At 44.0% G+C, this 288,358-nt stretch overlaps 2 protein-coding genes and 1 long non-coding RNA gene across 6 annotated transcripts; 1 reads left to right on the top strand and 2 right to left on the bottom strand.

Moving 5' to 3' along the window:
• Window positions 1-37,966: 37,966 nt before the first annotated feature.
• Window positions 37,967-120,282, bottom strand: MGAT3 (beta-1,4-mannosyl-glycoprotein 4-beta-N-acetylglucosaminyltransferase). 3 transcript variants are annotated; one of them, XM_083156508.1, is made up of 2 exons: window positions 119,466-120,282; window positions 37,967-44,574 (listed from the first exon to the last, which is right to left on the bottom strand). In XM_083156508.1, exon 2 carries the CDS (start codon window positions 44,571-44,573, stop codon window positions 43,059-43,061), a length of 1,515 nt encoding a protein of 504 aa, XP_083012634.1. In that variant the 5' UTR covers window position 44,574; window positions 119,466-120,282; the 3' UTR covers window positions 37,967-43,058. The 3 variants fall into 3 exon arrangements, with proteins under 3 accessions (XP_083012634.1, XP_083012635.1, XP_083012633.1); XM_083156509.1 differs by lacking the exon at window positions 119,466-120,282 and adding an exon at window positions 72,708-72,728; XM_083156507.1 differs by lacking the exon at window positions 119,466-120,282 and adding an exon at window positions 72,349-72,457.
• LOC146026118 (uncharacterized) lies at window positions 118,812-187,364 on the top strand. Its single transcript, XR_014454363.1, has 3 exons — window positions 118,812-119,253; window positions 123,582-123,802; window positions 186,816-187,364. It is a non-coding gene; the product is annotated as an uncharacterized LOC146026118 (long non-coding RNA).
• TAB1 (TGF-beta activated kinase 1 (MAP3K7) binding protein 1) lies at window positions 180,867-236,531 on the bottom strand. Of its 2 annotated transcripts, XR_014454362.1 has the most exons (12): window positions 236,414-236,531; window positions 232,573-232,706; window positions 221,825-221,978; window positions 210,429-210,515; window positions 204,971-205,109; window positions 197,378-197,491; window positions 192,115-192,226; window positions 189,453-189,597; window positions 189,123-189,345; window positions 188,898-189,048; window positions 182,337-182,850; window positions 180,867-182,304 (listed from the first exon to the last, which is right to left on the bottom strand). XR_014454362.1 is itself a non-coding variant. In XM_083156510.1 (11 exons), the coding sequence occupies exons 1-11, from the start codon at window positions 236,444-236,446 to the stop codon at window positions 182,640-182,642; spliced, it is 1,503 nt and encodes a 500-aa protein (XP_083012636.1). In that variant the 5' UTR covers window positions 236,447-236,531; the 3' UTR covers window positions 180,867-182,639. The 2 variants fall into 2 exon arrangements, 1 of the variants encoding a protein (XP_083012636.1); XM_083156510.1 differs by having other exon boundaries at window positions 180,867-182,850.
• Window positions 236,532-288,358: the final 51,827 nt, after the last annotated feature.

Consider the following 288,358-nt stretch of genomic DNA (forward strand, 5'->3'; position numbering starts at 1 on the left):
AAAAAATGTTATGTATGAATATGACTTTTTAGCTTAAAATAATTATAAAAGATGATAAATATTATTCACATAAATAAGATACTGTTAATGTAACGATATAATTGATTGTCATGTGATAGTCTTTTATATTATAATGTAATTAATTATTTATTTTTTTTATGTTTTTTTATTTATTTACTTATTTATCTATATTTTTCTAATTCAAGTTGTAGTTTGTTTGATTTGTGAAAAAATAATAAAAAATGACTCAATTAAAAAAAAAATATTAAAAGTTTCAAAGTGTAGTTAAACTTTTTTATTTTTTTGTTCTATAGAAGGATCAAGCTGGTGGTAGCCTCCTAACTCACAAAGAGTCATCCTTCAGCACTCAGGAGAGGAAAAAAAACCCTGTGGGGGAAACCTCTGGGGACCTGTGTTTGAAGGACTGCCCGTCCCTCTGGGCATTAGGAGGCTATGCAGAGTTACATTACCAAACATAATGAAATACTGTATGAAGATGGAAGAATGAAATATACATTATACCCTAATAGCTAACATTGGCTGACATCATTAATGTGGCTCCTGTCCACGTCTCCTGATATTACCCAATTCACATTCCTCACAAAGCTGCGCAATTGTCGGAAGAGGATGCTCATCCTCTTTTGAGAAGCGCAGAATATTCACAAATGGGGACAATGTCACCATAGCTGCGATTTTCTGCTAGAACCTCCAATGATAGTAAACAAGTCCAAGGTAAAAAATTTAGGGTAGTCAAGCCCCAAGTCTGCAGGCACCGTGACTGTGACAAGATACTTACCTCCCACTGGGATCTCTCCCCAAGAAGACTAGGAATATATGAGGAAACATCAGGTTGCAGAAGACGTATCTGGAGGATGGTAATGACAGCAATGGTTATACTGTGTCCATGTCCTGGGTAGGTGAGAGACACAGCAACAGCAAAGTAGGCAGTCACCATTATCACATCACTGCACAACCTCATTTGTGTTCTACAGTCCTTAAAGGAGAAGCACTCAAAATAATCTCTGGTGAAGTCTGATGTTTCCATTCCTCTATAATACCAGCACTTCCTATTATACACCTATCATGTAATACACATCTGTCCCCTTACCATCTCTATAATACCAGCGCTTCCTATTATACACATAGCATGTAATACACATCTGTCCCCTTCCCATCTCTATAATACCAGCACTTCCTATTATACACCTATCATGTAATACACATCTGTCCCCTTACCATCTCTATAATACCAGCGCTTCCTATTATACACATAGCATGTAATACACATCTGTCCCCTTCCCATCTCTATAATACCAGCACTTCCTATTAAACACCTATCCTGTAATTCACATCTGTCCCCTTCCCATCTCTAAAATACCAGCACTTCCTATTATACACCTAGCAAGTAATACACATCTGTCCCCTTCAGGGCCGGATTAACAATGGGCCTGATGGAGCCACAGCTCCAGGCCCACTCTCCAATTCCCCCATTTTGTAGATGAGGACTGGGGCTTTCCAACGAGCCTAGCCCCGCATCGCTAGCACCTTGGGAACCGGAGATACCTGCGGGAAAAACTGGAACGCTTTCCCCATAGGATAACATGGGACCGCTAATTCCGACCCCCACCCAGTTCCGACTGCTGCCAGTTCCTCCCCTGGCATCACAGAAGCTCGAACCCAAATTGCTGGCCCTTCAGTCTGATACCAGGCTGGTTAATATGGGTTAATTGGTTCCAGAGATATTGCGGGAAAACAGTTTTTTTTTTATTTCTGAAATGTAATTTCATGGCTGTTCATGTTCTTTGAGGGCAGAGTTCTCTGGAACCAAATGGCCCAGTTTCATGGGACCAAAATCATTTGCAGCCCATTTAAAAGTTCCTTAATATGATACTGGGTCTGTATGTATGTACTTCTATGTATGTCGGTATGTAAATGGGTCTGTTGGTTATGAAGATATAGCCGGTTGAATGATATAGCCGGTTAAAGGGGGGGAGGGTTCTCTCCCCTTCACACCAGAAAATGCAGGGACTAGGCTGGTGTAAAAGGGGCCAGCCCAGGAATGTCCCTGCATGATCCTGGGACCATATTCCCAGGTAAGTCCCTGCATGTTCTGGTGTGAAAAGGGTATTACTTCAAATAGCCGGGACCTGCAGTGCTCTGAATACAGCTGGGTAGCCCACACCCCCCCCCCGGCTGACAATGGCTGTCACTTCTGCCTGGCAGCGGCTGCCACACAGTTACCACAAGCATGTATTCACCGTTGGCCAAGAGCATGTAATCCCACATGGCAACAAGCATGGAACCCCGGGCAATGAGCATGGAACCTTTGGCAATGAGCATGTAGGTGAGCAGCACTTATGTAGCAAAATTTTTAATTGGCATTATGGTGTTTGGCATAATATATAATAGAAATGGTGTGTGGTTTAACATGTAATGGGCATTTTGTCGTCAATTTTTAATGCACGGCGGCGCGCAATGTCCCTGTTTGAGAAGCATCTTATAAAATGTTTCTCTACCTAATTCTTGACCAGCTATCAGCAGCCTCCATCCATTGTCATCAGTTTTCCTTGAACATCCTCATTTTTATTACTCTCAAACTGTATGCCTTTCCCCATGCCTTGTAGTGTATATAGCATAGCTTCCTCAGCTTCCCAGCTACTGTATTATTTCCCATAATCCATTCTGGTCTCATTGGTCAGGCTAGACCTGACAGCCTCTGCACCTTCTGAGAGTAAACATTTATATCACAAAGACGCAATCAAACAAAATCTATTTTAAATTAAATTTATTAAATATTAAAAGTTTCAAAGTGTAGTTAAACTTTTTTATTTTTTTGTTCTATAGAAGGATCAAGCTGGTGGTAGCCTCCTAACTCACGTCTCCTGATATTACCCAATTCACATTCCTCACAAAGCTGCGCAATTGTCGGAAGAGGATGCTCATCCTCTTTTGAGAAGCGCAGAATATTCACAAATGGCGACAATGTCACCATAGCTGCGATTTTCTGCTAGAACCTCCAATGATAGTAAACAAGTCCAAGGTAAAAAATTTAGGGTAGTCAAGCCCCAAGTCTGCAGGCACCGTGTCTGTGACAAGATACTTACCTCCCACTGGGATCTCTCCCCAAGAAGGCTAGGAATATATGAGGAAACATCAGGTTGCAGAAGACGTATCTGGAGGATGGTAATGACAGCAATGGTTATACTGTGTCCATGTCCTGGGTAGGTGAGAGAGACAGCAACAGCAAAGTAGGCAGTCATCATTATCACATCACTGCACAACCTCATTTGTGTTCTACAGTCCTTAAAGGAGAAGCACTCAAAATAATCTCTAGTGAAGTCTGATGTTTCCATTCCTCTATAATACCAGCACTTCCTATTATACACCTATCATGTAATACACATCATTCCCCTTACCATCTCTATAATAGCACCACTTCCTATTATAAACCTATCATGTAATACACATCTATCCCCTTACCATATCCATAATACCAGCACTTCCTATTATACACATAGCATGTAATACACATCTGTCCCCTTCCCATCTCTATAATACCAGCACTTCCTATTATACACCTAGCAAGTAATACACATCTGTCCCCTTCAGGGCTGGATTAACAATGGGCCTGATGGAGCCACAGCTCCAGGCCCACTCTCCAATTCCCCATTCTCCATTCCCATTTTGTAGATGAGGACTGGGGCTTTCCAACGAGCTTAGCCCCGCATCGCTAGCACCTTGGGAACCGGAGATACCTGCGGGAAAACCTGGAACGCTTTCCCCATAGGATAACATGGGACCGCTAATTCTGACCCCCACCCAGTTCCGACTGCTGCCAGTTCCTCCCCTGGCATCACAGAAGCTCGAACCCAAATCGCTGGCCCTTCAGTCTGATACCAGGCTGGTTAATATGGGTTAATTGGTTCCAGAGATATTGCGGGAAAACAGTTTTTTTATTTATTTCTGAAATGTAATTTCATGGCTGTTCATGTTCTTTGAGGACAGAGTTCTCTGGAACCAAATGGCCCAGTTTCATGGGACCAAAATCATTTGCAGCCCATTTAAAAGTTCCTCAATATGATACTGGGTCTGTATGTATGTACTTCTATGTATGTCGGTATGTAAATGGGTCTGTTGGTTATGAAGATATAGCCAGTTGAATGATATAGCTGGTTAAAGGGGGGGAGGGTTCTCTCCCCTTCACACCAGAAAATGTAGGGACTAGGCTGGTGTAAAAGGGGCCTGCCTGGGAATGTCCCTGCATGATCCTGGGACCATATTCCCGGGTAAGTCCCTGCATGTTCTGGTGTGAAAAGGGTATTAATTCAAATAGCTGGGACCTGCAGTGCTCTGAATACAGCTGGGTAGCCCACACCCCCCCCCCCCCCGGCTGCCAATGGCTGTCACTTCTGCCTTACAGCGGCTGCCACACAGTTACCACAAGCATGTATTCACCATTGGCCAAGAGCATGTAATCCCACATGGCAACAAGCATGGAACCCCTGGCAATGAGCATGGAACCTTTGGCAATGAGCATGAAGGTGAGCAGCACTTATGTAGCATCATTTTTAATTGGCATTATGGTGTTTTGCATAATACATAATAGAAATTATGGTGTGTGGTTTAACATGTAATGGGCATTATGTCGTCAATTTTTAATGCACGGCGGCGCGCAATGTCCCTGTTTGAGAAGCATTTTGCGAATTTTGACTCAATCCGTTTGGTATAGTGTGTATTTTGACTCAATCCATGTGGCAAAATGTGAATTTTGCCTTAATCTGTGTAGCATAACGTGAATTTTGACTCAGTCAGTGTGATTTTTCGCATTACATGTGGCATAATGTGTAAAAGGCAAGCACAGTATAAGGGGATTACTATTGTATTGCCTGATTTGTATAAGGAGTATATGGTGTGGTAAACTTAGGTGACCACAGAAAAGGTGCTGAAATGTTGTCTACCAAGTTTTGGCTTTCAGTATTTTTTTATGACTGGAATGTCGCCTCACCCATAAGTATCTTAAAAAATCGGCATCCTGCGGGTGCACCTTTGGAGGGCACCCAGCAATATATCTCCCTGCATCCTGTGAGTGTCAGAATTTGTAATACAGATCTAGCAGGCTACATCTTTGCAGGGGCTGGTGATTCTATCCCTAGCCCCCGCCAGCGGCCGGCTACCACCAGGGGTGCACGAGGCGCTCGCGTGCTCCGTGGCAACGGAGCCTGCCGCCGGTCCCCGCCATCGTCGCCAGTCCCCCTTGCCGCCCCGACCCCACCCCCTGAACTGGACCTCCCTGAAGATTAGACGGGCAGGGACATGCTGCCCAGCCACCGTGATACTGGGACGAGCGTGCGCCCCAGTCCCTATTGCCGGCGCTCGCCAGTGAAAGGGATCTGGCGGGCGCCGGGAACAGATGGAGCCGGCTCCATCTGTATATAATTAGTTGAAGTATTTACACAAATAGAGACACACCCATGAGCAGATCACCCAACCAGAACACTGGTCACGCCCCCCCCCCACATTATTAGGTGCTGGCCATCTCTATAATACCAGCCCTTCCTATTATACACATATAATATACATTTGTCCCCTTACCATCTCTATAATACCAGCACTCCCTATTATACACCTATCATGTAATACACATCTGTCCCCTTCCTAGCTCTATAATACCAGCACTCCCTATTATACACCTATCATGTAATACACATCTGTCCCCTTACCATGTCTATAATACCAGCACTTCCTATTATACACCTATCATGTAATACACATCTGTCCCCTTCCCAGCTCTATAATACCAGCACTCCCTATTATACACCTATCATGTAATACACCTCTGTCCCCTTACCATCTCTATAATACCAGCACTTCCTATTATACACCTATCCTGTAATACACCTCTGTCCCCTTACCATCTCTATAATACCAGCACTTCCTATTATACACCTATCCCGTAATACACCTCTGTCCCCTTACCATCTCTATAATACCAGCACTTCCTATTATACACCTATCCTGTAATACACCTCTGTGCCCTTCCCATCTCTATAATACCAGCATTCCCTATTATACAGCTATCATGTAATACACATCTGTCCCCTTCCCATCTCTATAATACCAGCACTTCCTATTATACACCTATCCTGTAATACACATCTGTCCCCTTACCATCTCTATAATACCAGCACTTCCTATTATACACCTACCCTGTAATACACGTCTGTCCCCTTCCCATCTCTATAATACCAGCACTTCCTATTATACACCTATCATGTAATACACATCTGTCCCCTTACCATGTCTATAATACCAGCACTCCCTATTATACACCTATCATGTAATACACATTTATTTATTTATTTATTTACAGTTTCTTATACAGGTTGAGTATCCCGTATCCGAGTATCCGTTATCCGAATTATTCCGAAAACCATACATTCCAGAAAGTGAATAAAAAATACTTTTTTTGCTAAAAACTCACTGGGGACATTTGTAACAGCACTACTGGTGACATGATATGTAACTGGCACTATATATGTGCAAGAAAATGATTGCTTGGCATTTAAATTCAATATCTGAGATAGTACACAAAGTTTGTTTCATGTTTTGAAACCTTGTTTTTTGAACAAATAAAATATATTTGTGTGTATTTTATGTGGTAATAAAATATATTTGTGTGTATTTAATGTGTTTATACAGCATACATGCAAGATACTTCAAAATACATAATTGAAATATTAAAATATTCCAAAATACGGAATAATCCGTTATCCAAAATTCTCCTGGTCCCGAGCATTTTGGATACGGGATACTCAACCTGTATAGCGCAGCAGATTCCGTTGCGTTTTACAATAGTAGACAGTGATAAGACAAACTGGGTAACAACAGACAGACTTGGAGGTAGGAGGGCCCTGTCCCCTTACCATCTCTATAATACCAGGACCTCCTATTATATACCTACCATGTAATACACATCTGTCCCCTTACCATCTCTATAATACCAGCACTTCCTATTATACACCTATCATGTAATACACATCTGTCCCCTTACCATGTCTATAATACCAGCACTCCCTATTATACACCTATCATGTAATACACATCTGTCCCCTTCCCATCTCTATAATACCAGCACTTCCTATTATACACCTATCCTGTAATACACCTCGGTCCCCTTACCATCTCTATAATACCAGCACTTCCTATTATACACCTACCCTGTAATACACGTCTGTCCCCTTCCCATCTCTATAATACCAGCACTCCCTATTATACACCTATCATGTAATACACATCTGTCCACTTACCATCTCTATAATACCAGCGCTTCCTATTATACACCTATCATGTAATACACATCTGTCCCCTTACCATCTCTATAATACCAGCACTTCCTATTATACACCTATCCTGTAATACACCTCTGTCCCCTTACCATCTCTATAATACCAGCACTTCCTATTATACACCTACCCTGTAATACACATCTGTCCCCTTACCATCACTATAATACCAGCACTCCCTATTACACACCTATCATGTAATACACATCTGTCCCCTTACCATGTCTATAATACCACCACTCCCTATCATACACCTATCATGTAATACACATCTGTCCCCTTACCATCTCTATAATACCAGCACTCCCTATTATACACCTATCATGTAATACACATCTGTCCCCTTCCCAGCTCTATAATACCAGCGCATCCTATTATACACTTACTGTGTAATACACATCTGTCCCCTTACCATCTCTATAATACCACCATTCCCTATTATACAGCTGTAGTACACATTTGTCCCCTTCCCATCTCTATAATACCAGCACTTCCTATTATACACCTATCATGTAATACACATCTGTCCCCTTACCATGTCTATAATACCAGTGTAAAACCCTCGGTAAGTATATACTTTCCTTTTCAAGGCTTGGGCTTCTAGACTTTTTCAGTAGGTAAGTATTATAGTTTTCCGGCTTCACAGAAAGTTTGGGCAACGTTTAAAACAAATTTATTACAGAATTTGTGCACAATACATACATAGGCGACATTTGCATTACATAAACAATTCAGTACACAAGTTGGTTTTATTGTACCGGAACATGCATCTGCTCTCTGACGGTCTCCTTTTTGCCAAGGTATTCTCGATTACATTTACATATCACCTTACCGTATGTACTGAAAATAAGGAAGGTAATTACTACAAACTTTGATGACTCTGAACGGTATTTCAAACAGTAAATTTTGGAATCAATTTATGTTATACATTTCCTTTACTGTGAAGCTGGTACAGAACCAGTACTGCTACTGCCGCCTTATTATTGCGCAATAATATCCCAACTTCCGTCTATAACTATGCTCCTAAACTCAGCACTTCTTTTCCCCTTACAGGATTCTGTCCCAAGACCACCTTCTAAAACCCTTCAACACAGGTAACTATAACATTTCTAAAAGGCAACCACAATTACAAGTTACAATTCTGACTTACACTCTAAAATTACTGTAAAGGAGCGCTCCAAGTACTAACTATTAATATAAGTCCCTGGTGTAGTCCAATACCTCCTTAGCTCAGTTCTAAGACAAAGTAAAGTTGTATATAGATATGTTGAATTTGCTAGCCTTCACGGTGCACCGACTACGATTTACTACCGTCGTTATGTAACTTCTGTTTGCTAAGTGTGACAGCGGCAATGAGCTCTAGGACTTTTGCTGGGCCCTTATGCTGGGGTTGCTAGGCAACCGCTAGATGATGATTATGCTGGGGGGTTGAGGTATGTATCCTGGACTTTTCCATATGTCACTGAATAGCTGTCCCTCAATCCTGCGTTAGGCTAGTTAGATCCTGCGGAGGGCGTCCCCTGACTCGTCCAAAGTCGGGTTTAGCCCTGGCCCAATGCTATCCTTCCACTTGCGGCCCGTGAGGCGTCCCCTGGACCTACAGAGTAGACCGGGTTTAGCCTTTTCACTGCAAGCCTGTCCCTGCTCTGATCAAGCCCTGACTGCAGAAGATACACTGTGTCAGTCTGGCTCCCTCTTGAGTATAATATGAGATTTCTGCAGCGTGCTAAACAGACTTGTATCAAAATAGCGCTGAATCCTCTGACAATAAATGAAGATTAATTATCGCCTTCAGATGATAGGCGGGATGGGGGCAAATGGTTGTAGTATTAGAATATCACTGCTGTAGACTAGGTTGTGCCCGCTGATAATTACCAGTAGACTGGGTGGGGATTGGCCTGGGTTACCCTGGCAACAGCTTCCAGCTGTTCTCTCCCTGTCAACATTAGTAGCAGTATGCTGGCCCTATACTTGTATTAACTATTTACAGTGTCCAGCGTTTTCCTGGGATTCACTTTGCCTGGGCAGAGTACAAATCCAATATATTGCACAGCAGGTCTAACCTATGATACACAATGTCAGTGCTGCTGCGCTAATTTCACCTTTGCTCCTCTCTCTATGGGCGTGTAGGGTGTCGTGTGTCATTCACTCACCACACCTCCCTTTCTCCGTCTGCCTCCGTGTAGCAGGGCCCGGCTGGTTTCCGCCTCTTCAGACGCTACAACCCGCCTCCGATATGACGCTGCGGGACTACCTCAAAACCAGCTGCCGGATGACGCTGCCAGGGAGGAGAGGTCCTGCCGTCACACTGAGCTGCCGGTAAGTAAGCTCCGTGTCCCAGCATCGCTATCCGTTCTCCGTCCTGCTGCGTAGCTCTGCTCCACAACTTTCCTGAGGTAAACTGCACCACAGCCAGCAACGGCTGTAGCTTTTACATTTTTTTCCTTGTGGCCAACTGCCTCAGTACTGTCCATGAGACCAAAAACTTTATTGCAGGGACATTAGTGACACAAGCAGAGTGCCCACGAGTCCGACTTCCCCAACTCCTTTCTTAGTTCAGCCCCTTAACAGTCTCTCTGGTCCACACAATAGATGGAGGAGTCCAAGTTTTATTAAATAAAAGGGAAGAACAATGGGGTAATGCTTTTAACCCCTTCTATCAGTTATAACATATACCTATGGTTATTACACCAGCACTCCCTATTATACACCTATCATGTAATACACATCTGTCCCCTTCCCATCTCTATAATACCAGCACTTCCTATTATACACCTATCCTGTAATACACCTCGGTCCCCTTACCATCTCTATAATACCAGCACTCCCTATTATACACCTATCATGTAATACACATCTGTCCCCTTACCATCACTATAATACCAGCACTCCCTATTACACACCTATCATGTAATACACATCTGTCCCCTTACCATGTCTATAATACCACCACTCCCTATCATACACCTATCATGTAATACACATCTGTCCCCTTACCATCACTATAATACCAGCACTCCCTATTACACACCTATCATGTAATACACATCTGTCCCCTTACCATGTCTATAATACCACCACTCCCTATCATACACCTATCATGTAATACACATCTGTCCCCTTACCATCTCTATAATACCAGCACTCCCTATTATAAACCTATCATGTAATACACATCTGTCCCCTTACCATTTCTATAATACCAGCACTCCCTATTATACACCTACCATATAATACACATCTGTCCCCTTACCAGCTCTATAATACCAGCACTCCCTATTATACACCTACCATATAATACACATTTGTCCCCTTCCCATCTCTATAATACCAGCACTTCTTATTATACACCTCCTATTATACACCCAACTTATGTCAACATGGTTGAAAGGTCGACACAAGCATTAAGTCGACAGTGTTAGCTTGACAGTCAAAGATTGAATTTGGATTTTTCACTTATTCTTTGCACCGACATGTGCCGACAGGCGGTATTTCATGCCCTACTATCCACTAGGGCAGTGGTTCCCAACCTTTTTTCTATCCTGTACCCCTTGATTAGGCTTTTCATTTTTGAGTACCCCCTCCTATCAATTTGAAATATGTACAATACTTACGAGTGAAGTGGAAGTGAGCGTTATGCGTGTCCTTATATTAAGGAGTAGCGAAAGAGTCAGGAATTGTGTCCCTCTGTGAACTGTCTCTGGAGGTATCGCTAACATCTGTAGGATTGATGCTTCTGCTTCCTCCACCCATGTCAGCGTGGAGCAGAAGATCGCTGATGTCTGAGTTCACTGATGATGCTGCAGATGGAACCAGAAGTTACCCAACATAGTTCATCTCCATGGCATTGGGAGACTTCTTATGCCATCAGGAGACTTCTTCTTCCGCCATTACCAATATTATTTACAAGTACCCCCAACTGGTCTCCAAAGTACCCCCAGGGGTACTAGTACCCCAGGTTGGGAACCACTGCACTAGGGCATGGAGGAAGAATAGAATAGTGTACTGGGTGTAGCGAGGCTCTGTGTCCGAGCCATGCCAAGGGACGCGGTGCACGATACGGTGCCTATGTCGACATCAGGACAACAAAGTGAAAACCCCATGTTGACCTTTTGACTGTCCGCTAGACACTGTAAACCTAAAGCTTCTGTCGACCTTCCATCCATGTTGACCTTAAGCATAAAGACCTATTTGAGGTGTCGACCTAGCCATGTTGACCTAATGTGGTCAACCTAATGCATGTCAACCTTTGGTGGGTAGAACCAATGACCCCACACCCTTCTGGGTATCCAGCACTTCATCAGGTACACCTTCATTCCACCATCTGGGACTGTGGATAACTGTACCATCCTACACATCCACCTACTCCATTTGGACTGCTGGCCACCTGGTTAATCACCTGTCGCTATAACAAGGACTGGAGCCCCAATCATAACCCAATCCCATTGGACAATCAATGGCAATGTGCTGCTCTAATTGTTTTCGCTGTATATATATATATATATATATATATATATATATATATATATATATATATATATATATATATATATATATATGGAATTCTATGTCTTTTTATTAATTTTTATTAATACCGTTATATATTTTATAGCAATGAATTTGTACATTTAGAAAAAAAAGTTCACTTTATTATTGTACAGCTGGCGCTGGTACACACATTCCTTTTTTATCAGTGTGGTACTGATGGAGACCTGCTGCTAATGGAATCCCACCACAGAGACACACACACACACACACACATACATACGGGTATGGATCATTAGGTCACCAGCATTATGGTCGACAATCATTAGATCGACACTATTAGGTCGACTTGCATTTTGTTCGACATGAGTTAAGGTCCATATGCAGGAAGGTCGACATGACTTTAGGACGACAGGGTCATTAGGTCAATATGGGTAAGGTCAACAGGGTCATTAGGTCGACTTGGGTAAGGTCGACATTGAAAAAGTCAACATTTGTTTGTTTTTTACCGGAAAGTCAACATAAACAGTAAAACGTTGCACCGCGTCCCCTTGCATGGATTGCTGCCCTCGCCATGGTTCGGACACACTATTTTATTCTACCACCACGCCCTAGTGGATGGTAGGGCATGAAATACCGCCTGTCGGCACATGTCATCTCAAAAAACAGTAAAAATAAAACCATGTCGACCTAATGACCCTGTTGAGATTACTCATGTCCACCTAATGACCCTGTCGACCTAACCCATGTCGACCTTAAGTCATGTCGACATTCCTGCATGTCAACCTAAATGCATGACGACCTAATGTTGTTGACCGAATGCTTGTTGACCATCATGCTGGTGACCCAATGACCGTATACACACACACACACACACACACACACAGTCTCTGTGCCCAGTATAGAATATCAGTCATGCCCATTACACTGTGGATCTTCATGGGAGGGGGGCAGGTAAGTGTACGAGAGGGGGTTAATCTGCTGCGATGATATGTAATCTCATATATAAAATATTGGGGATACGGTTATTGGGGCACCACCAAGTAGGAAGACAAGCAATAGGTCAACACCACTAGGTCGACATGCAGGTAGGTCAACATGGGTTAGGTCGACAGGGTCATTAGGTTGACAGGGTTAGGTAAACAGGGTCATTAGTTCAACAGGGTCATTAGGTCGACATGTTTTTTTTAACGACAGGTGGCCCTACAATCCACTAGGTAGGTTTCATGCCCTACCATCCACTCGGACGTAGTGGGAGAATAAAATAGTGTGCCGGAAGCATGGCGAGCCTAGCGAGGGGACGCGGTGCTACATTTTAGTGTTTATGTTGACTGTGATGACATTCGGTTGAAAAAAAAATGTTGACTTTTTCACTGTTGACCTTGTCGACCTAATGACCCTGTCAACCTTGACATTATTGACCAAATTACCCTGTTGACCTAACCTATGTTGACCTTTTGTCACGTCAACCTTTCTGCATGTCGACCTTAAGACATGTGGACCTACTAGCTGGTGACCTAATGATCCATAACCAATGTACACCCAATAGAGTGAATTGGTCTCCAGTACATCATGAAAGGCTCCAGCTCTGTAGGAATCTGTTGCTGATTTCTGGCTTCTGCTTTGTTCCTGTCCGTTAATTGCTGAAATGAAGCCTACATAACAACTATCAGGGGAAATGCTTCTAGAGCAGCCGCATATCACTGGAGAGTCTCTGCCAGGATTACACCGTCACCCACCCAAGTGTTAACCTTCAAAACGTGTCATGCTTCCAGGAAATCCATGGCACCTGCCACAACCAGCAGCTTATCCCCACTGTGATCCATGCTGCCTAGTACACTATCAGAGTAGTCCTATTCATTAGCCAAAACTTCAGAGCCACGATCCACCTCTGACTAGTAGAGGCGGCTCTTACCTCTGCGAAGAAGGGGGGCTGCTGCAATGCCCGCTGCCACCGATGCTGGTCGCCGCCACTGCCGGTCCTGACCCCCATCATGGTTGTGTGACTAGTGCACCTGCAGTATCTTCTTCGGTACTGCGCATGCACTGCCCCCCAGCCCTTCGGCAGCAGTCTACAGAAGCACATTCACGATCCCGGCCAGGCACATGAGCAGTATCATCCTTGGTACTGCACATGCGCAGAACCCATTTTTAAGGGCTCTGCCCTGGGACTGATACACAGTAGCAGCCGGCTTATCTCTCCTCCGAGGCTCAGTTTTGTAGGAAGTGCTGCTGCAGCATCCTCAGCTGTTGGCTGCACAGTGCTCCTCCATCCTCTCCTCTCCCAAGGCCCAGTTTAAATATTTCTGGAGGTAGAAAGAGCTGTGGGGTGGGCAGCAACTTGCAAGTGCTGGAGATGCACTGTGCATGCCCTGTGGCCTTTCTGGTGCCCGGAGCTCGCGCTCCGCTGTCCCTTTGCCCCTGACAGTGTGCACACTCAGTTGGGAGGCTGTGGAGGCTGTGAAGGCTTTCAAAGTCACCCGGATTCCGGGAGAATCCCAGAATCCGGGAGACTGCAAAAACGTCCTGGAAGGTTGCCATCAATTCAGGGAAAATCCTGGAAATCCTGGAGATTGGCAACCCTAGCTGCAGCAGCCCATAGAGGCATCTCAGAGGGAGGGAACACCTCCCAATGGGAGAAACTTGGGTGGCTGGCAGGTCGTACTTTCAATAAGAAGCCACTGCCAGTCACATTGAAGCCAGTGCAGTCTCACAGGCTGCATCTCGCTTCACACAGTGGCGGATTTTACCTGGGGGGGGGGGGGGGGGTAAAAACCGCCACTGCCCATTAACATTGTTGCCTTTTCATTAAGAACTAGTGCACGCTCTATATCAGGCATGTCCAACAATGGCCCTCCAGATGTTGTGAAACTACACATCCCAGCATGCTTTGCAATAGTTTTAGCATTCTCTAATAGAAAAACTGGGGCAAAGCATACTGGGATGTGTAGTTTCACAACATCTGGAGGGCCAACGTTGGACATGCCTGCTCTATATTATGTATACTGCCTTTCTTGATTTTTATTGTATTTTATCAATTTGATTGTAATAAATATATAAAGTTGTGCAAACTTTATGTGTCATCCCATAAGAAGAGTTGCTAAGGATTTTAGAAAATTGTAAAATTAATTTATTTGTATGGGTAAACCTTTGCTATGGTCTCTAATGTACATTTAATGGAGTATATGTGATCTATAGATTGCGAAAATACTTCATCATTTTCAGCCAGGAAGTTACACAATCAAAACTGAAATAACTATTGTGCAAAACAGTGCCATGGGTTACACAGATGGAGAATGCAAGTCATCTCCCCTCCTGTCAAATCAGCATGAGAAGGAAAAAAGATCAGAGATCAGGGAAACGTAATATGATGCGATTTTTGGACATGTTTAAAAATCGCACCTGTAAAAATGGAATCTTTTGCCGCGAATTCGCATATGTAATAAGATGCGAATTTGCAGCAAAAAAGTGCGATATGGTGCGATTCCGGGCTATTTTTAGACTTGAAAATGTGCGCATTTTCAGACATGCGATTTTGTGTAACAAAAAAACAAACAAACCCGGGTTGATTGGCTGAGCTATGCGACTCCATGGAGACGTATAAGCCAACCACGCTATCAGCCTCTCTAGTGCTGGGACAGCGCTACAGAGTCTGTTAGCTGTGCCGAAGAAAGCTGGCTGTGGAGCAGACCAGCACTGGATCCTGGTGCAGTAAGTATATTGGTGTAAAAGTGAGGTGTGTGTTTGTGTGTGAAATAAAGTTATACTTTTCTGTGTGTGTGTGTCTTTTTTAACGTTCTTTTTACAGGTGGACTACAAGTACCAGTGGGCCCATTATTACCCCGCATGCTGGGACTTGTGGTTCTCGAAGTCCCAGCATGCGGGGAGGTTTGCTGGTACTTGTAGTTCTCCTGCATAAAGCAATGTTAGGAACGGGAGAATTAACCCTATCAGGCCGGCGTCCACTGGCCACAGACGCCGGCGACAGCCCCGGGCTTCAGCCCTGGATGGGTGAAGCCTGGGGGGGGGGCCTTTATTGTGGGGGGTCCCCACTCCTCCAAGTACCTTGTCCAAGGCTGACCAGGCACGGTGCTCATGTTTCGGCCGGGGGACCTTATATAAAAAGTGTCCCCCGGCTGTGGCATGACACCGCGGGCTGTTGGAGCCCGGTGCTGGTTTCAAAATACGGGGGACCTCCAGATTTTTTGTCCCCCGTATTTTTGGAACCAGGACCGGTCCAAGAGTCCGGGGTTAGTTTCAGAAATACGGGGGACCCCTACGCTTTTTGTCCCCCGTATTTTTGGAACCAGGTCCGGCTCAATGAGCCCGGGGCTGGTTATGCTCAGGAGGGGGGACCCCACGCCATTTGAAAAAAAAAAAATACACTTTTACACATTTTTTTTTACACAGGACCATGCACAGATCTCAATGATCTGTGCAAGGTTCCGTCAAATTAGCCTGTCAAATTTTGGCGATTTTTGGTATTGTTTACCAAAAATCGCACCCTATTACATTTGTGAGTTGTATACTGTAGAATGGGAAAACATCTAGATGCGAATTGAAGTGACTAAAAATCACCATTTCAAAATGTGCGAATTCGCGGCAAGGTGCAGTATACCTACTTGTTTACACACTGTATGAAACATGGCTCCGTTTTAAAGCTCTAAGTTCATTAAATATCTACATTAGATATAGCATGGATAATTCATACTATAAAGGCAGTCTTATCAATGCTATAGAATGTATATAAAAGCACATCCATGTTCAAACAAATGAAAGAAAGCAGATGCATGACCTAGAAGCAAGAAGATACTCACATCTACGTTCTAGAGCGGTACCTGAATTGGTTGGAAATTTTTAGCGATTTCTTGAGGGAGGGATCAGTTTTGTCTAAGAAAAATCTGGGGGAAACGTTTTACGCTACAATGAAAAATATTAAAGTGCCGGGCACATAAATGAAAACAACAACATGGTATATGACTAGATTAGCTGCTCAGGACCCTCCTGTTCATTTAGATTAATACTGTGGATATAAATGACAACCTAATGTAGTCCTATTTTATTGTTTTTGGTGGTTGGACATGAAACGTTTCACATATGTTCATTATTGAACTTATTATTTGTCATTCATAAATATGATAAATGTATATGTAAAAATGTTTTGTATATTATATCTAAGATGTCTCAATAAAGAAAGTTTAAAGAAAAAAAAAAGTGCCGGGCTCAAAACTATCCAGACAGGCCAAAACAGGTTAAGAGGGTAAGAAATGCTGGTACTTAATTCCTAGCACGGCGCCCACGATCTAGATTGTATGTGTCGGGACGATATCGCAAGCATTGCATGCATCTTATGTGTTTGTGCATGGACGAGATCGACGACATATACAATCTATACAATTAAAAAGATTTTTGATTGTATGTACAATATTGCATCTTATGGATCTCATCTTATGGATCTTATGCATCTATAAGATGCATAAGATCCATAAGAAGCCATAAGATAAAAGATCCATCAACACCAACCCGAAGCGTGGCGAGCGCAGCGAGCCCACGAGGGGCGGCGGTACGCGTACTCCGACCTTTTCATACCCCCACTATCCACGTCGGTGTGGAGTTGATTATATATAGTGTGGCGAGCGCAGCGAGCCCCGCGAGGGGACCGCATTACTTCACAGGTATTACGCGTCCGCTCGCCACACTATATAGAATCAACTCCACGCCGACGTGGATAGTGGTGGTATGAAAAGGTCGGAGGTCGCGTGCCGCCGCACCTCGCGGGCTCGCTACGCTTCGGGTTGGTGTTGATGGATCTTTTATCTTATGGATCTCATGGATCTTATGCATCTTATGGATGCATGAGATCCATAAGATGCGATATTGTACATACAATTAAAAATCTTTTCAATTGTATAGATTGTATGCCTTATTTAAGGCATACAATCTTATGCGATGGGCGCCGTGCTAGGAAATAAGTACCGAAATGCTTATTAGAAATAAACTATTTATGAAGAATTTGCAGTATTTTCTAAAACAACGGCACATAAACATGTGACACTTGCCAGTGGATGGGGTTTAAAATAAATACATTCATTTTATGCATGGAATGTATTTTTTCTACCTAGGTAAATCCAAAGTTGCCCCAACCCGCCTAGACAATCGTTCTGGGCATGTTTGAAAATTCTATGAGCACCTGAGCCAGTTACAATGCTAACCTGTGCAGTGCCGAAAGATTGTGGATACATATATATATATATAGTAGAGATTGGATGATCGGCACTCCAGATGAATGGTGTAATGCCGCGGTGCCTTCCAAATGATAATATAACACAGAACACCCACCGTGTCTCCCCGCAGGGTGGTGAGATTAAGAGGCAGCACTCCACGGGCTTGTGAAAAATAAATCTTTAGTGGTACATGTCCTATTTGATGTACCACTAAAGATTTATTTTTCACAAGCCCGTGGAGTGCCGCCTCTTAATCTCACCACCATGCGGGGAGACACGGTGGGTGTTCTGTGTTATATATATATATACGGACGGACGCATGCGCAGCAGCGCGAGGACACTTCAGTACAGAAAGCCGGCATCTGAACGAACGCGATGCGGGCGCATGCGCAGTAGCGCTAATCGGACACCGGATGTGTGGCGGAAGTACCGCTCACACATCCAATTTACTCGTATCTGTTGTTTTATAAAAGACTTATGTTATCCATGCACGCCACTGTAGCGCACTACAGCGCAAGATATAGAAGATTCAGTTATAACGATTTTTTACCCTGATATTTAGATAGTATTACTAAGTGACAGGAAGTGATGTCACTATAGGAACAGGAGCTACACTAGTATAAATATAGGTCTGGCCTCAGTCTACTTGCACCCCTTGATAAAGTCTGAAGGACGAAACGCGTTGAAACTCTATAGCCCTCCTGTCTCATCTATTTAAGATAAGCTACCCTCCTTTCTCTTGTTGCACCTTAATTATTGTTTTTAGGAATCTTTTTAGTATAGAACGATTTTTAATAGTAATTATTAAATTGTCTGTTTTTTATCGAAAAAATATTTTTTTACCTTGTTCAAATAAATGTATTTAATTTTTATACCTACCTTTTGATATCTTTTTCATACCTATAGTGTTCTAAGTCCACTTTTTTAAAAACTTTTTTATGGTTTGTCACATGTGCGGACCAGCACAATCAGCATAGACTACTCTAGAGCAATTAGTCGCCGCATTTTCATTTATTGAACATATATATATATATATATATATATATATATATATAGCGTCCAAGAGACCGGCACATTCCACGGCCATAAGTAACGAAGTAGCCAGGTGCCTGCACAAATTGTAGATATTTCACGGGGGTGAAATATATATATATATATATACACATATGCAACAGACAATAATTCTTTATCGCTCTGGGCAGGCAATAGTTAAAAAAAACATTGGTTATCGGTGTTGTCGAGAGAGGTCTTGACTTACCAGGGGACTCTGTTGAGGGTTTATAAGAATAAACACCTTGGTTTATCATCCACAAATAAAAGACAGATTGGTATAACACTTTAACTGCATAGTAAGGGGGGAAGTATCTCAGCATAAGAGAGACTGGGACCTGCTCTTACCCTATGTATTGTTTGAACTTAGCAAGGTACCCCGAACATCTACAGAGTTTAACCCCTTTGAACCCCTTTATGGTCTACAACCTAGAGAAATCTTAGATCTCTTAAAGGAAGGGTGGGAACAACAACGGTCCTAAGAAACTAACATTGTTCAATTTGTGTCTCAACCATACGACCACTTAAGACAAATTGAGCCACTTGGAAAAGAACATATGAACTTAGCTCAGCAATGTTAAAAGTGTAGTTATGATGTTACCATGTAAATAGCTCCTTAAAGCCAAGGGAAAAAGGCACTGCTTTTGGGGTCCCACCCCTGAAAGTAAATTGTATGCCCATTGTTAGAGTCCTTACGAGATCATAGAGGCAGTAGGGCCTGTTAATTACAAAGTATGCCAAGATGGTAGAAGGCTAGAGGTACAAATTTATCATGTTCATTTATTAAAGCCTTGGAAGCCAAGTACCAGTAACACTCTTGGGCATTTATACTCCCAATTGTGCCTATTGAAGCCTTATTAAGTTCCAGTCATCAGCAAGAGGGTAGAACTTGTAATAAGAAACCAGATGTTTACTTTGTCATCTCTGTGAAACCCAGAAAATACAGCATGATATTATTATGCCACACACGATAGTACTAAAACAAAGGACTTATCACATTCCCAATGCTACTGTAAAATGAGAGGGGATTACAGAGCAGTCAAACAGTGAGTGACAATCTAATTGTGCTGGTACCCAAGCCTTCTGGGGATATAAGGTTTAGCCTGCCCTATGCCCCAGGATGATGAGCTGGTAGAGAACCTAGTGAAAAGCCAATAGTTAACCACTCCTGCCAAAATCTTGATACCCTTAACTGATGCTGCCAATGCAAAAACAGCCTTCTCTACCCCCAGAGAGACTGTTTCAGTATAATGTGTTACACTTTGGTTTATGTAGAGCCCCTGTAAACAAATTGCTTTGGCCTCATCGGGAGTATGCAGTGGCTTACCTCAATGACATCGCCAACTTCCACTCAGACTGGAAGACTCACCTTCCGAGGGTAGAGGCAGTTTTGCATCCTCTACAAGAGCAAAATCTTTACGGCTAACTCTGAAAAGTGTGCCATGAGAATGGTAGAGGCAAAGTACTTGTGGTATGTTTTAGGAAGGGAACAGATTAAACCCCAGCCCAATAAAGTAACAGCAGTTGCAACCTGGCCTAAGCCAGAATAAAAGCCTCATCTCATAACATTTCTCAGTTTAGTGGGTTTATACCAGACTTTGCAACTAGAGTGGCCTCACTGAATGTTTAAAGAAAAACTTGCATGATAAGACAATCGGTCTCAACCCGTAGAAGCTGCCTGGCAAGACCAAAGGCAAGGTTTATGTGTAGAGCCTATAAAAAGTATCTTAAACAGCAGGGGTAGCCAAACCTATCCTCAAGATCTACCAACAGTGCATGTTTTCCAGGCAACCTGTGGATCTATAGTAGGAATGAATGCAGCAAGTTTTAAAATGTGACAGTTAGTAATGACTACAGCTGTGCAGCAGCTAGGTAACCTGGAAAACGTGGACCGGTTTGGCCACACCTGTTATACAGTATTTAAGCTGGAAACTGTTACCCTACAGCCATTCAAATTTGAGGTGCAACATCGCCCTGGGAAGCTCCATCTGAACGTAAATGCTCTCTCTCGATTCGCAATCTTCCAGGCAGCCACAGGGTTTTTGGTATTCAATAAAATGCTGTAAATTATATAGGAATTAACACTTTATTTTTTCTTACAGCTTCAGAACAAGTGCAAACAGGAAAAAAATCATTCATTTTTTTTCCCAAAAGTTTTTATTAGAAAACGGAATTATCTGTACAATGTACACAGAGCTAATTACAATAAGAAATCGAAAATGATATATATCAAGTAGCAAATGATGACAAAGCGTCAGAGGAAGATATACGTTAATGATAAAAGAATAAGAAGTGGCACTAGTTTTGATGAAAGGTCATACAAAATTTAATAACAATTAAAACACATGACATAAATGACACAACAATAAATAGAAATGAATAAAATAATGATTATAAATCAGGACCAAAGGCTGGAAATCGTGGACCAATAGATGGTTTGTTGTAACGGAATGGGGGTACAACTGTTTGATGAAATGAGTGTGCCCAATGGGCTGATATTTACCACTGGTGGTTGGGGTTTGTCCTATCCCAGATGCACAATTGCAGAGATGTCCTCAGATGGGTGCGACAATAGAGCCACTGGGGCGAGAACCCATTGATGTTGTGGGGCTAGATGTTATGAGCCACGGGTTTCTTGCGTCGCTAGAGGTTCCAATCTCAGGGATGATGTCAGGCAGGTGTCCTCAGGGTTGGTTGTATTTGTGCGACCAACTGGTCAATGATTTCAGAGATGTCCAACCTTGATTCCTGCACATAAAATGGACCAATATGGTGGCAAAGAATGGCCAGCAGTTGTGAGGGTGTTGAGATGAGATGTCCTCTGTATGAGGGAAGTGGGCAACTGAAGTCGCTTGAGCAGTCCTCACAGTGGGGATAAGGTGAGGGTCAGCTGATCCGGTCCTGGATAAACTCCTTTACGTTAATGATAACAATGCATATGTGAAGGATAATAAATAAATAAATAATAAATAAATAACAATGCATATGTGAAGGACACATCTCTCGTTACCCAAAAAGTGTATTAATTAGATTGGAGGATCATCATCAGCTATTAATCATATTAGGTACCTGGATGTTGATGAAAAGCATTTAGCAATCAATAATTTTGTTGTGTCTGGGAGGGTTGAGATATAACTTTCCCATTGTTCAAAACAAGTGGCAACATTGGACTCTTTGTTAAGGGACGGTACAGCCCATGGTCTAGTGCATGGGTCTTCAAACTGTGGCCCTCCAGATGTTGTGAAACTACAAATCCCAGCATGCCTTGCCACAGTTTTGCTGTAAGGGAGTGTTAAAACTGTGGCAAGGCATGCTGGGATTTGTAGTTTCACAACATCTGGAGGGCCACAGTTTGAAGATCCATGTGTGTACGAAGCTTAAGACATCTATACTCTTTCCCAATTTTTATGAGGCGAACAATCCGTTTTCCATATACATTTTTAGATTTCCTGTGGGTTTCTGGCAGAAAAATTCTCACACCCATATTTCTTTAGTTGGATATCAGGAATATCTGGGGCAGGCATACCTACAATAATAGAATGGGCGTGTTCATACATCAAAGATCCGGGTTTTCTAACTAGGGACTCCTACGCAGTGAAGCACAAAAAAGGGAGTGGCCTGTGTTAAAGGGGTTGTGGCTTGGCAACTAGACTGTCTTGCATAAAAAAAAACCGGGACAATTGGGCAGGTATGTCATACTTGCCTACCCTCCCACATCACCGCCGCAGCCCTGCGGTATAAAATCCCAAATTTTGCGGTTCCATGGGGAGGGGCCAAAATTACTCGAATCGTGTAATTGCGCATAGTTTTAGCTCCTCCCCAATCCATGGACCCCCCGAATTGACATGGCTGGCTGTCATGGGGGTGGTGTTTGGCAACATCAGCATCGTCCCATCACCTAAACATAGCCTTTCACTTCTCCCAGAGAGGAGTTATAAAAAGTAGGCAGGTATGAGGTATGTAAATAGTCTAAGTCCCTAAAGCTAAACTTTAAGGGTAAGAGAGCGCACATTAAAAGAAGATCGGCTATATTTAACTTTAGTTGCTAGCATTTGATTACAAATACAGTAAATACAGTACACTCTGCAGAAAATCACAATGAAATCGTGCTTGGCTTTTGCAGCTCTGAGATATAAATGCTGGTGACCAGAATGTGTTCACTTTGTGGGGGAAGGGGCACAGTGCTCCTGTTTTCACACAGGGTTGGGTCTGGTGGGGAAAGGACGACCTTCCCTTTCCTACAGGAAACAGGCACAGAAATTGTATCCCTGAGGCCTTGTGTGTAGCAACAGTTACACAGGGTGAGAGACTGCAATGCGGAATCTTGGCTCTAGCAATCAATGCTAGTTGTATACAAAGTAACTGTAGCCTCTCCTGGGCTTTAGCACTCAAAAACTTTAAGGAGTGAATCAGCTGCACATTGCTCAGTCAGCCAGAGACTGATATAAATAATGTTTTGTTCCAATACTGCCAGTCAGCTTATCTGCAAAAAAAATAAACATATTTTTATATTCCCGATTACATTTCAGCATTGATATTAAATGAAATGGTCTTAATGCAAGTGACAGCACATGTGAAACTTGTATTATATCGGGGGAGCAGCCAACAAGCTGGGTACACACTATACGATTCCTCCATGAGCGATATCATTACCGATGTTGCTCAAACGATCTAGCACATACACACTGATCTTTATCGTTAACAATGTCGTCCAGTGACGTCACTCGACCCCCGCCCACAAGTCTGACGATATAATGAAATATATGACTGCATGTTCAGACGCATCGTTAACTATATATAGTGTGTGCACATTAAACGGTGTGCACAATAATATCATCAATTATAAAGTTATCGTGCATGTCATTAAGAAATATATTATAGTGTGTACCTAGCTTTACAGTACTGTGCAAAGGTTTTAGGCAGGTGTGAAAAAAAATTCTGCAAGGTAAGAATTCTTTCAAGAATAGAAGTAATAGTTACATTTTTATTTTTTCCTTCCAAAATATTTTTTATTAAGGATTGAGCATTACAATAATACAATCAGCAAGATACAGTTATGTCTCTTGTAAAAAAAAAATACAATAAGGATTCAAATTGCAATAGATTCAATTGTAACTTTTTCTATCATTACCACATAGGTAAATATATATATGTGGATATACATGGCCGGAGGATCGTGCAAATATGGAACATTTATTGGTGTATCAAAAGATCTATCGGAGTATCACCTGAGAGATTCCGAGATTCGTTCCATTGTGTGGACCGAAAGCATTTATAGGTAATAGTTTATCGTCTGCTGATCCGCTCTGCCAGTCCCTCCATTGGTTGCCTGTATCTTACCGTATTCAATATAAAACACTTCTACTCGCATATAAAGCTATTAGCCGTACTTCTCCAGCATATATCTCTCTACTTATCACAAAATATCTCCAATATCGACCACTCCGCTCTGCACAAGATCTGTGTGTCTCTTCCGCACAGATCACTAGCTCCCATTCACTATTACAGGACTTTCATTGGGCTGCTCCCATTCTATGGAATGCCCTTCCACGCACAATAAGACTCTCCACCAATCTCCAAACTTTCAACCGTTCCCTGAAAACTCACCTCTTCAGGCAAGGCTATCATATTTAAGTTCTACACGCATAAACCTCTGAGGCACTTCTGTATTATATAGCTTCCCTTCTGTACTTGTAACTTTTCTGGCACGGTTATGCTATTACTGGTGCCTGTCCTTGTGTTTCCCTCCTATATCCCTATAGATTGTAAGCTTGCTGCAGGGCTCTCCTACCTCCAAGTCTGTCTGTTGTTACCCAGTTTGTTTTATCACTGTCCACTATTGTAAAGCGCAACGGAATCTGCTGCGCTATATAAGAAACTGTAAATAAAGAAATAATTTAAAAAATTTGCAAATTGAATGATCGGAAGCGCAATCTAAATCAAATCAATATTTGTTGTGAATGCTCTTTGCCTTCAAAATAGCATCAGTTCTTCTAGGTACAAGTATACACAGTTTTGAAGGAACCCTGCAGGGAGGTTGTTCCAAACATCTTGGGAGAACCAGATTTCTCAAATCCTTCTGTCTCTTCATGTAATCCCAGACAGACACAATGATGTTGAGATCAGTGCTCTGTGGGGGCCATATCCTCATCTCCATAACACCTTGTTCTTCTTTCCACCAACAACAGTTCTTAATGACATTGACTATATATTTGGGGTCATTGCCCTGCTGCAGAATACATTTGGAGCTAGACACCTCCCTAATGATATTGATGATGGATAACTCCCTGCCTGTATTTCTCATCATTGAGGACACCAATAATCCTGACCAAAGCCTCAATTTGCTGAAATGCAGCTTTAAATTTGCAAGGAACCTCCACCATGCTTCACTATTGCCTGCAGACACTCCTTATTGTACCACTTTCCAGCCATTTTGACTCATCAGTCTATAGCGCTTGCTGCCATTAATCTGCCCTTCAGTTCCTATGTTTTCATGAATAGTTGACCTCGTTTCCACATTGAAGGTACGGATTTTTGGCCACCATTCTTCTGGCAAGATTTTTTTGTAGATGGGTTTACCTGGGTCCCACTGGTTTCTGCCAGTGCTGATGGCACTGCTGGACATTTGAAGGGAAGTAAGCATGATGCATCTTTCATCTGATCTTCTACATTTCTTTGGCTGTCCACTGTGTCTACAGTCCTTGATGTTTCAAGTTTATTTGTGCTTTGAAATCTTTGCCTGCGAAAGACCTTGCTTATATACGGTATAAATTACCTTGTGTCTTGTTGCTGCGGTCAGTCTTGCCATGGTGTATTCCCAGTGAAATAAAACATTATTTCAAAACCTCACCTCACATATGAAAATGATCATTATCACCTATTTGGTATGAGTGGTTAATCATACACCTGACTATAAGCTTACAAATTCCCTAACTTTGTGCAAGTGTACCTAGAACAGGCATGCCCAAAGTCAGGCCCGGGGGCCAATTGCGGCCCCTGCTGTCATTTCAAGTGGCCCGCAGCCTCCAGCTGGAAGCGGGCAGAGCATCAGATGTGGGAAGCAAAGGACACTAAAGGTGGGGCCCCGGCGAGCGCGCCTTTACCTTGCTGTCTGCTGCAGTGAGGAGGTGCCGGCTGCCACAGTCAGATGTGTTTGGCATCCTACCCCTGCTGCTGCAATTACAAATCACATTACTCCACAATCACAGTGACAGAAGTGTTTGGGGTGGGGGTAGCAAGGGGGAAGCTTGCTCCCGTAACATGCAGAGTGGAGGAGGGCAGCAGCGGGAGCCCAAGCATCTCCTGTCCTTGCAGTGCCTGCTTTGCCTCTCGGTCCTCTGGCTTACACAAGAGGCTTGGAAACATACAGAGAAGGGAGGGGGCAGAGTGGGGGACATACAGTGAAGGAGGATCAGGGGCAGGTTTGGAGACATACAGTGAATTGGGCAGAGTGGGGTACATAGTGAATGGGTGTCATACAGTGAAGGAGGGTCAGGCTTGGGGACATACAATGAATGGAGGCACTGATGGACATTAAGAGAAGGGGGGCAGGCTGGGGGACAGAGTGAATGGGTGCAGAGTGGGGAACATACAGTGAATGGGGGACATACAGTGAAGGAGGGGCAGGCTGGGGGACATACAGTGAATGGGGGCAGGCTGGGGGAAATACAGTGAAGGAGGGGCAGGCTGGGGGAAATACAGTGAAGGAGGGGCAGGCTGGGGGAAATACAGTGAAGGAGCAGGCTGGGGGACATACAGTGAATGGGGGCAGGCTGGGGGACATACAGTGAATGGGAGCAGAGTGGGGGACCATTCTGATGTGATTAATGATTCACAGAATGTCAGGCTGAATGGTCGGCCCCCCACATTTTCACCTCACCAAATCAGGCCCTCGTCGCAAAAAGTTTGGACACCCCTGACCTAGAAGAATTGATGCTGTTTTAGTGGCAGGGGGTAAAGGTTTAAAATTTTCCCCATCCACTGAAGCTAACATTTTTGACCTTTTTATTGAATTAAACCGTTACATTCGAACCCTTTGCAGGCAAAGATATTTCTTTTCCCAACGATCCCTGAAAAATAAAGACTCAGCTTCTCCCGTCCTTCTTGACAGTGGAGATCAAACTAGTCTCGACATCTTGGCCGACCTATGGGTAGAAAGTAACAACTCTCCCAAAAAAGTTTTTGACATTGACAAGTCTAAACTGAAACTGAAATCGGATTTTTATCCAATAAAGGCAAAAGGCACTTGTATCGAGACCTTTTATAAAACCACACTGGAGGACTTTAAACAACTGTGCTCCTCCAGGAACCAAAAAGGGACTAATATATTTAAACCCAGTCTTAGGGACAATCTCAATGCCTGGGAAAGGAAGGCCCTTGTCGGTCTCACTGGGGACAGTTCTATTGTCTTCAGGGAGGCCGACAAGGGCGGAGGTATAGTCATACAGGACCGCACTGACTATGTCAGTGAAGCCCTGAGGCAACTGTCAAACACTTCTTTTTATGTGGTACTTCAAAATAATCCCACCAATCTTTTCACTGAAGCCCTTAAGGAACTTTTGGACAAAGCAGTCTTGGAGTCAGTGATATCCAAAGATGAATATTACTTTTTGTTTAATCCACATCCTTCCACTCCCATTTTTTATCACCTTCCTAAAATTCATAAACACCTCACCTCACCACCGGGCCGTCCTATTATTTCAGGGGTTCACTCCCTCACTTCTAATTTGTCACAGTTTGTTGATTCTTATTTACAGCCACGGGTGTCCACCCTCAGATCACACATCAAGGATACCACTCATTTCCTGCAATTAATCAAAAATATTCAGTGGAAGAACACCTATCATTTTTTAACGCTTGACGTTGAAAGTCTTTATTCCAACATACCTCATGAATTGGGGGTCCAAATTATTCAGAAAAGACTTTTTACTGATGGTGATCTGACGGTGGAACTTTGTCACTTCATCACTGATGCTATTTCTTTCATTTTGAAACACAATTATTTTTTATTCCAGGACACGTTTTATTTACAGGTGATGGGGACGGCCATGGGGACCAGATTCGCGCCAAGCTACGCCAACCTCTATATGAGCGAGGTTGAGGACCAATTTATTTGGGATTCCATCTATGGTGCGAATCTGGTCCTCTATGGCCGTTATATAGATGACCTTATTTTCATTTGGGATGGGGATGTCACTTCTATCACTTCCTTTGTGTCACATCTTAATTCCAATCCCTTTAATTTGAAATTTACACACTCCTTTCACCCTTCTACTATTAATTTTTTGGATATCACCCTTCAGGCCACCGATGGACTTATCCAGACTAGCAATTATCAGAAAACTGTCAACACTAATTCCTATCTCAACTTCAAAAGCGCACACTATCCCCCCTGGATTAAAAACATCCCCAGGGGGCAGATGTTGCGCCTTAGACGCAATTGTTCCCAATTGGAGACTTTTGATCAACAGGCTACTAATCTTATGAAATCCTTCCAGGATTGTGGTTATCCTGAAGGTTTAGTAAAAGAAGCCTACGAAGCTAGTAGAGGACGTGACAGGGACTCACTTCTCTGCGATAGACAATCAAATAGAAAAAATACTGCAGTCTCAAAAGATACTCCTAATAATATATCCTTTATTTCCACCTTCAACAAAGACTACAGGGATATACGGAAAATTATCAATAAAAATCATTTTATTCTTAAACAAGACCCAATGTTGAGCGACGTATTACCGTCACGCCCCTCCTTCATTTTTCGAAAAAACAAATCATTAAAAAATCTCCTTGCCCCCAGCTGTCTCCGTGACCCCCCGAATATTAATAAGAAACTGTCAAATGGTAACTGGTTGCCCCCAAAACCAATTGGCTGCCACAAATGTGGCAGAACACAATGTATAACCTGCAACTACATTCTAAACAAAACCTTAGTGGTGAACACGCCCACTGATACCATGAAAGTTCGTGGCTTTATTAACTGTAACACTTCTTTCACCATATATCTGTTAAGATGTACCTGCGATTTGAAATATGTGGGCCGCACCACGCGCCCCCTGAGGACTCGTTTCCTCGAACATCGAAGAAACATCATTAAAGGTTCCCTGCTACATAGTGTCTCTCGGCACTTTTCTGAGCACCATAACAAGGACCCAAAGGATCTATCTTTGATTGGTTTGGAATACATACCTCCGACAAAAAGAGGCGGAGATAGGTTCCGCACGCTATGTAGGCAAGAAATTTTCTGGACCTTTAAAATGGACTGCTTATTCCCCAAAGGTCTTAATGAAGCCATGGAACTGAATATTGTACTCTAATACCTTTTTCTTTGCTCTCTCTCCATATATCCCATTTATTTTTGGTTTATCCTTACAACCATAGATAATATTTTGATTCCCTATCAATAAATATGAATTAATAATTAATTACATTTGTATAATGATGGTTCAACTATGAAGTATTATCTGAATCAATTATGGTGGTCCAATGACATAATATTAACTAAAAGTACGATGTGACCCAAATTCTCTAGACTCCAGCCTCCTTTTATTATAAATCATGGTTATTTTATTTATTTATTTATTTTTTTCTTTGTTTATTATCCTTTAATTAACATTATTATTATTATTATTCTTATCAATACCATCTGTGATAACTATGACCCATTTTTTCATGTTATGATCGTCATTATTAATATTCATTTATGTTATTACTATTTCCATTTGATTTTTGTTTCTTATAGGTATAATGACTCAGTTTATTGCTTATTGGGTCTCAAATCTCTTAAGATCCTTATTAAAATCTATATTATTACATGAGATCTATAAGGTCACATGATCGCTTATCCATACTGTTTTTGAGTCCCCTTGACAACCCAGATACACTGGGATGCCATCACGTGACTAACACTAGTACAACCCCCCGTTCATTATTCATCCTTATTTCCAGCCCGGAACTATTGTAAAGCTAACTGTTGTACATGGGGAGATACTTCCCGCACGTACATTGTTATTGATTGGCCCTGCGCTTGTGGGGGGAACACTTTCAGATGTACACCTTACTCCTTCCTGCTGTCCGCCCTTGTCTAGTGGCGTGGCAGCAGTGGGAGGCATATTCCTGACGAACGGAGTTCAGCGCTTAATGCTGTCCCTGCACTCCTCCGTCTACTTCCGGTATGACGGCGGAAGTACTTACTTCCGGGTATATGGAACGCACTTGCGTTCCAACAGCCGCTCATCAGCGCGCCCACAGCCTTTAAACAGGTATTATTTAGTGTAGATCACTCTTATCATTCTCGGCAACCATCCTCCTTCCCCCTTCTATTCCTCTAACTAGAAACTTGATTTTGCTCACTATACTACCTATTTTGTAAGCGATCATGTGACCATGCTCACTTCTGGTTTTATTAGCATTCGTGATTTATTTTTCTCTGTATTGTACTAACTTCACATAAATATATATGTGATATAATCTGTAAAGTACGTCTGTCTCCTATTAGTATTGTTTTTAGTGAATATTATGTTTATTTTATGTGATTACTTTAATGGTTGATGCACACACCTGTAATCTATGGGCCCATTAAAGGGGTATTTATACCCATACCCCAGTCACTGCCAGATACCTTTGATAAAGCTGCAGTTGGCAGTGAAACGCGTCAGGCAGACTTCCAGTTCTTCACTCCAAGTGTGGGACACTGTATCCTGATTGATTCCTCCACTGGTGCACGTTGATCCACGGATTCATCCATTTGAAAAACCCTGCTTATTACCGCAGTCCTTCAATTGTGTTTGGTGGCTACAGTCCCTCCTGGAAAACATCCAGCGGCATAATTCCAGCTTGCCATCTCCAACAGGAGGACATGCTCTACCATCCTTCCAAGTTATTCCTGTCGACCCTTTGGCGGACACCGCTTATTGGAAAAATTGTTGGGGTAATCCATCCCCCCCCCCCCCCCGAAAAATAATATCAAATAATCAATAGGGGGCTACATCATTAGCGGAAGCCAATCGACAGCACTCTCCACCAATTACCATCTACCCGGGTGAGGATTCCAAATACCACCCGTGGTTACTACACAGATCGTCCACCAAATGGTAACGTGCACTTACCTGTAATTCAAAAGAATTTTTTTTCTCCCTTTTTTTTTCCTCCCCACTTCTGTATTATCACGTGATACATATCTCCTGTCCTACACCGGACCTATTACAGTCACACTTATCCCAGCTTGTGATGTGAGGAATTGTTTTTTATGGTACCTATTGTTTTTACTGTGTAATTTTGTATCTTTCTATTTGTACCCTTATATATCATTTTTAATTTTCATTTAAGTAAAATATTATTACATTTGCAACTTGGTGTGTGTCACCTTATTTAGCGCTGCTCACACGCCTAGGCGTGATTTGCTCTTGTGTTTTCTGGTGGTGGGGACTGACTATCCCCCCTTGAGCAGCAGCTTACACCTTGAAAAGCACCTCTAGTTAAGCGCCTGTTATTTTCCCTTGGCCTTTGGTCTTGGGAATTTTCTTGTTCGGTCACAAAAATATTGATGCAATTTAGATTCTCTGTTCATTCAATTTGCATTTAAAAATAAATTAAACACATTTTTGAAAGGATTCTTACTTTACAGCATTATTTCCACCGCTGTGTAAAACCTGTGCACAGTATTGTACATCTGCGGTCAGGGGTTCAGTGAAGAGGAGCATAAAAGGAGTATCAGTGGCCAAACACCACTGTTTTGTTGCCACCAAATATATCATTAATACCTTTTACTAACTGCCCCTAAGAGGCATCTTAGAAATATATTGCTTATTACATAATTATAACTTCATCAAACAGATAAGTTATTTTTTAATTAGTTACTATGGAACATTTGTAGTTGTCAACTCATCCCCTTCATTTAAATCAGAAATAATGGGACAGAAGGGAAGTCTTCTCAAAGAAGTGAACATATATTATATGCAATAGAGTTCTTTGCATGCCTGCATCATATTCAACAAGAACATTGTGATGATATTTGATATAAAGAAATAAATAATTTCAAAAGTATTCTGAATTTAGTTTATGTGTACCAATTACAGACATGTGAGTGTTCTGCTCTGATGCTTCAGGGACATACACACAGGGCGATTTCAGGGGATTTTCTAAGCGATCTAATGTGCTTGCTTACAAAATGCGCAAAAAAAAGTTAGTGGTAACCCAGCGAAGATCCAGACCAAGGTGAGTCCTATAGATGTTTGAACATCAGCTCTCAGTTAATGGATATCCTTATAGGACCACACTGACCTGAGTGTGGGTCCATTATTCTTTCCTTAGTGGATACTAAGAGGAAGATCAAAGTGCGCTGTTATACCAAGAATCTTGTTTTATCGCTTACAAAATGCCCCTGCATCACTCTGTGCGTAAGGGCCATAGCGATGTGCCGGAGTACACTGACCCACACAGATCACTCAGCACACATTGCTGACACATCGATGTGTGCAGAGCAATATTTCTGAGCATTCTGAGTGATCTAGCATCTCTCAAAATGCTCTGCATATATCCCTGTGTGTAGGCACCTTTATTTTGCAGACATAGGCCCTTATTCTGATCGGTGCGGATATATCCGCGTGCGTTCGGCCCGCCGATGTTTTGTGTCTGCGCATGTGCAGAGGCGTCTCTGCGCATGTGCGAGCGGGGCGTACGGCCAAATCCCGCATGATATGTGAACACTCCGAACAGGGGGTGGAGAGGGGCGTGAAGGGCTATTTGGGCTCATTACCATATGCATACGCCCCGCGTTTCATGGGAGTTCCCATGAAAACGCTGGGCGTACGTATGGTAATGCGGCCGTGACGCACGTGTAGGGGGCGGACATATGACATCGCCGGATGTCAGCTGCCCGCCCAGATCCCTGCTTTTGCACGGAAAAATGTCCGTGTGGTCTGAGGTTGCGGCTGCTGGTGGAGCACACGGTCCTGCATTCGATGGTCTGCGACCATCGAATGATGGGGGAGGTTCCCTTAGATGGAGGAGGCGTATTCCGTGAAAAATACACGTGCGGTCTGTTCGGACAGCTTCTTACCGCATACGGACGGAGTTGGCGATCCGTATGGAAGGCGGGGTTTCGCAGGCACGGTCCTGGCCGCATAATCGGCTCCGGCTGCACCGATCAGAATAAGGGCCATAATGACATAAGATATCCCCTGTAGGCTGAAAGGTTCAGGGCTATTTCACACGCTCCGGCTCCTGTCGGGCGGCGAAACTACGCACGGACACGATTGTGTCCATTCACATGGGACGGCCATGGCCCGGCCGCCTGGTTGCAGGCGGATCCCACCACTGTAAGGGATGGCTGCCGGGCTGTGGCCATCCCCTCCATTGTAAACTCCTGAGTGCGGCACGGCTTCTTGGCTGTGCAGGGTTTCGCCGCCCAGCAGGAGCCGGAGCGTGTGAAATAGCCAATACGATGCTGCAGTTTTTTTTAATCTTTCAGACTATCCAAAAGGGCAAGCTAGGACACATAACTAAATCAGATCTTGCTTTATCTCAGGAATGTGGCTTGAAGCATTTATTAACTCAATCTTTACTTTATTTCTGCAGTGCAGGCTTCACTGGTGATTCAGCAGGTAGGATACTCCTTTCTTTAATTGTTGGAGACTATGGTGATGATTAACAGAATTACATTGTCCAAGATTACATTTTGTGTGGGGGAGAAAAAATAAACAGTGATTCCAAGTAATGTAATTGCCTCTTTGTTCACATCACATCCAAATAACAAGGATTAAACAGCCAGAAATTGAGAGTGAATGAATTAGAAATGTAAACCATTTCTAGGTCTCTGGAAACACCTCCCAAAGACTGTATGGAATTCACTTTCCTGTAGTTTGAGGGGCCTCGACTCTAGAAACCTTCAAACACAGACTCAAGATGTACCTGTTTACTCACGCATTTCACTGATGTCCCTTTAGTTTCTATAAAAACAAAATAACCTCAATGCTTAGTTATTTTTACTGTTAAGCTTATTTTGTGTTGTGTTTTTAATGCACATAGAGTAATACTGGGAACAAATTGCTCTATACATAACTTATCATTATCAAGGATTGCTTGCTCCGGTATAAATGTGTATCCTCACCTTTATTTAGAGTTGGCCACATCTAGGTCTGTCCACTTGTAAAGTAGCCACGGTCACCATCAGTGAGCATTTGTAAGATGCAAGAGATCAGTCTGAAATCAGATGTCTGTCACTGAATAGTCCACAATGACACCTATGCACCCACAGAGCACTTACCTTACCTGAAAAACCAGTGGCCACCCAGTTACAGTCATTCATCTGCAAATAGAGATGCAGTGGAGATGCTTCCATCTTTGTACTGCTAGTAGTTTCTCCAAGTTGTTTATGCATAGCTATGGTGCACCACTTTTACATCAAAACTGCCGGGTCCCACCCGGGTTTTTGGACCCGGATGCGCCCCGGCAGTTGTTCCCTTTTACACAGTCGTCCCCCGGCAATTTGTGAATTCGGTCCCTTAGCCGGTGCTCGGAGATGACATCATCTCCAAGCGTCGGGAAACCCGCCGACCGTCACCCCCGCCTGACACCTCCGTAATGACGACCGACAGGCTGGGGGCAAGCGCAGCATTCAGGTAATCTGCTGGGCTGCCCCCAGCCTCCGCCCATGAGGTGAAATGATGCCGCACACAGGCATCCATTCACCTCTGCTGCTGTCTGCATAGTACCGCAGACAGCAGCGGAGGCTCTACGCAGCCCCTGCCCAACCTCCAAACTGACCTCAGGGTGCTGCGGTATGGAGGTTGGGGCTCCCTGATTGGTCAGATGACCTGGGTTACCCATTTACACGGCCCCTGACTCCAGGGAAGCCCCATGTCCGACCCTGAACTTTTGCCGGGTCGAACACTGGGTAACAGGACCCGGGTTATTTTTTTTTTGGCCCTTTTACACCAACCCCCGGCCCGTACTGAAGCGGCAATAATCTGGATCGCAGCTCTGGTGTAAAAGGGGTATTAAAGGACTTCCATGGGGACTCTGGAACAGCCCCTGTGTATTGGCAAATAATGCACCAGATTTTATTTAGAATTTTGTGGTTGTTGAAATTTTCCTATTAAGAGAAACATCAACCTCCCCAGTTCCCTCTAATCCAGAGTTTTCCAAACCTACATTACAGCTCAGGTTTACCTGGATTCCTGACATGGACTAGGCTAATGTAGGGTACACACCAGAACGATCATGATCGTGAGCAGATGTAGAGACGATCATACGATGGTCGCACGATCTGTTGGAGCATACAATCTGCTCACAATCTGTATCCAGTCGAAGGGGTCAATTTCAAATCCTGACTGCACCAGGTAGGATCTGTAAAACGACCAAGCGATCAGCGGGGACATGCATCGGATCTAAAACATAACAAAACATTCCCAATTTACATACAATCGGTCAAGATTGTATCGAAATTGGGGGATTTCAGGCCAAATTGTTCTGGTGTGTACCCAGCATTAAACTCCGTCAGTACTTGACTAAATCCTGATTCAGACCTGACCGTATATCTGCTAGATTTCAGCAGTCAGCGATCAGGTAAACACCACCCCACCAGAGTGAACTCCTGCCTTGCTAATCTATCTGTACGCTGTGAGAATAGAGGCTTACCGCATGCGAAGACTTTGCAGTCAAGCAAATATTTCCGAAACCATTGGTAAGCCTCTGACCATCTAATGATTATCACTGTGGTCACCACTGTTTGCAGACTCACAGTATCTCTGAACTGGGTGGCTGCAATGAAATCAGCCTAATTGAGACTGGAGTTGACGTCACACACCCTCCCCAATAATGATTGGGCACACCTGCGTTTTTTCAGGCATGCTTGTGGTTTTTTAAACAAACCCATGAAATGGGCGGTTACCAGCCCCAAACTCCGGCTCTCTGTCAATCACCTAGCAGAACCTCTTCGATGGTCTTCATTGAGTATGCGCATTGTGGACCAGACTAATGCTCAGTCTAGCGATAATTGGCCACTGTGCGAATTTGCACTGCAGCGATCATGCCTGGATCAGCTTATGAATACCTCATGGACAATCTCTATAGCCTACCATCTCTGCAATTTAATTATAAAGGGACTTTCTGGGATATCTATGTAAAAACCTTGTTGCTTAAAGTGGTTTCATAAATATCTCTAACCTCATCACCATTCATACACTGTCGTCTCTCCTCCACCCGGATCACTGCTTCCCATGCTAGAGTTCAGGACTTTGCCTGTGCTGGACCCCTTCAGTGGAACGCACTCCCTCGCTCTATTAGACTCTCCCCGACCTCGCAAAGCTTCAAACGGGCACTGAAAAGCTCACCTATTCATCAAAGCATACCCTTCCGCTGCATAAACTAGTCCTGAGGCTGCTTCTCTGACCCCGTGCCTGCTTACATCCTGCTATCTAGCCACCACCCACTCGCTTGCACCTCATGTAATCGGTCTGTCTCCCATTCCTACTAGATTGTAAGCTCCTCAGAGCAGGGCCCTCTTCCTTCCTGTTGTAAAAGCCCTCTTCTCTTCACATTTCACTCACAGCTCTCCCATACTCAAACACTCAGTGACCATCTTCCTCTGCATACTCATCTCCATCATTGGTCACACGCCTCTAGTAGTACTGTAATGTGTATTGAACAGTGGCGCTCTTTACCTGTACTATATTTTTGTTATTTATTTAATGTAATGCTGTTTTGTCTCCCTGTACTCTTCATTTGTAAGGCGCTGTGAAACACTTGTGGCGCCTTATAAATAAAATTATAATAAATAGACGATTGGAGAAAAGGTCCTAAGATTATTTCATTATTCAGGAGCCAGTACAGTAGCCTACTCCAATATTTAAATGATAATAATTGGATAATTTTCTTTACCAATCACCCCCATTCTTATTCTTTTAAGAATACAGTGCGTTGTTAACGATGATTGATTGCCGAAGATGCGTGTCAAGTTTGGCTATATAGCCAAACAACTCGCATATTCAGCAGGTCCTAGTGACGTCACTGAACGATATGGTATACCAATATAGTTCAATGCGTATGCACAATATCGGGACCCGCGCCCTGTATTATATTGGCTGCGGTCCATATCATCTAGTGAACTGTGCAGGGAGTGCGTTTGAATACACTCAGATACATGTGCAGTTTGTCCACGGAATGCCCGAACCTTTTACTACAACTGTTTGTATATATTAATTTATATATATTAAATTTAGCAAATCAAGAGTCCTATGTATAATTGTGTCCTAGCCACAAACAGATAAGAAACCTTGCTATGGAGTTAGTGAGATCAGTGCCATTTGTGTGGTCAGAATGTCAAGGTCAGTTCACCATGGATGTCTTATGCAAGTTGTGTGTAATTTGGACACAAGTAGGAACATAAAAAACAAAAAGACATACAATTTTCCCTCTGGTTTTAAACTCTACTGTAACCAAATTCTCCCCTTAGAAAGAGGCAGTGTGTACATGGTTTTAATGGGTAAATCTGGCACCAGTGTTGGAGTTGCAGGACATGCATCAAAATTTACCTACCTGCCATAGCAAAAAAAGAATATGACTACACCAGAGCAGGCAGCCACAGTGGGAGGAATGAAGAACTCTCAACCAGACAGAAGTAGCTGCTGAGTGTCATAATTTTCATCACTGATGACTATTTTGTGCCTGCATTTGTAAGACCACACGCTTGCGGTACATGGCCTATGATTGGCACGCCCTCCATCTATTCTGCTTCTCTAAGGTAAAGCAAAAACAAAACAAAACACAGGACTGTTTGTACACATGTGCAGCACAAAGAAAATGCTCACACTGTATATAATACCTGCTCATCTCACACAACATACATGACAAATAGAACTCAATACGTAACTATTCAAATGTTCACGATCTTTATTTACATATAGCGACTTATGTGTCTGTATCATTGAGAAATCAAAAATAGATTTTTACATATATCTACACATATACATTATGTACACACACACCACTTATATTACATGCAATCATATATAGGTCATTTTGATCATTGAACAGAAACTAGCATTTTCATTTAATTTGCATAATTTACATTGTAGGATTCTTCCTGCTGATTAAGAGGCCAATTGCTAAGAGACAGAACATATAAAAGTTAAAGTGCACCTGTGTTTGACACAGAGTGGAGACAGCCAGTGGGATGCTGAACCACTATTCCTCAATCTGCAGATTATTCATTCACTATGAACCAGTAAATAACATGGCAGCTTCCACTGGGTGTAGGTGACAGGTATCATTTATCATTTTAACTAAAAGGCATCTATGACAGACTATTAGTTGGCGATCATCAATAAACAATGATGGCAGAATCTGTAGACAGCCTAGCTAACCCTACCGAGGTGGATGAGAATTTTAACAAAAGAAATGACAAACCATATTCCCTAGTATGCTGAATTGCAAAGTTAAATTATATTTTACACAGCAGATTAAAACAATCACATTTCCATGACAGTGTCCCTAGTAGCTCTGAGAGCTTTACAAGGAGGGTGAGAACAATATAAACAAAGCATAATGTTGGAACTAAAGACAGTGTGCCAACATATAACATACATACTGTCAGGAGCGGGACAATTGTAACTTTCCTAGAACCATCAAAGAGCATTTTTGGTCACAGATTATTTGATAGGTTTGCAGAATTTCTTCCATTTTTGGCCGATATCTGTAATTGTGTACAACGTCCCCCTCTGACAGACAAAATAATGGTTTCTTTTGGGTTTCATAGAGATTGTGTGTTTCCGCACTGCCCTCATCTAATACAGCTAAAACACTTAAAATGAAAAATGATATGTGGGGATAAGTCAAGTGGAAATAGCAGCCTTTCTTTCAGTAGTAACTGGATTCCCTACCTGTAAAATGATATAACTCCCTTTCATAATGTTTCATATTATTGCCACATAGCTTTGGATTGTAGATGCTTTGACAGTGTAATGAGGTTGAATAGTGCGAAATCATTATTATAATTTGACACTATATGTACATGTGGCACAATTAACACAACAATTAATACTTCTATTTTGCTTTGTGTATAAATGTGCTGTTACTTCTAGCAACCATATGTTAGCTTTCATTTTTAAACACTAGCAAAACAATAGCTAGAATGTTACTGAAACTATTACCCCTTTGACATCACAAATGCTGGTTGCACCCTGGATTTGGGTTGGTGCTGGGAGTGACCTGGCATTTGCAATATTTGCGGACCACAGTGACTATTACCGGGTCGCTGACATCACCCGGGGGAAGGGGCAGAGTGGCGGCGCATCAGGCGGGGCGGAGGCAGCACTGAGGTGACACTGCTGCCTCCTCCACAGAAGTGAATGGGACCCGGGTCGCTCAACCCAGGTTACCCATTTACACTGCCCGGTAATCTGTGAATATCAATGCTTTATACCCTGGTCAATTGCCGGGTTGCTGGACACTGGATATTCAACATAGCCCTTTTACACCGCACTCCCACCCGGGTCGAACTGGATTATTTGTGCGGTGTGAAAGGGGTATATAATGTATTATAGGCAGGCAACACACAAACCCCAACATGTATCTGCTGTGCATGTGTATAGCTGTACAGTATACAAACAGCTCAATCCTGAATAAGCACTTGACATATGATTAAGACAGCGGAAATAAAAAAAATTTCCCCTGCAACTGGCACTCTGCATTCAAAGTATCTGCCAATGCATGTACAGTATATTCTACCTTTGTTGTATGGTGAGTACATAGGCTTTATGGACGGTTATACAAGCATACATTGATGGCTGGCCTTAGTGCATGTTGTTTCAGTTAATATGCTGCCATGTTTTTTTAGTCATGATTTACATAATTGCATTATCATAAATTTATAGTTACTCTGATAACTAATGTTTATAAAAAAAAAATCACTTATGGGGCAAAATGTAATAGGGTGTGAAAATCAGAAAGTAAGAGATTTTGGGAGAGTTTTCCCAAAAAATTTTTAAAGCGGCAAACAATTACATGGCAAAGTCAACTTGGTTTTACAGTGTAAATGATTGCCACTTTATATAAAATGGTAAAACTCTCCCAAAATCACTCACTTTCTGATTCACACACCCTATTACATTTGGCCTCTGATTTTAAACACATTTTTTGCAATATGCTAAGAACATACGATTTAAATTTTGTGTTTCTAAAATAAATTGTACTATAAGGTCATTCTTGTTGCGGGAAAGATGCTGACAAGAGTTCATAAGATATTCACATTCATTCAGAAGCGAACAGAAAAATAATGATATAGCAAGGACTCGCAAATCAATAATTAGTGATCAACTTTCTTTTCTTAAAAGTAGGAATTTCCCAGAGTCCTCAGAAATGAATAGCAAAAGCAGTTTCTTTCAATCCTGTCGGTTTGCAATTTGAAAGTACGCTTTGAAAGGCGGAATGCAAACATAAAACATCTTAGAAACCAATAAATTAATTTAAAGCTCATAAAACAAAATGTGAATTTTTAAATCCAGACACAAAAATACAAACAGGGGGATAGACAAGAACAAATGGCAGGAGGAGACCCTTTATGTTAAGCTAAATCCTTTGCCATGTGACATCCTTACTTATATACTTGTATAAATAGTAGTCAGTAACACATCCACCATGGATAATGCCCACATCTTATTCACGTCCAATTTATTATGACATCATCACTTTTGTCTCAGAGATAAAAATGCCTTTACTACATATACTAAATGCCCTCCTTGTTCTGTCTTGTGGCTTCTACAGTTCGGTGATTCTGTGTGAGATTTATCAGGGTGTGTGGATCACTGGGTCAACTATAATTAGGCCACAGGTTCTCAAAGTCGGACCCCACACAGTGCATGTTTTGCAGGTGTCCTCCTAGACTCAAGTGAAATAATTAGCTCCACCTGTTGATCTTTTAAAATGTGTCAGTGAGTAATGAGTGCACCTGTCAGGTGACCTGGAAAACATGAACTGTGTGGAGTCCTGAGGACCGAGTTTGAGAACCACTGCCCTAGGCTGATCCCATATGGTCAACATGTAAAAAGGCGAGATGCTTGTAAAGCTCAATATGTACAAAAGGTCGACACGGTCAAAATGTGACACAAAAATGGTGGACAAGCTTTTTCTGTAGTATGACTTTTACCATTTTAAACCATGTCACCCTAATTAGTGTACCGCTGTGCTTCGGACATGGTCAATGTTCCACTATGGCAGCACAGGTAACTATTCATATCATAGTGATTGGAAATAATGAAAAAGTTGAAAACAAAAAGACACTTGTGTTGACCACATATGTCTTGATTATTTTCATGTTGACCTTAAGCACGGTCTACCTTTTACATATGAACCTTTTGTACCCGTTTACCTAATGCATGTTGACCTATCACCTAAGATTCCGATTGATCAAACCTTCGAAAACAGGAAAATTGGAGGCGTTGTTGTAGCAATCAATCAGATTCTTGGTTTCATTTTCTAGGACGTAGTAGCAGTCACATGGAGTCTGACTGGCTGATATGGACAACATATTGATTTTCCATGTTGAAAAATTCTTATACCTTTCCCCCTATTTCACTCAAACCTGGCAAAATAACCATTGCAACCAGAAGCATTGTTCTGTCCACATGTGTCGGCTCTAATAAGAGCAGACTGTCATATAATGGCAATTCCCTTTTAAATAAATCCAAAATGGTGCAAACCAAAGATTCCCTTTGCAAGCATAGAGTATAATATGATCTTTGCTTCCACATTGATACTGGACGCAGACTCTTCTATTATATTTATAATTTCTAAAAAGTGCCAAGTGTCAGAGATATAACTTCCCATACTGTTAAAGCTGCTTTTCTGGCGGTGATGTATTTAACATGGGTTATTATGGGGTCATCCGTTTCAGCTCTGTGGCCCATGTAAACCAGATGCAAACGGCAAATCTCTTTCAGCTTCAAATGCAAAATTCAGGCAACCGACTTGAATTTGTGATGTCATTTCTTTCAAATGTAAACTGAAGCTCAGACTCGGATCTGGTTTTCTGTGTGTGTTATTACAGAAGATAAGGTTGCCATAGAACAAGCAGCAAGACCCATAAAAAGACAAAGATTTCCTTATGTAAAAAATTATATAAGAACTGCATTATGGATGCCTCCTGTTCCCACTAAAATATGTTTATATTCTGATAAGGATTGGTACATAATGTACTCTTATCGAACATTTGGCAACAAAAGATAAACGCCTGGCGCAGGACAAAAAAGGCGAAGCAAAAAAAGTGCACAATCCCTTCATTTTTTACCACTAGTCTACAATCCTTTCCATCCCTCAAGGCCTACAATGCATTGGCACCAATGATGATAATGTTTTAGAAATCTAGCAACCTTTCAGCTTGATCGTGTTGCAGAAAAAAGTATAACAATGGATTTCCAGGATCTTGCTACTATGGGTTAATGCAATGTAACCCTTTTGCTTTCACGGAGTGTCTAGAAACGATAGAGTTTTCTGGAAAATCCGCAAAGTGTTTCTAAATGCAAATTTTTCTGCATTTAAACCTGGAAGTGCATAGTCATACTCAAGTACATTATTTCTGGCAAAGCATTGATGATTCCCTAAGACAAAAAGAGTTAACAGGAAAGATATGTAAACATATAATGTTGCATAAACATCTGCACTGACAAAACACACATTAGATTGGAGTATCACTGTTGAAATACCACTCACTTGTTGGGTAACTATTACCATCACCAATCTCCTGAGAATTTCATTCCCTCAGTTACAACCATACAAAAAATAAAGTCACCAGTCAATATACCACTAGTCTCATTGGGTAAGATTTATTACGTTCCTCTCTGGATAGTGGCAAATCTCCTTTCCAGTGGATCCACGAGGGAGCAAAAGAAGAAAAAAAAACATAAGAATCTTAGTGGCTGAAGATAATCGTACCATTTTCAGGATTCTTATCTTGCAAAACACCTCAGCTATAAGGGTTTTTAAGTAAGTATCCAAAACGTTTGGGGTTTTCTATGATAAATTTTGGGGCATACATGTGCTCATGTGGGTCGGCAGCTGGGTATTCTTGCTTGGTCCCATCAAACCAGCCCCCTGTCTTTATGAGCCACCTGATGTAGTTTAGGTCTCTTTTGTCTTCATAGTCCCCCCATCTTGGAAAATCCCCATTTTGTGCAGAGATCAACTTAAAATAGATTCCTTCTGGTGGGAAACACCAAGAGCAGTGCCAGCCAGCAAAGTGTAAAGGGCTTCCCAAAGACCACTGAACCAAAATGTGTCCAGTTTTGTTCTCATACTGACGGAAGTTGGGCATTGTATAATACTCCCGCCGGCGCAGTCGGATGCCGTCTGTGCCATACACGGAACGAAGCATTCCAATGGTGCAGCCAGAAATAACTTCCAAGGTCCCCGGCTGCTTCCAAAAATAGCCATAGAGAGATTTGCGCATGTGGAAAGCAATGGGTTCTGTCCACCCATCATAAAGCTTAAGAAATAGTACACCCTCTCTGCTGGGAATCTCATCAGCATCATCAATAATGAAGAGGTCATCATCTCGCAAGTTGCGTAATCGACCAACCCCATTCTGAGTCAAAAATGTCCGCAGATAGTCATCTGCTATCCACCCGTCCTGCTTCCCACCCTCGGGGAAATGGTTTAAGAAGACATAGACCACCTTGGATTTAATATAGTCAAGTGTTCCATTAAGGAGCATTTGGCGAAATAAGAGAGGACGTGCCTCCCCATAAGCTGTAAAGTTTGATTCACATATTAAAAAAACATCAACAGCCCCATCCAGCTCATGGAATCGTGTCTCTAGAAGATCAAACTCATGGTTGATGTTGAGGGCATTGATAACACGACGTGGCTTTAGACGAGGTGTTAGCCGATCCTTTGTGGGAAGATTGGAGTGCTGAACAACTGTGGGAACCCCACAACTGGGTCCATGCCAGCCAGGCAGACACACACACTCCACCCATTTCCTACGCCGCTGTGATTGCGGTTGTTGCGGCCGGGCAACACCAGGGGATACCCTACGTGCAGAAGTTCTTTCTGGTTTTTCAGAAGGTAAGCGTTCCAGTGACTTTGTTCCTTGTCTGAAACATACACCGCCTGATTTAGTCCGCACAAAATACTCGTTTGTATCTTCCTGCAAAATAAATTCTTTCAGATGCAATTCATCGGTGTTGATACCTTCATCGTGTCTTGAAGGAGGTGGTTTGGGTTGCTGAAGCAAGATTTGCGGTGGTCGGTAGTATCCAGCAGTACGCAGTACCTGGGTACCATCATCACTCCTCTCTGAATGTTGAGACATTAAAGGGCGAGACTCCCAGAAGAAGCCAGAAATGAAGTTAGGACTTAGAGCGACCAATTCCCGGGACACCGAAACATAAGACAAGGCTTTCAGGAAGTGGAGGACAGAGATGACACACAGGCCAGCCATGCAAAGCAGCAGGAACATCTTGTGCCACCTCATCTTCATCCTGTACATAAACACAAAGATTTATTAGATCAATAGCAAAAGTACAAACATGGGTAACACTTCTGATAAACGTTACTTTAAACTTGGGGGGTTCCAACTAATTATAGGACATGCCTTACAATGAAGCTCAGACTAGACAACTACTGCTTTAGATTTATATTGCTTAACAGGTGCTCAGCTAGTCTAAAGCTGGAATATGGAGATTGAAGCTGAAATGGTTAAAAGTATGAATGAAATCTATGAAACAGGTTTTACAAAAGGATTTAGTTTAAATGACATGTAATGCGTGGCTGTATGGCACTGGTTTTACAACAGGAAAAGTGAGAGGAGTGTAAATTCCACAGCAGTGGGAGAAGACAGAAAAGTGCTTCTCTAGTAAACCACTTTTTATACCCCTTTCACACAGAAAATGAAATTCCTGGATGAAGCAGTTCCCCCCGGGGAATTTTATGAACTACATGGGTAATTTTTCTGTGTGAAAGGCTCAATCCGGATCTCAAACTTCGGGTTTCTGACCCTGCAAAAGACCAGGGTTAGAGACCCAAACTTTAAGATCCGGGTTGACCCTTTCAAACAGTTGAAAAACCCAATGTGATAGAGCAAATCTCCGGGTCTAAATTTTAGACCCGGAGATTTGCTCTCCTGTGTGAAGGGGGTCTGACAGCGAGCGGCCGAATAACCTGGCGCTTCAAAAGCCGGGTAATTGCTTGGTTATGCGGCCACCACTGTGTGAAAGCAGTGTTACATACAGTAAATTACACCCAACTGATTATAACAGCTGTTTGATCACCAATCAGAACATAGTTCAGGAATTATTGATGTACTAGTATATTCAAACTCAGTTAGACCATACTACTATTTAACAAGAGAAAAAGGTACTTATGTAGTATCTGGGCGTCCGATTTAGAAATCGGATCGGATCGCATCGCATGCGACCAAATCGTATGCGATGCGATGGTCAAGATTTTTCCATAGGATTCAATGTTAAAATGGTCTGAGTCCATTTTAACATAGAATTCAATGGGAAAAGGGGGTCCTTTTCCTTTCCCCACTATCCAAGTGGGCATGGAGTTGGATATAAACCTGTGGCGAGCGTAGCGAGCCACCGAGCCCGAAGCGTGGCGAGCGTAGCGAGCCCCGCGAGGGGACACAGAATACTTTTTAAGAAATATGCGTTCGCTCGCCACGCTTCGGGCTCGATGGCTCGCTGCGCTCGCCACGCTATATAAAATCAACTCTATGCCCACTTGGATAGTGGGGAAATGAACAGGACCTTCTTAACATTGAATCCTATGCAAAATCGCATCGAATCGCATCGCATCTGATTGTATGCCTTAAGGTAAGGCATACAATCACAAAATCGGACGCCCAGATACTACATAAGTACCGAGAAAAAAATATGGATAATGATCTAGTTATATAATATGCTACTCACATCGATATTCAAAATATTTAATATGCAATTTCTAACATACAATGTACAATAAAAAAAGTCCAAAATTTCTTCAGAGGTTTAAACGGTATTGTAGTGGAAGTAAAATAGTGGGTCGAGTCAGTCAGCCCCAGGTGATTCACCAACGCGTTTTGCTCCTACAGGGAGCTTTTTCAAGACACCTTGAAAAAGGTCCCTGTAGGAGCGAAACGCGTTGGTGAATCACCTGGGGCTGACTGACTGGACCCACTATTTTACTTCCGCTACAATACCGTTTAAACCTCTGAAGAAATTTTGGACTTTTTGCTTGTTGGACTTAAAACCACTCCTGGGATCCAAAAATACCCAAAGACCATCTATTGGGCTACAGAATCTGCAGGAGACCTTGCACCCACCATTGGGACAGCCCACGGGGCAATTGGAGCCACCAATTCCACCAAACAACAGTGAGGTACCCTAAACGGAAAAAGGACTACCACCAAACCAACCGGCCCAAAAATACGGTACCGTATGGACTATTAAACCAGTCAAAGTCACCCCTTGATATCCTTCCCCCCCCTCCACATATTTTAAAGAAATACTCAAAACTTTTTTAAAACCATTTTTTATTGTACATTGTATGTTAGAAATTGCATATTAAATATTTTGAATATCGATGTGAGTAGCATATTATAACTAGATCATTAGCGCAGTCACCTCCATATCTTTTTCTGTTTGTCTATATTGGGGAGTGACACCCCCATCTTTTGTACTGCTACTTGACCACACAGCTCTATCTGCTGCGCCTCCACTAAGATAACCCAGTTATCTCTCTCAATTCTTAATTACATTAATCTCTAAATATATAGAATAAATTATTGCTAAGCCTTGTTATTCATGTACATTCACAGAAGACCTCTGGACAGTGTTATGAAGCTGGTTTGGTTGGTGTGTACATACATACATAGAATACTGACGCCGGCATCCCGATGGAGGTTTTCCGGATAGGGGTCGGTATATACTGTCCCCACCTTCCATACCCACAGCCTAACCCTCTCTGCTACGGTCTTATCCTAACCTTCCTATCCCACTCTCTACCCGTCTCACATCTAGCCTAATCCTCACCTCCTTCTACGCGACCAACTCTAAAGGCCCCCATACACGTACACGATGTGCCTTTTCCGAGGAAAGAAATATCATCCAAAATATCATCCGATCCCCCTTGACCCATCGCATGTGGTACTTCTGCATGTGATGCATCGAATGCGTTTCCCGCCACCGGGAGGGGGTCTGATCTGGAATTTGGGCGTGCAGCACGTCCGACCTCGGACTCTGGTCTGATGTGCATGAGATCGCAGGTCATACATATGTGGTTTGGATCACCCAATTTCTCGGCCTGATCCGCCAGAATTGGGTGAAATCTGGCACAAATCAGTAGTGTATGGGACCCTTAACCCATTTCCCCACCTCCCCACAGTGTAATCCTAAATTCCCTCTACAGTGCCTACACCTAACCCCCCCCCCCCCCACAGGTGTAACCCTAACCCAGTGGCAAACGCAGGATTTTCAGAAGGGGGTTTCCAGAGGGGCGGAGCAAAGCACGGAGATGGATACTTAGGTGACCCAGTATAGGCCGGGTCAGTTAAAGTATTGTAGATATAGACCAAATATATATAAATAATAATAATAAAAAAAAAAAAAATATATATATATATATACACATACAGGGGCGTCAACAGCAGTGTAGACCCCTGGGCATAGCAATGTATTGGGGCCCCCTACCGATCCTCCAGCGGTAGGGGTGGGGGAAGCTTTGATGTCCTGCGGGTGTTAGGGGATATTATATCAACCGCTCAGCATGTAGGGCCTGGATCAGTAATTTCCACTAATTACCCCTTTACTGCACAGATGGTGGGAGATGAGGTGGGAGAAGAGGGCATTGGGCTGAATGAAGGGGCCCTGATACATAACTTCCAGGGTGGTAGAGGATGTTTAATATGCAGAGGAGGGATGTAATGTGGAGTGGGCTTTATTATTCACAATTTTCTGGTGGGAGGACAGCTTGCTTGACTGCAAATATCTCCAGTTCCCGGAAATAGATTTCTTAGATTTTAATGGAATTAATAACTAGAGAACCCCTCCTACCAAATGGTATTGGGGACTAGGGGATCAGAGTTCAGGAGGCAGAGCAATCTACCAATGAGTATATAAAACTACATACCAGGTGTATGGAGCTGGAGCAATAACCAGCTGCTGGAAGGCTGATATCTCTGGTTCTGGGAACAGTAGAGACAAGCTCCTAGTGTCCATCAAAGGGGGAGAGACCCAGCTTTTGTAATATAGGCTCACATAAACTCTAAGTCAGACAAAACCTGAAATATCTGACTGGGAATAACAATTAACAGGCTTGGATGGGGATCACTGCTTTGAAGTCGGATATCTCCGGTTGCCAATGGCCGATTTTTACAATTCTTATACCCATGGAAAGAGGGGACCCTCAGCTTTCAGATGAGGTCCCTTAGACTCCTGGGGGGGTTTCTGGGTACTCAGAAACCCCCCCTGCGTGCGCTACTGCTAACCTGCCCCATATACGCCTTTTCTACCTCCAGTCTTCTGGCCGCAAGTTGGGATGTCTGTTTCAGTATTTTCACTGCCAACACCGTCTGCTGGGAACATAACTGCATGCCAAATACATACATTAAATGCACTTTTGAGATAGGATTTGCAACCAAGGGATGGGTAGGTTGTGGTAAGGTAGGGTGGTAGTGGGGGAAAATGTAGAACACAATTTATAGATACATTTTCATGTGTTTTGTTTTTTATCTCTAGAAATAAGAAACAAATAAATGTATTTAGAAAATTAGTGGAAAATACAGTAAAACCTTTACACACTACATTACTACTTGCTGTAATGCAAGCCCTTACATATGTCTACTGGATTTTAATGCAATGACTGGATTTTAATGCAATGAAACATACAATTATAAATGACTGCAATATAAAAAGTTATTAGGAAATCAATATATTACACTACTCTCCCATAGAGTTTGCATGCTGCAAATATTTGAACACCTACACGTAAAGTCAACCAAAGTTCATTAACACATGAACACTGTGTGCACTGCAAATCCTATGACAGTCAAACATTCCACAGACGGACATGAAATCACACACAAACCTGTGATAGACCCACACAGTCCTGTCACAGACATCTATTTCAATGACCACTAACACTGACACTTTACCATTGTACCACATAGAGGAGAGCAGGACAATGTGGTGATAGTGAGGTACCTTATATAGGTACATTCTATTGTGATGTGTGCAGCCGAAACACACAAAGAATTGAATATGGATCAGTTGATGTGTGCAGCCGAAACGCACAAAGAATTGAATATGGATAAGTAATAGGAGGGGTTGCTTAGAACCTTGCAAATGTACTGTAGCCACTATACTAACACAAAACCAGTATAATTGTTGACAGAAAAAAGTGTTATAACACCCACTGGCGAAACCTATAGATCACTTACACCAAATATGGTAAATGTGCATAACAAAAGTCTTTTAGTACAATACAATCCAGGAATCTGAAAAAGCTCAAAAGCAAAACAGACATAGTGCAATCCTGTATCATAAATGGAGCATGATTTTAATTGAGATGTTGCACTCACATGGAGTTTTAATAAAAGCGCATATTACAATAAAATCTTCTTTATCCTTTATTCCTCTAAGCAGATTCTGCAAAAACTCAAGAGCCAAGGATGGTGCAAATAACGTTTTAAAATATAAAACAAAAATAATTTATTAAATACATTCACAAGAGTAGATGATTAAAAGCATATCACCCATTAGAGTAAACGGGCTCCAGGGCTTGGGAGGCGGAAGGTTCAACAGAATACTGTTAGGACAGAGAAAGTTGGGACTGTAAGTCTCAACGCTGTAAGTATGTCACACACACAACGCTGTAAGTATGTCACACACAACTCGTCACACACAAAGCTGTAACCATGTCAAACACACACACAATGCTGTAACCATGTCACACACACACAATGCTGTAACCATGTCACAAACACAATGCTGTAATCACGTCACACACAAAAACACAACGCTGTAACCATGTCAAACACACAACGCTGTAAGTATAACACAAAACGCTGTAACCATATCACACACAACGCTGTAAGTATGTCACACACACAACGCTGTAAACATGTCACACACAACGCTGTATGTATGTCACACACAACACTGTCACACACACAACGCTGTAAGTATAACACAACGCTTTAACCATGTCACACACAACGCTGTAACCACGTCACACACACAACGCTGTAACCACGTCACACACACAACGCTGTAACCACGTCACACACACAACGCTGTAACCACGTCACACACACAACGCTGTAACCACGTCACACACACAACGCTGTAACCACGTCACACACATAATGCTGTAACCACGTCACACACACAATGCTGTATGTCACACACACACACACACACACACACACACACACACAATGCTGGGTACTTATGTAGTATCTGGGCGCCCGATTTTAAGATCGGGTCGGAAAATCGCATCGAAATAGGATAGGATTCAATGTTAACAAGGTCCTGTTCATTTCCCCACTATCCAAGTGGGCATACAGTCAATTTTATATAGCGTGGCGAGCGCAGCGAGCCCCCGAGCCCGAAGCGTGGCGAGCGCAGCGAGCCCCGCAAGGGGCCGCGGATTACTTAAAATGTTTTCCGCGGGGCTCGCCACGCTATATAAAATCAACTCTATGCCCACTTGGATAGTGGGGAAATGAACAGGACCTTGTTAACATTGAATCCTGTGCAAAATCGCATCGAATGCGATTCGATGCGATTTTGCCGAAAATCGCGTCAAATCGCATCTGATTGTATGCCTTAAGGTAAGGCATACAATCACAAAATCGTGGGCCCAGATACTACATAAGTAACCATGTCACACAAAACGCTGTATGTCACACACAATACTGTAAGTATAAAACACAACGCTGTAACCACATCACACACACAACGCTGTAACCATGTCACACAAAATGCTGTATTTCACACACAACATTGTAACCATGTCACACACAACGCTGTAACCATGTCACACACACACACACAACACTGTAAGTATGTCACACACACAACACTGTAACCATGTCACACACACAACACTGTAAGTATGTCACACACACACACACACACACACACAACACTGTAAGTATGTCACACAAACAACGCTGTAACCATGTCACACACAACGCTGTAACCATGTCACACACACACACACAACGCTGCAAGTATGTTGTGTGTGTGTGATATTATAGCCACATGATTAAAGAAAAAATAGTTTTACCCCAAAAAGTTTGCTTTGTAACGATCAGAATAAAATTAAGGAGTTTAAGAACATTCCCCTGTTTTCATACCTTTATTGTATGTAAAAAAAGAACAAAAAACTTTTGTTATGAATTGAAATTACTACTCTAACAGAATGTATATTAAAAAAAAAAAAGTTTAGAAATTAATATTTTCCGTATTCCTTTTGTGATTGTATGGACTTTCTTGTATTAGCTCCAAAATATAATCACCCATCCTACTCGCATTGTATTGCCCCTGATAATGACATCCAAGGTCCAATAGATCTTGATGAAAACATTCACCTTGCTCCTCCACCACCCCCGCTCATCCTCTTCCTTACTAAAACACGCTTCTCCTTATGTGATCATTCAAACACTTTTATATATATTGATCATTGTAAAAAGGGACAAAAACTAAGTTTTTAAAAAATAAAGGAAGGTTTTGGCTATTTTTTCGGTACAGAGATCAGAAAATAGTCAGTAAAAAAAAAGAATTTTTGGACCGCGTGTTACATAACATTTAATACTAAATTATTTAGCAACACAAGAGCTAAGGATACCCAATAAAGACTTTGTGTAAAATGAAATATTTTTCAAAAATGCCAGCTAGGAATAAATGATTATTAAACTTGTTAACAATTTGAGAGTCCTTATTTATATGCTCAGCCCCATATGAATGACTGACTGACACACACTTATAAAAGTTCAGTGTTTCCAAGTACTAGGCACTGGGCAGTGCTAGCTGCCTATGTTCTAGTTGCCAAGTATAAGGTTTACCAAGATTTTTATAAAGGGGAACAGGCATTGAGAAAGGGGTGGCTCGCTTCTATGCTAAATGGAATATCTATATTTTGACACTTGATACTACAATACAAACCTCCATACAGAAGAGTTTTGAGAACACAACCTAGTTTTTGATAGGCCAAGTTGCCCTCCCCTCTAACCTCACTTAACTCCACCATACTCATTTGAAGCTACAAAATTAATCACATGCTATTACATATGGTTTGCTTGGATTGTTTAACAATATATGCTAGATTTCATTCTTTGGAGCTGTCACTGTCTTCCCTTCCCTTCCTCCCTCCCCCCCCTCTCCTCTTTAACCCCTTCATCGTTGTTGAGAATGCCAAGAAGAGGTTTTATGTAGTCATAATGTTTCTATTATAAGTATATTGCTATTGTCTGTCCTTATACTCTATATTGCCAATCGTATGATTTGTTAATTATAGCTTATATATCGGAGCGGTTATGCTAACCCAGTGGTCAGGGAACTCGGTCCTCAATACCCCACGCAGTGCATGTTTTGCAGGTCTCCTCACAGAATCACAAGCGAAATAATTAACTCCACCTGCGGACCTTATAAAATGTGTCTGTGAGTAATTAGTACACCTGTGCACCTGCTGGGTTACCAGAAAAACATGCACTGTGTGGGGTAATGAGGACAGAGTTCCCTGACCACTGTGCTAACCACAAAGTTTATATCTTCTGTTCGCTACACACTTCTTATTACTATGCAATGTACATTTCCCGTACGAGGCGAAGAATCTCATACGACTCCCCGTTGAAGTTATGTCACAATATTAATAACCGACAGACAATACTGTTAATGTAAAGCTTCTTTATTTGTATTGTACAATTTATTTCTTGATAAAAAAAATTTTTAATAAAAAATGTCTTAAATAAAAAAAGAAAGGGGAACTGGCATTTAAGGAGGGATTGAAAAAAAAAGCTAAATATGTTTTAAAAGTGTATGTGAGAATCAAATTCCTACATGCAAGCGCCTAACTAGCAGCAAAGGATATCGGGCCTATGTAAATATGTAGTAAGGGCCTCCTCAGTCTGTCTGTCTACAACAAGATCCAGTAGCTACAATGAATGCATATTGGGCCTTATTCAGACCTGATCGCAGGACAAATTTGTTCTCAAAGTGGGCAAAACGATGGGCCTTATTCTAGTTCACTCTTTCTGACAAAATCCTTCAGGGGGGCAGATGTAATATGTGCAGATAGAATTAGATTTGGGTGGGGTTTTACTTCAAAGTGAGATCTATATTGCAGTGTAAAAATAAAGCAGTCAGTATTTACCCTGACCAGAAACAAAATAACTCACCCAAATCTAATTCTCTCTGCCCATTTTACATCTGCCCCCCCCTGCAGTGCACATGATTTTGTCCATCTAAGAAGGAATTTGTCAGAAAGAGTGAACTAGAATAAGGCCCTATGTGCCATGGCAGATGGGGCAAATTTAAAGTGGAGAGAGTTAGATTTGCGTGAGTTATTTTATTTCTATGCAGGGTAAATACATGCTGCTTTATTTTGACACTGCAAATTATATTTAAGTTTGAACACACCCCACCCACATCTAACATTATCTGCATGTGTAACATTTGCCCCACATGCAGTGCACATGGTTTCTCCCATTTTGAGAACAACTTGGCCTTTGATCAAGTTTGAATTAGGCTCATAGTTCAAGATCATGTGTAGGAGAGTTATTGATTTAGGGGAGATTTATCAAATAGTGGAAAGAGATAACTGAAAGAGAGATAAAGTACCAACCATCAGGTTCTGTCATTTTACATTATACAGGCTGTGCTAGAAAAAAGCTGATCCTCCCTAGAATATTCGTATCAGGATGGAGCATCACTGGGTGGCAGAGACACAATGAAAACTTATGAGCCCAGGAAGCTATGGAGTCCACACTATAATTCCATGCAACAGCAAAGCAGCAGGGAGATTCTGGGGTAGGGCTTTGTCACACATTCCTGGAGTCGTTGCTATGCATCTTTGACTTGCCCGGAGCTCGTACAGACCTAGGCAACCAAAGTTGGCGGGGAGTGGATTGGTGACACATACTCTGGAATTTCTAGTTATTCCGTGACATACATTTGATTGATAAAAAAAATGTTGTTCAATCACCGTCTCTGTTAACTGAGAACTATGAGGAAATATCTCTCAAAATAATTCACCTCTCCCATACTCACACATGTTCCAGATTGTATAAACCTAGTAACCTTCAAAAAAGACCTACATGAAGGTGTGAATCTGCACACGTACATGTATAATGGTGTGTACACACGGCCGACATGATGCCGTGCGATGCGAGTCCCGATGCGACCTGATCCCTACCTGTGCCCAGGTAATTAGTACCCGCTCCCCCCCCCCCCCCCCCCCCCCTCGGCTGCCCAGATCATATGTACTTGTTTTAAGCCCTAAAGAGGCACAAAAGAAGAGCATAGTGATTTACATTTTGTCTTCAAAATCAGTTAAACTTTATGTATGTTTGTCGATCCAGGAAGGGAGGATTAAGGAGGCATGGGTTACGGGTCGCAGTTACCATGGCAACAGATCTCTACTGTGTATCTGATTTACAGTGGACCTGGTCATCAAGGCCCCAGCCTATCCATTTAATTTAGCTCTAGGTTTAAACTATTAATTATTTTCATTTTTTTTAAGTTCTAACTTTACTTTTTAACATTTAAATCACTTGGTGGAAATACTGTTTTTCCCATATATAGAGCTTACCTTAAATCATGTCATGTTAGGGCTGCAAGGAATATAGCATACACAGTACACAGCTGACAAGTAACTGAAGATTCTGTGTTCAGCACTATTTTTTTATACCCAAGCTGACATCAAAAAAGCTTTACGAGTTTAACGCCAATCCTCAAGTACCAAAACAGATCAGATTAGTAGGATTCCTGTTAGTGGAAAAAAGGTGTGATAATTACTGACCAGCAAAAGATTAACTCAGTGGTATATGATTTAAGAAATCCAGAGAACGTGGCTTGTTAAGTGTACTTGAGGAGCGACGCTAAAAACTTTGTAAAGTAACTAGTACATGGTGTAGAATCCATTAATGTGGCGTACTCTCCCGGTTTGGAATAACCCTCGATTTTCAGGAGCCTAATTAGTGAGATTAGGCAATTACACCCACATATGTGTGTTTAGTACATTTGAACAATCTTCCATTTTGCTACAATAGGCTGTATTTAAAAAAAAATGTTTTTATAATTCTACATCCCGCTAATCATATACATCCACACACACTAATATATATATAAATAATATATACATACATATACACATTCACACTCACCCAATACACGCAGCAGGCAGAGAGACTAAAGAAGAACCAGCACTCATTGTAGACAAAGGTGTTTTGTATTTACAAGATAGGCATGGTTAAACAAACATTGTGGGCAGCCGACCCAACAGCCGTTTCAACCAGGAGGTCCTGGTTTTCCTGGTTGAAACTGCTGTTGGGTCGGCTGCCTGCAATGTTTGTCCACCAAGCTTCTACATCACACACCTGTTTATATATGTCTCCAAAACACTGCTGGATATTAATAAGCCAGGGCCAGTGTTCTCACATTGCTGTGTGCTGAGCGATCTAGCATCGCTCAGACCGCTCAGCAAATATCCATATGAGTAGGCCTCTTTAGAATTGGTGAATCTGCCCAGTCTAAAGACACAAGTAATAGCGCCAAGTGAGGAAATAGCTGGTGTGCCACTCCTGAGTCCAGAGAACCAGTTTCCATTGACTTAAACAAGCAACAACAATAAATCTTTGTTGGTTAAACAATATTTATTTAATAACAGTTTCTTATATAGGGCATACATATCCCGCAACACTTTACAGATGATATTTGACATTCACATCAGTCCCAGCCCCAGTGGAGCTTACAATCTATATTCCCTACCACATGTACACACACACACACACATTCTAGGGTTAATTTTGTTAGGAGCCAATTAGCCTACCAGTATATTTTTGGATTGTTGGAGGAAACCGGAGTACCCGGAGGAAACCCATGCAATTACGGGGAGAATATACAAACTCCGCACAGTTATGGCCATGGTGGGAATTGAACCCATGACCTCAGCGCTGCGAGGCAGTAATGCTAACCAATACACCGTACTGACCAAACAGTGCTAAAATGAGAGTGTCATGAAACAAAAACAGTGAGGTAGTCAGGCTCTGTAAGAGACATAGGGCCAAATATAGAGCAGATATAACAGAGCTTGGACAGAGCTGAGAATGCTTGCCCCAGTCACATTAGGAGCCTGAGAATGTGGTGTTCGGCTTCTCCAGCTTTTTACACAGAAGGAATTCTCCCACGTGAGGATAATTTAAAATAGGGAACAAAGTTCAAAGGAGCATTTGTATGCTCTTAAAGAAATCATTTCCACATCAACTGGAGCACTAAGGACTTTTGCCCCTCTGTAACACTGCGTGATGGGGCCATCTCTTTTTGAAATACAGTACTAGAATGCTGCTGAATATGTATCTCTTTATTCTTCAACATTGAGCCTGTCACTTGCAATCTTAAAAAGGAAATATACACATCAATGGATCCTTCCCAAGCCTCTAGCTCCCACTTATCACATCCACCCACCCTTACACAGTGCAGCTGCATCCTATTAGACAGCAGCACAGTGTACATATCCTAAGACCTAAAATATTCCACATTTACTACCAAAAAACTGTAATGGTAATAAATGCTTCCCGACCTCAGATTAATTTTTTTCCCAGTCAGATACAAAGTGGGTACAACCAGGGCTTAAAGTGGTCCTGGAGAGGTGGTGGAACTCATGTCGTCCCCCCAATTAGACAGATCGGGTCAGTGACAGAGTTTTCGGCACCCCCCACAAACTGCAAATTTGTGCTCTACTTGCCAAACTTTATAAAGGGACAGTGGTCTCACAAGGAAAGGGTGTGCTCACACAATGGTGCCCCCAATTCAAATTATACCACACATCAAAATCATACTGACCACATGTAGTGTTCCTGATTCATATAATACCACATAGTAGTCACATTATGATATACAGTAGCACGTCTTATTCAAGTTACGCTACACAGTAGTATTCATTATACATGTATGTCACACATGCATGTATAAAAAGAACATAGGACCTTATTCTAGTTCACTCTTTCTGACAAAATCTTTCTTAGATGGACAAAACCATGTGCACTGCAGGGGACAGATGTTACTTGTGCAGAGAGAATTTGATTTGGGTAGGGAATTACTTCAAAGTGAGATCTATATTGCAGTGTAAAAATAAAGCAGTCAGTATTTTCTGTTGGGATAACAGTGCTGTGTTGTGGTGGAGGTGGAACTGAGTTCCCCCTGCCACTAGAGGTGGTGGAACTCAGTTCCACCCAGTTCCCCCCCACTTTAACCCCTGGGTACAACATGATGCTATAGCCACATAAATGTAGTATCACAAGACGGTACTTTCCCACTAACAAAATATAACACACAACACATAGAAAAGCGGCATTCATATTTGATCAGTGAATTTTCATGAACCTTCCACTTAGCCCCTGTAAGAGAACGCATTATCAGGGGTATTTTATGTAAATGCCAGCCCCAAAATGTAGCATTCACCACTCAAAATTGCTATAGGTGCCCATACACGTTACAATTATTGAATACAATTCCGCATCTTGGTTTTGCGATGAGATCTAGCACAAAAAGTGTGGTGAACATACTTTTTGTACTAGATATCATCTCATCGTAAAACCGAGATGCGATATTGTATACAATAATTGTAACGTGTATGGGCACCTTTAGACAGATGTGAGCAGGAGCTTGGTGAAGTGCCACTGACAGATTTATTTCCTTTTGTTCTGCCACGGTCTCCTTCCACCCCACCCCACCGCTAGTGCTGCTTATCACCATGTCAAACAGAATGGGCCTTATTCAGTCTTGGTTGGAATGCGCTGTATGGTAATGCAGCAGGAGGCATCTTGTAGAAGCAGTAGTAAACTGCATCCCAGGACCCAGTATTGGGTCACTCACTCACCACTGGATGGCTTGTGGAACCCTTAGCGCAGTGTAAGCCACATGTCGCAGAGGCCATCAAATCTCCAAAGCAAAAATGACTGCCAGTCTGGTGCCAAGTTACTTGCTACGCCGCAGGACCAGATAGTGCAGGAGCAGTACAGGTCCTATGCATGCAGAAAGTAACAATAGCTGGGATATTATACATCCTGGAAGAATAGCATTGGGCATGCAACGTCACTGGAGTTTTCTTAACGTCGGCGGGTAACCAGACAAAATTTTGTAGAATGTGCAAATGTAAGGCTATTGTAGTAATCACAGTTCTTTATTTGTAACACAAAACAGGAGCCAATGCTATAACGAAATGATCTCTAGTTCATTTCATAATATGGGGGGGGGGTATTCAATTCTCGGTGATGTCTGTGAAGCGGTGATGTCTGTTACTACCAGCATTGACAGTTTTCTCTCGCACTCTATGGTTATGCTTAGGAAAATTAGGCATGATGGGTTACTAGAATTCTAAAAAATGTGCGCAGCCAAACATCACCGTAGAACATCCCCGAGAATTGATTTCCCCCGATATATTTGATCTTAAAGTTTGAATACTAGTAAATTGACATTAGAAATGCAAGAATTTGTCATGCAGCTGTTAAGAAGCACTTTAGGTCACTCCAATGGTTGTGAAGAATTTTAATTGAGCAGACCAGGCCATTGTGAAATCCGCAGTTTTGCTACAAATCTACAGAATTGCATAAGAGGATATGGGGTATTGGAAACAATGGTTTCCCTTATCATATGCATTTCATACATTAAAAGTGGTAATAACAATTACAACAAGACCTGATGAAGAACGCTGAGAGTTAGGACTGATAAAAAGAGCTGGCAGCCATATCTAAATTAATCACCAATAGATAAAGACTTCGACAGCATTCTGTACATTGGACCTTATTCTGGTCCCTTCGCTCCCCCGTGCATTCGTATGGGGGAACAATCTATGCCTAATGCGCATTTCTGTGCATGTTCTGGGCGCGAACGGGCACAGTGAACTACAAGTTCGCCATCCCATTTGCACTCACCAGTGCGGGAGGGGGCAGTGGCGGATGGACGCGCCCATGGAAACTCCCAGCATTTTATGGGTGTTACCATGGTAATGAGGCAGTGACGCGGCTGCCAGCTGACATCACTGGATGTCAGCTGCCCACCCTGTCCTTGCACTGTGCGCACGCAAAGCTAAAGCTGGCCATACATCAGAAAGATCGATCTTAAGATCGATTGCACTCATGATTGTGTACAATTTCCCTTGAAATCCCCAGCAGTCCTTGGTGGTTTTTGGACACACAATCTACACACAATCCATCTGCTGCATGATTTTGTACACAAGATGTGCACACAATCTGCATACAATCCATCATACAATCAGTCATACAATCCATCTTATGATTGATTGTATGATTGTGTACACAAGATGTGCACACAATCTGCATACAATCCATCTTACAATCGATTGAGATTGTATGATTGGGTACAATATCTTTTTGATGTTTGGCCAGCTTTAGACACCTGAGAGTGTCTTCTTAGTTTTGCGTGCTCATTCCACATAATTCGATGGTCGGCGACCATCGAATGACGTTGTCCTTGCCCCCTAGGCTGCGAATGGATGTTTATGCAAAACATTCAAAACGTGCAGGTGAATTCAGTGTGCAAGGGGGGGGGGGGCAGGGGGCCATGCGAGTGGCAATAAGTCGACACGCAATGCTGGAAACTTCGCAGTGTTGCATTGGATCAGAATAACCTCCATTATGCAATTATCGCACCAATCTTCAGATAACTAGCCTGACGGGCTGATAACTACATAGTGTACAGCTGCAACCAATCAGCGCTGATCGGAAAGTTAGGCATAAAGAAATCTTCCAACATTCCCAACTGGTCCAATCATCGGTTGTCCAGATCTGGACAACTGATGATTGGACTAGGTAGCCCATCAAAGATAGGGAAATGTTCCCTTCCCAGGGTATAAAAGCCAAAATCATGGCCATGAGCTATAAGATACCTCACATTAAATGGGCACCATATCTGATGGTTTTAGCTGGTCAGTCATAATGGCAGTCGAGAGCCATTTTATCTGATAATGTATACCCAGTATTGTGTTTACTTACTCCATTTGGCAGCTGGCAATCTCGGCAGGGGTTGATTTGAAAACTATTCTGCACTTAGGGGGAAATTTACTAAGGAGGGAGTTTTAGGTCACAAGGGATGTTGCTGTGGGCAACCAATCAGATCTATTATCTTCTATAAGCTACTAAATGAATAAATAGATACTGATTGGTTGCCCATAGCAACATATCATGTGACATAGAACTCCCATCGTAGTAACTTTCCCTCTTAGAATACTATATATATTCATACATACATACATACATACACACACACAGACACGGTGTTGGCAGTTATGACTCATGAGATTTAACAACGAGGTAGAAAATCCACAAGCCGCCGGCAAGAGAAGAAAAACATTTCACTAACCTACATTCTCTTCACTCGACAAATCCTGTTGTGGCATCAATCAGTGTGCCTGACAACAGGGACTGCTATGGGGATAACAACGGACAGCTCTGCTATATTCAGCATAGTCATCTATTACGCTTGTATTTGTTGTATAAGTATACACTAAGTAAAGCATCAGAAACATATGTAACCTTTCTCTGACAGAATACTTTTCCTGGCATCTACACCTCATCCTCAATCCCTTCCTAAACCCACAACAGCCACATGGGTATCCTGTCTTTCACAAACCAACAGGATTAGGTTTGATGAAGTACAGTCATGTCCTGTAGCAGCTTTTCTGTCCACCTGTTCTAACTTTCAGCATTGCAATTCCTATAGTCCTTGTCCCTGCCCACTCATAGGGGTTTAGCATGTGAGGGGATGTGTCAGGGAACACATGCGGCTGAAGGAAAGAGAGAAATCAATCGCCACTGACCAACTAATGATTTCTTACCCCTTCATAAATAAAAGTTAGTCTAAACTTCCGCCACTGATCACTGAAAAAGAGGCGGGTGCTGATGTCAGCTGCCTACCCCGAGCAGGGAACACTCCTCCTGTGTTTCCCTGATGCCACCTCCTGCCTGCCCCCCTCCCTCCACATGCAAACGCTTCATCCAGTATGATCTATGCCAAAGGCTTTCGCACAGGAGGCCCTGTGCAGACCCCCCCACCATTGGAACGGGGACGATTTCAGCCCCATGTTTACTGCAGGTGGGGTAAATCGCAGAGGCGTAACTAGATATTCGTAGACCCCATAGCAACATTTTTCAAGGGCCCCCTATTTAGCAACTTTAGTTGTTAAATGTGTGTCAACATTACTTAAACAGTAAAGATGGACCCCCTTCAGCACTGGGCTCCATAGCAGCTGCACCCCTTGCACCTATGGTAGTTACGCCCTTGGGTAAATGTACTGTAACATGTGCAGAGAGAGTAAAGCTGGGAAAACATTGAAAGATTTATCTGTCCAATCTGTCTGGTGGTAACAAAAATCTTGTAATGTATAGGAGCCAATAACAATCAACCATGCACTCCTAAATGCTGGAAAATGGACAAAAATTATTGGAAAAAAAAATGAAATCCAATCTGTTAAATCAAATGGTTAACCAATTTGCCTGACTTGTCATTGTCTATTTTCCAGTGTTTTGGAGCAAATGTTTGAATTTCATTTTCTCCCAAACATTTCTACATTTTAGTTCCCACCAGATAATCGATTCGCTGGATATATCCTGCATGCTGGATACTAATCGCCGGGGCGATAGCGCCGAACAGGGCCGTACATCGCATGGAGTGACGAAGGGTCATTTTCTAAGCAATCTAGTGAAATTTGCTACGTGTGCAGGCCCCATTACAGTAGCTATTAGTGGGGGTGAGGTGACAGCTGTACTATTCTCCACTGACATAAGGCCAACTTGAACATAAAAAAGTTCAATGATCCCATAAATTGAGAGGTTTTACCTTAAGGAAGGAAAAAAAGATGATACTCATGTTCCCATCTGCCACCACATTCTATATTAGCTGCTTTGTGCAACTGATTGAGGTCAGCAAGTACATAATATATTTAGGGAACAGTAACACGCTTCATCAATAACTTACTCAACCAGTCTATTCAACCATTACAACTGTATAGAAAAGACATTACCTTCACCAGTTATACAGAAAAAAAATTAACTCACCCAAATCTAATTCTCTCTGCACAAGTTACATCTGCCCCCCTGCAGTGCACATGGTTTTGTCCATCCAAGAAGGAATTTGCCAGAAGGAGTGAACCAGAATAAGGCCCAAAGTGTAAAATGATTGGCAGTTATGAGAACAGGGCTACCCCAGTTGGTGTAAAATAGGAAGAACTGATTCCTAAAAGCAGTAAAAGATCTGCATACATGACTCATGGAGAACACATGCTGGGTCAATAACGTCAGTATTGCATGCTGTAACATTAAGCTGCATCCATGCTCTTTAAAGCCTTTTGGATACTGGCCATCCACTGTGTCATAGGAACCAACGGTTGCTATTCTTTTCTGTGCTAAGTTAGTGCTGAGTAACATACTGTACTTCTATAAAGCAGGATATTTTGATCATGTTCTAAGGCAGTGGTTCCCAAACTTTTGGAATCACGGCACCCTAAAGTATCAGAATTTTTTTCACGGCACCCCTTTTCCAAATGTTACTAATTTCAGGATTTTTTTTTTTTAAATTGTGATTTAAAATGTTTTCCTCAGGTCCACTTATCTGGTGAGAAACATGATTCACTTCTGTTTACCTACATATTCTTAATTGGAAGCCACAAGCACTGATTTTGCGACTGAGACTATTCATAGCAAGCTTTGTCTTGTTTGTGGGAGCATACGCATCAAGTGGTCCTATCTATGGATAGAGGGAGTGTGCAGCCTAATAGTGTTTGTCGCAAATAGACTTAGACCCAGCAAAAGATGGCGACACTAAGGGCCAAATGTAATAGGGTGAGAGTTTCAGAAAGTGAGAGAATTTGGGAGAGTTTCCCCATGTTTTTTAAAGCAGCAATCAATTACATGGCAAAAATCAACCTGGTTTTGCCATGTAATTGATTGCTGCTTTAAAAAAATGGGAAAACTCTCCCAAAATCTCTCACTTTCTGAAACTCTCACCCTATTACATTTGGCCCCATGTGGCTTGGAATATAGCTTAAAAAGCCTTCATTGTGTCTCTGGGGGGTAGATTTATCACACTGCGCTATGGGGCATATGCGCTATCCCTGTGCGCTAAAGCAGGGGATAGCGCTTCCCCTCATCTATCAAACCCGCTGTGCGGGTGCTGTAACGGCGGCGCTATGGGGAAGGAGGGATAATGTTATATACGTTATCTAACTGGGCGCCTGCCTAATATACCTTATTTATTAATTAGCTGGATGGCCGCGCGCTCCTGTTTTTCATATGTGCATATCGCCAGAATTATCTGGCGCTGCGGGGCTCTCCTGCATTCTTCTTCGCCGCTTGCTGGTCTCCGGCGTCTGCAAATTCAAACTGCGCACGCGCTGGGTACACAGCATCCCCGGCGAACATTACCCGGCGCATGCGCAGTTTGAATTTGAAGACGCCGGAGACCAGCAAGCGGAAAACTGCGCATGCGCCGGGTACACAACGCGAGACCAAGGTATCCGGTGCATGCGCAGAAGACGCCGCCGGACACCAACGCATCGTTCGTTATGGGAGGGAGCATATCCCCGGCAGGAGGGGATAACGCACTCCCATAACGTGCGGCCACACAATAATAAATACGGGCGAAAGTCAGGTTCTCTTCACCATGATAAAGTGGTCAAGCGAACCTGCGCCCTTAAGGATTGGTAAGGAAAAATTTATAAATCTACCCCTGAGTGCCACAATTGTGACCCATTCCAGGAGGGACACAATGCTCTGTTTCTAGACTTCCTCTTAACTTATTATTGCCATCACATGTGTTGAACAGGTGTATTGATACAAAAGGTGCTAGAACACAGGTGATAGCAATCATAAATTAAGGCGGAAGTCCAGAAACAGAGCATTCTGTCCCTCCTGGAGAGGGGCATGTTGGGAGGTATGCAGGTATACATCTATCTGCTCATTACCTCTATGGCAGGTATTCAACTGCACGGCAGCGTATCCCGTTTTGGATTCGCTGTGCACTCGCCGAGCTTCTGCCGTCCTCCCTGTCTGCCACCAGCCCTCCCTCTCACACTATTCAACTCGTCAAGGGCTCGCTGCCCCTGACAGCGAATTTGTACTCTGCCGGCAACCGCCGCACACAGCAAGGAGGACGGCTCAATGCAGAGAGATAGTGGTCTCCCTGCCAGCGCCGCACACAGCAGCAGGGAGGAGAAGGAGGGCTGGTGGGGAGATAGGCAGCTGCCGGAAAGGAGACAGGGAAGGCGGGGACGTGCAGGAAGCGCTGTGCTGGTCCCGCTCCATGCATATGTAATGAGCGGGACCCAGCTGTGGAGACAGAGATTAGAGGTAGAAGCAGACCACCTACCTGTGGAGAGTTTGTGGGCCAAAAACTGTTACAACTCAAAGTGAAAGTACATTGCACAAGCCATCACTTTGATGGGCTTTGAACACACACATTATAGATTTATATATACATACATACATACATACATACATACATACATACACTTTTGGAACCTATTTCTATACGGTAAAATATAATATATATATGAATCAGTGGCACTCGGAGTCTTGGGAAAGTGCAAAAAAAGTGGTACTTGTCATGGCGGCCGATCCGATGTGATTTTTACCTGTTCATAACCCCACTATCCACTACGCATGGAGTTGATTTTATATATTGTGGCAAGCGGACACGGATTACTGCTCTCGCCACACTATATAAAATCAACTCCATGCGTAGTGGATAGTGGGGTTATGAACCGGTTAAAAAAAAACAAAAAAAAAATGCATCGGATTGGCCGATATCGCATCGAATATATCCACCACCATGAAACTAAACAAGTACCAAAAAACTTTATCCAATAAACATGGTGCAATACAGATAGCAAACGTTTCGGGGGTGCTTAGCCCCATTTGTAAGGTGCAGAACTAACGTCGCTTATCTGTATTGCACCATGTTTATTGGATACAGTTTTTTTTTTACTTTTCCAAGACTCCGAGTGCCACTGATTCTCACCCATCTACAAATGCTTGCAGAAGGCACTGGAGCAAGCAAACTACAGTAGGCGTCAGTGCCGGCCCACAAAATATATATATACACCCACACACCTCTCTCTATCTCCTCTTCCCTAATGTGCTGTCCCTTGGCACTGAATCCTGTAATACATACACATAAATTTAACATACTTGCCTACCTGACCCTCTCCTTCAGGGAGAAAATACTCTGTTCCTGGACTTCCCTGGTAATGTAGGATTGTCATCACCTGCGGTGAGCTACGTAATTGGTAAGAATCATGCATTACCAGGGAAGTCCAAGAATGGAGCTTTTTCTCCCTCATGAAGAGGGTCAGGAAACCCCCTGACGAAGTCTACCTATGATGAAACGCGTTGGGCGTGGCCTAATCGACGACGCTGTGCAACTCTGTTCCTGACCCACTTGATGTCCACAGACGGTTTACGGCTGGTCCCGGTCTGAAGCTGTTGGCGTGGTGCGGGGGTTTATTCTGGCAAGCAGATTACTGTTAACTTTCATGTATGTGAGCTTTATTTCACTTTCAAGTAAAGTATTGAATTTTATGCTCATGGTGCGCTCCCTCTCCATTTCTTTTTACATGTGTGTGGGATATTGAACCGCGGTCTGGTTCTCTGGAGAAAGCTGCAAATACTACTAAGAAAGAAAAGGACGCACTCTTAATTACTTTTGGCTGTGGTGGTCTGGACTCCCTTTTCTATATATATATATATATATATATACTAGGTGATTCATCGCGCCCTACGGGCGCTCTTCACACCGTCGTAAGGGGCTGCGCCCCCTTAATTTGTGAACGTTTGTATATGAGAAATATGGTTAGAATTGTATGAAAGATGCCCTGTACTGCAACTTAGGTGTCCGCGAATCGCGGGAGGGGGGGTCGCGGAGGGTGCCGCGAATTGCAGGAGGGGGGGTCGCGGGGGGTGCCGCGAATTGCAGGGGGGGGGTTGTGGGGGGGGTGGATGCTGCGAATCGCGGGAGGGGAGGGATTGCAGAGAATCGCGGGAGGGGGGTCGCGGGAGGGGGGTTACGGGGGCGGGGGTTGCTGCGAATCATGGTAGGGGGGGTCGCGGGGGGTGTGCCGTGAATCACGGGAGGGGGGGGTCACGGGGTGGGGTGCCGAGAATCGCGGGGGGGTGTGTGTGTGCCGTGAATCGCGGGAGTGTGGGTTCCGGGGGGGGGGGGGGGTGTGACGCGAATCGCCACAAGAAAAAATCAACACAGAAAGGTCAACACATGTAAATGTTGACATAAGTGTGGCACTTCATTGGTGTCCATGTCGACACATGAGAATGAATATGAAAACATTCAAAAAATGAAAAAAAAAACTTCAAAAACTCATGTCAACCTTTTTCATTGTCGACCATAGCCATGTCAGTGTTTTCCATGTGCAATTTAATTCTGGAGCTGCCGCGAATCGCGCGGGGGGGGGGGGTGCCGCGAATTGCGGGAGGGGGGGTCGCGGGGGTGGGTGCCGCGAATCGCGGGAGGGGGGGTTACGGGGCGGGGGTTGCGGCGAATCATGGGAGGGGGGGTCGCGGGGGTGTGCCGTGAATCACGGGAGGGGGGGTCACGGGGTGGGGTGCCGAGAATCGCGGGGGAGGTGTGTGTGTGTGTGCCGTGAATCGCGGGAGTGGGGGTTGTGGGGGGGGTGTGACGCAAATCGCCACAAGAAAAATCAACACAGAAAGGTCAACACATGTAAATGTTGACATAAGTGTGGCACTTCATTGGTGTCCATGTCAACACATGAGAATGAATATGAAAATATTCAAAAAATGAAAAAAAAACCTTAAAAAACTCATGTCAACCTTTTTCATTGTCGACCATAGCCATGTCAGTGTTTTCCATGTGCAATTTAATTCTGGAGCTGCCGCAAATCACGGGGGGGGGGTGCCGCGAATTGCGGGAGGGGTGGTCGCGGGGGTGGGTAACGCGAATCGCGGGAGGGCGGGGTTCACAGGGGTTCCGGTGGGGGGTTGCCGTGAATTGCGGGAGGTGGGGGGTCACGGGGGGTGCCGCCAATCGCGGGAGGGGGGGTTGCGGGGGGGTGTGACGCGAATCGCCACAAGAAAAAATCAACACAGAAAGGTCAACACATGTAAATGTTGACATAAGTGTGCCACTTCATTGGTGTCCATGTCGACACATGACAATGAATATGAAAAAAAAAAAAATTAAAAATAAATCTTCAAAAACTCATGTCAACCTTTTTCATTGTCGACCATAGCCATGTCAGTGTTTTGCATGTGCCATTTAATCCTGGGGCTGCTGCGAATTGCGGGGGGGGGGGGGGGGTGCCGTGAATCGCGGGAGGGGGGTGGCAGGGGGGGTGCCGCCAATCGTGCAAGGGGGGTCGCGGGGGGGTTCTTTTTGCCGCGAATCGCGGGAGGGAGGTCGCGGGAGGGGGGGTGTTTTTTCCGCAAATCGGGGGGGGGGGGGGGGGGGGGGGGGTCACGGGGGAGGGTTTGCCGCGATTCGTGGGAGGGGGGGGTCGCGGGGTGGTGGTTATGCCGCGAATTGCGGGAGGGGTCGTGGGGGGGGTTCTTTTTGCAACGAATCGCGGGAGGGGGGGTCGCGGGGGGTGTTTTTGCTGTGAATCGCGGTAGGGGGGGTTCACGGGGGAGCGGGTGTTTTTGCCGCGAATCGCGGGAGGGGGGGCGCGCGGGGGGGGAGGTTTTGCCGCAAATCGCGGGAGGGGGGCGCTCACCTGGTGGCTGTGGAGTAGCAGTGCTGGGCAACATGGGAAGGCAGTGGGTGTCTGGCACTGTCTGTGGGCTCACTGGGCTGGTTCTCTGTCACATACCTCCCAACATGACCCTCTCCAGGAGGGACACAATGCTCTGTTTCTAGACTTCCCCTTAATGTATGATTGCCATCACCTGTTTTAAACAGGTTAATTTCTCAGAAAGGTGTTCAGCACAGATGAAGGCAATCACAAATTAAAGAGGAAAGTCCAGAAACAGAGCGTTATAGACACAGACACCCACTTTGAGTGACAGATGTAGCCAAATATATAGGAGATATATATATATATATATATATATATATATATATAGTTTGTTTGTTTTCTAGGAAGGCGTATAAGCAATGTGAAAAACAACAGGAAATGCAGTGAGCTGAAGGGGACAAAGGTACAAAAAAAACAACCTAAAAGCAAAGAGAAATAAAAATAAATCAAAAAAAGCCAGATAAAGCCATAAATAAAGAGATAAAGGCAGAGAGCCCTCAGGTTTATCAGGGATGCTTTGCAGCTGCAGCATGAAGATAGCACCAGCATTGTGAACTGCAAACAAACCATAGCAGTGCAGAGTGAAGGTAATACATACCAGTGGCATAGCTAATGGTTCCTGGATAGTAATGGAAAATGTGAGCTGTGACCACTCCTCGCTCCCACATACCTGCCATTAAAACCACTGTTCTGGTGGGTAGTCTGTGGCTCTCAATCAAGGGAAAAGCCTCATTCAAGTTCTGCATGGTCTGTGTATTCATCTAACACACATAAACCAGTATACATTTACAGATATGTAATCTATTAGCATTATCTGTATGGTTCCAAAGACCAGTGCATTTCTCCTGCTGCGTAGTGTCAGACCATTACTTGTATCCCTCTGTGCTCACCGTGAGATGGCACTACTAACAACTAGGGATGCCAATCCCGGGGCATTTTTTCAATCCCGGAATTCGGGATTGAAAAATGCTCAATGCCGGAATTCCCGGTATTGGCTTCCCTAATAATAAAAAACACCCTGGCCGCCCGCATATTAACTTACATTTGCGGAGCCAGGTTGCTGAGTGGGCGGCCGGGCTGATTGGGTGGCTGGGAGCCGGGTTGCTGAGTGGGCGGGCTGCTGGGTTGGTAGGCGGGCTCATACGGCGGGGTGGCTGGGAGCCAGGTAGGCTTGGTGGGCAGGCGGATGGCTGAGGCGGGTTGTGTGGCTGTGCCCTGCGCAGCATGACCTCTGACCTCCTCACGCTGCGCAGTGTTGCACTGCCGGGTATGGGAGAAGCCAGGCAGCGTCTGAGCGAGTGCTCAGACGCTGCCTTGCATTAGACTGCGCATGCGGTCTAATCCCGAAATCCCAGGATTGGAAACCCTGACGTTTTGGGGGGCAAATACCGGGATCCCGCCAATCCCGGGATTGGCCACTTTACTAAGAAAACAAGGAGGGAATGTCGGCGACAGTGAGGGGGGAGACCATTGACATAATTAGATATGTGGAAGGATATTCAAGCATTGTACTAAAAACATACTTGCCTACCTAACCCTATCCATGCGGGAGAAAATGCTCTGTTCCTGGACTTCCCTGGTAATGTAGGATTGCCGTCACCTGTGGTGAAACACCTTTCTTATCAATTACCTAGCTCACCACAGGTGATGGCAATCATACATTATCAAGGAACTCGATGGACTAACATCTTTTTTTCAGCCTTAATTACTATGTTACTAATGCTGGCCACACATCAGACCAACTAGTTGGTTGGATGGAATAAAAATTGGGTACTGGATAGGAGCAAATGTAATTTGGAATTAAGTCATTTGTTTCCCAAATCTGAAAATGGACAACAACTGTCACTCAGAAAATGTACTGTAGTTGGACCAATTTGATTTAAACAATTTCACTGAATGTTTTTTCCAATTCTCCTGAGTTTGTGAGCAAATTGACTATTGGCATTTGCCCCTATACAGTACCAGATTATCGGTCCAACCAACCAACTAGTTGGATGGTTGGAGGAAAGTTGGTATGATGTGTGGGCACCATAAAGTCCAAGAATTAATGCGTGCTGAGCAATCTGTGCTAACTAGAAAAAGATGTAGAGGGCGCTGTAGGAATTCCCACCACCTTATTGTGTGCTCAGGCTTCAAGCAGATAGGTAGAGTAATAATTCAATCACATTTATTAAAAATACAAATGTATGACATTTTACAAATTCATATTCTTGTGAACCGCAAGGAAACGACCCGACGCGTTTCGTCTCCGAAGAGACTTCCTCAGGGGTACACGGTGGAATGCGGTATGTTGTAAAAACAATCTTTTAAAATTCAAACGGAGTTTGGAAAGGACTTTGTAAAAAATTCCAATGTAGACTGGCCTTCAATAAGGGCCCTTTTGGCAGAGTAGGGCGCTGGTGAGCACAACTGAACTCTCCTGCACCTTTTCCAGTCATTCTGGCTCACACACCTTGAAAAAGGGGACGGTTGATCCCCGAAACGTCGGACATTGTGTATGTTTGAACCATCATAAAAGATTTCACAAGACTTCCAGTGCCGCTTTATCTCTACTAAATCATATATATATATATATATATATATATATATATATATATATATATATATATATATATAAAAAGAAATGGAGAGGGAGCGCACCATGAGCATAAAATTCAATACTTTACTTGAAAGTGTAATAAAGCTCACATACATGAAAGTAAACAGAGATCTGCTTGCCAGAATAAACCCCCGCACCACGCCAACAGCTTCAGACCGGGACCAGCCGTAAACCGTCTGTGGACATCAGGTGGGTCAGGAACAGAATTGCACAGCGTCGTCAATCAGGCCACGCCCAACCGGTTTCGTCATAGGTAGACTTCGTCAGGGGGTGTCACACCCCCTGACGAAGTCTACCTATGACGAAACGGTTGGGCGTGGCCTGATTGACGACGCTGTGCAATTCTGTTCCTGACCCACCTGATGTCCACAGACGGTTTACGGCTGGTCCCGGTCTGAAGCTGTTGGCGTGGTGCGGGGGTTTATTCTGGCAAGCAGATCTCTGTTAACTTTCATGTATGTGAGCTTTATTACACTTTCAAGTAAAGTATTGAATTTTATGCTCATGGTGCGCTCCCTCTCCATTTCTTTTCATATGTTTGTGAGATATTGAACCGTGGTCTGGTTCCCTGGAGAAAGCTGCAAATACTACTAAGAAAGAAAAGGACGCACTCTTAATTACTTTTGGCTGTGCGCGGTTTGGACTCCCTTATATATATATATATATATTTTCACACACACACACACACACTGGGGGTCGGCCTAGCACTCTCCCAAAGTTGCAGCAGCCCCGGTGCCTTCCGGGCAAACAACATTGTCACCCTCACCTTGAAAAAGGGGCGTTTGTGCCCCGAAACGTCGGTACACATGCATTTTAAATAAATGCCACATCTTTTAACTATTTACCAAGACCTCTGAGTGCCGCAGTTTGTTTGAACATTATATATATATATATATATATATAGTCGAGTTGTGTGTCTCTGAAACACTGCCATCTGTTGGCAACGAGTGAATCTACATCTCTTGCTCTCACACATGCACAAACACAGAGGCAATCACAAGGTAGCAGACTAGCTTTCAAAGCATTTGCTTCGAGCAGACTTACTAGTCTACATATCACTCAGTCACTGGTAGTCATTTATACAGGAGCCTTATGAATAATGACATTACTGCAGTAATGCTGCAAAACGACCCGTATAAGTAAAAGGTGCTGATACATATTTAAAGTGATTCACAAAATGTACCTGTAATGATTACTAATTGCACAATCACTACTAGACTCCACCTATGTGTCATTTCTGTGATTCTATAACCCCAAGCTGATGTAGCCACCGTCTCTGCAATTCATGCTAAGCCCACACGCTCAGCCTACAACATTTTATGAATGCTATTCAAATAAACAGAGGAGCATAAGTGAATCATCAAAGCACTTCAACTGGCATTAATATGGCAAAACATCTCTCAGCAGAAGCCTAGAGCTTGAATCTATTTCTGCAGTGTTATAAACCGGGCTAGAACTGCTCTGTAAGACACACTTTGTGTAGCATTCATATATTTTTTTTTTTTTTTGCCATCATTAATAGCTCCCATGCCAGAGTTCAGCAGCACAGTGTACAAAAGTGACCTCCTGTACACAAATGTGCAAACCTTCATACAGCGGTGTCTTGTATTAACAATTAAATATAGTGCAGTCAGTATGCAAAATCACAACTCAGTCTCATATTGATACATACCTGCAGCACATCACATTTACGGCACATTGAAAATACCTCCCCAGTCTGACTTCATGGATAATATATGAAACATTATTTCTCCTCCGGAAAGATAGATTGCTTAGTCCCTTTATCATTGTTGTTTCCTTTTCAATGCTGCATATTTAAGAGCCAGCCTAAAGGGAGTGTGGTGTGTTTCAACAACTGGGGACGAAGACAGGCCATAGAGTAGGAGAAAGGGGTGGTGGTTTTTCTTAAGGCTGGTGTTATTATGGCAATAAAATACGTGCAAGATAGCTTTGTTTTAAAGGTTTAAAGTTCAACTTCCATCCGCTGCCAATACATATTTCATATTCACTATTCAGTAAATACTTGCCTACCTGACCCTCCATGCGGGAGAAAATGCTCTGTTCCTGGGCTTCCCTGGTAATGTATGATTGCCATCACCTGTGGTGAGACACCTTTACCTAGCTCCCCCCATTTTCTCCTGCATGAAGAGGGTCAGGTAGGCAAGTATGCCAGGAACAGAGTATTTTCTCCCTCATGGAGAGGGTCAGGTAGGCAAGTATGATTCAGTTGTGCTTAAACAGAAAGTCAGAGCAACCTGAGACACAATGCTAGCTGTTTCTCTGACGATTTTACACATTAGCAAGAGATTTATGGTTGCTGGCAGGTCACTGGTTCTCAAACACAGGTGAATTAGGCACACAATCTTCATTCAAACACAGTGATCTCTGCCTCATTTCCAGACACATGCACAATTTACAGATTTATCTTTGGCACTCCGTATCCCTGAAGACTCCTAATTTTAATACTATAAACTTTTCTTTTTTTACATCATTTCTCACTTTACATCAGGAACAGCGCTGACCTGTTTCTGCTACTTGCTACTAACTAGATACACACAGATTTATCTGTCCAATCTGTCTGGTGGGAACAAATATCTGGTAATGTATGGACACAAATGACCGTCAACTAGAGGCTCCCAAACATTGGAAAATGGACAACAACAAATGTTTGGAAACATTTGTTAAATCAAATGTAATTCACCATTTCATCTGAACGCCCATAGTCCATTTTGGAGAGTTTGGGAGCAAATGTTTGATTTTCATATGCTCCCATACAGTACCAGATTTTTGTTTTCACCAGTCAGATTACAAGATAATCTTAGTGCAGTGGTTTTCATACTCGGTCCTCAGGACCACACATGGTTCACGTTTCCAGGTCACCAGACAGGTGCACTCATTACTCGCTGACACAATTTTAAAAGATCCACAGGTGGAGCTAATTATATCACTTGATTCTGTGAGTAGACTTGCAAAACATGCACTGTGATGGGTCCTGAGGACCGACTTTGAGAACTGTGTTATAGTGCGCAAACAGTCACTCCATACTTGCTGCAAGAACCTGTGCTGAATCCATTCATCAATGCCAGCAAACAACTCACAGATGAATGCGTTCAGGCCACATTTGTGCAATAACAATGTAAGGAGGAAAATAGAAAGTGGCAAAGAACTGGGGAACTAGCGACCAACTGTAAGTGTCACATGCTCGTTTGCTTATGGCTGTATGTCACTCTGGATTGCGAAATCTTTCAGATATTATATGTAAATGCATACCTCCGAACATGGCCCTCTCCAGGAGGGACAAAATGGTATATTCCTGGACTTTCCTCTTAATTTATGATTGCCATCACCTGTGGTGACACACCTTTCTTATCAATTAACCTGTTTAAAACAGGTGCTGGTAATCATACATTACCAGGGAAGTCCAGAAACAGAGTATTGTGTCCCTCCTGGAGAAGGTCATGTTGGGAGGTATGTAAATGTGCATACTGTACATAGGATTTACACATTTTAAAATAAAAAAAATAAAGCAGTGTTCACAGTATATTCGTTAGGAATTGCATTCTGGTTTCATAGCTTTATTCAGACCCTAAACCGCAGGTGCTGTGATTGCTTTGTTTTCTCCAATACTGTCCTCTTTTTGGTGTCACATTTTTATGAATTTCAATTTAATTTTCTTTTACTTGGGAGAGAATAATATTTTTCATACTGACATAAAACCACAAGAGGGGAGTGGCGTGCGCTGAGTCAAATCACAGTCGTCACCTCTTTTGGATATGGGGGCTGCCATACATTACTGACTGTATGAAGTATGCTGAACATGAACTGACGTGTTTGTACAAGCACATACAGTAGATCAGTCTGATGAGAGTTGCATTTTCATTCTCTGGAACATCCATATGCACGTGCCCTTCGGTGAAGGAATTCATGTTTCTATTCCCTTACATAATATGGATATGGTCAACATGTGAAAAATTCAACAATTGTAAATGTCATCACAAGGATCCCAAATTGCTTCCCTCACCATGCTTCAGCCTAGGTGCCGCTGCGCCGGGTACATTTTACCATTACCAGTAGGAGTCCATGTAGATCAGTGGTTCCCAACCCTGGACTAGGGTGACCAACTCATCCCTTTAATCCGGGACACATATTAATTACACAGGTTCTGTGGCAGTTTAAAACCAGGTGAAATGGAGTTTTGAGGTGTGGCAGTTTAAAACCAGGTGAAAGCCAGCCACAGAACCTGTGTAATTAATACGTGTTCCAGATAAAGGGATGAGTTGGTCACCCTACCCTGGTCCTCAAGTACCACCACAACAGTGCATGTTTTCCGGGTCTCCACACAGAATCACAAGTGACATAATTAGCTCCACCTGTGGGTCTTTTAAAATGTGTCTGAATAATGAGTGCACCTGGGTGACCTGGAAAACGTGCACTATTGGGGGTACTTTAGGGCCAGGGTTGGGAACCAGTGATGTAGATGGTAAATTATAATAAAGTAACTTTTTTTAAAAACTCATGTCGACATTGTAATGTGTAATCCATTGCCATGTCAACATTTAGTCTGTCGACCTATGGACTGGATGCATCACCTAAAGCAGCCCATACACGCTGCTTTATGGGCGTGCTTTCCGTGCTGTACTAGCACGGATCAAATCGCATTGCATTGCATGTGCACACGTTGTGCATGCAATGCCATGCGATTTGATGAGAACTAGGTACAAAACGTATGTGCAAGCATATACTTTTTGTACTGTGCGATGAGGTGCGCGGGAGCGCGCACCTCAAAGCACACTCGGGTCAGCACTCATAGCAGCGTGTATGGGCTGCTTAAGTGTTTGTTTTAATGTCAAACAAAAACCTGTGTCAACTTTTTTCTGTGTCGACTATTTTGATGATCTTTTGTCAATGTTGAACTAGACATATAAACCTTTTTCATGTGTTGCACTATTTCCTGTCGACCAACAGTGGTTGACCTAGACATCCGTCGATCAAAAAATCCACACCCTATTTTGTAATTCTAATCATCTGCATTAAAAACACTTTGTTACTTAATCATACCCCTTTCAGACCTACGGCAAAATCCCGGGAATTTCACGTGCACGCACACAATCCCGGGACTAGCATATGTCTAAATGGTTCTACCCTGGGTTTTAGTAGTCTAAAATGCTGGGTCCTGCGCACCTGCAATGGACCCAGGATTTTAAAAAACCCGGGATTGAACCGGGTCCATAATCCCGGGTAGTATGTCCAAAAAGGGTATTAATGTGACTGGTCCTCGTGTTTCATGGGGTGTTCCTGAGTAGAGACAGCTGTTCTATACAGAGATTTACAACTCTTGTTATTGATTTTCTGATTCCCATTACCGGCTGGCTTCTACTTTCCATTAAGTGAGGGAACCAGAGGAAAGATCAAAAACCATGGCAATGCCGATTATTTGGAAAAGAACACTAAGTTTAGATCATATGTGGTGATGTGCTCTTCATGTTTTAAAGTATGTGGCACACTGTTAAACATTTCTAAACCTACACGGAAAAACATGTATGAAAACAGTTAAGCAGAACATGACAAGGCAAAAAAGTCCTTAATATAAACACTGTGTTGACCAACTGCAATAAATGTCCCTGAACAGTACTTTAACACTTGTAGCAAACCAGGGTCAATTGCCGGTGAAGGGGGTGAGATGCTGTGGGTATGGGTTGTTAGGTCGACAGTGTCTAGGTTGACACAAAATAATGAAATGGTCAACATAAAAACAGTTGACATGGAAGAAGGATAAACGTGGGAATTTTTTTCTTTACCTTTTTTGGTGTCTATGGTTACATAGGTACCACGCTCCCTCTATGTCCACTGGGATGGTAAAAAATCATTTAAAAATGTTGACATTCTGCTTGTGACAACCTTTTGACAGCATCCCATTGTTGTTTCAGCTGTGTTTAAACATTGGCAATGGCAGTCCGAATCACACCCTTCAACCGGTCGATGTGCTCCACCATTTGCTGAAATTTAGGTTTTTGAGCAGTGGGTATTGTGCAGATTTGGCCAGGTGAATCTGTTCACCATGAACTGAATCCTCCCTAATTTCCTTATTTAATGTTTATTCCAGGGTTGGAAAAAAAAAAAAAACGTTTAAAAACAGGGTTGCCTACCTGACCCTCTCCATGCGGGAGAAAATGCTCTGTTCCTGGACTTACCGGGTAATGTATGATTGCCATCACCTGTGGTGAAACACCTTTCTTATCAATTACCTAGCTCACCACAGGTGATGGCAATCCTACATTACAGGGAAGTCCAGGAACAGAGCATTTTCTCCCTCATGGAGAGGGTCAGGTAGGCAAGTATTGTAACGAGTGCACCTGTGAGGTGAGCTGGAAAACATGAACTGTTATAAGCTCTTGAGGACTGGAGTTGGCTACCCCTGGTATAGGACCAATATAAAACTGCATTTTTGTGTGTTCCAGCTCAAATTAAGGCTTAATCCATTATTGTAATATCTAAAAATATTTATAAAGTAATAATAGATGTTCACTTGTGAATTTATTTTCATTTGAATGTCATGTAATTTCTTTGAAACCCCTTTTCTGGGGCTCAAATTAGTGTTATCAAATACACATGGCTTCTGAGGTGGACGTTCTGTGGACATGTGAAAGTATTTAGACTTTGCGTGTCTGCAATCTCATTTTTATATTCCTGGAAAGCTCCTAAAAGACACTTCATAAAACAACAGTTTCCATGGGGTCACAAGCACATTTCATCACATTGCTAGCGGCCCAGAAACACAAGACAAGTGACATTTGATCACATGTTATTGTATTTGTTATTTAATTTCTTTCTTGCAACTACTCCCACGTGTTACAGAGACTAGTATGTTCTGCTATGATAATCCTGGACATGATTCCCAGACCCGCACACATAGTGATCTTCTCATCTGGTTCAATGACCGATAGATCACTGAGCAATATGGCAAAAGAACACGGATCCTTTAGTAAGCAGGCAGAGTGAACAAACCACACAATGTTATGCACTGCCAAAACCATTTCTAGGATGAACACCAATGCCAAATGCAGCAAAATGGGTTTCAATCACACAATTCTAAAAGAATAAGTTTTTAGGTTTAAAAAGGCGGTTGGCCCTTTTTCAAGCACCTAACACCACACCTGGACCTCTTAACATTTCTGCTTTTGGAAAACCAATTCCTGGTATTCAACCAGTGTTGTGCACATCCTCATATAGGCTATGGCGCGGGTTCTCCAGTCCTTCAGTGCATCTGGTTGATAGGTCTACAGCAGACATGTCCAACATTGGCCCTCCAGATGTTTTGAAACTACACATCCCAGCATGCTTTGCAATAGTCTTAGCATTCTCTAATAGCAAAACTGTGGCAAAGCATGCTGGGATGTTTAGTTTCACAACATCTGGAGGGCCAACGTTGGACATGCCTGGTCTACAGTGTCTTCATAGACCAGGGGTCCTTAAACTATTTTGCTCTGGGACCCCATCAATGAAAATAATTACGGGGCCCCAGCAAGTTACTGCAGAATGATCATCACATCACATGTGTAGTCAGCAGACAGCAATGCATGGGAGCATTGTGGATGCACAACATGATGGGATGAGTCTGAAGTAACCGACAATTCAACTTTTTTTTTTTTTTCAGACTCCTTGAATCACTGACTGATACAGCTTTCACGTTGCCTAAACATTTAAGACCTGGTATTTACTTTCACACCGCACATAAATACCGGGTCTTAAGCAGGTTTGCAGTGTGAAAGCAGGACAGACAGTAGCTGTAAGACAGGGCAGTGCATATGTAATCAGCAGCTCCATGTTCATTGCTGCCTGAGTCCCATATACCAGTCCAGAGCCGCTCACACTGCATAAAAAAACGGCTCTGAACCGTGTATGACTTTTTACCCGTTTGCAAGTACCGGTTATTTATAACCGGTAAATGCAGACTAGCGCTTTCACACTGCAACTCTAACCAGTTTAAAAAGCTAAAAAATATACCAGTTAAGAGCTGCAGTGTGAAAGGGGTATTAGATTAGAAAACTCATCAGCCTGATGGTCAGCAACATGGAGTTATGGTTGGGACCCACAGTTTGAGAACCGCTGTGATAGACAGTCAATAAGTCTACCCCAAAAGGTGGATAGGCAATAGGTGGACAGGGTCAGAAGGTTGACATGAAAAAAGTAAACGCAAGACAAGGTCGACATGAGTTATTTAAATTTTCTATTTTCTTTTAAACTGGCTTGTCTATTGTCTTCCTATCTAGACCTTATCTATCTAATAATCCACATCCCCCTTAAGTACCACCAGTGGGTCAATTCTGGGTTACTTCATGTAGTGTTCCACCTGCTGGCACAGACAGAAATTCTCAAAAGATGACTTGTAGGGAAAACTTTAGGGTTTAGATTAAGTATCACAAAGCCATAGGTTCTCAGCTGGGTCCTCAAACAGTTGAGCCCCGTACACACGGGGGAGATATATTGCTCAGTTTCTCCTGTTCATCAGCGACCAGAGATGGTCGCTGATGAAAAAGAAACTGCCGGGGGAGCCCAGCAGTGGTAATCAGCTGGTCACAGGAGCATGTTCCTGCGACCAGCGATCACTACAGGGGTAAAAACGGGAGCGCGCACCCGGCGATATATCGCCGGTGCACACTCCCATCGTCGGCAATATGGTCGCTTAGCGACCATATTTCCCGCGATAGTGTACAAAATTGCCCCCGTGTGTACGAACCTTTGATGTTTTCCAGTCCTCCTCACAGAATAGCAGGTAAAATAATTAGCTCCAACTGTGGATCTTTCAAAAGGTGTCAGTGCGTATTGAATACACCTGTGCACCTGCTAGGTGAACCGACTGGGGTCCTAAAGGTGCATACACCCCTGCCAATATATCGGACGTTCGATTGAATGAGCGATATTAATCTATACACATTATCGGGCATTGTGTACAACGGCGTTGTTCACAGATATATCGCGGATCATGCTGTGATACGGCAATCTGCTGACCACTCGCATGGCTAAATAATAACTAAAATCACTGTCTACAATTGTAAAGCGCAACGGCATCTGCTGTGCTATATAAGAAACTGTAAATAAATAAAGTGATTCATATTCCTCGCGTTTGCATTTTTAGTGGATATTTTGCAAATCTCTCACAGCAGCATTGGCACTCAGAGGGTTAATAGTATACTATTATAGAGCTGTCCTGAAGCAAGCGTTTATCTTTGAACTGAGAGAGCAGATGTTTGTGTAGCCACAGCCCTGTCTCTCTGTAAATAAGTAGCCACACACTTAACTGCTGTGGATCATAAATGTGCATTCCACATATGTCAGCTGATACAGGTAAGATTTATATTGTGAGTGCCAGGGGATGTAAGCATTGATCATTGGCAGTAGTGAAAGACCACAGCTAGTGAAATGAAAGATATGTCTGATTGTGTCTGGTTCACAATTCACTTATTTCCTATCAAATATTCACATCCACTCATTCGATGGTTGCTCGAAATCAAATGATTTTTTTTTTATTCCATTCCTGTATAAAAGTAAGTCTACACTTTAATCCTTGACAGAGATGGCCAAATATGGGGCGGGTGCTGGCGTCATGTGACGTTAGCCTCCCATCCCAAGAAAGCAGTGTCACACCTGCATCCGCAGGGGTACACCAAGCTTTTTTTGGGCACACTCATAAAATGCACCCTGATTACGCACCCTATACTCCGCCTTTCCGCCCACCATCCCTGTGAAACTCTGTTCACTCCCGGAGTTTGCACATGTGTAAGCCCCAATCATCGGACGGGAGAGCGAATTTGGCATGCCGGGAGAAGTTCTGAATCGCCCCCCCATTGATATGACACATACACATATTCCGCAGCACTTTGCAGAACATATTAAGCAATACAAATGCATCTCTGTACGAGTGGAATTTAAAATCCATGTTCCTGAATTACATGTACACTCATGGATTATTGTCAAAGACAATTAAACCACCAGTACAGATGGAGTTCCTGCCAGCCAGCCTGAGGAATCACCAGATCTCCTGAGCTGGCCCAGGCTGGCGGACATGCGCTCCATCTGACATTAGCACGGTGGCAGGGAGTGGTTTCCCTGCCCGTCTCTGCTTCAGGGAGACAGGCGGGGATCGGGGGCAGCTGCTGAGGGCGGTGGAGGGCTCCGACGGAACGGGGCGTGCAAGCGACTCTTGCGCCACCGTCCGTCGGTGCCTGGTGAATGACGATTCTATCCAATGGGAGCTGCTCCATCTGTATGTTTTTAGAGTGTGGAAATACACTGAAATCCTTTGAGATATTGCACACATACAAAGGGAGCACATATAAACACTGTACAATTATTGACCTAGCTGGAAACTGGAGCCATAACATCATTGCTGACTGACAGCAATGCTAACCACTGGACTACCAAGCCGAATTGTATATTTTTGACGTTTTCATGAAAGATTAGTTTCCATTTGTTAAAAAGCAATGGAATCTGCTGGTGCTATATAAGTAAAGGTGCCCATAGCACATACTTTTTGTACTATATATCATCTCTTTGCAAAACCGAGATGCGATATTGTATATAATAATTGCAACGTGTATGGGCACCTTGACTGTGGTTGTTGTTGTTAATATTGAGTATATAAAGCAACATGAGGTTCCCACCTAATTTTAGTGTTTATTTCCGTTTTTACAAATAAAGTTTTAAAAATTTTTCCTGAATAAAAAACGCAAGGAAAAACGCAGAAAGCCATTCTTGAAAAAGTGCCCAAAGGCATGAAACGCGTTGAATAGGCTATCCGTTGATCCCCAAGTGTGCCCCCCCCCCCCCCCCCCCCAGGACGGAAAATTGGTCCCAGCACAGCTTTCACATCAGCTGCCGCAGAGAGGGAGTAGCACGGACGGACGGGAAAGGAGAAGAAGCGTGCGGCTATTCCATCAGGCACATCGCGTCTACCTCCATACCATCCTCACCGGCCCCGGCACGTCCCGGCATCCCAGCACCTGACGGAATAGAGGAGAAGTGCGGCACGACTAGCAAACAGTCACGCACGGAGCTCCCAGTACCAGCGACACCAGACTCCGGGTAGGGAAAGAATTAGCGCACACCACGGACATACTACAACAGTTCAAAGGAGCTGTAAACATTACAAATAACCCTCATTTTATTTTTTCAGGTGTTTTTCATCCTTTCTTTATTCTATACCTTTTTATCTATCTCTAATAGCGCTCATTCCCCCCGTTTTATATTTCACTATTTTAAAAAATTGAGCAGCTTTTTACTCCAGCGCAGTGAAACCCACATATGATGCATGACTTGACTCTTCAAATACTGCAGTACCAGCCCTTCTCTTTGAGACATGTTCTGTCACTGACAAGCCAACTTATTCGATTTAAAAGCAGATGGATTTTAGCTGACCGAGTCTTGGACAAAGTTATTAGTATGTGCAAATATAATGCAGAATATTTAAGGACCTTCATGCGACACGCCGGGAACAATGAACAATTAAAGGACAAGTAAAAAGCAACAGAGAATTGAGAGATGGGAGATAATTGTCACAGCACACAATGCAGAGCCCATAAACCACCTGTTCATGCAGAGAAATTAAAAATTAATCCTATACACCTTTCATGCGCTACCCATCTGAAAAACATCTCTAAAAGGCCCATACACACCAGGCGACTTTGAGCTGAAAGTCGCTCAAAACAGCAGGTTTAAGCGGCTTTCAGCTTAAAGCTGCCCAGTGTGTATGGCCCGGCGATGAGCGGCTTTCAGGACGGCTTTGCATAGCGCTCCGCCGGCGCTTGCGCATAATCGTTTATGCGAATGTGCAGGGCTTCTGTGCAAGAGCCCTCGCCGACCTGCACTGTCGGTGTGGTGCTTGCGTGGGGGCGGCGCTCCGACATGGGAGCACCCAGCATTTCATAAGCGTCCCCATGCAAAAGCTGGGCGTTTCCATATGAATGCGGCTGTGACACGGTGTGCCGAGGCGGGTGGCTGACGTCACTGTAAAAAAACTCTATTTAACACAAAAAACCTCAGTTTGTATAAAGATAAGTTAGAGACAGACCGTTTCTGGTCTGACTCGATGGATCTACGATGCCTAGGTCGACCGTTATGGTCCACCACACTTAGTTGAACCTGTCTAGTTCAACGCCTAAAGATAGTCTACCGCATCTGTATCGACATTAATGAACGTTAGAGGACAGGAGTGTGGTCGACGGTCACATGGTCGACATGGGGTTTTTCACGTTTTTTTGATACAGGTCGACTTGGTTCATACTTTACTTATAAAGTGGACATAGCGTTAGATTATAATAGTGTGCCGAGCATCGTGAGGTCATGCAAGGGGACAGTGTGCACTTATACAGTGTCCACGCCTACAATATGTCAACATAGCCACCAAAAAAATTGTGAAATCCATGTGACTGCCGATCTAACGCTTGCGTCTAACTTTCATTACTGTCAATTTTTAGGCATCAAACGAGACAGGTTTGTAAAGGGTGGTCTAACATAACATGGCCGTTTTAGACGTCTATCTGCTATACCATTACCAGACACTAACTTTCTCTAAGGTATCTGCATTTATCTAAAGATTTTTCCATAACCATATGACAGAAACTCAGTCAGATGTCACTGAAAAACAATAAGTCTTATTCAGGTCTGGTCACAAAGTGGCTATTGTATGCGCAACAGTTTCCTTCCTGCGAATGTGCCTGAGCCACAGTGCGCGCACACAGCGAGTGAATTGTGATTGCGATTGCACAGAGGAAGAAGTCTCCAAATGAGGGAATGGGGAGTGGTCTGACAAGTGCAGGCGTGTTGCTAGTGCCCACTGCATCCCAACAGAACAGCTCCGCCTACATGTCTGCAGTGGCACTCCAGACTCTCCCAGAGTCCCACATGACTCCAATTTGCCCTGATGGTACTGATGTTTCAATTATACGCTGTTGGATGTAAATGATGTGATAGCCGTGGGTGTCCCTATGCTCAGATTAGCTTCTGTCCATATTAGCATATAATGGAAATTGCATACAGCAAAAGATAGTAACAGCAGCAGCAAGAACAACAACCACACCTGAATAATAACCACCAACATCACTGAACAGACAAGTGTATGACAATGGCGTGGCGTGGGGCTTCTTGCTACATACAGTCTGACAGACATCAGCACGGATACACGGTGATTAGCATTTATGCATTAAATTGCTGAGGGAATGAGTTTAATTACAACCATGGCAACTGTGTGGAATTCTTATGTTCTAACAGTCCTCAAAGATAACCATATAGTTTAATTGCCCTAAAAAGTAATGATTCTTACCATGTGTCTCTGATGGGGAATATATGATATAAAGTCCACTGGGAAACAGATGTAAATGATTTAATGATCTCTGTAAAGTGTTACATAATGGAGCTTATGCAGATCTGATCGCAGTACAAATTTGTTCTCAAAATGGGCAAAACCATATGTACTGCCGGTGGGGCAGATGTAACATATATAGAGAGAATTAGATTTGTGTGAGTTATTTTGGTTCTGTGCAGGGTAAATACTGGCTGCATTATTTTTACACTGCAATTTTTAGATTTCATTTTCAACACACCCCAAATTGAACTCTCTCTGCACAGGTAACATCTGCCACGAGGGGATGCAGAATACATGTAAAGTAATCCACTGCACTCGCCACACTATACAAAATCAACTCCATGCGTAGTTGGATACTGGGGGTATGAAATCACCCATGGCTGACTATACAATTAAAAATTGGGTCTTTACAATGAAAAATTGCATTGCATTGCATCGCATCGCATGCCTTAAGTAGTGGTATGCAATAAAAAAATCGGGCACCCAGATAATACACAAGTACCGAATGTTTTTTTTAATCAGTACAGTGGGTGCAGTGTGCGGGGAACACACAGGCCCGAGACTCAGGTGGCCCACACGGCACCCATTTTTGTAATACTTACCCTGTCGTGTGGCAGAAGTCTAGTCGTGGTGGCAGAAGTGCTGAAGAAATCATGGGAAAAATGGTGTGGTAGCCATTTTACTGGCAATCTGCGCATGCACCGTGAAGCCTGAGCACCATAGTCCAGACTCCACAACACTGCGCTACTGCTTGCAGTGCTGCAAAAATTGCCAGAAACATTGTCCGCTGCGCCATTTTTTCCAGAGATTCATACATACGCAGTAGGGTCTGAACTCTCTAGTGCTCAGACCCTAATGTTCCCGACAGAGAGGAGGGGGCCCGGTTTGAGGATGCTGCACTAAGGGCCTCCTCCTCTCTTAAGATGCCCCTGAAACAGTACCTACCTCAATGGAGCCTATAGTCTGTAACACACACACACACTATGGTCCCAAATAAATGAATCTATCAGTATATTTGCGTCAGAAAACAACAGGAGCACCTAGAGGGAAGCCAAGCAAACATGGGACGAACATAGAAACACCATACGGATGGTGCTATGGCTAAAAATGAATCCATGTTAAAGCCCTGTGAGCCAGTCATATCAGATAGGAAATTGGATTTATTTCCACAGGAAATTTAAGAACCCACAAACCCTCCCTTATAAACAGAACTAGAGGGCCTTGGTTATCACCAGAGGGATCAGCACTGCACGATAAAATACACTGTGCAGGCAGGTCCACATTCAAGCATTCGATCATGGTTGTATAACCTTCGTTACATGCACATGAGCAGTATAACTGGGGAGTCCCTGAGAGCCTATAGACGTGTGTTTAGCAGCATTACAATGGGATCTACATGTGTATTGGCCTAGGGCGCCTGGATCCTTTCATCAGGCCCTGCTTCTACTGACATAGTAACTCGGAGGATTCTACTGGCTCTATTCAGGTTTGTGTTACCTGGGAGCTGACTTGTTCTCATTTCTGGTTAGCTAACAAAACATACTTTAAAAAAGCTTTCATTAATGGATGATTACAAAACATATATTGTTTGATTGTTTCCATAGAAGGTACACTTTATAACTATGTGTACATACAGTAGATGTAAAGCACACATTAGTCACAATATATTAAACTGAATCACGCAATTGCTTATTATCTGGAATCAGAGGACACTGCACCTGTACAAAACAATGACTTTAATGAATTATAGAATCTGCTCAGCCAAGGTTTCTGATGAAATCCACTATTACCAAAGTAAGTTAGTCATGTGTAAAGAATGCACAGGACAAACATAAGAATATAATACAGGAAGAAGACTGCCATCACAAGATACATGGGTGTAGGTGCCTGTGCAACAATGAAAGCATTAATACTTCCTTCTAGCACTGGCACCTAAGCAACAATTGTGCAACTGCACATAAACAAGCAATAGAGTTATGACAGGTGACACTGTTATGTTACATGCTGACATATAATCTGTTTCATGTAAAATTGCCAAGTGGTTTCTAGTGGTCTTTATATTTAACATTCATTGTTTTCAAAGATTAAATTGTGGCGCTGACAGGGCCACAATCACAATTTTCCATCAGATTATGATCGGGATAAAAGATCAAAATGGCAGTGTAGTCTGGGAATTGTACTAAAACTAGTTATACATATGTGGGCAAACCTTTCCATTTTTTCCCTTACATACAGCTAATCTACTATAACTCATATCTACAGCTAATCTGCTATAATTCATACAGTAACTACATCTGATAATCTAATAAATCATATCTATAGTGAATATATTTACATTTACACAGTAGAACAGCTAATCTATTATAACTCATATCTACATTTATCACTATAATTCACTGTATCTACAGCTAATCTGCTATAACTCATACTGTATCTACAGCTAATCTACTATAACTCATATTGTATCTACAGCTAATCTACTATAACTCATACTGTAGCTACAGTTAATCTGCTATAACTCATGTTGTATCTACAGCTAATCTGCTATAACGCATACTGTATCTACAGCTAATCTGCTATAACTCGTATTGCATCTACAGCTAATCTACTATAACGCATACTGTATCTACAGCTAATCTGCTATAACTCATACTGTATCTACAGCTAATCTACTATAATTCATACTGTATCTACATCTAATCTACTAGAACTCACTCTGGGCCAGATTCTCTAAACTTCAAAAGTGATAAAATGGAGAGTGATAAACAGCCAGCCAATCAGCTCCTACCTGCCATGTCACAGACTGTGTTAGAAAAATCTCAGGCAGGAGCTGATTGGCTGTCTGTTTATTACTCTCCATTTTGTCACTTTTGAAGTTTATTGAATCTGTCCCTATGTGTCTACAGCTAATCTACTATCATTCATACTGTATGTACAGATGGAGCCTTTTTCAGCTAACCTTCTCTGGATAGCCATGGTGAGCCAATCTCACCAAAGCCTATTGTTCTCAGCTGCAATACAATACATAGAACAATGCGGTAGGGGACTACCATAGGATTAAATTTGACAACTCTGGCTCATTTAATCCTATTAAAGGGCTAGATGAGGATGACTATCTGTATAGCTAATCTACTAGAACTCATTATGTGTCTACAGCTAACCTACTGTAACTCATAACTACAGCTAATCTGCTATAATTCACACAGTATCTATCTACAGCTAATATACTATAACTCATAAATTATCTATAATCAAATACAGATAAATAGCAGTAATCACAAATGTTAAAATACTTAGAAATTATCAAAACATATTACTAAAATAATGTTTTAAAAATAGAAATATTTTTACACAAAAATGTGAACAGAACTAGAGGTACAAATTTTCTAGGTAATTGGTTATTGGGCCTGACTCAGAGGTGATCACTATGTCGATGTTGTACACAGTGGAGCAATTATTTGTACTAGTTAAAAGCCCATCAAAATGATGGTTTAAGGAGTCATTCAGACCCATTCACTGGGCTGTAAATGTGAGGCCTGAGCGATTGTCGAATGGCAGCACATACACACCATGCGCGAGCTGTTCCTCTGAAGGCAGTCAGTGAAGGCTAGCCTTCACTTGGAGGGTGATTGACACCCTGTGGGTATTTTGCTTTCACTTCTTGCGAGCAGGGCCCTCCTACATTTTGACTGTCTGTAAATACCCTGTTTTGTTGTATCACTGTCCCCTTTGTAAAGCGCAACGGAATATGCTGCGCTATATAAGAAACTGTTAATAAATAAGGAGTAATTTGGTCCATCAAGTGGCCTCTAGTGGTCACTGGAGGTACTTCACATGAGAGGTAAGGCGTATTTAGCCTTTTATACATATATATTTCATATACATGCAAAGGTGCGTACACACTGGGTAATATTTTGAACAATATCGCTCGTTTTGACCCTTATGAGCAGTATTGTCCAAAATAACGGCCAGTGTGTATGCAACGATCACGATGGGTCGCTAAGGAGGGTTTTTGCATGCAGCTCACTTTTGGCTATGTCATTCACAAAAAGGTGCCTATTACTAGACAATACCGAAATCATTCGCATAGCATATTGTTCTGTGTGTATGCACAATATCGGTATTCCAGGTCACTGGGAAGATCAAGGGAATTTATACAGTATATATTTCACTGAACACATTGTCTACATTAAGTTTATCTTTCCTGCTATCTTAGCCGCCTGAGTGATTCCACATTAAAAGATACCATTACAGGAACGTGGGGCAGAGTCTTTAAGTAAGTTTCTGTCACATGAGGGTTTAGGAATCACCAGTAAAGTGGATAAAGAAAATTGTTTGTGCGCGTAGGTGAACTTATAAGTAAGTGCGGCTCCTGAAGGGTGCAGCTCTTTAAGAATCACCTACAATCAATCTAAAAGCGCTGGGATTATCCAAAAAATTCTTGTATACATTGTCTATAGTGTATGGGCCTTAAATCACACTGAGCATGTGCTGCAATGGTTTTGAGATGGTGAGGGTTTATTTGCAAATCTAGTGACCAGCAAGGAGGGAGCGGCTACTGAAAGGCAGATGTGTCACAACAGTTTCAGGGATTAAAATGGCTGTGGCCTCTTAAGGCTCCCATTCACTATTACAATTTTCACACGACTTTGACCCATTGGGCCAATAAATCGTTTGAAGAGTGTCATACCGTATGTAATTTACCTCCAAATCTGATCCGATGCACTCGGAACAAAAGATTATCATTGCTGCCACTGGAGCAGTGAATAGGATCACATATGATAAACCATATGCAAAGTGATTGCATGGCTGGCTGCATGCGATACCTTGTGCTATAGTATGGAGGTCTAAACTCCCGGCTGCATTGCTGTGTGACCATAGGGTTTATCAGAAGGCCAATAATGGGCCCATATGCATCCAATGGTTGTGTCTTCGTACACATGAAGCAGATCTAAGACACCTATAGTGGGCATCTACATAGAAATCCCAGCAGCTGCAACTGTTGTTGTACTGTCCATATAGGCATTGCAGAAATGAGGGAAAAGTTCAGACTACAGTACCTGGCAGTCACGGAGATCTGCAACAGACTGGAGATCCATTTTACAGATATCATTTTTGTAAGTCTATCTCTTGGTGTGATCTGGTAATAGTCATGGTCTGCAGCCAAAACAAACTAATAGAAACATTGTGCAACTTCTTATGTTCAGTGGCTGTGGCATTATATTGTTACTTGACAATGTGGAATGTACTGCATTTTGCAAACGCTTCATATTTCTAAACATTTATCTTTAGGTATGTTAAATATACCAAACTTCACAATGGAATCTTATACTGGTTTCACATTGCAAACCAGCTTTCAACCCGTTTTTGTAAACGTGTCTTAAAACGGGTCAAAAGCCAGTAAACCCCTTTCATATTGCATGTTGTATGTTGTAAACGGTATATTGCAGTTTCAATACCGTTTTTGTACCTTTCAGATTTAACCCGTTTCACCCATAGAAAGCCATACAATGCCATTTTAATTGTTTATTTCCTGCTTGTGGGCGGGGATCATGCAGGGAGATAACCTATCACCCTTGTGTGGTTATCATTTGTAGCAAATACCGTTTCTGAGCTATTCAGAATGCAGGGAAAACGGCTCAGAAACGTGTGGGATCCTGCTTTTAACACGTTTCAAATTACCGGTATTCTGTAACCAGTAAATTGACAATGGAGCTTTCACACTGCAGCTGTACCCGTTTTAAAATGGTAAAAAAACAGCAATATACCGTGTTAAAGCTGCAATGTGAAAGGGGTATAACTAGGGAGTGAAATATTGCTTTACATATTGCTACATTTAAATGCCCACCGTTATGACTTTATTTGAATTTGATTATCTTCTAATCATATATCTAATGACAGATTTATTTACTACTTCCATCTTCTGCAGATTGGAATACATCATTTCGGTGGGCTGGTACCGTGAGATATTCAGAAAGTGAGAGATTTGGTAAGAAATCTCCATTTATTTTTATTTTTTAAAGCGGCAATCCTTTACACTGCAAATTCAAACTGATTTTGCAGTGTAAATCAGTGGTTCTCAACCTCGGCCCTCAGGGACCCCCAACGTTGCACGTTTTCCAGGTCACCTCACAGATACACAGGTGCACTAATTACTCACTGGCACATTTTAAAAGATCACAAGTGGAGCTATTTATTTCACCTGTGATTCTGTGTGGAGACCTGGAAAACGTGCACAGTTGGGGGTCCCTGAGGACCGAGGTTGAGAACCACTGGTGTAAAGGATTGCCGCTTTTAAAAAAACTGGAGATTTCTTACCAAATCCCTCACTTTTTGAATCTCTCATCCTATTACATTTCACCCAGAGTTTCAGACGGACAAAGCTAGCTAAAAATTAGACTGAGGATATAGGTCTTTATTAGGACTTTACCTGTAATGCAGAGGTTGCAGTCAAGTTTTAATATACAACTTTACTAACTACACTGTCATGGAAAAGAAAACGTCTTTCTTCGGCAGAATTGAAGATGGTTTCTGTTGTATCCTTATGCTCTAGTTGTGTATGTTGGTGCACAGATTAGTTATGTGCACTGTGGGGGTTGCCTTGCGAATCCACCAAACCTCGCCCCCCCTTGCAGCGTGTGTTTGCATGCACTGGCTGCGAATGGATGTTTAACATAACAAAGTCTCAAACTTCATGCTTCTCACATGTTACTACATTTTACCCTATATATCCTGTTGCCAGGTTCAAGCTGGAGCCCCCAAAATTGTATACACTAACCCAGTGGTTCTCAAACTGTGTGCCGTGGCTCCCTGGGGTGCCTCGGGACACTTGCAGGGGTGCCACGGGTTGGTGGTCCAGGACCAATAAAAATTATTTGTGATCAATTATTTATGGACAAAACCAGTGCTGGTGGCTGCCAATCATAAAATATGTGTACAATCAGAAGCAAATCCTGCCCTTTAACACATAACTGAACCTAAGAAGCACATATAAACACATCTACTTAATTTAAAATATATTTTTCTGGGCCTAGGGGTGCAGTGGAAAAATTCTGATACTCTAGGGTGCCGTGATTCGAAAAAGATTGGGAACCCCTGCACTAACCCCTCATCCCACCCCCTACTATTTGCTCAGCTCCATCTCCCTGGTCTGTCTGATACAGACTCATGCCCCCCTCCCCCCCCCCCAACCCCCCTCTTTCCTGCTTTTCAGACCTCTGCACCAAACAGATAAGTATCTATAAATAACAACTACTATAGAACATTAATGCTATGTGATATATAGTAAGACAGAGCTCGCCTATTGAGTTATTGTAAGTATTGTGATATCTAGGGAGGCCTGTATGATGTTATTATTGGTGCTGTTAATGTAAAGGACTTGGTATGAGTGCAGCTACCAACCGTTCCAATATCACAGACATTTGTTACAGATACCTGTGCATGCCTCTGGGGCTTCTACTTCCTGACACTGGGCCTTATTCTAGTTCACTCTTTCTGACAAAATCCTTCTTAGCTGGACAAAACCATGTGCACTGCAGGTGGGGCAGATGTAACTTGTGCAGAGAGAATTAGATTTGGGTGGAGTTTTACTTCGAAGTGAGATCTATATTGCAGTGTAAAAATAAAGCAGCCAGTAGTTACCCTGCACAGAAACAAAATAACTCACCCAAATCTAATTCTCTCTGCACATTTTACATCTGCCCCCCTGCGGTGCACATGGTTTTGTCCATCTAAGAAGGATTTTGTCAGAAAGAGTGAACTAGAATAAGGCCCAATGTCCCTGGTGCGCAATCTATAGAAGGTAATGCTCTGAATTTCTTTATATTGTGCATGATGACACAGTCAGTCTGCAGTCAGCATGTCCAGAGTGATTATGCAGTGCCAGCGCTGGCATGCTGACACCAATTAAAATACTACTTTAAAACTTTTTAACAGGGCGGGCGCTGTAACTTTATACATGCTCATAAAGCGGAATGTTTAAAATTCTAATACTACACAATTTAATTACCGTAGTAGCACTTTTACCATTCTGGATTACCTACTGACTTGCAGACTTATTGGATGTATTGCTCTGTGTGACTTAAAAAGACAGTAATGCAGTGGTTCTCAACCTCAGTCCTCAAGGACCCCCAACTGTGCCCGTTTTCCAGGTCTCCTAGCAGGTGCACAGGTGCACTCATTACTCACTGACACATTATAAAAGATCACAGGTGGAGCTAATTATTTCACCTGTGATTCTGTGTGGAGACCTGGAAAATGTGCACTGTTGGGGGGGTCCTTGAGGACCGAGGTTGAGAACCACTGCAGTAATGGTAAAAACAATACCAACTTAAATGTGACTAGCACAGAGACCTGTATATACTAGACAGAGTTTTAGGTATCCATCTGTCCAGGTTATGATACTGTTACTCAAAGTTTACTGTATCAAGCAGTGAACACAGTGGAGAAGTTGCCCATAGCAGCCAATCAACACCTGCCTATTATTATAGAATGTGCTTGATAAATGTTACCTCAAAGCTGATTGCTCCAGGGGTCTGCTTCTCCACTCTTTACACTGCTTGATACCCCTCAGTCCTTTATGGTGACCTCATAACTAATATGGTATGTATACCATTATTAAGGGGTTTATTCAATGCCATTGGCGAGCTATACGGCGAGCAGTGCCGGTAGCTCGCCGTCCCATTATTCAATGCCCTCCCCTTGACTCACCTTTTCAACCTCGCTGGTTCTTTTCAGCGATGTTGAAACCGCTAATACGTCCATTAAACGGACGAGGGTCACCACAAAATGTAGCGGACTTGCTGCAATTGCAGCGAACCCCGCTGTTTAAGGGGATCCTTTGAAGGCGAGGATTCTGACAAAACATTGAATATGTTGAGGGGGGTTGGACGGCAAGGATGGCTTTTCCACTGGATGGATGATGAGTACAATTTTTTTTTCACAGGTACCCTTTTGTATTCTACATGGACAAGTGGGCCGAACCTACATGATCAAGTTGGGTGAGTATCTCGTAAATGGCCTTCTAAGTAAATTTCCCCCAAGGAGTCTGAAAAATCTGTTAACTTGCATGTTACTTCAGACTCCTCGCATCATGTTGTGCCTCCACAATGCTGCCATGCATGTGCCATGTGCTGACCATTCTGTGATAACTTGCTGGGGGTCCTGTAATAATTTGTATTGTCTGATGGGGTCCTAAAGCAAAATAGTTTAAAAACCCTAGGCCTCGAGAAATAGCAATTGCATGTGTATTCGCATACATAAAATCATTAGACCCATAGTGCCAGGGGGTACCCAGGCACTCTCCACTCGCGCATGTGTGGTCAGCAGACCAGCGCCCGGGTCCTGTAGAAGTACAGGGAACATATTAGCAATCACTTTTTTCCACATAACAGGGATGGACTCTTTACAGAGCCCATGGCTCTGCATGTGTTTCTCCATTACACCTGTTGATCTGTCATTTTTTATTGCCACAATACTGTAAATGGCAATAAGAAATTAGAATGAACAGGTCTAGGACTAGATAAATAACAATGATCCCACATCTCTTTACTTTGGCAGTAACATATTACCAGTTTGTTCCTGTATGTAAGAGTGAGCCGAAGCTATTAAACATATAACAATTATCCATCAAGCCTTTTTGTTTGCACAAATAAATACTTGAAGCTTAGACAATACAACCTCAGACCATTTTGGATACCTATTCTTCCTCCTTATCCAAGGTGACCTCTTATTGTTCCATGAAGTAGATAACTATCACATTTGTGTATGGATGTGATAATCGTTATGTATGTGTTGTTAAACCTGCAATTAAACATGTGCAGACAACAAGTATTTGTGTATTTAGCAACATCTAACCCCATGAGGTGCTGCAAGTGAACTGCATACAATCATTAATGTGAATACTCCTGGTGATACCTTGTGCTCTGTCTCTCTAATTATAACGTGAGGTTAGCAATGTGTAACGGTAAACAGGAAATGTACTGGCCATTGGAGGAAATATAACTAAATCTGGCCATACACTTGTGTGACTTCTCCCCCCGTGAGCCACCCAGGACCTACCCAGACGGTAGGATCGCATGCCGTATATCGTATGCCATCTATCACATATCTCTCCTGCAGCCAGTGTGAATCACAGGCTCCGATGCGATACACACGGGACCGTGCACTGCTGGGGCCAAATGTAATAGGGAGGGAGAATCAGAAAGTGAGAGATTTTGGGAGAGTTCTCACATTTTCTTTAAAGCAGCAATCAATTACATGGAAAAAACATGATTGTAAATGATTGGTGCTTTAAAAATATGGGAAAACTCTCCCAAAATATTACACATTCTGATTCTCACACTGTATTACATTGGGCACTTAGGGGTATATATATTCAGTCAGGCGGAGGCGAAATATATTTTACCAGTTTGCTGATTTACATTAGCTATTCACCTATTCAGGGTGCGTTAATAGCGGAAATCATCCTGGCAAAAGATCAAACAGGCATTCCGCCTGACAGCACCCTGCCCACCGCCATGATCGGGACCTGGCTAGCAGTGAATATTAATGAGCGGACCCCGCTCCCACGCTGCTGGGGAGCCGACAGCTGCATAAGTAATGAGTGGGGGACACACTCATTAATATTCACTGCGAGCCAGGTACCCGCTAATTAGTTATGTGGCTGTCGGCTCTGCTATCCCCAGAAGCGCTGGAGTGGGGACCCAGCTTGCAGTGAATATTAATGAGCAGGTCCCCCCTCCAGCGCTGCTGGGGATAGCTGCGGTGACAGCCGCATAAGTAATGAGCATCAATATTCACTGTGAGCCGGGTCCCTGCTCATGAGCTACCAGTGCCCCCGGAGGGCCCCCCCTGCGTAGTGTCATCGCCCCTGGGGGGCCCCCCCACGCAGTGTCTGCACCCTCAGTGGGCCACCCTCCCCCTGCAGTGTCAGTGCCGCTAATCCACTGGAGCCAGCCCCCCCATGCAGTGTTGTGAGGCTGTCAGTGTGGCAGCCTGGAAGGAGGAGAGAGTGCGTTCTTGGTGCAAAGCTGTGCCTCTTCTCCCCCTTGTGCATACGGCACAGTTACAATAATTAAAAAAATATATTTTATATATAATGGAATTGTGTATAACGTGCGCCAAGAGGTGTGCCACCACCAACCAAATCTGAATTTACTAGTGACAACATATCTGTCCAATTTTAGATACTACAAGTTTAATAAAAGATATGTAAAATAACAATGAAATATATACGATTAACAATAGTTGACATCAGAGCCCAACGAAACGCTTTCAAGAAATATGTTATTGTTATATTACAGATTTTTTTTATTACACTTGTAGTATCTCAAATTGAACAGATGTGTTGTCACTAGTAAATTCAAATTTGGATGGTGGTGGCACACCTCTTGGCGCACTTTATACACAATTCAATTGCATCTGTTTTTTCCTCCACTAGCAGGGGGAACATTTAGAGTTGAAGCCATTTTAACTACCAGTGCATTGAAAGGGTTTTGTTTTTCGTGTGTGTGTGTGTGTGTGTGTGTGTGTGTGTGTGTATATAGAGTTTTCTCCAATTGGAGATGTGGGGCACTCTCCAAGACAACTTAATTCAATTTGATGTTGTCAAAATCAATATACAAACGTCCAAAGATGCATAAAGGGTTTTAATCCATAATTGTTATATCCAAAACATGCCCCAACGTTTCGGTCCAAGTTACCTTTATCAAGGAGCTTTGTGTCTGGTACAAATGTAGCATAACAGTGCAAATGAGGCTCACAACCTCATCCTGGAATGGGACAGCCATGGTCCCTTGGAGAGAGCTCCTGCAGTACTGATCCTCGTTCAGGAGACATCCGGGACATGGCACAGAACAGAATGCAAGCTCTGCGGCAGGCTCCTTGATAAAGGTCCATACTCAAGGACCAAAATGTTGTGGCATGTTGGATAAAATGATTGTACAGTACTTAAATTACCCATTTTTTTCAAGTTGGAATAAATGAACAATTCTTGTTTTACAACATAACTGTGGCTTATTATTGTATTGGCGAGTGCCCCACATCCCACTCCGCGTGGCTTGGGAAAGGACTATTTTTTGGGGTATTTTTACTCTTTGTTGGGCACCCCACTGCTGTGGCATTGAGTGTGAGTGCGGTCTACTCGCCTCCGAGTGCCGCATGCTTTGATCGAGAACAGTATACCACGCTCCCAAGGGAGCGATCGAGAGGGCACCGGAGCAAGGAAGTCCTTGGGGATCCACAGAGTGCCGGAGCATTGTTTTGCTATATATATATATATATATATATATATATATATATACATACAGGTTGAGTATCCCGTATCCAAAATGCTCGGGACCAGGAGAATTTTGGATAACGGATTTCAATTATGTATTTTGAAGTATCTTGCATGTATGCTGTATAAACACATAAAATACACACAAATATATTTTATTACCACATAAAATACACACAAATATATTTTATTTGTTCAAAAAACAAGGTTTCAAAACATGAAACAAAATTTGTGTACTTCTCAGGCACTGAATTTGAATGCCAAGCAATCATTGTCTTGCACATATATAGTGCCAGTTACATATCATGTCACCAGTAGTGCTGTTACAAATGTCCCCAGTGAGTTTTTAGCAAAAAAAATATTTTTTATTCACTTTCTGGAATGTATGGTTTTCGGAATAATTCGGATAACGGATACTCGGATATGGGATACTCAACCTGTATATATGTGTGTGTATATTGAGTGGGTCCCCTGCTGTAGGCTGCCTAGGCACTCTGCAGCTCGGCGGGTTCCCTGCATCTACAATCCCCAGGGTACATTGAGCATATACCTGTATGTGTTATGTATATCTGTACTGTCACTGTTTAACTGTTACCTAAACGGCTGTTGCACAGCAATCCAAATCAAATTCCTAGTATACACAAGTATACCTGTCCAATAAAGCAGATTCTGATATATATACATACACACGCACACATATATACAGATATGAGCGTCTCCCATCACGCCATCTGCGATATTGCCAGCCGGCGTATGGGGCTGATGAACGTCGGAGATGCTTGCACGTCAATGGACGCACAAGCGTGTGAGACACTTGCGCGTCCACGTCCGCGACCCAGATACTGAAAACTGCCATGCTGGCAGCAAAGGAGAGAATGGCCCCATCTGTATACAACCTTGAATAGGCTAAATCAGATTAACATTACAGAGTTTAGACAATTAGACAGAAAAGTCTAAATATTTGACTTTAGACAGATGAGGCTAATGAATTGAGTTGACAGGCGGTATGTTTTAGACTGGGGAGAAAAAATTACCCTAAATAGGCTAAATCAATTGGACTTTTTTTTTAAGACGGAAAATATGCTGTTTCCACCAAAACAGACCTAACAACCAACATCAAATACACCCCTTGATGTCAATCACATGCGATTTTTCGAATGTGAATCACCCTGGTTGCACCTTTAAAGCAACAAAAAAAGCATCATAAGTAGAACAGGTTCACTTAGAACAAACAACATATAACTTCTACCATAAATAAGCTGAATCAAGTGGTTGCCAATACCAACAGAATTAATATGTTCCCTTGGGAAATTATCATATTGTATTACTTATGGGTGTTCCTTACACACTATCTTTTGGAAACAGGTCGTAGTTCTTATTATCACTAATGTTTTCCACCTGCAGTGCTGATTACAACATTTGAGCGACCAGGATAGATTGAACAGGAGAATTTCACTCACATAAAGGAACTGCTGTTGGTGTTAGGAAAAACATATCGGGGGAAATTTACTAAGATGTGTATTCTACTTTTACATCTGATGTTGCTATGGGCAACCAATCAAATCCTGTCTACTATATTCTAGAGGGTGATAAATGAATAAGTAGATTCTGATTGGTTGCCCATAGCAACATCACATATGAAGTAGAATACACATCTTAGTAAATTTCCCCCATTTTATTATAATGTAGGGTATATGGCATGTTTTCCCATATAAGCACAGCTGGGACACCTATTCAGGGCACAGGAATGAATATATTTGTAGTGTATTTCCCCATCCTTGCGGCCACCGCTATACGTTAGCCGCTATTCTGAAAGCAATTGCTGAGGTCTGGCCACCTGTCTCCGACAACTAAAGGTACATTAACATCACCCTCCTGTGTCCACGCCACCATGTATCACCCCTAGTAAATTTGTGGCAAGCAGAGCAAGCCACCGTGCCCAAAGCGTGGCGAGCGAAGCCCGTGAGGAGACGGTGATGCTTAGCAGCACCATTGTCCCCTCGCGGGCTTGCTTCACTCACCACGCTTTGGTGTCGGTGGCTTGCTCTGCTTTGCTCGCTACAACTTTACTAAAGGTAATACATGGTGGCGTCGACACAGCAGGGTGGCGTGGATCCAGGGTGATGGTTCTGTAGTGGAAGCGGTGGCCACAACCGTACAGTACATAAGTTCTGAAGCATAAGTGGTGGCCGTAAAGATGAGGAAGTACCATTTGTAGTTTCTTCACAGAGCACCTATCAGTGCTTGCTACACATTGCAATTGCTCAAATTATGACAGCACATGAGGTGTAAAAATGGCTGCGGTGCCTAATAAACAATTGTAAACATAATGTGTATGGCAATATGACTCTGATCTGATTGTGTGAGGTAAACTGGATGCACTATTGTAAGGTTGCTATAATACACCTTAAATCTGGTCCACATATGAATTACAAAAATTCTGTGGCTGGCTGAATTTATCTGAATTTCACCTTCTAGCTAAGGGGTCTGTATATAATTATCCACTCTGGCTTAAGAGAGGAGGGGTCCCATGTGCATTCTCCATATGGACCCCCTTTTCTCTTGTGGTGGTTATGCATAGACTCTGACACTGTATAAAGTCTACTAAGGCAGGTCTGATGATTTCTCTACTTTGCACATGCATTTATCTGGGAAAATGGCTGCAATGCCATTTTCCTGGTGATTTGTACAGTGGCACCGATGTGGGCCCCCAGAAAGGTAAGTATAATATGTGGGTGCACTGTGTGTTTGGGCCACCCAAGACCATGGGGCCCATGTGCAATGCACAATCTGTACCAGTTATAGATACACTACTAATAATTTGTATGCATCCATGATTATTGGATATTACAGCAAATCTTCTATTTATTTTTAAGTTTTTCTTTTTTTTTTTTTATACCAATTTTTTTTTTTTTTGCAGTAACGTTTTAATGACAAAATATTTATCATGTTTGTTATAATAATACTGTGAAACATTGATATGTATGAAAGCTTGATCAACCATGTTTTAATTATTTCTAACAATCCAAAGTTATTAGGCTTTGATATGATTTATTTGAAATCTTTCATTAAAACCCATTTTAGAATAAACATAATTAAAACATAACAAAAAAAAAAAGTTAAGCATTAGCACTGGATATGTCACAAGGTTTTGAAATTAAGCAAATATGAAGATTAAACCATGAGGTGTGTATTGCCTGTTTAATGTGTTGATGTTGTTTACTCTTTAAGATTGTGAGAGTTAACTGTGATTTATTTTTTTCTTGTCCTATGAAAATGATGGGGAGAAGCTTGATGCCAGGCAGCTTTAGCACCTCTTTTTTCTGATTCACCTCACTATGGGGCCCATTTTCTATTAAATATTTGCAGCTAATTACCCGAAAACAGGTTAGCTGCAAATATGAAGTACCCCGCATGTAACAAGGAGGGACTTCAGTAGGAATCTCTGACCCCTGCTGCGATCCCTCCTGTGCCACTTGCAGCCATCTGCCCTTATAGGTTTCTATGGGGGATGCAATACCGGCTGATGTATCAATATCGGGTAGAATCACATCAGGTCCCTAGGCTAGCGCTATTATGAGATGGCAGTAGTTCATTGTAGCTGGTGGGGCAGTGCGGTCAGTGGGGTAGCGCTGAATGCGCAGACGCAGACCTCCCGACTCCTGGTGAAGCAGATCGCAGGGACGGGGCCCCTGCCTGGACATACATTCCCCGAAAGGATCACATATTACAATGCGATCTTGGGTGGTCCCCTATATCTTTGTCGATTTTCAGCCGTAAAAAACAGCTGCTAGCTGGTATACAACGATAATGACCATCAGTCATTAATTGCAATATATTCGGCTGTTCTTTATCTGCTGAAGCGCTATTGGTGCTAATAGGATAGCACCTAAAGTCTTTGACATAAACAACAGCAGTATTCAAATACAATATTTTCTTTGATGACACCAGTAATGTCTTAAGCTGGGTACACACTAGTGTATACATATTTGCAGATCAACTGAAATGGCATGTCCTCCATTTACACTGCCCAATTCGTTGCGACTCACATCACAGCTAGGAGGGTGCATGGCCATATACACAGCACGATGCACCAATATATCTTTAGATGTTTGCTCTTCCACCATGACATATCCGAGAATGGTGCTGTTCACGGCTATACAGTATCGTTGGTTCATTCTGAGCATTAGTTATGTAACATGTAAAAGAGCAGGGGTTTGTCTGGTATGTTCCCGAACTCTCTTTTGCTAGTTGATTAATGCTGTATGGCAGGACTTCCCAAACATGGTCCCCTCAAGGATTCCCACTTTACTTTTATTGTTTACCTTTCTGGTGATTTAATCAACAGTGGTAGTGGCCGGGTGCCGGCATCAGCAGCTGCATACACACTTACTGATGTCGGCAGGGAAGGAGAGACTGAGGAGGGGAAGGGACCATACAGCATTCCTCGTTAATGAGGACCTCCCTCGTCTGAACTTTTCAGATAAAGGAAGGGGTAGTTAATGATGCATGGGAGTGCACATCGTTAACGATGTTGAGTTTACACACTAGATGAGAAGTAAATGATATTGTTCAGAAGGGCCCTGAGCAAAACAATATACTTATATTTTTCTCTTCTAGTGTGTATAGGCTTTACGGTTATTGTACTGTATGTATATACCATTATATTGTATACTTGTTTATGGAAAATAAAATAAATGTTGTTTTTTAAAGAGCAGGAGTTGGAAAGAACACGTGAAGAGACTAATAGAGGGTACACATGGTGAGATATACCATATTTTTCTATTCGATTTTGCTTCTAAAAGCAAAATCAAATAGAAAATCAAATGGTTTTTCTACATTTGCTGCAGATTCGATCCCAATGCGCGCTCCCGTGTAGTGTAAATAGAATACAAAAATAGTCTTGCCTGACAAGACTATAAGGTACAGATCTGTACTATATTGTCAAATCGAGTGTATTTTGCGTACCATTCAATTTGATCCTAATCGAATCGCAAGCGAAATTGCACCGAATTGTACTCACTATAAAACATATTTCAGCAAATGAAAAGGAATTCTGTGATAATCATAAAATGATGACTGGCATAATAAAGGATGAAGTTGTAATTCGTGCATGTATGTGGTACGGGCAAGGCAGTAACTAGAGCTATGTGTGTACAAAGCTGAAGGGCTGGTATTGGGAAAGGAATATTTCAGGTAAATTTGGGTTTAACTTGAATGTGAGTGGGTGTCACTTTTATACTTTGCCCCCGGCACTAAAATCTTTGGTTTCAGCTATTTCCATTGCATTCATTAAACTAGTACAAACACCATGGGGTGTATTCAATGTCGGAAGTGAGTGGTGGCAGCAAGCAGGGCTGCCCGTCAGTATTCAACTGACCCCCCCCCCTCCCCCCTAATACGCCTATTCCCCCTCTCTCCATTTTTTGAGCAAGGGGGAATCGGCGTATTCAGCTGCAGAAGCAGCGAGACACACGGATAAATGAAGCGGGTTCGCTGCATTAGCCGCGGGTTTCGCTGTTTGGAGGAATAGTTGAATAGGGCGAGCGGACGGCAATAGGATTAAACAGCGAGGATTGCTGGTTTTCTGCGATCCTCGCTGTTTAACCCCCTCGCTGGCCGCGGCAACTGCCATTGAATAGCTGCCCATATCTGTGTGCAGCACCATTAATACGTTTTAAACATAAGTAACACCATTTTTTGTCTGCATGTGAGATGGTTTCCAGTGTTACCTGTAAACTGCTGATATGAGGTACACTGTACCCCATTTTATACAACATACCATTATGGCAGACTATGGACAAATTTAGGGAAACAGTGCATTCGCACAGAGGATCAATGGTGCGCGTTACTGGACATGTGCAGACGTAGGGTTGGTGCACCCACGGCGAACTTTCGGTTCGCCGGGTGCACGCACCCTTCACAGTGTGTTGGGGGGTGGGGGAGAGAAGGGCAGGGGGCGCCAGGCTGCCCCATTACCATATGGGAACGCATAGAGTTTCATGGGCGTTCCCATGAGAACTAGGCGGTAACGCAGGTTCAGGGGGCTGGTAGCTGACATCACCAGATCAGCTGCCCGCCCATATCCATCCCAGCGTGCACGTATATATGGAAGTTACTTGAAAGTCACTTTTATATGCAGGTAGCTTCCACAACTTTTGATGGTCGGCTACCATCGAAAGATGTGGGAGGTTAACCGCAGCATACGAATGGATGTTTATGCTAAACATCCATTCGCATCCTGTGAGGATGAACCTGCGCTGCGAGGGGGGGGGCGGACATTCGCCGGGTGGGGTTTGGTGGATTTGCAAGGCTGCGAATTCGCAGCCTTGCAAATCAACCAGAATAACCCCCAGTGTCTGTTGTCTCAAGAACTCACAAGCACTAAGGAGATAATTATGTCCTGACACTCCCAGAAAAACCACCCACAAACGGCGTCCTCCTGTCAGTCAAGTTGTGAGTGGCATGTGAAAAAGTCATTTCTGTTTGTGTTGCTGTTTGGCCTCGCACATGTGTACTTCAAACCATATGCATGTGCAGTCGTTCGCTAATCGATCTGGGTTCCTAAACTGCACAACAATCCCCTGATTTAAGTTTCATACTCTCATTCTGCATTAGCTCCATGAAATTCACTTAAAATGAATAAAGACAGCTTATGTATATATTATTTTTCATTTTAAATCAGAAAACATTCGACTGACCATCTATAGGGATACTGGCGGTCAGTAATGATGCCGGCATCCCGATGCAGGGAATCTCAACAGGAGTCTGTTCTTTCTCTTGGCCTCCCCTAACCCTCCCTCCCTACAGTCAAAACCTAAATGCGCCCCCCCCCCCACACACACAGCTTAACCCTCTCCCTGCCAGTGCATAATTCTAATGTCCCTACGGCGCAGCTTAAACCTAACCTTCCACCCTTAACCCTCCTTCGAACTGAATAACCATAAGTCCTCCAATAGTACCTAAAACTAACCCCCTTACAGGCCTAACGCTAACCCGCCCTGCATACATATGTTTGGGATGCTGGCAGCTAGGATTCCAGTTTCAGCATCCTCATCAATGGTGGGACTCCAGTACCATTAGTCAGGATGCTGGAATCGGTATTCTGACTGCTGACATTCCATCTGCCGGGATGAAATTGCAGGTGTGATATTCACAATGTAGAAATTTATATTTTCACTAGAATGTACTAAAATCCTCTTGCCAGGAGATAGGCTCCAATAAGTGTTAGTCGTTAATAGTATTTTTTCTCTGGCATCCAACTTCTAATTTCCTTCTCATACCTTTCTCCTAGCCAATCCCCCCCAACCTTCTCTTAAAAGCTCCCATTCATTGGTTGGGACAACTGATCCAGTCCTGCCACTTGCTTGTGTTTTCATTTTATGTGTTTGTTTCTTTTTTGTGTTTGTTTGTTATGACGGAGTGTTTTGTTGTCCTGTCATAGACGTGTTATTCATATTTGTGTAGAACCACCACCCTTCCCTTCTATCTTCAAGCAAGGTGAGCACCTTGCAAGCTAGCCGCAGCCAGACGTAGGCCCAACCACCTCTGTGCGCAGGCAGCAGATGATAAATACCAAAAATACTATTTTCATAATTGTGAAGGCTTCATGCTTCATTCTTAGTTATCATTATATATCTAATATATTCAGGTGGGTACTTGTGTATTTTGGCGGCGCCCCCGATCTCCATCGCACGATGTTTTAAACGCATCGCATGCCATGCACCCGATGGCATGCGATGCGACACGATTTTTGCCCCCTATGCGATGAAAGATTGTATAAGCACCCTAAAGGGTGCTTTTAAGCACCCTAATGGGTGCTTACAATGTTAAATGCACCCCCACGCCAACCCGAAGCGTAGCGAGTCCGCGAGGGGCGGCGGTGCGCGTCCTCCGACCTTTTCATACCCCCACTATCCACGTCGGCGTGAAGTTGAGAATAGAAAGTGTGGCGAGCGCAGCGAGCCACCGAGCCCGAAGCGTGGCGAGGGGACGCGAATACCTTCACAGGTATCGGAGTCCCTTCGCGGCCTTCACAGGTATCCGCGTCCCCACACTTTCTATTCTCAACTCCACGCCGACGTGGATAGTGGGGGTATGAAAAGGTCGGAGGAATCGTACCGCCGCTGCGCTCGCCACGCTTCGGGTTCACGTTTATAGTGGGCGGGTGGCGTGGGGGTGCATTTAACATTGTAAGCACCCATTAGGGTGCTTATACAATGTTTAATCGCATCGCATTGTATGGCATTGTATGTCATATACAATGTCATACAATTTTAAAATTGTATGGCATTGTACAATATCGCGCGATAACGCGTCGCATCGCATACCATCGCATGCCTTATGGTATGCGATGGGCGCCGCCAAAATACACAAGTACCTTCAGGTGTGTTTTTATATGTACAGGTATTCTAAAAATGATTAACACTGGAGCCACACAGCCCACAAGTCACATGAACTACACCATGACAGAATGGTCATGACACATGGATCTTCTGAATGACTAAATGTCTGTAATATGTATGAATTACTTCAGGACCAAAATATTACAGATACAGTAACATCCGTGGGCTCAGCCGTGGGACCTGCAAGGTGAAACATCCAGCCTCTGCGGACTGCTAGGTTGTTTGTATTAACTGTAATTTAGTGGCTGCTTGCTGTGTGGTAAGTAAACAGTTAAATCATTTTTTGACATTACAACGATGAAATATATTGTAGATTTTATTATTTGTAAGCTAAATAGTGTTAGAAGCCTAATCCATAACTGGTTTTACTAGTATCCTGCTTTTATGTGTTCTTTTGGGATTGGTGTCGGTGGTTCTTCTCACATTTCACCCAACAAAGCGCAAAGAATATGCTGCACAGTGATTGTACAAAACAAAGATGCCATAGTGCAAATGTACTAAGCCTCAAGACTGATAAAGTGGAGATAAACTATTACCCAAGCAGCTCCTATAATATTTCAACCTCTGGGGTAAATGTATTCCACCCGCTATAATGTTTTCTGCTTCACCTCTTTAATGGGCTGAAGCTGCAGCGCCGAGATGTATCAACATCGGGGATCCCGAAGTGAGTGAGTGAAGACTCTCCCCTCTGGGGCCGCTGCCAGGCACCCAACAGCACATCAGCCTAGTGCTAAAGCACTGTGGGGCCCATTTATCATGTATCACATTGACAATGCAATCTGGGCGGAAAGTTACCACCCAGGAGCGCATTGTAAAATTTGATACTAGCGCTGGGATGCATCATCCTCGAAGTCCCTGTGATGTGCTGAGCTGGGTGCCGGGGAGGGGGGGTTTGCGCATGCTACGGTTAGTGCTTCGGCGTCAGTGCGGTGTGTAGCCCATAGGCTACAATGGGCTATCGCCATCTCAGAATGGCGATCACCGAGGGACGCGAAGGGCTGCTACCCGATGTTGATAGAAACCTATGGGGGATGCGGCCGGTAGCAGTGCAGGGGGCGGTGCAGCAGATTCCTGCTGCGGTCCCACTTTGGTACATTAGGGTGTTTTTTCCAGGGATTTAGCTGCAAATATTGTTTGATAAATGCAGCCCACAGTCTCTTCTCCAGCTCACTCACTGGGAACGCGTGATATCTCATGTGCAGCCTGGAGCAGAAGCCACAGCCATGGACAGATGTGTCTCTGCTGCCTGTATGGGCAACAACACCGGCAGCTGTTCACTGTTTGTACATTGCCCCCTGCTACCAGCAGGCTATCTTGTAGATAGCAGCTCCAATAATGACACGCACACTTCTCCTGCTTCATACATGGACAAGAAGCGGTTTCCGTGCAGATTGTGGTGCTGATACAGTTCTCCCCCATAACAACGCTTCAAACATCAACCGAGGGGGATATGCAAAAATGCTTCATTTTAAAGCGAGTGCGGCCAGTCCATAAAGAGAGCATTAATTAGCCCTTAACCAGCTATTAATATTCAGCATGTTAAGTGCAGTATACAGTATGTCCTAATTCTGACATATCCAGGAAGAGTCATTACAGCGGGGTGCTTTATTACATAAGTCAAAACGTCAACGCATAAAAAGGTCGACATTGACAAATAAGGTCAACATGATCAAAAGTTTGACACAAGCAATAGGTCTAAAAACTCTGCACACTTCGGGCCATGGTGGGAATCAACCCCATGACCTCAGTGCTGTGAAGCAGTAATGCTAACCATTACACCATCCGTGCTGCATCTATTGCATGTCGATCTTTTGTTGACTCTCTATGTAGACACTGTAGATCTATCATCCAGTATGTTTATAGTGATCCATAAGATGCAGCTTTAGGGCTATGCTGCCTGAGCTGCAGAAGAACCTAACACTACCCTACTCCTAACTGTACCTCCAAGATTTTTCACATGCTGCTTCCATTCACTAGAATTCTCCACCTCCCCCCTCAGACTCTCTACAAAACTTTAAATGGGCTCTCTAGACCCACGTTTGTACCAAACTCAGCCAAATCTCATCCTTAAGGGGTGTACAACACAATGAGATTTGGCTAGGCGATTTTGACTAGATAGTAAATATCGGCTAGAAGGTTAGCCAAAATCGCAATGTTTCCCCTGTTACCTATGCGCGGCGCTGCTAAGTCAGTATCGCCTATCATAGATAGACTGTGCAGGCAAGGCGATTTTGACTAGATATTTAACCAGTGTTAATCTAGGGCTCAACCTGCGGCTGGTCTCTGAACAGCTGCTACTATAAAGGGAATAGTCAGTTCCCAGAGGTACAATGAACAAACAGCAAAAAAAAAAAGGAGCGCTAATAAAAATGTAAATGGATGTACAAGTGATTGCAGCAGTTGAGAATTTTTATATTGCTAATAAATATATAAATTTGACATCAACAGATTCCACAATCAATTAAAAACACCTGCACTGGATCAATGATATAGAAATCCCATGGGAAAGAGCATGCCCATATTGTAATTTATATGGGGCCATATAAATAAAGGATTATATTTAAAAAGAATGTACACATTGGTCTCCTTATGCACTGGATAGTGTATGTTATGCAGCATTAATAGCCAACCCTGCAGATAACCCTATCGCAGTACACCCCTAATGGTGCACACACACTGGCCCAATATTGGACACTCAATCGAATGGCCGATATATCGCTGGTCCATTGGTCAGTGTGCACCAGTGATAATTTGTCGGCTGTGCAACACAGTCGATTGCTGATATATATGCGCTACGTACTGTGTGTACGGGTGATCCACCAACCAACCATAAAGTCATTGCAGGGACCAGTGGTGATGGACAGCTCAATGCTGATGCGCCCGCCCAGCTGTCCAACCAAACGGATCGGGCAGCGTTTATTAAGAACACGCTTTTTGATCCATCTGTAGATATGTCTGAAGATCAATTTATTTGCAGATATATCTTCTAGTATGTTCCCAGCCTCACAGGGAATGTTTTCTAGATCTCCTAGTTGAAGCACAGATGTATTCGGTACTGGCCGATACATTGGTAATAGCCTTAGGTGGTGCTAATTATTTTGTTTTTCATACTAAGATGATCTTTGGAACATGCAGCTCTAGTAAAACTATTATATACTATTGCTATTGTGGTCATGGTGTAGGCTGGGGTGGGGTGTTCCAGGTAACCAACCCCCCCTTCCCCCAGTTTTTGCCTACGCTACACCTGGACTGTAACATGGCTGACCTGGTAGCAAGGCTGCAATATTTGCATACCTCACCCAAATCTACTCTCTCTGCGGGTATAAGTCATAGGGTGGACAGAATTTAGGTCGACAGTCATTCGGTCGGCCACTGTACATCGACAGTCACTAGGTCAATACAAGCATTAGGTCGACATGAGTTTTTCATGTTTTTTGTTGTCTGTCGACTTAAGTTGATATGGACACTGTATGTGTACCGCATCCCCTTGTATGTCTCGCCATGCTTAGGGCGTGGTGCCTGGCTAGGCTCGTCACACTATTACCGGTATATTGTGACTCTATGTCAAAAATGCATGTCTACCTTTTTCATGTCTAATGACCATGTCGACCTATTGTATGTGTCGACATTGTGACTGTTGACCTATAGTGGTCGAACTAATGACTGTTGAGCTAATGCTTTTAGACCTATAGTGACCGCATCCCCTATCTGCCCCTACAGTGCTGCATTATTTTGTCCATCTGCAAACATTTATGTCTCTACAAGCCTTAATACATATTCTCCCCTCTCTCTAATGTCTGCAAACCTCAAGGTAGTAGGTGGAACAATTGCAATGTAAATACGATGCTGAAAATAGATCAACAACAGGAAGTTAAAAAGATGCAAAGTGAGAGAACCAGCAAAAATAAACAGGGAGGATCAAACAGCACATAGAAATACAGCAATAACTACACCCAGAAAGTACTGTATAATGCTGATTATTCTATTTGATGTTCATTACGTCAATCTTCCCATCTATCTACTGTAGGTCATCTAGAATACTTTGTATTGATTTCATGCTACAGTATTTTATTATTTGTTAAATTGTATAAAAGTTGCAAAAACCTAAAGATAAGAACAACTGTCAGGGAAATTATGAAAAAACAGTAATCTCCTTGACTCCGGTCCTCAAGATCTACCAACGCAGTTCATGTTTTCCAAACCACCTTTCAGACCGCACCTGAATGAGCATCTGTATGAGCGTACCAATATACTGTATATTATGATATATACATTTATTTTATATAATATACATATTTTACAGGGTTACCACCTAAAACAATTATGAAATAAAAATACAAACATTTTGGTAATGTTAAGAACTAGGAAATATGTCATGGATTGGCACGGCTGAATGCACATTTATGCCTTTAGATGTAATACTTGTTCACATTCATGACTGGACAAAATGGGAATACTGTATGCATGACGCGTGTTAGGGATGCATTTTCTGTGGTTCCCATGCACTGGTATGTGTTTAGTTCTAGTAACACATGACAATGGATATCGTAATGCATCCCTATGGGTCAACATTGTGCGAAAAAGGGCCAAAAGTTTACGTACCTTTTAGAACACATATATCGGGACACGCCGTACTGAAACCATTCATACATGTCTAATGTGCATTAATAACTGGTAGGTGTGTACTAGCCCTTAGAGTCTGCATATAAGGAAGAGGACATTATGAAGTAAGGCAAGATATAACCTTGTGATTTCCTTCCTAAATGATTACTTCCAAACTGAAGGAACTTCACAGATAAACAACATTGCTTAACAAACAACATATGAGGACAACTAGCAATGACCTCCATCTGCTACATCTTAAACTGCACTTCTCATCCCCCTGACATGCACTTTGTGGAGTTTATTTTCCTCTATTTGCTTTGGTTATTTGCTTCATTCCATTGTCAATGTAAGCTGGGTACACCCCTTTCACATTTAAAAAACAATCTTATAATGATTTTTCTTGTCCGTTGGTTGTCCTCATACAACACCCAAATCGGCTGACCGTCAGCTGGATGATCTAGCATGCCCGACTGATCACTACTTTCAGACTGGTCACCCAATTACAGTCTAGATTTTTCTGGATGACCTGCCAATATCTGCTAGATAAGCGTAGTGCCCAGCATTAACCGTTACTTGTTACCAAAACATTTTGCTTCTGGTACAGGGGTTTACAAAATACAGCTTGGAGGCCATATACGCATTTGGGTCTGACCCATTCCCCATTACAAAGGCACTTGAAGACACCAATAGAATTCTGTTGGATGGAGGTGGCGCATTCTATCTTTGTCTCACAGTAAACCTCAATACTGACACAAACCATCTCCCGCTCTTCTGGTACAGTACACCCTCTCAGACACAGCTTAAGTGTGTACACCAGTGTTAGACATATAGCTTCTCATTGTATGTACTGTGTGAACCGAGCTGGGCAGCTGGGATTGGTGTACTAGAGTTGGACTGTTCCAGAAAACAACCATGTACCGAAATCATCATCATCTTCATACTGAGAATGTAACCAGGTTCCTGACCAATTATGACAGCATGGAGCTGGAAAGTAATATAAACTGCAGATAACTGTACTTTACATACAGTATGTCCTAGAGAGCTATTGAGATGGTGAGAAAAAAAAACATGGCCTGATTCTTACATGCACATAAACCTTTTGGTTAATGTACATTTCTACCAATTAGATGCCTCACTACAAATGTGTGGTTCTCCTGTGCCGCAGCTTGCCATTTGGGGGAAGACTTCCTTTGTTTCCAGAAACTGTTGTTCTGGGAGTGGTGAGTTCTGGGAGTGGCGGTCTGTGCCTTCCAATGTGGATTTATTTGTCTCGCAAGTGTCCAGGAGGTGGCCATACTGAGTAAGCTTAGGCTTACTCAATCAGCCAATGCTGCCTCCAGCACTCTGCGACGCTGGCAGGAATTGTGTTTTCCTTTAGACTCCTCCTGCAGCCATCTGCAAGTTGTTGCACAGCAGCTACCTCCAAAGACACAGCTGCTGTGCAAAAGAGACCATCTCTGAATCAGACCCATACTCTTTTGACTCTTACCAAATAATGAGTTTTAGAAATGTTTAGACTCCCTGATAGCACTACAGATGTATTCTGGACCAGGCTATTGTGTAGAAACAAAAGGTACCTCCACAGGGGGAGGGAGTGGAAGTGGCGCTGTGACCTGAGTTGTGTCACTAGCAGCTGCTGGTTTGTCGGGTTAGTTAGGCCCGAGCTGGATAGAAAAGACAACTTGGATGTAGCAGCGGCAAAACGCGTCAGATGTTCCATACCTTATCTCTGAACTGCTCCAGACCAGCCGTGGACCCTGTTGGATTTACCTTACCGTGGACACTCAACACCAAAAAGGACCCCAGTACCATCTTTTGGGAGGACTATCTCCGGGTGTCTCCCCTACTCTGGACGGTGACTCGGCCCTACCAACAACTTGGGCCTTGAGTCCCAGGGAGCACAAGCTACACCCCGGTGTGTCTACAGGTGGACGGTAACCCCCATCCATTTTCTATGCATTTGCACTAATTATTGTCTTCGGCATAATAGGAATGGACAGTTCTGCAAGTTGATTTTATCCCCGCCCCCCCATTTTTACCATACCAGCACTTGGTCACTCTATTAATAAATGTATTATTGTTTTTAATTGTACAATCAGTCCAATCCTTATTTTTTACTCTCATTTTTACTAAAATATATATTAGTTTACAGCGCTGCTACATCCAAGTTGTCTATTGTGTAGAAACAAACTTTTTATTTTTGCACTTGTGAGTTTTTTCAAGTCTATCTCTACTTCATACAGATTTGCTATTAGTAAACAATTAGCGATGAGTTAAAGTGGAACGATTCATCAGCGCCATTACAATTTCATTCATATGTGTTGTGAATATATTACGGTGTTGTTGAGCTGGAGCCATCCATTCATTTAAAAATGTGTTGTAAAAAAAACCAAACGTTTTTAGCATTCTCTATCGTTAAGACTGCAAACTGCTGTGTTTGAAATTAGCTTCCAAGGATCTCCACAATTAAAAACCATTTACATGTATCAGTTTCACCTTTGAATGCGTTCAAGATGGTTTTCTATGATCTATTATACTACAGGAGCAAGTCATTAACCCATTCTCTTATTGGCTACCTCATTTCTAATGGTCTCACATTCTTGGGTTACATCAACATCCTAATTTTTGTTCCCTTTCTTCTTGAGCATCTAAACTATGCTCTCTATCCTCTTCTCTCTCACTTTCTCAGTTGACTGAATCTTAAGTTGGGTTTACACCTATATAATAGTACAAATGCCCGCCTGTTCCCTCCACATCAGGAGAGCGGTTCTTTATTAACCTTATTCTCCTCTTTCCACTCTAAAGGTGTGGTCACATTAGCAGTTTGACCCCCCCTCTGTTATCTGTACATGAAGTCGGATTCTTGACTGTACCCTCAACAACAGTAGGCTCTCAAATGTGGCCACACAGCATACTGCTATCTACCACTACTGCAAAATAATTATATGCACATAATGACTCCTTTCAATCTCACACACCCCGATAAAGCAGCAAACTGTAACAGTATTTTATTTACATGTACAATCTATATTCCCTACCACATGTAAACGCACACACAGACATCCTAGGGTTAATTTTGTTGGGAGCCAATCAGCCTACCAGTGTATTACATCAGTACACCAGCACGGAAGGTAGCCAAGTGGTAGCCACACTTGGCTACCTTCTATGCTGGTGTACTGGTGTCATTTTTGCTGTCTTGACAAAGGACCTGTTGGTTCGAAATGTCAACCTATAAATATGAATATGGTGATGTATTAAAACTTTGTTGAAACTTTTCTGGTGAGTGCCCGCTGTTGGATTGTGGATTGATCCTCATAACTGGAATATATATATATATATATATATATATATATATATATATATACAGAAAATGTCCGGCACTCCTCGCATTCAAGTGCATATAATGCCCAGGTGCCTTCCTAGGTGGGGACTCCACCGCATATAGAAAGAAAGAACGAGGCGTCACTCTGGGACTCTATCGATCTATCAATTAGATAGATCGATAGAGATGCATACCCTGGCCTGGCACTCAGCTATGGTGTAATGCTTTGTTAGCATCTTTAAATCAAAATATTCCATATAGTAGAGGAAGAAGTGGCACGCGACAGGCTTCACAAGTAACTGGTTACTTTATTTCCAACATGTTTCGGGAGACAACCTCCCATCGTCAGGGATCAACATATAATGACGTACATAGCAGACTTGCTTATGCATGTGATTATATGTTGGAAATAAAGTAACCAGCTACTTGTGAAGCATGTCAAGTGCTGCTTCTACCTCTACAATATATAATATATATATATATATATATATATATATATGTAAGGTAACTGATACGGGTAAGGTGTGTATAAGGTATATGGCTTCAAGACAATAACACAGAGGCATTATGTTAATGCCTCTGGCTCTTCGGGGTTGTGGAATTTCAAATTGAAGCACAGCATGTCCTGTCAGAGGGCAAGCTAGAACGTGTAGTCTCAAAATAGCTGTAGCTGTACTGTAGTTTACACTGGTATTTAATACTGTGGAGGGGTTAGGGGTGTCCGCACAGACATTTATTGTCTCTTAAATATCCTATTAGTCCATTCCAATTTCACCATAAGATGCATCCATTATTAAATTTGTACATTTTTAGAGGTGCTCCCAGGAATAACTGTTACTGATATGGAAAAGAAGAAAAAGTATTCCCTATTACTGTATTTAAACCAGGCATGTCCAACGTTGGCCCTCCAGATGTTGTGAAACTACACATCCCAGCATGCTTTGCCACAGTTTTGCTATTAGAGAATGCTAGAACTATTGCAAAGCATGCTGGGATGTGTAGTTTCACAACATCTGGAGGGCCAACGTTGGACATGCCTGATTTAAACAGTAACAAATTAACAATTTTTCTTGATCAATTATTAAATTGTATCTAAATTGAGGATAGAAAATAACAGAACACACACACACAGTACATTTCATTTTAATCACCTTTATTTCTGTATATTTGTTAACCTATACTTCGCTGGCTTTCAGCAATCTTAAAATTGTTAATAAAAGTTATATTTTAAATGAATTTTATTTGTCGGTGGACACTCTCTATAGGATTAAGAACAGAATATAATAGTCCAGAGAGTGCCCGAATTGGGAATACCTTTTCTTCTTTTCCATATTGGTATTTAATAGCCAGCCACATAATACACAAATATTTACTAAGGTGCAGGTTTATAGAAGTGGGGATAGCCAGATAGATAACCAGATTCTATCCATTATCATTTACCTAGCACCTTCTAGACGATAAGTAGAATAGGTTGTTATGGGCAACATCTACACTTCTATAAACCTGCACTTTAGTAAATTCACCCTCAACCATGCTCATGGCACCTAAAAACCTACTTAATCACTTAGGGATTAATTCAATTAGTCACAAAATTGCGGTTTACGATGTTATCGCTGCTTTTTTTGGTCCAAAAACGTTTCCCAGGTATGCAAGCTCCCACAAATCCCCTATTGCCTATTCAATTGCAAGTTCACAAAAACTGGAATACCTCTAAAATTTATGCTTGCAGTGAAAAGTGAGAAATAAGCTTAAATGTAAAATAGAAGTTTATTACTGGTTACAATACAAGTATTTTGAGTAATTAAATTGGGTCAAATGGCTGCATTTAAAAGAAATATTATAGAAAACAAGATCTTTTCATCAAAATATGTGCTAAAATTAAATTGCGGATACATGAAATTGGGGACTTTTACTCTACTAAGAAAAAGGTTCCAAAAAAAAAAAGATTACTCCCACCTGGAAGGCTTAAACAGATTTTTTCCACTCATAAAGCACCCTAAAGCACCTGTCCAATACCTTGTATCATTAACTTCCATCATTTTGGACCTTTTCACCCAAAAATTACATATCATTATTGGCCAATTTTATAAAATTCTAAGTGCCTAATTTGTCATTCACTTAAGTGTCCCAGGGGTTCAGAACCAAATCACAACATTTTAAACTTTTTGCAATCTGTGGTAAATTTGCCGTTTTTACTGCAAAAACTGCGTTTCGCAGCTTGAATTTGGCCCTTAACTGGTTTATACTTTCTCAAAAAATACTCAAATTATTGTTTTTTGTTTTTATAGAATAATGTTCAAAACATCTATTTAAAAGATATCCAACATCCTTTTACTGGAAAACAAACAAAAAGATTTAAAACTGATGACCGATTAATCGGCCCATTGCGACATAGCGGTTTTACATTTTTGACATTGACTTCTCTTTGTAGCTGCCGGGTGTCCACAGGGAAGCTGAGGGCTGCTTCTTATATTTGCCCAGGAGCTGATACACTCAGCAGTTCTTGGCTGCATAGCATGCACTGTGGAGGAAGCAGAGGAACCGGGAGCTCTGAGATTGGCAGCTGACTGGTCGCATCAATGTCACGGAAAGCCCAGCCTGGTGTGATTACATCTGATGCAAACATGTCAGGCAAGTCATTAATATATGGGCCATCATCCATGTACTATGTGCTTACCAGACTAAAATTCCCAGTCTCTGGGTGCACTGTAGTTGCCTAGGTATGTCTTCCTTGTGTAATTACAAGTCCTACATGCACTGGCCACCTCCTTTAGAAAACTGCTCACATCCTTTATCTCTGCAATATAATGAGCCTCTAACGGTTAAAAATAACGATCAGGGGTTAGTAACATGAAGTTCCCATTTTTATAAATGCAATGGTTAGAGTCTAACCATTGCATTTATAAAAATGGGAACTTCATGTTACTAACCCCTGATCGTTATTTTTATTTCACTTGATATTGCTCCTACATGATGATCACACCCCTCCCACCATTCAGAATCAGGGAGCTGTGCAATATGGCCATATGCTACACCTCTGACTGTAAAATGTAATGAGATCACACAGCACAACCAATCCCTGGAGAAGGAGGGCAGTGTTTTCCCACTGTCCTCTGCACTGCTAGGTAGATGTGAGGCATGTGAGATGGTCTAATGGGTATGTCAATGTGAAGGCAGTCTGATGTGAATGCAAGTGCATTTAAGAGGCTCTTGTGGAGGTCTGGATGGCATGTGGGGAGATTGAGTGGGAAAAGATCCTTACAGTATATACATTTTGGATCTTTGGATGTATGCTTACAGCATATGTTGGGATTTGAACATCATAAGACACTTTAGGCTCATTCCATGATAACAAATGTTACATTTTGACTTAAAAGGTCATGTAAAATATATATAAGTGTTTTGAATATTTTGTGCAAAGTAAATGTTGTTTGTGTGTTACAGGATATGATTTAATTTTGAGACTGTCAAGAAAACTGGTAACAAACGTTACATGAAAAGACCATTTCTATGGAATGACCCTTTACCATTATGTTGAATTACCGTATAATGCCTCTTAATTTTTTAAGCTATATTCTTGTCAATAAAGGAGTATTTTACAAAAAAAATATTTTGACCATTGGGCTGAACGAATATGATTTCCTTAATGCTATACTACCACCTGAAATATTTCTTGCAAAAATGAAGCAGTTTCTCCCAGAACTCTGACAATTCTATAATACGGATCTAACAACTAAATTTAGTTCACTGCCATTAAACAGAGAAGGGAGAGGGTCATAAGAGGAAGACCAATGAAAAGTATCAATCTTGTGATTAGTTCTACCAATCACCACCAGTTCTACCAATCATTACCAAAACCCAACAAAAAAGGGGAGTTATGGTCAAACCTACCTTTGGTTAACTCCCTTTCTTTGAGGTTCCTGGGCCCACAGCGCTGTGACCTGCTCCCTCAGAGAACACAACTAGGACTGCGATTTAGCTCTCTTAGAGAGCGCTTACCCTCCCACTGACCGGCCACACTGTTCTGGGAAGATGTGGCATCCAGCAGTGCTGCGCTGAGCCCTTCTTCCATCCACTCTCCTGTGTGCGCCCCACAAGGCGACAGGAGGTAATGGATGCCGGCGGGGGTGCTAGAGTGGCAGCGCTGCAGCGAATATGCTAGCAGCACTGCACGCTCAGTGTAAAATTGAAGAAAACAAAATAAAGTAAAAACTCTTCATAAAATGCTTGGGACTGCAAACCAGTCCCAGAGAAAAAAACTGGTGCACCTGCTTCCTGCAGGCACTAACAAAAAACTGACTAAATGTAGCATGGAGGCGGGATATAGGGGGGAGGAGCCAGACATGAAGGGACGCCTAATGCTTCAGAGAGATGGTGCCTGTTCCTCTGGATCCACCTATATCCCCCAATGTAATCCCTGTGGGACCCAGGAACCCTGAAGAAGAAAATTGAATTTTAAAAGGAACAGAAGAGATCTAAGAAAAATAAATGTGTGTTGTAACACCCAGGGCTCTGGTTAGTTAAAGGAAGATTATGTGGGTGGTATTGCAGCTTTACCCTCATACCAAACTCATGTTTCCGTATATAGAGCTTCTACTTTACATCTTTGAATGTCTGCTTAACACCCACACTTGTTTTATTACTACATTTTGATTCTTAATATAAAGTGATGCTCTGCATGCTGGCACTGTATTAATGAATATGAATAATACTCTTAACACAACCTTTAACAGTGTCTCGTGACATAAGAGGGTCTAGAACATCTACAAATTATGTGGTACAGGTGACAATTCTGTATATTGAATAATACAACTTATACATAGCTCAATAAACTCAATCCTTCAGATGGTTAGTGGTGTAGTTTTGGTGTTTCTTGTAGAAAGAGACACATTCGTTAGTTGTTCAGATACACACGAGTCTTGGCAGGATTTCATATGCAAATTATCTAAAAATATAACTTGATAGTGCTACAAATGCAACAAATGAAACTAAAGCAATGCTGATATTTTAACGTATTTAAACCAACATATTGGTTCCTTTATCGTCAGCTTGACCCAACAGACCACTATTCTAACTGACCCGTTCCATTACATCATTTAAGAGGTTCATATTTAGCCAAATTCACATCTTTCCCAACCATGGAACCTGCTTAGATGTTGTGCCCCTCACTCCTATTTGGACCACTGATCGGTCATCGACACCTAGGTTTTTATACTTTTTTTTATTGAAGTTTTGCTTCTTATATTATTGTATTCATATTACTAGTGTATTTTAATTGGTTTACTTTTGGTTTCTTATTTAAATCATATCATTGTATGCGGATCAGACATGTTTACTGTTGATGGTGTTTATTATTAACATTTATTGATAATCAATAGATTTTGCTCTTCTACACATTCATTTCATATGCTCACTGGCCAATAATAGTATCCCAATGACTATGTTTCATACTGTACACTAGTTTGTTTCATTTTTTACATTTCATATTTATGAAACGTAATATAGTTTTTCAATAAAAAACCTGTGATGTTTATATACACGTAAACACTTTTGGGTGCCAATTTACACATACTGTATATCCACACACCTCTATACAACACACCCAAAGGATAGGTGATTTGAATTGAACAATGTATAAGTGGATTGGGGTTCAGATCAGATAGGGATGTATATTATATTTCATGGCAGAAGGCCCAATGCCTCCCCCTGACAAACACTGATATGCAATGGAATGTGGCAAACATACAGAATAGAATGCAAACTAGCATTTTATAGACACTCAGCTTTTATAAATTCCCTGGATCGCCTTCTACTATCCATTCCACTACTTAACCTGTAAGCTATAAACATTGTTAGGGAGGCCTATCTGTCCATCACCTGCACTAGCGGGCGATCAGATGCAGTAAAATAATACAGTTCCAGCTATAAATATATCAATAACAGGCTGGACATAACTGATACACAAGCCGATTGATTTTAGATGACAATTAATTGCATATTAGCTACATCATAGCATAGCCTCCAGGCATGCAAGCACACAGGCTAAAATGTGACAGAACCCCACTCACACCCCCCACCCCCTACCAATGACCCCAGGCAGTGTCACAGAATAAGCAAAGAATGCTTCCTGAAATAAAGCTTTGTCAGAGAAAAGGAAATAGTCCAATACACCTGGTTCACAAGGTCATGCAATATCAGGGCTGCTGTTGCCCATAACAGGGAGGGGCAGGTGCTCTTCCTGCAGTAACTTATTGCGCATGATAGAAGGCATTATACAATACTCTATGCATGGTCATAATGATGGACATCGTATAGAATGCTCCCAAACAAACCACAGTCTGAGACTGGAATGATCACAATCAACATCCGGATTGCTGAACACATAAATAGCCGCTAGAAATCAGATATGGAGCCAGGACCTGCTGAGATAGGAGGCAGTGTGCAGAAAACCTTTCCCATAGAAATAAGAACCACATCAAGCTGTAAGGGCTGGCCTGCAGCTACTCAGTGATGGAATAGCACAAAATATAATAATGGTGGTTGTATGAGATCAGAATGAGATGCAATAACCCCTGCAGAGATCACATAACTGATGTATAATAATACAGGTGAGTGGTCAGGCATGGAGGAGGAGGAATATATATAAATATATATACACACACACACACACACGATTATCCTCGTACATACAGTGGTGGGAAATGTGTGGGGGTGGGTATAACACAAACACCCGCCCCCCTGTGCATTTAATGCACACAACCCCCCCCCCCCCCCTTCCCCGCATTCCCTGTAGCCCCCCCATAAGCAGCCCCCCACTCACCCATTGCAGAGAGTGAGTCCCAGGCGGCGGATCCTCAGTGTTGTCAGGCAGGACGGGAGGGAGTGGAAGAAGCACAGAGTACCGGCAGCATTAACAGCCAGCAGAGCCCGGGCTCTTCTCCAGCAGCCCCCTCCTCAGCCCGGAGAGACCCTCAGCCTCAGAGCCCATATCCAGAGAGTAATGGGCGCACTCCCCCCCGCATTTAGCGTGAGTGTGCCCAGGTCTGCCGGCAGCCACACACACAGCGCCCTATGCCATGTCCTATCCTGTGTACCAGGCTGCCGTGCTATCAATAGCTGCTGCTGCTGCAGATAAACAAAGATCCCCTCTCTGTGTGTATTACTGCAGCTCGGCTCTCTGCCCCCGGTGTTAGATTCAGACTGTCTCCCCTGCAGAGACTCCCCCTGTGTGACTGTGCTTTCTCTCTCTCCCCTCCTGCTCTGCTCCGGTGTGTGAGAGACTGTTGCCGGGTATCTCATGCGCTGCTGTTGCTGCCGCCGGGTATCTCATGCGCTGCTGCTGTGTGTAGCAGTATCCCCAGCAGTCAGTCAGTCTCTGATGCTCCCCTCCCCTTTTTCCTGTGCAGCTATGTGATGTGTAGGTATAGCTATATCCTGCTGCCCTCACTCTCCTGTGGTATACAGCGCCTGTCTCAGTCAGTATGACCTGTCTGCAGCAGCAGCATCACCTCCTCTGTGTGCACGTTGTTCTCTCTGTGTGTTACATGGCTGTCTCATGATGTATCTGGCTGCTCTCTCAGTAACCCGCAGCTATTCTCTTTCTCTCTCGCTGTCCCCCATTTCTCTCTCAGCCCCCTCCCTCCCTCTTCTTGTTTTTGCTCCTAGCCTATCTGGAGAGTGTCTATTCTCCATGCTACAGTCCAGTCTGAATAAGCTCCTCCTTCCCTCATGATAAATCAAATCTAGTGAGATACAATAGAGACAACAGCCCCTCTTAACTCTCACCATACATTGTATAGAATAAATAAATAGCATTTACCAATAACCCTCCCCACGCATGCATGTGCACATACATAGAGGGCAGCATGAGCCCATACACTCAGAACAGCATGCGCCCATCAACACAGTGCAGCATGTGCCCATAAGCACAGGGCAGCAAGCACATAGGACAGTATGCCCCCAGACACAGAGGGCAGCATGCACCCATACATACAAGACAGCTTGCACCCATAAACAAACAGGGCATCAAGTGTCCATAAACACGGGGCAGCATGCGCCCATACTAACAGGGCACAGCATGCGGCCATACACACAGGGCAGTATTTGCCCATACACACAGGGCAGTATGCTTCCATACACACAGGGCATCATGCGTACATACACACAGGGCATCATGCGGCCATACACACAGGGAATCATTTGCCCAAGCACACAGGGCACACCATGGGCACATAAACACATGGCGTCATGCGCACATACACACAGGGTACAACATGTGTCCATACACAAAAGGCAGCATGCGCCCATACACACAGGGCACAACATGCGCCCATGATACACACAGGGCATCATACGTCCATACACACAGGGCACAGCATGCGCACATACACACAGAGCACAGCATGCGCACATACACACAGGGCACAGCATGCGCAGATACACACAGGGCACAGCATGCGCACATACACACAGGGCACAGCAGGCGCACATACACACAGGAAACAGCATACACACAGGGCACAGCATGCGCACATACACACAGGGCACAGCAGGCGCACATACACACAGGGAACAGCATACACACAGGGCACAGCATGCGCACATACACACAGGGCACAGCAGGCGCACATACACACAGGGAACAGCATACACACAGGGCACAGCATGCCCACATACACACAGGGCACAGCATACACACAGGGCACAACATGCACACATACACACAGGACACAACATGCGCCCATACACACAGGGCACAACATGCGCCCATACACACAGGGCCTAGAATAGTATACGTTGCTATCGCTCTTAGATATTACATTTACAGACTTATTATATTTACATAATTTATTGTCTAATTGATTGCTTTGATTTCATACAAGTGTATTTTTTAACTAGTAAATTCAAAGGCATGTATTCAATGCGACTTGCCCTATTCTATGCTCCAGGGGAATCCTCGCCATCAGAGGACAGCGAGGATCCCTCTGAATGGCGTGGTTCGTAGCTAATACAGTGAGCTCGCTGCATATAGCCGCTAGCCTTGCCGTTTTGGTGGCCGCACACACGCGCCTTTTAGAAATAGCGAGGTGGAAACAGCGAGTGCAGGGGTCAGTTGAATACTGAGGGTGGGCTATGATGGCGAGCAATAGGCACTGCTCGCCTGATCAGCATTGAATATACCCCTAAGAGTATGGGTCATTGGTTCGACCCAAATTGGTCGACATGCATTGGGTCAACCACTGAAAGTCAACAGGGCTTAGGTTGACACCTGAAATAGATCGACAAGTGTTTGTTTCGCATCCATTTTGATGTTACTTGCAGCTATCACAAGCACAAACTTTAAGGAAAATATACTGCAGTACTATAAAGTGTAAGCTTGCAGGCAGAGCCCTCTAGCCTCTTTGTTTGTTCTAAAATGGATTTGTTTTTAGTTGTGGAGTGCAATGGAATATGCTGCCACAATATAAAAGTATACAAAAATAAGTCTACAAATGTCTAGTAAGCAGACAGTACACCACACTACGGCAGAGCTTTTAGGTGTGTTAATGATGTGACACTCCCTTAAATCTGAAACAAAATACAAGCTTTTATTTATACCGTACATATTACAAGCTCCAACAGGCAAGAAACATTGTACTAGGTTTTGGGATTTGGCAAAATTATCTATTAAATTGCGTTAAAAAATAACAATTCGAGTTTTGCTTTCAACAGTTCCTGCAAGTCAGTGTCACATTCACTTAAAAGCACACGATTACTCAATGCTGCTGATGTTCAGGAAAGATTTAAAAAAAAGAAGAGTAGAATGTAGCATTACACAAGTGAGTGTATATGTGAATATGCAATATGGGTGCAATCAAAAGCTGTAACATTTAGCATTAAACTGACTAAATATATTTATAAAACAGTGAAATAAATAAAATAGTGAACAAAACTGGTTTAAAAAGGTAAGAAAATGGAATAGGATAATTATTAATTCATAATCAATTAATGAATTAAATAATAATTAAATTAATAACTATTAAGAGAAATCTACCCTACTTGTAATTACAAATTAGGCTCACTTTACATATACATGCAAATTACTTTAATAATTGCCTTACAAACAATTGTTCTGTGAGTACACATATATGCTCTTATTCAGATCTGATTGCAGTACAAATGTGTTCTCAATATTGACAAAACCATGCTGCACTGCAGGTGGGGCAGATGTAAGATGTATAGAGAGAGTAAAGGTACAGATTACTCTGTACTTTTTGTGCTAAAATAGCATCGTTGTGCATGGTTTGTGCATGCGATGCGATGCTATTTTAGTACAAAAAGTACTGGGTAATTGGTACGTGTATGGGCACCTTTAGATTTGAACTCTCTCTGCACATGTTACATCTGCCCGACCTGCAGCAGACATGGTTTTGCCCATTTTGAGAATAAATTTGTACTGTGATCAAATCTGAATAAGGGCCATAGTATAGCGAATATCCATGGGCAATAATAAATCTAACTTCATTGGGTGAATTAAACGCATTTATAAAAACACAGAAGAAATGCAGGGACAGTCATGTGTTTCATAAAAGGAATATACAGAATCAATGTACCTGTCAGTGGGTAACTACTGTACAATGTAAGGAAATATGCATATTTTCAGTTCTAGACTCAGTTGCAATCCTGGAAATTTGTATTATATTACACATGGTAAATAGAGACAGGGATTAGCATAAAAGTAATTAATGGCATACAGTGTGGGGGTGGGATTTATTTCAGAAAGTGTTGAATTAACATGTCATATTAATCCCAGCCCCCCTCAACTACTGTTAATTACATTGATGTGAATCCATGCCTTCGTTTTGGCAAGTGATACTGTCAAAATCTCTAGACCAGAACAAATCGATGTTGTTTATAGAGCAGGTAATGTTTCAGCATAATGCCCTTTCATGTGCAGGACACTACATGGGAACAAAATGGCTTCCATTTTCAGAAGCATTTCAAGCAGATGCATAGAATAGCATTCTGATGTTAACTCATGGTCATATATGGATTGAAGAAGTCCGCAGAACTTAAAGTGTCTATAAAATCGCATCTTAAACAGCTCTAGAAAATGCAACACTAGTTCTTGACAATTGAATTGTTCAATATCAGAAGAACTTGTTTGTGAAGCACCAGGTATGTAATCAATAGTTTTAGTTTGTTTTCTTAAAATAATTTTTTTTCATATTGATGCCAATAATGAGTGGAATTTTGTCAAGTTCTCCAAAAATGGTAAGCGGATATTGCAATACATCACAGGTGTTACAATGTCCCAAAATAGGACAGAAGCCACAATATCATTTGTGGCCACCAGGTGGCTAAACTGAATTATTAATTTACTTCTTTCTGGACACTTTTAAGATTTATTCAACAAAATATTTTTTATTCAAAAGTTCACTAGAATGTTAAATTATTGCTTTTATAATTAGCTACAAATATTTGCAATAATTACACTCTATTGTGCCTAGCTTCAGATATTTACTAGATAAAATGCGGCAAGTAATGTAATGGTTAGCATTACTGCCTCACAGCGCTGAGGTCATGGGTTCCATTCCCTAACTGTGTGGAGTTTGTATATTCTCCCTGTACTTGCGTGGGTTTTCTCCGGGTACTCCGGTTTCCTCCCACAATCCAACAATATACTGGTAGGTTAATTGGCTCCCAACAAATGTAACCCTATAATGTCTGTGTGTGCGTGTGCATGTGGTAGGGAATATAGATTGTAAGTTCATCTGGGGCAGGGACTGATGTGAATGTTCAACTATACTCTGTAAAGCGCTGCGGAATATGTATGCGCTATATAAGAAACTGTTAATAAATAACAATAAATAAATAGATAATACTTTAAAGTGAAATTTGTATGTTTGTGTGTTTTTTTGGTTATGTGTGAGATTATGGTTTAGTATATTTTACAACGCAAAGAATGGGTACTACTCAAAAATTTTCACCGCATTTTTGCCCTGTTGAAACTTTTTATTTTCTTACTTCCTAACTGCTAAATGTTACAATTTCTAACAAATTTTCATAAAAACAACACTAAGGGGGTTATTTTGGTTGATTCGCTAGGATGTAACTTCGCACCCTTGCGAGCCAACCAGAACCCGTCTGCAAATGGATGTTTAACTTAAACATCCATTCGCAGCCTGTGGGTGAACGCCCACATCATTCGATGGTCGCTGACCATCGAATGATGTGGAACATGCACGCATATCTGTTGGTGTGGATCATTTGGTCTACAACAACTAGGTCGACAAGCACTGGGTCAACACCACTAGGTCAACATGGGTCAAGGTTGAGATTTTCACTGCTTAACGAGCCAAGCTGAATCAAGGCTTATATACCCCAAACTGAGACCTTTAGCACAGAAACGTACATGCCTGAAATGAATAATATCCTATGTGGGCTTGAAATGAGTAATATCCTATGTGACGAAGGCACCCACAAGCCCTGAAATCTTGTCCCTGTGCCCATTTTACAAATTACCATATCTTTGATACATTTGGCATGTAGAGACAAATTGTTCCATATCTTGTTGCTCAGTCATCAGGGGAAAAAATACATCATTACAATGTCAAAGGCCACTGACCTCATACAAGCATCATCCAAACTGATTTTGCCATTTGCATAGGAAAGATTGAATCCACATTTTCTGGAATAAAACAAGGTATTGTTTTGGCTTTTTTAAACTCGGTTATAGCCTCTTACTTTGTAAACTTAGTAGGTGTACAGTATAATCCGTGGAGAGATATTTATTACCAGTTATTTTTATAGCGCACACATATTCCGCAGCGTTTTACAGAGAATATTTGTACAGTCACATCAGTCCATAGGTGCTGATTTATGTTTTTGCTGGTGGGTGCTCAAGCCAAAAATATAGGGGAGTGGCTTCATGGGGAAGGGGCGTGGCCACAAAATAATACCAATTTATATTACGCGGTCACGGAAGCACACACTTACGTGACTCATATAATAGTCCACTGTCCAGTCCCATGTGCCTCCGGATAGCATAACTCCCATCCCATCTGTCATGTGCTCTGATTGCCTGCCCCTGTCCCCTCTGGTGGCGCAGCACTGACAGCCTGGCCTGCGCACAAGCTGGATCAGGTCCCTCCTCTGTCCCTCCTCTGTCCCTCCCCTCCATCCCCCGGGCCGGGTGGCCAATCCCCACATATTATTTGGATTGTGGATGGAGTACAGGGAAGAAAACCTACATAAGTACGGGGAGAATATACAAACTCTGCACAGATAGGGCCATGGTGGGAAACCAACCTCAGTGCCGTGAGGCAGTAATGCTAACCATTACACCATCTGTTCTAAGGTGGAGAGAGATAAACTACAGTACCAACCAATCCGCTCCTAACTTTTTCCAGCACAGCCTTTAACGTGTCCGGTAGGAGTTGATTATTTCCGACTTTCTCTCCAAGGCTTAGTACATGTCTCCCTTAACCGGCAATATCACTTCAATACTAGCAAAGTGTAAGCTTGCGAGCAGGGCCCTCCTACCTTTTTAACGGTTTGTAAATACCCAGTTTGTTGTATAACTGTTTCCAATTGTAAATTGCAACCAAATTTGTTTTATTAATAAATAAACAAACAGAAGACTGCACATTATATTATTATTATCACTATACTAGCTTCAGAATTTATAATAGCTACAGTATATAAAACTGTATTAGCATTGTCTTAAATAAAATTATACTACAGTATGTACATGGAAGAAGATGCTATTTATGTATGTCATTCTTTTCGTTAGAGAATCTAGAACTGATGTTCCATGTGGACAATGCAACAAAAATCCTAGAAATATATGCGTTGCTTTCAATTCACAATTACTATAGTTTCTTACATAGCCCATTTACTATTCATGACTCAGGTCATTCTCTCCTCTGCACACTCTGGGACTACAAAGGACTGCATTGTCAATATGTGGGCTATGGAAGGGGGGGTTGATAGATGAGGAACTTGTGGTCTGAGGGATCATCTGCAAATATCTAACTCTTTACAAACCAAGAGGCCTGTCCAATGAAAAAGAAATCTACCAAGCAGCCCCATTGTGCACCAAAAAAGGAAGTTAAACAGTGCAGCATTACAATTGCACCTACAGTAAAAATGCTTTTTTTTTTTTTTAAACTATAATTGCGTCACTGCAGTGTTTATTCGCATTCCATTTTGCGACAATTATTTTCATTTTTCATGGAAATATCTTTGCTACCCACAGAGGCTGCTGTAGTGATTACGGCTCTCCCTGCAAGTTTTACAGCATTTGAAGGATTTTTTTCAGGTATATGCACAGTGTCAGTTTCCAGAGTTGGAGCTGGAAACAGATGGTGGTTGCTACTATGCCTCCATAAGCTTAAAGCAGTTCTTACCATCTGAAGCAAACTTGCCTAATTGGGTCATTCTGCATCATTTTAGCCTCGCCCCCTCTCTGTAGAGCCCTGAATTGCGACATACAGTATGACTGAAGCAGGGGTGGGGCCTAATGACATCAGCATCAGCCACACCCCAAAAATGCAGATCCCTGTCTCCTCTCTGGGTATCTCCTGAAGTGAAGCAATGCAAAGTAGGTAAGTATGATCCAAAGATGCTGAACACTAACCTGGCCAAAGCCTTTGCTTTCCAAAGTTTGGTACATCAGGATCAGATCATTGGAAATATTGTGGACTATGGCCTGCAGCACTAAGTAGCCCTCAGATTTCTGTGAAATATCCTGCATTAGCCTACAACTACGGTGTGGATCATTAGGTTGAGACATAAGGTTGACGGTCAATAGGTCGACAGGCAGAAGGTCGATGCATGAAAGAGGTTGACATGCATTAGGTCGCCATGGTCAAAAAACTCGACACAAGCAAAAGGTCAACATGGAAAAGTTCAACATAGAGAAAGGAAAGAAACTAGACGATTGGGCAAACAAGTGAAAAATGAGGTTCAATGTGGATAAATCCAAGGTTCTGCACCTTGGGAGACACAACCAGTGCGCCAGTTATAACCTAAATGGGGAGGCATTGGGTGATTGAGAACTTGAAAAGGACTTAGGAGTCCAAATAGATAACAAATTGGGGTGCAGTGCTCAATGTCATATAGCAACTAACAAGGCAAACAGAATACTGGCATGTATAAAAGGGGCATGGAAACTAGGGACTCAACAGTAATTAATACACTGTACAAAGCATTGGTTAGACCACATCTTGAATATGGAGTACAGTTCTGGGCCCCGCACTATAAAAAGGACCTCATAGAACTGGAAAGAATCCAAAAGAGAGCAACAAAACAAATAAAGGGAATGGAGAAATTAAGCTCCGAGGACAGATTGAACAAATCGGGACTGTTTACGCTAGAGAAGAGACGTTTAAGGGGGGACACGCTTAAATATATCGGAACAATATAAGGAACTGTCCAGCGCACTTTTTAATACAAGGAAGGACTCTAGGACACGTGGGCACGAGTTTAGATTAGAAGAGAAAAGATTTCATAAACCAAGGATGAACTAGATGGACGCAAGTCATTTTTCAGCCTTAACCACTATATGTAACTATATGTGAAGCCACACCCCCCGTTTCCGCTGCTGAGGGGGCATGGCCAGCGCTTTGTGAGCTGCTGGCCATGCCACCAGCCCCCCAGTCTCCGTGAAGAGATGCTGTGTGCAAGCGCACAGCGACTATTCACTGCTGCTTTGCTCAGGACAGTTTGGAGTTCTGCTAACTCATGCGTCGACTTTCTCCCTGTTGACCTATTGACTGTCGACCTATTGATCGCATGCCTACAAGTACATAGCATGAGGAATACATACAATTATGCATGAACTGCAGGTTCTACATATCTCATGAAAAAAAATGTTGATAAAATAGTCAGTGGCATCACTATCTGTGTGCAGGAAATGTGGCCCGCACCCTGATGGCTCTTCTGCAGTGGTAGGAGCTGGGTGCTGCAGTATTATACTCTCCTGCAGCACCCAGCTACTGTCACAGATAAGGAGCCGGCATTGCACACAGCCAAGTCTCCGGGGGAAGCCAGCATCTGGTGCCAGGGTCCCCGAGAAGGCATGTCACCATTTCATTAGACCCCTTTTTGGGCGGCCACTCCTCTGGCGTGGTGGGGGTGATAATGGATAATGCAAGCCATGTGTTACCACACCCGGTGACGTCTCTGTAAGTAGGCCACTTAATATGACATGTCTTAGTACAAAAATACAGGGTGAATGAAAGCATTCTAAACAAACAATATGACTTGTCATTAATGCTATAATTGTAAAGAGGAATTAAATAGTTGCTCACAAGTTTCTAGGTGGTGAAGAGCTTTGTGTCTGGGCGGTGTGATTCACCTTCTGTGTCTTGATTACTGAGTTTTCATTGTGATATGTGTATTGTGTGTACTATTTTTCTGCATATGCAGCACTTCTCCTCTTACTTCCTTAAGCCCATGGGGGTTTATTCTGGTTCACTCGCAAAGGCACATTCACTCTCTAATGGACAAAACCATATGCACTGCAGGTAGGGCTGTAACATATGCAGAGAGTTTTAGATTTGGGTGGGGTTTGTACTTCAAACTGATACCTATATTGCAGTGTAAAAATAAAGCAGCCAGTATTTACCCTGCACAGAAACAATATAACACCCAAATCTAACTCTCTCTGCACATGTTACATCTGCCCCCCCCCCCCCCCTGCAGTGCACATGGTTTTGTCCATTAGAGAGTGAATGTGCCTTTGCGAGTAAACCAGAATAAACCCCCGGTTCAATCTTGCTTCTTGGCCAAAAGGCTGCATGTGACAAATCGGTGAATTATATTTGACAGACATAAGGGCAGAGGTATTAAGTCTTGGAGAGTGACAACGTGGAGGGAGAAAAACTATTAACTGATCATCTCCTACGGTAACTGGCAATTTCAAATTCTGACTACAGCGGGACAGTCACGATTTACAGATTGCAAAAGTTAGTTGGGAGGGATGATCTTGTAACGGAGTACATATAGATGACCAGAGGTGTGGATGCTGGCAGTCAGGTAAACTACTCCCTGCCCCTCTAAACCCTAGCCATAACCTCCCTGCAGTCTAACTCTAACCCTCTCTGCTAGTGCCTAACCCCTGTACCTCACCACCTATACCTAAACCCCCACCTTGCAGCCTAACCAAAACCATCTCTGCTAGTGCCTAGCCCCCTTACCTTACCACCTATACCTAAACCCCCCGCCTCGCAGCCTAACCATAACCCTCTCTGCTAGTGCCTAGCCCCCTTACCCTACCACCTATACCTAACCCCCCGCCTAGCAGCCTAACCAAAACCCTCTATGCTAATGCCTAGTCCCCTTACCTTACTACCTATACCTAACCCAACCATCTCACAGCCTAACCGTAGCCCTCTCTGCTAGTGCCTAGCCCCCTTAACTTACCACCTATACCTAACCCCCCCCACCTCACAGCCTAACCATAACCCTCTCTGCTAGTGCCTAGCCCCCTTACTACCACCTATACCTAACCCAACCATCTCACAGCCTAACCATAACCCTCTCTGCTAGTGCCTAGCCCCCTTACCTTACCACCTATACCTAACCACCCGCCTAGCAACCTACCCATAACCCTCTCTGCTAGTGCCTAACCCCTGTACCTCACCACCTATACCTAAACCCCCACCTCGCAGCCTAACCATAACCCTCTCTGCTAGTGCCTAGCCCCCTTACCTTAACATCAATACCTAACCCCCCCACCTCACAGTCTAACCATAAGCCTCTCTGCTAGTGCCTAGCCCCTTTACCTTACTACCTATACCTAACCCAACCATCTCACAGCCTAACCATAGCTCTCTCTGCTAGTGCCTAGCCCCCGTACCTTACCACCTATGCCTAACCCCCGCCTAGCAGCCTAACCATAACCCTCTCTGCTAATGCCTAGTCCCCTTACCTTACTACCTATACCTAACCCAACCATCTCACAGCCTAACCATAGCCCTCTCTGCTAGTGCCTAGCCCCCTTACCTTACCACCTATACCTAACCCCCCACCTCAAAGCCTAACTATAACCCTCTCTGCTAGTGCCTAGCCCCCTTACCTTACCACCTATACCTAAACCCCCCACCTCGCAGCCTAACCATAACCCTCTCTGCTAGTGCCTAGCCCCCTTACCTTACTACCTATACCTAACTCAACCATCTCACAGCCTAAAAAGAGCCCTCTCTGCTAGTGCCCCCCTTACCTTATTACCTATACCTAACACCCGCCTTGCAGCCTAACCATAACCCTCTCTGCTAGTGCCTAGCCCCCTTACCTTACCACCTATACCTAACCCCCGCCTTGCAGTCTAACCATAACCCTCTCTGCTAATGCCTAGTCCCCTTACCTTACTACCTATACCTAACCCATACCTAGCAGCCTAACCATAACCCTCTCTGCTAGTGCCTAGCCCCCTTACCTTACCACCTATACCTAACCCCTGCCTATCAGCCTAACCATTAACCTCTCTGCTAATGCCTAGTCCCCTTACCTTCCTACCTATACATAACCCCCTGCATAACAGCCTAACCATAACCCTCTCTGCTAGTGACCAGGTCCCCTAACAGCCAGGATTGCCCATCTTAAGCCTTCACATGGTTCTCGGAAGACTTAAACCCCCTGTAGATTTAAAAGTCTCTGATCCAAAACACAATACATTGTATTCTCTTACATTATTGGGGGAGGGGAGGGGGGGGGGGGTGTAATTAGCTGTGTGGATAATAACTTTTGCTGACCAATTCAATCAGCAGGGTTTACCCACCGCATTAAACCACTCAGCTGCAGATGTGTCCTCATACACCTAACATCTGTTTGGATAATGGCGTAAGGTACTTGACTTGATTTACACATTCCACCACGGGTAGCTAGACATACTTTTCCTATATATTGCATCTAAATTGCATTGTTGCAATATACAAAGCCTTTCACTGTAAGGGCGTCTCTAGCCATTTCTGGTGCCCAAAGCAACATTTATAAGGGCCCTGTACACCACTCAATGGCAAAAAAAGTCACATAGACATATGTAATAGACACAACAGCCCCCCCACACCCACACACCCCATTGTGGTCCCAATAGCAGATACACCATCTGCATCTATAGTAGTTATGCCCTTGGCTCAAGGTGTACTAGTGACGCTAGGACTAGGTTGCTACCTCCATTACAAAGAAATTGTCCCTCCTCATAGTGACAGATTCTGAATGAATGAGTGAATGCAGTTTTAGCCTTCCTTAAGCCCCCCCATACTCTATACAACTTTCCGGGCAGCAGGATCACATACAGAATATTGTATGCGGTCCCTTTACATACAATATATTGTATGCATCTCCCAATCACCGCTGCTCAGAGGCTGTCTGAGTTGGAGGTCACATGTGCAGCAGGTCCAATTTCCGACATGGATCCATTGCGCACTTGACAGTGCATCAGATTGGATGTCAAACACAAGCGATTCACCCACTTTTCACACGATTTCTCAGCCCGATCCAAATTGGGTGAAAAGTGGTGAAATCGCACTAGTGTATGGCCAACTTTACATCTTTTGCTGCAGTTACAGGCTGCAACTTTATGCTAATACTGTTACAGTGCCTTTGTCCGGTTCTTGCATGCAGCTTTCCCATAAGGCAGTTGTCTCTGCTCTGTCAGGGGTCCAAGCACTCCTGTGACCCCAATGGTGTCACACTGCTTCTGTGGCCAGGTCCTGGCATGTGCTCTGCCGACTCATCAGCTTGGCCATGTTGATTTGGGTCAGCTGACCGCTGAACCACCAATGAGATAAAGGAATGTATTCATATGACTTTGCCCACCAATCCTAGTGCAGCAAGTGGTTTAAAATAGAGATGTGCGGTTCGGATTTACTCGGATTTCAAAGCGATATTTTATTGGCTATCCACAACACGTGTCAGCCAATAGCGAATATGATTTGGATTTGAAAGCCGAGTAAATCCAAGCAAATCCAAACCGCTGATCTCTAGTTTAAAATGACCTCCTGGTACACTAGGAAACTGTCTGTGCAATGGGTTGTTCAGAACTAATTGCTGTACTGCTAATCCATAGCTGTCACAATCCTGCCTGAATCCTGTGCATCTGGCCTGTCATTCTGCTATTCACTTTTGTGTATTCCAGCCAGCTGCAATTAGACTGCAATCATGCTTCCTAGAGAGACTATTCTTGCTAGTAATTAGCACCTGTGGTAGTCCTAGCTCTGTGTGAGATGTTCTGCTGCCAATCATGTGTAGTCTGGTTCCCTGTCATGGGTGGTGGTGCCGCGCTCCGTCACTGAAATTCTACAGTTGTTTGATAAAATGTTGTTCTTTATTTATTTACAAATGTAGCTTTTATACATATGACAATTAGCCTTTTCAATACACTGTCCAGTCATTAGGGCTGAAAGGGTGTATTCCTTCAAGGTCAGTAGATATGGTCTACAGAATGGCACATGGATGCTGTGCCTGAATTACACAATATCAGAATACAATTAAACGAAAAAATATGTGAAATAGAAAAAATGGATAAAATAGTGAAAAAATTAGATAAATTGGGTCATGGATTGGATGTCCAAAATATTGTATGGTGTATACACTCGGATTGGATATGTACACAATGAAGTCGGATTTCCTGAAAGAAAGTTTATACAATCTTGCAGTATGAAGCGGCGTCCCGCTATTTGTATTCCTTTGGGAGTGGAATGGTTCCTGAAAAGGAAATGATGATACCTGTGTGCGCAGTGTTTCGTGTTCGGGAGCGTTTTTTTCTAAGTTGAGGTGGCTGGGGATCCCCGGGTCCCAGACTGGGGGTGCTATGTCTGTGTACTGTAGAGCACCGGCAGCTCCGTGTGGAACACAGCTGACCGGGCTTCAGTGAATGCAGACGCTGCTCCCTGTCTTGGCGAGGTGTCGCGGCTCACCGTTTCAGGATGTGGGCTCCTTTGCGGTGACCGTTTACCTCTTTGGACAGGACCCTGCTGGCTCGCCCTGCTCCCCCTCCTGTTGATACTCAAAACTGCCGGTACACTTGCTCCGTGTCAGTCTCTCTCCATCTTCCGTTACGTGGCGGCGTGTGCACCCACCGCTCATCTACTTGCGGGGTTCTCACAGGTGTCGGTATCTTAGTCAGCTGGAAGTGTGGGTGGTCATGGGTATGTACCCTCCAACGCGTTTCGGCTTTTGCCTTCTTCTTCTTCATCTCCCTAGAAGAAGACAAAAGCCGAAACGCGTTGGAGGGTACATACCCATGACCACCCACACTTCCAGCTGACTAAGAAACCGACACCTGTGAGAACCCCGCAAGTAGATGAGCGGCGGGTGCACACGCCGCCACATAATGGAAGACGGAGAGAGACTGACACGGAGCAAGTGTACCGGCAGTGGTGAGTATCAACAGGAGGGGGAGCAGGGCGAGCCAGCAGGGTCCTGTCCAAAGAGGTAAACGGTCACCGCAAAGGACCCCACATCCTGAAACAGTGAGCCGTGACAAATGTTCCATCATCGTTCCACAGTCCTGTAGATGTTCCATCATCGTTCCACAGTCCAGTCGATGTTACATCATCGTTCCACAGTCCAGTCGATGTTCCATCATCGTTTCACAGTCCAGTCAATGTTCCATCATCGTTTCACAGTCATGTTGATGTTCCATCCTCATTCCACAGTCCTGTTGATGTTCCGTCATCGTTCCACAGTCCTGTCGATGTTCAGTCATCATTCTGCAGTCCTGTCGATGTTCCGTCATCGTTCTGCACCCTAATCTAGAACTCCATATAACGTATTGCCACTCTGAGGTTTTTGGCTCATAGACTTATATGGACTTCATCAGTGCTCTGCACTGCAACTGTCCCCTTGCCTCCATTATTATTGTTATCAATTTACCCATTGCATACGTTACCATTTCATCAGTTGCCAAGTACAACCTTTGGATTCCAGCTTCCATAATAAATCTGGTTGTACTTTTACCTCTGCCTGTTTCCTGCCTCTGGGTGCACTATGGTGCTTTTGCATGTACCAAGGTCTGCTCAAGCCTCTCCGATTTATATATCGGTCAGAGCCTACGCCTGAGGTCCTCGTCAGTCTGTCTCAGACCCCAGGCATGACAATAGCCCTGCAATCAGGTAATCGCTGCCCAGCCAGAGTGAAATCCTGCCTTGTACAAGCCTGTGAATTACTGTGTAAGGCTTGGGAAAATATTGCAGCCCCGTAATTAGCAGCAAATCCATACGCAAGTACCTCACCATCAAATCATTTTTTTAGGAATGTGCAGTCTGTGCTTAGCCCAGGACAGAAACAGGCAGATCGGGGCCAGATCTAATGTGACACAGCTTTCCTTCTAATGCCTGGGCATGCCTGCATTTTCCCCACCCTAAAAATGCCCATTTACCATTACCAAACGCAGACTTCAGGTCAATCAACTTACATGCGGCAAGCAATAAAAAAAAGAAAAATAGCAGAATTGAATTGCAGGATGGCCTCGCAAATGTAAACTGCGAGCTGTATGCAGTCACCCTGCCAGCGAATTTACATCCGAGCAATCCGGTCAGAATAACCCCCATAGCTCAGTTCAGTGCTTGTTACTTTCCTGCAGCACTACTGATTCTAGCCACCTAATACAGACCAGTACCAGCCCGGACTCTGCAGTACTACTGGCCCCAACTACTTAATACAATCTATTACCAACCAGGACCCTGGAGTACAATTAGTTCCAGCCAGCCAAGAACAGCTGGTTCTAACCCAGAAACCTTGGTCACCAAAGCCAGCCTGGCATACCAGCTTTGATGGTCCCAGTCTGGCAATCACGCTAATCATTGCAGAGCCAATCACCATGTGCGGCTCCTGTGGCGATTGGTGTGATCCCGCACGCACATCTATCTAATTCACTTCTGAGACTCATAGAAATGCATTTAATGGCAATAGGGAAGCGTGGCGATTTGGGTGAGAATTTGGGCTGCCAAACAAGCAAAAGTGCTCGGATCGGCACAATGATGAGCATGGCTACATGAAAAGCACATGCGATCTGCTTACGACAGCAAAGAAAGACGATTGATCATACGTGCAGCACTTATGATCGGAGGATCAACCTCTCGACCGGTGGGACCGCGCATCGTACCAATATTCCTCATGGTGTGCACACAATCAATCACACAACCCCACGAAATTCTACGTTTGGACCTGATATTGGTCAGGTGTATGGCCAGGTTGAGTTTGAGGAAACTGCATTCTGTGGCCAGCATGAGAAAACAATAAACAAATAAAAAGGTAGAAAATACTTACCCGGCACATCTCCCTGTGGGGACTGTTCTCTCTCCTGTTGACTCCTGCATGTTAAACACAATCTATCTGGTTAGGAAGTGCGGCACAGTTTTCACAAGGTACTGTAGTCCCACTTTAAACTAGAAACCTTTAACCCACGGCCCTGGAAAGTTCAGATGCACATAGATTAGCAGTCGTAGAAAACAGGATTCTATGGGAAAATGTACTAAAATGGGAGTTCTATTTTACATGGTATGTTGCTATGGGCAACCAATCAGAATCTATTTCTTATTGATTTAGCACCTTCTAGAACATAATAGATACTGGGCCTGATTCAACAGTGATCAGTCCTCAGCGTATTCACTCTGGGGACCGATGTTACGGCTCTGCGCATATTTGCACATGTCCAGGGCTGCAGTACGAATGCCTTCAGCGACTATCACAGGCATTCATACACGGAGGGAGGGGAGTGGGAGTGGACATTGGCCCTGGGCAGGGGTTGCCCAACCGATGCCTGCCAGGGGTGGGCGGCTGCCGTCACATGACGTCAGCACCCGCCCCCTCGTCGGCAGAATCTGAAGGAAATAAAAATCAGTTTAGACTGACTTTTTTCTGATGGGGGAAAGAAATCATTCGATAGTCAGCAACCATGGACAGATTTCTCTCCCCTTCGGTCACATGTGAGGGGATGTGTTCTCGGACACAGTTACAGTGGCACGCACAGATATTTTTCGGAAGAGCCCGCTCCTGCAGCCTGAGACTTTTCTGGCCATGCCACTGAAGGGGTTAAAGCAGTGGTTCCGAAACTTTTTGAATTACGGCACCCTTAAGTATCAGAATATGTTTCACGGCACTCCTAGGCCAAAAGTTGGCTACTAATTTCACGATAAAATATTAAGTAAGTTGTGATTTAAATGTTTTCCTTAGGTCCACTTACATGGTGAGAAACATGATTCACTTCTGTTTACCCACATATTCTTAATTGGAAGCCACAAGCACTGATTTTGCCTATTTCATTGGCCATAAATAATTAGGTTGGTGGTCTAGAACCAATTCAGAGGCACGCCTGCAAGTGCTCCGAGGCACCCCAGGGAGCCTAGGCGCACAGTTTGGGAACCACTGGGTTAAAGGCTTATAAGGGTCTATTAAATTAAAAAGATTTTTATTTTTACAAAACTTTTGAGCATTCCATAAGCATACACTTTCGCCCCTCCGTCGGACGAGTCTTAGGACTAATTTAGAATATTAACATCACATATCACTTAGCATGTGATTCCTGGAGTGATGTACCAATTAGTGACAGCATTATAATGATAAAAGTACTGACGGTCGTATGTTACGTGATCTGCTATTCATTTTCCTGACCGTGTAACATAGGGCCTTATTCTGGTCGGTGCGTATATTTCCGAATACTTTCGGATGGCGTTTTTTAGCCGTCTGCGCATGCGTGGGGAACGCTATGCGGATGTGCCACGCATGGTCTACGTACTTGTTCTCACTAATACCGTACAGAAATGTGCACCGCAATCACTCGGGAAATATGGGCGTATTATGGGCGTCATTCGGAACTACACAGGGGCGTACTTTCAAAGTGGGCTAAACTGGGCGGAAACATGGGCGGACACGGGGAAGTGCACTCATTCTGGTAGGCATGCATTCGGACAGCACACCGAATGCACGCGAACAAAAAGGCTAGAAATATGCGGTGTCCATAAGCAAGTATTGCTTTGCGGACACCACTCGTTCATGCGCTAGGCAATCGGAACGCCTAATCAGTACAACCAATGTCAGCTGAACACAATACAATCCACTCCTTTACTCATTACTCATTAATTACACGCTTGTCACTGCTTCCATTGGAACCATTGCAGCTTAAATGGACTTAACTAAACACACACATATATGCTGCACTTTTCACACACTTTTACAATGCAAATAATGGACACAACTTACTATTAATAATAGAAATACACATGTCACTTCTACATGTATCAATTAAACCACACATTTGGGGGCCAAAAAAAAACATTTATTACCAGAACTTATCAAATAAAATGGAAACCGTAACAAATTAAAAGGTACCATGCCAGGAATATAAATAAAAAATATATAATAAACACATGAATTTTTGACATACATAGCCACAGCAGAATCATTAGGAACACATCAGGTGGCTTCACAACAAAAGTATAGCACCAACACTTCAAGTACAGCAGACAGTAATGGTAGCAGAAAGAGGCCAACAGGGGAACCAAACATGACATTCGAAACGAGGGCAAATGTGGGTACCCTCTGCACGGAATTGGACACAGGAAGCTGACACACACAGCTCAATCAAAGATTTGGGAAGACATAAGGGTGGAGATTAATGCGGACACAAGTTCATTTGCGGGCACGTTTGCCCCTGCTAGGCTCCTTGCCACGTGCAGCAGCTCTTCGGCCACGGCCACGGCCTGATGATGGGCCAGGTGGAGCAGATGCTGGTGAGGGGGGGGGGTGGTGTTCCCCCTCTGCCAGCAGGGAGTGCTGCTGGTGGGAATGCACCAAAATCGGATAACATTAGGACCCTATTGCTGGAAACTAGCTCCACCATAAGCTCATTATGGTGGAGGAGGAGGTCATTTTGACGCAGGGCTTGATCTGCCAGCACCTGCAGGCTAGCAGCAATTGATTGGTGGGTGGCAGCCATAGCCTGCAGGCTCCCAGCCATAGTCTGCTGGGTGCTGACCAAACCCTGCATGACCTCCTCGGTCCTACGCATCCGCTCTGATGCCAAGTCTTCCTGCTGGTGAATATGGGAAAGCACCTGCCCCCACCTGTCGAATTCGGCCTCGGGCGGTGGCTGCTGCTGCTGCACGGGCCTGGCACTGGTGGCAGGTGGCACAGACTCCTCAACCTCAAGAAATTCTTGACCAAGCGGTGGGGATGCTGGTGAAAGAGAAAATTACAATTACAACACATTCCATGCAAAATTAGGACCAGCTACTTATGCCATGGCAAATAATTACCTTCAAGAAAAGAAGCAAAGACTTCCGCTGGGGCCTCGCTATCGATGGTGCTCACCCCCCGGACCTCCTCTACTGCAATGCAGCACTCTGCCATCTCCTCCAGGGGGGTGAGCTTCAGCTTTCCAGGCATGGGGCCAGCCCCAGATGGGTGGCTGTGTTCCCACCGCTTGGTCAATTTCTTCTTGAGGTTGGTTTTGAAGTCGTGCCACCTGCAATCAAAGTTTACATATTAATACATGTCACTCCTCATGTTTGCTGTAGCACACATTGCAATCTGCAACAGATGACAACATGTGCTTCATTACACACAACTTACATTCAATGAAAATATTAAAACAACCCTTAGAACATACATTCACACTCACCCTACAATAACTAATGATTAAATGACATGGCAAACATGTCTGTGGCTCCAAGCAATGTGACCGGCCATTGACCAACTCCATCTAACATCTAATGTAAACATTACTGGTCTTGTACTGCTCAAATGTAATACACATGAACTTGCCTCTTCTTAACGTGCTCCGTCTCACGAACTTGTGGAGCCACCGCATTAATCTCCGCCGTTATGTCCTCCCAAATCTTCCATCTCCTTGAGTGTGTCAACCTGTCCTGTGGACACTCGATCCAATCCCGTGCGTGGGGTACCAGGATGGCAAGCTCCTGCGCTTCAAATGCCATGTTTCTGCTGCTTGGTTCCTCTGTTGCCCTATTTCGGCCATGCCCACGCCCACGGCCACCTGTCGCTGTACTTGAAGTGCTGGCCTGGCTACTCTGTTGGGAAGCCACCTGTTGTGTTCCCAATGATTCTGCTGAGGCTGAAGATGGGCCAGCTGCCGATTGGCCTGATGTAGATGGCCCATCTGGCTGCTCTTCTCCCACTGGCTGGTCTGGGTTGAGGGGGACATAGCTGGTGTTTGAGTCCATGCGGGCAAACAGGTCCTGGCACACCTGCTCTTCCTCAGATTGTGAGCCAGCCATGTTTGCAACAACATTGCAGTTTTCTAGCACACCTTTATATCCTATTTCTGTAATTGGCGTACATCAGCGACACCCTGCGTTCCCTACGGCAGCGTAGACCGTGCGGCGCATAGGCCACGCCCCTACCTGCGGAAAATAAAAATCAAAAACCTGGCAAACTTAGTAAGTCTGATTTAGTAGCTAATTGCAGATTTGTACTCCAATGACCAACTAAAAATGTGGTCAGACATGAAATGTATATGTGAATGTACATTTGTACTGTGCACTTGTTTGGTATGTAGTACAAATGGCACTAACCATTCCATATGTAAATCCAGTCCACCACTCAGGCAATAGTAATCAGTGCTTGCATCCAAATCACATGGGAAAGGTGTCCAAATACTGGCTTGATGCTAGCTACATTGCATTCCACATCTCTAGTGTGGGCCAGTAGAAGGTAAGTGTACACATGGCACCATGGCCTAATATTGGGAAAAGGGCTTGCACTATTTGCTATGTTTCTGCTGTATAGCTTTCACTATAATAAAGCTGTTTAGTACCTTGTAGAGTTAGGTGTAACTGGCCAGTGATGCAGACTATTTCACCTGTTGTTTTCACACATGTGTGGTGAATGTAATAGATTATTTATAATGGGTTGCAAACTTCTTTCACCCTGTCTGTTTAGGAGATACTAAGTAATGGCATGGTCTGCTCAACTATGCAAAGGTACAGCAAGTGTTGTTTTGCAATGCAATGGGTTAGCCGTCTGTTGTGGCGCATACACGCTGTTAATGTCAAAATGAACAATAAAGTTAATACCAAATATCACACTGAACAACCAATTACAGGACATGATTGCTTTAAATTGTGCCATTGCTAAGATGGCGGCCTATGGGAGAGCAGCCCCATTCTCTGGCGCGGAGCAGAGGGCACTGGTCTCCGTTATGGAGACCAGGCTGGGGCGTGCGGGGCCCTTCATTACCAACAGGCAAAAGCGCCAGCGTATGCCGCAGCCCGCAGGCGCATATTCGCGCGCACCCAGGTGCGCAGGACCATCGCCCAGCTGGAGCGACGATGGTCGGATCTGAGGCGCCGCCAGCCAGAAAAGCTCCAGCTAATACGGGCCAGCATTGCACGATGTAAGTGTTTACCCATTAAATGGCCAATTGTACAATATTGCTTACATGACCTTTTTGAAACCAAAAAGGTAACCTGCCTGATCCATGAGTTAAACATGGCATACAGTATATGTGTGGTACTTCCTGTTTGACACCCTGTAATGGTAATAAAATATGTAATTGTGTAGGATTATTGTTTGTGATGCTTACAATGGGCCAAATGTCACATCATAACTGCCATGTTACAGGCTGTGTTTTATAAAAGCCACTAAGGAGCTGATTGGCTGTACATTTATCTCTACTTATCACCTTTGGATTTATTGCTTGTTAAGGCTTAATACATCTGTCCAAATGACCCCTAATTGGCATTTTTTTTCTCAAACACAGCACGGGATCGAGCAAGACAGGCACGGGAGGAGGCAGAGGCGGCCCAGGCCCAGGAGGAGGTCGCAGATGACATGGACGAGGAGGTGGTGTTGGAGGAAGGGGTGGGGGAGGAAGTGGAGGCAGAGGAGGTGCCAGAGGAAGGGGAGGAAGTGGAGGAGGAAGTGTTGGCAGTGGAGGCGGAGGTGGTGCCAGTGGAGGAGGAGGAGGTGCCAGCTGAGGAGGCCCCGGAAGAAGAGGAGGATGAGGAGGCCTGTGAGGTGGTGCAGGCGGCCGAAAGTGGTATGTATACATAAAGAATCATTATTCCTTTTCGCATCTACTATTTGCTATGTAGCACTGGTGATTCAATAGTGTTTTAAAATACTATAAAGTCATATAACAAACAGGGTAGCAACAGACACACTTAGATAGGGTGGCCAAACCATCCCTTTTAATCCTGGACACATATTAATGACACAGGTTGTGGGGATGGCTTTCAGGTCGATTTTAAGTGCCACTGAACCTGTGTAGTTAATCTGTATCCTGGAAGAAAGGGATGACGTGCTCATGTAAGGGTTACATGTCCCTGCTGCAAGCGTACAATCTGTAGCCTCATATAGGTGAATATAGTTTACAGGTGATTGATCTTTCTAAACTAGATTAAGTATGGCATAAATGGAGTATGGATAGGCGTGGCTTAGAATGGAGTAACAAGTGGCCAGTGCCCCTGGGCCCTCCTCTAGCTAAACACCCCCTGCGGTCTGCATGTATTGTTGGCACCATAATTGTGTGTTGATTTGGTCTTAGTAATGATTTTGTGCATGGGAGTGGCTAAGTGCTGCAGCTTCACCTAACTGGCATTATGACAATGATTTATGGAGCAGACCATCAGCAGGCAAGCCATGCTTGATTGCACAAATGTACTGTGCATTCCTTAGAGTTGACTAAGTCCCATGCCACGCTCCATCATATAACAGACACTGAGCGCTTTTGGATGAGTTGTTATTGGTGGAGCTCATGACATGCTTCTCAGAGCTTAGTCATGGGTGGGTTTGGATTCAGAAGGAGCACTATGACTGTGAGGTGTTCTACAGAGTAAAGGGTAGAGGGAAAAAAACAGGCTTTCCATCTAGGATGTATGCATGTATGTATAGATGTATGTGTCATATATATATATATATATATATATATAGTTAGATGCTTGCAGGCCCGGCACTCTCAGTCCTTATTGCAGCTACCGCGGTGCCCTCCAGGGATAATGCAGATAGGTAAGTACCGGCTGGTACTATCGGGCGGCACTCCAACGGATTTAACTCAGGCAGTAAAGCACAGACTCACACCTGCACGTCTAACGTTTCGGTTTATTCAACCTTTTTCAAAGACGTCTTTGAAAAAGGTTGAATAAACCGAAACGTTAGACGTGCAGGTGTGAGTCTGTGCTTTACTGCCTGAGTTAAATCCGTTGGAGTGCCGCCCGATAGTACCAGCCGGTACTTACCTATCTATATATATAGTTATATATGTCTCTATATACATATATATATATATACACACACACCTGTCACCTTGCATTTTTTTAATTTATGTATGACTATGTTAAATGTATGCATGAATATCATTAGTAATTTGACCCTTTTTAACATGTCCACAGATGAGCCAGCCCAAGCAGAAGAGGGTACACGTGGGGCCCTCTTGAGAATGAGGGACCACATGCGGCTGGTCATGGCCGATTTGCAACACCTTATCGACCTTAGTTTTTAATATATATATATTTTTTTTCATTCAAAATTTTGGTTGTTCTTTTAATAAATTGTTTATTACAGTTCGAAGTTGTCTGTGTGTTTTGTTTACATTAAACAGTATATGTGTAAATTGTTTATACTCTTTTAAATTAGCAAAATGTACATACTGTATATAGATGTATGTTATGTTCACATCATGTAAGGGTTAATGTCTGTAATGAATGTAGTAGTAATGTGTTTCAGTATGTATTAGGATTTAATTGATTCCAATAGAAAACAAGCACTTTTTAATGAGGTTGCCTAATTGCATAAGTGGGTCATGTGATCGATTTCTGTGTTCAGATAATATTGTTGAATTTTGCGTAAATACACCGCATCGGTGCGTACGGCCAGGTTACCGTACGTTCTGACGCGGTAAGACCGTGCAAACGCTGTAAGACCGTGCCGAATCTGTGCGTGTCCACCGCACACGCAAGGTTTGTATGTCGTCCGTACACACGCCCTCTGCTTAAAGAGTGAGTCCGTCCGAATGCGGAAGCTTGGTGGGCGTTTCTACGGACGATGTCTGCACAGCGTGGCGTGCGGCCCGCTCCGTAAGAATTCGGGAAAGTACGCACCGATCAGAATAAGGGCCATAGTCGGCAGTTACTGTAGGAATGGTTATCTAGTAACCTTTACCCAGACTTGTTACAAAGAATGTTGTGATTTCAATGTTAAACATTTAGAAAAAGAGGAATGAAAGCTATGGGCTTCTTGTAAAAGCAACACAAGGTGTAACGCAGAAACCGGTCCAGACCACATACTCACTATTATTAGTCTTATTGTCATGTGTTACAACCGTTCTCACTTTATTTGAGTTTTCAGGACTTTGTGGTTTTATAACTATAACCATTTGGCATCTCTGTTCCTAGATACCGTAACTATCCAAGAGGTCAATGGGGGGGTTATTCAGACCTGATTGCTGGTCTGCAAATTCACAAGCAGGCCGATTATCGAATGACTGCGCATGCACATGGATTGTAGTGCACATGCGCAAGGCTATCCAGCGATACAATCCACCATCATTTTTGTTTTTTTTATCAAAAGCTGTTCAAATGTAGATTACGGCTTTTGTGGGTGTCACCCGGCCATTTACTGGAAGTGTCAGGAAAATCGCAGCTATAGGGTGTAGGGTGTCCAAGCAGGTAGATGGATGTCGCCAGAGGCAGAACTCTGGGAGGCAATGGAGTCATCTGCCGCCGGGCTCCTGCTCCCAAGGGGGCACCTCTCCTCCCCCTGGAAGTTTAAATTAGTCATTTAAAAGCCAACGATATTGCTTCTGTGGCTGAGTTCTGAAATATTATCTCTATCTATATTTCTGAACAGAAATATATATTTTATATAAGGTTATATAGGATTTTGTGAGTGTGTGTGTGTGTGTGTGTGTGTGTGTGTGTGTGTGAGTGTGTGTGTGTGTGGGCACCAATGTATATCTTGCCTCCGGGCAACTGGAACAAACTTACGCCACTGGATGTTGCTGATGCATTCAGGAGAGGCGGACACAATATATGGTACACAGACAGGACATGCAGTCATAGGTTATGGAACACACATACATAGGATATGGAACACAGTAGAGGCAGTCATACATAAGATATGGAACCTCGAGAGGCATACCTTCCAACTTACCTGGGTGCATATTTGGGACATGGCGCAACTGCAGCAAAAAAGGGACGTGGCCACATTAGAAGGGGACAGGGCAACTTCATCCTCGATCATGGACAGCTTAGTTCTGCCCCCTCTTGAAGAGGGGCTTGGAAGAATCAGCGGGGCTCACTGTGGTGTTACCTGGCCCCGGGCAACCCAGTCCAAGCCTGGCACACTCACAAGCTGAAACACACCCATGACACCTTATTTTTGTGAAAACTTATATGTGACTTCCAAGTTTCAGAAAAACTAAATTTGCCAGCAAATATGAACCACATGCCCCATTTAGTCTGCTGTTTAGGGTTCAAGTATTAGCCTTAGAGAATTAAGGTTAGTATCAGAGTTAGGGGTTAGGTTTGGTATGTATATCAGTTTGGGTTAGGGTACTATGGATAGGTTATTAAATCATACTTACCTACTACAGTAATCATCTTCTCAAGCTTCAAAAAGTGATAAAGTGGAGAGTGAACAACCAGCCATCCAACTCCTACCTATCATTTTTGAAACCCAGCATGTAACATGGCAGTTAGGAGCTGATTGGCTAACTGTTTATATCATTTTCCATTTTATGGCCCTGTGAGAAGCAGAAAAATATCATATTGATTGTATATTCAGAATACAAAATCGGAGTTAAGCAGTAGTAGATAGGTTTAGAAGAGGCATTTCAGCATTCACCTCATCACGCTCTTGAAATGCTTTGAGCGGGAACCCGGAAGTGACACAGATGTATCAAGTGGAAGGAGGGAGAGATTGGATACTGGGAGGAAGTGGGAGTCTGCAAGGTAGTACTTTATGCAGTATGGGGATATGCATTTCCTTTTCAAATGATGCAAACACAATTTTACTTTCAATAGATACATTTATAAATGTACTTTCACTATAGTGCACTCATATGGGTTTGAATTCTTAGAACTTTAGAACTTAACAAGCCAATGAGGAGGAACGAGGTTCATCAGATCTGGTCTCACGGCAGCAAATTCGCAGCGTCCGATTATCCTTACCATATGCATGCATATGGCCCACAGTACACATGCAGGAGGCCATAGTGCAATGAAATCCTGCTACTTTTTCTGTTTGTGAGGTGATTGACAAGAAGTAGGCCTCTAGGCATGGATACCAGACGTTTAGTGGGAGTGCTAAGAAGAACGCAGACTTGCCAGATAAAAATCTAGGCGTGCAAAGGAAAGCGCTAGGTGTGCCTGAGTGTTTTAGGGGAGGGTGCGTGACGTCAGCTCCAGGCCAGATATGCCTTTTCCATTGCACCACCAAGTAATGACTAGTGCTCAGTGTAATAATCATTGGATGGTGAGCCTGTTTCGGGCTTTAGACATATTTGCTCAGCTGCGAATGGATGTCAGCTATACACATTCATTCACAAGGCATGACTTTACTCTAGCGGGGTGGCGACTTAACTGAATGCTGGCCATGCGATCAGGTCTGAATTACCCCCTAGGAGAGGAAGAGGCCCATGTGCATCCTCCTTCTGTGTGTGCAGGGTGTGATGTGTAAGCCCCTCAATTAAAAAAATTGTGGTCACAAGCCATAGGGCACCCCAAAACTAGGAAAGGTGAGTGCCGATGTTAAGTGTATATATTGTTTATTAGATTAATTTTTTTAATTAGTCTTATTGTGGTCACATTCTCTCATGCACCATGTTTTAACTAAGATTCCATAGCTTATGTTAACCAGTTCCCTAGATGATTAGTGACAGGTGTGTTGGTAGCTGCTCACCTATAAAAGCAAAGTCTGCTGTGAGCTTCAGACCTGATAGCATGCCTGGAATCAAACATTGATGTGATAGCTATGTGTATTGTAGCCATTTTCAGCGATAGTGGTAGGACCTGCAGAACAGTGGGGTCACGTGAAGGGGGCTGCAGGCTTAAATGCATTGATCAATTCATGAACCAAATCTCCACTATTTATTATCAGTTAATTTAGTGTGTGCAGAGCCCCTACAATGTCTGTTTAAACAATGTGGTCACAAGCCATAGGGCACCTCAAAACTAGGAAAGGTGAGTGCCGATGTTAAGTGTATGTATATATATATATATATATATATATATATATATATATATATATATAGCACAGTCCAAATGGCGAGCACACACGGGTTTGTCAGTAATAAGTTACTCCATACAAGTGAAGATTTTACGAGCTTTCGGGCTTTATTATGCCCTTCATCAGGCAACGGAATATATATATATATATTATATATATTTTGAGGGCATGACCAGTGCTCTCTGATTAGCTGAGCAGCTTCCCTCCCTGCATTCACAAGGCAATTATATTCAGTTATCACCGCTTTCATCACTCCCCCCCCCCCCCCACCCCCCCATGAGGGACACTACAACCAATGAGTGGGATAGTGCAGGACAGTGTCCAAATACAGGGACTATCCTGCTGGATTCGGGACAGATGGGAGGTATGGTTTTACACAAATGAGACGCACTAGAATAACACATACTTACCAATGCAGGATGTGGCAGCCAGGTCGGACCAGGAAGGGGGCATGTCATGAGTGGGCGGTTCAGGGATGTGGAACGCAATCATATCATGGGGCAGCATGGATGGTGTAATGGTTAGCATTACTGCCTCACAACGCTGAGTTCATGGGTTCGATTCCCACCATGTTGGCAACTATGTTATTAATAGTATCAATGTGTTCTATTGTGCTAATGCAGGAAGCCGCACTCTACACATCACCAATGTAACTGTGGTTTACAGGACAAGTATTTCATGCATAGCTGACTGAGCTGCTGAAACTAGCAGAGCTAAATCAAGAATCTGTAGGGGTTTATTGGCCCTGAATATTTAGTTTTGCTCTTACATACTTACTAGTAATACAGTTTCAGTTGTATTACGGGTATTTGACTACAAGCTGTGGTATTTTGGGCCTGATTTATGTTTACAAGTTAAGTGAAATAAACAAACAACTGGGCAAAACTATGTTGTACTGCAGGTGTGTGACAGATGTAACATGTGCAGAGAGATTTGGGTGGGGTGTGTTCAAATGACAATCTACAATGCAGTTTAAAAATAAACCTGTTTAAAATCTGTGGGCTACATGCAAAAGCAGCTAGTATTTACCCTGTACACAAAAATTACCCACCCAAATCTATTTAGTTCAAAACGCATCGCATGCAGTTCAAATCGCACGTATTTCTTTTGGCTTGTGATGCGATGCGCGCTCCCACACATAGCAAGTAAAAAAAAAAAGTACCTTTTGCAATAGATTGCATAGCATCAAGTTCAAATCGCATGCTGTTTTAACGTATTGCATGCGATTTGAACTACATACGATGCGATCTAGTACAAAATGCATCAATTACACATCTAATCATGTGTGCGCATCTTAAGGGGCCCATTTATCACGCCGCCCCCCCCCCCCCCCCGCAGCTGTGCTGAACGCACTGCCCCGGCAGCAGTGCGGATCTCATAATGGTGGTAGCCCAGGGATGCGATGCACTGCTGTCCGATGTTGATACATCGGGTAGCTTCGCATCCCCCATAGAAACCTATGGGGGATGAGGCTGGCGGCGGTGCAGGCTAACCCTCGAACATGGGTGTATTCGAGGATTTAGGGCTGGGCTAAAATGACACAAATTGCATCATTTAGTACCACCCCCTCCCCGAAGAGCTGAGGATGATATAGGTTGCTAGAAAAATGGCAGAGAATTCACAGGCCGGGCGATTATTGATAGACTGCACATGCATACAGATTGTAGCGCACATGCACAAGACCACCCTGCAATAAACTCCTCCTAAATTTTTTTATCAGCGGCCATACGCAAGTTGATTGACAGAAAGCCGGCGTTTGTGGGTGGTAACTGGCTGTTTTCTGGGAGTGTCAGGGAAGACGCAGGCCTGCCCAGGAATTTGAGGGGAAGTCATGTGACATCAGCACTGGCCTGGATCAGCCTGCTTCTATCGCAGCCACCAAAGTAAGTCCAGGGCTATGTACAGACTGCACAGACTGGAAAAATTATTCAATGGTGAGCGTCGATGTGTTTAAGCAGCAGTGCTGGGGGCATTATGTGTAAGTGGCACTACTGGGGCATTATGTGTAAAAGCAGCAGTACTGGGGGCATTATGTGTAAGTGGCACTACTGGGGCATTATGTGCTTAAGCAGCAGTGCTGGGGGCATTATGTATAAGTGGCACAACTGGGGCATTATGTGTAAAAGCAGCAGTGCTGGGGGCATTATGTGTAAGTGGCACTACTGGGGCATTATGTGTAAGTGGCACTTCTGGGGGTGTCACTAAAATGCCAATAGGAGCGCAAAAAATGTATGGTTACACCCCGGCGTATCTAGCATTATCCAGAAGTGCAGGGAACGCTGGTGCTGCCAGGAGAAGATGCAGAAAGCTGTATCTTCTGCCAAGAAACCCATGGCAATGAGCATGGACCCCAGAGCATGAAACCTCTGGCAATGAGCGTGAGACCCCTGACAATGAGCAGGTAATGTAAATGTAAATAAAAGCATGACTGGGGGAGCATAATTTGTAAGGGGCATTATTGTGTGTGACATACAATTGAGTCTAGGACATTGCAGTGTGTGGCATATTGTGTAATGGGCAATACACTGTGTAACATAATGTTATGGGCCATTACAGTGTGCGGCATAATGTATCCAGGGCATAACTGTGTGGGGCATTATGTGTAATGGGCATTACATTGTGTGGTATAATGTGTAAGAGGCATTATGGGGTATTGGGCATTACACTGTTTGACATAATGTATAAGGGCCATAACTGTGTGGGGCATTACAGTATGTGTAATGGGCATTTCGGTGTGTTGAATATTGTTTAAGGGGCATTACGGTTTGTGGCATATTGTGTAATGGGCACAACAGTATGTGACATGGGGCCTGATTCAGTGTTGTACAATTTGCAACCCTTTCGATTATCAAATGACTGCGCATGCATATGGATCGTAGTGCACATGCATAAGATAAAATAGCGACAAAAGCGGTGAAAGGATCTAATCGTAATCCCCCTTCTGAGGTTTGTGGGTGGTAACCTGCTGTATTCTGGGAATGTCAGAGAAAACGCAGGTGTGCTCAGGCATTCTAAGGGAGGGTGTGCGACGTCAGGGCTGGCCTCCATTAGCCTCAGTGACAGAGTTGTGGAAGTGTCAGACTTACTCACATTTGCACAGAGTAAAACAGTCATTTCATGGTTGATGAATTGCATATAAATGTGGTTCAGGAGAAAAGCGATATTCTTGCAAATCACTTGCAGATTTGCATAGTGCAGGTTGTCTTTCAGTCTGGGTGACAGCTAATTCATTAAATTTGCATCTGAGCAATCAGGTCTCTGCATCAGGCCCATATTGTGTAAACAGCATTTCAGTGTGTGACATAGGGTATAATTCAGACTTAATCACAAAGCACATTATTTTCTGTCAGAGGGCTGGTCATGCCTCCACAGCAGGGAAAATGGGGTCACGGCCCTGTGGGAGTACTGTGATTGCAGGCCACACCTAGGGCTCACACATGGGTCTCTCCCAGCGGCGTAACTATTATTTTGGCGCCCCCCCCCCCGCTGATAATAAAACACGCCCCCCCCTCACCCCACCACCACTCCGGACGCCCATGCCCCCCCCCCCCATCCCCTGCATACTTACCTGTATTCGCTGTGCTGGTCCCGGCTCCCATCCTGGCTTCATTTTGATATGAAACACGGACCATCACAAAATGGCCGCCCACATACAGCAGACAGTTTCAGAGAACTGGCTGCTATATGGGGGCGGACATTTTATGATAGCCCGTCGCAATAGCAGAATGAAGCCAGGGGAGCCGGGACCACCGCAGCGAATATAGGTAACGCTGCGGGGGATGGTGCATTACAATAGCACCCCAGCCCCCCGGCGCCCGCACTTATCCAGCGCCTCCCCGCGACTGCGGGGGCTGCGGTGCTGTAGTTACGCCACTGGTCTCTCCTCCACAGGAACTAAAGTTGATAGGTATGAAAATACGGCTGATATCGCTCATGGAGCATATTGGCTAGTGTGTACCCAGCTTTAGTGTGTATGAACTATATAATTAATGATACGTGCTCCCCCTGGTCGCTATCAACCCCCTCTGTCCCCAGATCCTGACTATCTCCTCAATGACAGCATACTCCCGGATGTGTCTGCTAAACGATATCATTCGGTGTGTATCATACTTGCCTACCCAAATCTGCAGGTCCGCCGGAGGGGGCAGGACTAAAATGACACAAATCTCGTCTTTTTGTGTCATTTTAGCCCCCTCCTCGCAGACCTTCAAATTGCGGAGTTTGTGTGGATTGGGGGCGGGGCTTTGTGATGCCAGTTTTGTCCCCGCCTCCCAAAGTGCAGATTTTGGTCTCCTCTCCGGGCTACTCCCGGAGAGGCAACTGCAAAAGTCGGCAAGTATAGTGTGAATGCCCTATATGGTTTATCCAGGAGTTCCAGACCGTTCGAGGGAAAATTGTTACAATTTTGTTCATGGACAATATTGTCTAATGTGTACTCAACTTTTAAACGTACTTGTGTTGCCTTTATATAAAATGCAGTCACAACATTTATTACCTAATATGTGCACTTGCATCATTATCCTCTTTGATTTTTTGTGCCTGCATTTAATTGTATTTTACATGTAACATTTGCATTTATTTACAACACAGTCCAGACATTTCAGTAAAAAATCTCTATGATTGTGCTACTCCTCCTGGTACAGGTAGAGTATCCCTTATCCAAAATGCTCGGGACCAGGAGAATTTTGGATAACGGATTATTCCGTATTTCGGAATATTTTAATATTTCAATGATGTATTTTGAAGTATCTTGCATTTATGCTGTATAAACACCTAAAATACACACAAATATATTTTCTTACCACATGAAATGCACACAAATATATTTTATTTGTTAAAAAAACAAGGTTTAAAAACAGGAAACAAATTTGTGTACTATCTCAGATACTGAATTTGAATGCCAAGCAATCATTTTCTTGTACATATATAGTGCCAGATACATATCATCTCCTCAGTAGTGCTGTTACAAATGTCCCCAGTGAGTTTTTAGCAAAAAAAAATTTTTTTTTTCACTTACTGGAATGTATGGTTTTCGGAAAAATTCGGATAACGGATATTCGGATATGGGATACTCGACCTGTATACATAAAAGCTTTCTAATACCACAGACATGGCTAATATATATCCTGCAGGGGCAGCGCTGTCACATCATGAGATGCATCACGCTCGGCATATACACTGTATTGTGGCTTCCCCTTTGCATGCAATGTACAGTAAGCCTGTGTTTTTGTGTCAGCCTCTGCGAGAGCTGCCTACTGTACAGAATAAGAGAAGTGATGTACAAGACACATCACTAACCACTCCTCACCTACCTGGCCATGAAAGTCACAAACAACTATGCACAATGATAAAATGGAAAAACATTGAATATTTAATGTGAGAGCTTATTGCACATAAACATTTATAAATTATGTACTAAATATTGTAAAACTACGGCCAGAGATGGCTTCATACTAAATGTAGAGAACATACAGCTGCTTTCAGTAGGTACCAACTGTCCCTAATTTCCAAGCACAGTTCCAGGCACTGGCGTATCTGTAATGGGTGCAAGGTGTGTGAAAGTGTAGGTGTAATTATACTTACCACTCCATCAGCCTGGCACTGGTTGCAGAATCCATTGGGAAAATGGATAGTGTGGACATTTTTTCGGTTAATGCACACATGATGTAGAGACATGCCTGGGATTAAGGTACAGGTGCCATCATGGCACTGCCATGTCCCTGTAGACCTGCACAAGCACAGTAGAGTCTACAGCACCACTAGCCCCTGGTCTCTAGCCCCTGGTTTCAGGTTTTTGTCTGTGGAAATATCCCTATTAGTACTGACAAACTGCTCAGTATATTTCTTATCATCTATATAAATGCCTAGTGTCCGTTTGTGTGTCTCAGAAATAATGCCATCTGTTGGCAGCAAGTGAAACTACATCTTACTCTCCCACACATGCGCAAACACAGAGGGAAACACAAGGTAGCAGAATAGCTTTCGAAGCATTTGCTTCAAGTGGGCTTACTTAAGTGTACATAACATGCTATTCTCATTACATATTCATATTTCTGGTCTTTAGAGGCTGGAGATTTTATTGCATTATGGTTCTCCTTCTGAAGAACATAAAATGCATAGAATTACTAAGCGATGGTTTGCTGGGGTTTGAAAACCTGCCCAACCCGGCAAACGGAAGTACCAAACCACAGGTCACATACATGAAAGTAGACAAATATCAAATATATATTTTGCATAATTACATGTGCCCAAGAGCTACATTTTGAGGACTAGGAAAAGGGGTGAGTCCTATCAGTTTATAGGAGTGCTGAGTTTGGCTGATTTCATTCTAATATTTATTTTATGCAAGACTGTAAGCAACTGCGATTTGATTGGGGCAGATGTATTAAGCCTTAACAAGAGATAAATGCAAGGGTGATAAGGAGAGATAAACATCCAGCCAATCACCTGCTAACTGCCATGTTATAGGCTGTGTTTGAAAAAAGTCAGTAAGGAGCTGATTGGCTGGACGTTTATCTCTCCTTATCACACTTGAATTTATCTCTTGTTAAGGCTTAATACATCTGCCAGATCACTACTTTGTCATGCCCTATGGGTATCTCAGAGCATCATCTTTCAAAGCAATCACCTATAATACTCTCACCACAGTGGTGGTATGTCTGGGTTGTGGGCTCAGGTTAAAAACAAAATTGGCACTCCCCCTCCTCTACCCCAACCCACGATCACAATATGCAACATGGCGGTGGGTGACAGGGAGAGGCAGAGGGTGACAGGAAAAAACGTTGGGTAATTGAAAGAGGGTGACAGGGGCAGCAGTGGGCCCCTTAGTGCTCAAGGCCCCCGGTGCACTGCATCTGCGGCACCTGCTTAGTCTTTCGAAGATTAAATGTTTCACCAAACACTCAACCCTCATTCCTTTCTCCAGGACCAAAAATGAGGGAGAAATGACAGGGTTGATTCAGAACGGTTCATACAGGTCTTCTGGCCAGTCCCAGACGAGGGGGGTTAATAGTGGGAGTCCTGCTGCATTCAGTAGCATGGCATCACTAGCGACATCTCCTAATTGAGCTGCGATGTACAGAGGACAGGGGATGTTTCTTGTGAGTCATTAGGAAGACTTGAACAATTTGTTCTAACAAATCGCCGCTATCAAGCAAATCACTCAAATCGTCATCTGGTGTGCACCTGGCATAAGACTGAACAGTCAATTACACCTGTTTCTTGCCATCAGAAGATCATCATGCACAGATAGACCATGGCTGTATCTGTGCTATGCGGTCTCTGAAATACTAAAGAAATAGATTGTAAATATCATGGGTTGACAGCTGGGATTGCAGTCAAACTGCATTTTTTGACAAAATCAAGATGAATACAATTACTTTCATTGTTACAGCTGCTACGACATGATGGAAACAAGTGCACAGAAGAAAGGTTCCTACTAGTGCGCTGCTAGAGCCCGCTAAATGAGTGCTGAAACGCTGTGATACAACGGATACTCAGAGCTCTATTTATAAAGCTGTGAAAAGCCGTTTATCATTTGTGACTTGTGATAAAAGGGCTTTTCACTACTTTCAGCTATTCATAAACTGATTTCTTCTGCATTCTCAGTATTTTCATCTACAAAGGACAGTGCCGGTGCAAGGCACCGGAGCACCCCATCCGGGAAGGGGGGTGAGCGCCCCGGCGCTCACCTGCTCCAAGGGAGGGGGGGTGGGTGAAGCGGCAGCGGGAGATTCATCTTGCTGTAGCGTTGCTCCACAGGGGGGGCTGGGGAGAGAGCTCCAAGTGGCCGGCGCCCTAGGCAAATGCCTAAGGCTGCCGCCGGCCCTTACAAAGGAATAAATACTAACCACTAAAAAAAGCAGTTTAAATTTTATTGAACAAATTAATGTTTGTGGCACATTTAAAAGTGTGATATTACAGACATTTTGGAAGATACCTCCAAACATTTGCTATGGGGATTGCTTATTTAACAAATGTATCAAGTTTATATAATTAATGAGATGTATGTGGCATTAGCCATTGTAGCCTATAGTCTACACATATCGACATTTTCTGGGGGAGCATGAGGAGCCCCTTCAATGTGTAAAAATGAAAATAAACCAAAACTCAAGATCACTTTACTTTTTATACATGTCCCTGCAAAGTTTGGTATAATCCTGGAGAATTTTTTATTTTATTGCCACAATAGCACACTGACTACATTTTTTGGCTATATGCCTGCTAGAGCTGAAGAAATCAGTGATAGGTTATTTGGCGCCAGCCTGCAAACAATACATTTGCATCCTCATACAAAGAGGCAGTCAATGACAGACAATAGGGGAAAGCAGTAAATGACACTGGGGAGAGGCAGTGGATTACAGGGAGTGGGAAAGGTTGGGGAGAGGCAGTGATTGACACTGTGGAGATGCAGTGCGTTATGCGGGTGAAAGACACTGGGAGAGGCAATGAGTGATGCTGCAGGGAGAGGCAGTGGGTGACACTGGGTTGATGAAGTAGTGATGTTGGGGAGAGGCAGTTAGTGGCAGGCAGTAGATGACACTGGGGACACTAGGAAGAGGCAGTGGGTGATGCTGATGGACACTCCAGCAGTAGTCAACACTGGAGAGAGGTAGTGGGTATCAATAGGTCAAGGAACTTTTTTACCTTTTACCCCAAAATATATTTAGATATGCAGACATTACCACCTTGATTTGAACGGAAGGAAATCATATAACTGTAATACACACTGTACCCCCAGAAATTGATGATATATCCTGCTAGTACGGTACACAGCCTGGCTGCCATTAAAATTTGTACCACACACTGCCATACATGATAATCATCATCATCAATGGCTGCCAGGCTGTGTATGGTATAGCCATTGATAATGTGACGTCCAGGCAACTATTAGTGACCGTATTACAAGATGATATAGTGAAAGTCTGTGCAATGTCTTTCCATAGACTAGAGATAGGTATACCTTGACAGTAGCATATAACAGGCACAGAAACCAAATAGAAAAGAGACTGTGAAGGCAAGACTATATAGTCTAAATCAGTGGTTGCCAGGTAGCGATCCGGATGGCTCGACCAATGCAGCCGCCCGCCCCTCCCCTCCATTGCCTGCTGACAGTTTCCTTCTGAGGGGAGGAGAGCACATCATGCTTGCTTCCTTGCCCTCACTGTGTATCCCTGTGACTGGGCCATCAGCCAATCCGAGCTTGCGGTCCGGAAGCCAATAAGGATCCGGCCCGCGAGCTTTGATTTGTTGATGGCCCAGTCACAGGGAAGTGAGGGGAAGGAGAGACGCACGATGTGCTGTGCTCTTCTGCCCTCAGAAGAAAAGCGGAGATGGAGGAGACAAGACAACCAGCCAGCCAGCAGGGGGACACTGGACTCTCCTCCCCCTGGCAGCAGGAGGAGCAACAACGGTGAGTTGTGCTGCTGCTCGCACAGTGGGATCATACAGGTTTCTGGCACTGTGGGGGGCATACCTGTTTCTGGCACTGTAGGGGCATACCTGGCACCATGGGAGCATATGTGTATCTGGCACTATTTGGGCATATGTATATCTGTCATTGCCCTATTGGGGCATATGTTTATCACACCCCCATTTTCATTGGCCGCACCCCATGTGGCTACACCACCAGAATATTTATTTACAATTGCACCACAATCGGGCAGCAAATGTTTATCTGCCACTGCTGGGGGGCATTGGCCGTTATTCATATCAAAACGCAGTACAAATTTGTTCTCAAAATTGGCAAAACCTTGTGCACTGCAGGTGGGGCAGATGTTACGTGCAGAGAGAGTTAAATTTGGGTGGGTTGTGTTGAAACTGAAATCTAAGAACTCACACCACTCTCTAACTACAGACACGCTAGCAGTTAGTCTGCCGACCTTACATACCTTTCTTGAAAGGCAGCCTTGCTATTTACTCTGGCTTACGCCAAGAGTGTCTCTTAGTTGGGAGCTCTGTCATGTTGTTATCCTTCTCTCATCTTGCATATGGACACGGTAGGGCTTCTTACTCATCCGGCTTTTCTGCCAAAAGTGGTTTCTCCCTTTTACATCACCCAACCTATTGTGGTTATGGTTTTACCTGAGGATTCTCCAACATCTTGCTACAGTATCTTGTTGTTGTAAGGGCTCTTCGTATTTATGTAGCAAGGATGGCTTCTTTACTGAAGACAAACTCCCTTATTTGGCCTTGATGATGTGAATAAGCTTGGATGGCCTCTGTGGCTCACTAGGCTTGATGTTCATATATATTGAAGTTTACCGCATCTTGGGCGGTAAGACACGTTTATTTAACGTTTTGCGGCCTTTGGCTCTCAGTTTGGCCATGCAGTTTTGCAGGATTCTCGGTGAACTCCCACATGTATGGGAAGCTCTGGGAGGTCACCATTGTATTCAGAGACTACAGCGTCCTCTATGGATAAAAGAGAAATCAGGATTTTGGTATTTACTGATAATTCCCTTTCTCTGAGTCCATAAGGGACACTAACCCTGCATTGCTCTCTTCCTGAAGTGTCCCCCTGGTTGTAATTAATAACTGGCTGCAGGGTGTAATTATTACCTGTTTTAAAGGTGTAATCACTTTACAGTCCTTAATCTTTATTATATATATCATATATGTATGTGTGTATCTGATGTTCATATTTTCCAGATGTCTCTCTCTGCAGATGTCTTTCCACTCTCTTCTTCTGGTGTTCATTTTGCCATCTTTCCTTGGCCACAGTTTCTTAACTGGTCTGTAGAGGGCCACAGAAGGGGAGGAGCCATTCAAACACCTTAGGTGCCGGCTCCCCTAATCACCCATCTATGTCCCATTGTATTCAGAGACTCCAGCATCCCCTATGGACTCAGAGAAAGGGATTTATCGGTAAGTACCAAAATCCTGATTTAAATTGGCTATCAGTTTTAGAGGGATATCCTATTGTCCCCAAATCTGCTTTGGCTGATAAAATGGTCGGCTATCTCAATTAACAACCAATGGTCATTAATGTGGTATCCAATTAGCAGCCATTTTTGTTGCCTTAAAATGGACCCACGAATAGATGAAAACACATGGGATTGGGAATAAGTCCTACTGAGGGTTCCAGAAGCTGCATATCAGGGATTATGCTTAGCCATTCAAAATTTAAATCTGATAACAGCAGGTATCGGAGCTAATAGGATATCAATAGCCAAACCAAATAAGCAGTGGTGAATCACCACTTCTAATACGATATATCTTTCTGGTTTGGGGTTGCAATTATAATAGACATAAAAGGACATACTTTTTCCCTTCTCCAACTTTCCTTTTTCCCATTTAGGGGGACATTTACCAAAATGGATTCGTAGAAAAAAGGTGTATTCGTAGGGAGAAATACACCTTTTTTTTACGAATTTGTATTTTCGGGATTTACAATCCCAAAAATACAACAATTCGTAGTCCTAAAGATGGAACATTCGTATTTGTATTTACAAATACGAATGTCTACACCATCGATAGGATACGACAGAAATCACCATTCAAAAGAATGGTGGTTTCTGATTTACTAAGCAGCCGTACTGACAATACGGCTGCTTAGTGGTGTGAAACACCCACGCAAATACGACAGGAAAATAGAACACCATTTTCCTGTTCTATTTGCGTTTTAGCCTGCACGGATCAGTCAGATCCGTGCAGGCTACAGTGTAAAAAAAATAGAAAAATAAATAAATAAATAAAAAAACGGCGTGGGGTCCCCCCCACAGCCATAACCAGCACCAGGCTGAAGGAGCCGGGGCCGGTAATTAAAAATCAGGGAGCCCGACAAATAGGGGCTCCCCGATTTTTAACAACCAGCCCCAGGCTCCAGGTCCGGGGCTGGTTCCCAAAATACGGGGGACAAAATGACTAGGGGTCCCCCGTATTTCAAGAACCAGCCCCAGGCACAACCAGCCGGCAGGCTAATGCCACAGGCCGGGGGGAGACTTTTTATGCAAGTCCCCCCGGCCAAAGCATTAACCCTACCGACCAGTCAGCCTGGCCAGGGGCCCTGGGGGAGTGGGGACCCCCCCAATAAAGGGGTCCCCCCCCTCCAGGACTTACCTGACCAGGCTGAAGCCTGGTGCTGTCCCCGATGCCCCTGGGCGGTGGGCATCGGGCTGATTATGTTGTAAAAAATAGATAAACCATTGTTTTTTACTGTGGCACTACAAGTGCCAGCAAGCCTCCCCAGCAAGCTGGGACTTGGAGAACCACAAGTCCCAGCCTGCTGGGCATTAAAGGGCCCGCTGGCACTTGTAGTTCCACAGTTAAAAAAATAGTGCACAAAACACACTGACACACTTTTAAAATAAAACTTTATTACACACAAAGCCCACACATACTAATACTTACCTATCTTCTCTCCGTAGGTAGCCCTGGTCCTGTGTCGTCTTCTGGATCCATGTCGACGTCCTTCTTCATGTCGACGTCGCTGTCGGCGATGGCGTCCCCGTCCGGATCCGACGAAATCCATGTGGAGCTGTGGAAGGAAACCATACTCACCTGTCCCAGCGCGACGTAGTCCAGGTAAGGGTCTTTGCAAAAAAACAAAACGAACACCCCGAAACCAGCCGGACAAGCAGGGAGCCGCACGGTGTTTACATCGTGCGGCTCCGCCTCCCGAATGCCGCTATTGGCCGCCTTGCGGCCTAGCGGCTCCTGATTGGCCGCTAGGCCGCAAGGCGGCCAATAGCGGCATTCGGGAGGCGGAGCCGCACGATGTAAACAAACACACGTGCGGCTCCCTGCTTGTCCGGCTGGATTCGGGGTGTTCGGTTTATTTTTTTGCAAAGACCCTTACCTGGACTACGTCGCGCTGGGACAGGTGAGTATGGTTTCCTTCCACAGCTTCCCAAATGGATTTCGTCGGATCCGGACGCCATCGCCGACAGGGACGTCGACTTGAAGAAGGACGTCGACATGGATCCAGAAGACGACACAGGACATCAGGGCTACCTACGGAGAGAATATAGGTAAGTATTAGTATGTGTGGGCTTTGTGTGTAATAAAGTTTTATTTTAAAAGTGTATCAGTGTGTTTTGTGCACTATTTTTTAAACTGTGGAACTACAAGTGCCAGCGGGCCCTTTAATGCCCAGCAGGCTGGGACTTGTGGTTCTCCAAGTCCCAGCTTGCTGGGGAGGCTTGCTGGCACTTGTAGTGCCACAGTAAAAAACAATGGTTTATCTATTTTTTACAACATAATCAGCCCGATGCCCACCGCCCAGGGGCATCGGGGACAGCACCAGGCTTCAGCCTGGTCAGGTAAGTCCTGGAGGGGGGGGACCCCTTTATTGGGGGGGTCCCCACTCCCCCAGGGCCCCTGGCCAGGCTGACTGGTCGGTAGGGTTAATGCTTTGGCCGGGGGGACTTGCATAAAAAGTCTCCCCCCGGCTGTGGCATTAGCCTGCCGGCTGGTTGTGCCTGGGGCTGGTTCTTGAAATACGGGGGACCCCTAGTCATTTTGTCCCCCGTATTTTGGGAACCAGCCCCGGACCTGGAGCCTGGGGCTGGTTGTTAAAAATCGGGGAGCCCCTATTTGTCGGGCTCCCTGATTTTTAATTACCGGCCCCAGCTCCTTCAGCCTGGTGCTGGTTATGGCTGTGGGGGGGACCCCACGCCGTTTTTTTTTTTTTATTTATTTATTTTTCTATTTTTTTTACACACCGCAGCCTGCACGGATCTGACTTGATCCGTGCAGACTGCTAGAAATAATTCGTATTAGCAGCCGTATATACGGCCGCTAATACGAATTGTTACACCATCGGAGGGTTACAAAGCAGTCGTATATGACTGCTTTGTAAATCCCCCTCCGGAACACGACTTTGCATACGACTTAAACAGTCGTATGCAGTCGTAGGGAAACTACCAATACGAAAAACTAGGTTTTTCATATTGGTAAATTTCCCCCTTAGTATCATATTGGGACCAAGGTAGGTTCACTTTATATTGGGAGCAGTTTCTAATGGAAGGAAAGCTATACAGCAGGTACATTTGATATGCGTCCCTCCATGCTATGGAACTACACATCGCACGCTGGAATGAGTGCCACTTAGAACCAGCTATTTGGGAAAGTATATATATTGGAAAAATGATGGGTGCTGGATCTTTATTGTGCCCTCCCATGGATCACGTAACATCATCTGGTCCACCATGCTGTACAGCCAATCTGACACAATTGTATCGTTCCATCATTCCTTACATTGTGTAGTGTGTGGGCCAATCTCATATGATCCAGGCCACAGGGAATTTAGGCTGACCATCTGGGCAATTTAAGAAGAATTCCGTGACCGGAATCAGACCTGATGTTTTGTTACGTGGGTATTGAAAAGCATTTTTGCCAACTACCTGTATGGTATTATCCTAAGAGGAAATTCAATCAATCTTTTGGTCATGGCCAGAATGGGATTATAGTAAAATAAAGGACTTTTAAATAGATTGCACATTCTTTTTACCCATTTTTGTGACTACCTCAAAGTACTTCATTGGTACACTCAACTGTAACAGAATACAGTATATGTTATATGATGACAATAAATGAATTAAAAAGTGGTAATACTACAGTACCTAAATTATTAAGTATTGCTACAGTGTAAAAGGTGATAGGGGTTAGCAGGCTATAATCCAAATACTAGGTTTTATAATTTAACTCTGACCTTAATACAGGAAAAATATATGATGGAAAATCTGGAAATTTGTAAAAAATATTTTTTTTTCTTCTGTTCATCACAGCAACGGTTTCAAATGGATTGTAGATAACTCTAACCGATTGGCTTTTGAGAATGTTTTGTACTCCAGTATGCTGAGAATTCTATAGGAGTGCTTACTATTTTACAATATGGTGCTAAACAGCTTCCTAGGCAACCGAAATTATTAATGATACGCCACATCTTGTTGCCATGCAGGTCAGTTGAACAAGAACCTACTAAACATATACCAGCATTCAGTGAGCACAGGATAAATAATACAACAACATTTCCTTATATGATATATTTTCGTTTACTAAGGAGAATGAAATAAGACACTGTAGTTCTTTAACAAAACACTTCAAATGTTTCCCTTCACATCACAGTAAACATCTGTAAGAAGGATTCAGACACACTTTAACTTTATTTTATTGGACTTTTTTTAAAACTCCACGATGGGATTATCAACCACCTGCTGTTATTAAATACCTTTACCCACCACTCCTTCACTTACCATCTCCAGTAACATACAGCATATTTGCTGTATAAGGAGGAACCAGAAAGATAATAATTGGGAACTAGTTAACTGCAGCTTCTATTAAAATGAAATTCTGTTTGCATATATCTATATTATATTTATACATACAAAAAATGGCGGCACTCAAAAGGGAGTAATTCCAAGACCTGACATTCATGCTGGGGTCCTGATCGACATTTCAGGTGGGAAGACTTTAAGAACACATAATACACAAAGTGCAATATGACATACCTTATATCACAAGATGTTGATAAGTCTTCCTGACCGAAATGTCAAACGGAACCCCAGCGTGGATGTCAGTTCTTGTAATTAGTCCTTAGTCCCTTTAGCCATTTTTTGTGCAGTGCCCAGAACTGAACACAATATTCCAAGTGTGGTCTCACCAATGCCTTGTAAAGAGGCACTATCACATTGGCATCTCTTGAATCCATACCCCTTTTAATGAATGCCAGTGTCCAGTTTGCTTTTGCTGCTGTACTTGAGCAGTGTGCACTATTACCCAATTTTTCATCTATGATGACCCCCAAGTCCTTCTCTACAGCAGAATTCCCTATAATAACTCCATTTAGCCTATAAGTAGCGTGTTCATTTTTGTTCCCATAATAAATTACGGTACTCTTTACCTAGAACGGCGCCCATCGCGGGCATCGCATGTACATCGCATGCCATGCCATTATAATGGCATGCGATGCGACCGATGCGATGCCCGCGATTTCACATAGAAATGCATGTTAAAATGTAAATCGCGTCGGTCGCATCGCATGCGGCCAAAAAACGCATGCGATGCGACCGACGCGATTACCGCAATTTTACATAGGGAACAATGTTAAATGGCCCAATTGACCCGATTTTACATAGGGAACAATGTTAAATGGCCCACAGACCCCAAATAGCCACCCTGAAGTGTCAAATGGCCCCCCCAATTGTTAACGCCACCCCACGGTCAACGTCAACCCGAAGCGTGGCGAGCGCAGCGAGGCCGCGAGGGGTGGCGGTATGCGTCCTCCGACCTTTTCATACCCCCACTATCCACGTCCGCGCGGAGTTGAGAATAGAAAGTGTGGCGAGCCCGAAGCGTGGCGAGCCCCGCGAGGGGACGCGGATACCTGTGAAGCCTGCGAGGGGACGCGGATACCTGTGAAGGTATCCGCGTCTCCTCGCCACGCTTCGGGCTCGGTGGCGAGCTGCGCTCGCCACACTTTCTATTCTCAACTCCACGCCGACGTGGATAGTGGGGGTATGAAAAGGTCCCCACTAATAATAATAATGGGGTTTTAGTTCATGAATTGATCGGGATGGTCTCACCTTTAAAATCCATAAGGACATGGCAGTTGAGCTTTAACCCAGGAAAATAACACATGTTCATTTTAGCTATGATGTGTAAGCAGTTGCCAGGTTCCCATGAAAATCAGTTGTTAGTGTAGGACTTGCAGTGAAATGGGGTCCCTTGGCGATGGGCTGCAAGCTTAAATGCATTGATTAATTCATTAACTAAAACCCCCATTATTTATTTAATTGATTATTTGAATGTTAAGGTGAGTTAGTTTGTTGTAGTGAGTGCTGGCCCCCCTGTGTTAGTATATATATATATATATATATATATATATATACACACACACACACACACACACTATGGAGGGATTGGCACTCCCAATAACAGGTACACAACTACGGCAGGTGCCTTCACAAAGAAGGATAATAGAAGCAAAAGGTGCGGCACTCCAACCTGTACAATCTTCACAAAGATACACGCAGGGACGCAGTGTTATATCAATGTTTCAAATCTTTAAATTTGTCTTCAGGATATAAATGCATACAGACAGAACATACCTTTATAGTGTACACCAAGATAGAAGTCAGTGTGCAGGATCGGGACCACGCACCCGTCCACGCGCCGGAAAGGAGTGACGTCAACTGGCTGTGCCCGCAGCCCTACGGCGCAACCCCACAACCAGTTACAATAGCTCACATACAATAAGAAACAACACACATAAATAGAACAACATCTTAATAAAGCAATTTCAATGATTATACCAAGACTTATTTAAACACTGAGAATGAAAGATTTTCATTCAGCCCATTGGGCGATATCATATTTAATTTATAAATCCAGCGTGCTTCAAATCTTAGCAACTTTTTAGACCGGTCACCACCTCTAATTGAGGGGGGCACACAGTCAATCATTCTGTAGCGCAAGCTATTAAGGGGGTGGCGACATTCAGCAAAATGACAGGCCACCGGCTGCTCACTATGGCCACAAGCTAGTGCTTGCTTAATGGCACTCTGGCAATGGGCTGAATGAAAATCTTTCATTCTCAGTGTTTAAATAAGTCTTGGTATAATCATTGAAATTGCTTTATTAAGACAAGGTTAGCCCAAAGGCTATTAGAAGGTGTTATGTATCAAAGATTCCCTGTTGCTATACACCGTTGCAGCCCCTTTTTAGAGGTCATGTACCTCAAACAGGACAGGGAGAAGGGTAAAGCTCATGTAGTTTGCACTAACATTGGCTTCCAAGGGGCGCAGTTGTGTCTAGCACAATAATAAACAATTGGTTCCAATAAAATATTTTTTTATTAAAAAAGGGATAACAATATCAAAAAGAAGTGCACTTCAGATACAAGGTATCTAGACATGACAATACAAGACAAACAACATGTAACAAATAGAGGCTATATCAATTGATTGGAAGTATCTGGTATGAGGCTTAAACAAATTCAGGCATCAATTGGAAGGAGTTTTTATACAGGCAAATGCAGTATATAATTAACAACAAGTTGTTTGACTTGGCTTGAGAATGGGGCACAGCCCCGAAACGTTGCTGCATGTCACATTAAAACCACCTTTTTTTATTTATTTTTTATTTTACTACCGTCTCCGAGTGCCACCTTACTGTCTCCCTATATATATATATATATATATATATATATATATATATATATATATATATATATATATATGTGTGGGTATAATATATATATATATATATATATATATATATATATATATAGCAAGGTGTGTGTTGACCTGGCACTCCCCCAGCTAGTCAGGGACCCAGGTGCCTTCCGGAACAGTTGTGCAGGAGTAGGCAAAGAAGCAGACAGCGGCACTCTGGGAATTTTCAAAAACGTATATTAGTGCAAAAATAGCATACCAACGTTTCGGGGCATAAGGTACCCCTTTGTCAAGGTGAAGACTGCAGACTGCACTGTTCACCTTGACAAAGGGGTACCTTATGCCCCGAAACGTTGGTATGCTATTTTTGCACTAATATACGTTTTTGAAAATTCCCAGAGTGCCGCTGTCTGCTTCTTTGCCTACTCCTATATATATATGTGACTAGACGCCACAGTGTTGATACGCCCCCGCAATAGTGTTGTGTGCTTCCTGAAGCTATTGGAACGCACACTTGAACCGCATGACGGGGTCTTGGTTACCCCGTGCGTGTACTTCCTGTTTGGCGCAGTCAGCGCTAGTTAACATGCTGTGAGTACACATATATCGATATGAGCGATTTTGCTCTGTTATGTTACATATATGTTTTGTATATAGCCTTGGGATTATCCGCGAGGGTCCCTTGTACAAAGCTTATGGTTGCACAGTGTATGAGTGGGGTGTCAGGTAGTGATGAGGTCACTTCCTGTAGATAGGTACTTAAGCTGGCCCGGTGAGGCAGTACAGGTGTGTCTCCTGCTGGGGATGGACGCCAGGTTGGTTATCTGATGGATTTGTTTTTTGGCTGTACTCTATCCTGATGATGGTCCTTACAGGACCGAAACGTCACGTTACGTCGGTATGTCAGCTTACTTGTGATGCTATGGAATAAAATCCAGTTGAAAATTTTACTTCAATGGTGAGTGCCCTTTTCTTCTACTATATACTTGGATGTTTGGTCATCGGTAGGAGCACCCCCCCTATCTACGGATATTTACTTGAGTGCGGACTTTGTGAATTTTTTATATATATATCCAAAAGACCGGCAACACCACTGCAGCGATGCGGATATACTTAGCTGGGTGCCCTCACTAATGTGAATGTGCAGCTTGTTGGAGATGGCGTGGCACTCACAGCATAATGACAGACAGCAAAGGTATGTGTTTTACTTGTTTCTTGTAAGCCTGATGAAAATGTCTCATTAAAGACATTGAAACATTGCTTTAAACCAGATTGCTGTCTGTTATTATGCTGTGAGTGCCGCGCCATCTCCAACAAGCTATATATATATTTATTTATTAACAGTTTCTTATATAGCGTAGCATATTCCGTTGAGTTTTACAATAGGAGAAGGTGATATAACAAACTGGGTATTCACAGACAGTCAAAGGTATGAGGGCCCTGCACACAAGCTTACAATCTATAGTTATTCGTGTGGACACACTCTAAATAATAGAACACAAAACTGTGTTTTAATCAACGTTTTGTGGCTTTAATCACTGATGATGCTAGGAAACATTGAGTAAAGTCCAGTTTCTGTGTTCTATCATTTGAAGTACCTTCCACATGACTGCTGTATTTTGGACCCCTGGCTGAGGTAACATAGGAGGGCACCCGCTACTTGTGAGTTGCTACTATAAATAACTTGTAACTACACAATGAACTATAGCATTAATAATATAAGTTAGTGATGTCACCCACCACAGCATCATTGGTGAAAAATAGCCAAAATTGACCTGTATGTCCAGCCGACTAGGGGTAGGGTAGTTAATGATGAGCAGGAGCGTGCACGATTAACTATATTGAGCATACACACAGAATTATTTTTAAAAAGATATCGCTCAGAAGGGCTAAAATGCGCAATATCTTTTAAAAAGTCATCTAGTGTGTATGGGGCTTATGTTGCAAAACTGAGTAATATTGTTACAAATTATTACATTTAAGAATTTCAACTGATACATGTACTTTGATGAGATTGCCTGGTGTATGAGGCAGAGAATTTCATTTACTTTCACTTCTCACTTGCTGTCTACTACATAGAGCTGGAATTAAACTAGACATGTGCAGGTTCCGATTTACTCTGATTTCAAAGCAGGATCTTATTGGCTATCCCAAATCACATAACAGTTGTTGACAGTCGATATCCAATAAGATCCTGCTTTGAAATCAGAATAAATCAGAACCTGCACCTCTCTAAATTAAACCACTTTTATTAAAATAAATGTAAACAAAAAATACAGAAGTAGACAGAACCTGTCCGTCTACGTTTGTTGGCTGGTTAGCTGGTCTGATGAAAAAAGTTGGTTAGGTGTGTGGGGTGGTGATTTAGTTGGACAGACAAGTTGGACGGTTGGTCAGTTGGATGGTTGGCGGCAAGTTGAAAAAGCATCTTGTTCTGTTGTTGTTTTATATATAAAACTACCCCATTGTTGGTTTGCGGTTTACTGCTGCTTGTATCACCATCCCCTATAGCAAAACTGGCCATTCAGAAAAGTTACTTTAACCAATTTGCATGAACATCAGTTTTTAATCAGTTTACCCGTGTGTTGGAGCAAAGCAGATCTGCCAGATTATTGTATAGTGTGTGCCCAGTTAACTTTGGCAATTGCATAATGAGTACAACTTATTATCTGGTTATGCTAAAATAAAAAAAAAAACATTCTGATCACAGTCACAGTCTTGGGTTCCAGCAAAATGGACAGGAGCCATTAGTTACTGAGAATGCCCACAGACTGGTTCTACCAAATAAACAAAGGTGGAGTTGCACTTTTAAACAATGTGGCAGAATATATATATCTATGAAGACATGAAATTAAGAAGATAAAACATGGGGCGTGGCCAGGCAGCCATCAGGAGCAGACGCACCTTTCCTGGGCTCCCGCACAAGCCTGCTCTTACCGAGTCCCTGGACGCCCCGGTCTTCATCCCAGACACCCAGCAGGTCCCCCAGGGCTGCTCACCCCCGGGAGACAAACCGTGGAGGGCAGCGGAATCGGGAAGCCCTTCCAAGGGCTTCTGCGGATTGCGGCCTATCTGCGGCGCCGAAGCCGGGGACTCGATTTGAGCCCGTGGCCGGGACTCGGGCTCCGTGACGGGCGTCGGAAATCGTACCAACACGACCCCCCGACCTTACCCACCCCGCTAGAGACCACCCGCTGGTGACTGGGGTGCCGGGGGACTACATCCCGGATGGTGGCAGTCGGCGGCCTGCACGTGAAGCCGGAGCCACGGCCTAGCTCACACACAGGTGGGACCCGGGTGCCAGACCTGTGGCTATACACCTGATCCACACCCTGCAGGCATTCTAGTCACTTGGACTGGGCACACTGTGGTAAGAGCTCTTGCCTGGAGCTAAATTCTTCTCCCCTGCCTCACCATTCTGCTTAGTAGGGGCGGTGGCAATCTTGGTGGGGGCATAGGGAATAATATCTATCTGCTCTGCACCCTGGTTGTCCCCCTTGATCCCCCCGTTACCATACCACAGGATTGAATATCTTTTAGGAGCAGGGGAGGTGTAACCCACTTAAGGGCTGCCCCCCTAAACCTCACTGAGACCCAGTATTACCTGCCTGCTGCTCTACATATAACAATGCCCAGAACCTGCACACTGTGAGGCTGCCCCCCTTGCTATACACAGCTCTTCCAAATCATCTCTCTCCCTGTTAGGGAGAAGTACTGTGTATACAAATCGATGTAAAAGTACAATATTCTGACAAGGCCTGCCTAGCATGGATATTACCACTGCGCACCTGAATGCTGACTTTTGTTGATTACTGCTGTAAAATGTAACTACTAGACAACTATCCTCGGATGCTATTGCGGATCCCTGCTGCACACCTTTATTGCTTCTTCCAGTGAAATGTGAACTATAGCCAATTCTTATTAACGCTTGCAGCTTACTATCCACTAATCCCTGCAGCCGCCTACATTTCCCAATTCTATCTGCCGGAACGGATGTATGGAAAAATATTTAGTACCACACTCAATGTCCTCTACAGGATCCTCCCGGGCCCCACCTACTGACTCCCAGTGTGGTTATTCCTCTGGCTCTGATCATTCTGTTACCCACATGACCTCACAAAACAAAAGAAAGGCAACAAATAAGCCCAGATCATCCAAAATGAAACCAGCTGATATCGCCGCTGTCATAGGTCCAATGCTGGATGAGAAACTAGCTGGTCTCAAGTCTTCTATAGATTCTACCCTTGCCCAGCTCACCCAGCACTCACAACGCCTGGACACCGCAGAACAGAGAATCCCCTTCCTCGAGGATGACCTGCAAGCTGCACAAACCACAGTGGCATCGCATTCCAAGGAAATCCATGCCCTATCCGAGAAATTAGACGATTTGGAAAATCGTAATTGTCATAATAATTTGCGGGTGGTGGGCATACCGGAGTCAATCCGGGGTCATGAACTCATGGATCTCCTGGCTTCCTGGTTACCAGAACAGCTGGCGTTGGACCTCAAAGGATCACCACTGGCAATTGAGAGGGCACACAGAATCGTCCCTGACAGGCCTAACCCTACTGGTAGACCACGCCCAGTCATCATGCGTATTCTCAACTACGCCGACAAGGTTAAAGTCTTGGAACACTACAGAAGAACCGACAGCATCACTTACAAGGGTGACCGTCTTCTCATCTTCCAAGACTTTTCTAATCTGGTGGCTTCTAAACGCAGGGACTTTGCTCCTATATGCAAGCATCTTATTGATTCCAAAATTAAGTTCTCATTGCTTTACCCGGCTCGCCTTTGTGTGTTTGGGGATGGCCAGACACTCTTTTTCGAAGACCCCGCAAAAGCCAGGGCTCATTTCTCTATTCCTGAATCCTGAATGTGGTGTCTGGTGTCCCTGGGCGCTTGGAGGCCTGCTAATGTTTGCTCTTGCATTTGTTTTTTGCTGAATATATGTTGCAATGTTTTTTTTTCCCCTGAATAGTTGTATTGTCTTAGCCGCTAAGTATCCGATAAGCTTCGACTCATGGTTTCATTGTTCTATTTGTTAATTTTAGTGTTGCTCTATGTACTTGACCGTTTCTTTGCCGGACCCCCCCTCCCCACTATGGGTTCACCCCTCCCTGATCGCTGGGATGGAGAGAGGCCCCTCTCTTTGATTATATACAGCTATTACATAATCCCCCCAGCGGGAATTGGTTGATATGTCCAGTCAGTTACCCCCCTCTAAATCAGTAAGAGAAGACACCTCACTTCTCACTTTTAATGTCATCTCATGGAACGTCGAGGGCCTCAATCATCCGGTTAAACGTAAAAAGGTCCTATCCAAACTTAATCGTATGAATCCTTATATTGTTTTCCTACAGGAAACCCATTGGGTTGAGGGCTCTCACCCCTCCCTTAAAGCCACATGGCTGGGGGAATGTATTTCGGCCTCCTTTACTAATAAGACTAGAGGGGTCGCCATATTATTTAATAAAAACCTCCAGTACTCCATCACCAGATGGTTTTTAGACCCAGAGGGTAGATTTATTCTCATAGATGTACTCATAGATAACGTTAAGTATACAATGCTCAATGTATATGCTCCAACTAATCCTGACCCTTCTTTTTTTGCCATGCTTTTACAGAAAATACTGCCTTGGGGACACACTCATCTCATTTTAGGTATAGACCTCAACACAGTTGTGGACCCATCCATAGACAGGTCCGGGGTGAGTGTTGGTAGATCTCAAAACCTTCCTAATCTCCTCTCCCCTTTCTGCTCTCAATTGGGTCTTACTGATCCCTGGCGCATATTTCACCCTCTACAGAAAGACTTTTAGTTTTATTCACACCCACACTCTACACACTCCAGAATCGATTATCTTTTCCTCTCAGATTACCTCCTTCCCAAGGTCACGCACACATCCATACATAACATTATAATATCTGATCATGCACCTATACTATTGACCATACAACTAAATCTCCCTCAAACATTTACTAAATGCTTGTGATTCCCTGCATATCTATTCCACTCGGAGGATTTTCTCCTACACCTCAAACATGCTTGGTCTAATTTTGTCACTGATAATTCAGCTCAAGCTGGCAATCATTCTATATATTGGAATGCCTCCAAAGCAGTCCTTAGGGGCCATATTATGTCATATGTCCATTCCAAACTGAAAAAATTTACCTCCCAGCAGAATACCCTTAGTACTGCACTGACCTTGGCCTATAACACCTATAAGAGGAATTATACCCCTACCCATAGAGAGAAATATCTATCTGCAAAACAGATATATGACACCTTCCTTACTGAACAGGCCCAATCCTCTCATGATTATTATCGTAATAAATTACATAGATTTGGCAACAAGTCAGGGAAACTCTTAGCGAACCTAATAAAGGGACCTCGCTCCCGCACATGGGTCAAGGCCATTGATCATGCAAGCACTCTTCTCACTGATCCTAATGACATATGCAGCGAATTTTCTAATTTCTATAGCTCCCTCTACTCTCTGGAACCCTCTGACTCGCGTGAGAGTGAGGCATTCCTCGCAGCAACCGAGCTACCCACATTGACTCAGGAGGAGAGAGATATTAGATCGTCCGGTCACAGAGGAGGAGGTCTTAGACACCATTAAAATCCCTGCCCAACGGCAAAAGTCCTGGACCAGATGGCTTTGGGGCAGAATTCTATAAATTATTGAAAGGAGACATTGCACCCACTCTGACATTATAATATAATCATCTAATATCAACCGGAGACATGCCCCTTAGATTTAATGAGGCTAGGATCATAGTCCTATTGAAACCAGGCAAAGACCCTACTTTAATGGGCTCCTATCGCCCAATCTCCCTCTTAAACCAAGACTTTAAAATATTAACTAAATTAATGGCTAACCGTCTACAAAAATGTTTGCCTCGCCTGATCTCGCCTGCCCAGTTAGGCTTTGTGAAGGGAAGACAGTCGGTGATGGGCGTTCGCGCAGCCATTACAGCAATAACGCATACCCATCTTCACAGCCTCCATAATAACATACTTATTAATTTAGATGCAGAGAAGGCTTTCGATAAAATCTTCTGGTCACATTTTCATAATGTGCTCTCTCGACAGCTCTTTGGTGGACCTTTCCTGGGGGCTAGTTCAGGCGATGTACACTTCTCCAACAGTGATGGTCAATGACATTGCCTCTCCGTTCTTTTGTCTTGAACGAGGCTTGAACCACTTATTAGGCACATTATTTCCTCCCCCGACCTTTCCGGTATAACAATAGGTAGTAGAGAACTAAAGGTTATCGCTTTTGCGGATGACATCCTTCTCTTTTTGTCCAACCCAAAACACTCTGTTCCCTTTCTCATAGACATCATTACACGCTTATCCTCATTTGCCGGCTTTTCCATTACCTTTAATAAGTCAGAGGCTCTGGCCATCTATGGTCAAGTGAGATCAGATTGGACCACTCCTTTTCCTTTCAGATAGGGCCCCACCTATATCACATATCTGGGCATTGCTCTGCCACCCCATTTTCATAACATATACACGTATAACATTACTCCGGTGATCCTTAAGATTCAAACAGAGCTTAATCTGTGGCAGAACCTGCCACTAAATCTATTGGGAAGAAATTAAAATGGCCAGCTTTCTGAAGTTGCTTTATGTGCTGCAAATCACTCCAGTTCTGCTTTCTAAGTGTGATATTTCTTCACTCCATTCTATACTTTCCAAACCTAGACCTAGAATCAGCCTCTATAAACTGATTCAGACAACCCAACGTGGTGGTGTCAATTTGCCTAATATAAAGTACTATAATCTGGCCTGCATTCTCCGCTTTGCGGTAGATTAGGTTAATAGCACTGCCATTTTCACTGACGCAGCTCTAGACTCAGTTATGTGCCCCACTTTCGCTTAGCTTTCTACTGCATGCACGCCCATCACAATTAAAATCACCTCAATTTGATAATCCCTTATTATCCTCTACTATTAATGCCTGGAGAAGAGCAAGAAAATCTTTAGTGAAGTAAAAGGTTTGGTGAGATTCTTCTTTGCGCAACCAAGCAGCAATTCCAGGTAAGGGCTTGGAGGAAACACCACACCTCCAAAAAGAGATAGAATGTAACAGAATATAGGGTTGCCCTCCACCTCAGAAAAGCACTAGAAAAATGAACGTCACTCCCGTTTATATGGACACAACCGGATTCGGATCTTCTAGGGTAGTGTGCTTGTAGAATCTGAAAAACAAAAAACACAGAAGAGCTTCGCCCTCGTATAATACTGCTACTTCAAACAATACTGTGCAAACGTTAAGGTATTCAACATATAATATGTGTGGATAATGTTATTGGGGGATTCCCCCTCTCAAACTACTCACACTATTTTGGAAAATAGAAAAGCACATCAGACACAGTATAGATCCTTATTGTGTAGGGATATTCAAAATGAAGTCGGGATTCCCCCTTTCCAGTAGTAGTAGTACGTTTATTTATAAGGCGCCGCAAAGTGTCCGCAGCGCCGTACATAGCAAACAAAAAAAAACAAATTACAAGGTAACGTACAGGGTGTGTTGAAAGATACAGTATAAATAGGGGTATAGCTGGTAGAACTAAAATCAGCATCAGTTCAAAAGTAGGTGTCAAAATTGTCAAGGAGACTGAAGATGAAGTAGAGGAAGGGAAGAACAGGACAGGAGCACAGGTGAGGTAATGAGGTAGGGTGAGTACGTGAGGAAGGAGGGCCCTGCTCATAAGAGTTAACATACTAAAAATAGGTGGGTGGACGAACGAAATACAATAGGATAAGTAGGAACGGAGGCAGGATAGGAGGATCAAAAGAGGTTAGGAGGAGGGATAGGCTAGTCGAAAAAAGTGGGTTTTGAGGGAGCGCTTGAAGGAGGAAAGGGAATCAAATAGCCTGATGGGTGGCGGGAGGTTGTTCCAGTGCAGGGGGGCAGCGCGAGAGAAATCTTGGACACGGAGGTAGGGAGCTGTGGAGGAGGAGAGAGCCTTGTAGGTGGTGGTGAGGAGTTTAAAGAGAACTCGGAAAGGAATGGGGAGCCAGTGAAGAGATAAACAGAGGGGGGAGGCGGAGGTAGAGCGGCGGGAGAGGAAGATGAGCCTAGCAGCAGCGTTAAGAATGGATTGGAGAGGTGCGAGGTGGGTGAGAGGTAGCCCAGAGAGAAGGATGTTGCAGTAGTCAAGGCGGGAGATGACAAGAGAGTGAATGAGAATTTTGGTCGCGTCAGTGGAGAGTAATGGTCTGATGCGTGAGATGTTGCGTAGGTGAAAGCGGCAAGACTGTGAGAGAGCATGAATGTGGGGGGTGAAAGAGAGGGAGGAGTCAATGATGACACCGAGGCAGCGCGTTTGGTCGGTGGACGTGATCTCGGTTTCACCAATGCTGATGGAGATAGTGGGAGAAGAGGGGATGTTCGGGGGATGGAAGATTAGAAGTTCAGTTTTAGCCATGTTTAGTTTCAGGAAGCGTTGGGTCATCCAGGCTGAGATGGCCGTGAGGCATTCGGAGACCTTGGACAGGAGTGATGGGGATAAGTCGAGGGAGGAGAGATAGATTAGGGTATCATCAGCATAAAGGTGGTAATGAAAACCATAGGAGCTGATGAGGGTTCCCAGAGAGGTGGTGTAGAGGGAGAAGAGGAAAGGGCCAAGGACTGACCCTTGGGGAACACCGACTGGCTGGGGGGTAGTAGGAGAGGAGGAGCTCGGAGTGGAAACGGAGAAGGAGCGATCGGAGAGGTATGAGGTGAACCAGGAGAAGACCGTGCCAGTGATGCCAAAGGAGCGGAGGGTGTTGAGCAGGAGAGGGTGGTCAACAGTGTCAAAGGCAGCCGACAGATCAAGCTGGATGAGGATAGAGAAGAGGCCTTTGGATTTAGCCGATAGTAGATCGTTAGTGACTTTGGTCAGGGCAGTTTCAGTGGAATGTAAAGGGCGGAACCCGGATTGGAGGGGGTCTAGAATGGAGTTACCAGTAAGGTGGCTTAGGAGACGATTATAGGTCAGACGTTCTAGGAGTTTGGAGGCAAAAGGGAGGAGGGAGATGGGCCTGTAGTTGGATGGAGAGTTGGGGTCCAGATTTGTTTTTTTGAGAATTGGGGAGACAAGAGCGTGTTTGAAGGAGGAAGGGAAGATCCCAGAGGATAGGGAAAGATTAAAGAGGTGAGCCAGGTGAGAGCAGACTGATGGACTGAGACGACGGATAATATTGGAGGGGATAGGATCGAGCGGGCAGGTGGAGGGAGAAGCGGATTGAAGGATAGAGTGGACTTCAGCAGCAGTGGTGGGGTAAAATGAGGACAGGGGTTGGAAGGAGGGGAGTGGAGATGTAGGAGGGGAGGAGGGAGAGGGTGAGGTCATGGCAGCAGTGATGGCAGTCCTGAGAGAGGAGATTTTGGTTGAAAAGTAGGTAGCAAAATCAGCGGCTACGATGGAGGACGGAAGAGCTGGAGGAGGGGGGGTGAGCAAGGATTTGAAGGTGGCGAAGAGCCTGCGGGGATTGGATGATTGGGAAAGGATGAGGGACTTAAAGTAGGATTCCTTGGCCAGAGCAAGGGCAGAGCTGAAGGAGGAAAGAATGAATTTGAAATGGAGATAATCCGCAAGGGAGCGTGATTTCTTCCAGAAGCGCTCAGCAGTGCGAGAGCACTTTTTAAGGAATCGGGTGATAGGTGAGTGCCACGGTTGGGGGTTGGAGCATCGAAGGGGGATAGAGGAGGGAGGGCAGGCAGAGTCCAATGCCGAAGATAGGGTGTCATTATAGAAGGAGGCAGCGAGGTTCGGGCAGGACATGAGGGCGATTGGGGCGAGAAGAGGACACAGCATGTTTGAGAAGGCAGCAAGATCAAGTGTGTTGACGTTATGCCGTGAGACAATGCGCTTGGGAGGGGGGGTGGGAGAGGGGGAAGCAGTGAGGGAGAAGGAGATGAGGTGATGGTCAGAAAGAGGAAAAGCTGAGATAGTGTAGTCAGTAAGGGAACAAGAGCGAGAGAAGACGAGATCGAGGGTACTTCCGGTACTCACTCTTTTCTAACTTGAATATAGCGTATCATATATGATGTTGGATCCTCTCCTTACGTCTAATAACAGAATTCCACCACGGCAAGAGTAGAAAACAGATCCTCGGTTGCTGGGCAGTGGGCAAAACTCTGAAGTCACCCTCTAAGAGTTCTGCCCACTGCCCAGCAACCGAGGATCTGTTTTCTACTCTTGCCATGGTGGAATTCTGTTATTAGACGGAAGGAGAGGATCCAACATCATATATGATAAGCTATATTCAAGTTAGAAAAGAGTACCTGGAAAGGGGGAATCCCCGACTTCATTTTGAATATCCCTACACAATAAACCTAAACGTTTGCACAGTATTGTTTGAACTAGCAGTATTATACGAGGGCGAAGCTCTTCTGTGTTTTTTGTTTTTCATATTCTACAAGCACTACCCCAGAAGATCCGAATCCGGTTGTGTCCATATAAACTGGGGAGTGACGTTCATTTTTCTAGCGCTTTTCTGAGGTGAAGGGCAACCCTATAATTCTGTTACAAGAAAATCTTTAGGCCTACAACATTTTTATTCCCTGTCCCTCCCTTTGAACGGAAACCTGGAGTTTCAGGGGGGGGGGGGGGGGGGGAAGCTGGATCACCTTTCACGATGTGGCGGTCCTTTGGAATTTCATGTTTAAGACATTTGCTTTACACCTCTAACACCCCACTTACATTCGAGGAGGCGATGCAACGGTTCAATCTCCTACCTAACCATGCATTCCTCTATATCCAAGCTATCCACTACCTTCAAACGATCCTTACCACGAATCCATTAAACTCGGTAATTCGCACTAAAACACATTTTAGGAAGAGGATAGGAGAGAGAGGACTACTTTGTACATTCTCTTTACCTGCTGCCTCTTGTCCTGACCATCCCTGCCATGCTTACTTCTTGCCTCAGGTCTCCTTACCTGAGGCAAGAAGTCACCTGTCTGTATCCCCCTCCCTCTAGATTGTAAGCTCCTTAGAGCAGGGCCCTTCTCCCTCCTGTTCTCACTGCACTCTTCTTGTATTTCAACTACAGCTCTCTTACTCATCTACAATCTATACCTGCATCTATTCTCATTCACTACCTTATATCTCAGCTGTATTGTGTACTAAGAATTGTGCTTTAATTGTGTTATGTCTAGTTCTGTGTACCCTGTACTGTTCTTTTGTGTTCTATATGTACAGTACTGGCTGGTGCAATCACCATGTGGTGCCGCTGAATGGCTGCCTGGGTACTGCACAGCTCGGTAAATATGTTCCCCATGTTCATGTCCCTTATTAGAATGCGTCTTGTGCATATCTGTATGTGTGATGTACATCTGTACTGCCATTGTTGCCTGTTCCTTGTACTGATAACCCTTTGTATTGCAGTATGTGCATTGTTATTTTTAATGTCTGTAAAGCGCCTTGAGTCCTGTTGAAGAAAGTGCGCTATATAAATAAAACTTACTTACATTCTATTTCCACTATATAGGGTCGTATACGCCCGGAACTAGATCCTGATAAAGATCTCCCAGCACTTACTAAGTGGGCTTCGCAATCCTCCTCTCTCGACTCCGAAGCCATTTTAGACACTTTCTTAATAAATCTCAAACTCATCCCAACCAGCTCATACCAAGAAATGTTATATAAAATTTTCCACAGAGCATATCTTTCACCTAAACGCTGCTATCTGATGGGCACAGCAGAAAGGTCGGATTGTTTTAAATGCCATTCACCAGAGGCTGATATATATCATTGTCTCTGGCAATGCCCTCAGGTACATTCTTTTTGGCATATACTACATAACTACGCTACAAACTCACTCAAACCGTCCTTTAGCTGCACTGACTCTAGGGCCATATTTGGACATATTGCCGACCAAACTAATATCCCTAAAAATGATAAAAAATTGATTGTGCTCCTCTCAGCGGTAGGCAAAAAAGCCATCTTACAGCAATGGATACAGCTTTCACCCCCTTCATTAGACATAGTGACCTCACGCCTCCTCTTCCTGTTCACCATGGACTGGCTAGAGACCTCACTCCACAAAGAACTTCTACAATTATTTGCCTGCTGGAATAGATTCATCCAGACCCTACCTTCTCGAACCAAACAGGTTATCAAAATACATCATGGTACTCCCTCCAACTCTTACAGAATGCTACACCTATCACTCTATAATTCAGTTCCTAAACACTATTTTAACCATGCTTCATTTTTCACTCCATCCCCCCACCCCTCCTCCTATTCCATACCATTTGTCTTCTCTATCCTCACTATTCACATACTGACTGGATCTCTCCGTGGATGGGTCGGCAGTCCGGGTCGACTGTTGGGCAGGTACTTTGATTCATGATTAATTACTTGGTCATCTACCATGTTAGTGTAGGACCAAGCTTTTCTTTCTCTTCTTCTTTGTTTTGTTGTTATTTTATTTTATTTTACACTACTTATTTAGATCATTGTATTGATAGAATATTCAGGTCGAGCTTAATGTATAGAGAAATTCTCTTATACCCATTTATCGACAATCATCGATAGAATTCTATATATCTATATTTTCTCGACTGTATTGGGAGATAGTTCGCTCCCTTATTTATTTAGTAAATTTGTTAAGGAAAATGTTGAAAATGTTATTTGAACCTCACTGTCATTATTCCTATGTCACCATCCATTGTTGGATGTACTGTATTAGTATTTTGTTTTATTGAGGCTCAATAAAAACATAAAAAAAAAAAAGAAGATAAAACATTTAATACACAGGTATAATGGAATAATCAAACTAATGAAAAATACGTATAAAAAAAGAATCATCAGCAATCTTTGATGAAGCATCCAATACAGAGGCAGAACTAGTCAGATGGGTTTCCATTGTGCCTTTCCAAGTTTAAAAAACTATGATTATTCTACTTACTGTATATTACCTCTTTATGCTGGAAGTACTGCATGTTTATCTCCAGCACACAGGCTGTTAGCCGCTGCTGTTCTAGGTTAGAACCTGCCCAGATTGCAGTGATACTTATCTTGCTGTCCTCAGGCTCATAACATTACCACGACCTCACAAGCTGAATTCAGTGGAGCCCCTCCTTCTGCTTCATCCCCAGCCACCACAGTTACCTTGACTTAACTTTTTATTATATAGTGAGTAGAGAAAGGACCACAAGTGGATTCTCATTTACATCACCGGGACATTTCTGTTGATTGAATCCTATACTAGTCCAGAACTCTATTTACAATAACTGGGACTCTTTATTTCCTAAATTTTCACTTTTACTAATTCACATTACTGTCATTAGTTGTATATAAGAGCACTGGAGAGACGAAGGCCTGCATTCGCCTTTTCAGGCATTTTTCACCCATTATTTGCCCCATAAAACAACACATACTGTAGAACAGTCCAAACGGTGGCGCTCCAGTTGTTGTGAAACTACACATCCCAGCATGCCTTGCCATAGTTTTAGCATTTCCTAATAGCAAAACTGTGGACTTGGGGACTTGTAGTTTCACAACAGCTGGAGGGCCATCGTTTGGACATGCCTGCTGTAGAAGTATTGGGAAACATGGCATGACCAAGGACATACAAAAATAATCCCAAACACAAAAGAGTTTAAGAACATGCAACACATCAAACAAATATGTTGGCTTTATTCAGTGTTTACAGAAAAAAACAGGCAGCGTAAAAAAACACCAATTACTTTTTTGTTTGTATACATGTATATACATATATATATATATATATATATCCATTTCCCTGTGCACATGTACTTAAGAGAGATACGTACTTATTTGCATTACATTTCCTTCTAATTACAATGTCTAAATTTAGGGCTTTATTCTTTGCCTGTTCAGTCATTCAGTATCCGGTTTACTATGAGCAAGCAAAAATGCAGTGACATCTAATGTTTCATTATATCCAACATGGGAGACCTAGGTCATGGTAATGTTAAACAGACATTTAATATCACTGTAGTAGTGCATGAGACTGAAACATTTGCTGCCAAATGTGGAGAAATAGTTGAAAAGATTTCAAGAATGTCCATTCCAAGAGAAACCTCTCCGTTTACTGTAACCACACACTACTGCAGTGAAGTATTTCAAGCTAAAACTAACACTCCAGTTAGAAATTCTTATTCTGGTGTTGGGATAAAATGATTATACCTTTCTACAATATAGGTTTGGCTTTGCTTATGTTGGCCTGCAGCGCTTCAATATTCAAGCCAAAAAACAACAACAATAAATAGTCATGATCTAATTTGAGCTCACTGGAATGTAACGTTAACTAGTTCATTACTGCCAACTAGTACATAAGCCATGGTCAGGCATTGTGCTGAGGAGTCATTAATATACATTTATATACATAAACTCAATACAATGGTTACATACTGTATGCTGTAGTGCAGGTCAGTAATGGAACTCACTGGGTAGTGGGGAAGGGGAGGGGGGGGAGAGAGAGAGAGAGAGAGAGAGAGGGTAGAAAAACCTTTTTAGGTTGATAGGGAACAATCAGAAAATCTGAAACGTTGCAGGCTGTTGAGCCTTGAATATTGTCTCAGGTGTCCTCCTAGGAGACCCCCACCAAATACAATATAGGCAACAAAAACAAGCAGCACTCCAAGACTTAAAAAATAGCGTTTAATATTTCATACCATTTTTTCACCAATTCAAAGTCCTGGAGTGCTGTCTGCTTTTATTGGCTAAATAAATAGGGCGGAATTTATCAAAAAATGTAGAGAAAGTGGACAGAGATAAAACACCAACCAATGAGTTATTTTCCAAATAAAGGGGTAGATTTATTAAGCTTGGTGAAGTGATAAAGTGTCCGGTTTTTTTTTATCACCGGCCAATCAGCTTCTACCTGTCATTTTTCAAACCAAGCCTGTAACTTCACAGTTAGGAGCTGATTGGCCGGTGATAAAAAACACTTTATCACTTCACCGAGCTTAATAAATCTGCCCCACAGTGCCTAATTTAGTTTTGCATGCAAATACAATTGTGATTTTCTAGACTATGGACCTGCTAATGTTAGCAAGGAAAGCTGCCACTGGGGAATACAATGAGATGCACAATGAAGCCATTGCAAACGTAATTGTAATTGTGTACACATTTGCAGCTTATACGCAAAAATAAGAACATTGAGTCTGACTGAACACAGTAGTAGAGACACTGGTGCCAAGCTGTGCCAAGCTTTGCACGTACAAGCTCACAGTTGGAGGCAAACACTCTGAAAACTGCCAAGACACCCCTGCATTTCTCCAATCACTCCACTTTAACACCCCCAAGTGGTCACTTTCTGTCAGTGACTTTTTCATGAAACCCACATTGAGAGTGAGATTGCAGCAGCAGCTTGATGCCTGCCCATTGTGATCACAGCACATGTGGGTCACTCTGTTGCGTGAACATTAGCTGTTGTGTAAAAACATGAAAAAGGACCACAGCCTGAAAAATGCAGATTGGTTGATACTTTCACTTTCCACTTTATATCTCTTCAAGCTTTAAAACATCTCCGAGAGAGAGAGAGAGAGAGAGAGAGAGAGAGAGAGAGAGATGTAGGGAGGGGTGAGCAAGTAGTGGAGGAGTGAAAGATGTAAACCATGAAAGAAAAAGGATTGTGCAAGAGAGTAAAGGTGCCCATACACTGTACAATTACTGGGTGCAATGAGAGGCGCACTCCCGTCACACAGCTCATCGCACAGTTCAAAAAGTATATGCTGCACATACTTTTTGTACTAGATCTCATCTCATTGCATTGCAAAACCTATGCAATGCAGTGAGATGCGATATTGTATACAATAATTGTACTGTGTATGAGCACCTCAAGGGACAAGGAATGGGAAGTGATAGCAAGCGAGATAGGTAGATTAACACTGTTAAAAGAAATCTTTAATATGGACCCCATAACTCTGGTATACTTTAAAGTGAACATTAATTCTATTATGTACATTTATTTAATAGTATTATAATTAGGAGGATATTTTTTATTGAATGAAATAATTAATCTTTCAATATTGTTGCCATTTGTTCCTAATAAATGGTATGATCTATAAAAGGTACACTGGCCATTAAGGGGTTCTTCAGGAAAAAGTTCAAGATTATACAATTTATCGCCACTAGGTAAAGGAAAATGTCCAAAAATATACGTGGGGACAGTGTGGGTTTTAGCTAATAATATTAACAGAATTCAAGAGTGATCACAAGGTAAATCAGGGAGAGGATGATCACACAATGAAGTTGAAACTACTCATCCTTGAGTCTCAGTTCAAAAAACAGACAGACACAGACACATAAAGTCCCGAAGCAGAGGTGCACTTACTGTAACTGCAGCATGGTTTCAGAGAGATGACAACAAACATTTCCTCTTGCCTTACTGACAGGAAAGGTTAAAAGACTTCTGCAAATGTATTATCTATTCAGTATCACTTGCTTACATTTGGATTTGTAGAAAGTTCCTGGATCCCTTATAACGTACTCCACCGAAAGTTTGCCAGCTTAAAAGAGAACCAGTTCAGATATACACATCCTTAAATACTACTGGCTCGCTGTCAGCAAGTTTAAACAGAGCAGGTGATTTCTTAGGCAACATGATGAATAAATTGTCTTTGCTTGTCGCTCACTGAAATGTTTTCTTTGCAACTTTATTTAAAAAGAGTCAGTCAATGGTAGTTATAAGCACAAACAACTTATGTATACTACCCAGCTCATTGAGCAGGGACTAGAGCTGCAAGATCACCATTTTCCATGTTCCAGAGACGATAAAATTCTGTGAAATCCACGTAAGGTTCTACGCGACCATCCTCATCTGGCTGCAGGGACTGTGATGGACGGGAGCGAAAGAGGCCACCATCGGAGCTGGAGCTGCTGCTCTGAGTATGAGTGTTGGTAGACTGTAGAGTTGCGCTAGGTGATTGCCTAGATATACATGATACAAAGTTGGAAGATATGAACAGCAAAGATAGTGGTTAGAAGAAAAATAAAATATTGGTAATACACAATATTAAAATGTGTGCGTGCAGAGCTTAGGTAGCTTGCATGGTTGGGCACAGGAAGGACCTGGGTTAAGGCACAGCATGAACAGGTAACTCGGTCATCTAAACATATCCAGGTCTTAGGGGGGTATGGTGCCAGTCACACAGGACAAGTGTAAAGAATGAGGACCCTCAGTCTAAGTATAGCTAAGATATGTATGTTATGAGGGTGTGCTACTACTGGACATGGAAATCAGGGGCTGGCTGGCAACTTTTAGCCTAGGGGGCAAGTCCAGAGCACTGGGCCATACCCCCCCCCCCCCAACTTTCTGGAAGACGGAATGCTTGTGCGCGCTGAAAAATTAGCCATGTGGCCTATCATAGGGGGCGTGGCCTGTACCATGATTGTATTGTGTACCTGCAGATTGCACATTGTCGTGCTAATTACACATTATGCCACACACCTTGATGCCCATTACACCCCATACTGTGATGGCAATTACCCAATGCTCCCCACACCGTAATGCCCATTACGCCCCATACCATGATGCCCATTACACCGCACAATGTGATGTCCACAGTACCAGATTTTCCCCCACAGTGCCAAATACACATATGCCCCCACAGTGCCAGACAAATATGCCCCCACAGTGCCAGACACATATGCCCCCACAGTGCCAAATACACATATGCCCCCACAGTGCCAGAATTTCCCACCAGCAACTCACCATTGTTGCTGTCTCTCCATCTGCTGCTACTGGGGGGAGGGGGGGGGGGCGGGGGAGAGCACAGTACATGCCCCTCCTGCCCACACCCCAGTCTGGTGAGGCTACTACCGACAGCCCTCCTGCGCTAGTCGCAGCTTCCAGAACACTGCCGCGGCTACAGGAAAATGGCCTCAGTGCAGGGGGCCGGCAGCCATTTTCCTGTAGCCGCGGCTGTGTTCTGGAAGCCGCGGCCAGTGCAAGAGGGCTGGAGGAGGTGGACAATGTGCATGATCACCAGGATGGTGATCCAACGTGGCCCGCAGCCAGTGATTGGGTAAGCGGCCTGGGGGGCACATGGCACCCTGACCCCCGGCCCAGCCCGCCCCTGATGGAAATGCAGATACACACAAAGAGAAAATAATTTGTTCTTAATGTAGTGCACTTGGTATCTCAAAAATTTACTTCTTCTAGGATAATTCTAGGATAATGCAGATTGGACAGAAAATACCCATGAAGGTATTTAAACGCTGCTGATCTCCTGGTTGGGTTGGCCTTTGGAAACGCTATCCTGCGAAACTAGCGGGGCACTGGCAGTGTGCCTAACTCACACCAAAGTGAATTAGATATTATATGTGATAGATTGTAGACCTTACCTAATTTTTGATCTGATTACATGTGATTCTATAGCCCCAATGAGGGCAGAGGAAGTGGACGCGATACCTGTGATGCTAAACGCTGTACATACAGCGTGCATCTTGATCTGTGTTCTGCAGCCCTTTTCAGGGCAGAGAAAGCCGGCGCGATATCTGTATTTCCAACGCTGCATACATAGCATACAACCCGCTCCGTATTCCTATTAGAAAGTTTCATATAGATGTCAGATTTCCGGGTCAAATGTTGTAGCAGTCCTACACACTATCCAATTTAACGTGCGGTCTAAACCACGTTTAACATAGTGGAGGAAACTGACAAGCTATTGGCATTTTCTGCACCACACGCATATTGTAGTGTTTGAATTGCTGTATATATTTTTCAATGTGATAATAATACCTCATGCTAAATAAATTAGCAATGTATGGGCAAATTATAATATATATTTAAATGAGCCTGATTGGCATCCCATGCCCAAATGGTGTGGGTAATTAAACTATGGCCAGTATTCAATGCTCCCGATTCACAGTTTTTTCGGCGAATCGGGCTGTTTTCACTCCTTGCAGTGAATTTTTTTTCACAGAAAATATGATTCACCCAATTCAATGTTCACTGTTCACCGAAAGTGAACAGCGAATGCCGGCCAGTTCTCCGTTTCATGCTCGCTGCAATTCGCTGGTGTATTTCAATGGGGTTTTCACTTGGATTCAATGCTCAAATGGAGAACTGCTTTCTCCATTGATTTTCGCCATGATTCTGTTTTACATTTGTCATATTTTTTAGGTGAACTGGAATGTGATCTTTTAAAAAAAAAAGCTTATTTTTTTTTGGGTTAAAAAAAAATCAGATTTTTTTTCTGTGAAGGGGCATGCTATTTTTATTCATGTGCTTGCAGCACATGAATATATGTTTATTTTTGTAAACAATTTTTTTTTTTTACACATTCGCCAGCAGGGGGCCGGGAGCCGCTCATAATATTTATTTATTCACTTCACTCTGGTCCCGGCTTGTCACATGCGGGACCAGAGGAGCGGCTCACTACCTCTGCCTCGGCTCCCTACCCCTCCCGGAGGGCAGCCTCTGCTGCCTGTGCCCTGGGAGCCCTCCCCCACAAATTCTGGGGCAGGCAGGGAGGCTTACATCTCCCTACCTGCCTCCATCCCCCGGCTCCCTGCTGGTTAAAATTCGCCAGCAGGGGCAGCGAGCCCCTGCTGCATTGAATAGGGTGACAGGGAGGGCTGGCAGCGAATGCTGCAGCCCTCCTGAACGTGCAGCGAATCTTAAACAGGATTCGCTGCACATGGAGAAATATATCATTGAATACTCGCCACAGTGTCACAATTCTCTACATTGCTCTTAATTATACTCATCTTTACTCATTTCCATATGTAATATAGGACCGTGCCCCTCTGCATAGAAGAGAGCAGCACACGGTTACATAACAATCATTCATTTGTTAAAAAACGGAGTAGACGAAATACCTTGGCTGTTAATTAGTCTCAAATTTGGAGCAAAAATGCTTTGAACTTTCTCTAAAGGTCCATACACACTAAGCGACTATGCCCAGCGTGTATGTACAGTGATGATCACTATCATCGCTGCGGGGAAAGCCGCTCAGTGCATACACACTGAGCGGCTTTCCCCCTGCCCGGCACCGCTGGAGGGGGGAGGACGGCGCTGCATAACAGAGCGTTATGCAAAGCCGTCCTGAATGCCACTCATCTGCTGGTAATACCAGCAGATGAACGGCTTTCCCGACGATGCTGCTGGGGCACGCAGCAGTGCTCACCGCTCATCGCCGGGCCATACACACTGGGCGGCTTTGAGCTGAAAGCCGCTCAAACCTGCTGTTTTGAGCGACTTTCAGCTCAAAGTCGTCCAGTGTGTATGGGCCTTAAGAACTGCAAGTGATAAGTGGACGCGATACCTACGGCTCTAAACGCTGCACACACAGCATGCAGCTTGCTATGTGTTCCATAGCCCTTGTCAGGGCAGAGAAAGCCGGCGTGATATCTGTATCTCCAGCGCCGCACATATAGCATACAGTTTGCTCCATATTTCTATGTGCCTCTCTACATAGAAGAGAACAGCACACTATTACTTATTGTAACCATTTACTGTTAACAAACAGGGCACACAGAATACTGTGGCTGTCAATCAGCCTCTAACTTGTAGCTAAATTGTTTTAAATCTTTCTCTAGAATCACAAGTGATTAAATTAACCCTATGCTATTAAGCTAACATTGTGGGACAGAATACATCAAAGTACTGAAAAAGATCAATACTTGATAATTTATCAAGACAATACTGGTCCAAGAATCACATTTACCACTATATGAATAAAGTGTAATTAGAGTGTGCCACCTGCCCGCCACCTCATCCTTTTAAACACTTGTCATTGTCTCTGTTTTGTCTTAATATCACTACATTCTGTATGTGTTCTTTTAGGTATATTTCGCAGCCTTTTAATGGTAATTAAATAAAAGTTAATTTTTAAGATACCAGGTGCACTACATTAAGGACAAATTATTTTCTCTTCGTGTCTACCCAGGTCTTAGCTGCGGTGTGAAAGGGAACTGTCCAGGACTGGAAGAGGGTTCCAAGCTCAGGGTCATACCCAGAATTTTGGCTGGGATGTCTACACTGCTTGGGCGAAGAAATCTACATCAGAAGATGCACACCCTGGCATTCAAACTGCCAGAAAACCGGGCAACATGACCCAGTATTCAAGAATGCTTCTCAGCGCTACCAGTTCCTGCCCCCAAAATGCCTGCAGACTGTTAATCAGGCTGCGGTTCATGGAACACTGCATGAGACTACACTGGATCCATTCTGCAGATGCACAAAATGGGTCCTGCTCATGTGTGGGCACCACACTATCAGAAACATATGCTAACCATCAGGTTTACATACATTTACATAAACCATAGAATCATACAAGGTTACACAGAATTCATTGTTTCTTTTCTGCTTGCTGGCTTTCAACTTCTTTGCAATAAACATTCTCCCAAAACAAACTAATCTACACCATTATACTTTCAGTTCATCATCACTGCTATGGTACAGTGCATGCGGATGCCAGAGAGAAGCGGTCTCCCAAGATGGGAGCTCTGAGGCAGGCCATTTGAAAGATGCCTGCGTGTAGTGATCGGGCTCAACAGCAGAACAACACAGAGACGGGAGACGCCGGGGCGACAACACACACAAAGAGATAAGAGGGAGAGTAGAGTGCTAAAAAAACAAAAACCCCACAGACCCAGGCAGTGCCAGGTGCAACTACTTGTTTAGAATTTTATATAATTATTCTAAGTTAATATTGGGCCATTATAAATAGATTTCCTGCTGGGACTCACACAGGTAAAGTCTTTGCAAGAACGACATGTTCAAGTTTAGTGAGTAAAAGAAACCTGTGATCCTCCATCGATAAGAGCAGCACAATCGTTTCAAACAAATGCCTAGAAGTTTTGCATGAAATTCCCTTTTGTAAATATTATTAAATGAAAAGATAGGTTTTTGGGTACTTGTTTCCTAGCACGGCGCCCGTCGGGTTGATCGCATGCCTTAAGTTTAAGGTACTTAAGGCATGCGATCGACGCGATGGACCTGATTTTATGTCAATCACCAGTGTATTTGCCGGTGAAAGACAAAATCGCATTGATCGGGTCCATCGGGTCCATTATAATGGGCCGCGCCCCGACCGACGCGATTTTCCCATAGAAAATAATGTTAAATAAGAAAATCGCGTTGATCGGGTCCATCACGGCCCATTATAATGGGCCGCGATGCGACCGACGCGATCAACCCGATTTTCCCATAGAGAATAATGTTAAATTATTTTTAAAGTTAAAATCGGGTTGATCAACCCGATTTTACATTGGGAACAATGGGAAATGGGCGAATATGGCCAATTTCTCATTGTATAGGGTTAGAAAGTATGGTTAATGTCCCCCAATTGTTAACGCCACCCCACTATTGACGCCAACCTGAAGCGTGGCGAGCATAGCGAGCCCGCGAGGGGCGGCGGTACACCTCCTACGACCTTTTCATTCCCCCACTATCCACGTCGGCGTTGAGTTGATTTTATATAGTGTGGCGAGCGCAGCGAGCCCCGCGAGGGGACGCGGATACCTGTGAAGTTATGCGCGTCCGCTCGCCACGCTTCGGGCTCGGTGGCTCGCTGCGCTCGCCACACTATATATTATCAAGTCCACGCCGACGTGGATAGTGGGGATATGAAAAGGTCGGAGGATGCGTACCGCCGCCGCTCGCCACGCTTTGGGTTGGCGTCAATAGTGGGGTGGCGTTAACAATGGGGGGCCATTTCAACCATCAGGGGGGGTTTGCTATTAAAATGGGGGGTTTTGGGGCTTTTTACATTGAAATCAATGTAAAATCGGGTCTCAGGGACCATTTTACATTGATTCCAATGTAAAAATCGGGTCGGTCGCATCACATGCGATGCGATGGACACGATTTTTACGACCCGATCAATACAATCAAAATCAGTGGCGCCGTGCTAGGAAACAAGTACCGGTTTTTGTTTTCGTCTACATCTGTGAGCTCTCAAAAGAAAGAATTTGAAACAAACAAGAAGGGATTGTTCATTTTGGGCCGAAACATGAGTGATACTTACATTGTTGGCGTTGTCCCATCCAGAGTTGAACTGCTATGAGTTCCATTCACCAATGTCCCCTGTGACGGCATCACCAATGACAGGGTTACACTGGTCTTACTAGTGTTTTGCGCATTTGAATATGGCACAGACACAGGATATATACGACCACCTGAAAAATACAACTGTGTGAGAAAAAGAACATTAAAATCACACATCTGCCAACCATACTAAAAGGTCACAAACCCTGGGTAGGTGTGAGCGTAGGCGGATTAATCTCCTCCAAAGGGTACCCCAAATTCCGAACAAGCAAGGTCATGTCCTCATGTTTAGAGCAGAACTTGGCACGTTCCCCACCGCTGACAAAAGTGTCATGATGAATCCTCTTGACCCTTTCCACCACTGCTTGTGCCACATCATCCAGAGAGCCCTGCTTGGCAAACTCTGTTGCAATCATTGCTGCTATCTCCTTTGGATTGAAATTCAAGAATGATGGACAAGTCAATATACTTCAAATGACGTAAGAAAATACAGTGTTGGAGTAAACGCAAAAGGAAACTGCTGTATTAATAGCACCTGATTGGCTTGTCCAGGCCCGTGTGCCGCTTCCAGTGCCTTGTACAGCCCCTCAGACATAAGCACCAGAAAACCTGTAACTCCATCCAGTGGCTGACATCCATGAATTTCTGGCTCTGATGTGACTGGTTTAGATTTGGATGCACTGAAGAACAAAGTACATCAATTATTGTATGAATGCGACTGCATGCTTGTGACAATTTGAATATTCAATGAAATACTGAAAAGACCCCCGACATTCTGACAATATAAGAAAGTAAGAACAAATCTGCAATTGTAAATGGTAGATAAAATGCACAGCAGTTAAAGGGGCAATAATAAGTGCACACAATGGGCTCATACATCATAAAAGCCTTTGTGTGACAGTACATATAATTTATGAGAATTTCTCAGCATAAATTAACATATTTTAGTCAAATAAATATATCACATACTACGGTACCATTGTAGCTATTTACTTCCAAAATGTTGCTTTTATCATTATTTATGTGATTATTACACAAAAGAAATATGCTTTATACTGTAAATATCAGTTTGTATACTTTAATTTTGCTGCTCTGTACAGTATACTCTTGATCTATTTTATCTTTCTTCAGTTCTGTTTGGCATACATGTGTCCGCATACACAGGGCTTGATTAAAGGTTCCAGGTTCCCTAGGCTATTACACATGTAGCTCCTTGTGTAATGCTGCTAAACACACATGCATGGGCCCCTCAGGGATTTGACAGTCATACTGCCCACGTGCTTGTAACTAAGGTTATACAACTGGCATGTATCACATGCCTGTGGCGTGTGAAGGAGACTTTGGCTTTAGGCTGCCCAGATGTACATAAAGGAATGGTTCCATTAGTAAGATACATTGGCACAGTCATCTGGCAGTCACCTTAAGAACGTGACTCCCACAGGACACAGGTGGGGTGATAGCTAACAAGCATGAAATAAATTAGGCCTTAATTTTATTCCTCGGCTGTCACCTGCAAGGCACCAACCAGGTTCTAAACAACCATGCATCCCAAACTTGCATACCGTACATATCTTTAAAAAAAGTAAGAGTTACCACTTTTCAAAAAGGGAATTTATTGCAAGAATGGAGAAAGTAATAGGAAAAGATTATAAAAATGCTGATCACTTTGGCTCTGTCTGCTCCCTAAAATTACACTGGATGACAAGATATAAGATGATCTATCAGTTCTGAAGGACATATCTCCAAAATGTACAAAGAAGGGATTCAATGGAACATGGCCTACAGCACAAAAGTTACCCAGAAAAGACTAAAAGTTCTTAATATGTATAGTTTCAAGCAAAGAAGAGAAGAGGGGGTGGGGGATCAAGATAGAAACGTTCAAATATATTCAGGTTTTTAACAAGGTCCAGGAGGGAAACATTCTTCAAATGAAAAGAAGTATAAGAACTGGAGGCCATGCACTTAAATTGGAGGGAGGTAGGTTCAAGTGAAAACTTGAGAAAGGGTAGTGGAGAAGTAGAATAGACTCCTACCAGAGGTGGTAGAGTATAATACAGTAGAGCAATTTAAACATGTGTGAAATAGACATAAGGTTTATCTGCCATCACATTCTATCACAGCAACTAGGAAACCCACCACTCACTGTAGTGAGAAGAACTCTGCCCACCAGGTTTTTTTAATTTTTTTTAATTTTAGCGCCAAAGGTCCAAGTCACAGAAGTGCTGAGGCCTGCTTAATACAGTTAGTACTGGGGTCTTAATGGAGGGACCACTACCAAATTAGCATTACCGATAAAGGACGCTATATAGGTCATGTTAAGTATGAACAAACCTTTTAAAAGCTATAACGGTTTTAGATTTTGTGTATTTATATATTTTTTATTTAAAATATATGTACTAATAATATAATCATAATGAATTCGAGCTCCCAAAAACGTAAGACTTTTGTGCCATCTCAATATGAACATATAACATAAATAGGGATGCAGACAATTTACCAACAGTCAATATACTGAAGTCAAAATACCGACAACCATTGGCAGTCAAAATACTGACAGATTCAAAATGCCAACATTCATTATGCTGACATTGTCAACATGCTGGCATTTAAAATGTCAAGCATTTTCATGATTTTTCTTTGAAACCAAATTGTTCTTACTACACGATCCAAGTGGACATAATGTTAAGGTGCCCATACACCGAACCGATTTCGGGCGAAATCGGCCCAGTTTGTTGTCCCCTCAGGTTCAATGCGTGTTCCCCCTGCGTATCGGACCCGAGCAGGTGGTCGTACCTGCTGGCAATCCGACCACCCATCCTGGGACCTCCTTCCCATGCAGCAAGGGCGGGCTGCGGGGTCCTGGCAGCTGGTGGTGGAGGCAGGCAGTAGCGCTATTCACCGGGCGGCGGCGGGGGAAGCGCTGCTGAATTTGAAAACACTTGCCGGACGCTGAATCTCACGTGTATGGGGGCCATTAGATTATAAAAGTTTGCTGAGAGCAGCGAGGCAAAAACATGGGAAGCGCAGCAAGCCATGCAAAGGGATGCGGAAAACTTATAGTCGCCATGGCGGCATTTTAAATGTTATCATTGCGACCATGTCAGCATAATGAATGTCAGCATTTTGAACATGTCGGTATTTTGAATGTCGGGACATCATACTGAACCCTATAACTCCATCTGGGAGGCTTCCCTCACCTCAGCAATTCCATGTCATTGTAGTTATACTTGACCTTGTAATCCCCAATCCTGCGGGTGCTGGTTTGGCCTCCAATCAGACCCACCTGTTTTATCTTAGTTGTGTCTAAACCTGTGAAGACAAGGAAGTCACACCAATAGTTAATCCTGCACAAACATAGATGATCCTACTCTGTGTGTGTGTGTGGTTAAAAAGATATTAGCTATGTGCTTCATTTTGCTATTGCCTAATATAAAAAGGTTCTGCTCCCTCTCCAACATTCCCCAGACAAATGTAATAATGAAGCTGAATCCAAATCTGTATAGGCAGTAGCTTTCACAATATATATATATATATATATATATACATACAGTTGTATTTACTGAATCTCAGACTGTGCATATGTAAAGTACTAACTACTGTATGTGCGCATTCCCACATATATTCATTGCCGGATGAAAGCATGTTGTTACAGGATCACCATTCTCCTACGATCTGTAACCAGTTCAAGTATTCGGGATGCGGTCATTAGGTTGACAATGTCGAGGTAGACATGGTCAAAAGGTCGACAGTTAAAAAAATCAACACATGAAAAAAGGTTGACATTAATTAGGTCGACATGATCAACATAGCTACATACTGTAAATCAACATAGCTACATACTGTAAATCAGCTAGGTAATCAGATTCAGCGAATATGTTTGCAATATTAATTCCAGGGTCGGAGACACAGGATTTACGACACGGGTGTGCCCTTTCACACAGAAAAAGGACCTGTGTTATTCACGAAATTACCGGGTAGAACTGCTTCACCCGGTAATTTTGTTTTCTCTCTGAAAGGGGTATAAGATGTAAAATTGGGTATGAGTCTGATTTTGTATGGTGGCCTAGATGGTGACACGCTTATGAAGTGTGTGTGTGTGTGTATATATATGTGTGTATATATATATATATATATATATATATATATATATATATATATATATATATATATATATACACACATATAAACATACACACAGCACCAACATTTTAGGCAGGTGTGGGGAAAAAATGCTACATAGTAAGAATGCTTTACCTTCAAAATGGCATAAATTCTTCTAGGTACACTTGCGCACAATTTATGGAGGAACTTTTCAGGGAGGTTGTTACAAACATCTTAACTACAGATCTTATGTGGATATAGGCCCTTATTCTGGATCACTTGCAAAGGCAAATTCCTTCTCAAATGGACAAAACCACGTGACTTGTACAGAGAGAATTAGATTTGGGTGGAGTTATACTACAAAGTGAAATTGGTATTGCAGTATAAAAATAAAGCAGTCAGTATGTTCCCTGCACAGAAAAAAAAAATAACTCACCCAAATCTAAATCTCTATACACGTTACATCTGCCCCACCTGCAGTCCATTTGAGAAGGAATTTGCCTTTGCGAGTGAACCAGAAGAAGGGCCAAAGTCTTGCTCAAACCTTTCTGTCTCTATGGGCCTGATTCAGACCTGTTCACAAGGCTGCAATTTTTGCAGATGCACAAAACCATGTGCAGGTGGGGCAGCTGTAACATGTGTAGAGACAGTTACATTGGGTGAAGTGTGTTCATTGCAGTGTAAAAACAAAATAGCCAGTATTTACCCTGCACACAAACAAAAAAATTCCCCCAAATCTAACTCTCTCTGCATATGTTACATCTGCCCCACCTGCAGTGCAGCATTGTTTGTCCATCTGCAAGAATTGCAGCCTTGCTAACAGGTCTGAATGTAATCCCAGATAAACTCGATGATGTTGAGATCACATGCCGTAACGCCAATTACACATAAGGCCTCACATGATGCCCATTATATACTATATTACAAACCGTAATGCCCATTACACATTGTGCCACACATTATGATGCCCATTACATACTATATAACACACCTTAATGCCCCTTACATATTTGACACTTACCTACATGCTCAATGCCAAAGGGCTTCATGCTCAATGCCAAGGGGAACAGAAATTGCTTGATGCCAAGGGGGACTGAAATTGTTCGATGCCAAGGGGGACTGAAATTGTTCGATGCCAAGGGGGACTGAAATTGCTTGATGCCAAGGGGGACTGAAATTGCTCGATGCCAAGGGGGACTGAAATCGCTCGATACCAAGGGGGACTGAAATTGCTCGATGCCAAGGGGGACTGAAATTGCTCGATGCCAAGGGGGACTGAAATTGCTCGATGCCAAGGGGGACTGAAATTGCTCGATGCCAAGGGGGACTGAAATTGCTCGATGCCAAGGGGGACTGAAATTGCTCGATGCCAAGGGGGACTGAAATTGCTCGATGCCATTGGGAGGGTGAAATCCTGGTGTGGCCCGATCTGACAGCCCGGCAGAGAGAGCGGTGCGCTGCCCGGCTGCATAGTTAAAGCCAGTCTATCCACTGCTATTTTCAAGTCTCCCGCTGGACCATTAGCATATAGGAGTTAGCAGTCCAGCAGCCAACAATACCGCTCCTGATTGGCTGCTGGACCCTCAAGCGCCTATTGGCTCGACAGACAAAACGGCGGACAGATCTGCTTTGTTTCCTGACTCCTACAAGCCACATCCGGGCGGCCCAGGAGTCAAGACACAGGAGCAGGGAGCGAGCGGCCGGGCGGCAGAGTTTGCGTTGCAAGGTTCCGGAACCCTGTGAACGTTCGCCACTTGGAGCTCGTGCTCCACCAGCTACGCCCTTGACCGAATGAAAACACAGTGGTCCGTGCACATCTCTAGTATAAAATGGAGTTGGAAAGGGTAGGTACTCGCAGGTAGTTGTACAATCACCAGAACCTTGCTGTCCTATTCAGTTAATGAATAAACCACATACAAGGAGCACTGCCACTGGTATCCCTCCCTAGACAAGCTACAAAAAATGTTCCTCGGGGGAACATTTATAGAAATTATGACCTCAGGGGAACCTTCCTTGATGTTTGGTATACTTCCTGAGAGATTCAATAAACTTGTGACAGATATTATCAGCCTCCAAATCTAGGTCTACAACTAAATTAAAGCAAAACTACTTATTTATTTACAGTTTCTTACAGTAGGAGCAAGTTTCATCTTTGCTCCTTTGGCCATGGCCATTTCTATTATAGCACAGCAAATTATGTTGCGCTTTACAAGTCAGCATTACGCAGTTAGTGCTTTTTACATTGTGTGGGCACCATTGACCATTTAAACCTGGCTGACATGACAGGTGTGAATGTGTTCCTGAAACATCCCCACTATCCACGCCAGCCCGAAGCATGGCGAGCGCAGCGAGCCCTGCGAGGGGCCACGTTAGGCGTCCTCCTGACCTTTTCATACCTCCACTATCCACGTTGGTGTGGAGTTGATTTTATAAAGTGAGCCCCGCGAGGGGATGCGGATGACTTTACATGTGTTCCGTGTCATCTCACCACGTTTCACGCTCGCCACACTTTATAAAATCAACTCCACGCTGACGTGGATAGTGGGGGTATGAACAGGTCGGGAGGACGAGTAACGCGTGTGCTTGCCACGCTTAGGGCTGGCATGGATAGTGGGGGATTGAAATGGAGGCATTGGCCAGATTAATCCCAAACCGATGGACAATAAGTGAATTTTGCAGTTTAGTTACGGTGTCCGTAAAGCGGTATCCTTTCTCAGTACTAAGTACTTAAACACACTTAAATACACCAGGTATAATTAGTACACAAGACTTGGTATAAATTCGAACGCCGCAGGGAGCCGGGGGACGGAGGCCTCCCTGCCTGCACCGGAGTCTGTGTGGGGGGTAGGATGGCTTCCGGGGACACAAGTAGCACAAGCTGCACCCCCCCCCCCCCAGGGAGAGCTGCCAGGGGCGCTGTGTACACTGACTACGCAGAGCTGCCGCGGAGTCACTACGCTGACTACGCTAGGCAGCCGTTGGGCTACGCTGACAACATAGCTTAGCCTACGCTGAAAACGTGCATGCGCCGTGATATTACACAAGTACCCATAAAAATACCAAATCAGAATTTACTGTGAATGGCTGACTGTGGCCAACTAGGTAGCTGGGCCTATTTTCATGTGGAGGTCTGGAGCTCTATTGTTAATCTGGCCATGCTCTTCACCACATTACGCACCCCCTTTGCTATTCAGAGAAACTCTGCCCCTTGTCACACTTTCCCCTCCTTCAATAAAATTCCCCTTGAGAACATTGAACAACCACACCCTAAACACTTCAAACCTGCTCCTAAACCATTCCTTCATATACCATTCTCCCTTACCCTTACCTAATTTGTAGTTATAGGTTTTCTCTTCATATGTTTATGTATTTTGGTTACTTATACCACACTTTTACACCAAAATCCCAGGTCTGGAACACTGGAACCATTTACACTGCACATGGGTGCAGGGGGCAGCGCTTGGAGGTGACATCATCTCCAAACCCTGGGACTGCTAAATGACGTGCCGGGACTGCTGATCGCCACGCTGGGGGGCTAGCCCAGCACCAACCTCCATGAACCCCTAGCCCCGTCCATGAGGTGAATGGATGCCGCACACAGGCATCCATTCACCTCCTCCCTGGCTCCGCTGCTGTCTGCACAGGCTGTGTGCTCCCCCTGCCCAACCTCCATACTGACCGCAGGATGCTGTGGTTGCGAGGCTCGGCTCCCCCGTTGGTGTAAACGGGACCCGGGTCAGAAGACCTGGCTCCCATTTAAACTGCCCCACCACCCGGGTCAGGACCTGGGTAGGATTCCCGGGAAAATGGACCTGGGTTTATTTTCAGCTACTCCATTTATACCACTGCTGATCCTGGTCAAAGAAGCAAAAAACTGGGTTTTTGCAGTGGTGTAAAAGGGGTATTAGTTAGTTTTGCATGTGTCCTATCAAAATAAAGTTTTACAAAAATATATAAACAAATGGCCTGCTTACTCTGAAAAAAATAATGAATAAACAAATTGTGTACAAGGACTAAATGCGGTTTGATTTTTACAATCATTTTTAGCAGCCAAAGTAATTTCAGTCCACTCCTTTTTACATTTTCAACTGAATGATGTACGAGAGCATTCATTTCTGATTGATCTGTGCAGCCACAGAAGAGCAATATAAAAAGAAGGGGAACTTGACTGTATAATCACAAAAAAAAACTATTTTTTGTTAACTACTAACATAAAAAGGTGCTGTAGCCGCATTGGGACTCATTTTGCCCAACCTACCATAAAACATTTATGTGACATTCCACTCTGTTAAGAAGATATGGATTGCACAATAGTACAATAAGAAACCAAAATATAATCTGAAGTAAATGCAAACATACCCAGCTGCGATAGGCGGAATATCTCATCTTCATTTTCTGTTGTGTGATCAGCATTAAGCTGTGTGACTTGTAGTCCATCCACTGTGGACTTGCATAGCAAAGCTCTGTTGGTACCTGTAACAAAAACTACATTTAACTACATGAACCTATATTTCAGTTCAGAGGAAATTTGGGCATCGAACATTGCAAAGTCATAAAGGACAGAATAACAATCAAAGAGTTTCATTCTAAATAATTATTTATTCAGTATAACAAAGTTTTCTGCATTTCATGGTAGCCCTGTATTATTTCAGGACCCTCCACATAAACCCTATCAAAAATGGTTTTAGGTGGAGTTTAACAAATTAAAAACATTATTTGATAGATACTGCGTTCATTAGATTGGCACAGGATTCCAATAACTACAGTAGTTTCAAACATATTAGGAAGGACTACAGAATGGGATAGTTAGGTGTAAAAAGCAAAAAACAGTGAAAAAACCCATGTCGACCTCGCGAGCTGTCGACAGAAAGTCATGTTGACTGTGTTGGTATATGTCGGTATTTTGACCTTGTCGGTATTTTAAATGTCGGGATTTTAAATGTCGGGATTTTATCCTTGTCGGTATTATGTCCCATTTGGGATTTTGACCCTCGGAATTTTGACTGCATCCCCTTAATTACATATTATGCCACAATGCCCATTACACATTATGTCACGCATCGTAATACCTATTGCATATTATACCACATGCCATGATGCCTTTTACATATACCACACACTGTAGTGCCCATTACATGGTATACCAAACATTGTTACGCCCATTACATATACCATATGCCGTAATGCTAATTACATATTATGCCACATAGGTGCTGCTTACCTACATGCTCATTGCTATGGGTTTCTTGCTTGATGCCAGAAAAAAATGACGAACTGGGGGGCTCCATTACGGGATAGTAGATGAGGGAGGTAGAGATGGACAGGGAGAAAAAGGATGACTGACAGGAACAAGCAGTGTGTAATCGGGAGAGGGTGACCAAAAGTGAGTGAAAGGGATGGCTAGAGAGTGACTGAGAGGATGATAAGCAGTCAGACCGATGGAAAAATGGGTGAAAGGGAGAGGCAGTGAGTGGCAGTGTCAGAGAGGGAGAGGAAACAGGCATCCCTGTTTACTGTTTAGACCCCCCTCTCCCTTTCCCCATCCCCTTTCCAATATAAGCAGTGCTATGTACTGTACCTACACACTGGCAGGACAGTATAAACGTCCTGGCAGCATTTATACTGCCAGGAGCGCTGGCAGCTGTGTCTGGTGTCCCTGCCATCAGACACGTTATACTTAGTTATGCTGTTTGATATAATAGCCAGCAGAGCAGTGCACACTGCTGGCCCACTTGGATCATTCTTTACTATCCACTATTAGTGGACACAGAGTTAGATTAGAATAGTGTGCCGGGGGTAGCGAGGTGCCGTGCCAAAAGCATGATGAGCATAGCAAGGGGATACTGTGCACATATACAGTGTCCCCGGGGACCCCTGTGACATTCGATACAAAAAAAACCTGAAAAAGTCACGTCGACCATGATCCTGGTGTTCAGCAGCCGGTGTCTAAATAGCGATACTGCTGCTCTAGCGGCAGCTCTTTAACCTGGGTTGACTAAGAATAGTATACAATCAGCGATATATTGCAGAGAACCACGTGGGAACTGCCAAGCATCCTCATGAGGTTTTCGTTTATGAAAAATATGCAGAGTTTGCAGTTGGAAGTGCTGTCAAGATCAGTCAGTTTTAAATGGACTTAAAAAATATCTAAAACCAAATTTTTATTAGAAAATGATAGTCCAAATTTTGCAAACAGCATTTACACCAGGGGAAAGGGAATAGGAGGACACCTAATCTCCTTATGCCCACATGCAATAAACACATATGAATAGAGCAGGCACTGTCCCAAAGACATCACCATGCAACTGCATCCCCCAATCACAGTATAGTATGTATAAAATCATTGGTGCTAAGATCCCTCTCATTCACTATTAGTAACGCTCATTTAAATAGCATCCATTGATTCTGTTGCACTCTACAATTGGTAATTCAGAATGAGGTTAAATTCTATGATCCAGTCACACAGAAATGTTGGGTCAGAGGATTATTTGAGTATGGAAAGACAACAAATATATGCACTGCATATACGGGTGGTAATTGGGTTGAATAGGTTACGGATGTCAAGTGGGTGGTTCTGGAATTTGACAAGCCTGCTTGCAAGTTTCAGAGCACTATTGAATACTAAAATGAAGTTTTATTGTACGGGGTGGGGGGGGGGGGGGGGGGGGGGGGGGGGGGGGGGGGGGGGGGGGGGGGGTGGAGATACCTCAGAGTGAGGGCAGGCCAGTAAAATTCCTTATAAATTCCAATAAAAGCAGATAATGATGTTGCATGCCTGTTCTGGCAATATAATCACTGCTAAAACATATTTTTAATAACATGAGTTGGTAACTTGCCTTGATCACATTTGTGCAGCCAAAATAAACAAATGGTGATACAACTAGATTTGTAAACAGGAGAAATGTGCTGCCGATTACGTTGTTCATTGCAGCTGTGTCCATAATAAACTATAACATTTTATGCATTGAAAATAAACTGAAAGCGTCCACGCTTATTTGGAAGCTACTGCTCAAATCAGTTCCAGAACACATAACAGGGCTTCTGGTGGGCGGAGTAATGAGTATGGATACATTCTGCAGAGCTCCTGAACCATGTCGCCTATCAAAAAACATTCAGACGGCTAAACCATTTCCGTGTTTAAAAACAGTGTAAACCTGATAATGACACTTGCTTGAGATGGGTGGGGTGAAAGCATGCTATATCTGTACCAAATGATAATGACACTTACTATATCTTTACCAAAAACGAGTCCTTTGATTCAAGGTCCTGGATAACTGCTCTGAAATTCAGCCTGAGCATGACACAGTGTCACGTGGCCTAGTATCCGGACTGGGCTTATTTGATTCCCAATAGAGAAATATACTTAACATATACTAACAACGGATTCCGTATGAAATCCCGACGGTCAAAATCCCGAATGGGTCATAAAACCGACATGGACAGAATCCCGACAAGGACAGAATCCTGATATATAGAATGTACAGGTGAAACTGTCAACAAGACAGGTCGACATGGGTTTTTTCACCGTTTTTTTACCCAAATGTCGACACAGTCGACATGGACACAGTTGGAAGTGAGACACAGTTGGAAGTAAACCAGTGCCTCGCTGCACTTGGCACACTATTTTATTCTCCCACCGCGCCCTAGTGGATGGCTGGGCATGAAATACCGCCTGTCGGTACATGTCGGGTCAAAAAACCAATGTCGACCTCGTGACCTGTCGACCCAAAGTCATGTTGACAGTTTCACCTGTCAGGATTTAAAATGTCGGGATGTTGTCCTTGTCGGGATTTTAAATGTCGGGATTTTAAGTGTCGGGATTTTGTCCCATTCGGGATTTTGACTGCATCCCCTAACAACACAGAAAACCCTCTTAAAAAAAAATAAAAAAATCACAATTCAAAATCAATTATACCCTTGTAGCTTATTAAAACATTGCCTGATGGTTGTGGTATCCTAAATTTAACAAGCTTTTGTAAATATCCTAGTCTCTGTTAATAATTTAAGAGGTTCAGTGGGAGGCTGACTGAGGGCAAAGTACTTGCACCTTTTGCTGTAGTAGTACTGTATGTGCAATTCAGAAAATCCTTGAGTGCATAAGGGCTCTGACCTGTATATTCTACAGTATATAAGAGAGTTGTTAAACCAATATGACAGATAGCTACTCATCAAACAGTGAGGAGCTCCCATAACAGAGCCCTCTCCTGGCACTGAATCTGTTTGAGGTACTCGCCTATTAATACCATTAAAGTCCATGAAGCATTTCATTGATTTTTTCGATCATTGGATACTGAATGTTTAAGAACCTGTCTTAAAGGACCCATTTGCTTTATTTTTTTGACATACTGCCTGTATGTTAAACCCCTGATAAAGTCTCTATAGACGAAATGCGTAGGGTTTGGACTTATCTTGCGTCATCTACTACTTCCGAACTGAACAAACAGATGTGGATCATGAAGTTTTAAAGAATTGTCTTAATAAAACATTTTATTGTTACCAGATGTTTGTACATATAGCTCTGTCGAAGATGATCATTGGTGAAATTAAATAAGGTGGTGGATTCCAATAGCGCTCTCTATCTACACCAGATGAAGATGGATATATGCATAAATTATATTTCTTTAGCATTTATGAGATTACATTTTCAGCAGCAGCACCACAGTGTCCCTTTCATACTGAGGGAAAACCGTCAGTGGCTCTTCTCAACGCACACCTCCTGATGTGATGATCAGCGCTGCCACTGATTTCAGCTGCACCATAGGAGACCCATTCCCAGCCATCCAGCCCTGCGGTTGTCAATCTAGTCCCTGCCGGGAGCTGGTTACTGAGAGACTCGCAAAGTGATATCATCTCGCGAAACCATAGCTCTGCAGCGGTGCGGCAGCTGGAGCTGAAAGTTACGGGAGGGACGCTATTCTAAGTCCGGTGAACCCCTCATACCCCCAACTACTTGCCCTAGCCCAAACCAATTCTCGTCCGCCGAGGTATAATAAAGATGAACAAAAAAAATATACAAAAAAGTTAAGTGTGCAGGAGTGGACGTTCGGACTGTTGACGCAGAGGTGCGGGTGTTTAAGTGCGGCTCTGTTTGGTGTCACCCCACTGAAGGGTGACACCCGAATGCGGGCCGCTCCCCCTAGTGAGGCCACCGTAGGTGACAATAATAACCTTACATATTTAAAAATTCCTGTAAAGGAAAATAAGACAATACCACTTCCAATTATAATTATGCTGCACTTAATATTCAATGGTCTTTTTACTAGCTAAGGAACACTAAAGCACTGCAGAAAACATGAATACACCTCATTGTATCTTTTATCGCTACCTACCACAGCAGTATTTCTTCAAACATTGCTTGATTTGGAAGATGCACCATTGCCTTTGAGCAGTTATTTTATTTATTTATTTGCAGTTTCTTATATAGCACAGAAGATTATGTTGCGCTTTACAATTGAATTGTAAACACACCCGAATAACTCATTTAATTCGGTCAACACTGCAAATTAATTATGTGTTTTTACAGATGGTGAGAATTCTTTATGTGGTAATAGCTGTCTGCATTTAAGTAAATTAGATGAGCATGGTCACTGAAAGTACTTGTGGAAAACATGTAGTGCTCAAAGACTAACACCTGTCTTTGTTTATAACACACATATATACTAGTAATGCTGTGTACACACGGGTACAATCAGCATGAGATTTTGACTATATAGATTGCATCGTGATCGTATGCAGATCGCACATATAGTGCAAATCTAATGTAGATTGTATGAATTGTATGCAAATAGTACAGAACTAGCAAAGATTGCATAGCACTCAAATCTTAAGTCATATAGCAAGGGTATCTCACCGTGTGTACACACCATTAGCCTCCTCAAAGCAAAAGCTTCGAAAGCTAGTCTGCTACCTTCTGTGTTTGTGCATGTGCGAGAACAAGATGTAGTTTCACTCTCTGCCAGCAGATGGCAGTGTTTTGGAGACTTACGGACACTAGACATATATATAGATGACATATATATAGATGATTATATATATATATATATATATATATATATACATATACACACACACATACACACACTCACTAAGATGAATACCCATGCTCTGCTACGGAATTTCAAATATTTCCATGTGTGTAACTTTAATTTTAAAAGAGTTCCTGGTAAACCACATTTTTCTTTCTAACAATCCTCCCATTTAAAATGAAACAAATTCAACATATTGTCGGTAAAATAATCAGTAAAAAATGTTTGTTTTCAAAACTAGATTAACATGTTGCTAAAAATATATATACCTACTCAAAAATGTATGTCGTACCCCATTTGCTTCAGACTCAATAAGTATATTATATAGGCTTTTATATATGTAGAATTTATATATATTCGCAATGAAAACAGGTGCTTCATAGTGCATGTAACTGTTTAAAAAGTAAGTACGTTTTATTTATATAGCGCACTTTCTCCAACAGGACTCAAGGCGCTTTACAGATGCTTTAAAAATGATTTAATTAGTGGCACATACAAACACAGAAGGGGATCACATACCACAATAAGCGGTATACAAAACTGCAATCATACAGCATGAGAATAGTGCCAAGCACCATAGTTTTGGAGCAGGCTACACTCACACCCAAACTCCTTTGTACAAGTGACAACGCTAGGCCACGCTCCTACACGTTTTATCCATCAACTTCATCAGAGGGCTGGCCTAGCATCTCTCAGTTGCCTTTTAACCCTTTGCCTCGGCAATCAATGTTAGCCACAGCCAGCGATACCGAAAGCAGGTTGATTCCTTATTTATACCATACATAATTCGTCTATACCAATAAAAAATTATACAAATACATCATAAAATACATAAAATGATAATTATATAAGAAAGAACACTGAACCCATAGGGTTTATATATCCACTGCATTTTTAAAGAAATGCAGGAAATGTAGTACATGCAAAAAACACTAATTGTATATATATATTGAAAAAGCATCCAGTGTATACAAATATACACCTGCAGCATTAATATGAAAATGCAGAGAGTGCAACATGTGTCAATCGTAAAGCGCTATTATCAACAAAGTAGATCTCAACATAAACTAGCAATGAAATATGCAATATAAGCAAATAATTATGTAATAAATATACAAATCATGATAGCTCTCTGACGAAGTGGATGACAAAACCTGTAGGGGCGTGGCCTATCATCGTCACTTGAATGAAGGAGTTTGTATGTGAGTGTACAACACTACAGGTGCTTGGCATAATTCTCATGCTGTATGATTGCGGTTTTTTTTATACCGCTTATTGGGGTCATTTTTAAATACTTACATGCACTATGCATGTAAGCGCCTGTTTTCACTGCTATTCTAGAAAACTACCTGCTGAATTCAGGAACACCGTGAGGTGGAAAGCAGAGCTGCCGGGTCACCAACTGAGACCTGAGTGCTGGATAATATTTTTACACAGGATTTGGACTGTGGCTGCACATATATATACACACATATATATACAGGTACAACCCAGATTTTCCGGAATCCGTTGGGAGTAAGTAAGTATTGTTTGCCTTTTAGACATAGTGGGTACTGTGGGAGGGCTTGGAAGTAGTTGCGAGGGCAGTGGGAGGGTTTAGAGAGGGAGTGGGAGGGTTGTACTGCGGGGACCGATAAGCGCTGCGGGAGGTGGAATGCCCTGTGAGCTGGACACAAGCTGCGGGTGGTGTGGCGGAGGAGAGAGCCGGGCTGCGGGGGTCACGGTGCTTTAAAATAGTATCACCGATAATCCGGCAAATTCGGTAATCCGGCTCAGTGCTGGAACCGACGATGCCGGATAATCGGTGTTCAACCTGTATATGTATATATACATACACATACACACAATATATAATATATATATATAAATAAACACACACATATATTGTACATGTCTACATTTTTCGTAAAATGTATCAATTACATACCAACATTAGCGATATAAAGTTTGCTGTTCAGAATTAACACCACAATAACCATTGCTCCCCCATAAATCTCCTTCTCGAGAGTGTTTAGCCGCTCTACAATCTTCTGGTACTGGCTGGGTAGCTGCTGATGGACTGTACCCTACAACATATTGAAAATCAAATTAAAGACAAATGAATATATCAAAAATCCTATAGAAATTAATATTTACATTTCTTTTGGTTAGTATTGAGGAATGAAAGAATGAGGATTTGATTGTGGCTTATACCTGAAGATTAAGGGCAGTACGATGGTGTAATGGTTATACATTACTGCCTCACAGCGCTGAGGTCATGGGTTCTATTCCCACCATGGCTCTAACTGTGCAGAGTTTGTATATTCTCTCCGTGCTTGCGTGGGTGTCCTCCGGGTACTCCGGTTTCCTCCCACAATCCAAAAATATACTGGTAAGCTAATTGGCTCCTAACAAATTAAACCTAGAATGTCTGTGTGTACATGTACGTGTGGTAGGGAACATAGATTGTAAGCTCCACTGGGGCAGGGACTGATGTGAATGTTCAACTATACTCTGTAATGCACTGCGAAATATGTATGCGCCATATAAGAAACTGTTAATAAATAAATAATAAATAAATATTCAATGATTGGGGTGAGCTGTGACTGTCTGCTCGCTGTCACAGTTCGCCGGGCAGCCTGCTCGCTGTCACAGCTCGCAGGGTCAGTATTCAACTGACCTCCTGCATACTCCATTTCCCAAATGGCGTGTGCAGCCGCTAAAACAGCGAGACTAGGATTTCCCTGGCGCATTGATTAGGGTGAGCGGCCGGCGTGGGGGTTAAACAGTGAGGATGTTTTTTGTTTTCTGCGATCCCCGCTGTTTAAAACTCACGCCGGCCGCATTAAATACAACCCTATATTCAAATGGGAATCCAAATGTCTAACAATTTCTCCCTAACACCCCATAAGGTGATATTGGTGTACTGTATTCTACCACGATGTTTGGCAGCATACTGAGCATACTGAGGAACACAGAATATGGCCTCTTATTTGAGTACACACACTTTATTAGCCAGAGAGGAATACTCAGCAGCAAGATGCGCCCCCACCACCTAAATCCCTGCTTTTCATGCGTCCCACAAGTCATCATTCAATGATCACTCACTACGGAATTCATTTCCACCAGTTCGCAAATAAAAGTCTAGACTATTTAATTTCTGATGGAGATGGGCAGATCATGTGACGTCAGCCGCCTGCCCAATGCAGACATCAACACGGCCAAGCATTTTTATGGGGACATCCATATTACGTTGGACGTTCCCCCTGCAAAAAATGCCAAACACTATATAGTCAAAATTGCATAGCATATAGTCAAAAATCACACCATGTTTAGTGATTAGTTCCCAATGCACGGCCCTCTGTCATCGTAATTGAAAGTAGAAATAGACTATCTCAGAACCAGGGCCATGCTGCTCAATGCAGCATGGTGTGCCCGCTACCCCCAGACACCATCCCTCACTCCCTGCCGCTGGGTCCCGGTGGCCAACAAACTCAAAACGAGATCGGCAGCTGCTGGGTCGGTACAAGATAATGCAGGACAAGTACATGGTACAGTATATAGACATTGCCGCATCAGCAGTCAGAACACTAAAATAGGCAGCAAGGTGGCAGAAACTGAGGGTTAGGTGCACTTGTAGGGACTATGGAGTAGATGGAAATGTCAGCAGGGACATCATTTTCATACAACTTTAGTGGGTTCCCTACATTCTCATACCTATCCCACGAATACCCATTGTACTGCTACTATAAGACCAGGACATTTATAATTTTATTATAATAATGTTATTTCAGTATTCCTCCTTCTGTTGGTTACCTGCAAATGTGCCCCCCTCTTACAGCCACTGTGTGCTATGCATGTAATGTGTACCTTCACTGAACGCACAGCAGCAGCCAATGCAGTATACAGATGGAGCGCCTCTCGCTCAGTGCCAGGGCTCGCCAGACCGCCTCCCTCTGGCGAGCCGGCACTCAACCTGACTGGGACGCGCATCCCAGTTAGCTTGCGGACTGGGACGCGAACCCTGCCCATCTCCGATTCAGAGGAATGGGCAAGATTAGGGAGGGGAGTGGTGAGGTGGGGGCGGCGACGAGGACCCGGGGGAGCTCCGGTTGTAGTGGATGCGCATGCCTCCCGGCGGCTGGCGAATCCACCCCCAGGCCCAGCCTAAACAAGAGGCGCTCGTCTATAAGTAAAGCAGAAAAATCACATGAGGAAAATGGCCATGCTTGTAAAAGCTTACATTCTAAAGGAGAGGTGCACACAGAGGGGGGTGACACAGATGGGGTAGAAAACGGGCATGGAGCAGGATGAGAACTGGCTGGATTTGATCTTGAGAACTCGTTTAAGCTGGGCACACAGCAGACAGCTATGTCGGTAGGCTAGCCTTCGTGCCGACCTAACTGACGAGCCAAGTTAGTATAGACAATTACTGATTTACTGGCCACGCAATGTGTTGGACCTCTTAACCAGCTGTGAAGTTGGCCACCCAGCAAACACCAGCATCCTGAATGCACAGGCAGATGCGTACCTCCCTTCCTGCAGGACTCAAGTGTCTTGAAGGTATTCGGTAGGTTCAGGGTTTAGCAGCAGCGCTAATGAAGGGGGTGAATGCATTCTGTGTGCATGTATGTGGCAGTGCATAATGGATGCTGGGGGAAGCCCAGCAACTGCCATAATGCTGGGACCTCCCCTAGCATGATGTAAAAATAGTGCTGTATCAAACAGGCACACGTCCAAAATAGCTTTATTTGGGCATGTGGCATATGAGGTTAAGGTTACGCCCAGAGTGGGTGTAACATAATCTACATAAGGAGACTGTTGGGGGGGTACGCAGATGGGCCAAAATAATCGCTAGTTATATTGGCTGTCGACTGGGCCGAGTGTGTACCCAGCTTTAGACTCCACTTACTACTTATAAGCATTCACATTTATATAAACTCTACATTTATATATTCCTGTTGCAGGAATAATCTAGAATGTCTGTGAATGATTAAAAAAATATATAAAAAACTGTACTTGAAAATAAATATACCGTATATACTAGAGTATAAGTCGACCCGAATATAAGCCGAGGCACCTAATTTTACCACAAAAAACTGGGAAAACTTATTGACTCCTGTATAATAATACCAGGACACAACAGGCTGCTCCCCTTGCATAATAGCAGGACACCACAGGCTGCTCCCCCTGCATAATAGCAGGACACCACAGGTGGCTCCCCCTGCAGAGGACACCACAGACTGCCCCTCCTGCACAATACACCACAGGCTGTTCAGGCTGATCCCCTGGGACACCACAGGCCGCTTACCTCCTCCAGCGTCCGACTCCAGGCGGTTTGGGGTGTGCCGCTGGGGGGGGGGGGGGGGATGTGGCCGCCGCCACTGCCCTGCCGTCCACTTCACTGCCCGGCTCCACTTTGAACAGAGGCGCGACTACGGCAACATGGCTGCCGGCCTCCTGCACTGAGGACATGTATAGTTCAGGAGGCCGGCGGCCATGTTGCCGCGCCTATGTTCAAAGTGGAGCCAGGCAGCGAAGTGGATGGCTGGACGCAGGACAGGAGCCACTGACTCGAGTATAAGCCGAGTGGGGGCTTTTTCAGCTAAAAAAAGGCTGAAAAACGGCTTATACTCGAGTATATACGGTAGGATATATATATATATATATATATATTTCCATTATTCTGAAAGTATGCTTAACAAGAAAAAGTTGATTAACTTGTCCCATTAATGCTGCTTTCACATCGCTAAACCTGCTTAGACCCGGTATTTAAAACGTTTCTTAAAACGGGTCAAAGCAAGTTAAATCCCTTTCACATTGTAAACGGTATATTACCGTTTAATAACCATTTTTGTACCTTTCACAATGAACCGTTTCACCCATAGAAAACAGTTGCAGTGAAATAGTTTATAGAAAAAGTTTGATGCACCCCCCCACTGGCTGAAAGATAGCACTGAGCACTGAGGTCCCGCTCCATGCATATTTAATGAACGGGACCCATCTCTGTGCATATTTAATCAGTGGGTTCCCACCCCGTGCATATCTAATGAGTGGGTCCCAGCTCCCGTGCATATTTAATGAGTGGGTCCCTGCCCCCTACATATGTAATGAGTGGGTCCTGCTCATTACATATGCAGGGGGCGGGGACCCGCTCATTAAATATGCATGGGAGCTGGGTCCCACTCATTAGATATGGAACGGAATGGGACAAGCTTGCTGTTCAATGCTGCCTGGGTACTAAATACTGGTTCTGAGCCATTCACACTGCTTAGTAAACAGCTCAGAACAGTGTAGGACCCTGTCTTTTTACCGTTTAAAAATACTGGTTTTCTGGTACCGGTAAATTCACTCTGGACCTTTAACACTGCACATGTTACCGTTTTGAAACTGTAAAAAAAACTGCAAAATACCGGGTAGTAAGTGCAGTCTGAAAGGGGCATAAATGCTTTAGATTGCTCTTAAAAGAACTTGAATTTAGTTAAAAAGATAAGCATCTCCTCTTTGGTAGCGCTGGTCTATTAAGCCTTTATTTTCCTGCTAGTGTCCTGCTGCTCTTTTAGTTATCCTGTTTTTTTGCAGTTGAAAGTTGTCAGGGATATGTTGATTTAACATGAGCTACAACTATAAGAAATAACAGGATTCATGCATAGCCTAGAGAGGAGGATTTTTTTAATCTGCCAGGACATGCATTCATATCTGGCCATCTTCCGGTTTGGGTCTTTTGGACATAGATCTAAAGGCACAATCATGAGCTTCCGAGGTACTGTTTCCACATTGGGGGTCTTGCGGTGCTATGCACTTTTCAACTAATTAACGGTTGTAGCAGAAATATTAACATCGGATCTGAGCTCCTCTCTCACTACCAAAAGGCCAAGCCATCTTATATTTGAAATAAATCATTTATGGTGAAGAGTGTATGTTCTTGTGTCACAAAAATAAAAATAATTGGCAAGAATAATTACCACAAACTGCAAACGCAAGCAATAATTTACTTTTCTCCGATGCCTCTGTGACCACACGCAGATCACACCACTGTTACAGAGAGGGAGGGGAGTTAAATACTTCCCAATTATCCGGTTTGAGGGGATTGTCCTGCAATAAGGATGTTTGTGTGGATTTCTTAGTATCTTTTGGAGGGGAATATAGCCATGCCTAGGTATCAGTCGAGGAAAGCATGGCCCCTATTCTGGTATTACAAAGTTTCCAATAATAGGAGTTATTATAAAACGACTATTGCCTGAAATGGGCACTGTAAGGCATTACTGGTTGTATGAGCACATGCTAATGGAAGATTTGGTAACTATAACATAAACTAGCAAGGGAAATGTAAAGCTATAGTTTACACACATTTATTTGGGTATTCTGTCATTGTATCTTATATACAGTATATTTGCTATAGTTACCTCTGGCAGCTGGGACAGGAGGCTTGCTTTCTCTGCTAAGGAATCATCAATGGACTCAAGGAAACTTCTCTCCACCACATCAAATGCCTAAACAACAAATATAGCACACAGATACATTACTTAAAGTTCACTGACAGTAAACAATGAAGTAATACAGACCAAACAGTAGGCTAGTATAACAGCTGGACAACTGTCTGGAAAATCTGTTTAATTCCTTTTTTTTATGTAATACCCCTGTGGACTAAACAAAATGTGAATATGTTGGCATGAATTTGCTTCCTTCAATGCTTCATGTATACAAACACATATATACAGACATAAATATACACCCACTATACATTTATTGTAGTTCTCCATTTAATCTTTGTGAATAAATCTGATATGTCACATAGGTCACTGCAACATTTCCATGCAACGAAGAATGTTGGAATAGCAAGCAGCCCCATTTATATACAAGGTGCTATGCTAGGGAACCAGTGAGTACAATATGGGCCATAAATAATAAATAACTGTACCACATTAATAGCACATACCCAGCCTCAAGAACAGTCTCCTTCAATGATGTAGTCCATCACTCCCTCTCTGATTGGGGTACTTCTGTAGCTTCACGGCGCCACTTCCGGGTTCTACGCTCGCCACGAAATATGTCAAAAAAAGTAACTTAACTCCATGCCAACATGGATAGTTCATACCCCCACTATCCATGTTGGCATGGAGTTGATTTTAAATAGCGTGGCGAGCGTAGCGAGCCACCGAGCACGCAGCGTGGGCGAGCGAAGCGAGCCCCGCAAGGGGAGACGCACGGCGCCATACTGGCGCCGTGAAACTACAGAAGTACCCTGATTTGTCTCAGGTACCTTGTACAATTGACATATCAGATGTGTCTAATTAAATCTTCCTTAAGATGAATTCAAACACTGATTTGTGCAGTGTATCCCATCTTCTTAGCAAGTTTCTCATCTCTCCTGTCATTGTTGACAGAGGATATCAATGACTCTTGCTTGGCACAGAAATTCAAGATCTATCTTGGGCATTTGATGTAATTAATTATCTTATGGACCCTACCGTGCTGCAGTTCTTTCTCTCCTGAATAACTTGGCTATTCAGAACTGGTAAAGTATCAGTTAACAGGTGAGAGGATAGGTTTACGTTACCACTAGTGATTAAACTGTGTAGGATGAGCTCTCCCTGTGTCCTATAGAGTAGCCATTGCAACCAACAGCTTCAGACTGGTGGACCTGCTTCTTCTGGTGTATAGTATAGCGTAGGGCAGGGGTTCCCAATCTTTTTCTAATCACGGCACCCTAGAGTATCAGAATTTTTCCACTGCACCCCTAGGCCCCAAAAAATATATATCAAATTAAGTAGATTGTATTTATATGTACCTTCTTAGGTTCAGTTATGTGGTAAAGGGCAGGATTTGTTTCGGATTGTACACATTTTATGATTGGCAGCAGCCAGCACTGGTTTTGTCCAGAAATAATTGATCATAAATAATTTGAATTGGTCCTGGACGACCAACTCGAGGCACCCCTGCAAGTGTCCCAAGGCACCCCAGGGAGCCTAAGCGCACAGTTTGGGAACCACTGGCGTAGGGGTAGCCAACTCTATTCCTCGAGAGCTACCAACAGTTAATGTTTTTCATGTCTCCTCACAGAATCATAAGTGAAGTATTTAGTTCCACCTGTGTATCTTCTAAAATGTGTTAATCAGTAATGAGTGCACCTGTGAGCTGCAAGACATACACTGTTGGTAGCTCCTGAGGACTGGAGTTGGCTACCCCCGGTATAGCTGCTTAGCTGCTTTAGCGCCTCTTTGCTGGTACTATGGCTATCCTGCTGGGTACCAGAAAGATTGTTGACAGCAGAGACATGTGGATGTGAACTTAAATCGTATCTGTAGATAATGGCAGGAAATGTGGGTGACTTGATTTTAATGATTCTTTTACAAATAGAAGATGGAGCTTTGAAAATGTTACAAATAATAATAATAATAATAATAATAATAATGATAATGTTATTTATATAGCATTTTTTTCCCCAACAGGACTCAAAGAGCTTTACATTTGCCTTTACAGCACATAAAACAAAACAAGCTTAACATTGGATATTAGTGAAATGCTTGGGAGAACAGGAAAGTCTTGAGTCTTTTTTGAAGCATTCTACAGTGGGGGCTCTCGCACTCTGCGGGGAAAAGAATTCCATAGAGTCAGAGCCACAAAGCCGAAAGCTCTACCACCAGATGAGTTCAGGCAGATCCTAGGTATTGTTAATAACCCTTTGAGTGCAAACGTTGCTGTGAGCAATCCTCAAAATATCAGCCAAAAATGCCAGCATCGCTCACAGTGACTGTTCTTTTAGTATAAATAAATACACATACAGCCAAGTCAATTACTTGAAGTTTAGTTAAATATTGCACCCAAAAAAAGAACAGTCGCTGTGAGCGGAGCTGGCATTTTTAACAGGTATTTTGAGGATCTCTCACAGCAATCTTGGCACTCAAAGGCTTAATAAAAAAAAGTTTGCTTGTCAATTTTCACACCTATTTTGACAAATTCCCTTGGCAATCAAAGGGTAAATCCATCATCTGAAGATTGCAGGAATCGAGAGATGGAAAGGAATCAGAAGCTGCTTTAATACCTTGGGCTCTGGTCATGAAGGACTTTGAAAGACATTAAGCCAATCTTAATAGCCATCTTACAAGCAGCCAGTGAATGAAGTTAATAATGGGTGCAATGCGGCTGGAATGAGGCTGAATGGTTAATAGCCTGGCATTTGCATTTTGTACCATCTGCAAGCAGTGCAGTTCTTTTGCTGGAAGACCAAGGTAGAGGGCATTACAGTAGTCTAGGTATGATGATACAAATACAAGTATGACTGTAGGCAGATCTTCTAGGGGAATTAAGTGCTTGATTCTGGCTATATTCCTTAGATCAGTGGTTCCCGACCCTGGTGCTCAAGTACCCCCAACAGCGCATGTTTTCCAGTTCTCCACACAGAATCACAAGTGACATAATTTACATAATTAGCTCCACCTGCTTTTAAAATGTGTTTGAATAATGAGTGCACCTGCTGGGTGACCTGGAAAACGTTCACTGTTGGGGGTACTTGAGGACCAGGGTTTGGAACCACTGCCTTAGATTAAAGAATGAGAAATTGATTGTGGCTGATACCTGAAGATTAAGTGACAAGCCACTGTCCAGAACAATGCCAATATTTTGCAAATGTTCAGTGTATTTAAGTATTGAAACAGTGGTGAGAGCTGCGCAATCAAACTAGTAATGCCCCCCAGGTGCTGCAAGGGAGCGGGATTTAACCACCAGCACACCAAAGGGCATTAGTAATAAGATTTGAAAAACCAACATAATAGAGGGTCATTCAGAGATCTTAGTTACATATATTTTGCAAAAGATATGATAAGCTTCCGGGCGTCGTCAAGGCTTCTCTGATACCGGAAGTCCTACACTGCATTCAATATTTTAGTATTGAACCTCCAAGTCCTGATGGTAGGTTATGCTGCAGTCTTTTACTGGGATTTATCATGAGGCCCTCTGTTTTATCAGGGGTCAGCTGCAGCCAAATGGCACTTATCCACTCCTGGAGCTCAGCAAGGCAGCCATTTAACTAACTGAGGCTATAGATACTTCCAGTATTTGAGGATTGAAGACATATTTTAAAATGTATTCAAAATATACAGTATAAGTCGATGATATGTTGACAATGATAACTTTGTGTTCATTCTAGCATCCGCCATCTTTTAAAACCCATGCAGTTTCTCTTCCCTGCCTGGGGTGTCACTGTCTGCTGTAATACTTCTAACACAGTGTGGTCTATATATCAGCACTGATATGCAAACCAAACCTGTGCTAGAAACACCACAGCAGACAGTGACACCCCAGGCAGGGAACAGGAACTGCATGGGTTTAAAAGATGGCGGGTTCTAGAATGAACACTATAACTGATAATACTTGACTGAAGATATGGCCTGGTTACATTTCTGCTGAAGAGGTGAGGTTATTCTATAACATACACAGGTTTCAGATTGTGATGTAAATGGCGCCATGGGTGTAAAGGAAACTCCCAAGTCTTATTAGGCTTCTACAGTATGCAATACAGTTTTGAGTTATATGACTTTATAGCTTCAATTTTAGTAAATGAAAAATGTGCTATTAATGTCTTTTTTTATTGTATTTGCAGTTAACTTAATTGAGCTAGAGTTGTGCAAGGTCTCATTTTAAACCTTTTATGGTCTGTCATATGATATACCGTAACACATTTGTCGGTTTCCATAAAAATGAAAACATTTGCAAAAACAACACTTTGTTTTCTAAAAAAAAAAAATTTTTTTTAAACAAATCTCAAAAATTGTTCAGACTGTTGTTACTAAATCCCTAAAAGGTGTGTACATACGGGGGCGATATTGGCTGAAATCACTGGGAATATGGTTGCTGAGCGACCATATTCCCAGTGATTTGGAGTGCTGCTGGCGATAAATTGCCAGCTGCGCGCTCCTGTGTGTACTCCCTAATGGTCGCTGGAGCATGCAGCTGCGACCATTAGGGAGTGCACACCAGTGGCTACCCCCGGCGCTGACCAGGAGGTCAGCGCCAGGGACGACAGCGGCAGAAGGATTCCCTTGCTGCACCCCCCTTCCAGATGCTAATGCAGTGCCCTCCCTCCCCCCGTGACGCTGCTCCCTCCCTCCTCCTCCCTTCCAAGTGACAGCAGCAGCTGTCGCTGCTCCATCCTGCCTTCAAAGTGACAGCAGCAGCATCTGCTGCTTTTCCCCCCGCCCCGTGCCATTGAGCAATATGATTGCTGGCAATATATCGCCAGCAATCATTTTGCCCCGTGTGTACACACCATAACATTTTACTTTGGCATCATGATCTGCTACCAGAGATTTCACTTACTCTTACTTTTTGTTAAAATAATGAAAATGAGAACTATCTAAGCCAGCTCTTTAATTTTAATTTAGCTACTTGTACAATTAAATAGTGGATTTTTTTAAACTTTGGAGGGTATTCAATTTCGGGTCACTACTGTCGGGCCCCGGTCCCGTTCTCGGTCCACTCGACTGCATCTCAACAGGTGGGTTCAATGTCCCACCTGTCGAGTGTCAAAAAGGGGCCTGTGGATCATCGTGCAAACAAGCCTGACTGCTTTTAAAGTAGGGCTTGTTTTGCCGAGATGCCTGTTTAATACTGTCGGGAAAGACAACAATGAATAGGCGGCTGCCTCTATTTCCCCCATCTGAAATAGCAGCAGGGGATTGAATATCCCCCTAAGATTAGAGTTCTACTTCACATGGGGTGTTGCTATGGGCAACCAATCAGAACCTACTCCCATCTCAGTAAATTTCACCAAGTGGCCCAAGCTTAAAAAAAGTGATAAAATGGAGAGTGATAAACAACCAGCCAATCGACTCCTACCTGTCATTCTTCAAACCAAGCTTGTGATATGGCAATTAGGAGCTGATTGGCTTGCTGTTTATCACTCTACATTTTATCACTTTTTGAAGTTTGATACATCTGGCCCAGTATGTGATTACAGGGGTCTCCAAGCTCTGAGATTTTTACTAGCTTTTCATGTAATTTTGACTGTGTAGTAAAAATTGTTAGCCAAAAACTCACCGTGTGTATGCACCTTAAATGTCCTAATTGTTTTCTGCAGCAGTCACTTTGGCATTTCAGAAAATAATACACATTCTTAACAGTTCTGGACTTCTTATTAGGAGTGTGATTAGCCTTTTAAAACGGGTTGAAACTAGAGATGAGCGGGTTTAGCTTTAGTCGGATTTACTTGGTTCTTATCGCCGAATGATCACAATTTCATATTTTACCAATTGGCTACCGGCTGTCACGTGTTTTTGATAGCCAATAAGATCAGTCTTGGAGAACCGGCTCATCTCTAGTTGAAACAATGCAACATAAGGTGCCTGCCAACTTTATTCTGCTTTACTTCTCTAAACCAATTTAAACATCAACCACTGTTTGTGCTGCTCTAAACCAATTTACACACCATACCAGGCTCGGGCTGGTAGATGTTCTGTGTAAGGTAAATCCCTTAACGCTAACAGGTCCTAAGTACACTCTTTCTGAAATGGAATTAACACAAAACAAATAAGGCCTTCAGCCATTTCCATCCCCTCCAGTAGCACCATGTATCCAGAGCAGCAGCACTAAATGGTAACGTTTCATAAAATACAATATATGAAAGCTATAAAATTATCACAAAAGTTTTAAACAATTTTATTATTAACATACTGTGTCATTGTACATCATAAAAAAATCAGGAAATCAAGGGATTATTTATAGAACTAAATAAAAAGTAATTAAAAGACCTAGATATATCTCTCATTTTCATTATTTTAACAAAAAAGTCCAAAGTAAAACCTCTTCTAGCAGATGATCCAAACAGATGATCCAAATAACAAAATACATCTTTGGGGAATTGTTAACAGTACATTTAGGGGGGTATTCAATCTCCCGCAGCCATCTCCCAACGGAGTCTTCCTCGACAGCACTGAATTTTATTTTTTAATCTTATATGGAAATACTGCAGTGCTATATATAATAGGAAAGGACATAGTGCTAAATATAATATGAAAGGCCATAGTGCTATATATAATATGAAAAGCCATAAAATCTTACCCCACTCTAGCTCAATTACACGAGCTGCAGATACAATTTAAAAAAAATCATAATAGCAGATTTTGTTTTACATACATTGAAGCTTTAAAAAGGCATAGAACATCAGAATCATTGTAGATATCAGCCTAAGATTTGGGGGGTTTCCTTAAACCCATGGGCGCATTTATTATACCAAATTTCATCACAATCTAAAACAGTCAGTCTGAAACCTGTCCTGATTGGTTTGTGGATTAACAATTTGGCATGATTAGTAAATTCATTTATATGTTCTGGATTTGCTCTGTCCTAGTTATCCTTTGGAACAAGGCTAGACTTCCTCAATCATGTAATTCAAAACTTTTTCCTGTCCTCCGGGACGGTCACACCTATATCATTATCCATTACAGCTACAGATTACTAAGTACGTTTAATGTAGGTCACATCTTCATGGCCACTAGGCCTGCAATACCTCAAGTCTGGAAATAGTATTTCACTCCACTATCATTAATGCTAAAGTTCAGAGAAGTTACAAAGTTGAGAGCATTGTCAGTACTCCGTATTCTACCACCTCCTCTTTGAAGGAAAGGTTCCAGCTTCACTTATACTATCCTTCACTTTTTTTTATCAGAGTGACAGCAATGAGCAAAATAAAAAAAAAGTGTGGGTCCATCACATTAAAAAAATGGGGCCATACACCGCTATTTCTGTGTCCCATCACATTTTGTGGGGGCAGGTAGCAGTTGAGGTTGGGAAGTTTGGGTAGAACTGAGGATATAGGGGACTAGGGACAGGCAGTGCAGGGGGCAGGGAGAGCGTAAGTGCAGGGGGCAGAATGTCTGTGGGTGGTGCACTGAAAAGATCAGGACAGTAATTATAATATTAAGAATTCTTTGATTTCTATACTTAAAATTGTGCAAAATATAAAACAAAAATGATGAGTTAAAGAATGTAGGAGATGTGTGTTTAAAAAGAATAGAAAATCCTTAATCTCATGAAGATCACCTTTATCAGGGGTTCCCAAACTTTTTGGAATCACGGCACCCTGGAGTATCAGAATTTTTTTCGTGGCACCCCTAGGCCAAAATTTTTTTATTGAGTACTTTCAAAAAATATATATTAAATTAAATAAATTGTGCTTATATGTGATCCTTAGGTCCATTTATGTTGTGAGGGACAGTATTCACTTCAGTTTGTTCTCATATTGTATGATTGGAAGCCATAAGCACTGATTTTCCTTATTACATTGACCATAAATAAAATTAATTGTTCCTGGACCACCATCCCAGGGCACCCCTGCATGTGCTCTGAGGCACCCCAGGGTGCCGCGGAACACAGTTTGGGAACCACTGACCTATATGAATAGAACTTATGTTTGTCTTGTTCCAGTGGGGACTGGCAAATAAAAAAAAATAGTAAGTATCTCTTAATGATGAAGTGTTACAAATGTTGCAATTTAATGGAAAAGATTCACTTCTCCAGTACGTAACAAGCTAGACATCAGTTGGAATATGCTGATTGAATTTTTTTATTTTAAATCAGCTTGTTGAATGCAATTATTACAGCGAAAATTATCCTAAGAGCAAAAGCGGGTGTCAGTGGGGACAGTGTCCTATCCACACGTGCGGTTGGGCAGCAATACAGGGAGTGTTTGTGGCGGGCAGTGACGCACAGCCACTGTGACCCCTGTGTATGTAGCGGACACTGAAGGTGGACAGCCGTCCAATCCCTGAAGAACCGCTAGTCACAATGGCGACAGCGCTGCAGCTGTGTGTAGGTATGTGGGGTGTGTGGTATGAGTCACCACCGGTCTGCCTCCGTCCCTGTCTGATAGAGACAGAAGATGGACTAGCTGGAGTAACTATCTTGATCAATAGCGGTTGATTGGTTGTTATGGGCAATTCTCCACCTTTTAAAAGGATAAATTCCCTTTATGTCATGTGACTGTAGCTTCCATAGTAATTGCACAGCACTTTAAAAAATGGGGCCCTACTCCGCTATTTCTGTGTCCCATCACATTTTGTGGGGGCAGGTAGCAGTTGAGGTTGGGAAGTTTGGCTAGAACTGAGGATAGAGGTGACTAAGGGAAGGCAGTGCACGGACTTTTCTCAACAGCTTTAACTGATCCCTAAGAAAAGAATGTTCGGTACTTGTGTATTATCACGGTGCCCGATTTTATCTAAATCGTATACGATATCGCATACGATTTAGCGGCCGATTTGATCCGTGACGCAATTTCGCGGCCAATTTTCTGCCATTTCGCATGCTATTCCATCCTTGCACACCCCCACTATCCAAGTCAGCCCGAAGCGTGGTGAGCGGACGCGGTACATGTCCTCCCGACCTGTTCATACCTCCACTATCCACGTTGGCGTGGAGTTGATTTTATAAAGCGTAGCAAGCGCAGTGAGCCACCGAGCCCGAAGCGTGGCGACCGCAGCGAGTCCCGCGGAAAACGATCCCGAAGCATGGGGAGCGCAGCAAGCACCGCGAGGCTACACGGATTGCTTGACGTGTATTCCGCGTACCCCACGCTCGCCACGTTTTATAGAATCAACTCTATGCCGACGTGGATAGTGGGGGTATGAACAGGTCGGGAGGACGCGTACCGCGTCCACTCGCCACGCTCTGGGCTAACTTGGGGTACTTGTTTCCTAGCACGGCGCCCATCGCATACCATGGCATACCGTATGCGATGCGATATTTGGGTAAATGACCCGGAATGTACAATTAAATATCGCATAGCATCGCATGCCAGCAATTGGCATGCGATGCAGTGCAATTTTTAATTGTACAACCACCCTGATGGGTGCTTACAATGTTAAATGCACCCCCGCTGTCAACGCCACCCCCACTATCAACGCCAACCCGAAGCGTGGTGAGCGCAGCGAGCCCACGAGGGGCGGCGGTACGCGTCCTCCGACCTTTTCATACCCCCACTATCCACGTCAGCGTGGAGTCGATTTTAGATAGTGTAGCGAGCCACCGAGCCCAAAGCGTGGAGAGCGCAGCGAGCCCCGCGGTGGCTCGCTACACTATCTAAAATCGACTCCACGCCACGCTTTGGGCTTGGTGGCTCGGATAGTGGGGGTATGAAAAGGTCGGAGGACGCCTACCGCCGCCCCTCGCTTCGGGTTGGCGTTGATAGTGGGGGTGGCGTTGACAATGGGGGCGCATTTAACATTGTAAGCACCCATCAGGGTGCTTGTACAATAAAAAATCGCATTGCATGCGATGCGATGCACTGCGATGGAAATCGGGGGCGCCGTGCTAGGAAACAAGTACCTAACTTGGCTAGTGGGGGTGTGCAAGGATGGAACAGCATGCAAAATCGGTAGGAAATCGGCCGCTAAATCGCATCCGATTTTGGCATGTGATTTGCGGCCGATTTCGCGGGCGCCGTGATAATACACAAGTACCGAATGTTCCTTACTCCTGAATCAAAGTGAGATGGTATTCCATCTTTAAAGAACAACACAAACCAATATCCCTTTCAGGATTCACAGTGGATTAATTTTTTAAATAAAGGCAGGATATAGAGAAGGAGGTCTTGATTTATGCAGGGTACACACCAGAACGATTTTGCCTCATTTCACCCAATTTCGATACAATCTCGACTAATTGTATGTAAATTGGGCATGTTTTGGGCTATTTCCGATCTGATTCGTGTCCCCACTGGTTGTTTGGTCGTTTTTCAGATCCTACCTGCTGCAGTCAGGATTTGAAAAAGATCCATTCAACTGGATACGGATCAGATCATATGCAGATCCTGTGCTTCAAATGATCGTGAGCCGATCATACAACCGTCTCACAATCTGCATCTTTCTGGTGTGTACCTAGCCATAGAGTTGAGATGGTGTACATCATTTTGTTGAAAAAGTAGCTTATGTTTACCTATTATCTAGAAAAAAGGATGCTGTAAATGATAACATTATGTTGTCTTGATTCATATAGAATGCTATAAATGCAAGATAAATAATCAGTTCTGTAAAAAAATAAAATAAAATAAAAACATTGCCTAATTTGCTTTTTTTCGGTGAATTGGGCTGTTTTTCAGCAAAATGGTGAATTTTATTGCTGAAAATGATATTCGCTGTATTCAATGTTCACTGTTCACCGAAAGCGAACAGTGAATGCCGGCCAGTTCTCCGTTTCATACTCGCTGCAATTCCCTGGTGAACTGGAATGTGTTCTTTTAAAATATTTTTTTTTTTTTTTTCCTAAGAGTGTCAAAAAATCATGCTGCACATGAATACATTTTTTATTTTTTACAGATGATGTATGCAGGGGGGCAGGGACCCGATCATTAATATTCACTGCGCTGGGTCTCGCTCATTACATCTGCACGAGCGGGACCAACGCAGAGCTCTCTGCACCTCGCCGCCTGCCCTGTCCTCGGGGCCGCAACTTCTGCTGCCTGTGTCCCCTCCTCCCCCCTGCTGCTGTGTGCAGCGCAGGCAGGGAGGCAGTCTTCTCCCTGCCTTCCACCATTCTCCCAGCTCTCTGCGACATTTGCCAGGGGTACAAATTCACCGTCAGGGGCAGCGAGCCCCTGACTAGTTCAATAGGGGGAGAGGGAGGGCTGGCGGCAGACCGGGAGGACAGAGAATCACGGCAGGATTCGCTGCCGCGCGCTCGCCATGCAGTTGAATACGGGCCTTAAGAGGTGATCATAGTAAATAGGCAGCAAAATGCCACTATCAAGAAAGATATATCGGATACCAAAACAAGTGCTTTTTGTCAACTATGTTCTAAACCTTTCACTCACCTGTAACAACACTCTCTGAACCTCTGCATCAGTGACCTCAGAATGCAACTGTCCCAATAGTAGTTCTGCTGACAACCGCTGACCCACAAAGTTAGTGGCTCTGGTGCCATCATATCCATTGAATACACCGTAAAGATAAATATTATTCTCTCCCCTGCAGAACAAGATAAGAAACCAATATAATTCATCTTCCATAAGAAAGGACAGCCTGGATACTGTAATGGTTAGCATTACTCCGGGTACACCAACATTCTCACACAATCCAAAAATATACTGGTAGGTTTACTGGCTCCTGGGAAAAATTAACCCTAGTGTATAAGTGTGTGTTAAACACAAAGGATATCAAAGATAACAGCGCCTCAATGCTGCTGCATTGTGATCACCTAAGGTTACCAATCCCTAAAGAATACAACAAAGACAAATGATGACCACTATTGCACTGCCTCGGGTATTGTATATATTGGTGATCTTCCCCTCCATTCGATGGATGTGCTCCACTGGTAAGTAATCACACAGATAATGTTGATCAAGAAAAAACAGGGCCAAGGGGAGAGTAGGTCAGTGATATGAATGCGGCACAATTTTCATACTGAATAGATATGATCACAGACTGACCTCTCTACCAGAGCCCTATATGCCTGTAAAGGTTTCTTTACAATCACCCTCTGGCTGATCACTCCTGAGTAGTGGTATCTCACCTTAACACAGTGCTCTATATGCACCAAAAGGTATCTTTCCACCGTATCCAGAAGTCATGTAATGAATGTCAGCCACTGGTGGATTGCACTGCCAACTCGGCCCGTGTGTCTATGAAGACCCTCTCGTCACAAGCTCCCAAGTAATAATGGATCACCTTTGCACAGTGCCCTATGTGCACCAAAAGGTAACTTTTTTTTTTTTAAATTGAGTATTTTTTATTAAAGTTTTAGATAATACAAAACAAAAAGCACAAGCTAAGGCAGCAAGACAGAGCATATATAGTAGTACATAGATGATATACAAGGTGAAGATGGCCCGCAATAAATATATAACAGTAAAGTGTAGTAGGTACCTCCTACACAAGTAACGTAAACAATAGCCCGCATGCAGGATGGGCAATGCTGTATACAAACTCGAAGGCGCCATTCGAGTAAGCTATTGGCAGGGGTATTGTTCAGATGATACAGTATAGCATTTAAAGTATAGGTGCAGCCACTCCACTATATATACATACCCATAGAGGAGATGTACATTTACAAACAAATGGAAAGCTCGCCTTGCCACATGCTACAACCTAAATATAAAATAAACCCGCTAAGCCCAAAATAAACCTCCCCAAAACCCCCCACCCTGTATGACCTAACCCCAACTCTAGGTATACCTGGATCCCACCAACTAACTACACTACCTAACGCTAATAGTTACCCCACTAACTACCATATACTGTAGGGGGGAGTAAATCAGCGGCCTTTAGCTAACACAAGGTTGAGCTAATCCTGCCAGAAATTCTAATTTACCCCAACCACCCATCCACCCTCCCACCCACCCACCCACCCTACTAACTAACTAATGCGGATTACAGATCGGAGAACTGACAGGGGCTATGTGATTGGCCCTAAAATGACCAGGATCTTCCTGTCTAGGGTATATGGGGACATAATCACAGTATTACAATAAGGATAACCGCAATATGAATTTGCCAGGTCAAATACACACTATTGTGCTGAGCAAGAAACTATAATGATAGGAGAAATTGGACAGATGCGCTATAATCATTAATCAGGCCAAGTCTGCGTCTACTTTCAAAACTCTTATCTGGCCAGTTTTCAGATCCCTGGGGAAGCATGGTTGGCCTAAAGGGGCTAACACCAAGGAAATCAGGAAAACAACTGACATAGGCATATAAAAATACGTGAATACATGTTATCAAATTCCAGTGTCCGATCGCAGGTACCATCAGCAAAAAAGGAGCCTGAGGGGAAGCGGTAACACAGTCAATGTTCAAAGGAGTATTGTAGTACACATTCTTCAATTTGGGCACTCCCACATCGGTATATTCGTTCAGTTCAGGATCAGGCGTAGAAATAGACAGGGGCTTCATGGCAGGGGGTATAGCATTAACATTCTCAGCAGGTGTATCGCAGCATTCAGGATTAGCTGGAGAGTATGAGATACCTTCCCGAGTCTTATCCAGCTGAAGGAGGAGTCTGGCAGAGGAGGCATGTATTGCGTTCAGGATAGCTTGTACAGAAGATTCCATAATCACGTGTAAAATGCCCAGATAAGCAAATTAGTGGCAATAGATAAACCACAGAGTATGATGGTGGTGGCTAGCACACCACCAACTGTAAGCGTGCACCACAGGTGCAGCACACATATAAAAGAGTATATGAAATCAAAGTACCGTCATTGAACAGGTAGCTAAAGCCTGCATACAGGATGGGGTTGCTTTCCAGGTGTCAGGCTGGGGTCTCTGTATTGGAGGAGCAGCGAGGGCAGAAGTGTCACAGTTTACTTGCCTCTACCGGGTCACACAACAGCAGCAGGATGCGATCCTCGCCTCCTTCATACAAAGTGGATGCTCGGGAAAGGCAGAGCAGGAGCTCAGTCACCAGGGTCTCCGGAGCTCGGCGAAGTCCGGAGCCGCACCAAGATGGCGCCAGCGCCCGGGCTCCACGCAGATATGTTGAGTGCAGGCCGCAGAAACGGATCTCCAGCGCAGTGAGAAACGCGGTCGCTGCAGAGTGCTCTGAGCGGTGAAAGGACAGTCCCAGCAGCGCGCCCGTCCACATGCGCCGTCGGCGGTCAGGGTAGCCGTAGGAGAGGTAGTCAAGATGGCGCCCGGCAGCCAAGTAATAAAGGGCCAAAGTAGCTAGTGCAGGTCTTTCAGGTCACGCAGAAGAGCCACGGAGGGCACAGAGGAGGCAGGGCAGGCTCCGGAGGGTAAGTGTAAGGGAGTGGGATATCCACCAGCCCTAATACAGGATATATTGCAGGATTATATCAGAGCCCACGCCAAACACGTCTGCTCCTGCACGCGACCAGGCCACGCCCCACCAAAAGGTAACTTTACATCTGATTTGTCCCTCCTATGGCGGATATGAAGCAGTTGTAGAATATACTTCAAACTGGAAATATAAAAAGTCTTTAAAGATTTGTAGTTGCGTAGGAAACTGGTTGCAGAATAGAGAACAGAGGCCCTTATTCAGGTCTGATCGGAGTACAAATTAGTTCTCAAAATGGGCAAAACCATGTATACTGCAGGTGGGGCAGATGTAACATGTGCAGAGAAAGTTACATTTGGGTGGGGTGTGTTGAAACTGAAATCTAAATTGCAGTGTAAAAATAATGCAGAAAGTATTTACCCTGCACCGAAAAAAAATAACTCACCCAAATCTAACTCTCTCTCTCTATACATGTTACATATGCCCCACCTGCAGTGCACATGGTTTTGCCCATTTTGAGAACAAATTTGTACTCCGATCAGATCTGAATAAGGGCCAGAGTGTTTGTAAACGTTGCAGTATCAAGTATGATACCAGTTCTAAGTGAAGTGCCATAGGGGACGGTGCTAGGGCCCCTTTTGTTTAACATATTTATTAATGATACTGGGGTGGGTATACTCAGCAAAGTTTCCACCTTTGCTGATGACACAAAACTGAGCAGAGTAATTAGAATAATCAATGATGTCTCCACTCTTCAGAGTGATCGTAATAAACTAAAAGAGTGGGCAAAAAATGGGAAAATGTGGTTCAATGTGGATAAGTGCAAGGTAGTGCATCTTGGGAGACATAACCAGTGTGCTAGTTATAACCTAAGCGGGGTTGCTTAGAACTGGAAAAGGATCTAGGAGTAGTAACAAATAAATGGGAAGATTCTCTAAACTAAAAATGCGGTAAAAACCCGTTATCTGGGATAGCCGGGTTTTCGCGACGGGGGGCATCGCCAGAAAAATCTGGCGATGACCCATAGAAGCCTATGGGCTTCTACCGCAACCCACCGCCGCCCCGCACCGACCCCCCTCACCTGTGTCCGGGCAGCACAGAGTTGTGCTGCACGGACCTGTGACCTCCTCCTCCCTGCACTATGATCCTCTCCGGGTGCAGGGAGGAGGAGAGCCTGGCGCAGCAGCGCCGGGTAAGAGAGGGAGGGGAGAGCCGCCGGGTCCCCATGGGACTCGCTGACTCTCACCGCAAAGGACAGCTCTTAACGCAAGAGCTGTCCTTTGCCATGATTATCGCATATGTTAGAGCATATGCGATAATTATGTTTGCGGTAGCCGGCGATGGGCGGTGGTAAGGGGGCGCGGATGTTAGAGCATCCCCCCCAAAGGTCAACAGGATATTAGCCAGTATAAGAAGGGGTATTGAGACTAGGGACTCAAATGTAATTATGCCACTCTACAAAGCATTGGTTAGACTGCATCTAGAATACGAAGTACAATTGTGGGCCTGGCAATATAAAGGACATTAGAACTGGAAAAAGTCCAAAGAAAAGTAACAAAGCAGGGGTTGGAGAATTTAAGCTATGAAGACAGATTGAACAAATCGGGATTATTTACGCTAGGAAAGAGAGAACGGTCAGGCAACCTTTTGGCTTTGAAGAAGGACTCTAGGACAAGTGGGTGAGTTTAGACTAAAGAAGATTTTGTTCCCTTAGAAGGAAAACATTTTTACAGCCAGGGCAGTTATATTGTGGTACTCTCTTCCTGGAGAGGTGGTGTCGGCAGACACAATAAATATGTTTAAAATGGTTGGACAAACATCTATTAGATAAAAACATCCAGGGGTACAAACAATAATCAAAATCTGTTTTTAAATAAATCAGAATACACAGAATGCATAATAAGGGATGTAGCAAATAAATCATACACACTAACCAAGTTTGAACTCGATGGATGCACGTTTTTATTGACCCTTAACTACTATGATGTGTAAACAATATGATATAGTCACTGATTTCCTTTGAACTGTCAGTGAAACAATATAGTGCATACACTGACCAATATATACTCAGTGGCCATGTTCAGGACTATGCAGTTGTTGACAATATCCTCAGATTGATCTACATGTATCAAAATCATCGGCGCGCCGACCCGCGGGAGCATGCATATACTGTGTACATACTATGCAACATGAACAATTTATTGATATGAAGCGCATCAAAATGATAAATTGTCTAGAATACTAAAGTGTTTACCCAGCTTAATAAACCCAAATGCAGATACGTGTAAAACTGATTTTGCCAAATTATGATCAAGTAAAAATATACAAATTAATATTAGCCAATATCTCTTACAATCTCTCTTTGTCTGGTAGCAATTTCCTGTAAGTTTCCGAGTTCCAACTGTTGATATCTGGTTTATAAGCAAAGTCTTTGACGACTTCTCAATTCAAAAACAATTATTATTATTTTCTATACAGAAATACTTAAATTAGACAAGTTTGCATGAGGCATTGTATACGGTACATGCTATTAATTGGGAAGATATTTGTATTTAGGTCATAATATGAAAAAAAAAAAATCACCCCAATATCCTATTCTATTTCATAAATGAATTGGGGGATGCCCAATGAAAGTTCGAGTAACAATGATTCTTGTCCGTAACGGTCTGATTTATTGGGCCTTATTCTAGTTCACTTTTAGAGGCAAATTCCTTCTTAGATGTACAAAACCATGTGCACTGCAGGGGGGAAGATGTAACATGTGCAGAGAGATTTAGCTTTGGGTGAGTTATTTTGTTTCTGTGCAGGGAAAATACTGACTGCTTTATTTTTACACTGCAATATAGATCTCACTTTAAAGAAAAAACCCCACCCAAATCGAATTCTCTCTGCACATGTAACATCTGCCCCACCTGCAGTGCACATGGTTTTGTCTAGCTAAGAAGGAATTTGCCTCTAAGAGTGAACTAGAATAAGGCCCATTGGCACACATTAAATACCCCCGTACATGTATGTGGACACATCTGTACGTATCTGGATAAGGTGTAGGGATGAAGATATCCAGATAAATTCTACTGAGCACCGTGATATCTACATTTTTGCATACAATAAAAGGATATCATGCAAGGTGGGTACTCTATTAAATCACTGTGAAAAAAAAATCAAAAAAGGTTTTTATTGTGATTTTTGCCCAAAGGCTATGATCGGGCTAGCCAATTATAGCCAACATTTGGTTTCACTTTCCCAAAAGGAGCTAGCATTGGGTCTAATAGTATAGCCCCAGTTAGCTGCAGCTAATTGGATACTGAAAGTATTAATGATTGTTAATAAAATAGTTTTATAGAGAAAGTGTAATGGTTTTAAATTCCTTGCTTGAACCTAAAAATTGCACACGTCTGTATCTTGTTGCTACAACGGCCATGCTCCTGCTACAGCATGGCTATCGTTAACGAGGACCTTCCTTGTCCGGACATGCTAGACGAGGGAGAGGATGGTCGTTAACGATGCAAAGGCTGTGCATAGTTAACAACAGGGAGTGTACATACTAGGAGATATCATCAACAATATTTCTCAGAAAGCCCAATAAAAAAACACCACAAACCATAAAAGTCTAATGGCGCACACCGGACGATTTATGCACTGAAAGACATTAGTGACCAATTTCCCTTGAATTTCCCCAGTGACCTGGACGAAAGATGTGGTGCATACAAATTATTTGACAAAAAATCTAGCTACAGACAATAGGCTTTATTTATTTTTTGTTTAAAGATATCCAAATTGAGCTGCCAGCAGAGACAACGAACAACCTTGATGAATGACCACGGGTGTGCGCTTAATCGTTCGAAGCATACACACTGAACAATATTTTGTCCAATATCGTTCAGAAGGGTCAAAATGAAAGACATTGGTCAATAAATCAAGTGTGTATGTTGAAGGTGAATGTCAGTCAAATTATTATTTAGTGCAAAGGCTTCAAAGGACTCACCTCCATCTCACAAAAATGTTACATAAATATATTTATACAGGTTGAGTATCCCGTATCCGAATATCCGTTATCCGAATTATTCCGAAAACCAAACATTCCAGAAAGTTAAAAAAATTTTTTTGCTAAAAACTTACTGATGACATCTGTAACAGCACTACTGAGGACATCATATGTAACTGGCACTACTGGGGACATCTGTAACAGCACTACTGAGGACATCATATGTAACTGGCACTACTGGGGACATCTGTAACAGCACTACTGAGGACATCATATGTAACTGGCACTATATATATTTGCAAGAAAATTATTGCTTGGCATTTCAATTCAGTATCTGAGATAGTACACAAATTTTGTTTCATGTTTTGAAACCTTGTTTTTTGAACAAATAAAATATATTTGTGTGTATTTCATGTGTTTGATGTGTTTGCACAACATAAATGCAAGATACTTAAAAATACATAATTGAAATATTAAAATATTCCAAACTATGGAATAATCCGTTATCCAAAATTCTCCTGGTCCCGAGGATTTTGGATAAGGGATAATCAACCTGAAATACATTAAAGCATTTTGCATAAATATTTACTATACAAATGTACACTTCCGTCTATCAACTCGTATTAAAATTTGCTAGGGAAATAAAGTTGTCAAAGAAAACAAAAACAATACTGAATGCTCTGCACCACTACAAAATGTAGATGTACCCCAAAAAAATTATTTTGTTTTACTTTATCAAAAGGCCAGAATTACCAAAAACCTTCCTTTGCTTAACACTTTTTCATATCCACATTATCTTTCTCAAATGTCGTTAGCTTTGAAAACGATTTTGGGGGGAATTTCAAGTATGCCTGAAAATATTTAGGGTTAAAAAACTGTTTTTTCTGTCTTTTTTGCACAATCTTATTTTCATGCAAATTGAAGCCCATTTTTTTCACCCGAAAATCCCCCCCAACATTTTTAATCCGAGAAAAGTTCAGGAGATTCTATTATATTACAATAATAATGTATTTACCATGTTTCCCCGATAATAAGACACTGTCTTATTTTTTTTCAACCCACAAAAAACACCATAGGCCTTATTTTCAGGGGAGGTCTTATTTTAATACATGCCCCTGTCCTCCTTTTAAACATGCCCCCAGTGCTCCTTGTAAACATGCCCCCAGTGCTCCTTGTAAACAAGCCCCCAGTTAAAGAGAGGGAACGTACCGTAGCCTCCTTTACAACCTCTCCTCCTCTCTGTCTCATCAACGCCAGCGCTCCGTGCTCTGCTGCAGCCGCGTGATGTGCGCGGCGACGTCACGCGGCTCCCGCAATGCATCCCTGGGACCGGGAGCAAAGCGGCATCTGTAGAAGCCGGAGGTCTCTAAATACCTCAGAGGTGATTGAAGATCACCTGGAGGTTAGCGGGGTCTAGTATTTATTGTTTGCAATCCACAGGATTGAGATTTGAATCGGCCTTATTTTCGGGGGAGGTCTTATTTTGGACACATGTCCAAAATCTGGGGGAGGTCTTATTTTCGGGGGATGTCTTATTATCGGGGAAACACGGTACTACATTTCCTAATGCCTTTTAAAAATACATTTTTCAAATTTACATTGTGGTATGTTTACAATTATATAAAATCTATAGAGAGGTTTAGCACAGGCATTAACAAATTCTGCAAGTGCAGATAAATGGATCCCAGATGAATATTTTAAGCGAATGTAATTTTTATAAATTTTTAAAAAGCAGGTAATTTTAGCAGGTAATTTATTTAGTACGTATATCAGTTCCTGCCACAGTGGAACTTGCAAACAACATTCCTTACCACATGTAAGTGCAAAACATATACACCAGGCTTACATTGTCAGAGCCAACTAACCTACCAGTATGTTTTTGGATTGTGGAAGGAAACCGGAGCACTTGGAGGAAACTTGCTCATTTGTCAGAGAATATAACTACACCAAAGAGCCTAAGTAAAAATCAAACCCAAGACCTCAATGCTGTAACATTAATGGTACTAACCTTGTTGCCTATGGTACGATGTGACCATAGGCACTACACGGTTGTATCCAGTAATACAACAGTGGAGCGCACAGTACCCTTGCATCTATAGAACTGCTTTTGCCTGCAGGGCACATACACTATGGGCTGTATTCAATGCGGCCAGCAAGGGGGTTAAATGGCGGGGATAGACGAAAACAAGAGACACTCACCGTTTAACCCCGTGCTGGCCGCTTACCCTATTCAATGTTCTGGGGGAACCCTCACTGTCAAATGACGGAGAGGATTTCCCCAAACACCGAGGCTCATGGCTAATGCAAGGAGCCCGCTGCATTTAGCCACGAGCCTCGCTGTTTTAGTGGCTGCACACACCGTTTTCACGTCGCTGCAAAAAAACAGCGACATGGAAACAGAGTGTGCAGTGGGTCAGTTGAATACTGACCCACGAGCTGTGACAGTGAGATGTCAGCACTGTTCACTGCCACAGCTCACAAAAGTAATTGAATATACCCCAGTGTGACTCTGACGGAAGTGCAGTAGAAAACACATAGTTCAACTGCACGAACATGAGTTCATCTCAATGACCTATATGAGATGTATAGAGGGGCTTAGGAGACTAAGGTAAGTGCCTAGCAGGTTTCGAACACTGAGGGAGAGCCATTACCAAAAATCTGTCTGCATATTGCTATGGACACGAAACACAAAATACATGGCATAAAAGTGAACAAATCTAAAGGTGCCCATACACGCTGCGATAGCAGCGTGCATTACACATGCGTTTTGCATGCAATGCGATCCGATCCGCGGCAGTACAAAAAGTATGTGTAGCACATACTTTTTGTACTGTGCGATGCAATGCCCGCGGGAGCCTGCATCGCAGCGTGCATGGGCACCTTTAGGTCTGATACAAACAAAGGAAAAAATTCAAAAGACAAACTGGTCTGACTGACTCATTTTTAATGTACCCAAATATTGTGGCATTTTATTATTTTGCCAGAAACCTGGCACTGTGTAGGACACTCTTAGGTCCTTATTCTAGTTGACTCGGACGGATGTGTATTTTGGGATGGCCACTGAGTGTTCTTAGCCCCGCCAACCGTACGGATCGCTCACACCGTCCGAATGCGGTAAGACGCTGAGCGAACAGACCGCGAGTGGATGTTTCATGTGAACAACTCCCCATCTGTGGGAACCTCCCCCATCCTCCGATGGTAGCCGACCATCGAATGATGGACCGAAAGGTCAGACAGCTCCGAGTGCTCCAGACCACTTAGACATTTCTCTGTGCGAACGCAGGGATATGGGCGGGCAGCTGGCATCCGGCTATGTCAGCTGTCCTCCCCCCACACGTGTGTCAAGGCCGGATTACCATACGTACGGCCAGTGTGTTCATGGGAACGCCCATGAAACGTGGGGCGTACGCATAGGTAATGAGCCCAAACAACCCTCTATGACCCTTTCCACCACCCTGCTCGGATTGTTCCGACCGATCGTTTTCTGTACGGAATTCACACCGTATTCGGACGTGCGCTGCGTTCACACATGCGCAAACACAATACATCGGCCATCCGACCGAAGATGCAGCCGTCCGACTCAATCAGAATAAGGGCCTTAGTGAAAACCAATATCCCTGGTCAGTAACAAACATGATATATTGAAGGTCCTCTAGGGGCAGTAAAATTACAAATGAGCTCATTGAAGTAAATGGATCTGGAACAATGTAAAAGCTGGCCTGTCATCTTCTCTTGGTAACTGGGCTACTGAAGTCTGAAATATGACTGGATATGTGCAAGGTGGTACTTTCACATGTGTTTGTCCACTGAAGTTTCCTGTAAAGCACCACAACACCGACCTGAACTTCAACCAGTTGTCTTCACAGGGGTGTTCCTCCTTCCCCAACCCTTCAGAGTTATAGGTCCGGTTTGTAGCTGATCCCACACCAGACAGGTGGCAGAGGGGGAGGTCATCTGTCCAACTCAGCTGCTCCTGTTAGAATGCATCAGCCGCACAGATTAAGGCATGAAACAAACAAGCTAGTCACTATACTGTAGATCCGTATATACATACATTGGGGTTCCTTTTTCTTCTTTAATATGTGTCAAATACAAGACAGAAAGTGTATATAGTACACTAAGGTGGAAACTTGTGGGCACGGATACAAAACAAGCCTGCTTATATTTCACTTTTACAGGATACCTACATCCCGGTGATACGTTATAAAGTTGGAAAGGTTGTAATTAAGGTCAGTGCTCATTGGCTATATTCATTGTCCCGATGGGTGTTATATTGTGTATAAGTGGTATACATATTATATTCTACAGACGGATCGGGCAGCATGTTCTCCATACACACTGCCAGATTTATTGTGACATCAAAACTGGGTGTGCTGCAGCGGCTGTATAGGAGGTCTGCTAATCACCCGTACACACAGAGCGATGCGCCTATATATGTTTAGATATATTGGGCATTGGCTGTTTTGCACTGCTGACACGATATACCTGTGAACGACACCATTCACAGATATATCGATGGTATACATTAGCCACTGGTCCATCGATATCTCGTCCAGTGTGTATGCACCTTTAAAGAAGGCCACCTGCCAGTAAAGAAATGTTTTCTCAACTCCTAACTTCTCCTGTTGCACACCCTCAGCCGAAACGGATTTCAGGGACCCAACAATCAGGAGAATTGTCCCAATTCCTAGTTGGATGGTACAGTAGGCATCTCCATAAATGCAACATAAAAATGGTGTTTAAATGTGAAAACCGCTGAATGGAGGCACTGCCATGCCCAACAGTGGGAATTGACCACATCCACAATGATGCAGCCATGTCCCTGTAATAAATTACCATCGGCCAATGTTGGAGAGATATAAAAACACGCATATTAATGTTCACAAAACTGAGCACATTCTCTGCAACACCTTCAGACACATGCGTTTGTCAGAATCTCAGAGCACTCATTGTACATATATTATCCATAAAGTGACAAGGTAGCCTGGGTATTGTCAGCAAAATACAGTTTCTCTCTTTAGCTAGCTACCATGATTGTTTAGGAACCTAAGGAGGGGATTCAAATGTTTTCCTCTGCGGCAGTCATATGTAGGGGTCATTGGTTTTGACCCATATTAAAGTCGACCACATAATATCGACATGTGAAATAGGTCGACATGGCCAAGGTCGACAGAGTTGGAATGTCAACACAAGCACTAGATGGACAATAGCTAGGTCGACAGTCAAAAGGTCAACATGAGTTTTTGCAGGGTTTTTGTCTGAAATGACTGTTTAAGTGTCTGCTCGGCATACATTGGGCACGGTACCTCGCTGCGCACAGCACACTATTTTATTCTCCCACCACGCTGTAGTGGATTGTAGGGCATAAAAAAATGGCTGTCGGCACATGTTGGCTCAAAAAAACCTTTTGACTGGCGACCTAATGCTTGAGTCAACCTTGCCGCAGGATCCTAGAATGAACACTACAAACTTACTGGGGAAAATATAGAGGTACTTGTGTAGTTTCACGGCGCCGTACGTCTGAGTCCCCTTGCGGGGTTCGCTTCGCTCGCCCTCGCTACGCTCGCCACGCTATCTAAAATCAACTCCATGCCAACATGGATACTGGGGGTATGAACTATCCATGTTGGCATGGAGTTAAGTTAGTTTATTTTAGATAGTTTGCCGAGCGTACAAACCGGAAGTAGCACGGCGCCATGAAACTACACAAGTACCAATATAGATTATATATTAATAATTTAAATGAAACATTTTTATTTGCAATATAGCCTATGAATTTAACCTTTATTATGTATTATTATAATCATGTATAGTGTTCAATTTAGCACCCGCTATCTTTGAAAACCCATGCAGTTCCTGTTCCCTGCCTGGGGTGTCGCTGTCTGTTGTGGTGTTTCTAGCACAGGTCTGGTTTGCATATCAGTGCTGATATACAGACCACACTGTGCTAGAAGCACTACGCAGACAGCGACACCCCAGGCAGGGAAGAGGAACTGCATGGGTTTTCAAAGATAGCGGGTGCTAGAATGACCACTGCTGTATATAGTGTCCATATATTACAAAGCACTTTAGAGTATAATTATTCAGATCAGTCCCTGAAAGTTACAATTCATATTCCATACCACACAACTCATTTTTATCAGAAGCCAATTACCATGTTTTCCTACTGTGGGGTCTATTCAAGAAGCAGTGAGAATATAATAGGGAGACGATGCCTATGGTAACCAATCAACTTTGAGGTGACATTTATCAACGGCATACTATAAAATTATAGGTAGCAGCTGATTGGTTGTGATGTCTATTATTTTCACTGCTTAATGAATAGAACTGCCATGTAAATACTGGCAACATACAACTGTCAAACAGTGCTGTAGTTTTAACTGAATAAATAGCCCAGTGCTGCTAAAATATGACACAATACCCATTACTTGGCATGGATACGATTCTATCCAACCAAGTACTTTTACACTTTGCATCTCAGATAGTACCAGTGAATAACACACAGCTGCAATTCTTGTGGTAAATCGGTCATGTTTTCTTTAAAAAAAATTCTCTCCTTTACCCATTTACCATGCCAGGCTGCCTCCCACTGCTCCAGTACCTAATTAAAGCCATACATATGTGGTAGAGACTAGTTCCCATGCAGTTTTGATTACAGGAAGTGAAGTTCAGTGAGGGCGGAAGTTGTTAGATGCCCTCACAACGTTTTTTAATTTATGTGTAATTCATGTAGGTGTCGGTTATTTTGTTTTATTTTTGCAGCATTGTACGCTCGCACGCTTCGGGCACGGTGGCTCGCTTCGCTCGCCACAGATTTATATCCCCCCTCCAGGTATACGTGGACCCAGGGCATGATGGGAAAATAACTGCATGGGATCTAGACACTACCATACATATCTGTAGGGATGAACATCGCATGTTTTGCAATTATCAATGGTTTAGTTTGATGGTAATAGATTTACCATTTGATGGCGGCATTCCGATGTTTGCCACCATTGAATGGTAAACATGATGGTCTTCTGATCGTCCCGCCCCCTTGTGGCCATGCAGCATGTGCAAATCATATAAATACTTATTTCTATTGAATGCTCTTGATGCGATGGTCAGTGACCATCACATCGAAAGATTCGATGCTGGATGCCCAGCAATCATTTGATGGTGGGCTTCCAATGTCCATCCCTACATATGTGAGACTTTCCAGTACCGCTAACATGAAAGATGAAGCTTAGAGATTGTTTTTACATCTTTGTTGTACTTGTATGTATTTGTTCTAAGCATTTTAACTCACATTAATACTAACATCTAAAATAGTTAAATGCACTTTAATCTAAAAAGAATGATGGTAAAATCACAATAAATAATAATAATACTGTACAAAGTCGCGTTTATGAACAAATAAGCACCATTCTAAGCTATTATCTCCATATAGAATGATCTAGGAAGGTCTACACAGGGACAGTCGGGGGATATGAAAGCTGGCACTGACATTACAACAACCGATCCTGAACATTGTTCTAAATTGAGGATGAGACAGCCTATCTCCGCTCCCTGCATCACACAGGGATTTCTACTGTAACAGGGAGCTGTGTAGGAATTGCACAAAAACTGTATATACAGGAAAGGCTTGCGACGCTTCTTCTATGCCAATGGTCGGATCCCCCTTTTCTTAAAACTCCTTACACTTTGCAGCAGGCTCCCCCTCAGCGCGGCCATCTTGGACCAGAAGTGACGAGCCGGCAGCTTGTAATCACGTGACAGTGGGAATCGCCACACACATGGTATTACTGCGACATCTAGTGGCCAGTGTAGGCAGGTACAGCTTGGTGAGTTTTCCAATATGGTTTAACTATCTAGTCCACATGTCTTCAACCTGTGGCCCTCCAGATGTTGCGGAACTACATATCCCAGCATGCCCTGAGGTTTTTTGGCATGCTCTTATAGGAAAAAATGTGGCAATGCATGTTGGAATATGTAGTTTCACAACATCTGGAGGGCCACAGGTTGAAGACCCATTCTAGTCCCATGATGGCTAACCTATGACACGCGTGTCACTTTTGACACGCCAAGGCACTTCGAGTGCAGAGGACTCGGAGGAAAAACAATGCAGAGGAGGAACCTTGAGAGGAAAAAAAAAGTGAGCAAGTGAAGCAGCTAAGCCAGCACACATGATGCACCGCCAACTGAAAGGGGACAGAGGTGGCGTCACCTGTCCGCTGGCGGTAGCAGAGCTAGCTCCTGCTTTCTATAGTCCACAACCGCTGCTGTAGTCGGGCCTGTGCTGGGGACTACAGACCGCCTCCTGCCACTGAGTCCTGTCACCTGATCGACAGAGGTTACCAGAGGAGCTTTAGGCGAGGACTGGGCTCTGGCATCCAGTTTGAAAGGCTAGACACCTTTCCCACACATGCGCTCTATTGAAACTCTGCAGGCTCCGAACCCCATACTAGTCAGTGCTTCTATTGACACTGGTAGCTGGCTTTTTGAGAGACACTGTATTAGTGCAGCCTTCTTAAATTATATCTTGCTCTTTCACATTAACTTTCATATTTATTATGGGCACCAAAGTCTGTGGCACATGTGAAAGGACGTGGCTTGGCTGAGCATGTGAGAGGACGCGTTCTCACCGAGCTCCGCCAAATCCTTCAAATATCCTGCATCCTGAGCCCTACCAGAGACCCTGCTGCCCCACCACTCTGCCCAGGACACCCCCTGGCACTTGCTACAGTGAGCTGACGCTGATAATCTGACCGGGTGCCTGGCTGCGAGCGCGTCCTCCCCCGCCTCGCTCCCTGCAAGCAGACCCCGCCGCCATCTTGGTCCTGCGGACACCGGAGCTCACGAGCCCTGCAGCACGCCTCGCAGGCGACATAGGGCTGGAAATACCTCCGGCGCTTCACCGCTGACTCCCGACCTCCTCCCCGCATCAGCACTGGTGACCCAGGGCCTGGCTCCGATGAACGCCCGAGACCTCGTCCCCCCGCCCAGCACACGGAGCTTGGAGGCGGCTGGCTGGACGTGGCGTCCTGACGCCTCCCGGCCTTCCATCCATCGGGAGGCGAGGGTCCCCCTGGGGTCTCCTACAAGGGTGAGTCGGACCGGAGCGCCCAGCAAATTCATTGGCGCCAAACGGGCGCCGAGGGGAGGGAGACGGCGCCATCTTTAAACCCTGTGGATGCCTGCATGGCGGTGCCCTCATAAATCTGGGGGGACGCGGAGCTGCCACTGACACCCTCTGTGACCTGCCCTAGCCCACCTCATCCTCCCAAGAAGGGGGCCAACATATGGGGGTCAGTAACCTCGCAGTATACCCTCTGCCCTCTATGAAGCAAGCTGCCCCCTTGCCTTTGCCTGCCTCCCAGACCCCACTATAAGCAGCCTGTGGACGGTGCAGGGCCTTCGCTACAAAGTAAAACCAGCCCATTGTCCTGTGACAATCACTGTGTGGGCTCCCCCCTGCTGTGCCTGCTACCTAAAGGTTTCATCCTGCTTCATACATCCCTAATTCACCAATATTGCCGCCTTATACCTGAACCATATACTTCAACATTGTGCCTTTGGACTCTCTGATATTGCATCAGGGACACCATCCCCCCTGGAGGTTGTGACCAGAGGGTTGGATATATACTGCAGTGACTTTGAACTTTCTGATATTGCACTTTGGTCTCCCTCTTCAATTACCTTTTTGACCTCTGCTGACCTCGTGACCTGCTACCCCCTCTTAACCTCAGTGCTACGGTCATCCCTGAGACAGGTGTAACTGACTCTCCATCAATTAACAGACTATCCGCCCATAGCGGCCACACTAACATATAACGCTGTCAATAAGTCTTGTTTGACCTAAGCCCCAGGTCCCCTTGTGCCATGGGGAAAACGGGAGGCCCCTCCGCAGCGACTAGACTGGAGAAGTATGCCCGGGGCTCCCAGCCTCCCCCTCCAGCACAGTCAACGAGCCGAGCTGAAACTCCAAAATTCCCGAGCACGGATGAGGACTCTCCCCCCACTGAGACGGCTGCCCAGTCCACTCAGCAGATCCTCCTAGCCATCTCGGCTACCGAGCAGAGAGTTATGGACAGAATCGGTCAGGTGCAATCTGACATCTCCCTCATTCGCCATGACATGCAGAAGGTCCGAGAACGGGTGGGGGAGGCCGAGCATAGGATATCTGACTTGGAGGATGTGACTAACCCCCTTAAGACAGCAGTGGCGGATCTCACTACGCAAATGGCGGCCGTCAAGTCCACGATATCGGATATGGAGGGGCGTCTTCGTTGCAATAATGTGCGATTTGTTGGACTACCTGAAAGGGTGGAGGGCTCCTCCCCGGAGAAATTCCTTGAGACATTCTCCCCTGATGACTTCAGCCGGCAATTCACCGTAGAAAGGGCCCACCGACTACCCGCTGGAGCCCCACCACCGGGAGCCCCCCCACGCACCTTCATAGCCAGATTTCTACATTACAAAGACAGAGACGCTGTCCTCAGGTTGGCTCTAGAGAGAGGTCCCCTTAAAATCGACAACCAGGTGGTGGCGGCATTCCCTGACTTCGCAGCAGATGTCCAGAAGACACGGGCCCAATTCCTACAAGTTAAACGCAAGCTACGAGACCGGCAAGTACAGTACTCCATGCTGTTCCCGTCACGTCTCAGGGTGGTGGCGGACGGTACCACCCACTTTAATTCTCCACAGGAGGCCGAGCAATGGCTGGACCGCAGGCCACGGCACCCGAACTGACACACTTACTGTGAGCATAATCATTCTAATATCCCATAAGTGGGGCATTTTAGTGGTCTGATTACTACTACCGATTTATAACCTTGTCTATTTAGCTCAGGATGTACTCCATTCTAAGGAGCTCAAAACATGTTAGGAAATTGTTATTTGTCTATAGGTGATCGCTGATACCTATACCCCCTAGTTAGTACAGTTAGCATTCTGGTTGGGAAAGTTTAGTTCTAGCTGTTACTGGGATCCAAAGTATATCTAATGTTAGGTATATATGAATAGGTATACAGGGTGGGTTAGGGTAATTGGGATGTTTGCTTTATTACTGTTTTTACTGTTTTTTCCTTTTTGGTTTTCTCCTCCAAAAGTAATGATGTGTATGTGGCCAGTGTATTCTCGCTTAATTAGGTGTCTATACAGTGACCGTTGTGCTCTTGGGGTGTGGGCGGGTGTCCTGGGGCTCCACGGGACTAAACATCATACAGGTGGGTTGGGGGTGGACCAGGTTTCTACTCAGTGTCAATGCCAGCCAGACTGCACCACTATGGCCAATGCTATGTCTCTCTACCCTCCGCCCTAGCGATGGGAGCCCTCCTTCCTTCTTACCTACTCTGTCCTTAATCTATGCCTCCCCCTAATATAGCAGCGGGGCTCCGCACCCTCGGCTGGAATGTGAGGGGTCTTAATGACAGGGTTAAATGTTTGCTTGTGCTTGCTGAAATAAAAAAACATGGGGCAGATATAGCTTGTCTATCAGAGACTCACCTGACGGGTACTAAAACTATGTCCCTTAAAAAACCCTGGGTGGGGCATATGTTTCACTCCACCTTCTCTGGTAACGCCAGAGGAGTTACAATTTTAATTAAAAAATCTATTAACTTCCATCTCACCCACCATCAAATTGATCAATATGGCCGTTACATTTTCCTTAGGGCAACTGTTCACCATATCACCTTAAACATCCTGGCGGTATATATACCCCCCCCCCTTATAGCAACGAGGTCCTTAAGAAGGCTGTGGCATTCCTTACCTCTTTCCCTTCAGCCCCTACGCTATGCATAGGGGACTTTAACAATATTCTCGATAAATCGCTCGACAGATGGACGGCCGCGGGCCGCCCTCCCTCCCCCCCTGTCCTCTCACCCACCCCGTTTGCTAAATTAGTTAATGAACTGGACTTGGTTGACGCCTGGAGACATAGAAACCCCACGCAAAGACAATTCTCATGTTTCTCCCCGGGCCATCAATCATTTTCTAGGATAGACCTTTTGCTGGTGTCCCCAGACCTACTACCCAAAATCCTTACGGTGGAGTACCTCCACAGGGGGATATTGGACCACTCCCCCTTGTCTATCACGTTGGATATGCTGCCCTCCCGTGGTGCTAGCACCTGGAGGCTTAATCCCTTCTGGCTCAAACTACTAGTCGACGATGGTAGACTGGTGGGGGAGTGGTCTGGGTTCCATGAGGACAATGCTTCGGGATCCGGCTATTAAGCACAAAACATTTAAAACAATCATTCGTGGTTCCCTCCTTAAAAGAATAGCGAATATCAAAAGGGCGGGTCGGGAAGAGGAGGTCAAACTTGAGGAGGCGTGTTCACTAGGTGAGACCGAATACCTACGTTCTGGTCTCCCTGAAGATAGATTGCGGTGGGAGGTGGCGCGTAAAATGTGGACCGATCACTTGTTTGACAAATCTAAACGTAAGCTCCTCTTCTCGGCCCATGCTAGGTATTCCCAGTCTGATGTAGGAGGTAGCTATATGTCATATCTCACCCGTGACGAGAGATCCTCCTGCTCTGTTCAAAAAATATGTGACGCAAAAGGCAGGGAACACTTCACAACACCAGAGATCGCACAGACCTTTCTGGCTTTCTACTCCTCATTATACTCGTCCCGAGCGACATACTCTTCATATCAGCTAGAACAATTCCTCTCGGAGATTAACATACCCTCTTTGTCCCAACAGTCTGCAGCCCTGCTTGAGTCGGATATCACCTCCAGTGAGATCGAAGCTGCCATAACCTCGTTCCCCAATAAAAAAGCCCCTGGTAGTGATGGCATACCAATAGAGGTATGTAAAAAACATAAGGAATATTTTGTACCCTATCTTCTCCAGCTCTATGCGGATCTGAAACAGGGGGGCGCCCTACCCCCGTCTATGGCAGAGGCGATTATTGTTGTTATCCCTAAACCTGGTAAAGATCTCTCCCTCCCAGACTCTTACCGCCCCATATCACTTCTTTCAACAGATGTGAAAATACTTGCCAAAATCTTGGCAACTAGACTCAACTCAGTGGTGACCACCGTTATAGACGAGGACCAATCTGGCTTCATGCCGGGCCGCTCAACCACCCGAAACCTCAGGAGACTGTACTGTCACCTACAGGGCGGTGACTTGGATGGGTTGGGGGCAGTGGTGGTGTCTTTGGACGCTGCCAAGGCCTTCGACTCAGTGGAATGGGATTATTTATGGGGAGTCCTGCGCAGATTTGCCTTTGGTCCCAACTTCATACAATGGGTGCGCCTGCTATATTCATCCCCAGTGGCTCGTATTTCAGTTAACGGGTACTTGACGGAGGCGTTCCCCCTTGGTAGGGGTACTAGGCAGGGCTGCCCGCTGTCACCTGCCCTTTTTGCTCTTGCCATTGAACCCATGGCCATCATGCTCCGTGACTCCCCAGTTGTCAGGGGCATTCCTCTGGGAGGGCGGGAGGATGTTGTTGCATTATACGCCGATGACACCCTTCTCTTTCTAAGGGACGCTGGAACCTCTTTGGAGGGGATGCTGCAGATAGTCCAGTCCTTTGGGATCTTCTCGGGTCTCCTGGTCAACTAGTATCCTCCCCCTCTCGGGCACAATACCAGAGAGGTTGCCAACTACCTCTCCACTCCAGTGGATCCTCAAGTTTAAGTACTTGGGTGTTTGGATCACCCCTAAAATCCCGGATTTTATAGGCCTTAACATTAACGCGGTTACTAAAGACCTCAAAGCTAAAATACACCTATGGAAGAAACTCCCCCTAATAGTCATGGGCAGAATCAATCTTATCAAAATGTCTATTCTCCCTAAATACTTATACTTACTTCAGCACTCCCCGATCTACATACCTAAGCATGTATTCACGACCATCAATACCCTCCTCTCCTCTTTTATGTGGGCAAACAGACCTCCTAGGATTGCGTTTAAAACCCTTACTAAACCGCGGGCGAATGGGGGCCTGGGATTACCTGACTTTCGACTCTATTATCTTGCAGCACAGTTGGCGCATATCTCCGATTGGATTCTGGGAAGATCTGGCCCCACCTTTGAGGGATCATTTACGGAGTGTGTGGGGTCCCGCCTCCTCCCTCTCCAATTTCTTCTTTCCTCTCCCTTCAAGCCTACCCTATCCCCTCTTTTTAGGCAAGCGATGCTAGTGTGGCGACAGTCCCACAGGGTGTGCGGTTGGAATGGGGTAGATGGGGAAACCCCCCTATGGTTCAACAAAACATACCCGGAGTTTAAACAGCTCTCCTCAGATGGTTTTTGGTTGGGGGCGGGCCTCGTGTCAGTAGCTCAACTATACACTTCGGGAGTAATTAAGACGTTCCAACAGATCTCAGAGGAACTACAAATCCCCAATAGCTCCTTCTACCGCTATCTGCAACTTAGACATGCGGCTCAAACCCAGTTTAAGGACTCCCCCCCTCATTGCTGACTCCCCATTAAAGACCCTCCTCCGGAGCCTAGCTACCACAAAACAGGTCTCCACCATCTACAAGAACATTGTTGGCCGTGTTGATGCCAGTAGTCTTATTCCCCTTAAAGATAAATGTGAATTGACCATAGGCGTGCTGGATGCGGAGCAATGGGCCGAGATTCTAGACTCGGTTAGATACGCCACCTCATGTCTGAAATATCAACAAGTGGCATATTATGTATTACACAGGGCTTATAAATCCCCAGTCTCCCTGATGCGGGCGGGGTTGAGGTCGGAAGATGCGGCAGCCAGATGCGCATCGCCTGGTGCTGACTTCTGGCATATGCTGTGGTCCTGCCCACCGATTCACGATTTCTGGGAGATGGTCTGGACCGATATACTCATCACTGACCCCTCTCTTCCTCCCTTTGACCCTAAATGTTGCATGTTCGCTCTGGGCCTACAAAAGTCCCGATCCCCTCCAGTGTATAAATATGTGCTTTGCCTTACGGCCATTGCTAAGGTGCTTATAGCTAGGAAGTGGTTCGATGCAACGTATCCAAATGTACACAACTGGAGGGCGCTTGTCAACGAGGTGGTGGGCCATGAGAGGTTCACCTATAGATCACGAGGCTCGCTTGGTCCATACGCTGCTAAATGGGGCAGCTGGAACGCTTCTAGACTGGCCTTAGCCACTGACCCACAGTGAGGGCTATACGCCCATTGACTATGCACTTCTGGAGCCCTGTAGATTCCCACTCCCCTTCCCCCTCATATTGCGCTGCGGTCTATCAATCTACATCTCTACACCTCCCAGCCAGGTAAACGCACTCCATACAAGAGATGTTGGATGGTTTTCTTTTAAACAGCACGCCTTATTGAGATACCTGAAGTTCACTATAATGTCTACCTGCACATCTAAGTCTTTACGGTTTAATACTGTCTGTTTGTTCTCTTTTCTTTTGTTTGTTGGGGGGCGGGAGGGTGATACTCCATCTTGTGAGTATCGGGTTAAGTTTATCTGTTTGTTTGCTTGCTTAGTATAAAATATCATATCCGAGGGCTTCATATGTGTACCTGCGTTGTCTGAAGAACAACCCTATCCACTGAGACCACTTTACCTGATCTGGACATTTAATTTTGAGGGGAAAAGGGTATTGGGAGTAGACCAAGGCACAGGTTAGCGTGTATTATCTGTAACAGCAAAAAAGTATATATAATCCACAATGTTTAGGAAGAATAACTCGGGCTAGTGTACTAGCGTCCTTGCGGAACAATATAGGTAGTGGAGGTGCTCCCTGGAGAGTATTAATAGTATTTTAGAAGAAAAGAAGGGAAAGACTCTCTCTTTGTTGGGGCACTCTTATAATGAAATTTTAGATTTCAATTGATCAAAGTAGTATTAAAGTATAAGGAAGGGACACACACAAAGGCCCCCCCAAAAAGAAGAACGGTAAGTATTAATTTGGATAATTAGTGCGACATTCGCTTTACATATGTATATGAAAATTTTTTAAAATTCTCTTTAATAGTATATTTATTAAAACTAAGCACTAAACACAGACAGACAAAAATACATGTAACATAGAACACTGATGGAGCTTTAATTGGGCTTTGATAGGTAATGGTAATCAGAATAATTAATTTGATCAGTCCTACGAAGACAAAATATGTTATCTCTAGAAAAGAGAGTCTCTTCAAGGCTCAAGATCAGTATCACACTGAGGTCATAGTCCCCAAAAATGAGCTCAAAAAATAGACGTTCTTAATAGGGATAAGTTTCAAACACACAGAAACAGTAAGAAAAGAAAAGAAGGATTAATGCTGTATTGTGCGGCTTATTGCAGTTAAAGTGACATAGAAAGTATATCTTAATCAAATAATGGGCTTCTGTGCTGGCCCAGGTGTCCACAATGGTGACACGCTATTATCTGGTATAGATTGTCACTTCTTAAATAGTGCCACAATGAACGTCTGCATCAAAACTGTTATTTCTGTATCATACTTTCTGTTATACGTCCCTATTAAACAGTCAGTAAAATGTGTATCAAATTATACAGTAAATTAGTAATCACACATCAATCAAAGGATAGCGAAAATATAGTGTACATTTTTAAGTAAATACAATGGAAACACTGTCACCTCTCCCCTAGAGGGTAAGTATACTGATAGTAGAGAAGAAAAGTAAAAATGGAAGAAAAAGAGAGAGAAAACCACAATGATGGGGGGCAAGAGATTATGTGGGAGTAGAAAAAGAGAAGAGAGAAAAAAGAGAGGAAAGGGGAGGAATGAGAAAGAGGAGTGTTGCCTCAAAGGTTGACAGTTCACCAACTTTGTATACCTATAGTGTGTCAGGAAGGATGAGTTCTCGCGAAGAGGTCTCCCTCAAATGTTACTTGTCACCACCTGATACACCAGCTGCCATCTGTAATTGATGGGCCTTTGAAGGTATTGTGGGAAGTCAGACCTATGCTCCCTGATTTTGCCCCCTAGGGCTGCTGCTGCCCAGCTATATATACCTATGACCAAAAGGGGGTACAACGATTTCCTTAGAGGGGTCTCCCCCTACTGTGTACTCAGTTGTACCTCAAATTGGTCGGCTTCCTTTAGCAGGTAGTGCAAAAAAGGGCTTTTGAGGTATTGCGGGTGAGCGAGTCCTATTGATAGGGTTTACAGGGAGAGAGGATGGCACAGAAAAGAAAGGAAAAGAAAAGAAGAATTGGGAGAAGAGCCGAAGAGCTGGAAGTACCAGAGAACGATTGTTACCTCAAAGGTGACAAATCACCAACTTTATATACCTACAGAAGGCCAGGAAAGGTGAGTTATCACAGTGAGGTCTCCCCCAAATGTTACTCGTCACCACCTGGCCTACCAGCTGCCATCTAAGGACGATGGGCCTTATAGGTATTGTGGGCAGTCAAACCTATACTCCCTGACTTAACTCCAAAGGACTGCTGCTGCCCAGCTGTATATACCTATGACCATGAAGTAGTACAACGGTTTCCTTAGTGGGGTCTCCCCCTTCTTGTACTCAGTTATACTTCACCCTGGTCGGCTTCCCTCAGCAACTGGTGCAAGAAGGGCTTTACAGGTATTGCGGGTGAGCGAGTCCTGGTATTTAGGAGTTATAGGGAGAGAGGATAACAAAAAGAAAAAGAAAAAGAAAAAGAAGAAGAAGAAAAAAGAGATATAGAAAATCTCCCAAGACAATAATGGATTGGGATGGTTTAAATTCCCCTGGTTAAGGTTAATATGGTTTTAAATGATGTGTTTCTTAGCTACCTAGCTGAGAGTTATTTGAGAGAGGTGTCTCAAGCGGTATTGTTTCTATATTTCAGAAAGAGGCAAAACAGCTCAATATGAAAAGAAAATATGAGAAAAAATAATAATAATATATAATAATAAGTAATAAAAGAAAAAAGGGGTAAATAAGTTGGGGGAGAGGTACAGTGGATACCTATAGTTTCACCCCGGGGATCTGGTCCTAGATCTCCACCGGGTCCGCCGCTGTGACTGGAGGTATGTGAGTCCCTGCTGTCTCAGAATTTACTGATCTCAGGAATGCTGCCGTCAGGTCACTGTATTAGCGGCTACAGGGTCTCAGGATCGTGGTCTCTTTGATGTTATAGATCAGCCGCATAAGTATCAGGATTGGAAGACATCAAACAGATATGCCGGCCGTATTGTAAGTCAGCGTTCCTATCCGCCGCATAGATGTAGTGCTGTGAGTCGGCGTCTCTCATAACACGCCGGATATCTCAGTAAGAGTGTCAGCAGGCAAGCGGGCAAGTGCGCCGGAGTCACCTGTATGCTGTAAAACAGCGTTTCTGTCCAACGGGTGCCGCCGGTCTGCAAGTCTGTCACGAGCGGGATGCACGGGTGTCAATGTCAGGGGGCACTGGGTAGATGCGCTGGTGTCCCCTCTCTGCTGTAAATCAGCGTTGTTCTGTCCACACAAACGATCGTTTCGCCACTGGAGGCTTTCTCAATGTGTAACAGTGAATGAATGTGACGCCCTTAAGTAGCGTCTGGGTCTGTAATTAGTGCTGATTGATCTGCAGCCTAAGAGGGAGTAAAAATTCTCTTTGCTTGTAATGGTAATTGCAGTATGCATATCTATCAGATTGCTATGTATGAGTTTATACTATGGAATGAAAATAGAAGAAATGTATAACATGATTATGGAATAATGTAAAGAAATCTGAACAGGGGAAAAGGTCAAATGTCAGAATGACGGGGATGCTACGCTCTATAATTGGCAGTGCTAGGAGGAAAAACCGGTAATGGATGGAGAATACGGTTTCTTTCTGAGTAGGTCGAAATATAAATAAATAAATAAATATAATAATAATGATCTGGACATTATTCAGGAACGGACACAGTTTATATTGTTTTCAAATGCTTTATTGTTCATGTATTGCATATAATCAATGCTGTTTCCTTATATTTATACATTGATATGTGCAGATGTACACCCATTTTCATGTGTTTCAATAAAAATGTACACAATTAAAAAAAAAAGTCTGTGGCACATGTATAATGGGCATCACAGTGTGCAGCATATGTATAATGGACATCATGGCATACTTGCCAACTTTTCGAGAAGCCTCTCCGGGAGAAGCCTGCTGGATCTTCAGATCAGGGGGCAGGGACGGGGCTGATGCATTAAAACACCACCCCTAATCCAGGCAAATGCCGCGATTCGTGGGTCCGCGAGTAGGGGTCAGGGCTAAAATGACGCAATTTTAGTCCCGCCCCTTGCCGTGGACCCGTGAAAAAAACGGTAATTAGTGCGGTAAGAAAGGGGGTGCGGGGGCTGCCAGGCAAAAGCGGGAGGATTGCCGACCTTCCCGGGGGGGCGGGAGGGGGTCCCGATTTTCGGGAGACTCCCGGCAATTCAGGGAGGGTAGGCAAGCCTGCATCATGGTGTGTGGCATATGTATAATGGGCATCACGGTGTGTGGCATATGTATAATGGGCATCACGGTGTGTGGTATATGTATTATGGGCATCACGGTGTGTGGCATATGTATCACCAAATTATTGATATTTCTTGAAGTGGCACGTGACTCAAGGAAGCCTACACTTTTTTACGATTTTCGACACACTGAGCTGAAAAGGTTAGCCACCACTGATCTAGTTACACCTGAAACAAAAAAATGTAAACAAATGTGTAGCGTACATTTTGTTTCGTTTTTTTTAATACTACCGGCAGTTTAAAAATATATTTTGAATTTATTTTGAGTAGTGTCTTATGGCTTATCAGGGGGTTAAGCTGTGTAAACACGGGGGCTGAGCAAAATATTGCTCAGTGTCTCCTTTTCATCAGCGACCAGAGATGACCAAAGTAGAATTAGACATAAAGATCAGTGGCGGTTTTTACCTATGGGCTGCAGGGCTGCAGCCCCGCAGGTAAAATCCACCACTGTAGTGAAGCCAATGCAGTCCGACTGCATTGGCTTCACTGTGACTGGCAGTGACTTCCTATCGGAAGTCCGACCTGCCAGTCACAAAGGCAGTCCCATTGGGAGGTGTTACCTCCCTCCGGGACGCCTTGTTGCGGGCTGCCGGGCAAATGTGCATGTGCAGTACCTATATCAGTACTGCGCACACACTGGTCCCGGTGCCTGTAACTTATATGCACAGTACATATGTTTGTACTGCGCATGCGCTAGTCCCGGCGCCTGGCATCATAGGACAGGCGCCGGGGACGGGAAGAGGCAACGGCGGCGGTGACAGGGGGAGGGGGGTGCCTGCGGCCAGAGGCAGCCCCCCTCCCCGAAAGAGGTAGGAGCCGCCACTGATAAAGATACAGGGCCAGACGCACTAAGCTTCAAAAGTGATCAAATGGAGTGTGATAAACAGCCAGCCAATCAGCTCCAACCTGCCATGTCATTGGCTGGCTCTTTATCACTCTCCATTTTATCACTTGTGAAGCATAGTGCATCTGGCCCTCAGTATACCACCTTTACTTAAAGCCCCATACACTAGACTACAGGACATTGTAAAAGATAATGCTGCTGACATCTGTGACCATAGGCGTGTGCGCACATAGGGGGTTATTCTGGTACTTTCGCACGGACCAGTACATTCGCACAGGGACCGATGGTGGGCGTATCCGCAATCTCAGAGTAATTTCTGTGCATGTACATATGCCAGGTGTGTGCGGCCTCGGCGAACAGACCTAAGGCTGCCAGGGGCGTGGGGTGGTGGCGGATAGTCATGCCCATGAGAACGCCCAGCATTTCATGGGCGTTCTTATGTAAATGCTGGGCGTTCCCATGGTAATTGGCCCGTGGCATTGTTGTCGGGGGCAGGCAGCTGATATCACCGGAGGGTGATATCACTTCCTCTCGAGGGTGCACGCAAATCTACGTGACCCGAGAGTCACTTAGATATGCATGCACGTTCCACATCATTCAATGGTGTTTACCCACGGGCTGCAAATGGATGTTTATGTTAAACATCCATTCACAGGCCCTGCATGCAAACACACGATGCGAGGGGGGTCGGGTTGCCCGGTATTCGCTGGGCAGGGTTTGGTGGACTCGCAAGGCTGTGAATGTATTACCATTGAGTGTTAGGGGTGCACAGGCACACCCTAATGCTGTGCACACCCTTATAAATACCTCCTTGCCTCTAGCAATTCTAGCAATACCTCTTATCAGGTTTAGTATATTAAATCTACAATGTCTAGGTTTTCAGTCATAAGATCGATTACTATTGGTCGCCAGTCAAAAGGTTGACATGGTGAAAAGGTAGGCATAGAAAAGGTTGACATGAGTTTTTCATGTTTTTTGGTGTCTATGTCAACATAGGTCGGTATGGACATCGCAAAATGAAGGTTCGCACTGGGACTTTGAAAAGGGTCAGTCCCAGTGCGAACCTTCCTTTTGGGATGTTCACATCCCCATAGTGAACTGGCAATAATGCCGGTTCACTGACGTCATCTGAGGGCAAGGCGGGGAGTCGACGCGTCATCATGGGCGCGGGAGGTGGCAACGCTTAGGGCCTTATTCTAGTTCACTCTTTCTGACAAAGTCCTTATTAGATGGACAAAACCATGTGCACTGCAGCAGGGGCAAACGCAGGATTTTCAGAAGGGGGCTTCCAGAGGGGCGGAGCAAAGCACGGAGATGGACACTTAGGTGACCCAGTATATGCCGGGTCAGTTAAAGTATTATAGATAGACCAAATGTATATAAATAATAATAATACATATATATATACATACAGGGGCGTCAACAGCAGTGTATACCCCTGGGACAAGCAATGTATTGCGGCCCCTACCGATCCTCCAGCAGTAGGGGTGGGGGAAGCTTTGATGTCCCGCGGGTGGTAGTGGGTATTATATCAACCGCTCAGCATGTAGGGCCTGGATCAGTAATTTCCACTAATTACCCCTTTACTGCACAGATGGTGGGAGATGGGGTTGGAGAAGGGGTCATTGGGCTGAATGAAGGGGTCCTGATACATAACTTCCAAGGTAGTAGAGGATGTTTGAGGAGGGGTGTATAGTGGAGTGGGCTTAATATTCATAATTTTCTGGTGGGAGGACAGCTTGCTTGACTGCAGATATCTCCAGTTCCTGGAAATAGATTTCTTAGATTTTAATGGAATTAAAAACTAGAAAATCCCACCTACCAAATGGTATTTGAGACTAGGGGATCAGATTTTAGGAGGCAGAGCAATCTGCCAACGAGTATATAAAACTACATACCAGGTGTGTGGAGCTGGAGCAGTAACCCGCTGCTGGAAGGCTGATATCTCTGGTTCTGGGAAGAGGAGAGACAAGCTACTAGTGTCCATCAAAGGGGGAGAGTCCCAGCAAACTCTAAAGGCCCATACACACTAGAAGATTATCTTTCCAATCTGGCTGGTTGGAATTAATGAAAATCTGGAAATATTTGGGAGCAAATGACAATTGACCATTTGCTTCTTACACAAATGACACTAATAGGTCCTACAAACAAATTGGTCATACTGTACATACTAGCGATATGAAAGCCAAAAGATATTGGTGAACAATTTCCCTTGAGCTGATCATGAAAGATATTGTGCATACACACTGATCACTGGGTGCATGAGCAATATTGGCAGATTGGCCTGTGTGTCCTGAAGATGTCAATATCTTTAACAATAAGTGGGAGGGGGGGGGGCACATTGTTAAAGATATTAGGAATACACACTAGAAGATATTGCTATCAATATCAGTCAGAAGCCAATTTCTGAATGAGATTGATGCCAATATCTTCTAGTGTGTATGGGCCTTTATGCAGATAACTGCTTTTGTCCATTTTCCAGCATTTGGGAGCAAACGGTTGATTGTAATTTGTTCTTACAAATTTCCAGATTTTCATTCCAGCCAGCCAGATTGAAAAGATTATCTTCTAGTGTGTATAGGCCTTAATGCTCACAGCAGACTATGCTTTTAAAGGTAAGTAATTAACGCACACGAGTTTCAAAGCATCTAGGAAAATAGTTAACACAAGCTCAGGGCCTGTGCTACCACTAGGCAGCTTTTGCCAATTGCCTATGGGTGCCGGCCACTGGAGGGTGGCACAACACGCTGTCGATGTATATGTTGCATTGACTTGAGGTCCGCTTTTGACTGTCAACCTTCCCCATGTTGACCTGAGATACGGTCATATTGTCTACAGCATTTAGGTCTACAAGCATTAGGTCTACACCACTAGGTCGATCTGCATTTAGGTCGATCTGCATTTAGGTCGACATGACTGAAGGTGGACAGGGTCATTAGGTCGACAGGGTCATTAGGTCGACAGGGTCATTAGGTCGACTTTGATATGTGCCCGAAGCATGGCGAGCGCAGCGAGCCATGCGAGGGGACGCGGTGCTATGTTGACTGTCGACGCTTGAAAAAATGAAAAAAAAAATGTTTAAAAAAAAACCATATTGACTTTTTCACTCTCGACCTAATGACCCGGTCGACCTTATACCTGTCGACCTAATGACCCTGTCGACCTAACCCATGTCGACCTTCAGTCAGGTCGACCTAAATGCAAGTCGACCTAATGGTGTAGACCTAATGCTTGTAGACCTAAATGCAGTCTGACGAATGATCCCATTCCGTTGACCTAATGCCCTGTCGGAATAACCCATATTGACCTTCAGTCATGTCAACCTTCATGCATGTGGACCTAGTGATGTCGACCTAATGCTTTTCGACCTAGTTAATGTCTATCCAATGATCCCAGTCCAGGTACAGTGTGAAAGCTCCACAGCTTATAACCCAGGTTGACCAACCCGGCAATTCGACTTTTGTTTATCACATCACACCTGGGATTTGGACAGGGGTCCGACCTGGAAGTGACCCAGCATATGCGGGGCGAAGCTGTCCATAGTGACCCAGCAATAAGACGGGATGCAGAAGTCATAGCGGTGTGGAGTAGGGATTTTTTTTAAAAGGCCCTGTCACACTGCACAGTGACCCTGCAACAACCTGGGTTGGACCCAGGTTATTTGTGTGGTGTGAAAGAGGTATAAGAAGGATTAAACCTAAGTTGCCCTCTGCATCGTAGGCAACCTGGTTTTAATACAAAAGTGCCGGACCAGGTTTGGATGTGTGTTTGCAATGTGAAAGGGTACTAGAGTATCAGCCTTTTTTTAAGGCACCCCTAGTCCAAAAGCTTCTTATCAATGTAATATGTTTTTTTTTATTTATTAAGTGTGCGTATCTGTCACCCTTAGGTTTAGTTACGTAGTGGTGGTTCTAATTGCCCACATATTTTATGATTGGCAGCCACCAGCACTGGTTTTGCCTATGACTTTGAGCATAAATAATTTTTTTAATCCTGTACCACCCACCCAAGGCACCTTTAATGGGTGTGTACATGGTGCAGTTGATTTGCTATTTGATCCAAATTCGATCAGGATCATATCGCACAGCAAGGCGAAAGCACTCGATTTGGACTATATAGTCTTGCCAACACAGTCTACTTTTCTATTTGATTTCAATTACACGGGTCCACGCATCTGGATCGAATGCATGCGAATTCTATTTTAATTTTGCTTATGTAAGCCAAATTGAATAGGAGACTAGACCACATGGAACCTTGTGTGGGGGCATTACAAGTGTCCCAAGACATATAATGATCAAAATATTACTTTTATCCTTGGATGATGGCATCCAGGGATAACTAGAGACCCATACTAGTAGTGGACTCTAGTATTCACATACTGTATATGAAAGTGTATCTGATGGGAAATACAATTGTGTACAATGTTCCATTTTAGGGATGAATTTGGGATCCTGTGCCCCCTGGGTTGGTGAGGCTTGGCTGCTTTGGGGTCCCACACTGCAATATTTTGCACTTTTTAACACCTTTTTTTTTTCTAGAGATGTACAGGTTCAGATTTACCCAGTTCCTAAATCGGGATCGTATTGGCTATCCAAAACATGTGACATTACTGCTCCCCTGTCCACCCACTAGTGGACAGCAGTGGGTTGTAAAAAATATAAATAAAAAGAAGCTTTAGACTGTGGCTTAATAACTAATGAAATCCACAATAAAACATATGTCTGATTAAAAATCAGTCACAGAAAGAGCCTGGCACTCCACCAATGGTACCCGTAGCTCCCGCTACTAGTAACTGCCCTGTGCCTTCCAGCATGTAGTTACACAATATACATGCTGGCAACGGTGGCACTCACAGGACTTGTCGTCAATATAAAAAGCAGGACGCAGCGGTCTCTAATGGCAACAACAATTTAGTCTTTCTTGACCTTCGAGATAGATAGATAGATAGATAGATACAGCACTATTCCCTGGGTACTGCTACACCAAAGAATCAGGCGGCACTCGGTTAGTAGTTACTAGTGCTGTATAACCCTACCGAGGAAGGCACCAGTGCATTCACCCCTTTGAAGAGAGTGCCGGACAACCAGACCTATAGATAGATAGATAGATAGATAGATAGATAGATAGATAGATAGACTATTTAATGTTTGGCAGCCGGGACCACAGAGATCACCAATTGGTGGCAGCAGCAATGACAGTTGGGCACACTGGGTCCAGCAGCAGAACTGAGAAGGATTTGGAAGATACCCCATACCACCCTGCTATTGGTGTAATGACCCCTCTTCACTAACATGCCATTTCCCACTGATTTCCCACATGTCCCCCTGTGTAATTTCAGTGGGAAGAGGATGATGTGGAGTATACTGTAGATGTGATGTGCCGCATGACCATCACCAACTGCCGCCCGCATGCCACATCCTCCATGGTATAAAGCCTCAGCACTGGCATTTCCTGGGTAGAAGCTGCTGCACACACAGGAGAGAAGACATCCCAGCAAAGATCAGGTTGTTTCACCAGTACTGATTCACCAGAGACAGGATCACCACGCATAATCACATCTGTGCTTTTTCTTTCACTTTTTTTGTCATTTGTGCAGCCATACCCAACAGCCACAATGAGCCAAAGGGAGTTAGCCCAGCTGCTTGGAAACACCAGACAGACCCAGAACACCAGAAGGACATGGCTGAGGTCAGGACGCCGCAGACCACACCATGGGAGTCGATCAGCAAGAAGATCTGGACGATCGTCAGGAAGAGGAGGACATGAGCCCCGTGCCAGTGACCATCAGGCAGCTGCAGTGAGAGCAGAACTCCTCCTGCTGGAAAGGCTCATGCGGTTCATCATGCCCAGCCTGCCCACCTACAGCAGGCGCACCATTGCGGATGGAGAGGAAACAGAGCACTGCACCATCTGCATCTCGGACATGGAGGTAGGTACAGAAATGGCTGTATCACCCTGTCACCACAACTTCCATGTTCCCTGTCTTACAGAATGGCTGCAGGACAACAACACCTGCCCTCTGTGCCGCACAGCACTCTTCGACCTGGACGTTTTCTCCCACCTTAACTGACGGCTCCCCAGCAAAGCGGAATAATCAAAAGTAAGATCAATGGTCTAAAGCGGTGAGGTTTTTTTTTTTTTAAAGTTCAAAAGTTTTTACACTTTTACAGTGTTTTAATAATTAAAATTTTTTGTATTTTTTAAGAAGACTTGTCACTGATCCCTCCAGTTCCAACAACCATTGTTACACGTTTACAGTGTTTTCCTCTTATACTTTGTTTTCTGTTTTGAAACTGGAGGGAATTGACGTGAACAAGCTGGGGATTAGGGCTACTGGCGACACCCCAAAAAAAAAAAAAAGGACATTAAGCAGCCACCTCATGGGTGTGTTGGAAGAGCTGCTAAGCTGCTAATTATTCTGAAAATGTTGCCATCCAACTCATTTAAGGGCCAATTTGGCCCCATCCCTGATGTTTGGGGTTTGTGCATGAGCATGTGTGATTATGCGCATGCACAATCCCTGGGAGCGGACGGCTTCGGTGAATTTTACATACAATATATCACATGTGATCCCACCCAAGCCTGCTAATGCAGCACTTGTGACTCGCAGGTTCTGGTGCTATGTCCCCGGTACCACACTTCGCATCGGACCTGCTGTCACATACATACGATATATCATATGTGAACCACCCAAGCCTGCTAATGCAGAAGCTGCGACTAATTGGCTCCGGTGCGATGTCCACGGTACCACGCATTGCATCAGACCTGCTGTCACATACATACAATATATCACGTGGGATCCCACCCAAGCCTGATAATGCACCAGCTGCGACTCATTGGCTGTTGTGCGATGTCCACGGTACCACGCATTGCATCAGACCTTCTGTCACATACATACAATATATCACATGTGATCCCACCCAAGCCTGCTAATGCAGCAGCTGCGACTCACATGCTCCAGTGCGATGTCCCCGGTAACACGCATCACATTGGAGCTGCTGTCACATACATACAATAGATCACATCTGTTCCGACCCAAGCCTGCTAATGCAGCAGCTGCAACTCACATGCTCCAGTGCGATGTCCCTGGCACCACGCATTGCTTCGGATCTGCTGTCACATACATACAATATATCACATGGGATCCCACCCATGCAGCAGCTGTGACTCGCAGGGTCCGGTGCGATGTCCGCCGTACCACCTATCGCATCAGACCTGTTGTCAAATACATGCGATTTCAACACTTTTCATAGGATTTATCGCATAACAAAAGGACATATTGCATCCAAATCGCCAATCCCACCCAAGCCTGCTAATGCAGCAGCTGCGACTCATAGGTGCTGGTGCGATGTCCGCGGTACCACATATCGCATCGGACCTGCTGTCACATACATACAATATATATCACATGTGATCCCACCCAGGCCTGCTAATGCAGCAGCTGTGACTCACAGGCTCCGGTGCGATGTCCATGGTAACACGCATTGCTTCGGACCTGCTGTCACATACATATGATATATCCCATGTGATCCCAACCAATCCTGCTAATGCAGCAGCTGTGACTCACAGGCTCTGGTGCGATGTCCGCGGTACCACATATCACATCAGACCTGTTGTCAAATACATACAATATATCACATGGGATCCGACCCAAGCCTGCTAATGCAGCAGCTGTGACTCGCAGGGTCCAGTGCGATGTCCGCCGTAGCACCAATCGCATTGGACCTGTTGTCAAATACATGCGATTTCAACACTTTTCATAGGATTGATCGCTACAGTCGCATAACAACATACAATATATCACATGTGATCCCACCCAAGCCTGCTAATGCAGCAGCTGCGATGTCCCCGGTACCACGCATTGCATCGGACCTACTGTCACATACATACGATATATCATATGTGATCCCACCCAGGCCTGCTAATGCAGCAGCTGCGACTCACAGGCTCAGGTGCGATGTCCCCGGTAACACGCATCGCATTGGAGCTGCTGTCACATACATACAATAGGTCACATCTGTTCTGACCCAAGCCTGCTAATGCAGCAGCTGCAACTCACATGCTCCAGTGCGATGTCCCCGGTACCACGCATTGCATCGGATCTGCTTTCACATACATACAATATATCACATGTGATCCCACCCAAGCCTGCTAATGCAGCAGCTGCGATGTCCCCGGTACCACACATTGCATCGGACCTACTGTCACATACATACAATATATCACATGTGATCCCACCCAAGCCTGCTAATGCAGCAGCTGCAATGTCCCCGGTACCACGCATTACATCGGACCTACTGTCACATACATACAATATATCACATGTGATCCCACCCAAGCCTGCTAATGCAGCAGCTGCGATGTCCCCGGTACCACTCATTGCATCGGACCTACTGTCAATACATACAATATATCACATGTGATCCCACCCAAGCCTGCTAATGCAGCAGCTGCGTCTCACTGGCTCTGGTGTGATGTCCCCGGTACTATACATCACATGAGACCTGCTGTCACATACATATGGTGATTATTCCGGGTAAAAAGTGCGATTAACTGCGATAATGGGTGATTTTTAGTCATGAAAACGGGCGAATTTGTGGAAATGTGCGAATTTGTGTTAAAAAAATGGCGTGAGGTCCCCCCTCCTGAGCATAACCAGCCCTAGGCTCATTGAGCTGGACCTGGTTCCAAAAATACGGGTGACAAAAAATCTGGGGGCCCCCCATATTTTTAAACCAGCACCGGTGTCATGCCACAGCCGGGGGACACCTTTTACATATGTTCCCCCGGCCGACAGGGCCGGATTAACAATGGACCTGATGGAGCTGTAGCTCCAGGCCCACTATCCAAATATACCCATTTTGTAGCTGAGGAACAGGGCTTTCCAACAAGCCCAGCCCTGTGTCGCTAGCCCTCTGGGAACCAGAGATACTGCCTGGCAAATCTAGAACGTTTTCCCCGTAGGATAACATGGGACCCGCTAATTCCGACCCGAACCCAGTTCCAAAGGCTGTCAGTTCCCCATCTGGCATCACTGAAGCTCGAGGTTGATCTCAGTCGAACCCAAATCACTGGGCCTTCAATACCAGGCTGGTCCATATGGGTTAATTGGTTCCAGAGATGTGGGTAAACCAATTTTTTTATTTCTGAAATGTAATTTCACAGCTGTCCATGATTGAGGGCAGATTTCTCTGGAACCAAACGGCCCAGTTTCACAAGACCAAAATCATTTGAAGCCCACTCAAAAGTTCTTCAATATTATACTGGTCTCATGTAAATGGGTCAGTTGGTTCCGAAGATATGGGGGGGTTCTATCCCTCTCACACCAGATAATGCAGGGACTAGGCTGATGTAAAAGGGGTCAGCCCAGGAATGTCCTTGCATGATCCTAAGACCATATTCATGGATAAGTCCCTGCATTTTCTGGTGTGAAAGGGGTATTATTTCAAATAGCCGGGACCTGCAGTGCTCTGAGTACAGCCCCCTGCTCTCTGCCCGGCTGTCAATAGCTGTCACTTGTGCCTGGCAGCAGCTGTCCCCCAGTTACCGCGAGCATGTATTCCCCCTTGGCAATGAGCATGTAATCCCAAATGGCAATGAGCATGGAACCCCTGGCAATGAGTATGTAGGTAAGCAGCACTTATGTAGCATAATTTTTAATAGGCATTATGGTGTTTGGCATAATAAGTAATGGGCATTATGGTGTAAATTTATAATGCGTGCGTTTGGCGCGCAATACCCCTGTTTGTGAAGCATATTGTGAATTTTTGCTCAATACGTTTGGCATAGTGTGTATTTTGGCTCAATCCATGTGGCAAACTGTAAATTTTGCCTTAATCTGTGTGGCATAACATGAATTTTGACTCATTATGTGTGCCATAGTGTGAATTTTGGCTTAGTCAGTGTGAATTTTGGCTCATTCCATTTGGCATAATGTGTAAGAGGCAAGTACAGTATAAGGGGATTACTATTGTGTTGCATGATTTGTATAAGGAGTATATGGTGTGGTAAACTTAGTTGACCACATAAAAGGTGCTAAAATGTTGTCTACCAAGTTTCGGCTTTCAGTATTTTTTTTATGACTGGAGTGCCGCCTCACCCCGCAAGTATTTTAGGACATCGGCATCCTGCGGGTGCACCTTTGAAGGGCACCCACCAATATATCGCCCTGTATTTTTCCTATGCCAGCCCCCTGCCTTTTCCAGGCATATATAATTATTAGTTGAAAGTATTTACACAAATAGCGACACACCCATGAGCAGACCACCCAACCAGAACACTGGTCACGCCCCCCACATTATTAGGTGCTGGCCACAACCAATATTATTGAGCATAATAGGCCCTTGATAATTTTCAGCTCCAGGCCAATTTACACCTTAATCTGGCACTGCCAGCCGAACCATGAGCACTGTGGCTGGTCAGCCTTGGACGGGGTACCTGGGGGAGTGGGGACCCCCCAATAATGGGGTCTCTGCCCCAGGCTTCACCCATCCAGGGCTGAAGCCTGGGGCTGTCACCGGCATCCCAGGGCTTTGGATGCCCTATTGCTCAAAATTATTACAATGAACATAGCTATCACATTAATGTTTGCTTTCAGGCATGCTTTCTGGTCTAAAGGCCCATATACACTAGAAGATTATCTTTCCAATCTGGCTGGTTGGAATGAAAATCTGGAAATATTTGGGAGCAAATGACAATTGACCATTTGCTTCTAAGCATGACACAAATAGGTCCTACAAACAAATTGGTCATACTGTACATACTAGCGATATGAAAGCCAAAAGATATTGGTGAACAATTTCCCTTGAGCTGATCATGAAAGATATTGTGCATACACACTGATCACTGGGTGCATGAGCAATATTGGCAGATTGGCCTGCGTGTCCTGAAGATGTCAATATCTTTAACAATAAGTGGGAGGGGGGGGCACATTGTTAAAGATATTAGGAATACACACTAGAAGATATTGCTATCAATATCAGTCAGAAGCCAATTTCTGAATGAGATTGATGCCAATATCTTCTAGTGTGTATGGGCCTTTATGCAGATAACTGCTTTTGTCCATTTTCCAGCATCCGGTTGATTGTAATTTGTTCTTAGAAATTTCCAGATTTTCATTCCAGCCAGCCAGATTGAAAAGATTATCTTCTAGTGTGTATAGGCCTTAATGCTCACAGCAGACTATGCTTTTAAAGGTAAGTAATTAACGCACACGAGTTTCAAAGCATCTAGGAAAATAGTTAACACAAGCTCAGGGCCGGTGCTACCACTAGGCAGCTTTTGGCAATTGCCTATGGGTGCCGGCCACTGGAGGGTGGCACAACACGCTGTCGATGTATATGTTGCATTGACTTGAGGTCCGCTTTTGACTGTAAACCTTCCCCATGTTGACCTGAGATACGGTCATATTGTCTACAGCATTTAGGTCTACAAGCATTAGGTCTACACCACTAGGTCGAACTGCATTTAGGTCGACATGCATTTAGGTCGACATGACTGAAGGTCGACAGGGTCATTAGGTCTACAGGGTCATTAGGTCGACTTTGATATGTGCCCGAAGCATGGCGAGCGCAGCGAGCCAAGCGGGTGGACGCAGTGCTATGTTGACTCTGTCGACGCTTGACAAAATGAAAAAAAAAATGTTTTTTTTAAAAAACAAAACCATATCGACTTTTTCACTGTCGACCTAATGACCCGGTCGACCTTATACCTGTCGACCTAATGACCCTGTCGACCTAATGACCCTGTCGACCTAACCCATGTCGACCTTCAGTCAGGTCGACCTAAATGCAAGTCGACCTAATGGTGTAGACCTAATGCTTGTAGACCTAAATGCAGTCTGACGAATTATCCCATTCCGTTGACCTAATGCCCTGTCGGAATAACCCATGTTGACCTTCAGTCGTGTCAACCTTCATGCATGTGGACCTAGTGATGTCGACCTAATGCTTTTCGACCTAGTTAATGTCTATCCAATGATCCCAGTCCAGGTACAGTGTGAAAGCTCCACAGCTTATAACCCAGGTTGACCAACCCGGCAATTCGACTTTTGTTTATCACATCGCACCTGGGATTTGGACAGGGGTCCGACCTGGAAGTGACCCGGCATATGCGGGGCGAAGCTGTCCTTAGTGACCCAGCAATAAGACGGGATGCAGAAGTCATAGCGGTGTGGAGTAGGGATTTTTTTTAAAAGGCCCTTTCACACTGCACAGTGACCCGGCAACAACCTGGGTTGGACCCAGGTTATTTGTGTGGTGTGAAAGAGGTATAAGAAGGATTAAATCTAAGTTGCCCTCTGCATCGTAGGCAACCTGGTTTTAATACAAAAGTGCCGGACCAGGTTTGGATGGTCTGATGTGAAAGGGTACTAGAGTATCAGCCTTTTTTTAAGGCACCCCTAGTCCAAAAGCTTCTTATCAATTATCAATGTAATATGTGTTTTTTTTATTTATTAAGTGTGCGTACCTGTCACCCTTAGGTTTAGTTACGTAGTGGTGGTTCTAATTGCCCACATATTTTATGATTGGCAGCCACCAGCACTGGTTTTGCCTATATCTATGAGCATAAATAATTTGTTTTAATCCTGTACCACCCACCCAAGGCACCTTTAATGGGTGTGTACATGGTGCAGTTGATTTGCTATTTGATCCAAATTCGATCAGGATCATATCGCACAGCAAAGCGAAAGCACTCGATTTGGACTATATAGTCTTGCCAACACAGTCTACTTTTCTATTTGATTTCAATTACACGGGTCCACGCATCTGGATCGAATGCATGCGAATTATATTTTAATTTTGCTTATGTAAGCCTAATTGAATAGGAGACTAGACCACATGGAACCTTGTGTGCGGGCATTACAAGTGTCCCAAGACATATAATGATCAAAATATTACTTTTATCCTTGGATGATGGCATCCAGGGATAACTAGAGACCCATACTAGTAGTGGACTCTAGTATTCACATACTGTATATGAAAGTGTATCTGATGGGAAATAAAATTGTGTACAATGTTCCATTTTAGGGATGAATTTGGGATCCTGTGCCCCCTGGGTTGGTGAGGCTTGGCTGCTTTGGGGTCCCACACTGCAATATTTTGCACTTTTTAACACCTTTTTTTTTTTCTAGAGATGTGCAGGTTCAGATTTACCCAGTTCTTAAATCGGGATCGTATTGGCTATCCAAAACATGTGACATTACTGCTCCCATGTCCACCCACTAGTGGACAGCAGTGGGTTGTAAAAAATATAAATAAAAAGAAGCTTTAGACTGTGGCTTAATAACTAATGAAACCCACAATAAAACATATGTCTGATTAAAAATCAGTCACAGAAAGAGCCTGGCACTCCACCAATGGTACCCGTAGCTCCCGCTACTAGTAACTGCCCTGTGCCTTCCAGCATGGAGTTAGACAATATACATGCTGGCAATGGTGGCACTCACAGGACTTGTCGTCAATATAAAAAGCAGGACACAGCGGTCTCTAATGGCAACAACAATTTAGTCTTTCTTGACCTTCGAGATAGATAGATAGATAGATAGATAGACTATTTAATGTTTGGCAGCCGGGACCACAGAGATCACCAATTGGTGGCAGCAGCAATGACAGTTGGGCACACTGGGTCCAGCAGCAGAACTGAGAAGGATTTGGAAGATACCCCATACCACCCTGCTATTGGTGTAATGACCCCTCTTCACTAACATGCCATTTCCCACTGATTTCCCACATGTCCCCCTGTGTAATTTCAGTGGGAAGAGGATGATGTGGAGTATACTGTAGATGTGATGTGCCGCATGACCATCACCAACTGCCGCCCGCATGCCACATCCTCCATGGTATAAAGCCTCAGCACTGGCATTTCCTGGGTAGAAGCTGCTGCACACACAGGAGAGAAGACATCCCAGCAAAGATCAGGTTGTTTCACCAGTACTGATTCACCAGAGACAGGATCACCACGCATAATCACATCTGTGCTTTTTCTTTCACTTTTTTTTGTCATTTGTGCAGCCATACTCAACAGCCACAATGAGCCAAAGGGAGTTAGCCCAGCTGCTTGGAAACACCAGACGGACCCAGAACACCAGAAGGACATGGCTGAGGTCAGGACGCCACAGACCACACCTTGGGAGTCGATCAGCAAGAAGATCTGGACGATCGTCAGGAAGAGGAGGACATGAGCCCCGTGCCAGTGACCATCAGGCAGCTGCAGTGAGAGCAGAACTCCTCCTGCTGGAAAGGCTCATGCGGTTCATCATGCCCAGCCTGCCCACCTACAGCAGGCGCACCATTGCGGATGGAGAGGAAACAGAGCACTGCACCATCTGCATCTCGGACATGGAGGTAGGTACAGAAATGGCTGTATCACCCTGTCACCACAACTTCCATGTTCCCTGTCTTACAGAATGGCTGCAGGACAACAACACCTGCCCTCTGTGCCGCACAGCACTCTTCGACCTGGACGTTTTCTCCCACCTTAACTGACGGCTCCCCAGCAAAGCGGAAGAACCAAAAGTAAGATCAATGGTCTAAAGCGGTGAGGTTTTTTTTTTTTTAAAGTTCAAAAGTTTTTACACTTTTACAGTGTTTTAATAATTAAAAAAAATTGTATTTTTTAAGAAGACTTGTCACTGATCCCTCCAGTTCCAACAACCATTGTTACACGTTTACAGTGTTTTCCTCTTATACTTTGTTTTCTGTTTTGAAACTGGAGGGAATTGACGTGAACAAGCTGGGGATTAGGGCTACTGGCGACACCCCAAAAAAAAAAAACGACATTAAGCAGCCACCTCATGGGTGTGTTGGAAGAGCTGCTAAGCTGCTAATTATTCTGAAAATGTTGCCATCCAACTCATTTAAGGGCCGATTTGGCCCCATCCCTGATGTTTGGGGTTTGTGCATGAGCATGTGTGATTATGCGCATCCACAATCCCTGGGAGCGGACGGCTTCGGTGAATTTTACATACAATATATCACATGTGATCCCACCCAATCCTGCTAATGCAGCACCTGTGACTCGCAGGTTCTGGTGCGATGTCCCCGGTACCACACTTCGCATCGGACCTGCTGTCACATACATACGATATATCATATGTGAACCACCCAAGCCTGCTAATGCAGAAGCTGCGACTAATTGGCTCCGGTAAGATGTCCACGGTACCACGCATTGCATCAGACCTGCTGTCACATACATACAATATATATAACGTGGGATCCCACCCAAGCCTGATAATGCACCAGCTGCGACTCATTGGCTGTTGTGCGATGTCCACGGTACCACGCATTGCATCAGACCTTCTGTCACATACATACAATATATCACATGTGATCCCACCCAGGGCCGGATTTGTGCCTAGGCCTGTAAGGCACCGGCCTCAGGGCGGCACCAATTAAGGGAGGAGCGCCGCCGCCGCATAGATGAATTATATGTAGGCGGCAGCGCCACTAGTCACCCGCCACTGCCCACCCACTCTGCCATGCACATTACATCACCTCTGGTGGCTGGGTCCGACGGTCCCCCTGCACGTCCGGAAATGGCTCAGGCCCACTGCTGCCGGCTTCCACCCATTGGCTACTCTACACACACACACAGTCTATTGGCTGCTGTGTATCCAGCAGCTGAGCTGAGCGGCGCGCAGATCCTCCCTATGCTCATCACAGTGTGTGAGCCAGAGAGAGACTGACGGAGACACTGTGCTAATCACTGTACTAATAAGTGCCTCGATCCGAGTCCTCCGTACAGTGCGCAGTCCAGAGGGCTTAAAAAAAATATTAAGGTGGGCTACAGTTACATTTTTATGAAATATATATATATATATATATATATATATATAAATAACAATGTATATACATATATGATTACATTAAAATTGGGGGGGGGGGAGCACAAAAATGTTGTGCCTAGGGGCGGCCTGACCCCTAAATTCGCCCCTGATCCCACCCAATCCTGCTAATGCAGCACCTGTGACTCGCAGGTTCTGGTGCGATGTCCCCGGTACCACACTTCGCATCGGACCTGCTGTCACATACATATGATATATCATATGTGAACCACCCAAGCCTGCTAATGCAGAAGCTGCGACTAATTGGCTCCGGTAAGATGTCCACGGTACCACGCATTGCATCAGACCTGCTGTCACATACATACAATATATATAACGTGGGATCCCACCCAAGCCTGATAATGCACCAGCTGCGACTCATTGGCTGTTGTGCAATGTCCACGGTACCACGCATTGCATCAGACCTTCTGTCACATACATACAATATATCACATGTGATCCCACCCAAGCCTGCTAATGCAGCAGCTGTGACTCACATGCTCCAGTGCGATGTCCCTGGTACCACGCATCACATTGGAGCTGCTGTCACATACATACAATAGATCACATCTGTTCCGACCCAAGCCTGCTAATGCAGCAGCTGCAACTCACATGCTCCAGTGCGATGTCCCTGGTACCACGCATTGCTTCGGATCTGCTGTCACATACATACAATATATCACATGGGATCCCACCCATGCAGCAGCTGTGACTCGCAGGGTCCGGTGCGATGTCCGCCGTACCACCTATCGCATCAGACCTGTTGTCAAATACATGCGATTTCAACACTTTTCATAGGATTTATCGCATAACAAAAGGACATATTGCATCCCAATTGACAATCCCACCCAAGCCTGCTAATGCAGCAGCTGCGACTCACAGGTGCTGGTGTGATGTCCGCGGTACCACATATCGCATCGGACCTGCTGTCACATAAATACAATATATATCACATGTGATCCCACCCAGGCCTACTAATGCAGCAGCTGTGACTCACAGGCTCCGGTGCGATGTCCATGGTAACACGCATTGTTTCGGACCTGCTGTCACATACATATGATATATCCCATGTGATCCCAACCAATCCTGCTAATGCAGCAGCTGTGACTCACAGGCTCTGGTGCGATGTCCGCGGTACCACATATCACATCAGACCTGCTGTCACATACATACAATAAATCACATGTGATCCCACCCAAGCCTGCTAATGCAGCAGCTGCGATGTCCCCGGTACCACGCATTGCATCGGACCTACTGTCACATACATACGATATATCACATATGATCCCACCCAAGCCTGCTAATGCAGCAGCTGCGTCTCACTGGCTCTGGTGTGATGTCCCCGGTACTATACATCACATGAGACCTGCTGTCACATACATATGGTGATTATTCCGGGTAAAAAGTGCGATTAACTGCGATAATGGGTGATTTTTAGTCATGAAAACGGGCGAATTTGTGGAAATGTGCGAATTTGTGTTAAAAAAATGGCGTGAGGTCCCCCCTCCTGAGCATAACCAGCCCTGGGCTCATTGAGCTGGACCTGGTTCCAAAAATACGGGGGACAAAAAATCTGGGGGTCCCCCATATTTTGAAACCAGCACTGGTGTCATGCCACAGCCGGGGGACACTTTTTACATATGTTCCCCCGGCCAACAGGGCCGGATTAACAATGGACCTGATGGAGCTGTAGCTCCAGGCCCACTATCCAAATAGACCCATTTTGTAGCTGAGGAACAGGGCTTTTCAACAAGCCCAGCCCTGTGTCGCTAGCCCTCTGGGAACCAGAGATACTGCCTGGCAAATCTAGAACGTTTTCCCCATAGGATAACATGGGACCCGCTAATTCCGACCCGAACCCAGTTCCAAAGGCTGTCAGTTCCCCCTCTGGCATCACTGAAGCTCGAGGTTGATCTCAGTCGAACCCAAATCGCTGGGCCTTCAATCTAATACCAGGCTGGTCCATATGGGTTAATTGGTTCCAGAGATGTTGTGGGTAAACCAATTTTTTTATTTCTGAAATATAATTTCACAGCTGTCCATGTTTGAGGGCAGATTTCTCTGGAACCAAACGGCCCAGTTTCACAAGACCAAAATCGGTACTTATGTAATATCTGGGCTCCCATTTTAAATGCACCCCATTTTTTCATACCCCTACTATCAAACTACGCATGGATTTAAATTTATATAGTGTGGCGAGCGCAGCGAGCCACCGTGCCCGAAGCGTGGTGAGCGTAGCGAGCCCCGCGAGGGGACGCGGTCTCATAAGAAAAACGGGAGCCCAGATATTACATAAGTACCCCAAAATCATTCGAAGCCCACTCAAAAGTTCTTTAATATTATACTGGTCTCATGTAAATGGGTCAGTTGGTTCCGAAGATATAGCTGGTTGGTTAAAGGGGGTGGTGGTGGTGGTGGTGGGGGGGGGGGGGGGGGGGGGTTTCTATCCCTCTCACACCAGATAATGCAGGGACTAGGCTGATGTAAAAGGGGTCAGCCCAGGAATGTCCTTGCATGATCCTAAGACCATATTCCTGGATAAGTCCCTGCATTTTCTGGTGTGAAAGGGGTATTATTTCAAATAGCCGGGACCTGCAGTGCTCTGAGTACAGCCCCCTGCTCTCTGCCCAGCTGTCAATAGCTGTCACTTGTGCCCGGCAGCAGCTGTCCCCCAGTTACCGCGAGCATGTATTCCCCCTTGGCAATGAGCATGTAATCCCAAATGGCAATGAGCATGGAACCCCTGGCAATGAGTATGTAGGTAAGCAGCACTTATGTAGCATAATTTTTAATAGGCATTATGGTGTTTGGCATAATAAGTAATGGTCATTATGGTGTGTGGCATAACATGTAATGGGCATTATGGTGTAAATTTATAATGCGTGCCTTTGGCGCGCAATTCCCCTGTTTGTGAAGCATATTGTGAATTTTTGCTCAATACGTTTGGCATAGTGTGTATTTTGGCTCAATCCATGTGGCAAACTGTGAATTTTGCCTTAATCTGTGTGGCATAACATGAATTTGGACTCATTATGTGTGCCATAGTGTGAATTTTGGCTTAGTCAGTGTGAATTTTGGCTCATTCCATGTGGCATAATGTGTAAGAGGCAAGTACAGTATAAGGGGGTTACTATTGTGTTGCATGATTTGTATAAGAAGTATATGGTGTGGTAAACTTAGTTGACCACATAAAAGGTGCTGAAATGTATAGCCCGTGTGTACGCACCTTTAGATGTATAAAATCTTTACAAAGAAGAATTAGACATAAAGATCAGTGGCGGTTTTTACCTATGGGCTGCAGGGCTGCAGCCCCGCAGGTAAAATCCACCACTGTAGTGAAGCCAATGCAGTCCGACTACATTGGCTTCACTGTGACTGGCAGTGACTTCCTATTGGAAGTCCGACCTGCCAGTCACAAAGGCAGTCCCATTGGGAGGTGTTACCTCCCTCCGGGACGCCTTGTTGCGGGCTGCCGGGCAAATGTGCATGTGCAGTACCTATATCGGTACTGCGCACACACTGGTCCCGGTGCCTGTAACTTATATGCACAGTACATATGTTTGTACTGCGCATGCGCTAGTCCCGGCGCCTGGCATCATAGGACAGGCGCCGGGGACGGGAAAAGGCAACGGTGGCGGTGACAGGGGGAGGGGGGTGCCTGCGGCCAGAGGCAGCCCCCCTCCCCGAAAGAGGTAGGAGCCGCCACTGATAAAGATACAGGGCCAGACGCACTAAGCTTCAAAAGTGATCAAATGGAGTGTGATAAACAGCGAGCCAATCAGCTCCAACCTGCCATGTCATTGGCTGGCTCTTTATCACTCTCCATTTTATCACTTGTGAAGCATAGTGCATCTGGCCCTCAGTATACCACCTTTACTTAAAGCCCCATACACTAGACTACAGGATATTGTAAAAGATAATGCTGCTGACATCTGTGACCATAGGCGTGTGCGCACATAGGGGGTTATTCTGGTACTTTCGCACGGACCAGTACATTCGCACAGGGACCGATAGTGGGCGTATCCGCAATCTCAGAGTAATTTCTGTGCATGTACATATGCCAGGTGCATACCTCCCAACAGTCCCGATTTTATCGGGACAGTCCCGATTGTCAGGGCCTGTCCCGATGTCCCACCCGCGGGCAGCAGTGTCCCGCGGTGTGGGGGGGCTGTTGGGAGTCCCCCCTGTCGGCTGCTAAGCAGCGGGGAATAAACGCTGTGCGCATGCGCACAGCGTCTATTCCCGCAGCCAGGGGGCTGGGGGCATGGCTAGAGGCTCACAGAGCCTCTGGCTCATGCCCCCATAGCGGCAAAATGGGGGCGTGGCCTCGCGGGGCGCCCCTGAAATTAGGCCACGCCCCCCGAAATTTCCGACGCGCCACCGGCGCGCGGGAGATGCGTCCCGAGTCGCCGGAGACAAATGTTGGGAGGTATGCAGGTGTGTGCGGCCTCGGGAACAGACCTATGGCTGCCAGGGGCGTGGGGTGGTGGCGGATAGTCATGCCCATGAGAACGCCCAGCATTTCATGGGCGTTCTTATGTAAATGCTGGGCGTTCCCATGGTAATTGGCCCGTGGCATTGGTGTCGGGGGCAGGCAGCTGATATCACTTCCTCTCGAGGGTGCACGCAAATCTACGTGACCCGAGAGTCACTTAGATATGCATGCACGTTCCACATCATTCAATGGTGTTTACCCACGGGCTGCAAATGGATGTTTATGTTAAACATCCATTCACAGGCCCTGCATGCAAACACACGATGCGAGGGGGGTCGGGTTGCCCGGTATTCGCTGGGCAGGGTTTGGTGGACTCGCAAGGCTGTGAATGTATTACCATTGAGTGTTAGGGGTGCACAGGCACACCCTAATGCTGTGCACACCCTTATAAATACCTCCTTGCCTCTAGCAATTCTAGCAATACCTCTTATCAGGTTTAGTATATTAAATCTACAATGTCTAGGTTTTCAGTCATAAGATCGATTACTATTGGTCGCCAGTCAAAAGGTTGACATGGTGAAAAGGTAGGCATAGAAAAGGTTGACATGAGTTTTTCATGTTTTTTGGTGTCTATGTCAACATAGGTCGGTATGGACATCGCAAAATGTAGGTTCGCACTGGGACTTTGAAAAGGGTCAGTCCCAGTGCGAACCTTCCTTTTGGGATGTTCACATCCCCATAGTGAACTGGCAATAATGCCGGTTCACTGACGTCATCTGAGGGCAAGGCGGGGAGTCGACGCGTCATCATGGGCGCGGGAGGTGGCAACGCTTAGGGCCTTATTCTAGTTCACTCTTTCTGACAAAGTCCTTATTAGATGGACAAAACCATGTGCACTGCAGCAGGGGCAAACGCAGGATTTTCAGAAGGGGGCTTCCAGAGGGGCGGAGCAAAGCACGGAGATGGACACTTAGGTGACCCAGTATATGCCGGGTCAGTTAAAGTATTATAGATAGACCAAATGTATATAAATAATAATAATACATATATATATACATACAGGGGCGTCAACAGCAGTGTATACCCCTGGGACTAGCAATGTATTGCGGCCCCTACCGATCCTCCAGCAGTAGGGGTGGGGGAAGCTTTGATGTCCCGCGGGTGGTAGTGGGTATTATATCAACCGCTCAGCATGTAGGGCCTGGATCAGTAATTTCCACTAATTACCCCTTTACTGCACAGATGGTGGGAGATGGGGTTGGAGAAGGGGTCATTGGGCTGAATGAAGGGGTCCTGATACATAACTTCCAAGGTAGTAGAGGATGTTTAATACGCAGAGGAGGGGTGTATAGTGGAGTGGGCTTATTATTCATAATTTTCGGGTGGGGGGACAGCTTGCTTGACTGCAGATATCTCCAGTTCCTGGAAATAGATTTCTTAGATTTTAATGGAATTAAAAACTAGAGAATCCCACCTACCAAATGGTATTTGGGACTAGGGGATCAGATTTTAGGAGACAGCGCAATCTGCCAACGAGTATATAAAACTACATACCAGGTGTGTGGAGCTGGAGCAGTAACCCGCTGCTGGAAGGCTGATATCTCTGGTTCTGGGAAGAGGAGAGACAAGCTACTAGTGTCCATCAAAGGGGGAGAGTCCCAGCAAACTCTAAAGGCCCATACACACTAGAAGATTATCTTTCCAATCTAGCTGGTTGGAATGAAAATCTGGAAATATTTGGGAGCAAATGACAATTGACCATTTGCTTCTAACACAAATGACACAAATAGGTCCTACAAACAAATTGGTCATACTGTACATACTAGCGATATGAAAGCCAAAAGATATTGGTGAACAATTTCCCTTGAGCTGATCATGAAAGATATTGTGCATACATACTGATCACTGGGTGCATGAGCAATATTGGCAGATTGGCCTGCGTGTCCTGAAGATGTCAATATCTTTAACAATAAGTGGGAGGGGGGGGGGGGGCACATTGTTAAAGATATTAGGAATACACTAGAAGATATTGCTATCAATATCATTCAGAAGCCAATTTCTGAATGAGATTGATGCCAATATCTTCTAGTGTGTATGGGCCTTTATGCAGATAACTGCTTTTGTCCATTTTCCAGCATTTGGGAGCAAACGGTTGATTGTAATTTGTTCTTAGAAATTTCCAGATTTTCATTCCAGCCAGCCAGATTGAAAAGATTATCTACTAGTGTGTATTGGCCTTAATGCTCACAGCAGACTATGCTTTTAAAGGTAAGTAATTAACGCACACGAGTTTCAAAGCATCTAGGAAAATAGTTAACACAAGCTCAGGGCCTGTGCTACCACTAGGCAGCTTTTGGCAATTGCCTATGGGTGCCGGCCACTGGAGGGTGGCACAACACGCTGTCGATGTATATGTTGCATTGACTTGAGGTCCGCTTTTGACTGTCAACCTTCCCCATGTTGACCTGGGATACGGTCATATTGTCTACAGCATTTAGGTCTACAAGCATTAGGTCTACACCACTAGGTCGACCTGCAATTAGGTCGACATGCATTTAGGTCGACATGACTGAAGGTCGACAGGGTCATTAGGTCGACTTTGATATGTGCCCGAAGCATGGCGAGCGCAGCGAGCCATGCGAGGGGACGCGGTGCTATGTTGACTCTGTCGACACTTGAAAAAATGAAAAAAAAAATGTTTTTTTAAAAAACAAAACAAAACCATATCGACTTTTTCACTGTCGACCTAATGACCCGGTCGACCTTATACCTGTCGACCTAATGACCCTGTCGACCTAACCCATGTCGACCTTCAGTCAGGTCGACCTAAATGCAAGTCGACCTAATGGTGTAGACCTAATGCTTGTAGACCTAAATGCAGTCTGACGAATGATCCCATTCCGTTGACCTAATGCCCTGTCGGAATAACCCATGTTGACCTTCAGTCGTGTCAACCTTCATGCATGTGGACCTAGTGATGTCGACCTAATGCTTTTCGACCTAGTTAATGTCTATCCAATGATCCCAGTCCAGGTACAGTGTGAAAGCTTCACAGCTTATAACCCAGGTTGACCAACCCGGCAATTCGACTTTTGTTTATCACATCGCACCTGGGATTTGGACAGGGGTCCGACCTAGAAGTGACTCGGCATATGCGGGGCGAAGCTGTCCATAGTGACCCAGCAATAAGACGGGATGCAGAAGTCATAGCGGTGTGGAGTAGGGATTTTTTTAAAAGGCCCTTTCACACTGCACAGTGACCCGGCAACAACCTGGGTTGGACCCAGGTTATTTGTGTGGTGTGAAAGAGGTATAAGAAGGATTAAACCTAAATTGCCCTCTGCATCGTAGGCAACCTGGTTTTAATACAAAAGTGCCGGACCAGGTTTGGATGGTCTGATGTGTATTTGCAATGTGAAAGGGTACTAGAGTATCAGCCTTTTTTTAAGGCACCCCTAGTCCAAAAGCTTCTTATCAATGTAATATGTTTTTTTTTATTTATTAAGTGTGCGTATCTGTCACCCTTAGGTTTAGTTACGTAGTGGTGGTTCTAATTGCCCACATATTTTATGATTGGCAGCCATCAGCACTGGTTTTGCCTATGACTTTGAGCATAAATAATTTGTTTTAATCCTGTACCACCCACCCAAGGCACCTTTAATGGGTGTGTACATGGTGCAGTTGATTTGCTATTTGATCCAAATTCGATCAGGATCATATCGCACAGCAAAGTGAAAGCACTCGATTTGGACTATATAGTCTTGCCAACACAGTCTACTTTTCTATTTGATTTCAATTACACGGGTCCACGCATCTGGATCGAATGCATGCAAATTCTATTTTAATTTTGCTTATGTAAGCCAAATTGAATACGAGACTAGACCACATGGAACCTTGTGTGGGGGCATTACAAGTGTCCCAAGATATATAATGATCAAAATATTACTTTTATCCTTGGATGATGGCATCCAGGGATAACTAGAGACCCATACTAGTAGTGGACTCTAGTACTCACATACTGTATATGAAAGTGTATCTGATGGGAAATAAAATTGTGTATAATGTTCCATTTTAGGGATGAATTTGGGATCCTGTGCCCCCTGGGTTGGTGAGGCTTGGCTGCTTTGGGGTCCCACACTGCAATATTTTGCACTTTTTAACACCTTTTTTTTTTTCTAGAGATGTGCAGGTTCAGATTTACCCAGTTCTTAAATCGGGATCGTATTGGCTATCCAAAACATGTGACATTACTGCTCCCATGTCCACCCACTAGTGGACAGCAGTGGGTTGTAAAAAATATAAATGAAAAGAAGCTTTAGACTGTGGCTTAATAACTAATGAAACCCACAATAAAACATATGTCTGGTTAAAAATCAGTCACAGAAAGAGCCTGGCACTCCACCAATGGTACCCGTAGCTCCCGCTACTAGTAACTGCCCTGTGCCTTCCAGCATGGAGTTAGACAATATACATGCTGGCAATGGTGGCACTCACAGGACTTGTCGTCAATATAAAAAGCAGGACGCAGCGGTCTCTAATGGCAACAACAATTTAGTCTTTCTTGACCTTCGAGATAGATAGATAGATAGATAGATAGATAGATAGACTATTTAATGTTTGGCAGCCGGGACCACAGAGATCACCAATTGGTGGCAGCAGCAATGACAGTTGGGCACACTGGGTCCAGCAGCAGAACTGAGAAGGATTTGGAAGATACCCCATACCACCCTGCTATTGGTGTAATGACCCCTCTTCACTAACATGCCATTTCCCACTGATTTCCCACATGTCCCCCTGTGTAATATCAGTGGGAAGAGGATGATGTGGAGTATACTGTAGATGTGATGTGCCGCATGACCATCACCAACTGCCGCCCGCATGCCACATCCTCCATGGTATAAAGCCTCAGCACTGGCATTTCCTGGGTAGAAGCTGCTGCACACACAGGAGAGAAGACATCCCAGCAAAGATCAGGTTGTTTCACCAGTACTGATTCACCAGTGACAGGATCACCACGCATAATCACATCTGTGCTTTTTCTTTCACTTTTTTTGTCATTTGTGCAGCCATACCCAACAGCCACAATGAGCCAAAGGGAGTTAGCCCAGCTGCTTGGAAACACCAGACAGACCCAGAACACCAGAAGGACATGGCTGAGGTCAGGACGCCGCAGACCACACCATGGGAGTCGATCAGCAAGAAGATCTGGACGATCGTCAGGAAGAGGAGGACATGAGCCACGTGCCAGTGACCATCAGGCAGCTGCAGTGAGAGCAGAACTCCTCCTGCTGGAAAGGCTCATGCGGTTCATCATGCCCAGCCTGCCCACCTACAGCAGGCGCACCATTGCGGATGGAGAGGAAACAGAGCACTGCACCATCTGCATCTCGGACATGGAGGTAGGTACAGAAATGGCTGTATCACCCTGTCACCACTACTTCCATGTTCCCTGTCTTACAGAATGGCTGCAGGACAACAACACCTGCCCTCTGTGCCGCACAGCACTCTTCGACCTGGACGTTTTCTCCCACCTTAACTGACGGCTCCCCAGCAAAGCGGAAGAACCAAAAGTAAGATCAATGGTCTAAAGCGGTGAGGTTTTTTTTTTTTTAAAGTTCAAAAGTTTTTACACTTTTACAGTGTTTTAATAATTAAAAAAAATTGTATTTTTTAAGAAGACTTGTCACTGATCCCTCCAGTTCCAACAATCATTGTTACACGTTTACAGTGTTTTCCTCTTATACTTTGTTTTCTGTTTTGAAACTGGAGGGAATTGACGTGAACAAGCTGGGGATTAGGGCTACTGGCGACACCCCAAAAAAAAAAACGACATTAAGCAGCCACCTCATGGGTGTGTTGGAAGAGCTGCTAAGCTGCTAATTATTCTGAAAATGTTGCCATCCAACTCATTTAAGGGCCGATTTGGCCCCATCCCTGATGTTTGGGGTTTGTGCATGAGCATGTGTGATTATGCGCATGCACAATCCCTGGGAGCGGACGGCTTCGGTGAATTTTACATACAATATATCACATGTGATCCCACCCAATCCTGCTAATGCAGCACCTGTGACTCGCAGGTTCTGGTGCGATGTCCCCGGTACCACACTTCGCATCGGACCTGCTGTCACATACATACGATATATCATATGTGAACCACCCAAGCCTGCTAATGCAGAAGCTGCGACTAATTGGCTCCGGTAAGATGTCCACGGTACCACGCATTGCATCAGACCTGCTGTCACATACATACAATATATCACATGTGATCCCACCCAAGCCTGCTAATGCAGCAGCTGTGACTCACATGCTCCAGTGCGATGTCCCTGGTACCACGCATCACATTGGAGCTGCTGTCACATACATACAATATATCACATGGGATCCCACCCATGCAGCAGCTGTGACTCGCAGGGTCCGGTGCGATGTCCGCCGTACCACCTATCGCATCAGACCTGTTGTCAAATACATGCGATTTCAACACTTTTCATAGGATTTATCGCATAACAAAAGGACATATTGCATCCAAATTGCCAATCCCACCCAAGCCTGCTAATGCAGCAGCTGCGACTCACAGGTGCTGGTGTGATGTCCGCGGTACCACATATCGCATCGGACCTGCTGTCACATAAATACAATATATATCACATGTGATCCCACCCAGGCCTACTAATGCAGCAGCTGTGACTCACAGGCTCCGGTGCGATGTCCATGGTAACACGCATTGCTTCGGACCTGCTGTCACATACATATGATATATCCCATGTGATCCCAACCAATCCTGCTAATGCAGCAGCTGTGACTCACAGGCTCTGGTGCGATGTCCGCGGTACCACATATCACATCAGACCTGCTGTCACATACATACAATATATCACATGGGATCCGACCCAAGCCTGCTAATGCAGCAGCTGTGACTCGCAGGGTCTAGTGCGATGTCCGCCGTAGCACCAATCACACTTTTCATAGGATTGATCGCTACAGTCGCATAACAACATACAATAAATCACATGTGATCCCACCCAAGCCTGCTAATGCAGCAGCTGCAATGTCCCCGGTACCACGCATTGCATCGGACCTACTGTCACATACATACGATATATCACATATGATCCCACCCAAGCCTGCTAATGCAGCAGCTGCATCTCACTGGCTCTGGTGTGATGTCCCCGGTACTATACATCACATGAGACCTGCTGTCACATACATATGGTGATTATTCCGGGTAAAAAGTGCGATTAACTGCGATAATGGGTGATTTTTAGTCATGAAAACGGGCGAATTTGTGGAAATGTGCGAATTTGTGTTAAAAAAATGGCGTGAGGTCCCCCCTCCTGAGCATAACCAGCCCTGTATCGGTACTGCGCACACACTGGTCCCGTTGCCTGTAACTTATATGCACAGTACATATGTTTGTACTGCGCATGCGCTAGTCCCGGCGCCTGGCATCATAGGACAGGCGCCGGGGACGGGAAGAGGCAACGGCGGCGGTGACAGGGGGAGGGGGGTGCCTGCGGCCAGAGGCAGCCCCCCTCCCCGAAAGAGGTAGGAGCCGCCACTGATAAAGATACAGGGCCAGACGCACTAAGCTTCAAAAGTGATCAAATGGAGTGTGATAAACAGCCAGCCAATCAGCTCCAACCTGCCATGTCATTGGCTGGCTCTTTATCACTCTCCATTTTATCACTTGTGAAGCATAGTGCATCTGGCCCTCAGTATACCACCTTTACTTAAAGCCCCATACACTAGACTACAGGATATTGTAAAAGATAATGCTGCTGACATCTGTGACCATAGGCGTGTGCGCACATAGGGGGTTATTCTGGTACTTTCGCACGGACCAGTACATTCGCACAGGGACCGATGGTGGGCGTATCCGCAATCTCAGAGTAATTTCTGTGCATGTACATATGCCAGGTGTGTGCGGCCTCGGCGAACAGACCTAAGGCTGCCAGGGGCGTGGGGTGGTGGCGTATAGTCGTGCCCATGAGAACGCCCAGCATTTCATGGGCGTTCTTATGTAAATGCTGGGCGTTCCCATGGTAATTGGCCCGTGGCATTGGTGTCGGGGGCAGGCAGCTGATATCACTTCCTCTCGAGGGTGCACGCAAATCTACGTGACCCGAGAGTCACTTAGATATGCATGCACGTTCCACATCATTCAATGGTGTTTACCCACGGGCTGCAAATGGATGTTTATGTTAAACATCCATTCACAGGCCCTGCATGCAAACACACGATGCGAGGGGGGTCGGGTTGCCCGGTATTCGCTGGGCAGGGTTTGGTGGACTCGCAAGGCTGTGAATTTATTACCATTGAGTGTTAGGGGTGCACAGGCACACCCTAATGCTGTGCACACCCTTATAAATACCTCCTTGCCTCTAGCAATTCTAGCAATACCTCTTATCAGGTTTAATATATTAAATCTACAATGTCTAGGTTTTCAGTCATAAGGTCGATTACTATTGGTCATCAGTCAAAAGGTTGACATGGTAAAAAGGTAGGCATAGAAAAGGTTGACATGAGTTTTTCATGTTTTTTGGTGTCTATGTCAACATAGGTCGGTATGGACATCGCAAAATGAAGGTTCGCACTGGGACTTTGAAAAGGGTCAGTCCCAGTGCGAACCTTCCTTTTGGGATGTTCACATCCCCATAGTGAACCGGCAATAATGCCGGTTCACTGACGTCATCTGAGGGCAAGGCGGGGAGTCGACGCGTCATCATGGGCGCGGGAGGTGGCAACGCTTAGGGCCTTATTCTAGTTCACTCTTTCTGACAAAGTCCTTATTAGATGGACAAAACCATGTGCACTGCAGCAGGGGCAAATGCAGGATTTTCAGAAGGGGGTTTCCAGAGGGGCGGAGCAAAGCATGGAGATGGACACTTAGGTGACCCAGTATATGCCGGGTCAGTTAAAGTATTATAGATAGACCAAATGTATATTAATAATAATACATATATATACATACAGGGGCGTCAACAGCAGTGTAGACCCCTGGGACTAGCAATGTATTGCGGCCCCTACCGATCCTCCAGCGGTAGGGGTGGGGGAAGCTTTGATGTCCCGTGGGTGGTAGTGGGTATTATATCAACCGCTCAGCATGTAGGGCCTGGATCAGTAATTTCCACTAATTACACCTTTACTGCACAGATGGTGGGAGATGGGGTTGGAGAAGGGGGCATTGGGCTGAATGAAGGGGTCCTGATACATAACTTCCAGGGTGGTAGAGGATGTTTAATACGCAGAGGAGGGGTGTATAGTGGCGTGGGCTTATTATTCATAATTTTCTGGTGGGAGGACAGCTTGCTTGACTGCAGATATCTCCAGTTCCTGGAAATAGATATCTTAGATTTTAATGGAATTAAAAACTAGAGAATCCCACCTACCAAATGGTATTTGAGACTAGGGGATCAGATTTCAGGAGGCAGAGCAATCTGCCAACGAGTACTGTATATAAAACTACATACCAGGTGTGTGGAGCTGGAGCATTAACCCAATGCTGGAAGGCTGATATCTCTGGTTCTGGGAAGAGGAGAGACAAGCTACTAGTGTCCATCAAAGGGGGAGAGTCCCAGCAAACTCTAAAGGCCCATACACACTAGAAGATTATCTTTCCAATCTGGCTGGTTGGAATGAAAATCTGGAAATATTTGGGAGCAAATGACAATTGACCATTTGCTTCTAACACAAATGACACAAATAGGTCCTACAAACAAATTGGTCATACTGTACATACTAGCGATATGAAAGCCAAAAGATATTGGTGAACAATTTCCCTTGAGCTGATCATGAAAGATATTGTGCATACACACTGGGTGCATGAGCAATATTGGCAGATTGGCCTGCGTGTCCTGAAGATGTCAATATCTTTAACAATAAGTGGGAGGGGGGGGGCACATTGTTAAAGATATTAGGAATACACACTAGAAGATATTGCTATCAATATCATTCAGAAGCCAATTTCTGAATGAGATTGATGCCAATATCTTCTAGTGTGTATGGGCCTTTATGCAGATAACTGCTTTTGTCCATTTTCCAGCATTTGGGAGCAAACGGTTGATTGTAATTTGTTCTTAGAAATTTCCAGATTTTCATTCCAGCCAGCCAGATTGAAAAGATTATCTTCTAGTGTGTATAGGCCTTAATGCTCACAGCAGACTATGCTTTTAAAGGTAAGTAATTAACGCACACGAGTTTCAAAGCATCTAGGAAAATAGTTAACACAAGCTCAGGGCCGGTGCTACCACTAGGCAGCTTTTGGCAATTGCCTATAGGTGCCGGCCACTGGAGGGTGGCACAACACGCTGTCGATGTATATGTTGCATTGACTTGAGGTCCGCTTTTGACTGTCAACCTTCCCCATGTTGACCTGGGATACGGTCATATTGTCTACAGCATTTAGGTCTACAAGCATTAGGTCTACACCACTAGGTCGATCTGCATTTAGGTCGACATGCATTTAGGTCGACATGACTGAAGGTCGACAGGGTCATTAGGTCGACAGGGTCATTAGGTCGACAGGGTCATTAGGTCCACTTTGATATGTGCCCGAAGCATGGCGAGCGCAGCGAGCCATGCGAGGGGACGCGGAGCTATGTTGACTGTCGACGCTTGAAAAAATGAAAAAAAAAATGTTTTTTTTAAAAAACAAAACCATATCGACTTTTTCACTGTCGACCTAATGACCTGGTCGACCTTATACCTGTCGACCTAATGACCCTGTCGACCTAATGACCCTGTCGACCTAACCCATGTCGACCTTCAGTTAGGTCGACCTAAATGCAAGTCGACTTAATGGTGTAGACCTAATGCTTGTAGACCTAAATGCAGTCTGACGAATGATCCCATTCCGTTGACCTAATGCCCTGTCGGAATAACCCATGTTGACCTTCAGTCAGGTCAACCTTCATGCATGTGGACCTAGTGATGTCGACCTAATGCTTTTCGACCTAGTTAATGTCTATCCAATGATCCCAGTCCAGGTACTGTGTGAAAGCTCCACAGCTTATAACCCAGGTTGACCAACCCGGCAATTCGACTTTTGTTTATCACATCGCACCTGGGATTTGGACAGGGGTCCGACCTGGAAGTGACCCGGCATATGCGGGGCGAAGCTGTCCATAGTGACCCAGCAATAAGACGGGATGCAGAAGTCATAGCGGTGTGGAGTAGGGATTTTTTTTAAAAGGCCCTTTCACACTGCACAGTGACCCGGCAACAACCTGGGTTGGACCCAGGTTATTTGTGTGGTGTGAAAGAGGTATAAGAAGGATTAAATCTAAGTTGCCCTCTGCATCGTAGGCAACCTGGTTTTAAAACAAAAGTGCCGGACCAGGTTTGGATGGTCTGATGTGAAAGGGTACTAGAGTATCAGCCTTTTTTTAAGGCACCCCTAGTCCAAAAGCTTCTTATCAATTATCAATGTAATATGTTTTTTTTATTTATTAAGTGTGCGTACCTGTCACCCTTAGGTTTAGTTACGTAGTGGTGGTTCTAATTGCCCACATATTTTATGATTGGCAGCCACCAGCACTGGTTTTGCCTATATCTATGAGCATAAATAATTTGTTTTAATCCTGTACCACCCACCCAAGGCACCTTTAATGGGTGTGTACATGGTGCAGTTGATTTGCTATTTGATCCAAATAAGGATCATATCGCACAGCAAAGCGAAAGCACTCGATTTGGACTATATAGTCTTGCCAACACAGTCTACTTTTCTATTTGATTTCAATTACACGGGTCCACGCATCTGGATCGAATGCATGCAAATTATATTTTAATTTTGCTTATGTAAGCCTAATTGAATAGGAGACTAGACCACATGGAACCTTGTGTGGGGGCATTACAAGTGTCCCAAGACATATAATGATCAAAATATTACTTTTATCCTTGGATGATGGCATCCAGGGATAACTAGAGACCCATACTAGTAGTGGACTCTAGTATTCACATACTGTATATGAAAGTGTATCTGATGGGAAATACAATTGTGCACAATGTTCCATTTTAGGGATGAATTTGGGATCCTGTGCCCCCTGGGTTGGTGAGGCTTGGCTGCTTTGGGGTCCCACACTGCAATATTTTGCACTTTTTAACACCTTTTTTTTTTTCTAGAGATGTGCAGGTTCAGATTTACCCAGTTCTTAAATCGGGATCGTATTGGCTATCCAAAACATGTGACATTACTGCTCCCATGTCCACCCACTAGTGGACAGCAGTGGGTTGTAAAAAATATAAATAAAAAGAAGCTTTAGACTGTGGCTTAATAACTAATGAAACCCACAATAAAACATATGTCTGATTAAAAATCAGTCACAGAAAGAGCCTGGCACTCCACCAATGGTACCCGTAGCTCCCGCTACTAGTAACTGCCCTGTGCCTTCCAGCATGGAGTTAGACAATATACATGCTGGCAATGGTGGCACTCACAGGACTTGTCGTCAATATAAAAAGCAGGATGCAGCGGTCTCTAATGGCAACAACAATTTAGTCTTTCTTGACCTTCGAGATAGATAGATAGATAGATAGATAGATAGATAGACTATTTAATGTTTGGCAGCCGGGACCACAGAGATCACCAATTGGTGGCAGCAGCAATGACAGTTGGGCACACTGGGTCCAGCAGCAGAACTGAGAAGGATTTGGAAGATACCCCATACCACCCTGCTATTGGTGTAATGACCCCTCTTCACTAACATGCCATTTCCCACTGATTTCCCACATGTCCCCCTGTGTAATTTCAGTGGGAAGAGGATGATGTGGAGTATACTGTAGATGTGATGTGCCGCATGACCATCACCAACTGCCGCCCGCATGCCACATCCTCCATGGTATAAAGCCTCAGCACTGGCATTTCCTGGGTAGAAGCTGCTGCACACACAGGAGAGAAGACATCCCAGCAAAGATCAGGTTGTTTCACCAGTACTGATTCACCAGAGACAGGATCACCACGCATAATCACATCTGTGCTTTTTCTTTCACTTTTTTTTGTCATTTGTGCAGCCATACTCAACAGCCACAATGAGCCAAAGGGAGTTAGCCCAGCTGCTTGGAAACACCAGACGGACCCAGAACACCAGAAGGACATGGCTGAGGTCAGGACGCCACAGACCACACCATGGGAGTCGATCAGCAAGAAGATCTGGACGATCGTCAGGAAGAGGAGGACATGAGCCACGTGCCAGTGACCATCAGGCAGCTGCAGTGAGAGCAGAACTCCTCCTGCTGGAAAGGCTCATGCGGTTCATCATGCCCAGCCTGCCCACCTACAGCAGGCGCACCATTGCGGATGGAGAGGAAACAGAGCACTGCACCATCTGCATCTCGGACATGGAGGTAGGTACAGAAATGGCTGTATCACCCTGTCACCACAACTTCCATGTTCCCTGTCTTACAGAATGGCTGCAGGACAACAACACCTGCCCTCTGTGCCGCACAGCACTCTTCGACCTGGACGTTTTCTCCCACCTTAACTGACGGCTCCCCAGCAAAGCGGAAGAACCAAAAGTAAGATCAATGGTCTAAAGCGGTGAGGTTTTTTTTTTTTTAAAGTTCAAAAGTTTTTACACTTTTACAGTGTTTTAATAATTAAAAAAAATTGTATTTTTTAAGAAGACTTGTCACTGATCCCTCCAGTTCCAACAACCATTGTTACACGTTTACAGTGTTTTCCTCTTATACTTTGTTTTCTGTTTTGAAACTGGAGGGAATTGACGTGAACAAGCTGGGGATTAGGGCTACTGGCGACACCCCAAAAAAAAAAAACGACATTAAGCAGCCACCTCATGGGTGTGTTGGAAGAGCTGCTAAGCTGCTAATTATTCTGAAAATGTTGCCATCCAACTCATTTAAGGGCCGATTTGGCCCCATCCCTGATGTTTGGGGTTTGTGCATGAGCATGTGTGATTATGCGCATCCACAATCCCTGGGAGCGGACGGCTTCGGTGAATTTTACATACAATATATCACATGTGATCCCACCCAATCCTGCTAATGCAGCACCTGTGACTCGCAGGTTCTGGTGCGATGTCCCCGGTACCACACTTCGCATCGGACCTGCTGTCACATACATACGATATATCATATGTGAACCACCCAAGCCTGCTAATGCAGAAGCTGCGACTAATTGGCTCCGGTAAGATGTCCACGGTACCACGCATTGCATCAGACCTGCTGTCACATACATACAATATATATAACGTGGGATCCCACCCAAGCCTGATAATGCACCAGCTGCGACTCATTGGCTGTTGTGCGATGTCCACGGTACCACGCATTGCATCAGACCTTCTGTCACATACATACAATATATCACATGTGATCCCACCCAGGGCCGGATTTGTGCCTAGGCCTGTAAGGCACCGGCCTCAGGGCGGCACCAATTAAGGGAGGAGCGCCGCCGCCGCATAGATGAATTATATGTAGGCGGCAGCGCCACTAGTCACCCGCCACTGCCCACCCACTCTGCCATGCACATTACATCACCTCTGGTGGCTGGGTCCGACGGTCCCCCTGCACGTCCGGAAATGGCTCAGGCCCACTGCTGCCGGCTTCCACCCATTGGCTACTCTACACACACACACAGTCTATTGGCTGCTGTGTATCCAGCAGCTGAGCTGAGCGGCGCGCAGATCCTCCCTATGCTCATCACAGTGTGTGAGCCAGAGAGAGACTGACGGAGACACTGTGCTAATCACTGTACTAATAAGTGCCTCGATCCGAGTCCTCCGTACAGTGCGCAGTCCAGAGGGCTTAAAAAAAATATTAAGGTGGGCTACAGTTACATTTTTATGAAATATATATATATATATATATATATATATATATATATATATAAATAACAATGTATATACATATATGATTACATTAAAATTGGGGGGGGGGGAGCACAAAAATGTTGTGCCTAGGGGCGGCCTGACCCCTAAATTCGCCCCTGATCCCACCCAATCCTGCTAATGCAGCACCTGTGACTCGCAGGTTCTGGTGCGATGTCCCCGGTACCACACTTCGCATCGGACCTGCTGTCACATACATATGATATATCATATGTGAACCACCCAAGCCTGCTAATGCAGAAGCTGCGACTAATTGGCTCCGGTAAGATGTCCACGGTACCACGCATTGCATCAGACCTGCTGTCACATACATACAATATATATAACGTGGGATCCCACCCAAGCCTGATAATGCACCAGCTGCGACTCATTGGCTGTTGTGCAATGTCCACGGTACCACGCATTGCATCAGACCTTCTGTCACATACATACAATATATCACATGTGATCCCACCCAAGCCTGCTAATGCAGCAGCTGTGACTCACATGCTCCAGTGCGATGTCCCTGGTACCACGCATCACATTGGAGCTGCTGTCACATACATACAATAGATCACATCTGTTCCGACCCAAGCCTGCTAATGCAGCAGCTGCAACTCACATGCTCCAGTGCGATGTCCCTGGTACCACGCATTGCTTCGGATCTGCTGTCACATACATACAATATATCACATGGGATCCCACCCATGCAGCAGCTGTGACTCGCAGGGTCCGGTGCGATGTCCGCCGTACCACCTATCGCATCAGACCTGTTGTCAAATACATGCGATTTCAACACTTTTCATAGGATTTATCGCATAACAAAAGGACATATTGCATCCCAATTGACAATCCCACCCAAGCCTGCTAATGCAGCAGCTGCGACTCACAGGTGCTGGTGTGATGTCCGCGGTACCACATATCGCATCGGACCTGCTGTCACATAAATACAATATATATCACATGTGATCCCACCCAGGCCTACTAATGCAGCAGCTGTGACTCACAGGCTCCGGTGCGATGTCCATGGTAACACGCATTGTTTCGGACCTGCTGTCACATACATATGATATATCCCATGTGATCCCAACCAATCCTGCTAATGCAGCAGCTGTGACTCACAGGCTCTGGTGCGATGTCCGCGGTACCACATATCACATCAGACCTGCTGTCACATACATACAATAAATCACATGTGATCCCACCCAAGCCTGCTAATGCAGCAGCTGCGATGTCCCCGGTACCACGCATTGCATCGGACCTACTGTCACATACATACGATATATCACATATGATCCCACCCAAGCCTGCTAATGCAGCAGCTGCGTCTCACTGGCTCTGGTGTGATGTCCCCGGTACTATACATCACATGAGACCTGCTGTCACATACATATGGTGATTATTCCGGGTAAAAAGTGCGATTAACTGCGATAATGGGTGATTTTTAGTCATGAAAACGGGCGAATTTGTGGAAATGTGCGAATTTGTGTTAAAAAAATGGCGTGAGGTCCCCCCTCCTGAGCATAACCAGCCCTGGGCTCATTGAGCTGGACCTGGTTCCAAAAATACGGGGGACAAAAAATCTGGGGGTCCCCCATATTTTGAAACCAGCACTGGTGTCATGCCACAGCCGGGGGACACTTTTTACATATGTTCCCCCGGCCAACAGGGCCGGATTAACAATGGACCTGATGGAGCTGTAGCTCCAGGCCCACTATCCAAATAGACCCATTTTGTAGCTGAGGAACAGGGCTTTCCAACAAGCCCAGCCCTGTGTCGCTAGCCCTCTGGGAACCAGAGATACTGCCTGGCAAATCTAGAACGTTTTCCCCATAGGATAACATGGGACCCGCTAATTCCGACCCGAACCCAGTTCCAAAGGCTGTCAGTTCCCCCTCTGGCATCACTGAAGCTCGAGGTTGATCTCAGTCGAACCCAAATCGCTGGGCCTTCAATCTAATACCAGGCTGGTCCATATGGGTTAATTGGTTCCAGAGATGTTGTGGGTAAACCAATTTTTTTATTTCTGAAATATAATTTATAATGCGTGCCTTTGGCGCGCAATTCCCCTGTTTGTGAAGCATATTGTGAATTTTTGCTCAATACGTTTGGCATAGTGTGTATTTTGGCTCAATCCATGTGGCAAACTGTGAATTTTGCCTTAATCTGTGTGGCATAACATGAATTTGGACTCATTATGTGTGCCATAGTGTGAATTTTGGCTTAGTCAGTGTGAATTTTGGCTCATTCCATGTGGCATAATGTGTAAGAGGCAAGTACAGTATAAGGGTGTTACTATTGTGTTGCATGATTTGTATAAGGAGTATATGGTGTGGTAAACTTAGTTGACCACATAAAAGGTGCTGAAATGTATAGCCCGTGTGTACGCACCTTTAGATGTATAAAATCTTTACAAAGTAGAATTAGACATAAAGATCAGTGGCGGTTTTTACCTATGGGCTGCAGGGCTGCAGCCCTGCAGGTAACATCCGCCACTGTAGTGAAGCCAATGCAGTCCGACTGCATTGGCTTCACTGTGACTGGCAGTGACTTCCTATTGGAAGTCCGACCTGCCAGTCACAAAGGCAGTCCCATTGGGAGGTGTTACCTCCCTCCGGGACGCCTTGTTGCGGGCTGCCGGGCAAATGTGCATGTGCAGTACCTATATCGGTACTGCGCACACACTGGTCCCGGTGCCTGTAACTTATATGCACAGTACATATGTTTGTACTGCGCATGCGCTAGTCCCGGCGCCTGGCATCATAGGACAGGCGCCGGGGACGGGAAGAGGCAACGGCGGCGGTGACAGGGGGAGGGGGGTGCCTGCGGCCAGAGGCAGCCCCCCTCCCCGAAAGAGGTAGGAGCCGCCACTGATAAAGATACAGGGCCAGACGCACTAAGCTTCAAAAGTGATCAAATGGAGTGTGATAAACAGCGAGCCAATCAGCTCCAACCTGCCATGTCATTGGCTGGCTCTTTATCACTCTCCATTTTATCACTTGTGAAGCATAGTGCATCTGGCCCTCAGTATACCACCTTTACTTAAAGCCCCATACACTAGACTACAGGACATTGTAAAAGATAATGCTGCTGACATCTGTGACCATAGGCGTGTGCGCACATAGGGGGTTATTCTGGTACTTTCGCACGGACCAATACATTCGCACAGGGACCGATGGTGGGCGTATCCGCAATCTCAGAGTAATTTCTGTGCATGTACATATGCCAGGTGTGTGCGGCCTCGGCGAACAGACCTAAGGCTGCCAGGGGCGTGGGGTGGTGGCGTATAGTCGTGCCCATGAGAACGCCCAGCATTTCATGTGCGTTCTTATGTAAATGCTGGGCGTTCCCATGGTAATTGGCCCGTGGCATTGGTGTCGGGGGCAGGCAGCTGATATCACTTCCTCTCGAGGGTGCACGCAAATCTACGTGACCCGAGAGTCACTTAGATATGCATGCACGTTCCACATCATTCAATGGTGTTCACCCACCGGCTGCAAATGGATGTTTATGTTAAACATCCATTCACAGGCCCTGCATGCAAACACACGATGCGAGGGGGGTCGGGTTGCCCGGTATTCGCTGGGCAGGGTTTGGTGGACTTGCAAGGCTGTGAATTTATTACCATTGAGTGTTAGGGGTGCACAGGCACACTAGTGGCGTAAGTACATCCCAGTTGCCCGGAGGCAAGATAAGTATTGGTGCCCCCTCAAATAGCTCAATCAGTAAGGTGTCTGTCTCCAGTAAGGTCATGGGATCTAATACAGGGTGTGACATTTGCAAAAATGCTGTTAGAAGGGGGAGTCAACCACATTAGCCATATCAACTGCTTTCAATTAACTGATTCAAACTTGCAGGGGAGGAGAGGTGCCCCCTTGGGAGCAGGAGCCCGGCGGCAGATGACTCCATTGCCTCCCAGAGTTCTGCCTCTGAGGCACACCCTAATGCTGTGCACACCCTTATAAATACCTCCTTGCCTCTAGCAATTCTAGCAATACCTCTTATCAGGTTTAGTATATTAAATTTACAATGTCTAGGTTTTCAGTCATAAGGTCGATTACTATTGGTCCCCAGTCAAAAGGTTGACATGGTGAAAAGGTAGGCATAGAAAAAGTCGACATGAGTTTTTCATGTTTTTTGGTGTCTATGTCAACATAGGTCGGTATTGAAATCACAAAATGAAGGTTCGCACTGGGACTTTGAAAAGGGTCAGTCCCAGTGCGAACCTTCCTTTTGGGATGTTCACATCCCCATAGTGAACCGGCAATAATGCCGGTTCACTGACGTCATCTGAGGGCAAGGCGGGGAGTCGACGCGTCATC

This window comes from Crinia signifera, chromosome 8, assembly GCF_055691185.1.
Source record: "Crinia signifera chromosome 8, ASM5569118v1, whole genome shotgun sequence".
NCBI lineage: Eukaryota > Metazoa > Chordata > Amphibia > Anura > Myobatrachidae > Crinia > Crinia signifera.

Excerpts from the sequence above, each read along its gene's own strand:
- TAB1 (XM_083156510.1), bottom strand. The coding sequence starts at position 236,446 with ATGGCCGCGCTGAGGGGGAGCCTGCTGCAAAGT. Across the intron at positions 197,492-204,970 it reads ACTTTATATCGCTAATGTTG|GTACCAACAGAGCTTTGCTA; the intron begins GTATGTAATTGA and ends TTTTTGTTACAG. Across the intron at positions 189,049-189,122 it reads TACGCTCACACCTACCCAGG|GTGGTCGTATATATCCTGTG; the intron begins GTTTGTGACCTT and ends TGTATTTTTCAG.